At 43.8% G+C, this 262293-nt stretch overlaps 5 protein-coding genes and 3 long non-coding RNA genes across 13 annotated transcripts; 4 read left to right on the forward strand and 4 right to left on the reverse strand.

The window, feature by feature from the left end:
- Positions 1 to 9790: 9790 nt before the first annotated feature.
- PABPC1L (poly(A) binding protein cytoplasmic 1 like) lies at positions 9791 to 34956 on the forward strand. Its single transcript, XM_081868211.1, has 15 exons — positions 9791 to 10360; positions 11565 to 11758; positions 12345 to 12460; positions 13900 to 14039; positions 14737 to 14831; positions 15680 to 15817; positions 17643 to 17738; positions 20807 to 21070; positions 21937 to 22027; positions 22762 to 22890; positions 23806 to 23945; positions 25358 to 25451; positions 28780 to 28910; positions 31835 to 31923; positions 32179 to 34956. Exons 1-14 carry the CDS (start codon positions 10168 to 10170, stop codon positions 31916 to 31918), a joined length of 1905 nt encoding a protein of 634 aa, XP_081724337.1. The 5' UTR covers positions 9791 to 10167; the 3' UTR covers positions 31919 to 31923; positions 32179 to 34956.
- Positions 33377 to 47758, reverse strand: TOMM34 (translocase of outer mitochondrial membrane 34). Of its 2 annotated transcripts, none has more exons than XM_081868074.1 (7): positions 47640 to 47758; positions 41524 to 41623; positions 39202 to 39354; positions 38741 to 38904; positions 37802 to 37949; positions 36096 to 36222; positions 33377 to 35107 (listed from the first exon to the last, which is right to left on the reverse strand). In XM_081868074.1, exons 1-7 carry the CDS (start codon positions 47698 to 47700, stop codon positions 35015 to 35017), a joined length of 846 nt encoding a protein of 281 aa, XP_081724200.1. In that variant the 5' UTR covers positions 47701 to 47758; the 3' UTR covers positions 33377 to 35014. The 2 variants fall into 2 exon arrangements, with proteins under 2 accessions (XP_081724200.1, XP_081724199.1); XM_081868073.1 differs by lacking the exon at positions 47640 to 47758 and adding an exon at positions 45501 to 46636.
- On the forward strand, positions 44283 to 107485 carry STK4 (serine/threonine kinase 4). Of its 2 annotated transcripts, none has more exons than XM_081867857.1 (11): positions 44283 to 44576; positions 53627 to 53707; positions 54155 to 54283; positions 55350 to 55464; positions 56449 to 56613; positions 57249 to 57416; positions 58696 to 58833; positions 59637 to 59765; positions 61719 to 61905; positions 77473 to 77624; positions 107267 to 107485. In XM_081867857.1, exons 1-11 carry the CDS (start codon positions 44551 to 44553, stop codon positions 107423 to 107425), a joined length of 1449 nt encoding a protein of 482 aa, XP_081723983.1. In that variant the 5' UTR covers positions 44283 to 44550; the 3' UTR covers positions 107426 to 107485. The 2 variants fall into 2 exon arrangements, with proteins under 2 accessions (XP_081723983.1, XP_081723982.1); XM_081867856.1 differs by lacking the exon at positions 44283 to 44576 and adding an exon at positions 48740 to 48881.
- KCNS1 (potassium voltage-gated channel modifier subfamily S member 1) lies at positions 95241 to 166856 on the reverse strand. Of its 4 annotated transcripts, none has more exons than XR_014157933.1 (4): positions 166138 to 166856; positions 141314 to 142306; positions 130147 to 130900; positions 95241 to 96678 (listed from the first exon to the last, which is right to left on the reverse strand). XR_014157933.1 is itself a non-coding variant. In XM_081867813.1 (4 exons), exons 3-4 carry the CDS (start codon positions 142277 to 142279, stop codon positions 130466 to 130468), a joined length of 1401 nt encoding a protein of 466 aa, XP_081723939.1. In that variant the 5' UTR covers positions 142280 to 142306; positions 159873 to 159954; positions 166138 to 166238; the 3' UTR covers positions 129135 to 130465. The 4 variants fall into 4 exon arrangements, 2 of the variants coding, with proteins under 2 accessions (XP_081723939.1, XP_081723938.1); XR_014157934.1 differs by lacking the exon at positions 95241 to 96678 and adding an exon at positions 118085 to 121129; XM_081867813.1 differs by lacking the exon at positions 95241 to 96678 and adding an exon at positions 159873 to 159954 and having other exon boundaries at positions 129135 to 130900; positions 166138 to 166238.
- Positions 166857 to 176146: 9290 nt separating this feature from the next.
- On the forward strand, positions 176147 to 179765 carry LOC309345186. The gene is made up of 3 exons (XR_014158071.1): positions 176147 to 176267; positions 179488 to 179536; positions 179704 to 179765. It is a non-coding gene; the product is annotated as an uncharacterized lncRNA (long non-coding RNA).
- A 45078-nt stretch (positions 179766 to 224843) lies between these two features.
- LOC309343351 (uncharacterized protein) lies at positions 224844 to 228804 on the forward strand. The gene is made up of 4 exons (XM_081864698.1): positions 224844 to 224982; positions 225559 to 225702; positions 226806 to 226943; positions 228545 to 228804. The coding sequence occupies exons 1-4, from the start codon at positions 224883 to 224885 to the stop codon at positions 228682 to 228684; spliced, it is 522 nt and encodes a 173-aa protein (XP_081720824.1). The 5' UTR covers positions 224844 to 224882; the 3' UTR covers positions 228685 to 228804.
- A 4769-nt stretch (positions 228805 to 233573) lies between these two features.
- Positions 233574 to 238061, reverse strand: LOC309344105. Its single transcript, XR_014157619.1, has 3 exons — positions 237922 to 238061; positions 235731 to 235868; positions 233574 to 233732 (listed from the first exon to the last, which is right to left on the reverse strand). It is a non-coding gene; the product is annotated as an uncharacterized lncRNA (long non-coding RNA).
- Positions 238062 to 248926: 10865 nt separating this feature from the next.
- LOC309344094 lies at positions 248927 to 253327 on the reverse strand. The gene is made up of 3 exons (XR_014157615.1): positions 253220 to 253327; positions 252051 to 252194; positions 248927 to 250428 (listed from the first exon to the last, which is right to left on the reverse strand). It is a non-coding gene; the product is annotated as an uncharacterized lncRNA (long non-coding RNA).
- Positions 253328 to 262293: the final 8966 nt, after the last annotated feature.

Genomic DNA, 262293 nt, shown 5'->3' on the forward strand with positions numbered 1-262293 from the left:
TTTGACAGGAACAAAAGGCCAGCTAACCTGGACAAGATTGCCCCAAGGATTCAAAAATTCCCCAACTTTATTTGGCACTGCCTTGGCGAGGGATCTAACAAGTTACCCCTCAACACCGGGAGAAAAGGTGGTTCTGCAATATGTGGATGATCTTATACTAGCTGCAAAGGATTTTGATACCTGTAAAGAAGGGACAGAGGAACTGCTCCACTTGCTCTGGGAAGCTGGCTACCGAGTTTCCCAGAAAAAGGCACAGTTATGTTTAGAAAAGGTCAAATATTTGGGCTTTGACATCTCACACCAACAACGAGCATTGAGACCAGAGAGGAAAGAAGCTATTTGCCTTATCAAGGAACCTACCACAAGAAAACAACTTAGGGGATTCCTGGGAACAGCAGGGTTTTGTAGACTATGGATACCTGATTTCAGTAGTCTGGCCAAGCCCTTACATGAAAGCACTCGAGGTGCAGAAAAGGACCCATTCGTATGGGGACCTGAGCAGAAACAAGCCTTTTTAGTTATCAAACAGCGACTTATGGAGGCACCAGCCCTTGGATTGCCTAATTCGGAAAAACCCTTTCAGCTGTATGTACATGAACAGAATGGGATTGCAGCGGCAGTCCTGACCCAGAGATTAGGAAGTTGGAACCGTCCAGTAGCTTATTTGTCTAAACAATTGGACTCAGTAGCAAAAGGATGGCCTCCATGCCTAAGGGCAGTAGCGGCCACTGCGAGCCTTGTCAAAGAAGCTGATAAATTTACCTTTGGCCAGACGATGTATGTGAATGTACCTCATGCTGTTCTGACACTCATGGAATATAAGGGTAGTTATTGGCTAACGAACCCAAGGATGGCTAGATACCAAGGCCTATTGTGTGAAAATCCCAGGATTCATCTACGAGTAGTGAATATGCTCAATCCAGCGACTTTGCTGCCCCTACCAGAGGTAGATGATGAGGAATCACATGATTGTCTCCAAGTAATGGATGAAGTTTATTCCAGTAGACCTGATCTGAAAGATGAGCCATTGAAAAATCCAGATGTTGTATATTATACGGATGGTAGCAGTTACCTGCATGAAGGTGCCAGACGAGCAGGATATGCTGTGGTCACCAATGAGGAAGTTGTGGAAGCTGAAGCTTTGCCTGCTGGCACCTCAGCACAAAAGGCTGAACTTATAGGTTTAACTAGAGCTCTGCAATTGGCAGCCGGATGTAAGGCAAACATCTATACTGATTCAAAATATGCCTTCTTAACCCTGCATGCACATGGAGCTCTATGGAAAGAAAGAGGTCTAATCGGAGCCCACGGGAAGGCTTTGAAATATGGACCTGAAGTAGAAATCCTGTTAGAAGCAGTATGGGCTCCAGAACAGATTGCTGTAATGCACTGCAAAGGTCATGGACGAGGAAGGGATCCAATAACCAGAGGAAATCATGCTGCTGACAAAGCAGCCCGAGAGGCAGCCCAAAAGCCTGTGGGAGGATTTATAGCAGCCCTCATACCAGAGGTAGTTCCAGAAGATGTTAAACCTCACTATACCCCAGAAGAGAGGAAGTGGGCTGAACAGGAAAGAGCAGTTGTGAAGGACGGTTGGATGATCCTGCCGGACAATAGGATTTATGTACCTCATCATCTAGCAGGTACAATTGTAAGAAATTATCATGAATCTACTCACCTTGGCGGTACTGCAACTAGAGAGAGTCTCAGTCGGAAGTTGTATATTATTAATCTATCACAATTAGCAACTTGCATTTCACAGAAATGTGTTCTTTGTGCTAAAAACAATCCCAGGCAGGGACCGGTACAACCTCCTGGAATTCAGCATGTGGGATACGTCCCCATGGAAAGCCTAATTGTGGACTTCACAGAGCTGGTCCCTTCTAAGGGATTCAAGTATCTCCTTGTGTTTGTAGATACTCTTACCGGATGGGTTGAAGCTTTTCCCACCCGAACTGAAAAGGCACGAGAGGTAACTAAAAGACTCCTCACTGAATTGATCCCAAGGTTTGGATTACCTAGATGCATTGGAAGTGATAATGGGCCAGCGTTCATTGATCAAGTAGTACAAGATGTATGTCGAGTCCTACAAGTAAAATGGAGACTGCATACAGCATATAGGCCTCAGAGTTCAGGGAAAACTGAAAGAATGAATCGGACTCTGAAAACCCAATTGGCAAAATTAACCCAGGAAACGGGATTGGGATGGGTAGATGTGTTACCCATAACACTGTTTCGTGTTCGGTGTGCACCCACAAAAAGACTTAAGTTGTCACCTTTTGAGCTCCTGTATGGGAGACCGCCCTCCTTTGTTCAGGATATTCCAGCTGACCTTAAACAAATAGGAGACCATGTGACACAGGAACAAGTGCAATCTCTCTCCCGTGTTTTTGTTTCTCTTAACAGGTGGGCCCTCGAGCGCACGCCGTGCAGCATTGCCGAGCCGATTCATCAGTTCCAGGCTGGCGATAGCGTATGGGTGAAAGAGTGGAAACGTGATCCACTTGCACCTAAGTGGCGTGGACCTTACACCGTCTTGCTCTCTACTCCAACAGCGGTGAAGGTAGCTGAGGTGACCCCCTGGATTCATCACTCTCGTTTGAAGAAGTCTGAAGGCAGTTGGACGTGCAAAGGTGACCCCTCTAATCCTTTAAAACTAACTCTCTCCAAAAACCCCTGTATCTAGCCCTACCGGGAACGGGCTAGGTCACGGGCAACATTTGACGACCGGCCTGCTGCAGCCACAACCTGGAAGCTGGCTGACCTGCGCACGCCTGAAGCTTGAGGAGCGTCTGAACCAGCGACTGTGAACGGAAAGATTCTCTAATACAATTGATTGACTGCCCCCCCCTTGTGGAACAATTATCAGAGATATTACTCATTGGGGATCCTCGGGATATATGTTTTGGTCTTGGTGGTTCCCCATTTCTGTCACTGGGGGAATTATATTGGGGCTAATAATTATTTGCTATCACAATAAGGTAATCTTTTGTGGAAGGAATGCATATACTAGACATCAACATGATTTTATTAATCCTGATCCCTTGGGAAGGGGAAGGGTCCTTGAATCTGACCAAATTGGCTAAATATGGATTCAGCCATGACCACAATATGTGGGTAGGTTTAGCTGAAATGGTAGCTAATGTTGCAAATAGGACCAATTGCCTTGTTTGCTCTCTTGGGCCAGATGATTCAGAGGGAGGTATGCCCTTATTACCGATACCATTAGATGCTATTGGTATGGTAAGCGAAATGCCACACCAAACTGAAATACAGAATTTCCCCGGATGGAACTCAACTAAACCATTACGAGTTATACCTGTACAAGGGGAATTCTGTGTACATAAATCATCAGATGCAGCTGATTCTCCCATGATAGGCTCTTCTCATTGTCACTATACTTGGGATTATAAGAAGAATAGTCATACCTGGGCACACGGTACTACCTATCGAACTCGGAATGCCTTGCCCTGTGCACCTCCTTTTATTCACGCATGGAAAGTGGTGTGGAACATAACTGTGACAGAAGAAGGCAATCTAACATACTGCACTGTGAACTCTCTACCCCTTTTGGTATTTCGCCTTCTGTATTCCCCGTACCAAAAACCTCAGACCCGATGGTTGTGGTGGATATGTGGAGAATGGGCATACAAGAAACTCCCTTCCAAATGGAGTGGGACTTGTTTCTTGGGTTGGGTATTACCACCAATGTGGATTATGCCCACTAGTTCGGCCAGGCGAACACGAAGGAATGCTGATATTTCTCATATAGCAGGAGGAAGTACCCAAAGTTGGAGCGGTACTGATGATTGGCCGCCAGAGCGCATTATAGCCTATTATGATCCTGCCTCCTGGAATCCTGGTGAGCTCATACAAGGGGCACGGGATCCTATTTATAATCTAAACAGAATAATTCGATTGCAAGCAGTAGTGGAACTTGTAACCAATGCAACGGCCCAGAGTTTGAGACTTATTGCACAACAGTTGGATGAAAGTAGAGCCGCCATTTTGCAGCTGAAAATGGGAATGGATTATGTACTTGCCAGGCAGGGAGGCCTATGTGGAGTCTTGAACTTGACAGGGAATGCCTGTTGCTTTAACATTTCTGATAATGGTGAGGCAATCCGTGTGTTGGCCACAAAGATGGAGAATATAGCACATGTCCCAGTACAAACATGGGAAGGATGGGATATGGGATGGCTCACCAATTGGTTACCTAATGTCACAGGACTCAAAGGGATACTATTGTCTTGCTTGTTTTTCTTGACAGTAGTAGTATTGGTTTTATGTATGATGCCATGTATCATTTCATGTTTTAGAAGTACAATTAGCAAGATGGTTTCAAATGAAACTCTACCTCATATCATGGCCCTATACAGAGCTTTACCTCAGGAATATGATGAAGGTCAAGCTATCAAGGACACTTGGGATGAAGGTCCTTGAGCTTGAAAGGGGGGAATGAGGCATCTAATCATAAGCCTGCATGTTTATCAAAGCTTCTATATATTTCAATCAAGGCTTGTATTTAAAAATGAGCTTAAAAAAAGGATTTTCAAATGTTTCATGCCAGGCAAAAGACCAGCTGCCTAAAAGAACCTTGGCAAGATGTTTTTCCTCCTAAGACAAGAAGGGCCCCATTGATTTATAGTAGAAAAACAATTCTCAAAGTCATAAAAAGGGAGAATTACATATGCTGCCCCAAGGCTGAGAAAACACCATTAGGAATGGGGAAAGATAATACTAATGTGCCTCCCAGTAAAATGAGCCAGATCTTCTTTCTAAGGTTGAAAGGCCAGGAGCAAATGGAAGGAAAAACATTTAGCTAGAAAGAAAGAGAGCATTTTTGGGGAAGTCTCTTCTAAAGCTGTTTCTTAAACTAAGAGAGTTAAAAAAGGTTAAAATGTGTTAAATGTTGGAAAGGCAACTGGCTTGGCAGAAGAAGCAGCTTCTTCCTATTTTATTTTGAGGCTGGAGAGGAGGGGGAAAGGGGGAGGTGCAAACTGAAGAGGCTTCTTTTAAAAGCTGTGTTTTATTGAGTTCCTTCCTTTTTACTTTGAAAAGCTTTATTCTTTTAAGAGGCTACCTATGATAAATGTATGAAATATATTAGCTTAAATATATTGGCTTAAATGTAATTATGCAAAGGATTTAAGGAATGCTAGATTCTTATTTCATATGGTTGTAAGAGTTGTATTTATCCTGAAATTAAGTCAGCCACCAGCCCCCCCGCTGCCAGACAGAAGACGCCATCTAAGCAGTCTTGATATATAGTTGTCAGGCATTTTGTTTAGAAACATTAAATGAAGGAAATCTTTCAATGTTGATGTGAAACTCAAGATCCTTGACATCTGTTGAACATAAAATGTAAGATTAAACCATTTGTTTTAAAAGGCAATAGGGCAAGAAGGGCAAGAGGTGAGCTGGTAATTAAGATTCCATGTAAGATATATTATTACTTATTTGTCATTTATATATAGCTCTTTGTCTCCCATATAAGGGCAAGGAAGTGGGTGTATCTTTTGTGGGTGTATCTTTTGTGATTGGCTCTAGCAAACAGCCAATAGGAATTTCAACCAGGCTGATTGGACAGAGGCAGCCACAGGAGGAGCAAAGGGGGCTGGATTAAGGGAATATAAGTGCTGGCCAGAATGGCAGGAGGCCAGGCCAGAGCTTGGTAACCACGTACCACTGAGCCTCTTATTTATTTGTCTGACAAATAAATTACTATTTTAATTTCTCTATTGCTGCGTTGAATATTTCATTCCAGCTAAGCGTTAACCACAAGCAGGGTGCTACATTTTAAAGCCCTAAACGGCCTCAGTCCAGTATATCTGAAGGAGCGTCTCCACCTCCATCGTTCTACCCGGACACTGAGGTCCATCACCAAGGGCCTTCTGGCGGTTCCCTCACTGCGAGAATCCAAGTTACAGGGAACCAGGCAGAGGGCCTTCTCAGTAGTGGCGCCCTCCCTGTGGAACGCCCTCCCACCAGATGTCAAAGAGAACAACAACCACCAGACTTTTAGAAGACATCTGAAGGCAGCCCTGTTTAGGGAAGCTTTTAATGTTTGATGTATTACAGTACTTTAATATTTTTTTGGAAGACGCCCAGAGTGGCTGGGGAAGCCCAGCCAGATGGGCGGGGTATAAATAATAAATTATTATTATAATAAATTATTATTACTCTGCCCGTTTCCCTCCTGTTCTCTTTGTGTGGCGCCGAGCATTGGCAACCCATGATATGCCACTGTATCCTGCTTTTGGTCTTCCCATAGGCACCTACTTGGCCACTGTGAGATGGGCCTGATCCAGCAAGCTCCTCTTAGGTCCTTAAACCACACAGAGGGAGGAATTCAGCGTAGGGCCAAGAAGATTGCTCTGTCATTGTAAGCATTTCTCCTTGCCTGATTCAACCATCTGCTCTCTCCTCCCCCTGCATACTGTTCTGGGGTGGGGTGGGGGAGCTCTGTTGTACTAGTGATGGTCTTTGTACAAGTTTCTACTAGTGGGGCTTGTTATAGTTGAATCCCACCCCCTCCGTTTTGTTTAAATGGTACATAAATGGTCCAAATAACTAAACAAAACTAACTTGGGTCCATTAATTTCAGTGGCTCTGCTCTTGAGTAGAACTAGGTAAGCACAGATTAGTATTAAACAAAAGTCTATATAGACTAGGTTTATATTTAAAAATAAATAAATCCACAGCCAACTGCTCTCCTCACCCACGCCTCGTTTTTAGAAGGGAAGTGCATAGCTTTCATCCCAGAGTTGAATTCCAGTACCTCTTTCTTTGAAAACAAACCTGCAGAGTAGGCAAGGGGGTGGCATCTGTTTTGTAGTATTTTGAATCCATGAAGTGTCTTATAAATGAGTGGATGACAACCTTCACTGCTGGTGTTGGCATCAAAGCTCACAGGAGCACAAGACCCAGCTTCCCACCCTGAACACTTAACAAAATAGCTGGTTTTATTGCCTTGCCCTGTTCTTCTAACTCAGGAGGGACTGGCAGCATGGTGTGGGGTCTCATGAAAAGCCACAGAGGCCTGTTCTTCTCCTGTTTGTTTGGTTAGCCCAACTGATGCCATTTTGCCTCTGTAAAAAACTACCTGCTTTAGAATTTAGGAGGGTGAGCCACAAATAAGTGAAGACCAGATAACGTTGCTAGGCGATTTTCAGAAAATCCTCCCACTGCCAGGCTACTCTCCCCTTCAAGGTCTCCAGGCAGGGTGTCCTGTTTCAATGAGCACGAGCAGCTGAATAAATGAGTGATTGTGGGAATCTCCTCTGTCTATGGCATTTATGGGCTTTTCAGTGACCAAGGCAGCTTGGACCCGATTAGCGGACCCCCAACAATGGCTGGAATGGTTGGAGCAGGTGGCGGTGCTATAGGAAGCGGCTGGCCACACCTATGAGTGAAGGGGGCGGGGCAATGTATTTCTGAGAGCTGCTCCCACATTAGGGAGGACCAGCACTGAAGGTGAATGTTTGCTGGAGGCCTTGCGTAGCGTCACATGTGAGTGCTTTATGGGTTGGAGGGGAAAGCTGGCTGGTGGGAGGGGTTGGGAAATCACGAAAAGGCAGTACATTGTTACATGTATAGCCGGGTTCTATGCATGTTTACTCAGTCAAGATTTTAGGTGAACATGTTCCCAAATTAAGTGTGCAAAGAATTGCAGCTTGAAGTTGAGCCAGTTTAATGCTCCACTAGTGCTTTAATTAAGAGACATACTGAATTTGGAGTTGGCTTTCTGGATTTGTTTCCTACCTCATCTCCCCCACCTTTCAGCCGAGACACAAGTGAAGTTGTGGATTTAAGCAGACACACTAAAAGCATAGGAAATACCTGCCTTGGCAGTTTGTGAGAAGGATCTCAAGCATGAGTCAGCAGTGTGATGGGGCTGCAGAAAAGGCTAATGTGGTTATTAGGCTTCATGAGTAGAACCATAGTTTCCAAGTCACACAACGTAACCCTGCAGTTTGCTGGTTGTAACCTAGGCTGTGACTCAGGCCTAATTTCTGGTTTCCCCAGTGTGTGCCGTTCAGTGTGAGACCATTTCTGGACAGAAAAATCAACTAAGCAACCAGTTAAAAACAAGTCTAGTTACATTCCACAATTAGTTTCCAATTGCTTAGTTAGTTCTTTATACAGCAACCAGTTAAAAGGTTTCCCCTTAATTGTCCAGGAGGAAGGAAAATCTAAAGGTCAGGAACAAGACAAGGGAGGAGGGACCCTCAAGGGGGAGGTAACAAACACCCTAAACCTTTCTCTCTGCCCCTAATTTTGTTTTGTAATGCATATTTTTCTCAGCAGCACTCTCCCCAAATGCTTGACTATGGTTGCAATCTAAGTGGTTCTTCATTTGTAAACTTGTTTTATGGTATCATGATACAAGATTAAAACTGGGTTGTTGTTTTATGTTGTTGTTGGTTTTGAGAGAGAAAACAAGCTCCACACCAGTTTTCAACTTTTTAGTTATAACTTAAACTGCTTCCTTTCTTTTACACTTGTTGGTATCCCCCTGTTCACTGTATCCTTGTCATCTTTCCCCCCCTAGGAAACAAGAAAATATGCCAGTCATTTAATTCCTGGTGTAAATTTTCTCTTAACTTACCTAATGGGCTATGTGAACATCAAATTAACACACACTTCCTGCGTGGAGGAGCGAGGGGGAAGGTTGCTGCCTTTCCCTAGCCCTCAAATCCTCTCTACCAATGAGTTGGCAGTGAATTAACTGACACCCCTCCCCACCTAGAAATGTGGCTGCCCCACCTAACAAGGAAGGCTGGCTGTAGGAATATAACAGAACACATCTTTTGGGAGTCATCCTTAAATTTATGCAGTGTCGTGTCCAGATCCTCTGTTGAGTGTTACCCCACTTGGTTTCTGTAATCTGCTGGTGAGCATTGGACCCTATATGACACCATTGGGTCCCAAAGTGGGAGATATCCCCTCTATTGTGGGTGGGGATGGGTGGGTTACCTAGAGGGGACCTTCTGAGAGGCAAGGGGGCGACAGGGGAACTTTGAAAATCTGACATCACTGGATCAAGTTCATCAGTTTGGTTGAACTGGTTAATTAAAACTAAATCGTTCTAATTGGTGTGTGAAGAAATGTTCAGTGGTTACTGTTTTGAATTGTATTAATTTTTATAGGGTAGGGGGGGACTGGAGATGAGTTTATGGAACCAAGGTGGCATGAAAAGGTTTGGGAACCTCTGTATCACACCCTTCCACTCAACCTGTTGTGTTCCAGAAATTGTTGGCCTGCATCTCCCATCATCTCAGACTAGTGGCCCTGCTGGGTGGGGCTGATGGGAGTTGCAGGTCAAAACAACTTGAGGATGTTGGGACCATAAAATCATAGAGTTAGAAGGGACCCTGAGGGTCATCTAGCTCAACCCCCTGCAATGCAAAAGTCTCAGCACATGGGTTATGGATCTCTAATGCACCATAATTTCTCATGTTCTCTCTCTCTATATATACACACACACATAATATTACCTATGGTGTATTATGGTGTGGAGGTGCTGTCCAAGGGGGCAAAGAGGTTGTAATAGTGCCTGCATAGTGGAGTATGGGTTGAATTGTTGCATGAGCGGACTTCCCCCTTCCTTCTCCAGAGAGTCTCCCGAGTCCCAACCCTCCAGACCAGTGTTTCCCAACCTTGGGCCTCCAGCTGTTTTTGAACTACAATTCCCATCATCCCTGACCACTGGTCTTGCTAGCTAGGGATGATGGGAGTTGTAGTCCAAAAACAGCTGGAGGCCCAAGGTTGGGAAACACTGCTCCAGACAATATTATAGAAGCAAGGGGTGCAAGTCCCTCTGCATGAGCGGAATTCTGTTCTGCTAAGCATGAAACTTGTCGGGTGCAGCTTTGCATGTCAGTATATCTTGTATAAAATCTATGCAGACGTACTAATATACATTAGTAAATGCATGTGTTACTCCTATTTACATAGCATGGGCAGGGAGGGGAGGAACTTGGTGAAAATGACTCTGGATATAGTGGGTTTCATTTGCAGGCAACTTCAAGAGCTCAGTCAGAGGTTTACATGGAATCTACCCTATAGAGTCCTGCTGTTTTTGCATCTCTAAAGATCCCTGTTATGCTGCCTGGGAGTAACTAGGTTTTGCTTCACTTCCCAAGTTAAACTGCATGATTGACCATGAATGCTAGTGGCCCAGGATATCCGCTAGCCTCCCTCTATGTGGGCGACTTGCACCCGGATGTAACGGAAGCCATGTTGTATGAGAAATTCTCGCCTGCTGGACCAATTCTGTCCATCAGAGTTTGCCGAGATGTCTCCACACGCCGATCACTAGGTTATGCGTACATAAATTTTCAACAGCCTGCTGATGGTAAGTGAGTGAGAACTTCTTATATACTCTCAAATGTTGTATTTTGTTTGCATCAAGTATCTTTGCTTCATTCTTCAGCTGAAAAGACTCCCAGGGTAGATTACAGATCAATAAAAAGTAATACTGTGTTGCCTGGGGTCAGAGGCTATCTCAAAGGCAGGACATGAAAGGAAAAGGAACAGAGAAAGAAAAGGGAGGAAACTCTGGCGCTAGTTAATAAAGTTCTTATAATAGTGGAGAGGGAAATGGTTTGGTGCACAGGTGGGGAGCCTGCAACCCTCTGGATGTTGTTGGACTCCAACTCCCATCAGCCCTGGCCAGCATGGCCAGGGGTTGCTGGGAACTGTAGTTCACCATCATCTGGAGGTCCTCAGGTCCCCCACTGCTGGTCTGGAGAGAGAGGGGGATCCTAATGTTTCTGGTTTCAGCTGAGCCGATGTAGTGGCCCTGCTTCCCATCTCTCCCTCAGCTGCAGCCTGATAAACCCATGTTGTACGATGTGCCCATGACTACTAAGTCTTCCTTTGGAAAAAGGAAGCAAGTTTGGCCGGGCAAAAATGCAACTCAAGCTCTGCTTTCAAGCAGAGTTTGGGGCTCTGCATTATCATTTAGAGGATCTGAACATTTAGAAATTAGCTGGCAAGTAACCTTTTGTGTTCCAAATAATTTCTGGTAGCTGTAAGATAAGTGTTGAGCTAAACCAAAGTGAAAGGAAGCTTCAGCCTTGCCCTGTTCACTAGGCCACAGTGATTAAGATTAACCATTGCAAATGTCCCATAGGAGGAATAAAACATCTGTGGATTTATCTCCCATCGGCCCCAGCCAGTGGGGCTGGTGGTCAATGGGAGTTGTAGCACAACAATATCTGAAGGGTCGTATCTTCCCCAGTCCTGCATCTAATGGCCTTTACCACTTGATCCATGATGCAGCTATGGTCTTGTTTACAGATCATTGTCTTAGAAACCATGGCAAGTTATTTGTACCTACAGCTTCCAGTCATGTTTACCAGAAGCCAGAGCTTCTCTTCTTAACACCAATTTCTTAAGCCCCACTCCTGTTGAAAGACTTTGTGATCTTTCCTCTTGGTAGTAAAATGAATGTGCTCACACACAGGTGTTTGCAAGGTGAGAGACTGGACTTCTTTGCTTCCAGCTTTCGTTTTTTTGTTTCTGTGTAAACAAATGAGCTTTCCCTCCCCTGCTAGCTGAGCGGGCCTTGGATACCATGAATTTTGAAGTGATAAAAGGCCGACCCATTCGCATCATGTGGTCCCAACGGGACCCAGGACTCAGGAAATCAGGTGTTGGGAACATCTTCATCAAGAACCTGGACGATTCCATTGATAACAAAGCTTTGTATGATACATTCTCAGCCTTTGGAAATATCCTTTCTTGCAAGGTAGCTATGTCACTGTTGAAATAACATCACCTGATCTGCTTCTAGCATTCTAGTATATGTGTTGTCTATCATTCTTTTTATCCTGATCTATTCAATTTTTGACCAGTGGTTTCTAAGCACTCTGGCTTCACTTTTGTGTAATAACATTTGGTGGGTGGTAATTTAAAATTCAAAACAATATTGAGGTAGCCTCTAGGCAAAACACTTTGGGCAATTTCCCACCCCCTCTAGCATCACAATGGGGATAGTTCCTTGAATCTCAGAACTTCTCTGCTGGTCCAAAGAAACAGCACTTCAGTACTGAGGGAGACCTCATTGAATTAGACACCAACCCCATTCCGATTTTCTTCGAGTTCTTTTCTCTCTCTCTTTGAAACCAAAGTTTTTACTCATTGCTGATGGGCCCCATTGATTAGGGTTACACCAAAATGTGTCCGGGACTCAGGGTACACTGTTTAGGGGGGCTTTGTAACCATTGAGCAGATATATATGTAAACTGGGGAGAAATCAAGGGCCCATCTTTTTCATTTTCAGTTGTATGGCTTCCTTTTTTTCTCTTCCCTCATACCCTCCCATGCCTTAACAGGTTGTTTGTGATGAGAATGGATCCCGAGGTTATGGCTTTGTCCATTTTGAGACCCACGAGGCAGCAAACAGAGCAATTGACACGATGAATGGAATGCTCCTCAATGACCGTAAGGTGTAAGTGGAAGCTTGGGTTGGGAGCTAGGGTGCAGGTATGGGTGAAGTGGGTGACTGCGAGATCAAATGTTGTTGACTCTCTTAATATGTTAGATGCAGATTAGAAAAGATCCTTATTGCGAGTTTTTTAAACACTCTTTAAGAGAAGCATTAAGGGACGTGGGTGGCGCTGTGGGTTAAACCACACAGCCTAGGCCTTGACGATCAGAAGGTCGGCGGTTCAAATCCCTGTGACGGGGTGAGCTCCCATTGCTCGGTCCCTGCTCCTGCCAACCTAGCAGTTCGAGAGCACGTCAAAGTGCAAGTAGATAAATAGGTACCGCTCCGGTGGGAAGGAAAATGGTGTTTCTGTGCGCTGCCAGCGGCTTAAGTCATGCTGGCCACATGACCCGGAAGCTGTACGCTGGCTCCCTCGGCCAATAAAGTGAGATGAGCGCCACAACCCCAGTCACGACTGGACCTAATGGTCAGGGGTCCCTTTACCTTTACTTTAAGAGAAGCATTGCACACATAAATAAATAACAGAGCCCCTCTTATGCAGAAAACAATTTAGAATAAGGGTATAAGCACAAAGGAAAACCAAGGTTAGTAAAAGGTGCAACAAATTTCCTATGAAACATGTATCAAATGATAGAATAACAAATATATTTGTAAGTAAATGCAAGTATCCAATATTTTAGGGCAAGTTTAGCATGCAATACAGTCCATAAGGTCACTAATTTGTTTCCCCTGTGAGTACAGAAAATGTGCATTTCCAACAGCAATACAGTTGGTTCGAAAAGCAACGGCTCATCCAGACTTCCGCTTGTCCCATCGCTTCTGCTCCCAGGAAAACCCGCTCTTTCACATTGAATTGGAACATGTGTCAACTGGGTTTTCCTTGGATAGATGTTTGCTCCAATTCAGCACTAAAGAGCTGGTTTTCCTGGGGCAAGTTGTGGGGCAGACAGAAAACCACTCAGACCTGTATTTGGAAAGGACACGTAGGAAACCACTTGGAACCATGCTTTCTAGGCATGGGACGAGCGAAGGGAGCCCTCACTGTTTCATGTGCTCTATAAATCCTTTGTCTAGAAGATGCCTTGCCAACTCTACACTGCCTTAAGAAGAGCTGTGGTTACAGCTGAAATCCACCCTGCGAGGTTGATGCAAAATACAGGCATGAGCAACGTTATCACTGCTCCAGCATCAGGCTCTCCTAGCTTAAAGGTCTCTAGAGCTGCACCAAACAGAGATAATCCTGCCTCTCTCCTCATGACGGCGTCTCCTGAGCACTGACAAGGCAAAACTGGGCACTTGTGGCTTTATTAGAGCATGGTGATCGATAAAGCTGTCTCAGTTCTTGCCTACTTAATATAGCTTGGGAGGTTTCCCTGACCTCGTTGCATGGCACACACAATGCATTTTAAAAAGTGGCTTCACCGTTCGCCCGTTTACAGGTTTGTTGGCCATTTTAAATCTCGACGAGAGCGGGAAGCAGAATATGGCGCCAAGGCAATGGAATTCACCAATGTCTACATCAAGAACTTTGGGGATGACATGCATGATGAGCGACTACAGGAAATATTCTCAAAATTTGGTAAATGCGGCACCTTGAAGTATAGTGATTGGCAGGGAAGTTTCAGCCTGTGTGACTCAGAGATAGGGCTGCCACACTATTTTGGGTGAACAACACCCCTGTTTCCTGAGCCTGGTGTCATATACGATGCAAAGTGCACCTTTTGCAAATCTGCTCCAGAAGATCAGGGGAATGCTTTGAACGGGGTTGTGCAAGCAGGGGAGAGGAGAGGAGAGGAGAGGAGAGGGAGAGGGAGAGGGAGAGGGAGAGGGAGAGGGAGAGGGAGAGGGAGAGGGAGAGGGAGAGGGAGAGGGAGAGGGAGAGGGAGAGAATGTTCTGTTGCACAAGGAAAAATCCTTGCCCTGATGGAACGTTCGCCTTTATGTCGGATTCTACCCATACATAAGAAGAGATTGCGGGTTAGATCCATTTTTTTGTGAGTGGACGTCTCCTACATTTCCTGCATCCTCCCAAATCTGCTCCCAAGAATCCCTCAACCCCCCAGGACAGATTTTGGAGGCATGGATGAGGGGGAATCCATTCCGTCAACTGGATCTCTTCTGCTGGCAGACAGGCAAAACTGTTCTGTTGCGCTGGTGGACAGGCACCACTGGAATTCACCCAATAGCTCCAAGTGCATGGCACCAATGTAAGTCTATTGTAACTTGTGGCTCCAGCAATGTCACACTATCTTATAGTTTCTTGTTCTACTTTCCAGGAAAGACGTTGAGTGTCAAGGTGATGATGGATAATGCAGGCCATTCGAAAGGGTTTGGGTTTGTCAACTTTGAGAAGCATGAAGATGCTCAAAAGGCAAGATGGTCTTTGATCTATTTGTCTGTGCCCAAAGCTTGCTTGCTCCTGTTCCAGGGAATGTAGCTGTTGAGATGGAGCTGAAGACTTGTTGGTGGGAGAAAGACCTGACTTGGATGTGTGTGCACCTAAAGGAGTTAATGGGCTTTCTCCACCAGGGACCTCCCTGTTTTGTGTGGGAAGTCCCAGAGCTAAAGCAACCCCAACAGATGGCTGCATATAGCTTCTGCTTCTCTCTCACAAGGGAGAGTCTATCCAGTTGCTTTGATCATTGGATCCATTGCCAAAATGATTTTACCAGCAGGAACTGCCTCCTAATATCCGAGTGAGATGCAGCCGCTGGTGCAGCAGAGGAAATGAAATCTTGTCACATTCACATCATACATTTAAAGGCTTTCCCACAAATAATAATGGGAACTGTGATTTGTTAAGGGTGCTGGGAATTGTAGCTCTATGATGGATAAACTATAGTTTCCAAGATTCTTTGGGGAAGCCATACCTGTGAAAGTGGTGTAATTGTGCTTTAAATATATGGTGGGGACTGCTGAATCTGTCCTCTTTTGGGTGACAGCTCTTCCGGTATTTGATGAGTGCAAATGAATCTCTCATGTTCGCTATGAATGCATGATGGCTACAGAACCAACTAAATTGCTCTTGGTGGGGGGTAGGGGTATTTCATTGCTTCGGATAGCTCAGAAGCGAAGGCTTTGCAAAGTTAATTACAAAATTAAAACAGAGCAAAGGGCATCTTTCTGCAAGACGGATGTGTGGTCCATTGAGGGGTGGAGTTAGTCGTGGGACTTCTTCCTATGCACAACCCTCTATGTTAACACCTGGTCTCCTGGCAGGCTGTTGAAGACATGAATGGGACGGAGATCAATGGGCGAATGGTGTATGTTGGCCGAGCTCAGAAGAGGATGGAACGTCAGAGTGAACTGAAGCGCAAATTTGAGCAGATCAAGCAGGAGAGAGTAAACAGATACCAGGTAATGCTAAGTGACAACAAGGTCATCAGGTGTGGCAAGGTACACTTTTTTAAAAAAGCAACACACCTGCTGACTTTCGAAATCTCAAATGCTGCGGTTGCTCTCCAATATAAATATTTATTTATTTGTTTGCAGGCATCGTTTCTATTACTGCTAATAATAACTTTATTACCCACCGTTCACCAGCAGAAGGATTACAGCAATTTAAATTCCAGTACCCAAAACAGTGGAAACAAATTTCAGCCTGTAATTGTATGTCCCCCTTGGTCTACAATAAAATAATGTAAGGGTAAACTAGGAAAGATCCCAAACTCAGTAAACTAAAAGCAGTAAAACAATTTCCAGGATGGAGCCATTATTATTCTGTAAAGTAACTGGGCCATGTAGAGGAAATCCACATTTCTCAGTCCTGCTTCACTGAGAGCTAGTGAAGGAAAAGCAGCTTACCAGGTCAGGTCATTTGTTAGGCCATTTCATATCTATTCTTGACTGGCAATGGTTCTCTACGGTTTCAAGGGTCTCAGGCTTTTGCCGTCGCCTGCTACTCCCTGATTCCTCTAATGACAGATGCCAGGAATTGATCCTGAAGGCTCCTTCACGGGAAGCATGTGCTGTGTTGATGAGCTGTGGTCCCTTCTTGAGGCACAGGTCACCTGCAATGACAGCACATGGTAATGGTTCCTGTTTGTGGCAAGGGATGAAATTCGTTGGGTTTTATCTTGATGCCTTTTTTAAAAAAAGATTCAATGAAAATAAGGCTGGTTTGCTTATCCCTTGAGGTAAAAGCTTTGAAGGGTGCCTCCATACAATCTCTATATTGTTTGTAGGATTCAAGCACATACAGTGATACCTCGGGTTACATACGCTTCAGGTTACAGACTCCACTAACCCAGAAATAGTACCTCGGGTTAAGAACTTTGCTCCAGGATGAGAACAGAAATTGTGCTCAGGCAGCGCGGCGGCGGCAGCAGGAGGCCTCATTAGCTAAAGTGGTGCTTCAGGTTAAGAACAGTTTCAGGTTAAGAACGGACCTCCAGAACGAATTAAGTACTTAACCCAAGGTACCACTGTAATGGGAATTTAGGATTGTGCAATTAAAGCAGATTAAAGGGCTCTGTCGCCTGAGCACAGCAAATTCGGATGACGTTCATTGAGAGAAAGCGCAATAACGTTATAAAGCACTACGCAGGTGATGGGTAGTAACAATTTAGCACTATTCCCTCTTACAGGAATCTGATCTTTACATAAGCTGTAGTGTATGTTGTATTGAGGTGTTGGAAGTGTTAGAAACTGAGATATGAAAGCTAGGAGCTAAATGGCACCTTAAACCTAGGTTATGGGTGCAACAACGGAATGTCTGGGCACGCTTTTTAATAACAAGAATACAAAGCTGAAAATGAACTGCAGCTAAAATATTATGTCCATTTTTCACATGGTATAGTCCTTCCCCTGCCCACCCCCCTAATATTCTTAAGAGGGTCTCTTTTCCAGTCTTCAGAGAGTAGCTGGAAGTGGGGAGGCAGAAAAAAGTCCTCCTTTCCTCCCACTCTGCAGTTTTAATCTGAAATCTTAGGTGCAGTACAGCGCCCAGAGCTCAGAAACTGCTCGCGCTAATGAAATTCCATGTCGCAAAATGCACCCAGAACAATGGGAGTTTTGAATGCTGGGTGTTGGTTTGGATGGCATTTGGTTCCCTTCCAGCCTTATGATTGAGTGTTGGAAACATTTTTTTGTGTGCATATTTTAAAATGGAAAGCTGCGGCATAAATGTTACTTTAAAAATATTATGAACACATGGGAAAGTGTCTGTGCTCTTTGCTCCTAGGGTGTGAACTTGTATGTAAAGAATCTGGATGATGGGATTGATGATGAACGGCTGAGGAACGAATTTTCTCCTTATGGAACTATCACTAGTGCCAAGGTAAGATCTCGGTGGGTATTCAATGTTGATCTATGTTGAACGTTCCGTCCGCTCAAGCATGTCAGCTTCTCAGATGGAACAACCCCCCCCAATGTTTTAGGGCGTTCTCCCTGCCCCAAGCCAATTTCAGGGGGCACAGGGGAAAGGGAAAAGCCCCACTGCACAAGTGGAAGACCTTGTGCAAGTCTGTCACTGATGGGACTCATTAGGTGAATCCTGCCCCTTATGTTTGTAACCAAATATCTTTTGTCTGTGAAACTTTCATTCAGACCATTGGCAAGGACTCATGTGATTGATTGCTCCTTCCATATTCCTCCTTAAAAAAATCAAAACACAAAAACACTAGGCTGTTGATGTTTTTTAACATGCAGGGATTTGGGGGGTGGGGATATGGAAGGAGAAATTGCATGAGCCTTCCACCTACAGTCTGAAAACAAGGCAGTCCAGAAAGCAGTCCAGTTTTTGACTTCCGGAGGCGGCGCAAAACGGCAATGGCGGTCCTCTTTACTTTGTGAAGAGGGGCTCCGCGAAAAAGGGTCGTCCGCTGCGGCAAAGCGGAGACCCATCAAGAAAAACCACAGGCAGAGCGAGCCTGTGGCCGTGGGACTCGGCGGGCGCCAAAAGCCCCCCCAGAAACGAAGAAGGAACCTCGTAAGGGGCTCCGGAACGTGAAAGGGGGAGCGGCGCTGTGAGTTCATCGCTCTTTTCATGGAAGCAAAGCCGCGCTGCTGCTGCCGATGAGCGCTGACCTTTCTTCTTGAAAACATCGAAATTGACAGCTACATACCCGTGAGTAAGGGGTACTAAATTCTGGACTAAATTTGTGGATTTTGGCTGAAAACGGGAGGCGAGTAACAGGAAGTCCGTCTTCCGATCCTGCTAACTAGATCAAAGCAAGGGCTCTGAAGAGTGCTGTAGCGTTCAAAAAAGATCGTAAAAGCAGAACAAAGGTGCATTGACAGACTTTATTCTTAGAAGACAAAAGGGAAATCTTTGTTAAACCTGTGGATTCTATTTTCGAAACTTTCTTCCTATCTTTGAGCTATACGGAGTTAAAAGGGACAACCTAGTCGTCGGGCTGTCAGAGCGTAATAGAGAACTGTCAAACTGCTGATACTGTTGCTGAAGTTTAAACTGTTACATAGACTGAGATACTAACGCTTAAACATTGTTGCTGGGACCATTCTTGACACCTTGTGGCCTTTATCCAAGAAATAGAAAGCCTTGGGAACCTTCTTTTTGTACTCCGGAATTACAAAGACTTAATACGGGGAATATAGGAACTTCAATGGCAGAAAAGAGTTTTCTCCTTCTTTGAAACTCTGAAATACTCCCCCTAGAGGATTGTGGAGACACAGAGGCCTGGGAACTGTATTTTATTGAGACTTTGTGGTTTAATTGTTTATATTTTGGACTTGTCTCTCTCATGGAATAAAAGACAATCTGACCTTGAACTGAGGCAGGTGTGGAATGAGCGGCTCAGGGAAAATAAGAGCAGCCAAAGCTAAAGAAAAAGAAAAAGAAAAGAAATCTGTGCAACTTGTTCAAACAACTTTAACTCATCAACGTAGATCATCTGTCCCAACTGTGCTAACAGCACAGGAGGTGGAAGTTGAGCAGCCTGCTACAGAAGACATGGCAACTGGAGGATCTGAAACAGTCCTGAAACAAATTTTGGAGCAACTGGCAATTTTAAACCAAAAGGTGGACAACCAATCATCAAAAATTGACCAAGCTACATCCTCTATTAGTAAATTATCTGACCAGGTTTCCCAGCATACTCAGGCAATTGAGAACCTGCAAGGAGCTACGGCTGAAAATTATAAATTAGCTGTGGAAGCCAATCAAAAAGCAGAGCAGGCAAACAAAAAAGTTGATGAGATTAAGGGGGAAGTAAGGCCTCTGAAAAGACAGGTAGGGGAACAACAAGCCTACCTGTCACTGGTTGAATTGAAAAGTAAGGAAAATAATCTCAGGTTAAGGGCCATCCCAGAATTGGAGGTAGGTAACTTAGAGGGATTTCTGACACTTCTATTTTCCAAATTCTGGGGAATTGAGGAAGACAAAGATTTCAAAATCATGACGGCCTTTAGACTGGGAAGATCGGTAAAGAAAGATAAGGCCAGAGACTGTTTGGTTATTCTGAGATCAAGAGAGGAAAGAGATAAGATATTAGGCCTACATTTTAAAAAATCTTTGGAGATAGAAGGTAAAAAGGCTGAAATCTACAGAGATATACCCAAACATCTATTGGACCTTAGGACCACATATACAGACCTGACCAAATTGTTAAGAAGGAAGGCAGCCAAGGCAGTGAGGCGTGGCTGTGGGCATAGCTGTCAACCTTCCCTTTTTTTGTGGGAAATTCCCTTATTCCAGCGCCGTTTCCCGCTGCTATCCCGGATTGTTAGATATCCCATAGACTTTCCCCGGGACAGGTGAGGCTGCTGATCCCTTATTTTTAAATCTGAAAGTTGACAGCTATGGCTGTGGGACTGCTGACAGAGTTATTAGGAACTCTGCAAGCCCCCAGTCTGGGAGGTGTAGAGGCCACTGTGTGCGAAATCCAACTAAATAGATCCACCAGCACATTGATGTTTGGCTGTCCAGAGGTACCTCTCCACCCTTTCTTCTCCCTAAGTCTATTTCTGGGCATGGGGATCCCCAAACTCTCTACAGTAGATTTGGTACAGATGCATCTACAAGCCTATTTAGATGGGGACCATCCATGAAGTTTTGAAATTATCAATCAACAGTGCATTTAGTTATGATGGTTTGCTTGAAGGTGTGTGCCACCATGTCTCCCCTGCTGCTATGTCAGGGTACAATGAATGTTTATTGTAATAATGTCTCAGTGCCTCCCCATTTAGTGAAAACAAGGACTTTGACTTGACCTTTGTTCCTATTGAGTTTGGTGGGACTCAAGAGCAGTTCACCCCAATGAGTATATTTGTGTGTGTTAGGAAAAGTTGCCAATTATTTCGCTCATCTCGATGTCCGTGTCTCTCTGCCTGTGCTCTTCAGACTGCCATTTGCCATCCACTCAGTGTTTTAATTTTCAATTTTAGGTGATGACAGAGGGTGGACACAGCAAAGGTTTTGGGTTTGTATGTTTTTCATCCCCAGAAGAGGCCACAAAGGCTGTGACTGAAATGAACGGGAGGATTGTCAGTGCCAAGCCTTTGTATGTGGCCCTTGCTCAAAGGAAAGAGGAGAGGAAAGCTATTCTCACCAACCAATACATGCAGAGACTAGCTACCATGAGGGCCTTGCCTGGTCCAATCCTCTGCTCCTTCCCTCCGACAGGTTATTTCCTGCCCTCCCTTCCACAGGTAAGGTTTGTAAAGAGGCTGCTATTACAGCTTACTTCTATGAAACCCATTGACTAGCACCAATGGCAGACAAGATGCTATTGCACTGCAACTTAATGCACTTTGCAAATCCATTGCATTCCAATCTAACCGCCATATTGGGAGATGACAGGATGCATGTATAAAAATGTTTTCACAGATCAAACACCATAAGAACTTTTTATATCTCTGCCTACATCACCACAAAAAAATAAATAAATCTTGCAATAGAGTCCACCCATTCAGCTGTGAGTTGTTCAAGCCAAAGCGGTCCTGGCTTTCCCCATAGAATCCTGGGAGCTGCAGTTTCTTAAGGATGTGTAGAGTTGTTAAAAGAGCCTTATTCCCAGAGCTACAATTCCCAGAGTGGCTTAGCAACCAATCACTCTTCATGGGGAATTCTGCAGGTCCCAGAATCCTTAGGGGGAAATGATGTGCAAAGGAGAAACAGGGTCTGTACCTCAAGTTTCCTTTGGGTGGCCTGGAGGAAAGGTCAACCTGGAAGACCTTGTAGGTTTCAGCCCAGCAAAGTCTGAGCCTTCTTTCTTCTCAGATGTACATTCAAGAGGTGTTTTCCTTGTCATTTCCTCCCTCAGGCATTGAAGCAGAACATGAGCCTGAGGCTTCCTGTGAGTTTATTACATATAGTGCCAAACTATGGTTTAGTGTTATTGTAGCTGTTCTCCTAATCTGCCTCAAGGTGATGGTTCCTGTAAAACTACACAAAAAGAACTGCCACATATCTTTTCAAATTCCAGGCTTGGTGCTTTCAGTAGTCCAAGCTGCCCCAGGGCTGATGTGAGGACAGTAATGTATCTTCTTTCTTTGTTTTGTGGTCTTTTTTCTAGCCTCAAACCAGAAATACTTTCTACAGTCCTAGCCCTGTTGCCCAAGTCCGCCCTGTCTCCCGTTGGAATATGCAGCCCTCCAGGCCTCCCTGTGAGTTTGCTTGTGTGTTTTTTTTCAAAAAGGACGTGGTCCTCTGCAGAGCATGTGGGTGAAGGTTGCACTTGGTATGGAACTCCTACCATGCTATTGATTGGTGTTGGGACCTCAGTATTTTTGTGAAGCCAGCATGCAAATTCAGTAGAGCACAGGGTTGGGGACCTGATGATGCTGGACTCCAGCTCATGGTCAGGGATCATGAAAGTTGGAGTCCAACAATAGGTCGCAGGTCCCCATCTCTGGGTTAGAGGAATGTGCGGAGGTCTTAGTTCTCATTACTGAAAGCAGACCCACAGACGAAGCAGAACTCTCTGCTAAGACACTAGGGGTGGTGTTCAGTTAAGTTCTGGTCAGAATAGACCCATTAGAATTAATGCACCTAACTTAGCCATGTTCACTAATTTATTTATTTAGTTATATTATTTATTTTTTAAAAATATTTCAGGTTTATACATTTTACTAATTTTACAATCATTTTAACATTTCAAAACTTGACTTCCTTCCCCTTCTTTCTGCGGTTCTTTAAATTTATTTTTAATATCTTCTGCGTATCCAAATTAACTTAAATTTGCTCATTTATTCAACAAACCATTTCCATTTTTAATAAAAAGTTGGTTACCTTGATTTCTTATTCTTCCATGTTCACTAATTTATGTGGATAAAACGTCTCTGAATGCCCCTTGCTTCTTATGCCTCCAAATTCTGATGAAAGTATTCAATGTTTTTAGCATCCTATCACCCAGCCAGCCCGGTCCTGAGGACTACTGCACCTCCCAGGCGCCCGCTGTCCAACATCAGCACCATGAGACAAGCGTCCACTCAGGCTCCCAGGGTATCTCCCAATGCCCAGAGAGTGGGTAAGTTAGGAAATGCGGATGGTTCATCATCAAACGGAATGGTGCGTGCCTATGTGCTTAGATGCAGGTGGCAATTATTTTATGCATAATCCAGTTTGGGGGAACCTGTCACAGTGTAGCATTACCAGGAAATGGAACCTGTGGCAGGGTGATGGCAATAAGGGTAGGCTGAGTGGGAGCCATTCAGTTCTATGGGCTCCCATAGCAATTGAGAGATTAGGTACACAAGTTGCTCTTACCATGCCTCCTCCAGACCTTGGTCCTGAGGTCCAGCACTGAGGGCCTTCTGGCGGTTCCCTCACTACGAGAAGCCAAGTTACAGGGAACAATGCAGAGGGCCTTCTCGGTAGTGGCGCCCTCCCTGTGGAACGCCTTCCCACCAGATGTCAAAGAGATCAACAACTACCAGACTTTTAGAAGACATCTGAAGGCAGCCCTGTTTAGGGAAGCTTTTAATGTTTGATATATTACAGTATTTTAATGTTTTTTTGGAAGTCGCCCAGAGTGGCTGGGGAAACCCAGCCAGATGGGCGGGGTATAAATAATAATAAATAATAATAATAATAATAATAAAAGGATTATCAGGAGCTGGTGTGGGGTTTAGCCTTTGCTTCAATGCCATCTGTGGGTTCATCCTTTTGCTTGCTTTGTATACATGAAAGGAGTGTTTTATTACAATTGGACCACCCAATTGTGCTGACGTTGCAGTGGAGATTTTGAGAGGACTTCTCAAATTTATTTGTTGCAGGCTGTGGTTGCAGCTGAGAACTGCCATCTTCCTCTCCCCACCTTCTGCACCATTTTGGGAAGCCTGCTTTTAAAAAGGCTTCTGCAAAGGTTGCATGGCATTAACGATGGGATACGTCATCTCTTCTCTCTCTGTACCCTTCCAAATTGTTCCTGTTCTCATTTCAGCCAACATAGGAACCCAGACTATCAGCACTCGGGCGTCCTCCTCAACAGCCCTACCACGTGGCGTTTCCCAGTACAAGTACTCTTCAGCCGTGAGGAATGCCCAGCCACTGGGCACCATGGCACCTCTGCCAGTGCACCAGGTAACTCGCTTTCAGTTGTGGAACAAAGGATATTGTATAGACCATGTTTTCCTCCCTCCACTCCTTAATGTGGAAGATTTTTCTGATCATGCCATTAACATAGGCTGTGTACACACCATACATTTAAAGCTCCGCACCCCCCCCCCCCGCAAAAATCCTGGGAACTGTAGAATAAGGGTGCTGGGAATTATAGTTCTGTAAAGGGATAAACTGCAGTTCCCTGGATTCTCTGTGTGTGTGTCATGTGTTTTTTTAAGTGTGCTTTCAATGTATGTTGTGCACACAGCCTTTAGAGTTTGGGCTTGTAGCGTGTTCTAGTTTTTGGCGTTTAATTGGTCTGGATTAAAGTAAAGGTAAAGGGACCCCTGACCATTAGGTCCAGTCATGACCGACTCTGGGGTTGCGGCGCTCATCTCGCTTTATTGGCCGAGGGAGCCGGTGTACAGCTTCCAGGTCATGTGGCCAGCATGACTAAGCCACTTCTGGCGAACCAGAGCAGCGCACGGAAACGCCATTTACCTTCCCGCCAGAGCGGTACCTATTTATCTACTTGCACTTTGACGTGCTTTCAAACTGCTAGTTTGGCAGGAGCAGGGACCGAGCAACGGGAGCTCACCCCATCACGGGGATTCGAACTGCCGACCTTCTGATCAGCAAGTCCTAGGCTCTGTGGTTTAACCCACAGCGCCACCTGCATCCCTCCTAGGTCTGGATTAGTGGTTCCCAAAGTGGAACAGACCAACCAAAGATCACACAGGTCCCCGTCTTTGATTTAGAGGAATGTGTGGTGGCCTAAGTCCGTGGGTCTACTTTCAGTAAAAAGAACTAAGCAGAACTCTCTGCTAAGACACTTTGGGGGTGGGTTCAATTCAGTTCTGCTCACAGTAGACGCATTGGAATTAATGGACCTAACTTAGTCACGTGCGTTAATTTCAGTGGGTAAAATTTAGCTGAACGCCACCCTCTTCTCATTTCTCCAGCTTCTCCTGATGAAAGTGTTCCTTGGGGGGTGAGGTCCAATCACTGTAGGGTTGCAGCGCCTGCTGTGGCTATAGAGACTGATGTGGGAGAGACATGTTTTGTTGCAGCTGGGGCAGATGAAGGCATCCGCCTGTGCTGCAGCTGATGCACTGTGGTGTTTCTTCTCTCTGAGCTCCTCCCAGTGGTCATTCCTCCTCTGGTCACAGCTGTGGATACGTGACCTGTCTCCAGACACTGTTGACCAGCAGTTAGGGAAGATGGGAGTTGCAGCCCCAAGAGCAGCTGGTTCCTCTTCCCTACTTTAGGGAGCTTCAGATGGTGCAGGAAGAGGAGTTGCTGCCATCAGAATCCGCCTCCCCCTCCAGAGTGTCATTCAGGAACTCACACGAGGACCATGCTATTATTGCTGTCTTCTGTTTATTGGCCTGCAGGTTGTAGAACCGGCTGTTCGTATCCATGGACAGGAGCCCCTCACAGCATCCATGTTGGCTGCAGCCCCTCCTCAGGAGCAGAAGCAAATGCTTGGTGAGTTGTGGTGCATCGTCCTCCTCCATCGGCAGCTTGCCCTTCTCAGCTTGCTATGTCTCTAGGCAAGAGTTTTAACCTTAAACTTAAAGGTGCCGCTCTGCAGCTTGGAAACTGTTTTTGGCTTCCCCCGAATATGCAGGATCCGGCCGTAGTTATTCAGTGCTGCTGGCAATGCATTCTGCTCAGCTGGTAGAGCATGAGACTCTTAATTTCAGGGTTGTGGGTATGAGTCCCACATTAGGAAAACACTACCCAAAACTATGTTGAACAAACTGGGAGACGGTTTTCTTTTCACTGTCTTTTGTGGTTCTATTGGCTTGAGATTTCATTGTGGGCTTTGCTTAGTTTCATAGGCTTTTAGCACAGATCAACACCATATATTTAAAGCACATTAAATGCATGTTTAAAGCATATGATTTCCCTCCCCCAAAGATTCCTGGGAGTGGTAGTTTAAGGGTGCTGTGAATTGTAGCTCTGGGAACACTAGTTCTATTAGTTTGTATAGTTTGATTTGATTTTGTTTCTGTATTTCTGCCCTGAGACCTTCGCTTTAAATAAAGAAACATGCAGAACCTTCAAACGGGAAACTAGAACGAACACTGGAAAGGACGTTTGCTGATTGGTATAATTACAACCTGACATTGCAGAAAGGTCTTGGCTAGGGGAAGGGGATGCTGCAGGATAGTACAGTGGTACCTCAGGTTACATACGCTTCAGGTTACAGACTCCGCTAACCCAGGAATTGTGCTTCAGGTTAAGAACTTTGCTTCAGGATGAGAACAGAAATCGTGCTTTGGTGGTGCGGCGGCAGCAGGAGGCCCCATTAGCTAAAGTGGTGCTTCAGGTTAAGAACAGTTTCAGGTTAAGAACGGACAAATTAAGTACTTAACCCAAGGTACCACTGTATATTCAGTATCCTTTCCATTCTGCTTCTAAAAAGGAATTATCTCAGCAGTGCTAGCAGACTGTGGTATGAAAGCAACCTTGGCAGCTGGTTGCATGGTCCTAGCAATCATGATGACACTTCAGCTGGAGCCCTGCTTTAAGGGACTGGCTACCCAGCCCGAGCCCTGTCAGTCACAGCTTTTCTCCCTAGCAACTGTGGTGGGTCTGGCAGCAGGGATCTCCGGACATGATCAAGTATCATGAGTAGCAGCTCTTTTCCTGCTGACTGAGCAGCTGCTGCTCTCCTCCACATGATCTGATGAGGCAGAGCTGCGTGCCAACTGCATTTGAACCGAGAGTTTCTTAGATTACTAACAGCCGGACTGCACAGGCTCTTCCTGCGCTGCCACCTGCTTTGGGTATTTGGGTATGCTTTGGGCATACCCTTCCTTTCCTGCCCCCATAAGTGTACTTAAGGAAAGGACTTTTCCTGGAGGGATTTTCCTTTTCAAAGCACACAGAACCTCACTGTGCAAGCAGAAACTCCTGCTCTTCAATATATACTTTCCTCACAAAGAATGGTTATAGTGGTGATGGGTTGAAAGAGTTTATTTCCGTGTTCTCTCTCTCCCTCTCTCTCTCTCGTTCCTGAAAGGTAAATCTTACTTCTTGCTCAGTTACAACAAAAAAGGCCAAACTGGCCATCGTGAAGCATGGCGTGAGTAAAGAGTGCTGGAATTAGGGATGGGTCATTCTGTTTCTGGTCTCTCTCACTTTCTCCCGTGTTCACAAAATCCATCATTTCCCATTTCAATCTGCAGTTTTAAAAAACAATGCCGTGGACTGGGAATTTAACTGTACGCAGTTCCCTGTTTAGGGAAGTTTTTAATATTTAATGCTGCATTGTTTTTAACACTCGATTGGAAGCCGCCCAGAGTGGCTGGGGAAACTCAGCCAGATGGGCGGGGTATAAATAAACTACTACTACTACTACTATTATTATTAAATGCATCACTGCCAATCTTATTCGGCATTTGTTCTGTTTCGTTTAAATAATAAGCAGAGAAATCCTGGTTCTCAACAGGTCTACATTACGTGGGCAAATAATTTATCCAGCTCTGCAAAGCCATACCCCTTGCAATACAATTAGAGGTTTTTTTTGGGGGGGGGGACAACTCCCATTGGCGCCAAGCTGCTATTTCTTCACAATGACGCATTGCTGTTTCTCTAAGCGGCGGTTTGTGCAGTGACCTTACACAAGCTGAGCATTCGCTGTCGCATGAAGATGCCCTCCTCTCTGCTTTTTGTTTGCACAGCCAAATTATTGACATGTGTATAGGGCTGTGGAGTTGCCTATGCAAATGTGTAGTGCTTAAAAGAAAAATAATGTATGAAGTCTGACTTGGAATGGGCAGTCAAATCTCAGTGTCAACAATGAGTGCATCGTCCACCGCACCTGAGGGTAGCAGATTAGCTTAGGGGGTGAAGAGCAGGCTATGTGCCCCACAGAGCTCTATCTTTCACTACCTTGTTGCTACTCCATGCCCCTCCAGTGTTTGCTGCCTGAGGCCGATGCCGCACACTGCTTAATGGTAGGGCCAGGCCTGCATGCAGTCATTTAAGGAGAAAGTCTTTTACAATGCCTGCGGCAGCAGCTTAAAAACAGGGAGGATAATAAAGAGGTAGACCAGCTGTGTATCTGAATTTGCTTTCCCTTAAGACAGTCCTTCCTGGTAGACGTTTCCTTTTGGGCTGGGGGGGTACCTGCTAGATGGCAATGGATGTTAGTATCCTTATAAAGGTAAAGGGACCCCTGAACATTAGGTCCAGTCGTGGCCGACTCTGGGGTTGCGGCGCTCATCTTGCTTTATTGGCCGAGGGAGTCAGAGTACAGCTTCCGGGTCATGTGGCCAGCAGGACTAAGCCGCTTCTGGCAAACCAGAGCAGCGCACGGAAACGCTGTTTACCTTCCCGCCGGAGCGGTACCTATTTATCTACTTGCACTTTGACGTGCCTTCGAACTGCTAGGTTGGCAGGAGCAGGGACCGAGCAACGGGAGCTCACCCCATCACAGGGATTCGAACCGCCGACCTTCTGATCGGCAAGCCCTAGGCTCTGTGGTTTAACCCACAGCGCCAACTGCGTCCCAGTATCCTTATACGGTACATCCAGTTAAATTCCTGTGATCTTTTCAAGTGCTTTATTCTTTGGATATCCATGTACAATTTGTTTACCTCTTCTGCCTGCTCTCTCTTGCAACTCTGGGCCTCACCAGAACTTTTAAAAATGGTTTTTCATGTGAGAACTGAAGCATTCCTACTCCCCAGTGTTCCTCCTGGGCCACTATTACCCCTAAGCTTAAAAAATGGAATAGGGCCAGCTCCATGGGGTTTTCCCACTCTGAATGATGCATGCTTCTGTCCCTTTTGCCTGTGCACAGGTGAACGCCTCTACCCTATGATTCACTCATTACACCCCTCCATGGCTGGGAAGATCACAGGTATGCTGCTGGAGATAGATAACTCTGAGTTGCTGCTGATGCTGGAGTCACCTGAATCCCTCCACTCTAAGGTACTGGAATTTCATGCTATATAATAAAAACTGCTAACTCTGCCATTGCAAATCCCCAAATCTTGCAATTAAAATATATTGTGCTGATTTGAGTTTTGTTTATCTGCAAAGTTTATGATATGCATACCTTCAGAATATGAAGGATTTCTCTTTTACAGAGCTTGGAGTGGGGCTGTTTTTTCCCCCAGAAGTAGGTGATGGAGCAGGAGACTATTTTGGAACTGAAATGATCCCTAAGGGCCGGGAGATTTTGAAACCCTGGTGGGATAACTGATAGTAAAAAGACTCCATCTCTGACTACAAGTCTTTCCACTGTTGCTTTTTCCCGTTCTGCCATCCCCAGCTAAGTCCATTTCTCACCTGGTTTGTACATGTGTGTGTGTTCTAATTATTCCTGGTGCATTTGCGCCTTGAGCACACGTGGTGTATGTTTGTGTATGTATCCCACACGGAAGCACATTTCCTCGCTGAGATTAAAAACTATTTTTTTACATATAAAGTGGGAATTCACTGTAATGGTATGTCCTGACTAGTTAGAGAAAACAGAAAACATCATATGACACATCCTTAATGTCTCTTTTGACACAATGTGCTGTGTGTGCGTGTGCGTGTGCGTATGCAGTGGTTTCTCCTAGTTTTGGCTGGTTTGCAAAGACTGCATGTGCAGCCCTTTGAATGACCACCATGTTATGAGACATTCCATTCTCAATGCTAGAGGAGCTATTTTTAAGCAGTTGGTGTTTCAGCTGCATAGGCTTTCGATGCATGAATAATAACTTTAATAACTTCAGGAGATCCTTCCTGGATCAGGCAAATGGTCCATCTGGTCCAAAACACAGTTTTCCCATAGTGATGGCCACCCAGAAGGGCCCCAGCCACGGGCATGCTGTTCCTCAGCAGCTGATACTTATACAGCCTCTGAAATGTGGAGGCTAAAATGAATGTAGCCTTCCTAAATACAGGGGCAGATGGGACTTGTCAACCTGGGAAGGTAGTCCATCTAGGAGAAAACTCTTTATCCTTAACCTTCATTGCTATGTGGGGTATCTTCAGGAGAAGAAAAGTCTAAGGAATAAGCTACACAAATCTGGAGTGGGGTCCCTAAGCCTGTTGGATGGTGCCTTCTCTGCATTACTTTGGACCACATCAGCGAGGACGAGAGGGGGGTCTTGTTGTCTGGGCAGCCCAGGACTCCATTCGCACTACCCAGGTTTAGCGACCCTGGATAGTCACTTTTGTGCTGCTAATGCAGCAGTGTGACTTCGCCCCAAAGGCACACTCCATTGGCTCTTGAGACAGACCTGATGCCAACAACTGCTAGTAAGTCCTCCATGCATGTGTCTAATGCCCTTTTGATAAGAACATTATGCGTTACAACAAACTGAAGACTTGGAGAGTATGCTTGGATGATGTTCGCATTAAAAACAGAATGGGGGGGGGGAGTGAAGGCTGAGATGAAAAATTAAATCACTCTTTGAGAGTGTGTATAACTGGAGGGTTGGGAGGGTGTTATTAACTGCTTTCAAGAAACCATTTAATACACATTAAGGCAGTTGAGAAAGTTGTTTTTTTTTGTGTGTGTTTTTTTTAAAAAGCCTAACTGCATTGATGTATCTGCGTCAGAGAGTGGGTTTGGCAAGCTACTTGCTTGAGGGGGAGGGTGGGTTATTGGTTTGTTTTTATTATGTATATTGTTTTTCTCCCTCTTGTATTTTGTGAACTGCCCTGAGATCTACAGGTGAAGGGTGGCAAAAATGTTTAAGAATAAGAACTATTGTAGCTCACAGGTTGGCCTTAGCCTAATTGTTTGCAAGAACACTTTTCCTTCTGTGTAATTTTTCACACTCGGGAAAAGAAACTGAGCTTCTTAGATCTGTCCTCAGATGGCTACCTTAGACTGATTTTTGGGGTGTCATGAAAAGACAGCAAATTGCTAATTGCCAAATTTGTTATTTTGTATTTTTTTACTCTCGGGAGGTGCTTCTGACGCTGAAAATCCAGTGACAGGCCATGGTATTATGCGTCTGAAGTTGCTTTTCTGTTTCAGGCTGCAAAACATCTTTGGCCAGCTCTGGCTCAGAGATATCTATTTCTCTTCTCTCCCCTACCTTCCACATTGGTGTGAGGAAGAGTTCTCTGTATTTCCAAAGCCTGCATACTGCAATTTTGGGTGCCAACTAGTTCGAATGAAAGAGGGCATTTTCAGTGGCTCTGCATGAAATTTGTTACTATTCCTTGACTCAAGGAACTTCTACAGTATGATTGTTGAGAAAAATGAGCTTGCAAAATCAGCCTTGGAACCACACGAAGATGGAGCCAATGGGCAATGAAGAATCAGAAATGTAAAGAATCCAAGTCTTGCTGCATGAATCTCCCTTGATCTGTTAAGACAAAGCCCAGAAAGACCTGTTGCTACTTACTCATCCTGATGAGCTGCCAAATTAGGAAGCTTGCACATCTCCCAGGAGAGCAGCAAGCTAAGGCGGCTAGTGAGAAGTCAAATTGGCACTCCAAAATGGCAATCTTAATTGTCTGAATGTACCTACAGAGAAAAAAATGAGTGAAGTTTCCTTCAGAGGCTTGGACCTCAGTGTGTGCGATTCTTTAGATCCTAAAGCAGCCAAGTGGCTTTAACACACCATCCACATCAGTCTCTAAATTGCTTTGGATGGAGAGCCTATGGCTGTCCAAATTTTGCTGAGCTCCAGTTCTCCAGCTGACTCAGCCAGCATGGCCAGGGGCCAAGGATGATGGGAGTTGTAGTCCTGCAACATCTGGCAGGCCACAGGCATTCCACTTCTGCTTTTCGGGGAAGAGTAATGCACCTAGGATTGTTAAAGGGCCTCCATGTTGATTTGCTGAGTCGATCTCAGTACAACTGCCTGTAATAAATGACTGTCTGATCCTGGGCTTTGCTTTTGTAGATTGAGGAGGCTGTTGCTGTACTGCAAGTGCACCAAATCTCTGAAGCATCCCACAAGAGCAACTCGGCAGCATTTCTTCAGTGACCAAGGTGGGTTGGTAAGGAGTGCACAGCGACCAAGTGACAAACTTGGTTTTGGCCAAAATATGTAAGAGGGATGGAAGGAAGGAGAGCAGGCCCAAGCATTGCATTGGGGACCTGATGCAAAGACATGGTTCCATGTTGAGAACTGCTAACACAGAAGGACCTATTCATACAAGGTCATCTGCTTGGCAAGGTGAGGGACAAGGAAAGTGTTGCAGCTGCATGTGTGAAGCTGACACTTTCTGCTTCACTCCTTTTTAGGATCCGATTGGTACTGATCAAATGACTACTTCGACTTTGCCTGTTTCTGCAACCGTCATGTCTACACTGCTTGTGCAGCAGCTTCATTGTTACCATAAATTTGCTGCACGTGGTCTGGATCTCACTCAGACTCAGTGCCCAGCCGTGGTCCCAAACTACTCTAGGCACAACTAGTGGATTATCAATGGGCAAATTGAGCTCCTCTTCCCATTAGTCAGGATGGCTACATGAAACTTCTCTGTGCATTCTAATTTAGAGTTTCTCCATTTAACATATGCATTTGCACAGGTGGTTAATATATATTCTGTCCAACTATTTACTGGTATTGGGGGGGGGGGTATATGTATATAAATATTCGTGCAAAAATCTAGCCTTTTTTGAATCACTTTCTTTTGTGCACTTAAGAGTCGTTGCAGCTTCTTTTCCCACTAACATTGTATTCACACTTATATTTTCACAGGTGCTTTTCTAGTAACTGCTTGTATGGGAAGGATATGTTGTGAGAATGATGTGGAACAAATTGGTTCCCACATTGTGTTAATTTATCGAAGCTGGTCATTTTTAAGTAGCCTTAAGCTTCAACCACCACTGGGGCCTGTGACACTATTTTATTTGTTCGTGCTGCTGTTGATATGATAAAGGAAATGAAGCGTCACTTCCTTTATCATCAAGTCTTGTGTCAGTGTTCACTGTCTAACATGGCACTAACTACTCTGCTCAGTTGCATAGATCCATGGGCTGCCAAAATTACTGGGACAAACCATTGTGAGCTCGTTTGTTTTAAAGAAAACCAACTGGTTCTCATACTTGACACATGTAGGAGGGGTTTTTGAATTGCATTTTTAAATAACTCTTATAGAGATGCGAGAAATGAATTCCTGCTCTCCTTAAAAACACTTTTCTTCTGCACTGTGTCATGCGCATATCCTTTTTTCAACAGCCACATGTGCATGCTGTAGAAATTTAAATATTTATATGTACTGTTACCTTTGAGCTGGGAAAGAAACTGTGACTTGTTCAACACATGCCTTATAAACTTCATATCCTGGTAGCACATTAATATATGACTGTTCTCCTTTATAACTTGGGAGTTAGTTAAATTGTCCCAGGAGCCCAGAGAGGGGGTCACAAGCAGCCACTTGCAGTTGGCCCTACGCTGCACAGTGGACACAATTAATTTCCTTTTGACAACTACAAGTTGCGCAACCAAACATTTATTTAAAAGTTCAAAACACCAGAAGCATAGGCTGATTTTAGTTTTCTTCCCTCAATATTTCCAGATGGATGCGAGAGGCGGCTGTTACTAGACTCTGCTGAACAGTGCAACATTAAGAATAATGGTTCCCTCTAGGGTATTTGGTGCCTAGCCTGCTCTGTGCATGGCTGTGTTAAAGAGACTATATGCAAAACTCTCCCCCCTCCAACTTTAAAACGGCATGAGCTCTAAGGCAAAAGAAAATGGGGATTGTCTATCTTCTCACTAATACAAGGCTGAGGGACTGACTGCAAAGCTTGCTCTGGAGGGCAGGCTCAAAAGAGGCTACATACATTTTTTGGCTATGAAATGTTGAGCCTAGTTTTCATAAAGAGCAGAAGAGCTAGTAAACCACTGCCTGGACACTATCAGAGTTCAGGTGAAGCCTCTTGCAATAAATGCCCTTCTATTTTAAAAAAAAAATGTATAGAAGCAGGTGATGGAGAAGGCACCTGCCATTTCATTATCTGCTACAGAGCTGTGGAAGTGGTGGCGCTCAAATGTTGCACTCTCAACTCCCGTCTGCCCTGGTCAGGGATAATAGGGGGGCACAGGTCACTCTGCAGAGGGATTCTTCGTAGTAAGAAACATTCTACCAGATGGGTACCTTACCTGTAGTCTGGAGTGCTGGAAGCAACATCAATTTTATCAACCGCTATTCATAAGGAGGTCTATGAGCAGGAAGGTGGGCAAAAAGTTTTTGTACATGCAGATAGCTCTACTCTTGAGGGCATGTTCTTTCTATATGAAGCAGGAAAATTGGCTATGCCGGTCTACTTTCTAGGCTTCCTGCCCTCACCCCCAGCTGAAAGTTTAGCCTATAATTACTTTCAAACATATATCAGAGGAGGGAGTGTCATCATAAAGTAATAGGCGTGTAAAAAACATAACAGGCAATCAAGCTAAGCATAAACGAAACAGCCTAATCTAACAAAGAACGCAAGTCTGCAAAAGGTACACACAGCATAAGACCAGCACAACGTACCAGACTCTTTGGTAAAGGATAAAAGCAGCATTAGATTTCTAAAGAACATTTCGAAGACCAGAACGCTCAACTGGAGCCTAGTGCACAAAAGTTAAGGCAAAGCAGAGACTACTTTTGAAAAACATACATCCGTCAGCCACTGTGTCAGTCCAAGCCTTTAGCTTGCAATTGTGCTGCTACCTACATGGATAAGCAGCTACAACCAGAGGCTTGCAGTTCTTCGCTCTGCAAAACACACCCACCTACCAAAAAATATCAGTTAAGTGCCGCCCTGTCTGCTATAATCTCTTTCTCAGTGAGTTAAGGTAAATTTTGCTAGAATAAGGGGCTTGCAGTACAGCTACCACTCTGGAAATTCTATTAGGAAGTTGTGACTCTCAGGTCACACTGAACTTTTGGAAGCCTTTATAGGAAGAACAAATAACTCTGATAAAGCAAGGAACCAGAAAGATGCCAACAGGTCTGAAAGGTGAATTTTGCATCTGGCCCTGCATTCCGGCTGGTCCCTGTGATCATTTTTTAAAAAAACAAAACGAAACAGGAAATGTATCTTCAGAAGAGCATGGTGTTGCCTTTAGCCTCTCTTATTTTAAGAGTTATTTTAATTCTTGCAGTAGTTTCTGAGCAGCACTGTTCTTTGGTTCAATTTTCAAGAGGCTGTTGATATCCGCTTTACTAGATCTGTAGTCCTGGAAGTAAAGAAAACATGTAGATATTTGGCAGGAGACAAATAAAGGTGCTCCCGAGAAACCAGCTCGGGAAAACTTGGAGAAAGCAAAAAGTGGCACCTCTACATTTAATAAAAATCTTTGGAATTTAGTGCATTCGGGAGCACTGCCACTTCTACAGCCCCATCCTCTATCTCATGGTTTATAACGCTACCTGGTATCCTTTGCAGCATAGGGCACCAACAACTCCCTGAATTTAGTGTTGACTTTAGTAAACAAATGCTTTTGATTACTTTTTGGGATGCTCTCAATTCCCCCCACCCCCTTGATGACCCCAATATCCTGAGGAGCCTACCTTCAGCTGTTGCCCCAAAGCAGCCAGCTTCCAGATGTCAACTCCCTTACAAACCTCTGGAATGGGAAGACAGAAACTTCTAACCTGCCAGCAAACTTGGCCCACCTGGGGGTCCACTTTAGCTCACAAGGCCATTTTCATTGGTGACGTCAGCTGATGGGAAAAGTTTAATCCTGCACTGGCTGCAAACCCTGTTCTTGGCAGGGAAGAGGATCACAAAGCCAAGGCAGCAGGATTTAATCCCTGTTCATCAAGAGGCGAATTTGCAAAACATTATCTGAAGCAGCTCTATGCTGCTTCTCTAAGCAAACGGGAGAAAGGAGCCTGTCCCACCACCCATTTGCTTAAAGGAAAGTTTGCAAAGGGCTTTAAAACCAATGTGGGTTCCCAAGCAGCCAACATCCAGCTGGCTGTAAAGCACTTGGAAACCAGATGCAAGGGATTTTGAGAGGTAGGTGGAGCTACCCACCTATCATGTGATGTCACAATGACATGGTGTGATTGATGAAGATCTAGCCACTGGAGCCAGAAAGGTTCCCCAGTCCTGCTCTGGAGCAAATGGGGTGGAACTGGAGAAAAAGCTACATATCTGCTTGAAAATAAGGACTTTCCATACTGTAACTCAGTGACCCAAAATTATAGGAAGTTCCTTACCTTGAGCTCTTTATATGCTTGTGCTCGTCTGTAAAATGCTTTGACATTCTTTGGGTCCATCTTAAGTGCTTCTGAGCAATCCTGAATTGCTTCCTTGTACTGCTTCATATTCAGGTAGCAAAGAGCCCTACAGTGTATGCAAGGAAATATAACAGTCTTTGGAAACAACTGCTATGGAAATCCTGAATTTGGAATGATCTCATACACATAATAAAGGGTGCTGGGGGTAGGTGTTCAAATGCTCAATTTTTATTTTGAGACCCATTGGCTTCTCTCATAGAATGATTGCTCTTGGCAACTGACAAGTAGAATGAATGAATATTGCCAATACAATGATCAAGTCCAACATCATCAACTCAACGATGATTAAGTTGTAACAATGCACTTCTAAAAAGCTTGCTTTTCACACCCCACCCAAAAACTGTCATGACTGCAGTTTTCCTGAATGAGCTAGACTGCCAACATCATCAGCATCAACATCATCATCATCATCATCATCTTCTCCTGCTTCTAAATGCAGCTGCTTTCTGCTCATCTGTAATAAACCAATGTGACTGCAGCCATTTGCACCTTGATCAATTAGGATCATCATCTTGCATATCCACATTTTTAGCTTCTGTCAACAGGTCCCCCCCCCAAAAAAAAACCCCTTTCAAGTAGACCTTTAAAGAAGCTGGAGCTAAAAAGATGTGGAAGCTGGTATTTTCAGGAAGCTGAATGCTGCACATAGTAAAACAATATGTAGCAGTATATACAGAGCATAATTTGCATATACTATCATTACAGAATATAACTAAACCATTTGGGAGGGAAGGACTCTACCCAGGTACCCTTAACTCCTTTAATGAAAACAGAGCCCACAGGAACATATCAGCCAAAAGAACTAGGCTTCATGAGGATGACGTGTACTTGTGCATCCAGGCTGTTAGCAAACACTGGGTCCTGGAGTGTCCAATACCTTTCCATCTATCTATTGTCTCCCCCAATGGCCCCTTTGCAAACTCTCTCATGGCCCCTACAAGTATGACTCCCAGCCTACTGTTGGCTTATTGAAACCTAGCCTCCATGAGCTGCATGAATCAGGTATCGGCCTCTTTAGGAGCACAGAGAGACTGATAATTCCAGAATTAGTAGTAAGGGAGAGCTCTTCCTGTTTCTGTTCTCGGAGACTCTGACTGGCCCCATCAAAGCAGGTTATGTTGTGAACTGCCCTGAGATCTACGGGTATAGGGCAGTATGGGAGTATAGGAGGGAAGCAGGGCATGCAAGTGTATGTTACACTTGAGTAAAAATGTCACAACCCCAAAGCATCCCTATTGACCATATTTGCATACAGCCGTAAACCAAAATCCTGGCTTAATAACCTAAGATATATGAGAGTGATGAGCACCTGCAGGCAGTCCCTTTTCTGCCACTTTTTCCCCTTCCCTTTGCATGAAACGCAGCAGAAGTCAGGATTCAGCACTAAGCTATAGCTCCCTGTTTCTTGCAACCCAGAAACTATTGTTAACAGCTCCAAAACAAGCCAGAATATGAAGCCAACTTTAAATTGTGCATTTTTGGCATTTTATGTGCAAATGCAGCCATTATCTTCCACCCACATTACAGTTTTAGGATTGGCAGTCAAAATACTTTCTGATACAATGTGCTACAGCGTAATTTGAGGGTGTATACCTGGACCTGTCAGATGGTTACATTAGCTTTACCTGTTAGTGTACGTTGCACCTTCCAGCTTATGGAGTTTTAAGCTTTCTGTGTACTTCTCAACAGCTTTTTTATAGTTTCCCTTCTTTACAAGCTCATTTCCTTCCAGCTTCAACACATTTGCTCGATCCATTGTGGCAGCAGTAGGCACTGAAATTCATTTCAAGAAAAAACACAGTGTAACCCTGAAAGCGGCTATGACAGAGGGCCATACCACAAATAAAAATCCAGTCCTTGATGTTTCAGAGGGTGGAACTATAACAACTGAAAGTCAAATTATTATGTTAGGATATACTTGTTAAAAGCTCCTTTTGAAGACGGCTCATCAAGGACACAAATTTAATAGCTACTCAATGCCAACACAAACAGCTAGCCTTTTGTGTTAGGTAGTAGTTCCAGCAAATCTCAGTGGGTCCGTGAAAAAAAAGTGCTGGAGAAAAAGACTGTGCTGCAGTACCAGCTCTACGGAGCTGACAATGGGAACAGGAAACATATAATAGAAGCATATTCTTCTCTAATACATGGAAATTGAGGTATATACACAAATGAAACTGTACTTTGATCAGGTCTGGGCTGCTTGTGATGCAGCAAGCTAAATGTAGCACAGCAGCGAAGTTATGGAGAGCATCTGATAAGTTTTGAAAAGTCTGTTTTTTATTGCTGAGACAAGAGAACTAGAAAGGGTGGCTGGGTGGGTATGAAGCACATGGCAAGCCACAATGCTTGACTGATGGGCTGTGTTCAGTTTGGTGGTCTCAAGTTCTGCAGATGAAGTTGTTAAAGTGTCCCTAAGCCCCTATTCCCACCTCAGATTCCAGGTGGTTTCTCTAAACTGCCTAGAGTTATCAGAAAGATAATGCCAGTTGGAATTTGGATGAGTTAGTTGAAGCTCTGTGTGCTCTGTCCCTCATTCTCATCCCTAAAGCAAAAGAACTACTCACCTTGCTTTGTTCCTGCAGTAGTGTTTTCATTGCTTCTTGTAGAAGCTTCTTGGCTTCCAGGTGGGGGCTCCCACCGTCTCTGAGCAGAAACTGGAACAGATGGGATGGGTGGGAGCTTCTGCCGCCACTGAAGACCATCTTTTTCCAGTAAGGCTTTGGTCATTCTGGAAGAGGACAGTTATTAGTTTAGCCATTGTTTGACACAGTCACCTTCCCATAAACAGATAGCTAGCTATTATGATTTATACACCTCTAAAGCACAGAAGTTCCATTCCTAGATCTGGTTGCCTGGAATATGGACAAGGATCTATGCTTATTTTAACAAAGGTGGGCTGCATCTTAAATGATATCAAACTGTTCTGGAACAACATAGAACCTAATTTGAAAGGAGCAAGAATGATCTAAAATACACATTAGAAATTTTTTTGTACGTTCATTTTGAACACAGAGCAGGGGATTACCGATTGACTCCATCATGTGCAGCTTGTACAGTGATATCAACCTGTAACACAGTTTTGTAGTCCACGTAGGCTAAATGATATCTCTCAAGAGCTTCATAGGCTGCTGCGCGCCTCAACAGGGGCTTGATTCCAAAAGGGACCAGATCCAGGGCCCTAAAATCAGCAGAAAAGGCAGCAAAAGATTACTGGATAAATAAAAGTTAAACAGCAGAATTTACAATGTTCAAACTCAGTTGGCGGAAGAGGGTTCACATGCACAGCAAATATTTATCAAAATTTCAAGTATCTGGCAAGTTTGGGTGTCTCTTGGGCTCTGCAGATAAAATGTACAGTACTATAGAAGCAGGGATGGGAAACTCTTGGCTCACTGGCTGTTGCTGGACTTCAGCTCTAATCTGTCCCAGGAAACCTGGCCAATGGGAGTTGTAGTGAAGCAACATTTGTAGGCCACAGGTTCTCCATCATATAAAAGTTATTTGAGCAAGCCACACCATTTCACAATGAAATTTTCCATATGCAAGAATTGTTCAATCAATCCATCAACCTTTGATGGATGGTTTAGAACAATTGGGTCTGGCTATCACTTTCACTGTCTGTGTGTGTGTGTGTGTGTGTGTGCGCGCGCGTGCGCGTGCCAGTATCAACACTCAGCAGAGTTACAGTTCCTTCCTTACAAATGTCTTCAGGGTTGAAGGTACACACAGGCAATAAACACTTGGGGACGCCATAAAGATTCAGTGAAATGCAGAAGTTTACTTGACAGGCCTAAATGCATATTGGTAGCAAATATATACAGACATTTCACCACTGCCGTAGTCAAGGCATGCTTAGAGTCCAAGACTAACTCTCCGCTTCTCTCACCACAAGGCGCAAGCAAGAGACTCACAACAAGTTACACAGAACCAAAGAACAGTTCCCACAGAAAACTTCCTTGCATAGACAAAACAATCTTAGCCTTCTGCTTCTTCTCTGTTCTTCTGTGTTTCTGGAACAAATGATTCTCACACACAGAGAATTCCCAACAAGATTAATGTTATCTTGGACAGACTCCCCCCTTCTTTATCTATGTCTAGCTGTCTATAGCAGCGGCATCACACATGGGTGTTCCATTCCAGAAGTAGCTTGTACAGTAAGTGCAAAATTCTGTCCCACCAAAATTTCGTGGCTGCTGTCTGGCAAGCTTGGGGGTGGGGGAGCCCCATGCAGAGGCCTACCCCATGTCTCTGTGGTCTTGCCTCAATCTTGCACATGTGGTGGCAGCACTGAGAGGGTGCATGTAGTCTTTCTGTGTCTCCACTGCCTTCCCTCACATCTGCAGCTGCAGAGGAGCATTGAGATGGTGGTAGCAGCAACCCGGTTCCCTCGGCTGTGCTTACCAGAGGGGAAGGTGGAAGGAAGGCAGACAGAGACATGCAGGCAGAAGCTGCAGCTCCATTCCAGCCTTTTTCTTCTGCCTGAGCCTCTGTCAGTCTGCCTTCATCCTTCATCCCTCCCCCTCCACTTGCAGCCATCCCTGGAAGGGCTACTGTCGTTGCTTGAGGCAATGCCCTTGCCACCATTTCCTTTCTAGCGGTCACAGCTGTGTGTCATTGAATTTGTGCAAGTTAAATGTGCATGTGATGCTACTACACTGTTTTAAAATATTTATTGAAAAGTATCCATATGCTGCTGCTTGCTTGACAATGGTTTGCAAGGAGCAGATGAAATAAAATGAAAACACAGCAAGATAAATACCACAAGAAATGAATTATAGGCCAGTTACTGCATCCAAAGATTGCAGAATGTGATTTTTTTCCCCACAGCAGCAACTTTTTGCTGAAAGCAGTAGGGGGAGGGCATTTGTTTATTTGATTAATTTATCTTAACAATCTATTTATCCAAAAATAAATTTGAAATTCGAAACCTACAACATGGGGAACACAACTAAATTGAAATGAGTAAAACTATTTAACCAGCTTAAAATACAATGATTTGAAATGCCTGGTTACTGCTGCTGGTTTGAAAGAGTCACATTAACAGTCTTCTGTCCTCCACCTATATTTTGGGAAGTTTAGGAATGAACACTGGAAGATAATCCTACTTCCAGCCAGCAGGGACAACAGAACAAATCCCCCTCTTCTCCCCAGCAACTCTGTGGGCAAAGTGTGTTGTGCTTCAACCCTGTCTAATATTCCCTCCCTGTAGAGAGTGGGTTCTGAATAGGCTGAGTTGGCCCTTTCTGTAACCAGGGTCTGAAAGGCATCTAGCGGTAAGAGGAAGCAATGTATAGGAATATGTAAACTAAACTTCCATTCTCTTGTCCTCAGGACGGAAACTACTTACTCAGAACAATCCTTAATGCAGAGACTACAGTTTCCATCTTTCAAATAGCAGGCAGCACGATTGGACAAAAGAACACTTCTCTCTTCTGCATTTGCATCCCCTAGATATAAAAGGGAACATTAAGTCAGATTTCTAAGCATAAGTACCTCTGGTGCTAAGCAGGGTATAGTGGGATTTGGAGATGCCTCATCTTCTGCAACAGAGATGGGGAACATGTGGTCCTCCAGAACGTATTGGAATACAACTTGTGTGCATGCACACGAAAGCTCATACCTAGAACTAACTCAGTTGGTCTTTAAGGTGCTACTGGAAGGAATTTTTTTATTTTGTTTTGACCATGGCAGACCAACACGGCTACCTATCTGTAACTGGAACTTGTATCAACTTAGCCAATGGTCACAGGTGATGGAAGATGTAGTACAACATCCGGAGGACCCCCTCCTCTGCAAGATGCTTCTTGTTACCTTGTGTAAAGCTTCAAGACCAGTAACTATGGTGGAGGTGAGGGCAGAGGTCACAACTGGAAAAAAATGTTAATGAATGGGGCGGCTTCTTAGTAACATCACTAAACCATCATTAACCAGCACTCTTACCATTTTTTACTGCACTATAAAGAGAATATTGATTCCTGATTGTCTGCACTGTCCCTTATTTGAACATGATCTTTGTGCTGTACCCCTCCCTATCCTCATTTACTACATTTCTAAGCTCACCTTCAAAGAGCTCATAGTAGTATATATGGTCTCCCATTCCCTATGCATATGGTCTCACATATGGTCCAATTGCATATTTTATCCTCACAGGAGACCTATGAGGCATGTTTGGCTGACAATGTGTGACCGATGCAAATTTACCCAATGCTCTTGGTGGGTTTGAACTTGGGGATGAGCGTAACTCAATGACACACATGCTTTGGCTCCAGAAGGTCCTGGCATCTCAAGGTAGGGCTGGGAAGGCTCTTGTCTAAAACCCTGGAGCCAATCAGCACAAAGAATACTAAGCTAGATGAACCAATGGCACTGCCAAAGAAAGCAGTTGCATTGCCAAAAGAGAGGGTAGGAGGTGGCATAAGCTTAATTCACAGCTACAGGTGCAAATTTAGAAAAATAATTACTGTAATTTAAATCCAAATATAATACATCTAACTTATTGTTGAAAAACTGACAGGCAACCTGTGTGTCTTGTTCAGTCTGCTGTCTAGATGCTGATGGACAACTTCAAGGCTCCTGTTCTCCAATCATTATTTAGCAAGATTTTTACTTATTTGTTAAGCAGCATATCAAATTGGTTTACAAAAAATGGTATAAAACAGTCATTAGGTAGCCATAAAACACTTCAAAAACAGTAAATATATTATCAGTATATACACTTTTAAGAACAAGGAGACATAAATGAAAATAATGTCTAATTAAAAAAGTTTAGGTGTTATGAACAGTACAACTAAAGCACCTGCTAATATTCATAGGATTCTTTAAACTGGACTTAGATTGCATAGCCCTTTAAACAGAGGACACCATACAGAGGACTGTACTTTTTAAAAGTATTGCTATCATTATACAAGTTTATAAACCACTTCACAGTGGCTTACATAATGAGACCAGAACACAGAAACACAAGTTCTAACAATAAATCAATTCAACAAACTGTAAAACAATAACACCATCCTAAAAACTCTGAACACAATTAAACTGTTTATCAGATATAAAATTGATCTTTCATAAATGGCTGGGAAAACCCCAGGGAAAACCTATTAAACAGGAATGTCTTCAGCAGATGATGTCTAAACACCATCATGCTAGGCACCCATCTGATTTCAACTGGAAACGGACTCCTGAGAGCTGGAGCTGCAGCACTAAAAGTGGGACAGTTAGCCATTTTAACCAAGGTTAGCTTACTAGTGTCAAACTATCGCCCACAAACCTCTTTCTGGGTGTTCCTGTAGGCATTTCCAATGCAGATTTCTTTGTAATTGGGTATGGAAGTGGAATAATACAATGTATGCTGTCTATAACTAGAATAAGGATAGATGCACATGCAACTTTAAAGTTACTTTAAAATACAGGAGAGTAGGGATCCAGCTGCTGCCCATATATATCATGTAGATTTTTTGAAGTGGAAAACTGCCAAAAAATAAAAAAGCAGACATGTGCTTTGTATTCTTGATAGACATCACATGTATGTCTGTAACTATTATTGGTACCTCAGTAGCGGGAAAAAGCCTGTCAGAAACAGCTCTCAGAGGCCGTGTGATGTCCACACTAATGGAAAAAAGACTATAGAAAGTACAGCGAGTTTAAAAACAAAAACATTCCTATTCCATTGTCCGTGGCCCCCACCAATCCAGAGAGCCCCACTTCCTTTCATTTCTTCAGCAAGTGTATGGCTCTTCAGGGTGTCCCCATTTCAGGATGTTTTTGCCCTCCGTCTAGAAGTCCTTCCTTTCTCATGTTCAAGAAAGCCCTGACAGCGACTGTTAAAAACTATACATGCGGGGGGGGGGGGGGTCAGACAAGGCCAAAGCCAGAGCTCTGTTAAATCAACTTCTGTCCCTCACCTTAACTCCATTAGGAATGCAAGGGAAAGAAAGGAAACAGAAAGTAAAGTCTACAGCTCAGAGGCTGAGAAAGAGAGCCTAGAGAGAAGAAAGGAAACAGAAAGTGTATCCCACGAGCTGTCCAACTGCTGGCTCTGTTTTTATGTTAGTAACCAAACTTGCTCATTGTGACACAATTACTGCAGCAGACAGCCTGCTGACCTAATAAGTCTAAGGCTGTAGAGGAGCTTCAGAGACTACCAGTAACAAAAAGACCGGGCAATTATGAAGACTTAAACATCTTCCACTCATCTGCCCGCTGCAACCTACAACGTTGGGTGCCTTGTACTCCATGGGCTGCCAATTCCAGGAATATGTAGCGTGACAAAGAATGCTGTTCCATATTAATCCAGAGGACCATAAAGCACCGCTACTCTACCTAAAGAGCTGGTTTAAGAAAAAGAAGCCCAGAGCTCCCAAAGCCAGCTAATGGGATGGAGTTTTTATATTCTGCCATCAGGTATGGTTTGAAAACTATTCCCGGTCTCCAAACGTACATAGTGGTATCCTTACTTTTGCATCAAACGCTTCAGGGTTATCAATCTGGGACCTGGCGACACAACACAAAATGTTCCTCAGCACAGGATGGCTTTATGGGAAAAATCCAAACCACCATTACTATTAATTTCTGTATATACAAGACTTCACCTGGGTTAGAATATACAACGTTACCTATTAGTCAGGCCACCCCACCATCTAGAACTAGATACTACAATTGAGTAAAATCTCTCAGGGTTTTATCCAGCCCTAGTAAAATCCCTTTAGCTTTAGACACTAGCTTTAGAAATAAACCTAAGACTTCTCTCTCACACACAACCCTACAGAGCTATTTAGGTCCCATCTCTCCTAGTGGCTTCCTCCGGGCCTCCATTTAACCCACTGTAAAATGGGTGCAGTCCTATTTCGCAGGGATGTTTTAAGGGCAAGCCCCATAAAGGCCCTTAATGACTCTGCAAATCAGGAAGTGATTCACACGTGAGCAGGAGAAAAGCACAGGGTTGTTATCATCAGTGCAGGGGGGGGGGCATTTTTTTTTGCAAGTTAAACATTCGCCGATGGAATATGGCTTTGAATCCTAATACTCGGCATATACGATTCTGGATCTAGTCACCCCATAGAAGTAATTTGGGACAGGCGATATTTGAGACTTAAAAGACTGCACATAACTAAGGGATGGGTTGGGATGGCGAGGGGGGTTGGGTGGGAAGACACATAACTTGGCTAAAGACAAACGGGGGGGGGACACCCCTTTATCCCCTTTATGGGGCAAGGCAGGAGGGCACTATAGCCCTGTAGATCCCCAGCCCAGGATCCCCAGCCCTCTCTGACTGCCTTCCCTGGAAAGTGAGGCCTTGCCAGGGCTTTCGCCGCCCGCCGCCAGTACCTGCTGCTTCCAGTAACTCCAGCGCCCGGCCGTAGAGGGCGGCCGCCTGGCTGTATTGCCCGTTGCGGAACTGCTCGTTGCCCGCCTGCCGCAGGTCGGCGATCCGCGACGCAGGAGCCATGAAGCCGGCCGCGGGGTGCGAGGAAGCCGGCGCCGGCTCTCGTAAAGGAAAGCAGCCGGGGCAGCAGCTTCCTCCTCCTCCCTCTGCGCTCGATTAAGCACAAGGGGGCGGGTGCCGTCCGGCGGAGGCTCCTCCTTTTCCCTCCAGGGGCGCCTGGGCAGGGCGAGAAGCGCAGGCTGCTCTCGGTGCCCGAAAGTTAGGCGAGGGGGCGGGACGCAGCCCCCTTTAGCACATGTTCGCTTCCTCGGGAGGAAGCCCCGACTGAGTTCGCTGCGAATTGCTTCTAAGTTGGCGTGGGAGGAAGCTGCGTCAAACTCAGTGGGACTTACTTCAGAGTAAGTGCGCCTCGGAGGCTCCGCCTGCAAGCGCCTTCCTTCCCCCGGTACTGTAATGGCAGAGGACCGGTCTGCTTTCGTTCCCTGCCCCCCCCCCAACCTTCCAAGATGAAGATCGGTCAAATGACTTTTCAGTTTGGAAACGGCAAAGGGCTTGATCCAACAAGCCCAGTTGCGCTATGGGGCTACAATCCTGCGCACGTTCACTAGTTGGGAGCAAGTCACTAAAAGTGCTTGGGCAGGAGATTCATACGAGGCAAAGCCTTGCAGTCCCGTCCGCTTTGGGAGCTAATTCTATTTAACGCAGGGGGCCTTTTTATTTTCACACGAGATGATGGCTGCTAGTTAATAGAAGTTTATGCCGCGATCAATCTTGTTCTCTTGAGTAAAGGCAGCCCAAGTCCTTCGTATGTTTACTGAGGAATCAGTCCCAAAGTCAACGGGCATTCCTAGAAAGTGGTTTTAGGATGGCAGTCGTGCTGTACAATCTTAAAGTTAAGTCCTACTGTGTAGTGATTTGAGAGCAGGACCCGGGAGACTCCAAATCCCTCCAGCCCTTAAGTTCATTATATTACATTTCTGTACTGCCCTTCATCTGAGGATCACTGGGCAGTTTACAATATAAAAACACAAAAATGTGTAACAGTAACAAACAAAAACAAAAGCACAAACACCGGTTTAAAAGGCCATAGGTTGCTCAAATAGTCTGGGAGAAGAGGAATGTTTTTTGCCTGACATATGAGCGATGCTGTGCCTGTCCCCATTTCTCTAGTTACAGATAGGTAGCCGTGTTGGTCTGCCATAGTCAAAACAAAATAAAAAAATTCCTTCCAGTAGCACCTTAAAGACCAACTAAGTTAGTTCTAGGTATGAGCTTTCGTGTGCATGCACACTTCTTCAGATACACTGAAACAGAAGTCACCAGACCCTTCTATATAGTGAGAAGGTGGGGAGGGGTATTACTCAGAAGGGTGGTGGGAACGGGTGATTGGCAGATAGCTGTGATGAGCCTGTTGACGACTCTTAACGACTGCAATAGGTCTTACAGGAAAAAGCAAGGGGTGAGAAGGTGAAAAATGGCTTTGTCATGTATAATGAGATAAGAATCCAATGTCTTTGTTCAGACCAGGTCTCTCCATGGTTTTAAGTTTGGTAATAAGTTGCAATTCAGCAGCTTCTCTTTCCAGTCTATTTCTGAAATTCCTTTGTAATAGAACAGCTACTTTGAGATCTTGTATAGAATGTCCTGGGAGATTGAAATGTTCTCCTACTGGTTTCTCTGTCTTGTGATTCCTGATGTCAGATTTATGTCCGTTTATCCTTTGGCGTAAGGTTTGGCCTGTTTGTCCAATATAGAGAGCTGAAGGACACTGTTGGCATTTGATGGCATACACAATGTTAGACGATGAGCAATTAAATAGTCCCGAGATGGTATGTGTGATGTTGTTGGGGCCAGTAATGGTGTTGTCCGGGTGTATGTGGCAGCAAAGTTGGCATCTGGGTTTATTGGTGACTTCTGTTTCAGTGTATCTGAAGAAGTGTGCATGCACACGAAAGCTCATACCTAGAACTAACTTAGTTGGTCTTTAAGGTGCTACTGGAAGGATTTTTTAAATTTTGTTTTGCCCATTTCTCTAGTTCAACCTATGCTGTTGCAAAAATACAATGGAACCAGATACTGACCTGGTGGCTCCTTTGAGTAAATGCAAGGAGCAAGTGTAATGATCATAAGTATGACCTGCATCCAGGTGAAGATAGGATAAGTGTATTAAGACACAATCCTTTAAAAAAAAGTATACAAGCATCTACTCAGAACTGAGCAGATTGGATTGCTGTGGATTGCAGTGTGGAAAGGATAAAGCATAGAATGTCTTTAATATGAAGCACATTTAGAAATTACAGGGGAAATCATGGAGGCAAAGTCAAATGTGTATCTGGAAAATAAGTATTAATTTGTAAACTTTTGAAACTCAGAAAAAATACATTAAAAATGAGTGAGTGGAGCTCCAGAAGCCCTACCCCCAGGTAAGGGTGCAAAAGAATTGTATCCTGTCTTTACAGCATTACAGGACTATTTTAGGCAAGTGCTGAAGATGTACCCTTTAGCACCTGAGATATAGTATGACAAGCCCTATTCCCCTGCATGTAATGTTTTAACTGTTTTTAATGGCTGTATATTTAAATTGGCTTTTGACCTCCCCCACACAGTGGCACGTAAGGAAACAAATTACATCAACTTGATGATGCTGGGCTTGAAACGCTGCTAATTTTCTCTCATTTTGGGCAGCCATTTTGCAGCATCAGCTCATTTACAGAAGCCCCGCTTTGTTCAACGGGGCTTGCTTACTCCTTAGCTAGATTTAACTTCAGAAAAGCACCTCAACGTTTTATTTATTGTGGCCTATAACCCTTCCTTCAGAGGCATAAAGAAAAACGCATCGTGATTCTTTATCGGTTTCTGAGGAAACGCGGGACGGGGGGGGGGGTCGGGGAGCAGCAGCGCAGCGAGGAGCGACATAGCCACGCCCACCGTGAATTATAATTTTTTTAAACAAACCCCCTGGGGGCAACTGCCGCCAAGACCTGCGAAACCACGTGGCCTGGTGTCGCGCGACTCCTTTCTCCTTGCCCCGCCCCCTGCTGGTTTCCGGCTGGTGCTTGCCTGCGGGGAGGGCGGGGTTCTGAGAGGAGGCGGCGGCGGCGGCGGCGGCAGCAGCAGCAGCAGCAGCAGCAGCAGCAGCTGCGAGGCGGAAGTGCCTTTGGCGCTCGGGAGGCGGGGCCGAGGGACTCAGCGCGAGCGGGCAGAGCAGAAGGAAGGCGGCGGAGATGGAGCGGCCGTGAGGAGGGGGAAAGCGCGCGCGCGCCCACCCTCGCCCACCCCCGTCAGGCGGCCATGGAGACTGTGCAGCTGCGCCACCCGCGCCGGTGAGAAGCCAGAGGGGAAGAGATGCGCGGTGACGGTCAGGGTGGTGAAAGGGCTCTTGCGCTGTCCGAGGGGGTGGGAAGAGGCGACCTGGGTGCATGTAGGTTGCGGAGACGGGTCGGTGCACTTCTCTTCCTCTTAGGCCCTTTGCCTCCTCCGCTTCCTCCCGGGAAACGCGCTCCTTTTTCGTCTTAAACTGCCCTCCTCGCTTCTTCCGTCGGAGTTCGCGCGCATGACCCAGAGTTGGCTAAATGCAACGGGAGTTGTGCAAAAAAGCAATGAAATAAATAGAGCCGCCCAAAGCCTTTTTAGGGAACTGCCTGTGTCGTAGAGTTCTCTGCTTAAACTGGGATTCCAAAGTGATGTAGGTGGTTGGGACTCACTCCGCTTCCTTTTCTTAGGATGCTTTTACATTTCTTTTGCAATTGCTCGCCTGCTGTAGCAACTGGAAATGTGGCCCCTGAAGAAATGAAGAGTTCGGAAATGAATGTTTTGGTTTGAGGTCTTCAGCTGTTGACTTAAGACCAGGACTTGCCTTTAACCCCAACCTTCAAAATGCAACCAGTTTATAATCTCATTTATTTATGCTGCTATATGGGTGACTGCTCCCCTTTTCTTCTGTAATTGTGCTCTGTTTCTTTTAAAGCCCAAGCATAAAACGAAGTGGATTATATTAACTGTGTGACAAACCTTAGATCTGGGCAGGTAAACATGTGAAGATGTCATCCTGAGTCAGATGCTGATATGTCTTTTCCAAGTATTTTCTACTCTGGTAGCAGCTTTCAAAGCTCTTGTGGAGGGGGAGGGGGGTTGTTCCCAGCTGTCTGAGATGCCAGGGATTCGTCCTAGGACCTTGTGCATGCAGAGCCTGCAGTCTTCCATGAACCTAAAGGCCATCCTTGAACAGTGGAGCTTTGCATTATTTTTACTGAATTATTTCATGTTACATACAACCTACATGAAAATAAGGTGTAAGCCAACTCAAACATGCAAACATCTGACTGCACGTAGGACGTGTGTGTTCAACAGCCCCAAATAGGAAGTGCTGGCCTCTTTTTGCAAATGCTTACTGCTCATTTGATGAGTATGGCGAACAGAAGTGAACAAGGAAGTCTGGTGCATAATGAGAAGTTCTAGATGCCCAAACTCTTAAGATCCTTGATTAACCATGACCATAGAGCAGAATTGAAACAAGGATGAATATGGCTAGAGACTGATACTTCAAGAATAACCTTCTGTCATTTATTAGTCAAAAGATGGCTGAACTGTTAACATAATGCTCCCAAAGTGTTGTGAGGTTTTGGTTGCAGTACTGACTGAAAATACAGCTCACTATATTATATGTTCTATCAGCTGGCAGAAAGCTGTTACCACAGAAAGCAGAATAGCACGTTGATCTGTGGAAATAAAATTAAAGAAAGATAGATAAATATGCTCTCACTTCCTCAGGCTGTTTTGGATTAAACATAGTTCTGTGAATTTCATCACAGGGTTCATAAGCAGTACGTTCCGGAATGATGTCTTAATACAATATTTGGTTTTTAAATGTCTTTCTGGGTTGAGGAATTTGAGGAAGTTAGACCAGATCATTCAGAGAACAAATGACTCGACTCCTCACACCCCACGGGCCTAGAAAGGCATGAGTGTTGCCTGTCAGTTTTTAAAAGTAAAACTCTTGTTATTTATAACATAATGTCTGCAATTTTATCTGTTTCTCACAGTTATGATGTTGCTGGTAGAAATGGATTGTTGTTAAAGAAGTACATTTTACTTCATTTAATTGTGATGTTTCCTAGGGTGAGTCCACATGTGTATTCAATGTGATAATGTCAGTGGCCTTATCATAACTTCCCCCACTCTCCCCAGGCTCATGCTTATTCAAACAGTAATGCCTGATAACATGCGTTGTGGTTGCTTTTCGGTTGTATGTGTTGGGCTGTAATCATTTAGCATTAGGAAAAGAGTCTCTCTCCCCCCTCACCCTCCTGCACTCAAATGTTGCCTTCTTCCCTCTCCAACATAGTCCCTCCTGTTCCCATTTTTTGTTAACTGCCATTCAGTGTTATGTCTGAACCCTAAACTTTGGCTAATTTTAACTATGGTTCGTGAAAACTGTTGTGTATTGAGTCAAAGGATTTTATATCTGTATTATTATTGTCTGTATTTGCATTAGGGTAAGGTAACTGCCTTTTGGTTCCAGAGGGTACAGCTGCTATTGGTTCATTTAAGCTGCTGTATTTGGATCCTCTGTCTTACTGGTTTCCTCCAAAAGGCAGGACTGTGATTGCCTGATATTCTTCCCTCCAAAATTGTATCCTTTCTAGCTGGTTCCCTGTCCCTATAAATGTAGCTCTCCCCTCCATCAGGCCCCAGTCTTGTTGCTTGTAATAAAGAAGTGTTACTAGAGAACTGTCTCCAGCATATTATGTCAAGAGAGCTGAAATCACAAACCCCATGTCACAACAAAAACAAGCCATATTCTTGAACTGTGGATTGAAGTTTACTTGTTCCCACTAATCATTACAGTGGTACCTCGATTTACGAACAGTCCTGTTTACGAACTAATCCGGTTTGCGAACTTTACCTTGGTTTTCAAATGGTAGCCGAACTGTGGAAGGGCACTGGCGGCGGGAGGTCTCATTAGGGAAAGCTTGCCTTGGTTTAAGAACGGACTTCAGGAATGGATTAAGTTCATAAATCAAGGTACCACTGTATTACACATGGGTTTAGCCAGAAGTTTGAGAAGCAGTCCTCAGAATGTAGCTAAAAGATGACACAAGACAAAACAGCAAGCTGTGATTAATCTAAAACAAGAGGGAAAGCCTCTGAAGTTGTCCTCGTAGCTCCACCAGAAAGGAGACCATGCAGATCTGGGGAAAACAAGGCACATTCTCATAAACTATCATTTATGGTTGCATCTGGACCAGCTCTGTATGTCTCCTTTGACACAAGTATGATAATAAAGGAGATATTAACATTTTGGCTAAGAGGCTAGTTACAATTTGGGATTTTGGTTTCAGCACAGCCTGTAAGTGCACTGTCTCAGGTTAAGAAAACCCCACAGAGCAGCTTACAGAAGTATCTGGTTCATGCAGGCATGCAATTGCTTTTTTCTTTTTTGGATGGCCCATTTACATGATGAGCAAGAGAGACTGTTTCCTTTGTTTTGTGGTGTAGAGAGCACTTTTACCCCTTTCTAATTTCCACTTCCCACACGTTATGCTTCTGCTGATGGTAATATGTAGGTTTCCTTTATTCTTAACTAGAACTTTTTTTGTGGTGACCAAATTAAAGAAATCCACACTGAAAATTTATTCTTGTACCAATATAGGTTGCTAATAACATAACTGAAATAGTGAGTGTCGTTGGTACAGTTAATCAACTTGCTGCTACTGGCTTCATTTTTATATGTGCTTTTCCAAGTTCAGATGTTGCTAACGGGTTATAATGATTAAATGGAAGTGCAGCCACTTTAAGTAGGGTTCAGTTTTTTTTACAGCAAGGTTGGTTGTTCCATCAAGGTGGTGCTAATGAATGGGAGAGAGTGGCTTACTCGTGTGCAGTATTTAAAAACTTAAAAACTGTGTCTGTCTATTAAAGTTGCTAATATGGATGTTCGCTTAAATAGTTGGATTTCAAAGTTAGTATGTCACTTCCCTCTCTCTTCTTACCTATGTCTCAGTATTCCACCAGTATTATAACCAAGTAAATAACCAAACCTACTTCTAAGATTGTGCCTTAACATGAAACTGGCTTCTAAACTTGGATTAGTACTTGCCTGGAATATTAGTACACAATGTACTAATACATTTTTCATCAGTATTAACTAGAAATCATGACCTAGGCATATTTGTTGACATCTGTTTCAAACACGAGCAGGTTCTGTGGTCTTAATGCTTATCGCTGAAGCTAGTTCTGGTATTTCACCATTTCCTGGGTTGAAATCTTAGTCATGTTTCTTCATTTTAGAAAGTCGTTGTGTATTTCACATATGTGCTTTTCTATTTATGTATTCAGAACATAATACAGAAAGCCATATGTTTTGGGTTTTCAGAAACATGTGGACTTCTCAGGGCTTGCTACTACTAATTTTGCACTTTTGGTAAAAGGCCACCTCTGAAATGTGAAAAGTACAACTCACAATGTGTCTGTTGTAGGTCCCCATGTGTGTTTAGCAATTCTAATATATAGCTCCATTCTTTACTTATAAGTAACTTTTATTTTTTTTAAAAAAACTTTTTTAAAAAAGCATTGTTCTCTAAAAGGTGCAATGCAACAGAAAATATGGGCGATTATGAGAGAAAATGGATTGTGTGTGCATTACCCCTTGTTCTTCTATAGGCTCCTTAAAAAGCCACTGCAAAAACACTGAATCAGTGGTGCTATAGGGCTGGTATCACTTCCAAAGCCTTCGTGGCTCAAAGCTTTGAATGCCTCTCTTCTCCTTGCTCTTAAACTTCTTTGCATTGTTTTTTGTACCATGTAGGCCAATGTAGTGCCTTCCAGATGTTGTTGGACTCCTAGCTTGATCCTGTCCATTGGCTATGCTGGCTGGGTTGATGGCATTTGGATTTGCATTGGCTACCCTTGATATAGGGGCTTTCCCTCAGTATGGGTAGAAGAGTGCTATTTGCGCTGTTAAAGAATTATGATGACTGATAAGGCTGATTGAACACTCTCCTACATGTATGAAAGCCTCCTCTGATATTTGCATAGCATAACTGAAATTTTCTTTCCTTTGCCACAGGCAGCTAAGGAAATTAGATGAAGATAGTCTGACAAAACAACCCGAAGAAGTGTTCGATGTGCTAGAAAAACTCGGAGAAGGGTAAGTGCAGGTAACAAAAAGTGCAGGTAATGTGCTGAGACATGCAGGTGCTGGTTCTTATGTGTGCCACAAGCTTCAAAACAGCTTGTTGTTCATTGTATTGCTTATTCAAATCAAGAAGTGACAGTGTTCTATAGGTAGCTTATTCAGCGGTTAATATGTGTAATGTTTATTAATTTTAAAATTGGGATTAAAAAGCCCACATGTCTCTTGCCAGAATGCTTTAAACATTGTATATTCACCTGCATCCTGTAAACCCTGCAAGTGATTGCCAGTGGTTATGTACCCATCACAACCCTTGATTGTTGAACAACTTAGCAAGGCTGGTACCATATTAATCTTTATGCAAGTTCTTCATGCAGTGTTGAGTGCTTGAGCATATGATTCAGTGTCTTTCTTTTCTGTATCACCTCTTACAGTGTTCAAAGCCTGTATTTCTTGTTACAGGTCCTATGGCAGTGTTTTCAAAGCTATCCATAAAGAAACCGGCCAGGTTGTTGCAATTAAGCAAGTTCCTGTTGAATCTGACTTGCAGGAGATCATTAAAGAGATATCCATAATGCAACAATGTGATAGGTAAGTGCAACTGGTCCGTATTTTCACTCACCGGTGGTGAGAGCCCCTCCCATCTATCATGAGTGCCCCCAAACTTCCATCAAAAGCAGCATGCAGGAAATACATTTTACATGGTAGAGTGAGAAAAGAGGAGTGCAGTGCAACCTTAATATGGTTTAAATAAATCTATCAAAAGCTTTACTTGGAAAGTGTTTCTGTTGAAATACTTGTATTTTTAAGACATGACAGCTCAAGAGCAGATGCCTCTTGCATTAAATTTAAAACTAATGGCCCTGAAAACTATTATCATACTGATTCTTTGCTATTGAAAATTTCCACCCTCACGTCAATGCCTCTAGGGTCATTTTTAAGGATTACTGAGAATATATGGAGCGTGCTCTTGAAATGTGCCATATGACTATAAAGTAGTATGTGCTATATAAAAAAGTAATATAAATATAAATGATAAAATGTGCTGCATATTAAGTAAAATGTCGCTCCACTGTAAGAGACATATGGTTCTGAAAACCAGTTGCTGGGAATCACAAGTGGAAAGATGGCTATTTCACTCAGTTTCTGCTTGTGAGCTTCTCATACATATCTGGTTGGTTGCTGTGAGAATAGGATGCTGGACCAGTTGGGCCAGTGGCTTGATGCCATAGGGATTTCCTTACATTTCATGCTGGTACAGTAGAACATTGCAGAGTTTGCCCGTTACCCTAACTAATGGCTGTTACCATTATTATGGTAATTTCTCTCATTTAATCCTTAGCTTTGGCAATGTTGGGTACTGCTTCAAAGGATATAGCTCTTCTTGCATGGTTTTATTTCCTTTTTAGTAGAGTATTGCCCATTAAGCTATTGGGCAGCCACTGCAGACCAAATAAATCAAGCTCTTTCACTCTATCCAGTGAAATGTCACTATGCACACTTCCGGCAGATGAATGAAATAGCAGAGCTATGGAAGGGGATTTCCTTTTTCCAAGTTTGTGCTTTTAATAGGACCCCACAATATTGTACTAAGTCTGATTTTCATTTTTGTAAATGCAAAATGTGTACTTCAGTGACACATCTTAATTTTTATTAGTCCTCATGTAGTCAAATACTATGGCAGCTATTTTAAGAACACGGACCTCTGGATTGTCATGGAATATTGCGGTGCCGGATCTGTGTCTGATATTATTCGACTGCGAAATAAAACGGTAGGTGTTCCTTCAGCATCTTCATAAATGTGTGATGTTCTGCAGACAAAAGCACTGAGTGCTCATAGGGCATTTTAATGTCTAGTGTTGAACTTGGCATTTTTTCTGTTATACTTTTGGTGCCTATTCAGGATGTTCCTCTTTTAGCAAGCTTTCTAAGTAGAGGTTTTTTAATCTCAGCTGGTATCTGTTGGATTTGAATTGATTTTATATATGGTGATGGTTGGTGTGTGTGTGTGTGCGTGCGTGCGTGCACAAATGATTTAGCTGTTTTTATATACACATTTGTCTTGTGTATAGTTCTTGCTGTGTTGTAAATCGCTTCGGGATGAGGTGCATCAGGAATGCTCCCGATAAAGGAAATGAAATTAAGTAAATAGCATTGTGTTTAAATCCTTTTGGTAATTAGCTTGATGTTTTCTTTGACTGACATAAGATGTTAAAGTACATAGTGTATTCCTTCTCATTGTTGCTATTGAGATGGTAACAGCAGCCTGAGTCCATAGCCTCTCTACTGCCTCTTTCATGCCCCCAGGGTGTATACACCTTCTCAAGAAAGCATTGCATTTGCAGTTTTATTTGGCTGTGTGTATGCATGGTGGCTCTTGATTGTATTAGGAGGCAGCAGGCTATGTCAGTTCTTAGTTACCGGTACTTTAGAGCAGGAAAGAGGAACCTGTGACCTTCCAGATGTTGTCAGACTCTCAACTCCCACTTTCTCACTGTCCATTTTGTGTAGCAAACAATAATTTAGGGTGATGGAGTTTTGATGGAATCATCATAGTGTACAGGGAAACTGGGAGCCAATTTGACAAGGAAAGGGACAAGTTTTAGATACCAGTTCTCATATTGAGTCCCAATTATTCTGCATAAATAATAGTAGTAAGATGGATGGGACATTTGTATATTTAATGGACACTGGCAGTATCTCTTAGCAACAGTTAGTTGCTGGTATCGGTTAATGTAGTTAATTTCTTCCTTCAGTTGATGGAAGATGAAATCGCTACAATAATACAATCAACACTCAAAGGGCTGGAATACCTCCATTTCATGAGGAAAATACACCGTGACATCAAAGCTGGCAATATACTACTCAATACAGAAGGGCATGCTAAACTTGCAGATTTTGGGGTAGCAGGCCAACTCACAGTGAGTAAATATTGTCTATATACATTTTTCTGCTTGTGTTTCATTCAGTATTTAGTTTCCTGGAGCCAGTGCACGTTAGCTGGCAGCCCCCCCCCCCCCATACGCCTTGGGAGGAGTAGGCAGAGCTACTACTTGAATGGTCTGTCTTGAAGCTGCTGCTACTATTGTTTACACAGATGCTGTGACTTATTCAGCCCTCACAAGATGCTGGTCCTTCTTCAGTCTGCATGTTTTGCTCTGTGATCCTGAGGGACTTGCATGGGGGCCATCAGCTAATATGGTGTAGCCATGGTGAAACTTACATTCTGTAATGTAGAAATAACGTCTATTTCATGAAATATAATCAGTTTCTGTTGGCTTAACTATGTTGGGGATTAGATTTCATTTGATTGTTACTGTTCTAACACATTTTAGATACGGAGAGCATGTGCTCTGGATAACCTCGGACAGTTGTTTCCAATCTGATGCCCGCCAGATATTGTGGACTACAAACTCCCCTCAGCCTTAGCCAACACAGACTGATGGGAGTTGTTATACAAAAGGTCTGAAGGGCATCAGATTAGTAAAGGCTAAGTTTGTGGGTTTTTTTAATTGCTGCACTTCATTTTATGACTGGGTTCCCTTTCTTTTGTTAGGACACCATGGCAAAAAGAAACACTGTGATAGGAACTCCTTTTTGGATGGCACCTGAAGTGATTCAAGAAATCGGATACAATTGTCTAGCAGACATCTGGTCTTTGGGCATTACTGCCATTGAAATGGCAGAAGGAAAACCACCATATGCCGATATTCACCCGATGAGGGTAAGTGTTGGGTAACCAGACTTAACTGTGCAATCTCAACCATGTCTACCCACAAGTCCTGTTTTAATTCAATGGACATGTGAGAATCCAGATTCTTAAATACACCATTGCATGATCTTATGGGTGCCCTGTCATGTGTTGAGGGAGTGGGGCAGCAGGGTTGCACATTGCTGCTTTTGTGTTCAACAGGTCTTGTGAGGGGCCTTACATGGAGGGTGTGAACATCAGTGGGGGAGGGCCTAGCCCATGTGGCCCTGTAACCATGTCACACATTATTTTAATGTGTAGAGAAGGTTGTCTCAACACATCAATTGTTTGACCTTGCAGCACCAAACTAGCCTGTTCTCTTAACATCAGTTTCACAATGGGTGAAGGGAAACACTCCAAAGGAAAGGATAGTATAGTGATCTTGTATCAACAGATTGCCTAAGCAGATGCCAGCTTGCACAAACCCATCTTTCCTTCAAATCCCCCCCTCCCCGAAAAAGCCTCTCCTTGGAGTCTGGGAGGAACTTCTGAACATTGCAGGTTTTGTCATACAGGAGCCTGCAGTTGGGGTGAGGGGGTTGCCTGAAATTGGATGGAAGAACCTTGCAAGAGTGGAGCTCCACCAATGCAAGATCTTCTGCTTGATTTCAGCTGATCCCTCCTTCCCACTGCAGCTCTATACAACAGTGTTCAGTAAGCTTCACATAGAGACACTCACACACACTTCATGCCGTCTGAGACAGCATGGGTACATTGATCTTTTATACACTGGGATTGCTGGAGAATGGAGGCTTTTAACTGCCCCCCATTTAACTGCTAATCGGCTGAGCAGTTGAGGAAAGTGGGCAGGAGTTTCTGGGGTTTTGGGGACTGCAAGGAAAGCTGCCAAAGGCTGTATGTAGTCTGGTTGTTCCATGAGAACAACAGCATTTTGATTCTGAACCCAGCTTATGCAGAGTACAGTTTGAATACAATTGCAGTTAGCAGGCTTGAAAGATATGCTCTTATCCTCTGAATATAAAAAGCAGCACATAAGAAACAGTACAATGTATTGGTGGCTGCCACCAATTCCGCTGGTGGAATTATGGTGGAGAATTATGATGGAGGTGGGTACTTCTCAGGGTTCCAGTTAGTGGCTTGGGGTCATCATTAGCCATCCCCTGTGCAACACTGTCAAGAACTTTGGTCCACCCTTGCAAAATCTTTCTCAGTGTGGTCATTGTTTGATTTATACTTAAAAAAAAAATATAGGGTCAACAGCAGGTAGAAAAAATATATACTTTGTTTGCAGGCAATTTTCATGATTCCAACAAATCCACCTCCAACATTCCGGAAGCCGGAACTCTGGTCAGATGAATTCACAGACTTTGTAAAGCAGTGTCTTGTGAAGTGTCCAGAAAAAAGAGCCACTGCAACACAGCTGCTTCAGGTCAGTATCTGTTGGAATGTAAAGCAATAAATAAAATTATTTGTCTGTTTGAGAAATAGACAGGCAGTTTTCCTGTCTGTCCCCCATCTCCCCTCCATTGTAGCAGTTTTGTTGCTGATCATCTTGTGCTTCTAAGTTTTAGATAGTAGAGTTGGATTGTAGTGCTTAAAAAATAAAGTATGTTGCTGCCTGGTGGGGGTTATCAGTAGGCAAAGTGAACACTGATCCTGGAATGTTATGGGTATAGGATACTGTTTCTTGGGCAGGGGATTGGATTATATTTGATTCCTTATACCTCTGTGCTTGGTGATTGTGCAGCTGCTTTGTAAATATCAGGTCCTATGCATATTTACTCATAAGCAACTCAGTTCATTGAGGCTTGCTCCCAAATTAACATTCAGGAAATTCCTATTTCCATAGTCAGGGGAGGCTTTGTGGAATCTTCTATATCGTAGCTGTCTGAACAATATGTACTGTTGCTGATAAAAAATGTGTATAGATCAGAACTAACATGCATACTTTCATATTCATATTAATTACTACTTTCCACCCACTTTGCAAAATTAGGCAGATCATTTGGCATTAATAGTCCTTTTTGTGTCCTAAGCTATTGAGGTGTTTACACATAACATAGTAGAAATGCATTCGCCTTGTAGATTGCATTGTTTGGGTAGGGCCGCCATGCTTGAATAAACTTGCATTACAAAATCAACAGAATTAAAAGGATTAACATAGCTCGGGGTTAAGATCTTTTGCTGCTACATGTTGTTCAAAGTTCATCGTTCTTAATGTGTCTTCTTTAGCATCCATTTGTAAAAAATGCCAAAGGAGTTTTCATCCTACGAGACCTGATTAATGAAGCAATGGATATTAAACTGAAAATTCAGGAAGCTCAACAGCGTGAGATGTATCATGATGATGAAGAAAATTCAGTGAGTGCTAAAATTACTTAACCATTGTCCTTCCTGTAGTAGCATTGCTCTGTACCTCTCTGTTAGCTGTGTTGGCTGTTCATAATTTCTGTGCCAGTTTTTTAAAGTCTGCTTTCTGAAAAAATTACGCCCAAGTCCCTCAGCAGGTCAGTGGCCTTGGAACCAACCACAGCTGGTGAAATATAGTGAGCAAGCAAGGCGACTTGAAATCTTCTTGCTTAAATGGAAAGGAAGGGCTCTACATCAATAGCAGAGTACATGTCGTGCATGCAGAAGGGTCACAGGTTCAATACCTGTTATGTTCAAGTGTAGCAGAGTTGGGGCTCAACTTTGGCAGGTGGGCAGGGTTAGGTCTGTCATCTGATGTCAGAGAGGTCAGGTGATTGACAGGTTGGTTGCCTCTCCTGCCTGTCAGAGTTCAGCTGCACGATCAGCTGATCCAGTCACAACTTTACCAGCCCCATACCTGACATCACACATGACGGCTGGAGTGGGGCAGGTGGGTGTGGTTTGGGGGAAAGTGCCTCATGGGCCAAATGGGGAAAACCTTCTGGGTCACATTTGGCATGTGGGACATTTTCTATCCTTGAAGTATAAGGATCCTGGATGGCAGGGCTGGGAAAGCCCTTCTGCCTAAGACTGTGGAGAGCTACAGAAATGACCTTAAATTGCCCAATTGGGTCAGAGTTGGGACCAGATGTGACTAGAGAAATAAACTGCTTTTTCAAACAGATATCAGAATGCATCAGCAGAAAATCAGTGAAATTATTTTCCAAATAAGCCACCCTTTACCTGGTGGTTTAGAGATACTTTGGGATATAGCTCTATAAAAATGCATAAACTGGAAATGCATCTTCTGCAAAAGCAGAGGAGAGACCTTCTGAATTTCTCTCTTGGCTATGGAGGAGGAAGAGAGGAAAGTGAGGAACAAGCAGCTTGCTGTAGCTTATTTGGGCTTGTTCACTTCACATTAGACTATTTTTTTTATTACGGAAGTAGTTTATGCATCCCCTTTTGGCGTCCCTAAGGTGGTTCGCAACAATAAAATGCAATTTTCTTGCAATATAGAAAAAACAGCAAGACTCTAAAAACAAAGGAAGTAGAAAACAGCCAACAAGGTAGTTATATACAGCCAAAAGTGTAGTGAAGTACAGTTAGACCTCAAATTATGTGGGGGCTACATTCTGGGGATTGCGCCTAAAGCCAAAATCACTTGTAGTCAGAACACATTGGGTTCAATGCTGGGTTGGATTGCCAAAGTCTTTTTTCCTGGACATTTGGGAGCCACTGTTCTAGATGATATGTGTTGGCAAATTAAAAACATGCATCTGTTTAGAATCCCCGACTTCAAAGTTAAGAGACAGTTTTGAACAAAAATAAGTGTAATATTATGCATAATTATTATTAACACTTCAACCCTGTCCTTCCTCCAAGGAGCCTGAAACAGCATACAAGCCCACTTTGTGGAAGGATTGCATAAGTTCAGGACTTCATCAAGTAATTTCACGGTTTTGTGTGGTGCTTCCTCTGCCAAAATGCTATCCTCTATCATAATCAGTATTTTGAAGGGAAACTTAAAATATTTGTTACAGGAAAGTGGAATCTCAGCATTACGATCTGTTGCTAAATTATGTAACATTTGTTTGCACTAATAATTTTACTTCAACTTCTAAAATTTCTGCAGTTAACTTTTTTTTTGCAAAGCTTTTTAACATTCCTCTGTTGTTGCTGGTAATGTATAACTTGATTAAATAGCAGATTTCGATCTTCAAAGCTGTCTGTCCAATATTTGCTGTTCATTGAAAAGAAACTGTTACTAACTGATAACGAACTAGAATCAGATATGTAAACTAACATTACACACTCCATTCAATTCTAATTGCATTGCCTTGGAGAAATACTGATACCTTGCTTAGTCTGATTCAAATTTTTATCTCTTGCATCTCTATTCAGGAAGAAGATGAAACTGACGCTAGGACCATGGTACGGGCACAGGGACAAGAGACTGGTACAATCAGAGCTGCTTGTGGAATGAGTGATGGCATCAACACCATGATAGAATACAATGACACGTTAGAGTCACAACTGGGAACAATGGTCATAAATGCTGAAGATGAAGAAGATGAGGGTACAATGAAGAGTAAGTCCATTTTTGATTATAATAAAGTGCAGTCTTTTAAGCTTTAAAGCAATGTGATACCCTTCTCATGCCAGCAGTGACAGGGAACAAATTTTTGAATGGGTGTTTTGGAGAATTTTTCTCAGTTTGGAAACCTTTAGCTGAGTTCAGGCTCTTTCACATTTAGATTTTACTCATATTGGGGGTTGTTGTTGATGGCACACACACTCTTCCTCCAGAATTTACAAGGCAGTGGCAAAGTGTGGGGCGGTCTCTGGAACATGGCACCATCCAAGGTTTCAAGAAGTTCCTTCAGGTACAATTGGGGAAGGGAGTTGGTAAGAGGAGTGTCCAGACCCTATTGTGCTCCCGATGACATCATTGGGAGCATCATAGGGTTTCTGAGCTGATGTTAATGAGAAATGGAATGTAAATAGAATGTAGGTGAAGGACTGAGCAGAGAAACCATAAACATTCTTGTGGAATGACATAGGTCCAGGTGCTTATCACAAAGTGCTTGTCGCAAGAAACTAGTGGAAGGAGGGAGAGGGAAGGCTGAAAACCTTGAAGTCATGACATGTGCTTAAGCAGCAGAAGTCAGAAGCTTTCCCAAATATGGATGAGATCATGATTTGTGTACTGGTAGAAATAGGTGCACGGTTCAAATGTTGGCACACCATTTGCCCACTTCCATGGTGGGGCCATCCTGCTTGACTGACACTGGAGCCTGGATTCTTGACTGGCTGCCTAGGCTACCCTAGGCATGGGGAAATTTAACCCCAGTATTTCCTGGAGACTAACTTTCTTGGAAACAATTTCCTAATTCTTGGGGAAACTGCTTGGCAAACTCTTCTCAGAGTTGAAAAGCAGGGAACTTGCCCATTACATTTGCCACAGGGGGAAAAATGTTCTATTGAAACTAAGGGGACTTTGCAAAGCCATTTGTGATGTGGCGTCAGAGGGGAAAGTGACGTGTCCAAGCCCTTGGGTTGCCTAACCATGTCTTAAATCTCAGGTGATAAATATTCTTCCATGCAGGATAAAAAGCTTAAATTGTGATCCACTGTTCTGATGCATTGTGAGTGGCAGGAGGCTGGACAGGGTGGAAAAATGAACTTTGTTCAGCTATGTACTAAGAAGAAGCCTCTTCCCAGTAAATGGAAAAGGGAAGTGTTTTGCATTAATAGAATCAGTTGCATGAAACGATGCAAGAACACGAATTGCTTTGGATATAATGTCTCTGTGGCCTAGCTAATCTTGAGCCACCAAGTGCCTGGTGTTTGATGGAATTCAGAGGATGGTCCTCTTACCCCCTGTGCAGCTGGCAGGAATGATTGTTGAATCTATATGGGCCATACAGACATTTGTGATTATGATATGCCAGTTGGTTGCATGTTAGAGTAATAATGAGAATGCAGGCAGCTGCTGTTCTGACATACTGTTGGTTTTCCCAGATTGTATTCACTCATATACTTGAATTACTAGTAATTGCTACTTTGGCATGGCATCCTTATAATCAAGGATTGTTCTTTCAATCAAAAACAAGTTTGACTTGTTTGTAACATATAGCAAGCTAGCTGTGATACCTGCTTACTATGATGTGACCAGTGAAAACTGACCTCTATGAATCTAAGAAAATAGTGTTTTAAAAAACGTATTTTTCGTTTGTGTTCTTTGAATTTGGGCTGAGTCTGCTTCATTGTTAGGCTATGATATAACAGCATGGTCTACATCCAGATGTAGGTTATAGAAAATGAAAGTTCAGCTGTCTATTTTTGTCTCATTGTGGTTCTTCATTCTCCTGAAAAATGCTCCTTTCCACCACTGGAGGGAGCATAGCACGAGAATGAAACTTTCATAGAATTGTACAGTTGGAAGGGACCACGAAGTTATTCAACTGAACAGTGTTTTGCAAAAACCATTTTACTGAGTACATGCAGTATACATTGCAGTCTCTCTCTACCTTCTGTGGTAGTCAGGTCCTGGAAGTAGAAAGCAGATGTTTCCATTCAGCTGTAGTCTCTAAAACCTATGTTAAAGCACACAAATAGGTGCAGTTATGCTGGGGCTGTGGAGCAAAGCGGAACAGTTGATACCACCAACTTGTGTTTCTTAAATAGCTTTATACTAACAATATTAATAAACTAAGCATGCTGTTTTATAGCCTATACTTAAGCTTAGACCACACATGAAGTGCTAGAATGCTCTTCGCTACTTCAAGCTTCAAATGGTGGGTACTGTGTTTTTAATGTTCACAAATGCCCAGCAAAATTAAGCAAGCAAGCAACCCCCCCCCCAAAAAAAAACAGATAAGAAAGGTTCTAGCCTACCTACTTGCAGGATTTATTTTTAAGCATAAGGGTACATTTAAAATGTATTTCCCTTTCCCCTGCTTGCCATTATTCCATTCCATTACTACTTTGTGATCCGATCATTTCTTTCCCACAGTCTTATTTTATATAATGTTTGCCAAAAGCAAACATTCTCAGAAACACCCCACCCCACCCTCGCACTACATATATGAGTCTGGTGACTTCTGTTTCAGTGTACAGGCGGCGCAACGGCAGCAGGAAGAGGCCCCATTAGCTAAAGTGGTGCTTCAGGTTAAGAACAGTTTCAGGTTAAGAACGGACCTCCAGAATGAATTAAGTTCTTAACCCGAGGTACCACTGTATCTGAAGAAGTGTGCATGCACACGAAAGCTTATACCTAGAACAAGCTTAGTTGGTCTCTAAGGTGCTACAGGACTATTTTTTAATTTTTCATTTTGACTGCGTCAGACCAAAACCTACCTGAATCTGAACATTTAAAGTACATACTACAGAGCAAAGGGGGCAGTTAAGTGTTGCGGGGAGGCTCAGAGGATTCATGGGTGCCAGGGGAAGCCTCAGGGACACCCATTACATCCATGAATGCCATTTGGGTGACCCTAGACATATAGGATGTCTATCCTATCTCACTTCTAAATGCTGCAGGTAGGTTGGTGTGGGGTTTAGTATGGAGATTAAAATGCTGCCTCTTAGTCTGATTTGCTGTTTTAAGCTGCATGTGAGCCAATTGTATTGGGTTGTGAATTTTACTGCAGCAGTTTTAAGTTTGTGTTTAAATACCTGGGATTGAAAACTTTGCAAAAAGATAAATAACCTGTGAAAAAATGTTCTTGATGGAACATGTTGCTAAAGTCCATGACATTGACAACATTTAACCAAAAGAGGGTGCTCTTTCACAGCTTTTAATGGAAAACTTGAGTTGTGAAACGGTAGAGTGTTCTTCTTCCACCTGAACACTTGTTTTCTCCCTTAGCAATGTTGATAAGGAACATTAAAGACAGATATTAAAGAAACTGAGGTCCAGCGCCGAGGGTCTTCTGGTGGTTCCCTAATTGCGAGAAGCGAAGTTGCAGGGAACCAGGCAAAGGGCCTTCTCAGTAGTGGCGCCTGCCCTGTGGAACGCCCTCCCATCAGATGTCAAAGAAATAAACAACTAACTGACTTTTAGAAGACATCTGTTTAGGGAAGTTTTTAATATTTGATGAATTACTGTTTTTTAATCTTTTGTTGGAAGCCAGCCAGTGGCTGGGGAAACCCAGCCAGATGGGCAGGGTATAAATATAATATATTATTATTATTATTGTTGTTGTTGTTGTTGTTAGTACAGTACAGTACAGTACAGTACAGTGCAGTATCTTCTCATGAGGGCCACTTCACACATCTGAGAGTGCCCATAAAATATGTGTGAATTGGACTCCTCTGGAAATGGGTGTATCCTACAGCCACCCATCAGGTAACTTCTTCTGTGGGTTCCTGTTGAGCACCCACTTGTTGGCTAACCTGGATTAGCTGTCATGTAGTGTGTGGATTGGCTCTAAGAAATTCAACAGGCAGGTAATTCACCAGGCAGGTAAATGTTCACTATACAGTCACTGTACATGGGTTCACCTAGCTAGCCTATATGAAATGATGTCGCCGCTTGATATTTTGTAGTCTGCCTCCTGTCGCTTTAAAACAACACCAAGTGGAGATGTTACAAGTCATTGCCCAGCTTTACCAAACATGCAGAAACAAAAACGTTGCCATGCAGGTAGATCTTGTTCAGGGTTCTGGCTAGTGCGCCAGAGGTGCTATCTTCTAGGATAGGCAATCTGCCCTTGGGTCAGGCAGTCAGTCTTCCATGCCTCTTTAGGGTTTCTTTCTTAAGTTTTCTTGTATAGGCAACCCCTGTTTTAGGCACAATGGATATGTGCACAATCGCTCACACGCTCACAGCGCCGAACCCAGAAGTGACGTCAGCTCTGTTTTTTCAGGACCCATCAAAGCCAACCAGAAGTGGTAAGAATACCTGTGTCGCTATGTCTGCTGTAATGCAGACATTACATTCTTCCTGGATTCAGAGGCGCAGAGTGGAGCTGGCTCCATTTACACAGGCTGTTAGAACTATAATGCATACCTGTGCACACCTGAGTCTCCCTCAGTATGTGAAATGCTGGGAGAATAAAAACCTTGTGAGCTGTTACTATCCCAGCAAGGAGTAGTAGTAAGAATGGGAGACAAAGAGCCTACTCATCGACCCACACAGAGTGCAGAGGGACCTATAGGCTAGGGCAGTGTTTCCCAACCTTGGGCCTCCAGATGTTTTTGGCCTACAACTCCCATCATCCCTAGCTAGCAAGACCAGTGGTCAGGGATGATGGGAATTGTAGTTCAAAAACAGCTGGAGGCCCAAGGTTGGGAAACACTGGGCTAGGGAAATATGGAACTGAGGGAGTAACAGATGGGAGTTGTAGGGGCACCTGTGATTATGTGCAGAGAAGCAGAGATGTTACTGCTCTGGTGTGCAAAGGGAATGGTTTAACAAAGCAACTTAAAGAGGGCACCGTCCTCTCTGAGAAGCATTGCTGTGAATTCTTTAAGCTGGAAATGCTTTGGGTGGAAACCTGAACCTCTTGTATGTAAAGTGTGCTTTGCCTCTGAGTTGGTTGTAGCCCTTTCCATCACAACTGTTCCAACAAAACAGTCTGGTGAACGTTCCTTATTAAAATTGCTTTAAAACAGCTTTGGGCTCGTACTCAAGCCTCGCACAGCTTGTTACCTTTGCCGTATTAATTTTTCTTGGTATAATTGTTTCTTGGCAAGGTGACCTGTGCCATATTCAGTCTGCGGTGTCTGTATGTGCTATGCCCCACTAAATTGCTTCAAGTGCTCTGTTTTTCACCTTATCACTCCTACAGTAATGTTCCTTTCACATTCAGTTAAATTGATTTAGCTGTAAAAATTCATCAGCCTTGTGTAACAGTCTTTTGGGGAAATAGTTTTTAATAATCAGTATAACTAAATGGTATTTTAAATGCAATGGAATTGAGGTCATTAATATCATCAAAGTGGTTCGTATTTCATGACTGGCGTTAACAACTGGTAGGAAGGAATTGGCTGGATCTTAACAATATTTTTTTTTAAAAAAAATATATATTCAAGTACCATAGAGCAGAATTTTCTGCAACATTTTTTTCCCTTGGAATGCTGTGTGAAACACTGGAGTGTAAGTTTTTGCATTCTGCATTCAAAAATGATTCCTCTGTGTCCTATTGCTCCAGTTCATACTTCAGTGTACTGTGGCAAGGATTTTCCTGCAGCAACATTGCATCATTTGTTGGCATACTGTGGCATCTGCTCACGGTAGGGAATTCGGCATGTCTGATCTGTTGGGTAGTCAAGAGATTGGATTGGCCTTTTGTGTTCTGATAAAATGATGCAGAAGCGCTCTTGGAAACCTTTTTATTTCTGCCTGCATGAATAGGAGTATCCTAGAGCTACAATTCAGAAAGCGGATAGCACCCCATACCTGAAGGAGTGCCTCCTCCCAAATCAGCCTGCCCGTGTTGTAAAATCATCTGCTGAGGCTTATCTCTATGTACTTTCCCCATCAAAGTACGAACAGCCTCTATAAGGGAGAGGTAATTCTAGGCGGTTGCATCTGTTTATGAAATGCCCTCTGCAGAAGCACCAACACTGCAATCTGTTGGGTACCAAGCAAAAACATAATTTTTATCAATCAATGGATTTTAGTGTGTGGGATGGGCAGAGTTAAGATCTAGGTTATATTGGCTTTTCGGGCCTTTATCAGTAAGCCTTCTAGATTACATCAAATGTCTACTTTATCTTGTTCAGCATCCTGTTCCCTACAATGGCCAGCTGGATCCAGTTGGGGCATGAAGCCAGAAACCCCTGCCCCCCAATCATTGTTCCCCAGCATCTGATACCCATTAGCACATTACCTCTGAACACGGAGGATCCCTGTAGCCATTATGTCTATTGCTCATAGATAGCCCATTTTTTTTGTAATTGTCTTTAATCCCTTTCTAATCTGACAGCCGTCACCAAGACTTGGGGCACCTAATGACTGCAGGGAAGTAATTTTGTCTGTCTTGAATCTGCTGCTAACCAATTTCATTGGGATAACCCTAGGCTATTGTATTTGAGAGAGACTGACTGCTGCCAGTCAGTTCAGACATTGTTGACCTAGAATGGACCGGTGATCTGATTTGGTGTAGAGCAGCTTCCTGTGCTATATTTAGAAAATATTTTGGCATATTTTAGATGGATGTCTTTGTAAGCTCCCCCGAGCCTTCTAAAGAATCTTGGATACAAATCTAGCTGTCTAAATATAATACATGTGCCACGTTCACCCACTTTTTTGAAAGTCTGTCTTCAGAAGAGTAGAATGTAATTCAGAACAAATCTGTGTTAATGTTTCTGTTTCATTGTGAGGGTGTAAAATATGCTACAGATTAATTGTGCCTCATTTTTAAAAGATGAGAGCTGGCAATCCAGTCTGGTTGCATATCATATTATTATTATTAAGAATGAACCAAAGAGAGAGCATAAAGAATACTGTTACAGCATGTTGAAAGCAGCATAGGAGTAGACATTATCATTGAACTTGTTCTGAAACATTACCCAAAATACATATTTTTCCATAAACTACCCAGGCTGGTTTGTGTTTATTCTTTTGTAAGAAGTTAGCTTAATCATAGCTGTTGTTGCTGTTGTTTAGTCGTTTAGTTGTGTCCGTCTCTTCGTGACCCCATGGACAAGATCACGCCAGGCACTCCTGTCTTCCACTGCCTCCTGAAGTTTAGTCAAACTCATGCTGATAGCTTCAAGAACACTATCCAACCATCTCGTCCTCTGTCGTCCCCTTTTCCTTGTGCCCTCCATCTTTCCCAACATCAGGGTCTTTTCCAGGGAGTCTTCTCTTCTCATGAGGTGGCCAAAGTATTGGAGTCTCAGCTTCAGGATCTGTCCTTCCAGTGAGCACTCAGGGCTGATTTCCTTAAGAGTGGATAGGTTTGATCTTCTTGCAGTCCATGAGACTCTCAAGAGTCTCCTCCAGCCCCATAATTCAAAAGCATCAATTCTTTGGAGATCAGCCTTCTTTATGGTCCAGCTCTCACTTCCATACATCACTACGGGAAAACCATAGCTTTTACTATATGGACCTTTGTTGGCAAGGTGATGTCTCTGCTTTTTAAGATTCTGTCTAGGTTTGTCATTGCTTTTCTGCCAAGAAGCAGGCGTCTTTTAATTTTGTGGCTGCTGTCACCATCTGCAGTGATCATGGAGCCCAAGAAAGTAAAACCTCTCACTGCCTCCATTTCTTCCCCTTCTAATCATAGCTACTATGGCCCAAATTTTCTCAATCTATTCAGATATAGGAGGAGATATGCTCCACACACATACACCCCAGCCCTTGTTATGTGAATATACTGATACTGGATTCTTCATCTTGTCCCCTGAACCTTGTAGAAACACTTTTGCCATCCAGCATCAAGGATGTGTGTGATTATAGATCATACCCTTTTGCCTAGAAACCATATCTCTTAATAATGTTTAAGCTGGGGCTGGTTTTGTTTACTCAGTGTTGAAAGAAAGACACATCCTAAGACAAGTGAGGAACCTGTGAAGCTGCAGACTTTGTTGAACCTCAGCTCCAGCCAACATCTCCAGTAACCATGGATGACTGAAGTTGTAGTCCAGCAACATTTGAAAGGTCATAGGTTCCCCACACCTGCCTGTCATTATCCTAAGAGGAACTCCCCCACCCAGTTGGTCCAGGGGCTAAAAATAATTTCCATGCTAAATTCTGGACCTGAGGCTCTTTGCAGCATTTCCTCCTGAACTATTGACATAGAAATAAATACTTCTGCATTAGCAGTAGCCTTGAGCACCATGAACTTTGATTTCCAGATAAGATGGGTTTTGTTTGACAGACCAGTAGATCTTTCACTTCCGATTTCATAATTTCAGCTGTAGATAAATTTACTATATCTCTGAAGATAAATCTAGGTGGGTGGGTTTTTAATCTTTTGCTCCTGTAATTTCTGAAACAACTTCGTCTGCATTCAGCAGAACTTGTACACCCAGTGGCTCACAGATATATTTTGAAGTCTCTCTGTGGGACCTAACCCTTTGCTTCTTTCCATCCTTTTCCCTATCTGTACTTTCGCTCTACATTTCATTACAGAAGCTACTGATGGGAGCCTGACTTATTGAATGACCACAAATTTTATTTGGAAACAGATTGCTTTAACTATCACTGGAGTGCATCTTTAGTAGTGGTAACAGATTGCTAGTGAATGTAAAACTATGTATGTGTTGTGAACTTGATATGATCTTGGAAGCCTTATGTTGGGTGTTTTGCTGCTATTTTACCCAAAGTTTCAGTAGAAAACTTAAGCTAAAATGCTTCAGTTCGGTAAACCTTTCACTGGTCATTTTTCATTTAGAGCAATGGCTCTATTTTCCCTGTAAAATCAGAGATCTGAAACGGAGCGTAATTAAATATAGGAGCCTCAGAAGACGTCCGTTAAATGTGTAGTTGGGTTACAGTCACAGGCAAAGTATTATCGACCTGGTATTTTATATGAGGGAGAGCTGAAGGTTGTTTGATAGCAGGAGTCTTTGTTTGTCATTGCATTGGCCCTTAGTACTGTACATCACTAAAACAAGGTAAGCCATTTTAGAAAATAGCTCTATTCAGTGTTGGAGCTAAGATGATTCACTTGGAAGAATATTCTTACCTAGAAAAAAGTTGCACCATTTGAGAATAGTTAGAGTATAAAGCACTATTGATGTTAGGCATTTGACTCAAGAAGATGAGCATTAATCTGTCCAACCATTCGGCACTTCATTGCTGCTTCACTTCCATTGATGGAGAACATAAATAATTGGGTATAAATGAGACTTTGCTGCCTTGTAGGGGCATGCCTCCTTGTACTGATTATGTAATGATTTTGCTCTGTGCAAGGGATAGCTTATCTATCATCTTCTGTAAGCATTGTACTGCAAGCATCCTCCTTTATTAGCACACCCACATCTACCAGCCAGGAGCATAGGAATCTTTCTCATAGCAAAACAGACCATTGGTTTCATCTTGTTCACTGGTGTCTTCACTTGACTATTCAGACAGGGGACATTCCCAGCCCTATCTGAGGTACTGAGGATTTAACCTGGGACATTCTGCTTGCAAAGCAGGTGTTCTACCTCTGAATTTAAGGCCCTTGGGAACTAGTTGTTAACTGCTTTTCATCCTGTTCTAGTAAAGCATCCCTTTAAAGCTTTTCGTTTGTCATATGCTTACAGTCTGGCTTAATGATAACTAACCCATTATGTTTCCAAAGGTTTCTCCTCTCCCACCTACTCCCCCAGAACAGAAGACAAATGTGCCAATTTCCCCCATTAATCTATATATGTAATTGGTGGCTGCCAGTCATTTGAATATTTTATAAAGGGGTGCCATATTTCAACAAAAACATCCATATCAGATACATTGCTTAGTTTCTCAAAGAAAGCAATTGTCCATCCATTCTGTTTCCATTGTATGATGTTGATTTTTTAGGAAGGCTTTTTTGTCTGTAGCTTGTTCCAAACTGCTTCTTCAATTTCTGTTCTTAGCTCCTTTCCCCAATTTTGTTTAATAGTCAAGCATTGTCTTGCAGCTGGCTTGCATGTAAGCTGTGTACTGCTTTATAGACCATAACCAGCACTTTAAATTGTGCCCAGAAGCAAACCAGTACAGTGGTATCTCGGTTTACGAACTTAATCCACTCCGGAAGTCCGTTTTTAAACCAAAACCATTCTTAAACCGAGGCGTGCTTTCCCTAATGAGGCCTCCTGCTGCTGGTGCCCTTCCACCGTTTGGATTCTGTTCTTAGACCGAGGTAAAGTTCTCAAACCAAGACACTATTTCCGGTTTTTCGGAGTTTGTAAACCAAATCGTTCTTAAACAGGACTGATCTCCAACCGAGGTACCACTGTATTTGACTTTGCATCATTGCTCTATTTATTGGAGCTTCAATGGTTGGTTGAATTTATTTGTGGTTGAATTTGTTTGTGGGCCACCATCACAAACCTTTTCGGTAGGGTAGAAATATAGTAAATGAACAGATTAAAATGGTTGTCATTCCAGCTCATTGAATACAGAATGTATAACCTTTTTAAATGGCTTTTGCATTCTTCAGATCATTTTAAAACTTTTAAAGCTTAATTGGTTACCAGCAATAAAATCAAAAGTTTTCCAAATTTATTATTCATTAGTGCTGTGGGTTAAACAACAGAGCCTAGGGCTTACCGACCAGAAGGTCAGCGGTTCGAATCCCCACAACGGGTTGAGCTCCCATTACTTGGTCCCTGCTCCTGCCAACCTAGCAGTTCGAAAGCACGCAGTGCAAGTAGATAAATAGGTACCACTCCGGCAGGAAGGTAAACGGCGTTTCCGTGCGCTGCTCTGGCTTGCCAGAAGCGGCTTAGTCATGCTGGCCACATGACGCTGGCTCCCTCAGCCAGTAAAGCGAGATGAGCGCCACAACCCCAGAGTTGCGACTGGGCCTAATGGTCCGGGGTCCCTTTACCTTTACCTTTTAGCAGCTTCAGCAAACAGGAGGAAGAAAAGCTGAATTATTTGATATTAATAATTCACACTTGGCATACTAGGTTCCAAAATATTGAATGTAAGGGAAACCATGCAATCAGCAGCTCTTAACAGCAGTCACGCGTTAGTAATCTGGTGTAGGTGGCAGTTTCTAGAACCAAGACAGAATTTTGTTGGAGCTACATATGTTAAGATAAGTGTAGTCAGGCACTGGAATTATGCATAATTCTCAATTAGGTAGAGTATGTGGGTGTCTAGTGTTTTGATAGCTTAATGACTCTCAAGTTCCAATTTGGGTTGCCTTGAATAAGTGACTTCATGTTTTGGCCATTTAAATTAACTTATGTTAAGTGTATTAAAACTGAAAGCACAGTTCAGATGTGAAGCTTATAGAAGCAAGAATGGCTTGCAGTTCTGAGTTGAGCATCAAGGGTCTTGCATGTAGCAATATAAGACACTGTGATGCTACGTCAGACTAGCAGTTTGAAGTGCCCGATACTCATACCACGTTACAATCTTCCTCTCCCTGTTTGCTCCCACAATGCAACTTGGAAGAGTTGGGTCTAAGGGAAAGTGGCTTTCTTGAAATACAGAAAAATAGAAATAAGAACTCACTGTCATGAAGAATATAAGCTGCATCTTAAATCTTGTGCAGTGTACAGTCACTATTCCGTCTTCCCTTGAATTAATTTCCTCTCTCCACCTTCCCACTCTGCAACCCACAAGACTGAGTTGTTAACATTAAGCTTTTTAAAAATATTGGCCCTTATAATATCAAATACATCTGCAGTGTTTAGTCATTTATTTCTAGAGTAAATTCCAGCACCGCATCAGGATTTTGTTTGTTCACTTTAATAGCATTGCAGCTAATACATGGAATTGTTTCTGGGGTGTTACTTACTGTAAACTTATAACAATGTAATAATCAACCAGTGGTGGTATTGTGTTTGGACAACAAGGTATTCTGAAAAAAGGACAAATTGGTATAGATTGGGCCAGTTGCTAATGGACTTCTTCTGCCATCAATCAGCTTTTTGGCACATGTGAACAACCATTACTAGCTAAGATGTAGCCATTACATTACTAAGGTGCTGCTTATGAACAGTAGGACAACCAAAGTTTCTACTCTAACTACCTCATAAGCATCTGGCCCATGGGGCCAAAAAGTCGCCCCCCCCTTTTTATGAGAAGATCTCCAAGGGGTATAGTATAACACATGTATTTCCATTTTTTAAACACACCCACACACACCCACACACCCGTGGTTAAAGTTCTGATGTACCAAAGAATCATCCAGTGGTATGTTAGCATTTTTGCACTCTTCTGTGTTCTGACTTCCTGCATAGCTTTTCTTGATCTGATTGTGTACAATGAGGTCTGTTGAAGGGGAAAACTACAGTCAGCAGTAGAATTGCTTATCTTCAATAGCTCAGAAATTTCCACATTTATTTTTATACTTGAACTTTCTTTTAACCCAGAATGACCATTGGTTTTCTATTATTATAGTTAAAGCTTTCTCTTGATATCTTAGACTGGAATGTTTTATGAAGTGATAATTTCTTATCGTTAAGGGGATTTGCTTTTATGTTTGCTTCTGTTATGCACAGAATATCCTCCTTTTAAAGCCTAATATATGCATTCTCTGTACCAGTAATAGGCAGGGTCAGAAGCAAACGTGGCCGAAACAATGAATGTGTATTTTAGTTTTGTACAATAGGCTACTTTCTGCATCCATTCCACACTCCTTTCTGTCTTCCATCCAGAAAAGCAATAGGCATTATTCAAGCAAAGGCCATTCAAGGACTGCAAGCAGAGAGGCATTATCAGAGTTCAGGGCTGGAGTGGGGCGGCATGGGGCCTGGCTTGTAGAACCATATTTGGTCCATGGCCTAATGCATCCTTGCATGGTTGTTATGCTAAAATGAAGTGAGGATATGTTGCATCCTGCCATAAGGCATCAAAGTAGGGGCAGGAGAGAAACATGCAGTTGCCTTACATAAGGGTCATAGAATCATAGAGTTGACCCTGAGGATCATCTAGTCCAACCTCTTCAATGCCGGAATATGCAGTTGTCCCCTAGGGGGATCGAATGTGCACCACGCTCTACCAACTGAGCTATCCACCGCTGATCCATCTAACCAAGTACCATATCAACTGGCAGTGTCTCTCTTGAGTAAATGTATTTCCCATTCCAGCCACCTAAGATCCCAGAAGTTAAGTCTGCTTAATGTGCAGAATAGATGTCAGGATTTGAGCTCTTGCCACCTGCATACAAAACTAGTATTCAGCCATTGAATTTTGGTTCTTCTCCACGCAGTGGCTAGTACTGGTGGCTGTCAGTCGGTCAGGAATCCTTGCCGTAATATAATTACAGCATCTGTTTCTTCATTTATAATGAAGATGCTTGGAACAAGTTAACTCTACATAAGTCTTGACAGATCATTGTTTTTGCCTTTTTAGGCATTTTAATACGTTCAAAGATTTACCGCAGTATGTAAAGAGCTATAACTTCAAAAAGAAGTAGGTCTCTCTCTTTTTGTCTTAACAATTTTGAGAACATTGTTTGATCTTGCAGAGTGAACTCATAATGTACGTGTAGGGGGATATTGCATACAGCAATTAATCACACGGGGGAAAAATATCCATGAGTCATCTTGGTAAATATGCTTGGAGCATATATGGACCTAGGACTCATCTCGAGTCCTCTCCTCATTAATTGTTTTGCAGACACACTGATGGTCACTTAAGTGAATTCCATACATATGGAGATATCTCATGAGGAAAATGAGTGCATTGATTTGCTTCTGCACAGAGCTGAAAACTTGCCAGCATGCTTCTAGAATTCCAGGGTTCAGTCCAGTGTTTCCCCACCCTTGAGTCTCCAGCTGTTTTTAGACTACAGTCCTCTCTGGCCACTGGTCCTGCTAGTTTGGGATGATGGGAGTTGAAGTCGAACAACAGCTGGAGACTCAACTTTGGGAAACCCTGGTCCAGTCTCTTATTTGGAGACTTGGGTAGATAAGGGTACAACAGAAAACTATGGCAGTATTGAGAAGGTGCATTTTCTGAGAATATAAAACTTTGGCACCTTCAAACTACATTTAACATTCTATGTACATTCTATGTACTTGTTCATTAACACATTTGTATTTGTGATTAGCATACCTGCAGTATTCCTGAGGTAAGTGCTGCAGACGTTTTGGTTATTTTCTTATAAATGAGTTAAGTGATGGCCCAGGTAGAGAGTTTCCCAGTGGTTGTGCTAAATTCCCACTTAGGGAGAGCCACCTGGCCATCACTCTTACCTTTTGGCAGATAGTAAAAAATCTGGCTGTTTTTTCCAGCAGACGTTTGTATTGGTCATGGTCTGAGATGGAGGTTTCATGTAAGCTGTCATTCCTGTGTGTGTTACAACTGAGGGTTTTTTTATTACTTCTTTTGAGAGCCATGCTGTAGGAAAGCATTTTATACATTTTTAATGTACCCTAAACTTAAAATATATTGGGTGAATGGCAGCTCTCCCTTGTCTTTCCCTCCTCCCACTGCCGGATTGCAAATAGTCTGGCATAACATACACAACCAATGTTGCAGAAATTTTAGTTCTAGCCTACCCCTTATGAACAATGTCAGTAAAATATTAAAACATAATAAACCAGTGTGAGAGAATAGTCACTTAAATACAAAATACTGTGCTCTACAGTTCCTCGTACCTGCTTAGCAGCATAATCCTATATGTGTAAGTCCAGCTGCATTCAGAAGGGCTGGTTCCCAAACTAAGTATGCATAGGATTGCTGCTATGCTTTTTAATGGCTGAAGTTGTATGTTTGAAGAAAATCCTCAGGTTTAGACTTTTCCAGGGATGGGAGTTCAGGACAGTTACTGAGTGCTTCTGAATGTGACTTGCATTACTCAGTACATGGACAGTATCATTAACATAATTAGGTTATTGTTATAACTTATATGTTTATATGTTTATATGCAACAAATTGTTAAGCCTATGCAAGTGGGTGGGTGTATTCTTGATGCCTTGTATTTTTGTACCACTTTAGAGTCAATGTTGTGCTTGTATTTCAATCTCCTGATGGCCCATTCCTATCAGGAAGAAAGATGAACCATGTTGCATGATTGTAGTCTAGTCTCAAGAGGTACAAAGGCATGAATGACTGCACTGCTGCCATGTGAAATAAAAACCCAGTCTTCTCCTCAAGTGGAATTGGGGTGGAGGGCGGAAAAAGTTGAATGCTATTACCTGGGTTTTGAGGTACAGACATTTATGTAAGAACACTCTAAGGCAGCCTTTCACAACCAGGTGTCTTCCATATGTTTTTGACTGCATCCCCCATCAGCCCCAACCATCATAGCCACAGGTTGAGGAAGACTAGGCCTCAGTTTTGGACCTCTGGCTAAAGGAAATGTAATATTCCCTAGAATCTACCTGATCTTCCTGTTTTTAGATTTCAAGAGATGTGCTGATAATATATCCATTACTTGCTCTACTGAGAAGCTCTGAACATTTTCTTCTCTTCTGAAGCTTTTTAAAATTAGCAACTTTATCATGTGTAGGTATTGTTGTAAGCAATGTGCTAAATAGTTATCTTAGTGGAATGCTAAACATTTTCCTTTTGAGTTAATACTATTTTGTATATTAAATATATTTGTAGGAAGGGATGAAACAATGGAGTCTGTCAGACCATCTTTCCTTGATTATTTTGAGCAAAAAGAAAAAGAGAATCGGAGAAACAACTATGGAAGGAATGTACCAGAAAGATATTCCTCCGATTGGAGAGTTCCTCAGGATGGTGATTATGAATTCGTAAGTAAAATACTTTTGGCATGTTCTAGAATCATAGTCTGCTTTTCTATTTTTATTTTTATTATAGAAAAGGAGAAATAATCCTTAATCCTAGTAAATATTTGAAACAACATAAAGGTGAAAGAAAAAAATGCATAATACTTTATTATTACAAAGAAATGCTTACTTAAAACAGACAATACTGAATTGCTTAAGATGTAAACAAGTAAGAACAAATAATTTAACTTGGTATCCTGAATGTATTGTGAGCTAAGAAGTATTGCATATAGATATATAATAATAGTTCAAATTGCCTGTGAAAATGGTGGTCTGATTTCTAATCATGTTTCAATCATATGGTTTTGTTCAGTGGCGTGGGTTTAAAGCTGCACCACAGTTTAGTTAAATCCTTTTTTTTATTGTACATTTTGTCTTGGTAAGTATATGAGAGCCTAAATGCTAGTTGATTTGGGCTGTTGAGAAGTGTAATTTATCTCCTTTGTGACAATTACCCATACCTTTTTCACACCCCGCCAACCTCAAATAGCATAATGGTAAAGGGAACTCTTTTCCTTTTTTATTATGCCGTGCTTCTGGCTAAGGAGCTTGAGAAGCTACAGTAATTTTCCTTTTACTAACGGTTGTCAGCTGGGAAATGTGTTCATGGTGATGGGGATTTCTAATGTAGAAGGCACTTGGCAAAAGAAAAACGCTAAAAAACTTTATGTACATGGCCGTCTCTTAGTTACTGCATGGCTCTGCTTCCTGATCACTACTGTTACCTAACCACTTTCAATATGAGAACCCTCTTATACTCCTTGATTATGTGGAGGGAGAAGGCAGAGTTGAAAGATGGGAGATAATACATGCCCAGGCTACTCATTCCTCCTAACAGCCTGGCACCATGTGTGTATGCTGGGAGCAGTTGGTGGAGTAGACGGGAAAATGGCAGTATTAATTCTGTATGTCAGTCCTCCCCCAACCTGGTGCCCCCCATATGGTTTGAACTGGGAGACCCATTATTCCTTATCTTGCTGGTTGGGGCTGATGAAAGCCATCTTAATGAGGATACCGCCATACATGGGCAAGGATCGTGCCCTGTTGGCATCTAACCAGCAGTTACATACTTGAGATTTAGTACTGCCATTATAGGCTGTAATACTGCTGAAGGAGCAATGTAATTCCCAGCCAAAGTATGTGTGCATGCGTAGTGTGTCGTATTGGCAAAATGTTTCTTCCAGTGTTAAGACACCATCTCCAACCCTTGTCACTAACTGCTTATCACATTTCTTATTACTTTTTCTTTTTAAAAAAGTCACCTTGCCTCCAAAAGCCATTTGCCACATTGCAGAGGCATATAGGGCCCAGTCCATTGAGCTGAGAATTGCCTTCATTGACTGGGATCTCAGACTGAGATCTTCGCCATAACCTGGTGCCTGATCTCATTAACTGGAAATGCCAAGGATTGGTCCTCAGATACTACTCTCCATGTATTCTACCATTGAACTGTGGTTCCTTCTCATAGTTTTCACCAGGCACTGTTCCCTCCCCCCGCCCCCATTCCTGCACCATACACATAGCTGTCAACTTTCAGATTTGAAAATAAGGGATCAACAGCCTTGAAAATAAGGGATCAGCAGCCTTACCAGTCCCGGGGACAGTCTACGGGATATCTAACAATCCGGGATAGCAGCGGGAAACGGCGCTGGAATCAGGGGATTTCCTGCAAAAAAAGGAAGGTTGACAGCTATGGCCATACAGTGGAAACCTTTAAAGACAGAAGTCAACTCAGATTACTGTGAACAATTGTTGCAAGCACCACATTGCTTATTTAAGATGCAGCCTTGTCGTGCAGTATGGCATAGTATCTGAAAGGATAAAGCAAAATATTTGCATGGATCTCTGCAGGTGATGGCTGTTCCTGTGTGAGAGTTGTGCTTAGAATTTCCAATTACAGTAATCAAAAGCAGTTGCAGTAATTCAATAGCAGAGGCTTAAATACCAGTGCACCAGTGCAGGTAATTAGTCACTTACTGTAGCAGATTTAAATAAATTACACTGCCCTTTTTATCCTGAAGGGTTTGCTCATACGGTGTTCCCTCCCCATCTTCGAGCTTACGTATACTATAGTTTAGATTTTATTACTTGAAGCATTGTCCCTTACATTTTTAATCTTCTTAAAACATCCTTAAGCTTAATTGGGTCTCTTTTTTTAAGTTTTTTTTTGTGTGTGTGTCAGTTGGGAGATGTCTGAAAAGCGTAGGAGGTTAAAATGTCACTTAGTACATATTTACCCAAGATTGTCATGGAAATTGAGTGTTCACTGTGAATAGTTGTATTGCAGTTCTCAGAGAGCCTTCTTGTGCAGAGAGAAACATAAATGATGCATCTTTATGTTTACTGAGTTTGAGGCGGTTAGGCTTAATTGAATGGCTTTTTTAAAAAGTAGCTAAATTTGCCCCTTAACTTCCCTTCAGCATGACAAACTCTGTCTTGGCTGGGAGAAAGAAGGTAATAACGGCTGACTTCATTCCTAATTATTTGCAAACCTTAAACCATAATACAAGATGTGCTTGTTGTTCTTTTATTGCATCTTCATCTCCGTCGAAGTGGAGGCACCATTCCAGTATTGCTGGTCTAAGGCGGCTGTTTTCTCTGCCACAGATTGAGTGACCTTTCAGTATGTCATCCTTTAACTGAATTCCCTGTCTATATAAATGAGATTGCTGAGGATAAATCTATTCTAAAGTATAATATACTTGGAGGCTGAAGTGGGGAGCCCTTCCCATCACCACAGTTTCATGAATATTTTGCATTGTCAACCATGTTGGAAAGAGTCGAGGGAGTTTGCTAGGGGCTTTCCTCAAAGTGTATTTCTTCCTTGATATGTATATTTCAAGTATTCCCTATTTAGGCTGTATCTGTCCTGATCGACGTTGTGCTTCTGCCTAAATTTCAATAAATCATAGTGGCAGAAGAGGGCATTCTCTTTCAAGCATGGGAATAAACCTCATACTGGGATTGTAAATGATAGCCCATCACAGTGATTCACTCTGCCATTCAAAGGAGCTCAGATTTGGTGCATATTATGCACATTGGGTGCAATCTGGTGCAGATTTGGCTGCTGTCACTCATTTGGAGGTGTATTGACAAGGCTGCGTATATACTGTGCACCTCCAGTTCATAGCATAAGCGTAGAACGTAATGTTTTGAGAGAACACACATTACTCATTTAGCCCATATGGTTGTGCACATCAGCTGTGAAGGGTCTTAAAATTGCTCAATGCAGTCTTTGAAGCTGTTTCGGGCTCAGCTTCAGTGCGTGTACAAAGTGCACCCCTCACTCTCCCCCACCACTGAGGGCTAATCACCAAACTGTATGTGGCATATTTTACATAGTTGGCAATTGCACAAGTTTTAGGAAAAGTAAAGAGTAGGTGAGGATGGGGCTGTTGAGCTTCTAATGCCTGCTATTTGCATTGGTAGGAAATCTTCCATTGGTACCAGTTGGCCATTGGCAAATAATAGGCATGGGATGTGTGTGAGCTGGATTTTGGACCACAGTGGAAGTAAAGTGTTAAAAACCCCTATCACCAGGATCCAGTTCCTACCCCCACAGATGCTATTTAAACTTCTTTTTTAAAAATATGAGTCATGTCACATCCAGTTTGCCCTAAGTAATCCTATCCATTCTCCACACATCTGGAACTGGGGGATGGAGAATGTTTCCAAGCTAGAGAGCTATGGATTTTTGAGTCCTGTAACCTGGGGTTTTCACATTGTTTCATGCTTAGCTCCATCTGTGACCTAGTGGTGTTCAGTAGGTTTTGGAAAAATTGGGTGGCATTAATAACCTTAGGCTTGCAGCATTTTGTTTGCTCTCTAAACCTTTTGTATGCAAAACTGTGCTTTCTCTGACATTCTTTCCCACTTACAAGTTTTCCTTTTTTCGGTTAACCTCCTGTATAACTGGAACCCTTTCATCACAAACATCTGATATTTGCTTCTGCTATGCAAGCGGTGCCATGGCAAAGGTCAAATGGTAAGGACTTTCTGCACATTCTAAGATACCTTGGCTGCTTCATAACATGCTCTGAAGAATGTTAATGGTTTTGCCAGTTGTACAGAGGAAACATCTATTATCCTTTCTGGAAATGATTTATAGTGAGCAACTGCAAGAGGCCGAGTGATTTATTGCTTATTGATCAATGAAAACATGCTCTGGTTTACAATGACCGGTATGTCTGCTGTGTTACAGTCCTTTGTGCTGGTGTCATTTGTCTTCTGAACAAGTCAGTATCGTCTCTCCCTTTCCTCAAATAGTTGTATTTTTTCTCTTCCGAACTCTAATGTTGGACGGCATGTTGGTAGCTTAGAGTTGATAACGTATTCCTTCTCTGACTCTTGTCAATCCTTGTTTGGTGACTAGCTCCATCTAAAGTTCGGGCAACATAGAAACAAGACTTTTCCACAGGCACAGGGTCTTCACGGCCAAATCAGTAGCATTTATTTCATTCCACGTTTAATTTATATACTACCTTTTTATATTACTACACACAAGGTGGTTTACAAGCTGAAAAAATGAGAAAGATCAATATGATCCAAACCAAAAATGTCATAATGGTAACATAACTTTAAAAGAAACAACTTACGGTACATAAAACAAAGTAATATTCAGTAATCCATTGGAATATAATAGTACACAATAAAATTAAAAATAAGCAAATGATAAATAAACAGAAATTCACTCTTAACAACTGCAATAAATAATTTCTAAACTATAATCAATAAAAATAGCAAGTCACATGGCAGAAAAATAACACAATACAACTTGAGAAGCAAAGACATGCAACTTGTAAAATTACTATTTTTTAAAATGTCCCTGAACTCCTCTCTTCCCAGCTGCTTCTGATGTTCCTAAAATCATAGTTTGGGAAAGGCTCCTAAGGCTACAGAATGGGTGGAGGCAGGTGGAAAAAGCCATTGCCTGATGGGCAGCAGTATTCACATAGTGGCTCAGTTTATGCTTTATAAACGATGAGTTTTATATTAGCACAGAGTTTGGCCAAACTCACCATGGCGCTTCTCATGTTGTTACTCCGGAACTAAATTTCCTTCTATTTGTAGCTTGCTCTTCATTAACCATGACAGCTTGCAATTTAAAACACACAATAGATGGGGTTCTTAAAACCATTCCAGTATGAAACCTTTCAATATATGAAATAGAAGTGCATTGGCCACAGTTCTAATAATACAGCAAGCAAGACCCTATTAGTGACTGGCCTCATAACGTCACCCCACCCCAGAAGCCTGTTTGAAAAGGCATTTATTCAACTCTTGCCATAAGCTAAACAGCAGCTCACACTGGAGGGTTGACTATTGAAAGATTCACATGTAAAGAATTCTGCTAGCAGATAGATGCATAGACTAAAGTAAAGCATTCCTTTTAGTATACTAGGTGTTTTATAATTTAAAAAAAGCGCTTTTGCTGTACGATATCGAAAGGAATTTCTGTCCCAACATTTCTCACTGGCAGATTATAGGGAGAAAAAACATAGTTTAGACACCTGCTATATTTGCATTTGGCTATCTATATTTAGACACTATATAAAAGCTTCACTATCGTGTGCATTTTTATTAATAACTTTGCATAGTAGCTTCGCATTTTAAACTAGAGGTGAATAGATAGATGTGTCTGGAGTATAGTTTGTGTTAGATTATCCTGTTTATCAGTGGGACAGCTTTTAAAAATGAGTACGCTATGATGCATCCATAACTGAGGAGTTTTGTCTTTGAGATAGGATGGATTTTTTAACTAATACTAGACTTCCTTGTGAAGGTAGCTCTAAATTAAAACTTAGATGAAAATGCATTGTGGCGGCTAACAGATTGAGGTTGAATCCTGACAAGACAGAAGTACTGTTTTTGGGGGACAGGAGGCGGGCAGGTGTGGAGGATTCCCTGGTCCTGAATGGGGTAACTGTGCCCCTGAAGGACCAGGTGCGCAGCCTGGGAGTCATTTTGGACTCACAGCTGTCCATGGAGGCACAGGTCAAATCTGTATCCAGGGCAGCTGTTTACCAGCTCCATCTGGTACGTAGGCTGAGACCCTATCTGCCTGCGGACTGTCTCGCCAGAGTGGTACATGCTCTGGTTATCTCCCGCTTGGACTACTGCAATGCGCTCTACGTGGGGCTACCTTTGAAGGTGACCCGGAAACTACAACTAATACAGAATGCGGCAGCTAGACTGGTGACTGGGGGCGGCCCCCGAGACCATATAACACCGGTCTTGAAAGACCTACATTGGCTCCCAGTACGTTTCCGAGCACAATTCAAAGTGTTGGTGCTGACCTTTAAAGCCCTAAATGGCCTCGGTCCTGTATATCTGAAGGAGCGTCTCCTCCCCCATCGTTCTGCCCGGACACTGAGGTCCAGCTCCGAGGGCCTTCTGGCGGTTCCCTCACTGCGAGAGGCCAAGTTGCAGGGAACCAGGCAGAGGGCCTTCTCGGTGGTGGCGCCCGCCCTGTGGAATGCCCTCCCATCGGATGTCAAGGCGATGGACAACTACCTGACATTCAGAAGACATCTGAAGGCAGCCCTGTTCAGGGAAGTTTTTAATATGTGACATTTTAGTGTATTTTTTATCTCTGTTGGAAGCCGCCCAGAGTGGCTGGGGAAACCCAGCCAGATGGGCGGGGTACAAATAATAAATTATTATTATTATTATTATTATTATTATTATTATTATTATTCTGAAATAGGGTTGTATCCAGTGTAGTGCTATTTTAAAGTCACTTAGTAATGTACTTGTTCTGTTGGTGAACAGTTTGCTGATTCCTTTGCATGAGCAGAAGCAACAAACGAGGACTCCTGGCTTAGCATTAAATCCAAACAGGAGATCATGGTGGTTATTCACCAATGGAATGAGCCATGATTGATAAACCAAGAACAACCTTTTGCTTCAAATGGTGGTTTAGAGCAAAAGAAATCCATCGTCTTCAATTTGAACATAATTCTAAGCCAGGATTGTGGTTTGTTGCTCATATGGATGTTAAATCATTGGTTTACTGTGACATGTGAACACAGCTATTGACAGCTCTTCACTTCAGCTAGATTGTTGCAGTCCCATCTATGCAGAATCAAGGCTGTGCTAACAGGAATAAAAAGATCAAAATTCTGCACCAAGGCAGTTCTAGCTGTATGCCAAAAAAAGCAGATTTCTGCTATCCCTTTAAATTATGCAATTTGTATTATCTTTGACCTTTGCATTTTTCTGCATCTGCTGATCATAACAGGGGATAAGGAATTTTTGGCATTGAGGTACAACTTTCAGTTTTTGAGATTACACCAGAACTAAAAAAAATGTCGGGCTTGAAAACGTGGTTTATCCAAGTTGTCAATCCTGTATGCACTTCCATTAAACTCAAGCAGTTTGTATAGGATTGGAAAGTAACGAATTAAGGTTACAAACACTGCTTTGGCATCATTAGTTCTTCATAAGGTAATATTGTTCTCCACGCCAACTCAGTTCTTCTTTTGAGAGAAGATGTTATTTTGCTCGTTGCTGAATCCCAGCTGCAGACACACAGCTGCTTCAAACTGCATCTCTGATATACGTCAGGTTCCTCATATATGTATGTGCACCACAGAAACGCCGGGCTCCATTGCAACCCGCAATGGGGGCATATCACTTTTAGATTTAGAAAATGCTTTCTGCCAGTGTTTGAAATTGGAAAAAGTCAGGTAGCTTAGGGCTTGAATTGTTTTCAGTACCTACTGCCAAGGATGATTATTTCCCCCTTCCATCCCCTTCCTTAACTGGGCATAAAAATCCCAGTTCATAAGACAGGCTCATCAGTCAAAAGTTTTTCTCTTCATAAAAGTGACACTGATCAGATTTGTAAAAGTTTTATGCCTTTATTGTTGTTACTGATGGTATATTTTTGTTGTGTTCAGCAATTTTAGGATTATGAAGACTCTTTAAAACAAAGTTGCGTGCAGGATTCTAAAAGAATAAACTGAGAGACGGTTATATTAAGAACATTCTGTTCTTCCTGTGTAGACTGATAAGCTGAATTCGGTAACCCCAAGCTTACACAGCACATCCTTTAGCTCAGTGGGATCATCAGTCCAATATATTCTCCTGCAGTTTTGATGGAAATGAGAGTGAATTGGATGGAGGGGGTCAAAGAATCACTTGCTACTTGTGAGATAGAGAAATAGGCCTGGGTAGTGTGTGGGAGATATGGTTGCAAGGCCTGACAGCGGTTCAGGGCTCCGACTTGACCTTGGTGAGCCTGGCTTCCAATTAAATGTTGTTATTGAGTAGCAGGGTCATTGAAGCAAGATGGAACTTTGGGATTTTGTTCTGAGGGGATACAACAGTGAACATTCCAAGCACAAAGCACTGAACCACGGAGTTTGCTTTTTGTTTTCCTTCCCAATCAATCATTGGTTTTGCCAAACAAAAATTTAATGTACAAACTCATTTGGGGGGGGGGGATTCAAACTTAACCATATTTGAATGCCGCTTTTTCTTCTAAGGAACCTCGGTAGTGTGCATTATAGTATATTGTTCCTCACAACAGCTTGCAAGGTCGGTTGGAGTGAGAGACAACACTTGACCATTCCTGCATTGGCTCTCCATTAAAAATAAGTTGATCTCTTAAGAGGCCTAGAAGAGCATCACTTCATCTTGTGTTTTGGATCCATGATTGTGAGTTAGACCTATTTCTGGAACCACTGTCAGGATAAAAGCTCGCTGTGCATTCCCAGAATGCAGTAATATGCAATACCAGTAAGCCATAACTTTAAATGTTCGGGCAAGTAGACCTATGTACTTTACTTAGGTACCCAGGAAGCTGCCTGATACCACTTCAGCCTATCTCAGAATTCTCTACTCTTAACATGTAGAAGCTTTTCGAAGGGCTCAGGCAGGGGTCTTTCCCATCATCTTCTACCTGATTCCATGTTGACTGGAGATGCCATGGGTTGAACCTGAGACATTGTGCAGTCAAAGCATGTGCTTTGTCTCATGCAGAGCCTGTCAGCACTATGAGAAGCTGTAGCCGTCACGATGCGGGTGTAAAAGATTATGCTTCTCTGTGCTTGTAGAGCTGGTTGCATGTTGTAGGAAAATGCTCAAACTGAAATTTCATAGAAGAGAAACCATAAGTTAACAGACAAAACACTGTAACGAGGGCTGAATTTTAGAGCAAAAAGTGCCAAGACAAGGAGCAAATGAAGATATTATCATTTTGGACATACTCTGAATGTGTTCGGTCTAATCTAAGGCTTCATTAATCCTTTCTTAGTTCTTATTTGTTCAAAAGGGTCTGGCTTCTCTTTTGTTATCTGTCTTGCACACAATTGTTAATGAGTGCCAAATCTTTGAACAAATTAATGTAATCAAATTCAGTAAAGTCATCCCATGAGTCTGGTGCTTTTCTTTTCTTTCTTTTTTCCTCCTGAAGATGATTGATTCATAGGCTCTCAAAAGCTCAACATAGTTGATGAGTCAGTAAATCAGTATTACATGGTTTCTCATCAGTTGTGAGTCCTGTAGAACAGGGATGGACAAGCCATTGCCCTCGAGTTCTTTGCTCAGCTACAAATCCCATTGTCCCTGACGCCATTGGCCATGTTAACAGGATAATGGGAGTTGTAGTTCAAAAACACCTGGGGGGGGCAATAGGTTCCCCATTCCTGCTTTAGAAGAAATACAATGTTTTCAGCATTATATCATTTAAGTGGTTTGTGAATACCACTCTGTCGTCTTCTCTGTTAAAAATGTATATTTCAACATCACTTGATGATGATTACTCGCCTTTCACCCCGAGGTCAGTCACAACAATCTAAAATAAAACATTAAAAAAATAAAACAGTTTAAAACAAATTGGAATCACAAGAGTAGGTCTGGTCCTAAAAATACGTATCTCAAATGTCAGAGGGTAAAGAGCTGCATCTTCAGCTTACAATAAAAATTGTGTAATGGAAGTGCTACAGAAACCTCTCTGGCTGGTCCTGAGTTTCTGAAGGCACTGGAACTACTAAGAGGACCCTTCTGTATTTTGGACCAGCCCTATAAATTTGTATTTGTAGTTTTGCATTATTTTACATGCTGGTCTCCTTTCTCTGAGGAGCTTACCACCACCACATACTATTAATGCAAATATGCTGCATGGACTGCTTTTGGTGCTTTTTCTTTTGAAATAAATAAGCAGAGTGCTATGCTCAAATGCTGTGCTTTGAAAGAAAAATATGCCTAAAACTGTTGCTTTGTGCGTTTTATACGTGTGTGACCTTCAAGCATAGAAAGTTGATTTATTGCTTTGTCGGGCTTTTAAGTGTCCTGCTTGCTAAAATAGGGGAAAGAGTAATAATTTTTAAGGAGAAAATATATTGTCATAAAACTGCAGAGGTCTGCCATGGTGTAAGCACTTTTAAGCATCATCTCCAGCAAATAAATATCTGCCTGAAGAAAGGTGTGTGTGTTTCTGTTTCTTTGTGTTGGTTCAGAGAAATTGACCTTCACTTGTCTTATAATTCAGTTATAGGGAAGTGGGGGGGGGGAGAGAAGAGAGATGCCTTGTCCTTTGTGTATTATTGGATTAAGACATCAGAGCCTTTTGATGTCCTTTAAAGATTTAGGAGATGAAATGTTTGTAACTGACGGCTGTGTGGGGGAAGACAGTTGAGACACCTTGACATTTCCTTCCTTTCAATCAAGTCTGCATAGAATTTAAGTTGTCAGAGGTGTGTAGGAGGTGCGCGGCACATTAGCCCTTTATTTGACTGGTTTGGATGTATATGCCCTGCTTCATAAACCATGAGTTATGAAGCCAGGAGTGAATGTTGTGGCTGCATGCTTTTCCCTTCCTGTGCATGCCAGCTTTGTTGCGATGATCCTGATTTGTTTTTAAGCCAGAGTTCCCAGTTACATCCAAAAATGGGTCAGTGGTGTAATGACTAACCAGGATAAACTTAATATGAATTGCATTAAAATGTGGATAGGGTACCATGTTGGCTACCCCAGAATTAAGTGGCTTGGTTCAGACACACAATCCCATTTATTTCAGTGGTAGGCAATATGGTACCCTCCTGGTCAGGGTTTCCCAAACTTGGGTCTCCAACTGTTGTTGGGACTACACATCCCATTATCCCTAGCTACCAGGACCAGTGGTCGGGTCAGGGATAATGGGAGTTGTAGTCTAAAAACAGCCTGCTACAGATCTTGTTGGAGCCCAGCTCCCATCAGCCCTAGCCACTGTGGTCAGCTGTCAGGAATGAGGGGAGCTGGAGCCCAGAAATGTTTGAAGAGCACCATGTTAATTTTTATTAAATGTTGTTTGTACAATTCAGTGTACAAACAACACCATTTTACAATTCTCCTAACAAATTGGCCGTTATCTCAATTAGAATATGCTAAAAATGGAGCTGAAAAAAAAATCAGCATGGGACTGAGGGAAGTCGTAGACTAAAATGTCTGGAGAGCACCAGGCTGCCTATAGTTGTCAGGTAAAAACATTGTTGTTAAAATGCCTATATGACTGAAGTGAGTATTAAGGCCATGCTTGGACCAAATCCTTGGATTATTAAGCCAGGATTTGCGTGAGTTGGCTATATTCACCGGCAGTGCTGTGAGCTAATGTTTTGAATGCAGGGTAAATGTTTTAAGCTCTCTTTCTCTCAGTATAGTTTTATCTGCCAATTGCTGCTGATGTGTTTACTAATTATTTTTTTAATTAAATTTGTTTTAATAGTATTTGTTTTTAATGGCAGGGTTCAGAATCCCCCTTTTCTTGGTGCAGAATTTGATTGCCTAAATTGCAGGCTTTACCTTTTTTATGCAGAAAAGTCCTGGACACAACTGTGTTCTGATCTGAAGCTATTTCAAAATGTACTGCAATTTTTAATCATTCACTCTGGGTTGAATTTAACTCACATTTTACGTGTAAATACCTATTCATTGCTGCCAACTCTTATATGGAAAAGCATTGAAGAACTCCTAAGGGATTTAAGCGCTATTGAAGTAGAATTCTTCAGAAGTAGTCAGGGATGCTGCTGTCACTGATGGAGAACAGCAAGCCTTTCTCCCATTATATAGCTCCTACCTACGCTCTCAGTGTGGGTGTCCTATTTGCATAATCATCTAGACAGTGTTCTCTAAACCACACAGATAAATATACAAATCTCTTTAATCCAGGTACCACAATTCCTGTGGTGCTACCCTCTTTCAGAAGTCTGTCACAAGCCTAATAATGCCCACCGTGTTTCTCTGCAAAAAGCAAAGAGGATGAAAGCATAAAACTAGGATGAGGCATCAAAATATTTTTCATTTCCATTGTATTTAATTTTGCTCTCCCATTTTTCTAAGCAACATGTCTCCTTCTGAAAATGCAGTGGGTGCTAAGCAAATCCCAGATCTACTAACAGGTTGAATGCAAACACTCCCCACTTCCATTTAACCTCATTTCCGTGGCTCATTGCTGCTGCTTGATCAGCCTGTGAAGAGTTAACTTCCTTGGCCCAGAGGTTGAGGGATAGTGCTGGTAGCTTAAGTGCAGGTTAGGGAAATAGCTGTTCTTGCCAGTGGTGTGTAGTTGAGGGCATTTTCATTCAGGCTTACATTCGAGGTGAAAATGCATGTTAGCAGCAGCCTGTGTGAATTTATTATGCACACACAGGACTAGAAATGGAGGAAGGATTTGTTCTTTCCCCTCTTTTTTTCAGCTGATTGACCTAATTCGATGGTCCTGAAAATGCTTGCAGATTGGTACACAGTTCTCAATTGGATTGCACTCTTTTGCAATGTAGTTTTGGTGTGCAAAAAGTATGTACAAAAATATGTTTTATGTGGTTAAAATGCACATTGAAAAATACGTATTGGGGGATGCATATAATCTATACAATTTCAATAAGAAATTCTCATGCATTATTTTAAAAAAATCCCCATAGAACAGGAGGAACAAACCTATAACTGAGTGCCAACAAAAAAGATACAGGATGGTATTAGACTGTTTGGACATCCTTACTTAAAACATTGGTGGCCGGCCCTTTTGGCAAATAGTGCAAAGTGCAGTACATGGGCAGTCCTTCTCTGGCTCCCCAAAGGCTCTTGGTAGATTATCTTCTAACTTACTAAACTGTGGCACAGGAAGCACTGGAGGAGGCAGGAGTGTAGATCTGGCTTTATCCCATAGCCCAAGCCTCTGGCCCTTCATGCTCCTGTTCAGAGGTGTCATAGGTTGGCCACCTGATGACCCCAACAAACCTCAAAAAGCCCTTAGATAAGAGTGTAACTTCTTATTGATGGAGCAGGGCCTACTTAACGTGTTAATGGCCTACATTTTCTACTCTTATCATGGGTAGCCAAATCTTCTCCAGCTTTCAGGGAAGCTGGAAAAGAAATCATCTGAGAAACTTCAGCTCAGAATGCTGATTGGAGCCCATACTGTTAGTAAGAAGAGACACAAGGGTGGCGCTGTGGTCTAAACTACTGAGACTCTTGGGCTTGCCGATCAGAAGGTCGGCGGTTCGAATCCCTGCGACGGAGTGAGCGCCCATTGCTCTGTCCCAGCTCCTGCCAACCTAGCAGTTCGAAAGTACACCAGTGCAAGAAGGTACCGCTGTAGTGGGAAGGTAAATGGCGTTTCTGTGCATTCTGGCTTACATCACGATGTTCTATTGCGCCAGAAGTGGTTTAGTCATGCTGGCCACATGACCCAGAAAGCTGTTTGTGGACAAACACTGGGTCCCTCGACCTGAAGAGATGAGCACCGCACCCCATAGTTGCCTTCGACTGAACTTAACCATCCAGGGGTCCTTTACTTTTACCTTTATATTGTTAGTTCATACTGAATGAATGAAGCAGTGGGCTTAAGAGTAAGACTGGAAGGAATAGCAGCCAAGGTCATTGATTCCTTTAACAGTGCTTAAAACTAGATCCACAGTTGTGTTGAAAATGATCCAGTCTAATTATCGGTGAAGAAATTTGGGATGACGGAAAGGATTCTTCAAATTTTCTCTAGGGAGCATGAAACTCTCCCAACAATTGGTGTGAGTGCATGGGGGGAGGGCAACTCTATTTTTTGCCAGATAAACTATTGTCAACTTGAAGTAAGCTTTTTAAAATATTTATGGACCACTTTGTCTGATGGATGTGCAATGGGTTACATCACTTTCATTGACATCCATAGGAATCATAAACTCAATTCTGTTAAAATAGGTGGGAAGGGTTAAATAGCAGGCAAGAGACAATTCTGCCTCCCCATCCTTGCATAAATTAGACTTGCATATAGTTGTTTGTTTTGCATTCTGAATTGCTTGGCACATGGCAGTGTAACTTGCTAGACATAACCTGGAATTCCAATAGGAATCACACAGATTCAAATGAATTACTGCAGCTGCAAGGGCTAGAAACATGCAATATGGGGGTTCTCAAGCTGTTGAATTGTTTCAATTCACATACCGAATTGTGTCACATTTATACAGAATTACTGGATATGCTCACCATGGTTGATTATGTTTATAGCTTTTAAGTTAGTTTTCTAATTGAGGAATCTTTATTGGCTTCCAAAGCACACCTTAAAAATGACCAGCTTAAAAAGATAATGGTTGATTGCTCCTCTGCATGAAACATTTAAAGTGCTTATAAGTACCTAAATGAATACTGTCAACCATGGTTGCCAGAAAACCCGTATCACTTTAGTTAGTTGCTCCAAACATACACTAGTGCTTATTTACAACGCTTCTCAGGAAGTATTGAGAAAAACTCTAAAATTAAAACAAAGTAAAGAGACCAAAACAAGCATTTTTATTGTTAAAAGCTACTTCATGGTAACTACATAATAGCTGGCATTATAGTTATTTTATATACTGTTTATAAAATGTTGGTTTTGCTTACTAGAGTTGCCATATTTGAAACAGTGAAAATCCTGGACATTTTGCCAATTTCTGCCCTGACACTGCTACTGGCAGTATACCGGATATGTCTGGGAAATGCCAGGCGTGTGCCAACCCTATTTAAACCCATCCGAGACTTGCAATTGAAGCTTGGGCTCAGGAGTGTGTTGTGGGACTATGCAAGTCCTTTCCTTATGTGTGAATTCTTTCTATCCCGTTCTACTCAGTTCTATTGGCTGATTGTTTTTACATAAACCACCAGCAATCTGGATTAAAAACTGGGTTCTAAAAGAGAGTTTAGACACATTGCTGATTTCAGTTTAATGCTGGGGCCCCATCTAGTTGGCATCTGTCTGTCTGGGAGACAGTGGAGGAGTGCGCCCTTGGGGGTGAGGTCAGACTATTGGCAGGTTGCAGCACCTACTGTGGCTGTAGAGACTGATGCGGGAGAGACATTCTTTGTTGTTGCTGGGGCAGATGAAGACATCCAGTTGCTCTGCTACAGATGCACCGGGGCGTTTCTTCTCCCTGTGCTCCTTCCTAATGGTCATTTCTCTTTTGGTCACTGCTGTGGATACATGATTTGACTGTCTCCAGGCACTGTGGTTATCTGCAAGAAATTCCCACCGGGTGGGGTTGATGTTGCCAACCTTCATGTCCAGTTTGCAGACATCTTCATAACACAGAGTTGTCTGCCAGTTGGTCAGAAGCCAGCTCCCCTTTAAGGTGACATCACATCACTTCAAACAGTCATGGCTTCCCGTAAAGAATCCTGGGGACTGTGGCTTGTTACGGGTGCTGAGGTGTTAAAGGTAAAGGGACCCCTGACCATTAGGTTCAGTCATGGCCGACTCTGGGGTAGCGGCGCTCATCTTGCTTTATTGGCCGAGGGAGCTGGTGTACAGCTTCCGGGTCATGTGGCAAGCATGACTAAGCCGCTTCTGGCGAACCAGAGCAGCGCACAGAATCACCGTTACTTTCCCGCCGGAGCGGTACCTATTTATCTACTTGCACTTTGACGTGCTTTCGAACTGCTAGGTTGGCAGGAGCTGGGACTGAGCAATGGGAGCTCACCCCATTGCGGGGATTCGAACCGCCGACTTTCTGATCGACAAGTCCTAGGCTCTGTGGTTTAACCCACAGCGGCACCCGCGTCCATGCTGAGGTGTTAGGAGGCCCCTATATACCCCTATTCCCCTCACAGAGCTGCAATTCCCAGAATTCCCTGGGAAGAGGGATTGATTGTTCAACCCCTCTGGGTTTTGTAACTGTGAGGGGACTAGGGGTCTGCAAACAACTCTCAGCTTTTCTGAGCACAGCCTTAATATCTGTGCTAAATAACCTTCTCTGTTGGAGAGAGGGAGAGAAATTGATCAGTAAGAGAAAATGCATTTACAATAGCAAATTGCATACTTGTGCTGTGTGTATCTGTCCCCCTCCCCTGACACCCAGTAAGAAATATGCTGTGTGCAAGGAGGGCTCTCCCTTGTTGCCCACCAGGAAAAGCCCTTTGTAGGGAGTAGTCAGAGTCCTCCCCTCTGCCCCAGTATATACGTCACATACTTGAGATCCCTCCCTTTATTTAAGTAGCAGGAAGACATCAGAACAGTTGAGTTGCCTCTAGGGTACCATGTGCACATTCCTGGTTTGGTAGACTTTTGTTTTCTATGAGAACTGCCACCCACTTTCAACCATATTAGGTAATGCATATTATGAGTTCCGCTAAACAGATCCTAAACCTGTTCCCATCCTGTTTTGCTAATGTGTAAAAGTCCCCTGGGTCTTCTTAAGTGTGTCTCTTATTCCTTGTTAAGGGAGCTGTGGTTTAGAGCAAAATGGTTCCCCTCCACCACTTTTGAACATCCTGAACCAAAATCCAACATGCAAGCTGTTAAGAACTGTGTAGCATGCTGTAGCCCACAGTGAACCTAAATAATTAAGTTACATTAAAAGCAGAAGCTTGTTCTAAGGTTTTTATTTTTCGCTTCCTCTGAAAGATTAATAAAATCTGTGTTGTAAATTTACAGGAATTTCCTCACAGCCATTCATATAGCTTTATGCTTCTCTCCCCACAACCCATCATGAAAAATTATACACAAAAGTATATATCAAACTTCTGAGACCTGGTGTTTGCTGTTCCAGTATCTTTTAATAGCTTTGCTTATCTTGAAAAAGTGTTGACTTCTTTGTCTGCCTCTGAAAGTTAGAAAGTGAGAACATTTATATGTTGCCCCTCGGGGGGGGGGGGCTCAAGGCAGTGTAAACAATAAGATTATATAAATGATAAATATATAAAGTAACAATTAAATGATAAAGTTCAACAAAACGGATAAAACACATGACATATATCACTTGTTGTGCAAATGATCCCAGGTGAGCATTCCATAGATGGGAGCCAAAATTGAGAACGGGATGAAGAAACTGTGGTCATGCAGGTTACCTGGTCATGCAGGAAAGATGGCAGAGGACCATCATTATAGCAGGCAAAGCTGCTTCTTAGTGATCTTTCATTCTGTTACCGAACTTAGCTTAACACCAGATAAACTTTTGTTCCATGGAAAGTTATTTGAAAGCCATTGTTCTAGAATGATTGCTAAGTCCTACAGAATAAGTGTCAATATGGTGATGTAGGCCTATAGAAACAACTTGGATGCTAAGAAAATCAATTCCATCACACACACACACACACACACACACACACACACACACACACACTTTTACACTTATAGGTGATGCTGACTGTGGGAAGAGGGATTGGGATGAGAACGGGATAGCTCAGCTGGTAGAATAGGAGACAATCTCAGAGTCATGGGTTCAAGCCACGCATTGGGCGAAAGATTCCTGTGTTGTAGGAAGTTGGGCTGGATAATCCTTGTGGCCCCTTCCAGCTCTGCAGTGCTATGATTCCAAAATCTGATTGCTATGAAACGTCAAGGGCTAGAACAAGACTGGGGTTGCTATGAAGAGGGACAAGAGGAAGAAGGTGAACTGTAGTGAGGAGCCTGGGAGAGGCATGCCTGTTCTCGGCCAGCATAGCTAGTGGAAAGTGGAAGTTCATGCATCTTTTATTTGAAAGAGAACTTAAATGTATTGATTAGAGAGCTCTCTCTTAGCTAAGGTTATTGAAGCAGAGGTGTTCGTAATCTTGTAACCAGAATACCTTCCACCCCATGGGGATGCCCAAGCACTTAGCATTACTATTTATACTGCCAGAAACTGAAATATAACCACTTCCAGGGTCAAATCTGGCGTCTTATTGCTACTTGCTCTGTATTGATTGTTGTGGAGAGGAGGCTTGGACATAATCGGGTGTTGATTTTTATATAATGCTGCATACTTTCAAAACTGCTTTCTGAAGGTGTGGACCCTGAAGGCCAGTCCCTGTTGTGGAGTCCCAGGTCACTGCCTTATCCAACCAAGTAGTGTGCATTCTGATGTGGGCAAGCTTCCTTCTCACTGTAACTTAACTGTGTGCACCTTGCCTGATGCCTCAGTCACCATGCACAGTGCCAGATTTCTGGTGAAGTCATGGCTCGCCTACTTCCCATCACCTCTTGTTCAGAGGGAGCAGTAAAAGTGAGAGTACATGTATTCTGCATTTACCCTTCAAATTCAAAGCATCAGAGAAGACTGGTGCCTGGAGAACTCTGCTGTACGTTCTTCGGTAGAAGCAATGGGACAGACACACAGATCTGGAGAAAGAAGTGTTATCCTTGTCCAAAATTGCTTTGCTGTGAGCTTGCTTTGAGTCGGAAATGTTAAGCTGGGGGCATTCTTAAGGCTTCAAAGGGAAAATGAGAACAAGAGATCTCTCTGATTCTGCTTGACAAAATTGGTGATACTTTAAACACTCCTTTTTTCTTTAATGTTTTTGTGATTCTCATACTTGGACTTTTATTTTATGCCTGATTCCTTCCTTCTATATTTCCTTTGGCTGCCACTTATACTTCATTTTGTCTTAACAGCGCCACCTGCTCCAACCTCATAGCCCATCCCCTAGGGAACCTCACAAAGTACCGTTGTAAACAATGCTGCTTTAGATGCTTATGCCTGGATTCTCAACAGAGCCATTTTGATTTAAGCTTCTTTTATTTCTGGGTGACACAGCTTCAATAAATGAGTTGTCTGAGCGTTCTCAAAGTGGTGCTGGTTTTCCTCAGTATACCACTCTAAAAAAGGCAGACAAAAAAGAACTGGTTAGTTCCGCAACTCCTAGTTGTGGTACATAATGTGTAAACTGTATTATCAGATATGTCAAGAGGCTATGCTGCTAGCATTTGATGAAAGAAGAGAGTTAGGTAATTCGAAAGATTACTTCCTGATCCATATCTCTGCTGCTTCCGTGACGCAAGCAAATAATCAGTTTTCCCACTGATACACAAATCAAAGCTGACTTGAGGTTCCCTACAGAATTTAGATGGGTACATAAGCATTAAAAAGCTCTTGCCAATGATTGCGGCAAATTAAGCATAAAAAAAGAAATACAGTGTTTTATAATAAGTACAACATATTTCCTGTTAACAGTTGCATTTCCCTACCATTGCCAACTTTGATGTCAGGTAAAGTGGATTGGCTACTGCTTTTTCCTCCTACCTGCACAGATTTTGTAATCTGTCTATATCATTCTGTTAGGTGGAATTGAGTGGTTAATATGCATAACAGCACATTGTGCACCTTCACCAGACCTCATGGAGAATGTGCTCATAATCCAACTGTTAAGAGGGAATTGTGTGTGTTTCCCAGCCAATATGCATAATCCCCAGTAGGCTTTTGGGAATGTGCATATTATGACTGCAGTTTGTGCAGATTCTGTCCCACTGCTTAATCTTATGTGGCCCAGTGATCAACTGAGTGAGGCTCCATAAAAATAACTTTTGTCTGCAGTCCAACCTCCATTTCTCCACTCTAAGCTGTTCCCCTGTCAACTGAGCAGTTAAAGGGAAGCAGGGAGAGTTATGTATGTTGCCCTGAACTCCCCGCAGGGAAGGTGGGATATGTGTATTCATTTTTTGCAGCAAGCCTTTAAAAAATGTATTCCACAAGTAAGAGCCCTGTGGAATTGGCAACCTTGCAAGTCACTTTGGTGATTTTCTGCTCTCATATATTTGACTATAGAAAGTAAAACGTTTGTGTTTATGCACTCTTACTCTGTCGCACGTACATCTGTTTTGTTGCCCTTGAATCATGTAACCTACATGTAAAATATGAATAATGTCGTGAATCTGAACATCTCATTTCTTACTCAACAGACATCATGCACAAAGGTTTTGAATTAGATGAGAAGACTTCTATTAAATTTTGAAGAGAATCAAAGTACCCTCTTTCTGTTTGAGATAAAGCACTTCAGTATTAATCATTCTGGACTGGATGACGGACAATTAGTCATCCCAGATTCCAAATGATGCGAAGTGTACCATTCACTTAATAGAAGTCTGGGACTGTATGATTAAAAATAGTTCTGCATTTTCTGAGCATATGACACTGTTTTGCACTGTTCCACGCTACTGGTCCGCCTTTGCCCAAAGTTGGCAACTGACTTGCAGTGGCTCCGAAGACTTTCAGTCTGAGATGAGTCTTTTTTCTGCTTTCCCACATAGCATCATGTAGTCCTGCAAGGCCCATCCAGTGCTTGCTGCACTATGTGCTGCCTGCTTCATGGAAAAGGAGGATTCACTGCTATAATTTGCTCCATTTTAAAAGGGCATGTATGCTGTGAAGTGATGGAAGTATTACTGGTGAAAAGTAGGGAATGAATGAGTCCCTTCATCTTGAAAAAGGGGCACAGCAGCATTTCCACACTGCAACAAGCAGAAAAATGCCCATCCAGCAAAAAGCAAAACAAATGCACTGTGCTGAATAATGGGGATTGTTGTGGAGTTTCAACTCTGTGCAATCACTTCCCACATGGCAATATAATTAAAAGTAATGGTGGAAGACAAAACTGCCACAAACATTATCTTCAGAAGAGCACAGAGCAAGTGCTTCACTTTTAAATGGCACCACCAGGCAAAGTGTGGTTTGTTTACACAGTCAAGAGTCATAGAGGGTTGTCTGTGTTGAATGGTTTCTTTAAATTGTAAGTTGTAAGGTACAAGGCTAGATTAGTTGCTAGGGGATTTCAACAAATTCCAGGCGAAGATTATGATTTGTGTTATTCACCAAGTGTAAAATATGAAACAGTTAAGCTTTTGTTAAAAGATGCATCACAACGTGGACATTCTGTTTATCACCTAGATATAAAAACTGCATATTTGTTTGCAGATCTAAAAGAACAAATTTTTATGCGTGTTCCTGAAGGCATAGACGCCGCTGAAGGTTTGGTATGCAAATTAAATAAATCCCTTTATGGTCTGCACCAAAGTGGAAGGAATTGGCACCAAACTTTAGCAAAAGAATTGCTGGATATTGGTTTTTCACAAGGAAAGGCAGACAATTGTGTGTTTATAAAGGAAAGGGCAAAATCTGTAACAAAAATATGTGTGTATGTAGATGACGTGTTAATTTCTACAAACACTAAACAGGAATATGAACAGGTAGTATCACAGTTACAGAAGAAATTTGATGTGGTGGAATTAGGCATAGCTAAAAATTACTTATCCATGCAAATTGAGAAAGGCAAAAATGGATCTTTTCTGGTTCATCAAACCAGATGATCTTGTTGAAATGCTATGTTTAGAGAATGCAAATAGGAAGGAAACGCTTATGGTGTGTGGTTTCACCTTACAGGTGAAGATAAGCCATTTCCTAATAAAACTTTGTATCGTTCTGCTATAGGCAAGCTAAATTTCATTCAAAGAATCTCAAGACCAGATATAACTTATGCTTTTCACTTTCTGGCAAAATTTGTGGAAAAGCCCACTAAGCAATGTTTCTGTGCTCTTAAGAGACTGGTAATGTACCTTAAACATACCAAACATTATAGGTTGCAGTTTACAACAAGTACAGTGGTGCCCCGCAAGACGAATGCCTCGCAAGACGAAAAGCTCGCTAGACGAAAGGGTTTTCCATTTTTCGAGGTGCTTCGCAAGACGAATTTCCCTATGGGCTTGCTTCGCAAGACGAAAACGTCTTGCGAGTTCTTGTGAGTTTTTTTTCCTTTTTTCCCCTTTTTCTAAGCCGCTAAGCAGCTAATAGCCGCTAATAGCGCTAAGCCGCTAAGCCGCTAATGGCCATGCTTCGCAAGACGAAAAAACCGCTAGACGAAGAGACTCGCGGAACGAATTATTTTCGTCTTGCGAGGCACCACTGTATTGACAAAGGTTTTGAAATTTTCTGTGATGCATCTCATGCAGTGGAACAAAATAATTGCAGGGGTGTGTCTGATATGGTGTTTTGTTATAACGGTTGTCCATTTGAATGGAAGTCCCAGACACAAACCATTATTTGTCTCTCCACAACAGAGAGTGAATTATGTGCATGCGTTCAGGCCACTCGTGATATAGAATGGTATATGCAAGTATTTGCAGACCTACAGATGCAAGTAACACTACCAGTAAGAGTTTACCTTGATTCCGAGAGTGGACTCGCTATCCTATGTTCAGAAACCAATACGCAGCACACTAGAGTCTTAAGATTACGTTTACAGTTTGTAAAGAAACTAATTGTTGACGAAATGATTGTATTTCAATATGTTCCAGGTGACAATCAAATTGCAGACATTTTTACTAAAGCTCTTCCAAAGGTTACACATGAAAGACATGTACAAAATATGCTTTATGTTTCTGTTCCACAATGATGAACCGCAGGGGAAATGTTGAATGGTTTCTTTAAATGTAAAGGTTCATCATTGTTCCACCCAATGTGTATGTCTTTAAGGGGCCAGAGCAAGGGCCAGAGCAAAATAACGAGACCCAGCTTTACAGCTGTGAAACATAGCAGGTGCTGCTGAGTTGTATTGATTAAGCTGTGTCAGCAATTGGGTGTAGTATATAAGGAGCAGCACCTAGCTCTCCCATTACCCTGGGGGATGGGTTGGTGGTTGGGTCTGGTTTGTTGATGTATTTAGTGTAAATGGAGTTTTTGTTTTTGTTATTAAAACCTTGTTTAAGTTATTTTTGAGTCCCTTTTTAATGCATGGTCTCCCCAGCAAGCTCTCTGCAGCGCTACCATACTGCAAATAGCCAACAGTCTAGTCTAACCTCCTTTTGACTAAAAAGCATCCATGACAAGCAGCCATGCAACATCTGCTTAGAAAGTGAAGGGGAGCCAACCTTCCGAGAGAGTCTGTTCCTCTTTGGTTGCTACTGTCCCAGACCTGTTATCCTGAGACAACAGCCACATTGCACACCCAGCTGAAATAATTTAACCTGCTAGGTTAATCTCTCTCTGCCCATAAGGCACTTGACAGGACTGTACCAGACAGACACATAAAAATAAGAAGCTTTTCTAGCTTCTGATAGACCAATGCACATGGGGGTTGGGGTGTGCAGTCTTTATTTACATACACCAGGAATTCCAGAGTTTTTCATTCTGGACTTATTGGGTCACTCCATGGACTTATCTATGAAGTTGTAAACAAATGACTTTGCCAATGTTTAGTCTAGGATTTAGAACTTTATTTTAAACGGTATGTTTGGAAATGTCAGAGCCATTCAGCCTGGTTCTGGAGAGGCCTGCAAATGTTCTCTTTCCAGCTATAGTTGTCTTGGCCACAGGTCATTGCTCTGCTACTTTACCAAAGCCCCATAAATGCATAGGCATTGGATTACTTTGTGCATGTGTTAACCTTTTCCGAGCAGTTAAGGGCCCTGAAATGGGAAATTATTTCCTATCTTTGGCTTATATCATAGCAAGTCTCTTCCTGGAAATTGAAATCTGCCCATTCCATCTTGCGGCAACAACCATGTAGCTGTTATAAAATGGTCTCCAGAGGTCAAAAGAGGGGCGCAGTGCTATAAAGTTGTTGAGCAATGTGCCCTTGAGAGTATGAACTGTGACTAATGTGTCTGCTTTGCTGTGTTATGTATTCCCCTTCACTGTTCCAGTTTCATTTAGATTCAGTAAAGCTCAGTGTTCTACTGGCACGTTATTGTGACAGATGAAAGACTATTTTAAATGCGGAAATCAAGAAAGAAAATTGACATAGACTACCTGGGTCAAAATCTCAAGGTTTCAAAGATGTTTCTTATGTGTTTGGTGCAAATAAAAATAAAAATACATGCTATAGAACTCCCCTTCTGGGCCAAGGGGATTCAAGATGGCACTTCACCAAAAGCTGTGTTCTTCAGCCTTTGGTCCAAAGATGATGATATACTACAACCTGAATCATCCCTGACCATTAGCAAAGCTGGCTGGGGACGATGGGAGTTGTAGTCTAGCAGCATCTGTGGACCCACACTCAAGCACTGCTCTGCAGGCATGCTTGCACAATTGTGTCCTCTTGTCCCCTTCTTTTCAATCTTATGGAAGAGTGTAGTGATGTCCATAAGCATGCAAAGTTTGTATTGCCCTACCCTGTAATTCTATAGCATTCTGTACATAGGCTGCAGAATAAGCAGAAATGGATTGTTTTGAGACTGATGTGTGTAAGTGGAGGCTTGTTAATGGCCCACATTACTGCTTAAAATGCATTAGAATCCAATTTCTCAGACTCCCTGCTTGACTTGACCAACTGGGCTCTTAAACCCTTTATTTAATGGCACTGTTCTTTTTTTAAAAAAAAAAAATTGCCCCCCCCCCCCTCTAGGCTTCACTTCAGTTGTTGTATTCATTTGAGCACATATGGTAATAGCAAAGAAATTATAAAAATTAAAGTAACAATATGGTGTGGGGTTGATCAAATATTGATGATCGCAAGAGTGTTGAGGAGAGCTAGCTCAAGAGGAAATGAACCAGTTCAATTTTGAGCGCAGTACTAAGAAGTATCTGCAAACAGAATGTACATAACGCCTGAAAGATAATCTTCTAATTTAGTGACTGTTCTCTGCAGGCAAGGGCCTCCTGAAGTTACCATCTTATCAGAAGGTCAATTCTATGAAATACACAGCAACCAGACCTTTAGTGTTGTGGCTGCTACCTTTTGGAATTCCCTCCCCTTGAATATTAGACAAACACCATTTCTGTTATCTTTTTGGCACCTAACCTGAGCACCTTCTTCCTTCAACAAGCCTTTTAACTTGAGATCTTTCCTGGTCTGCATCTGTACTGGAATGGTTTTTAAGATGTTTTTATCGCTGCTTCCTTGTCGCCCTGGTGGGCTCCTTTGGGAGGAAGGGCAAGATGCAAATAAATAGCACAAATAACACAGATAGAGGGGCACACCCAGAAATGCAAAGGATTTTCATGGGTTCATTTATTTCGCGCTGTGAAATAGTGGGGATATAAGCTAGTCGCAGAATGCAGTGGAGATGAATTGTGGGATGGGGCTGCCTTTTGTATCAGGATAACCACCCTTATCAGGAAAGCTGTGCTATTTCCACGATTGCGAAGTGCTACCCTTCACACAGGTGAGAGGGGTATCTCTGTAGCACGTAAAAGCCCTAGTCCCCTCCCCTCTAGCATGCACTTTCCTGGGCTGTTAGGGGACTCGTTGGTCTATATCAGGCATGTGTCCAAAGTCCATTTTGGGGGCCTAATCCAGCCCAACCAGTCAATTTAATCCGGCCTCCGTGGCAGCAGTATACATCCTGGGATAAAATCCTAAAAAAAACTTCAACAACTTTGGGGTAAATTTCAAGCTCAACAACATTGGTCGGCCCTCATGCATGTTTACTTCATCAAATCTGGCCCTCTTTGAAAAATGTTTGGGCACCCCTGGTCTATATGCACCTCCCAAATGACTGTCCACCAGCAGCCATCTGACAGTCATGGAAACTAAGGTTGGAGCATGCAGGTATGATGGGCATAAATATGCCAAGGTTGGGAGGGAGAGAAAAACAATTACATTCGCCTATGATGATAGATCGTAATTCCTTAGATCCTAAAGGCATAAGATTCCCTCTTCTCATGCAGGCACTATAGCTAACATAAGGAAGGGTTGTGCCCTCCCAACCTATTTTTATTTTGTCTTTCCATATCTATTAAAAAGTATTAATTGGCAGACGTGCCTTAATACACACAGGGAGAGGATATTGGACCTCCTGCCCTTTAGCTTGCGGTGTATTTTTGGATACTTTTGACACACAATCACTGCCAAAAGCTTCAAGGGCGTACTCAATTGATCTAAACTTTATTCATGAATGGTGCTAACTGCAATAGCCACACTCTCGTTTCTGAGCCTGTAGACAGACTGTCTCCACTTAAGCAGCAGTGTGAGCATTTATATAAAGTATTAATTTTGAGGATTTGTATACTGAATTATTTCACTTTTTGTGTTTAATGTCAGTTGGAGTGCTGTAAGAGTCTGTCTTGTCTTCTGAAATGATATAACCAAGTATCAAATCCATATTTTATCATTCTTTAATATGGGATTTAAAATCTCGCTCCAAAGTGCAATGTAGTTTTTTACCTGGAATAATGAAATTGCATCCTTTAAAAATGTTTTTGTATATTATAAAACTGCTGACTTGGCAATAAAACATGCATAGACTTTTTTCCTCAGGCAATTGTAATATCACTAGTTGTCATGACCATTTTATTATAGACTAAACAAGAATAATTTTTCTTACACTAAATGGGTTGGTTGTTATTTTATTAAATTTCTGTGTGTGCATAAATGCTGGGTGAGGAATCCATGGCCTTCCAGATGTTGCTAAACTACAACTCCCATGAGCCCCAATGACCATTGACCCGAGATGATGGGAGTTGTGGTTCAGCAACATCTGGAGGGTGATGTGTTCAGTATCCCCTGCTGCAGAACCAACACTAGTAGAAGCCATGTGGCTGTTGGAAGAACAATCACACTTGTTGTACATGTAGAGCTGGCTTCTTTGTTGGCAGTGGGAAAGTTATTGCATAGCATGGATTATGTATTGGTGCAGAAATAACATGGGTAGTGACAAAGCTACCTGATAACTTCGCAGCTATCCAGAATTGTTTGGGGAAGGACATTGATTTTATCAGGTATTCAAGGTATATACACCATTGAGAACCTAAATAATGTGACTCTTGGTGTATGGAGTGGTACAAAAGGTATACTTGAAACAGAGAAGGGCTGGTTGTGCAATGAAAATGCGGAGAGTGAGATCTCACTCCCCCCCCCCCTTGTACTTGGAACCTTTGACACACGTCCGTGTTCAGCGCAATCAGTTAAATAGTCTCCCTTCTCCTCTCACCTGCCACTGAGAGCCAGAGTGCTGTACTGGCTAGAGTGTTGAACTTGGAACAGGAGGACATGGGATCAAATTCTACTCAACTGCAAAGCACACTAGGTCTCCACGCCCTGCCCCTTCCTCCCCTGACCTGTCACATGTTGAGTGCAAAGCTCTGCATGTTCAGCTCAACATGACTGGAATCCTCCAAACCTGTACGCTGAATGTGCAAAGGCCAGGAAGGAGGGTGGGACTGGCAGAAATGGGAGACCTGGGGGTGGAACCAGAATGTGCACCTTCTACAAAATGTGATCCCTTACACATTCAAAAAGGCTTCTTCCCATACATATACCACCAGTAAAAACTCTCAAGGCAGGATTCCTTTAAAATAGTCCCCTGGCAAAATAAACAAAAACTGGAAATCTTTGCCCTATGTCCTGAAACACTCAGGACATCCTCTTAGAGATTCAGAAGAACTCTAAGGCTTGAAGAAAATTCTGTTAAACATCTGGTAGTCATTTAATGGTTAGGGCTGACTGATCTCTTTATATACACCCTCAGCACTGAATTAATTTTTTCTGTCTTTACTGTTATACTTTATTATATTCTTTCAGCTCCTGAGGGCTGAACATTGAACAATCACCTTCTTTAAAACAGATGTTATACAATTAGCATAGAATTGTAGCAGGTCCCATACATCAACTTAAAGGGCTGTCAGCTAAAGCTGTGTTAATGTGCATGCATAATGTATCTGATGGGGGAAGTGCTTTTTTTTCTTCTTCTAATGAACAACTTCCTTACAAGATAGGCAAAAATCTGTGCCCTCTTGCTAAAGTACTTATTTCCCTTGTGCAGTAATACTCTATGCATTATTGAAAAATTTTAAAGCAGTTGCTAGTGGTGGAGGGGGGGAGAAGACCTTACGTTGCAAATAATGACGATAATGAAATTCCACAAAGTCATGCTTCATTACTGTTTACAACTTTGGGGTGTCTTCTGTATGAGAGCACCCTGTAGAACCAGGAGGATTAAGAGCTTGATCCACAATACTACTTTGCAGTGCTGATGTGATGAAACTCATCGCATCTCTGTGTTAACTAAGGCAAGCTTCAGACAAGGCTGCTAGATATTATACAGCTCAGAAACCATGCACTGGTACTGTCTTATTTCTAGTCTGAACGAATTGGAACAAGGCCAGGCACTGCTTAAAAGGAAACACCACCTCTCTCATTGGAGTCTAATAGTTTCAGCCACCAGCTTGTTTGGTGATGAAAGATTGTATTCATTCCCTGCCATCTCATCTAGCAATCCCTGGGGTTTTGATCCAAGCAGAAGATTGATAACACCGAATTGGGCAAACAAATTATGTGGATGTCCACTACTTGGTAGCAAAAGGCACAGCTGATTATTACTTGTGGTGGGAAGTGGGTTGAGCATGAGACTCAACCCACATTGGTCAAAAGATTCCTGCATTGCAAGGGGTTGGACTAGATGACCCATGTGATCTTTTCCAACTCTACAATTCTGTGAATCTCCATACATACAAAGACAGTGCTCAACATGGAGTCAAGTGAGATTTATTGTTGACGAAATGCTAATGAAAAATTGCTGCTGGTGATTCAGAGTGAGGGAGAATGGCTTTAAATCCCCACTCAAGCGTGGAGCTCACTTGGGGCCATTTGCTCTCACTTCCATGTGCCTCTCAGGATTGTGGGGATAAATGGGTGGGTGGGAACCATATGTGCTGCCTTGAGCTCTTTGGAGGAAAGTTGGGGTATAAAACTCTTAAAAATATACACCTCACGTGTCAAAACCCAAAGTAAAGAGGTGTGTTTTCAACATTTGCCGAAAACTGTATAGTAAAGCTGTCAGATGCACCTCTGTGGAGGGAGTCCCACAGTTTATGGGGCTGCCGCAAAGAATGCTGTTTCACAGGCTACACACACCAAACATCTGAGAGGGCGGAGCTATATTCAAGGAACAGACTTACAGTGGCTGAATTGAGAATGTTCACCCTCCTACAGCAAATGTGTAACTGTACATAATATTGCAAATGGTTTCCTTCCTACTTCAAATACTTTATTTATTAATTTTTAAAAAAGGTTTAAACTCCCTTTTCTCACTCCATTGAAGTCAGGTAGAAGCACAATGTTATCAGTATTTTGTGTATTTAAAGGTTTGTGAATCTGTTTTGTTACATAGAAAGCTTTGAGTTTCTGGAGTCGGAGGCTTGGGACATCCCTTAAGAGGAATCCTTCTCAAGATATGCTGTTTCTAGTTCTGGAGGGTTGGGGCAACTCTCCAGAACAGCATGGAAGTTGGTGCAGGGAACAACTGCAAGGAGAAAGGATTAATTATAATTACCTTTCACCAGAAATGGAAAGGCAACTCAGGATCTAAGCCAAAGTTTGTTTGTACCCTTTGTCAGTAAATTTAATGGGATTCAGAATTGTTACTCTTAAAGTAAAGCCCTTTTACTTTATTGCTCAGAAGAAGCAGAGTAAATTTCCCAGCACAGGCTCCAGGTTTTCTGCTGTTGCAAGCTCATTACTTTTGTGTTTTTCTTCAGCTGAGAAACTGGACTGTTGAAGAACTTCAAAGAAGACTCGGGGCGCTTGACCCCATGATGGAGCAGGAGATAGAAGAAGTTCGCCAAAGGTATCAGTCGAAACGGCAGCCAATTCTTGATGCCATTGAAGCAAAGAAGAGACGCCAGCAGAATTTCTGAGGAAAGCCTGGCAGTAGAATAGATATCCATCATCCCTAACAATAAACTGCGTTTCTATGACTACTGTGTAGGTGGATTTCTGTTTTAAATGGTCCGGTTTTCACGTGACACTAAGCCAAACCATAGCTTAGCATGAACAAATTCCCAGAGAGGAGATGGTGGATTTGTTCCTACTCTGGTCAATCTGCTGGGCTGCACCGAGCAAAGCCATGATTTGGCTTAGTGTGTCCTCTGAACCCAGTCTTGTGATTTAGCTCTCACAGACAAACCACATGCTGTAACCAAGGTTTGTCCTATGGTTTATGATTTGGAGAGAGCTAAGCCATGAGCCCAGGTTCAGAAGACACACTAAATCAAATTGCAGCTTAACTCAATGCAGTGCAACAGCAACAGGACCAGGGAGGAGCAAAATCCCTGCTTTGTGTTAAGCCGTGGCCTGGCCTAGCGTTGTGTGCAAACAATGGCAGTGTGTTAGCAAAGCAAGCCAGTGGCTGCTTCCTCCATTTACTGTAGCACCTTTTCAAACTCAGGAATGCCATTATGTGGAGTCCTCATGAACAGATTTATGCTTGTGTTTCAGTGTTAGATGTGTTCTGAATAGATCGCATGTTGGTTCAGAGAAGTCCTGTTACTTTTGGAGCCTGTCTATATATTTTGGAGGAACAGTTGGAAACAGACTAAAAGAATGTTGGTGCTCAGATGGCCAGTCGGTCTCACAGGCCTGTTTTCTGCCTTGTGGGTTTATCCCATCCTGTGGTGTAAGGCTGCCTCATTGGTTCATGAAGAAAACAAAGTAGGTAAAATGCTGTCTTTTGTTGGATGCACTTAGGTTGGACTGCAAGGATGCAAACGTATGCTTCTTTTTGTGAAACTCTTAAGTGCTTGTGAAACCAGAAACCTTGCACACTTGTCTGTTCGCCTAATTTGGCCCAATAAAAGATGCATAGCTTAACTTCCGTATCTCCTTTATGCAGCAACCACTTTGTATTAAACTGCTCCCTCTTTAAACTTCCCCCTGTTACTGTTTAATGGTACTCTGGAAATAGGTTTTTAAAAGAAAAGTGATTCACTGGCAAAAATATGCAACCTGCTCCAGCATTTGAAAAGGAATATAAACTCTTTTTGTCCATTCCAAAAGCCTCTAAAAGTCCCATGCCTTACATTCCCCCTTTTAAAGCATTGAATTTCAGGCTTATATTTATATCCTTTCCACTGTGTACTTTATGAGTGAATGCTGATAACATTTGAGTGATTTCTTGGTATTTTTAAAATATATTAATGTGAAACCAACCCTTCACTCAAGAAAACGTGAATCCTACTTTGTATTTCTTCAGAATTCCTTGCAGCAGAGGAATGTCAAAGTACTTGCAACTCAGGAAATTACGAACTCTCTTGAGATAATGAGAGATTTGAAATATTTAAGGAATTGTGAATGTTTATGGGCTTTGCTATTTTGAGCTTAATTTGTTTGAGGCTTGCAATATTAGTTTTAAATTTTAAACTAGAACGTGTTTTTCTGTTTATTTGGAAAGGTTAAGGACGTCAGTTAAGATTAAAATAACAATCTGTTGGCTCAAAAGAATAATTTCAAAATGCCCTTTTAGGAAAAGCTTGATGTGTCAAGCTTAATAAAGCAATTTCATTCATTTCTAAGCAGCAGGACTCCTGCTAAAATAAAGTGTGCGAGAGTGTGTCTGATGCTCTGTGCAATTCTCACTCATTGCTGTTGGATTTGCACAAGAGAAATTTCTGATGGAATGTGCCTGTGGTTATTGGCCTCCCCAGGTTTCACAAGTATCAGAACACAATGACCAAGCTCTGTAAAAAGGCCTGTTGTCTCAGCATGTGAATGAAAGGAGCACAACAGTCTTCCAGTCCAGCAGTAGCCCCCCTGTGCCTCATAAATTGCTCCTCAGAGGGTCCCATGACCTTCACAGGATGCATAGGAAGTGGGTAGCTAAAATGTCACATTTGTGGCTGGAAGGCGGCATGCCTGTTGCATCCTAGCCAGTCTCTACAGTTCTTGATGTTGCAGCGTGATAAACTGGAATAAAGGCAGAAATGTGCAGATATACTTCCATTCTTGCTGCTCAGGGCCTGAAAATTATTTGTGACAGCCCGTGTGTAACTTCTGTTTTACTCTGGTTGCAGCAGAGGATTAAACACTCTGGTACTAACCTTTTAGGGTGGGTGTGGAGGAGAGATCATGACCTAGTCTCCAATCTCTCCTCTTCACTTATCCCAGCTGCACTGTGGCCGTTAATGCTGTACTCTCATCCCAGTTGCACTGTAAGCCATGCATTCTTTTGCATGTGGTGAGTGTGACCTGAACCAAGTTTACGTTTCATGAGCTAGTGTGGAAGGGTGAAGTCATCCAAGCCCTTCCTGCTGCTGAAGGAAGATTGTCATCATTATAAGCAGAGCCCAAGCTCTTTCCAAAAATATAGGGAAGCATCGCTGTTAAGACCACCTGCTGAAGAGCAGTGGTTTAATTGCCAGTGTTTCTCTTTCTAACGACCTGGCCAAGGATATATTTGGCTTAACCCAGATCAGGGGTGGGGGACCTCTGGCCCTCCACATGTTGTTGTGACTCCCAACACGCAAGGACGCTGGGAGCCAATGCCCAGGGATGATGGGAGTTGTAGTCCAGTAGCAGCTGGAGGGCCACAGGTTCCCCATCACTGCCCTGGATGGAGAAGCCCTAAAAAAGCTGAGCAGAAATTAGCAAGCCAGTTGTACAAGTTCAGTGACAGAAATAGAAGTATTAAAATAAACCAAAGTAATTATGTTCCCTGTAAAGCCATGCTGATCAGCTGCTGTTCAAGTATGTACAGTTTGCAGCGCAAGCTAACCTTTTGAAATACTCGTTTTTTGTTAATGGTTCTAGCAAATAGAAATCTGCCATGAAAGGCTAGAAAGCCAGTCATTTGCAATTTAACTATGGAGCAAAGGTGTAAAGTGAGGGGATGCTACCTGCAGCAGAAATGTACTTTATTTACTGCGCAAGTAAATTTATTTTGCACCCCCTCCATCTACTGTTTCCTTGCTTTAAATGCAATTTTCGACGATGTGAATCAGGTGGGAGGACCTTTCTCAGTAACCCGTGAAGCCAAATGGCTGCTAAAGTGGGTGCCTTTTCCCTCTGGCTATGATACCTACCCCACAGTATTCCACATTCAGGTATTTAGGTGAATAACTTGCTCTCACATAAAGGAGATGGTCCTTTAGCTGGGAATCTTTGCCTTTACAATATGTGCCATGGTAGCAGGGAAATACATGTGTTTGGGATGTCTTGTCTGCAACCAGCCAGACTCTTAATGAGTCTCCTAATGAAATATAACTATTTTTGTTGTGGAATCAAGTGAATGAAAAAGCACAGCAGTCTCAGTAACGTCCCATTCCCCCCCAATCTAAAAGATATGAGAATGAATTGCTGGATTCCTGCTATTGTAGTTCAGCATCAGGAAGCCATCTTCAGTAAATTCAGCCTAATCAAAGACTCTGGCTCTCATTTTTAATTCTTCTGCAAGAATATACCACTTCATCTATGACCCAGATTGTAATTTTAGGGACTTCTTCTGAAAGAATGCTGTCCAGAGCAAACAGTGTTTAAAGCAAGGTATTCATATACTTATGAAATCTCATTCTCGTGGTTGATGGGTCCATAAACACAGCTTGAAGCATTCCGGATAAGCTGCCATCTTTTCTTCCCACCACCCTAAATCAAGTGTTTGGTTGTCAGTTCTGTGAAAGACTTAAATGTGAAGTTAGTCGCTTTAATGTTTTGTAATGAAGTTAGCACATCATACCCAATGTAACTTGAAATTTCTCTTTTGTAGAGATTTGTCTGATTTGTACATATTAGAATGGATTGGAATCCTTAGTTTGCATATGTATGAAAGCAACTTTTTATTACATGTTCCTTTTGAGTTTGATACAGTTCTTTGTTTTGAGTTTTAAACACCTTGCCTTATTTGTTTAATAGGACAAAATAAACTGTTCCAATAAAAAGAAGTTTGGTTTTTTATGATTTAAAAGATACTGATGTGACCTAAGTATATGATAACTGCTGTTTCTGTGGAACAGGATCTACTGGAAGATATTGGGATGATTTGCAGTACATTTGCAGAGTTTGTTGATTCTCAGTTGTTTAATGATAGGAGCAAGAGCAACAGAATTGATCTACTGAAATGAGGAAAGCTTGGAATGAGCAGGGGTGAATGTTTTGGTGAAAGGACTGTGAGTTCCAATTAGTTCTAGTACTGAAAACAAAATTCCTCAGTTCAAGATAGTTTAAGGCTAAAGGTGTGTTTTTTGCACTAGTTTCTAGTTGGTAGATCCCAGAGTTCTAATTTTTTAACAAAGGAGATCTTGCAAGCCTTAAGTCTAATACAGTACCACCTAGTGACTAAAATGTGACACTAGCCATACAACATGTGTGCCTACTCACACATGTAAGTCTCACTGAGTTCAGTGAGGCATACTTGCAGGTAAGTGTGTATCGAAATCTATAAAGTCGTACCTTGGATCCCAAACGCCGTAAACCCGGAAGTGAGTGTTCCGGTTTGCAAACGTTCTTTGGAACCCAAACGTCTGATGCGGCTTCTTCGGCTTCCGATTGGCTGCAGGAAGCTCCTGCAGCCAATCGGAAGCCGTGCCTTGGTTTCCGAATGTTCTGAAAGTCGAATGGACTTCCAGAATGGATTCCGTTCGACTTTTGAGGTACTGATGTGTCTTGGTCCATGTGCATTACCTTAACTTCTCATTGGAAGGCTCATTTGTGTTCCGGGAGGATGGATTCAAAGACTTCAAGAAGGCATTCCAGCTCTTTCTCATTTGACTTTATTGCAGCTGGTTTGCAAGGAACAATTCAAGGACACTGTCAGTCAGCATCTGAGCAGCCAGCCAGCAACTAAATACCTCCAAAGAAAAACGGGGAAAAGAGAGAGGCAGGCTTGCATGCTCTGGTGTGTCAGGATGTGAATTGAGAGCAAAGCATTTCTAGACCAAACATATCTCCGAAACAGCCTCCAGCTTCAACTGTGCTTTGCTGAACAAAAAGACCTGCAGGCATTTGAAGATTGCTCTGTGCAAACTATGAACTGAATTGGATTGGGTTGTAGCAATCCGCAAAATTGGCAGGCATTAGCCATATGAATAGGGAGACCATGCATACAGAGGGCAGTCTTCTATGTGAAGGGCCTTCAGAGGAAAGACATCTCCTTGAAGACATCTTCTGGTTGAAGTGTTGCCCATTTCAAGGCTGGTTCAAAGATAACTTTAAGAAGAAAAAGCAGGCTAGGCAGGATTGAGGTGTTTGGGAGTTTGGTGCAATTCCCCAAATAGGGTCCCCTTCTCCCAGAAATGGAACACATGGAATAAGGTATCACAAAATAAGTAAAGTGGTGTTTCAAAAAAAAAAGTTAAGGCATAAGCTTTTGTGGACCAACAAAAAAATTATTGAGCCTGTAGAACGGGCATGGCCAAACTTGTCCCTCCAGCTGTTTTGGGACTACAGCTCCCATCATCCCTAGCTAACAGGACCTGTGGTCACGGATGTTGGGAATTGTAGTCCCAAAACAGCTGGAAGGCCAAGTTTGGTCATGCCTGCTGTAGAGGCTCAAAAAACATTTTGCCAAACTTGATTTAAAAAACCTCTTGAGCATGTGTAGTTTCACATTTTTAAATCACTTTCACTTAAGTAATTGTTTTTGCTCACTTCATCCCTTGGGCCAGGCACCAACTCTCAGCCTGGCCTACTGCTGTTGTGGAGATATATAAGAAAGTATAAAATTTCTGCAAAGGGAGCAATTTGTGCTTGTAGGCATCAACTTTTTGTACCTTGAACCAGAGTGTTGCATTTTTGTACTATTAACGCCATGTTTTTCTGTTCCCTACTGCCCAAATTAGCACAGCTAATTGGCTTCAACCAATCTTAATCTGGCCGGATTATTGCAGATTCTAGATGCATAAATCCTGCTTGTGTTTGATGGTGCTTGCTGCCAAAGTAGTGTGTACAGAGTATTGATTCCTAAGGAGCTGTTTTAGACCAGTAACCAATGGGATGGAAGGCTAAGGAAAGCAGGGTGCTTTGTTTTCATTTCCCCAAGTCACACCTCTCACCAGTCCTGTGCCCTCCTTGAATGCTTTTGCCTGGCTGAAGGAGACATACACACTCCTCTGTCTTTTGTATTGTAGCTTATTTGCCAACAAAGGTCCATATAGTTAAAGCTATGATTTTCCCAGTTGTGATGTATGGAAGTGAGAGCTGGACCATAAAGAAGGCTGATCGCTGAAGAACTGATGTTTTTGAATTATGGTGCTGGAGGAGACTCTTGAGAGTCCCATGGACTTGCAAGAAGATCAAACCTATTCATTCTTAAGGAAATCAGCCCTGAGTGCTCACTGGAAAGTCAGATCCTGAAGCTGAGGCTCCAATACTTTGGCCACCTCATGAGAAGAGAAGACTCCCTGGAAAAGACCCTGATGTTGGGAAAGACAGGGCACAAGGAGAAGGGGGCGGCAAAGGACGAGATGTTTGGACAGTGTTCTCGAAGCTACCAACATGAGTTTGATCAAACTGCAGGAGGCAGTGGAAGACAGGAGTGCCTGGCATGCTCTGGTCCATGGGGTCACGAAGAGCCGGACACGACTAAACAACTAAACAACAACAACATTGTAGCTTACTATTCAAAGTTAAGAGTCACATCTGTTGCTGCAAACCCTTTTTGCCTCTGACCCCACCTACCACTGGCATGCATGGAAGGTTTCCCCATGAGGGAATGAGAATTGAAAAATACCCTCCTTCCCTGGGCTAGATTTGCTTTTTTGAAGCCCACAGCAATTGTGCAGATCAATGCTTAATACGTTATTGAAAATGGAGCCAGCCAACTACCATTTGGCTTGACCAGACTGCAATTCATTCTCCTATACATCTCTGGCTTCTGTACAAGTGCATGGTAGGGGGAAGGGACAGCAAAAGAAATGACCGTGGGGGACAAGAAGCCCTGTGTCTATCAACCCAGTGGTTCTTACTGGAGCAGAGGAGTCTTTTAAGGGTCTCTGAAAAGAGCTCTGCCTTTCTTGAACTCCGCTTGGTTTCACAGTGCAAAGCCTTAATGCAACACCGTGGTTCTGTATTAAAAGTGCAGGGTCCAGAATTGCAGCTTCTGTGACTGGAAGACGGCGTGCTAATGGATCTTTAGAAAGACAATAATGTAAAATGTATGAAACACCTGCCCACTCAGTGGCACCAAGGCTTTGGAGTGAAGCATATATTCTCCTTGTGGCAAGAGGGACCCAGGGCACTTAAAAGAGCGTGGAATTAAAGTTGACAAGGTTCTAAATAAAAACACAAGATTGCAGGCAGGGAATCCTTAAAGTAGGGATGCAGAATGGATGCAGATGCAGCTGGACTGTAGTTCCCATCATTCCTGATCGATGGCCATGCTACATGGGTGTGATGGGAGCAGGCTTAACAGCTTCTGGAGGAACCATCCCTGGCTTTAAAGCGTGTTTCCCTTAAGTGTTGACCTTAAGCCAGGAGTGAGTAGAGGCTGATCAAGAGTTTCTAGACAGAAAACATTTCAGAATCAGTCTAGGCTCATCCAGCTGTTCTCTCCAGGATTCAGTTTGCATCTTTCAGCACAAGGTTTCCCAAACTTGGGTCTCCAGCTGTTTTTAGGACTACAACTCCCATCATCCCTAGCTATCAGGACCAGTGATCAGGAATGATGGGAACTGTAGTCTGAAAAACAGCTGGAGACCTAAGTTTGGGAAGCCCTGTGATCTTTGGATGAAGGGCAGTCTGCAAATTTAATTATGCCATTTCTATGCTCATTTCTCTCCTACACACACACACACATACTGATTGCTTGGAGAACTTAATTGCAAAATTCCAATTTTGAAGGATGGTTGTGTTTCTATTCTTCTATTGTTCCAGAAAGTACACATTTGATAGATTTTCCTTTAAATGCAAACTGAATCAAATCTCTCCTCCACCCCTAGTCCTCCCTAGTCCTCCCTCTCTCATGGATATATGAAGATGCCTTATTGACAAAAAGTGAGAGTTTTAATGGAGAAAAGTCAGTATTGTAGGAGATGTGCCAGCTTCCACATTTAATAAGCACAGGGGGTGGGGTGGGGGGAATTTCACTTTCAAGAAATCAGTTCCTCTAACCAGAGGCATTTTCTGTTCCTTTGACAGTTTCTTGGTAGGAGGTTACTTGTATCGTGCTTTGCAGAGCCCCTGTAGGGGATAAAGGATAGACTGGCATTGATGATTGAATCTCCTCTGTCAAGTTAGAATCTCCTGGACCTATGGATTTTAATTCCCACAATGCCTAAAAGGCATCCATTTTTAATAACGGCAAAGAAACCGGTGCCAGAAGGGATATATTTCTTATTTGTGTTTATTAGTATTGAGACTTTCATGACAGATGCTGAAATTGCATTCCATTTAATATCAAGAGGAGGAATGTTCTGTAACTTAAAAGAGAGGACCTTCCTTTGAGGTGATCAGCAGAAAGTGAGCTCATTCATCTACCAAATACGAGTTTCACTGAGGGTAGACAGCTTCTGTTCTCTTCCTCATGCCTACAAAAGTCATACCAACACTGGGTTGCCAACTTTTCAAACTGCCCCTGCAGCTATGCTTATGGAGGTCGTTTGATCTGTGGCGAGTATTAGAAATCACCCCAGAATTGGCTCTACTAAACATCTTCCAAGACAACAATGCCCACTTACACCACAAAGAACTCATAAACCACCTACTCTCAGCAGCCAGAAACAACATAACCAGACACTGGAGAGACCTGTCAGGAGTAAGCATGGACCAATGGTACCAAATAGTATGGGAAACAGCCTTACTAGAAAAATTAACCAATAAACTGAAACTGACACGGGGACAAATAGAAGAAGACGCCTTCACCCCAGTATGGCTCCCCTTTATAACATGCACAACCCAATAAGACAGCAAAAATCCATCAACAGCATACAAATCAATAAGGCTAACCTGATCCAAAACACAACACCCACCCACCCCACTCACACATGAAAACAAAGACCACCACAGCCAACCACAAATGAAGAAACACACCCTATGCCAACCCCAACCTCTCCCACCACCAAAGGAACACAAGTGAACAGCAGAGAACCTGCACGAGCAACGCTGACACAAAACCCCACATATAGTAAGTAAAATAGAAACATCTCCACCCGACCCCACTCATCTTTCCCCCTCCACCTCCTTCCACCTTTTCTTCCTAATGTCTCAACAAATGAAACTGATTTGTTAAAAAAAAGTTACATAAAGAAATATATTGCACACACCTCTGTAAATCAAGAAAATCTTTAATAAAAATACATTTTTAAAAAACTAGAAGAGGGTTAAATCTTATCTTGATGCTGCTTAAAAAACCCCTTCATTTGTTAATTTCTACAGATCAAAGAACTGCTAGAGGCTGTCAGGGGGTCTGGCCCCACCAACCTGTCGAAGTGGCCTTTGTGGGCAGGGGGAGGTCAGGATCTAGGTCACTGACTGGATCTAGTTCCCCAGACCTGGTTAAAAGAAGAAGAAACCTCCTTTTACAGTATTTTTCGCTCCACAAGACGCACTTTTCCCCTCTTAAAATCTATGCGGAAATGTCTGTGTGTCTTATGGAGCGAATGTGTGGTCCCTGGGGCTGGGGGGGAACCCGGGCTTCCCCCGCCAGCCCCATAAGCTTGGGGAGCAGCGGGAAGGCTGCATGCAGCCTTTCTGCTGCTCCCTGACCTGCTCTTTGAGGCTGGCAGTGGGGGAAAGCCAGGCTTCCCCCACTGCCAGCCCCAGGGAGCAGGTCGAAAGGAGCTCCGGAGGCTTCCGGGTTGCCTTCACTGAAGCCTGGAGAGCAAGAGGGGTTGGTGCACACCGACCCCTCTTGCCCTCCAGGCTTCCAAGGTAGCCGCCTGAAGCCTCCAGAGCGCAACGGGAGCTCCCGCTGCGCTCCGGAGGCTTCGGCTTCCTTTCGCTGAAGCCTGGAGAGCAGGAACTCCCACCATGCTCCGGAGGCTTCGGGTTGCCTTCACTGAAGGCGACTGAACGCACCTTGAACGCACTGAATGCACCTTGTTTTAGAGGGGGAGAACAAGAAAAAAAATTCTCCCCCTCTCTGCGCAGCGCCCCTTCAGCGAAGTGGCAGGAGAAATGGAAAGGGCTCTGTTTCTCCTGCCGCTTCACTGAAGGGGTGTTGCACAGAGAGGGGGAGAATTTTTTCCCTTGTTCTCCCTCTCTAAAACAAGGTGTGTCCTATGGAGCGAAAAATACGGTAAATGGTAAAGCCAAGTTCAGCAAGTTCAAGGGTAACCCTTGGAAGTGTTGGCCGATGGCCATCTAGACTTGGCATTGCAGCTTTAAAATTGTACCACATTGCGAACCGACTTAATTTGCAGTTTCTAAAACAATACTTGGACTCAAATGTAGCTACCCTTTGGAATTTACACTTCTCCACTAATTCTATTAGGATTTAAAATAAAGTGAACTGGTTATTTAATTGGCTAGAATTACGCCACAGCCAGCTGTTTCAGCATTTTGTATTTAAATATAGTTCTTCTAATTTTAGCTTGAGATAGCTGGTTCCCACAGGCTGGAACTAAATGCAGTTGGATGAGTTATTTCTTTAAAAGAATGGAAGTCACAAATGACTGGGTATTTCCTTCCACTCCTTGTTCTGACAGTTCAAATCACTATTTTATTCTATTTTTAAGGGTGTCCAAGTGCAGTGGAGGACAGTACTCCCATCGACTGATGAGAGCTGTAGTTCTGCAACATGTGGAGGACCACTTTTGACCTAAGTAGACTTGGAGATGGATAATGCTTCCTTAGGGCAAGAGGCACTGTTGTCCGTATTATAATGACAGGCTCACTTTCATAAACCTTGACCTAAAAAGGAAATAAGACCAGAGTGCTTACGGCAGGGATGGGGCCCTCCAGATGTTTAATTACAGCTCTCATTATACCTGACATCTTGCTGGCTGGGTCTGAGGCCAGCAGATCCCCATAATAGACCACCATCTAAATACGGCTGCAATCCTAATCACACTTATTTGGGACTATGCCTCCCTAAACTCAACAGGACTTCTTCTGCCTAAATATGCATATGCATGCTCTGTAAGTCTGTTCTCTCTTAAATTGTGGACATCAGCCCAGGTTTTTCTCCCTTTCCTTCCCTCATCCACACTCTTTCACCCTCAACATTCGGCTTGATGGAGGGTTTTGGAGAACTCAAAACCTTGCACATAGTTTTGTGACATTTTGGGTGATCTGAACGAAAGAACTGCCCAACGGGATTTTGAAATGCTTCCAACATGCCAACCAACAGAACTTCCTAAGCTTTCCTTTCCCAGTGTAAAAGTGGAGACGAACAAGAAAATGATATCCGATGATGGGTCACTAAGATCTTTAATAAAATATACCATATGCATCCCATGCATAAATATAAAATTACTATTGTACATGCTTTTTGATGATCTTGTTGCATAACAGTTTTCCTTAGCATATTTAACTGGCATCTAATATCAAGTACATTTTGCTACCCGGCGATATTGAGGAGCAAATGGGTACTCATGTATTCAAGTATCTGTAGCATCCTTCTTCAACAATTTCTTCTCACAACAATGAGCAAAGTCTGGACCATGAATGACCCCATTTGCTTCTTAAGAATGGAAGACGATGGCTCTGATGTTCATGGCTAATGTATTCATGCCCATCATTGTGTTTCTCTTGGAGCCAGCATGAGGTGTGATCTGATGTATTGCGCTGTAGTCTCTTGGCTTGAAAGGAATGGGGCAAAACAACTGGTTTCAAGTCTTTCTTCAAAACCGAGCTACACGAAAGGTGGTTAAACACTTTACACATACAGACATTTTTTAAAGTGCCCAGTTCCCTATTTAGGTCAGTAGGGTTGGTGTTTCTACATGTAGGAATAGGCATTTGCACGTACATTAAGCAAAACATGAATTCAGAAACTTTACACACCATCTTACGAACATGTATGATGACCAGGGGCCTATGCTATTGGCTCATCTCTATGCTCTGAAATCTTTTGTGGCTGCTTTGGACAATCTGGGCCTTCAGGATCAAAGTAGACACAGTATCAAATGTGTATTTACGTTTGAACAGCATGTTCTAGAAAATGCAAAAAGCCGCTGTGAGGTTGGGACACAGGAGTTTAACACTTTCTTTGGAAAGTTCACAATGGCTCCTTCAAAGCTGCAAATTCCTTTAGAATGAAAGTTATTCTTATTCTTATTAATTCTGTTTTCTATACTGCCTTCCATCTGAGGATCACAGGGTGACTGACAATATAAAAACACAAAATTGGTGCCCATGGGAGCTTTCTTCCCAATACAAACAGCAGCTTCAGGGGAGCAATTTTAACATGCATGCTGCAAAGAAACATTTGATACTGAATCTAGTTTGGACCTAAGGCATCCTTTGAGGAGATTTCACTCACTCACTCACACCTACACACACACACACGGCCACACATGACTTGTGTATTTCCAACAGCCATCACTGATCAAATGCTACACAGGGAGCATTGTTAAGTGCTGCACCACCACTGGAAGAAACTGAAGAAAAGTTAAAAAGCATGTCTGCTTATTTACTATCCATTTCCTTTCCTCCCAGAAGCTCAGATCACAATGCTTTTCTAAGGGGACAGTTCACATGTTTAGTTGATGCACACTCAGGAGTGATTCGATTTCACTTTCTTGGTTACACACAGAGAGAAAAACAAAAAATAAACAGAGGCTGCAGTCTTAAACCTACTTACCAAATGAGCGAGCCCCACTGAATTCAATTCAGACTTACTTCTAGTAGCCCTATTGTGCTGTTAGCATGCTGTCATTTTTAGCAAAATGAAAATGGGGTGTGGGGGACAGAAACAAGCAGCAAAAAACATCAGAGGCAACAACACAATTACACAACCCTGGTTCTTTAGTCATTGCAAAAGATAGCACTCATTTCTGTTATGGAGGGGGGCACCTGACAAAAATTATTAGCAGAAACCTCCATATAAAGAATGACGAAAAGCCACACAGGAAACATCAACTTGTTTTTTACTTGCATTTAAATCTTGCCTTGCTTTCTTACTCAGAGCTGAATTAGCTTCACAAACTCTCCCTTAAGTTACACCGAGAGCTGGTGACTTACCAAAAACACCCGCCAAGTTTCATATCTGAAAGGAATTTAAGTCTGGATCCAACTTCCCCTGCCATTCTAGCTACTATAGTGCCATGTACACAGCTAAAATGGATTCAATGTGGTTGCAATACTATGCATTTGCTAGGGTACGTCCCTTTGAATTCACTGAGCTTTATTTCCACACAAATATGCATCATGGCTGGGTTGTAAATAATTTCTGTTTTGGAAAAGTATGCTGTTGAACCTAAATTCTGGTTTTAAATAAAAGGACTGGGAGGAGAGTACAGAAAGGACCTTCCTGCATATCCTCCCCAGCCTTCTCCAGAGAAGCTCACCTGTCGCTGATATTAACAAATTTTCCGCACCAGACGAAAACCTTTCTAGTTCCCCTTCTAACATCTGCAAATTTTAATGTTATTATCGTTTCTGTTTTATAACTTGCCTTTTGTGGTTTTACAATGTAATGCTTTCTCCCTCATAAACCACCTCAGAAAGATTTATTGAAGGCCGTCGTATAAATTCTGAAAATAAGCAAAATAAAATCAGGGCAGAGGACAGATTTGTCTGACTGTCAGATGAGATATAATGGCTAGTTTGCTAGCTAGCTGCAAATTGGACCAGACAAACGCCGAATTAAGTAAGATTCTTTCAGGTCTCTAATGATTGTGCTCAAACCAATGGAAGTTTGGCTCTGAATCACTCCAATTCAGTCCATTCTCCCTATGGGATTCTCCCTTTCAGGTTGAATTTTCCATCTCAGCAGTAAGAGTATCTGCAAACATTCCATAGCATCACATAAGCTCAGTTAAGGGGCAGTGTTTTGATCTCTAATGTTTTAAGAACCTGTGCCATCGTAGCAACCCAGTCACTGATAAGGGACAGCTCACTAACTCAATTGGCTTAAGCACACCTAACCTTGTTTAAGCCTTAATCATAATCATGTGCACGGAACTGAATATTTGCTATTCTGCAAATATTATCAGTTCTCTCTCTCCCACTTCTGATTACCCAGCAAACCTAGATAAAGGACGTATGTGGTCCTCTTTGTTCAATTACGCCAAAGGTGAACTGCTTGCATTTGTTTGTGAAAACGCAGCCTTGGTGCTCAAAGCTCTTATGCTGATGGAAGGAGAGGAACTAAAGCAATTTTCATCATTATAAAGAAGAATGGCAATGGCATTCTGAACTCCAGTGCTTGCCCTGATCAGTTCTAATCTTGGAAGGGGAAGGCTCCGAGATCATTAGATCAGCCCTCAGTTATCAATATTGCAGCTTAATGCAGTTTTTGGCAACTCAGGCAACACAGAACTCAGGCAACACAGAAGCTTGAATTCCTCTTGACTTTTCTCACCTCTTCCCTCTTCTTAGCACTCACAGCTCTGGGAGGCAGATACATTAGCTTGCCTGCTGATCTGGGAAGGCCACTCATTGGAAACCACTGAGATTTCCTCCCCACCTTTGTTTTGTTAAAGGGTAGACCAGCCTTTCCCAACCTGGTGCACTCCAGATGTCTTGGACTATGACTCCCATCAGCTCTCACCAGCGCAGCTGTGCAGTATGTTGTCTGTGGCTGATGGGAATTCTAGAGACAAACATCTGGAATGCATCAACTTAGGGAAGGAAGGGGTAGACAGAAAGTCATATCTTTGAATGTGTGCATTTGACTGCATCACAGCCCCGTCACAGGAATTGCCAATCACACACTATTGTCACTTGATGGAACCCTGAGCATAAGAAGAGATCTGCCGGATTAGACCAAGAGGTCCAACTAAAACAGGGTACTATTTCCCACTGTAACTAGTCAGGAGCCTCTGAGAAGCCCACAAACAGCAGATTTTCTAGTTGGTGGCAGGCAATAATCAAGCTTTAATAGAGCATCAAGTCCATTGACCTCAGTATTGTCTACACTGACTGACAGCAGCTCTTCTAGAAAGCTGTGGAAGACAGAAGTGCCTGGCATGCTCTGGTCAATGGGGTCACGAAGAGTCGAACACGACTAAACGACTAAACAACAATAACAATTTTGAGCAACAAGGGCCTAAGGGTTTAAGGCATTCATTTGTTATGGGCAGGGGTGAGAGACCTGTGGCCGCCTCAGATGTTGCAGTACTACAACTCCCATCAGCCGCAGCCAGCATGGCCAGTGGTCAGTCAGGGATGGTGGGAGTTGTAGTCCATCAACATGTGGAGGGCCAAAAATTCCTCATCACTGGTTTAGGGAAGGAAAGCTTCCTTCCCGTTTCCAGGATTGCCTACAGGTGCAAACTAATGACAAAGAGCATGCCATCTTTGCTGTCCAGAGGCAACCTGCTTTACCCCAATGCATATATAAGCATTTGCTTCGGGAGCTAAAAGGAAAAGCAAGAAGTGGTGTACCTTTTGCTTGGAGGGGACAGGCTTCCTCCTCTACAATGATCAATATTGTCACAGTCCCCTGCATTGTCTTTCCACGTCCAACCTTTTCTTTCTTTGTTCAGCCTTGCAAGTGATTTCACAACAGTTACTACCCCATAAAAAAGTGTTGCTGCCTAGTTTCATTTGTAGCACTTCAGCAGAAGTAGAGAAAAAGACAATAAACCAACCCTTTCCCATTTACCAAAGCATCTCTTGGCTGGTTGCCTGGAGACCATTTTTAATTGCTATAGGCAACGAGGCAAGTGCCTGTTTCAAAGGACTGCTTTTGTGCTGTTGGAGGAGGAGACGGATAAGCAGAATCACTTCTACTACTACAGAGCTCTGCTGCTGAATCGGGACAACAGAAACTTCCTTAGTTATCGTAAGTTGAGTTCATGGCCATTTACTTTTTGATGCTGAAAGGCAAGTGATTGTGGCAGAAGATGTTTGATTACAAAGCAATTGGCACTGGAGAGAGTTCTAGTTATATTGAGGTCAAGCAGCATAGCTTTCCAAGCCAGGGCACTGAGCACACAACTAGACATGAAGTGGGAAATCAGTGATGATGGATCTGCCATTTTTAAAGTTAACAGTGGCTCCAGGGCCTCTTAAACGTGAAGTCAAACTAGCCATTTCCCAAAGTTATTATGGGTTATTGGAGGGAAGATATACAAGTACTGTACAAAGTGGTACCCAAGTTAATAGTGAACCGAGAGTGGACAAGCTCTGTTATTAGATGCATTACGACTGTGTTAATTGGGCAATTACAAAAGGCGTCCACTAAATTGCCTGCTTCGGTATCACTGAGCAGGGACTATGCAAAGCCTTCTAACTACTATTGGTTCCTGCTTTCTCTCAAGATGCTGTACACCAGAAATGCACTGGGGGGGGGGGATACATAGCACGCTCACAGCAATTGCTTCTCTGAAGCCATTTGGAGGAGGTCTGAATTGGCCCCGATAGAGGAAGGGATTTCTAAGAAGAACATACCAAATGAGCCAGCATTACAAACGGGCACTGAAAGCCATTCCCGAGCCATTCCAGACAAAAACAGCCCAAGGCTCTGGCGAGTTGTGTTAGTATGAATGAATGAATGAATGAATGCATATGTGTTGCTTTTTATGTATAATTTTACAATTTTTTTAAATTGACACCATTATTCCCTTTGTAAACTATTGTTGTTTTATGTTTCTCTGGTCTATGACCGTAATAAACTCAATTCAATTCAAATACAGCATTTGTCACAGAGAATGAGGCTGCCAACCACAGTAGAACCAGGTTGAAGGCCTACACAGGACAACACTACAGAACCCTGATCAAACTCCTGCTTTGTTTAATAACAGGAGGACATGTCTACAGTTTAGCCATGAAAGATCTACTAATGCCATTATATATAAAGCATAACTTCAAAAAACCTCATACGCTGACATAAGTAATGACCTTCAACCTTGGGTTCCCGGATGTTGATGGACTACAACACCCATCATCCTTGACTATTGACTAAACTGGCTCAGGATGATGGGGGTTGTAGTCCAGCAACATCCAGGGACCCAAGGTTGAAGAACACTGTGCTAGTTTGGGATAGTTCGGGCGATCTTGCTGTAGTCCACAGCATCTGAAGAGCAGCATGTTGCCTACCTCTGGTGTAAGAGACAGGGTCTTTCTGGTGGTGGTGCCCATAATATGGAACAGGCACCTGAGAAAATTGGGTTTCAACAGACACCAAATGCTGTTTTAATGAAACATACCTTCCCTGGGTTCACATTTTTATGCTTTTAAGTTAAGATTTGTCCAATGCTGATTTTGGTATCAATATTTGTGTTGCGGTTTTTTTGTGATGATATTGTTGCTGCTGTTGCTATTGTATAAGTATTGTTCTTGTGAGCTGTCCTGAAGGAATTTTTAGGGAAATGCAATAAAAACACTATGTTTATCTCTCTGCCACCCCTGCCCCCTCACAATGCCTATGACAGCAGTCTCTCACATCGAATCTAATCGCCCTGTAGAAAGGACTCTATGAATTGAAAACAGAGATATTGTATGTACCTTTGTTATCCATGAAAATATTTCAATAAAAATTATATATATATATATATATATATATATATATATATATATATATATAAAAATTAAGTGTTGGCACTTTTGAGAACTAGTTTCTCCATTTCCCATTCTTTTTGCAATTTGCATAAGGTAAGGTTACCAGACAGTCCCCGGATTTACACATCAGTCCCCATACAAAATCCATTGAAGTTGAAAAGTGTCCCCGGATTCACTAAAAAAAATCTGGTAACCTTAGCATAAGAGCCATTTCACATACGTGGCAGAGAACCTACCCCGTATTTTTTGCTCTATAACACACACCCGACCATAACACGCACGTAGTTTTTAGAGGAGGAAAATCCGTAGGCATGCCACCCGTAGGCATTCCCTCCATAACACGCACAGACATTTCCCCTTACTTTTTAGGAGGAAAAAAGTGAGTGTTATGGTGCAAAAAAATACGGTAGCTTTCTCAGCAAGTCTACAGTCGACAGGAATCAGCACCCACTTCCAGCTGTATTGTATTGCATATTTCCAAATAGTTATATTTTAAGGACTAGACCTATGTAACATGTGACTAACAGTAAGAGAAATGCTCAGTAAGGGTGTGTTGGGTCGGTAGGTTTTTTCCTCTCTCCACATTTTGTGGTGATGTAACAACCAGAGGTTGTGTGGGGTAGAGAGAGATTATAAATAATGGAAGGCAACACAGCAGGCATTCTTTGTCTTACGCTTCACAAAGTGGCATCTTAAACAGCCCGAGAGACTGTGTCAGGAAAGTAAATAGGAATTTGGTTTGTAATCTTCTAGAGGGTGCTAAAATGATATTAGCAAATAACTGGGGAGCGGGGGAGAACCCAATGTAATGCACACCCCTCTGTGTCAGAAAACGAACAAATTAACTGCTTTAATTAAAATGAGATCTGGTAGCGCTAAGCTGATTTTTGTTTTGGAAGACAGGGAAAAATAGCTTTATTCAAATGAGAAGCATCTAAGAATGAATGGACTTATACATGTTTTATGAAGTGTTGCCAGCTTAATGAGTACCGTAGGTTTTATATGCATAGGTTTTATATGCACAGGAGGGGTCAAAGGTCTATGTCATGTGTGGTATGTCTCTGAATGTGCATGTTATACGCTGAATGCTTTACTTAATGTTACTTTTAAACACATTCCTCATCAGATCATTGTTCCACCTAGCTCAGTATGCTCTCACTGACTGGCAGCAGCTATGCGAGGTTTCAGAAAGGACTCTGTCCCAGTCCGAACAGGAGGTACCAGGGCAATTTTCCCACAAAAAAACCCACAGCCTGTTCCACTGAGCTAGGGGATTCTGGCATGTTCGTTAAGCATTCTTTCTTTATCAGAAAGAGCCGTAATTCTGGCATTTCGAAAAAAAAGTGTGCAAAGACTCGCTTACATATTTATAAACACATTGCATGTGTATTCCCCTTGAGAGTCATTCAGAAAAACTCAGAAGGGAGTTTTGGGTTTATTGTTATTAATAATTCAATTTATATCCCCCCCACCCATGTTCCCCAAATAGCCCCGGGGGGCATAATAGGACTGACAAGGAATAACAGTGCCCCTTCATTTTTCAGGGGGGATACATTTTGGCAGATGCAGTTTCTTCTTCTTCTGGGGCCATCAGCATATTTATTTCCTGGCTGCAACCCTTTAGGCAAGCACTGTCGCTCTTGGGCAGAACACCTGATTGGCATGCAGAAGGTCCAGGTTCTATCTCCACATAGGGCTGGGAGAAAGCCTGAAATCCTGGGGCTCTGCTTGCTAGTCAACATGAACAATACTGAGCTAGATGGAACAATGGCTCGACTCTGTTGTCAGGAAGATTCCTGTTCCCTTTGCCTACTTTAGAAAGAGACCTCAGGGATTAAGAGAGCAGCTGGCAGGCAGGCAGGAACACTGGAAGAAAGTTCCTCCAGCTGCCTAGCACACAGGGAGCCGTGCTATTTGCCATTCACAGGCTTCCCGGTTGCGTTGCATCAGCATCCCCTGGGGTGTTCGTGGAAGGCTGTGGTTTTTGCCGCCTGGAGTAGGCCCTGAGCTCTGCAGCCTACTCAACCCATAATAGTGACATTTCATTATCATCACATGCCCACGCCAGCAGAAGAATTCCCACATGCTCGGAGCAAAGCTCGCTGCTGAAGGGAAACTCTGCTAAATTAATTTGAATCCACTAGGAAAAACACTTGCGGGCACCTAATAATTCTCCATTTTTCTTTGAATGGAGACCGATGATAGCACACTGAGCAGTACAGCACAGAGAACAAGAGACCCCACAGCAAGCTTGAGATGTACAAGGTACAAAACAATTGGACCAAAATGGAACTTTTGTGGCAAAAGACTGGCTTGCAAAACTGAACTGGCTTGCTAATTTGCCCAGACATTGGTACCTGTGTAATCTATCACTGGCCCTGTAGCGTCCAGAGGAAAATCGTATTGGCTGCTGCAGTGCATTCTGGGTGCAGCAAGTGTAAAGGATCAGGTTATTGGGCCACAATCCTCACACCACCCACTGTGAATTAACCCCAACTGAAACCAACAGGAAATCTTTAGTGGTTCAAGGTTTGCAGTGCTAATCAGAACCGCCCCCCCCCTTTTTCCCTTAGGTTCCCCTGCTGGATTCCATCCTGGCAAAGGGTCCTCCTCCCTGAAGATCTTGTTTAACGTCTCTCAGACACACAACTACTAAAGACAAAAACAAAACAAAGGTCCGTGTCCACAATGGGATGCTAAAACAATTTGGGGGCTGCCATGCCAGAGTTATCATTGGCAGAGCTCTTGTAAGTGTTAAGTCTACCTTATAAGAGATGTTTCTGTTCTGATTAGCTTCAGAAACAGACCAGAATAACTGCTGCCATTGATATTTTCAAAAGCGACAGCCTAGTCATTGCTTCTTCCTTCTTGTAGCCTTTGGTGAACCCAGAGATTCATTTGTTGTTTGCAACTAGCTCAGGCCAGGCTAATTAAACCTGGCCAATACCTCCTCTAGTCCATTTTCAGATTGTTACAAATGGTAAAGTGTGCCATCTTCCCACCCTGTGCTTTCTTGCTTAACCTTCGCCTCAAAGGAGAGTTCTGCGTTCTTGGAAGCTTGCTCATTATCTTGTGACATTTTTGTTGGCCCCAATGACAGTATTATGTTACTGCTGCTGTCCAAGCCTTATAATCATGTGTCAGGTGAAGTTATATAACACCTTGTGACCAATGAGAAGAAAACCTACTGCTATCCCCTTGCTATGGGCCATATTTTCTGCAGCTATATTTGCATGGGTGCTATGGCTGTCCTGTCATGAGTGTATGGAGCCTAGCTGAAAGCTTTCTTCCACCTCCTCCTCTACAACTGATCACTGAGGCAAGGCATTCCCAATATGAGCAAAGTACTGGGAGAGAAACCACCATCAGAAATGAGGTAAACACATCTGCAAAAACAAAAACCCCTTTAAGATAACCTGTGCTTATTCCAGCCATGTCTACATAGCAGTATCAGTGACCACATTTACACCATACATTCAGAGGGCTATGATACCCCTGCGAACTGTCATGGCTTCCCCCCAGGGAATTCTGGGAGCTGTAGTTTGTTAAGCGTGCTGAGAGTTGTAAGAAGGCCCCCTATTCCTTTCACTAAGCTACAATTCTCAAGAGTTCCATGTGAAGAGGGATTGATTGGTAAAGCACTATGGGAATTGCAGCTCTCTAAGGGGAACATGAGGGACGTGGGTGGCGCTGTGGGTTAAACCACAGAGCCTAGGACTTGCCGATCAGAAGTTCGGTGGTTCGAATCCCTGCGACGGGGTGAGCTCCTGTTGCTCGGTCCCTGCTCCTGCCAACCTAGCAGTTCGAAAGCACATCAAAGTGCAAGTAGATAAATAGGTACCACTCTGACGGGAAGGTAAACGGCGTTTCCGTGCGCTGCTCTGGTTCTCCTGAAGCGGCTTAGTCGTGCTGGCCACATGACCCGGAAGCTGTACGCCGGCTCCCTCAGCCAATAAAGCGAGATGAGCGTCGCACCCCCAGAGTCGGTCACGACTGGACCTAATGGTCAGGGGTCCCTTTACCTTTTCTTTAAGGGGAACATGAGCCTCCTAATAGTTCTCAGCACCCTTAACGAACTACAGCTCCCAGAATTCCTTGGGGGAAGCCAGGGCTGCTTTAAGTGTACAGTGCAGATGAAGCCTAATTTTAAGCCATCTACTATTCCAATGGCTGACACTATTATTTTGTGACAGTTGAATTGTATCAGACATTTGCTTTAGTATCTTTTTTTTTTTTAATCTAATCTTTCAATTTCATTGGGCTTTGGGCACCAATGTTTAGAAGGCAAGGGGAGTGGGCAATTCCCTCTCCAATTTCTCAACAGTATACCATGCATAGTTGTAGAAAAAGCATCCATTTCATTCGAAAACATTAAGGGCTGGGGTGGAGAATTGGCCATGAAGCACTAAGTAGCAGCCCCACCCACCCACCCCGTGATGTACTCCAACCCTTATTCAGCACATCAAGGTATCACAATTCTCCCACACCACCCTGCCCTGTTTTCCTTCATCAGCTTCAAATCTATTTAATTCTTCTGCATCCACTGATAAGTCTCCACTGTCTCCGTTGGACAGACATTTATCAAGGGAGCCAGGAGGTTCTTTCTTCTATAAATCTCATAAGCCACAAACAACACTTTGTCACAGAAACTCAAGATAGACTTTGCAACCGTTATCTGGTCTCTTTGGCAACAGCTGAAGCAGAATCATAATCCGGTCTTCAGAGCACAGAAATTGGGGGGGGGGGACAATGTTGTGTATTGACAACTTGACGGACAGCGGAGAGCATTTGGTTGTATCTGAACTAAGGACATGGTTGTTGTTACTTGGATGGCTGCTGAATGCCTAAAATGAGAAAAAGAGCCTTTAAAAAATGGTTGCGCCATTTGCCTATTATCTGCTAGGATTCTAGTCTTGCATTTCCAATCCAGCCAGGATGTCTTGCTCCCCTGCCTGTCGGTTATACCTGAGGGTTACTAATAGCATTTTCCCCACTCACACACCCCTGCAAGGACCTTAAAAAGTGCTGATAATGGTAAAGCTACCCTCTTTTGCTGCTCTGGAGGGATGAGATATGGACTGCATCAAGAAGCATAGCAGTTTGGCCATTTGGCTCCAAGGGTCCCTTGGTGGGTAGAGGATCGAGTCAGTCACAGTGTATAGCGTCTTGGGCAAAATACTGGAAATCCAGATGCATAAGGTGAGTTGGTACCTGCATTGGCTCAGCAGGCAAGTGATTCTGCAACAGGTCACTGATAACTAATAGGCCCAAGATGGCAGAGATATTTTCTCCTGCGACCATCGCACGAGCTCCTTGCCTGGAAGCCTGATGCCAGAATTGAAGTCCCTGATTCCCTGTCCGTCTCAATGGACTGGAAGTATGTTTCTGGTAAAGTCATCGTCTCTCTGGTAGGCCTCGCTGCAAAACTCTGACTCTTGGCTCGGGTAATTCTCAGAGTCCTCCGGTTCCTTCTTATCACTGTTCCGCACAGCAGCCTCGAGGGCCTTCTGCTGGCGGTAGAAGTGGGAGAACTTGTTGAAGATGATGGTGATGGGCAACGCCACAACCAAAATCCCACCCAGAATGCAGCCGGAAGCCGCCAGCTTGCCAGCCACCGTCACTGGCACAACATCTCCGTAGCCGACGGTGGTCATGCTCACTGTCCCCCACCACCAGCAGGCGGGGATGGTATCAAAGCCAACATCTTCTTCCTTTTCAGCTGTGTAGGCCACTCCGGAGAACACGGACACCCCAACGGCCAAGTACAGGAGTAGGATTCCCACTTCTCTGTAGCTGTGCTGAAAAGGAGAATAGAAAAGATTGTGGGAATGGGCAGCAACAGCGTACAACTGAGAATAAAGAGATTCTTAGAGGGAAGGAAGGTCATGGGGACCTTCTTGGCTTTTCTGCTCCCTGAGGAGCTGGTTGGCTCCTCCCCCCCTCTTAAGACAGGGATATCCCTCTTTGTATCGTGTGGGAACTCAGATAGCAAGTGTCACGAACCAACTTAGGGTGGAACAACAAGTTGCCTCAATCAATAGTCTTCTAATTCTGCACTTCCTAAGGGAGGGGTGGGGGGACTGTGGACTCCACCCACCATTAGCCCCAGGCAGCACACCCAGTGCTCAGCGATAATGGGAGACAGCTGCAGTCCAGCATCTGCCTGGGAGGGCATTGGAGCAGAAGAATCAGTGGACGGGAAGGGTTGTCATGGAATTCTACTCAATATTGATCCAGAGTAGATTCCAACGTATAGTTAGCTGAATTAAAACCTAAACACGTTGCAGGATTCTCAAAAAATAGACCAGAGGCAATTGTATTTCATCCAGCAGAGCTTTACTGCTACTGAAGGCAAATGAGCATAATGGTCCCAAATCTAATACATTCAGGATTGGCACTGTCTGTAAGAAATCCAGTTGCAGCAGACTTAACTTAATATTACAATAACTTATAATAAAACTAAACCTTAACACTATATACAGAACACCACACCAGAAGGAAAAGAGATAGAAAGAGAAAGGAATGTGTAAAAGATTATCTGGGGAAAGAGAATGTGTAAAAGATCATCTAGGAAAACATTGTTCTCAAATAAAACCCTTGATATGTTTCAACTAAATTTTGCAAAGTAAAGATCAGATAGATAAGATATGTTATGTATTAGAAAGACAATAAGGAAAAACAACACAGTTGAAAAGAGAAAGAAAACAGAAGAAGCCGCACTGAGGTGGTGGGAAATCACTTGTGTAGAAATGTTGTAATTGTTTGGTTTTTATATGTGTACGATATATGTTAAAGAGTGAATGGAATGTGTATATGAATAACCAATTTAAAATTCAATAAAAAATCATTTAAGAAAGAAAGGAAGGAAGGAAGAAAGGAAGAAAGGAAGAAAAGGAAAGGAAAACCCAGGCTCCTTCTGGCCTATTATTATAGTCAGCATGACCTTGACAGAAGAGATAAGAGAACCAGTTTAAACCAGCTGTACTCATCTTCTCTGAAGGAATAACCCAAACACCATGAACCTTCTGCTTGTTTCTTTCACACAGAGAAGCTTCCAGAACCCTCTTGAATTAATTAGAATAGGAAAGATCTCTACACATCAGATCAATACTTTCTGTACCAAGAAATGCAAACTAAGAAGGGTTTAGTACCCCTCCCACTGTTTTGTCCCTACGCACCTGCCCTGCATTAATGTTGAGTGAAACACAGACCCTGGGAATGCGGAGCTTGGGCTATCTCCAGTACCATTAAACCAACCAACCAACATCTTTCTTGGATGATTTTCAGAGCAGTGTGCAACACAGCGACATTATATTGATGCCTATGCCACAGCCAATACCTCTGCGATCATCATCTGAGGTCCTCCTTTTTTGTGCCCCTTCCATGAGAACCGGCCTTTGCAGTTGTGACTTCCTGCTTGTACAATACTCACCCCGGAGAAGCTCGCCTGGTGCCATCATTATATATCTTTGTGTGCCAAGCCACAACTTTTTTTGGCTTTTAATGATCTATGGTCTTTTTGCATGGGTGAGATGTTTTAATCTTGCTTTTAAAAAACCCCAGAATTATCTTTAAGATTGCATTTTAAAGCTGGCTTAAACATACATATGTGGTTGTTGGCTTAAAACATTGCAAGGCGCTTTAAGCTGCTATGGCAAAAAAAGCAACCAATAACTTTAATAAATACTCGTTAAAATACTAATAATATGAGACTTAAAGAGCTTGCAATGCAGACACAGTTAGGTGTGCTCGCACTGTATCCAATTTGCAACCTCTTAATATTTCACAGCTGCAACATTTGAAATAGCTTGTTACAGGTTTGTTTTTTCTTGTACACTTGTGCAGCTCAGAATCATTATATTAAAATAATATGTTCTCATTTCTCCCACCCTCTCAATTCATAATGGGGTAGGGTGGGAGAGCCATTTGTACTGCAGAGAGACCAACTAAATTGCAAGCAGGTGACTTTTGCTGCCATTCGAACTGTTTGTAGAACGCCTCATTTTGCAGAATAATCCTACACCCATTTACCTGGGAGTAAACATGGGTGGCGCTGTGGTCTAAACCACAGAGCCTAGGGCTTGCCGATCAGAAGGTTGGTGGTTCAAATCCCCGCAATGGGGTAAGCTCCCGTTGCTCGGTCCCAGCTCCTGCACACCTAGCAGTTCGAAAGCACATCAAAGTGCAAGTAGCTAAATAGGTACCGCTCCGGCGGGAAGGTAAACATCGTTTCCATGCGCTGCTCTGGTTCGCCAGAAGTGGCTTAGGCATGCTGGCCACATGACCCAGAAGCTGTACGCCGGCTCCCTCGGCCAATAAAGTGAGCTGAGTGCCGCAACCCCAGAGTTGGCCACGATTGGACCTAATGGTTAGGGGTCCCTTTACCCTTTACCTTAAACCCTACTGAACTCAGTATGCCTTACGTCTGAGAGTCACTCCCAGGAGTGTGCTGAACCTGTTATTGACTGGTGAGATTCATGGCTCTCTTACTTTATGAAGGATTGAAGCCTTGGAAGGAGGTGCTAAAAACACATAAACACCCTTGCTCCCCAGTGTCACCAGCTTAATATCTATTTATCTAGGGTCCAGGCGCCTTCCTGGATCAATATGCTTCTTAACAGCTCTCAGAATAAGAATCAAGATGCTTTGCTGACCACCACCCCTCCTGTGACTAATGCAAATAGAGACTCAAGGGTCAGGCAGCCTTCGCTGCCCTTGGTGTTTCTCCAGCTCCCAGTGCAGCTTCTCTGAAGGGCAAAACATGGAGCCATCAAGAATCTGCCTGGTGCAGCTGGCCTGCCTCTCAGGATGTAGACGGGGCTGGACTCCAGATTGGCACCACTGCCAGCCGTATGTTGGGCAAGTCCCTGGTTTGCATTCACCCGAGACAAACACCCATCTGGTGTCTGCGATGTTTGGCAGGGAGGAGATTGATTTCCTGATGGCAAATAAATATCTGTCACTCTCCTCCCTTTCTCAGAGTGCAGAGCAGGGACTTGAAAAGGGGAGGGGGAGGCTCACGCAATGCCAGAAGACGTGTCTGCGTGTGGTGCCAACTCAGCCACAGGGAAGATCAAGGAGGTTGCTGGTGCGAGGGGCTTCAAGCAGGATTGGGTCTATGCACTTTTACAGAAGGGTAGATGGGCAAATAATAAATAATAATAATAATAATAATAATAATAATAATAATAATAATAAAAAATCCCCAGTTGCTGAAAGGCTTGTGACAGTAGAAGCCGCATTTTACCAAAGCTCCTCCTTTTTCCAAATTGGTTTTGGCAATCCTAGCAGATGACTATGTTGGCATAACAGAGAGGGGCAATATCCAGTGCTAAATCTCAGAGACGGGGTCAAAATGGAGCATTTCCAGTTTCTGAGTCAAGCTGGGACTGCCATACTTCTCTCTCTCTCTCTCTCTCTCTCTCTCTCTCTCTCACACACACACACACACAGACACACACCCCTTTCAATTATGTGTGTGAATATTTTTATAATGGTTTTTTTATACTTGTAAACTGCTTAGAAGCCACCTTGGCAATTAAGCGGTACATGAATTAATAAAGAATAACTATATCCAGCTAATGCATCCTAACAGTGCAAGGATTAACACTTGCGCAACAAAACTTACCCCACTCCTCCCACCACAATTGGTTTGGCAAACTTGAAGAGGGCATGGAAGCTCCATTGTGCAAGTGTAAATCATTGTGCTGCCAGGATGTATTTGATTGATCCCACCTAATAATAATAAAACACCAAAACATCAGTGTCAACAGTCTTTAACTTGCAGAAATGTATCAGATGAAGTTCTCCTTTTTAGAGACATGATTATAGGCATGACTGAAGCCTTGTCAGCTAGCAAACCTACCCTCTTGGATAGCAAAAGATGTTCAGGGATGGACGGGGGGGGGGGGGCTGCTCATTCAACTAAGCAGTTCCACTGGTGGAAGCCAACACAAAGGCTCCCTCTAGCATAGCAGGGCTTACCCCCTGCTCTCCCCCCCATCAGCTCTGGGGAGTTGGGGGGGGAGGCAGCTCCCTTAAACTACAGCTCCCAGAATTCTTTAGGGAGAGCCATGACTGTTTAAAGTGGCATCATAGTGCTTTAAAAATATGGTACAAATGTGGTCAAGGTTGAAGGGTGGCCACAGGGTGGGCAGCCTTAAAATGTTTCCTGTGGGCATCTCTTGTGAAGGGCAAGAGTCCTCCCCTCTCAGTCCTCAGGCAGGATCTTTGAGAACTCAAATCCGCTCGTCAAAGGCCTTTGCACCAGACTTTATATGTTGCCAATTCTCCTCCAGCACACCCCTCTTATGTCTTCAAAATGGAGCCGAAGAAATGGATTATGCTGCTCAGTATTTGCTCTACGGCACAGGGAAGGATCACAACTGACCGGCTGACTACAGCTGGAACTGCTGCTTACACTGAATGACCCATGTGTCGCTGTCAAAAGATGACGAGTCCATCCGTCAACGTCAGGGACACGTGTTTTTCGCTCAGGAGTGTCAGGTGGGGGAATGGAAGTCCCTCTTGCCATCGCCAAGCAGAAGAAGCAGCGAGGAGGACTAACCCAGAGTCATGTGACATGAGCAGAACAAGATCTGTCAGAGCCAGTTATTTATAGGCAGGGACACAATTGACAGACAGGCTGGGACAACAGCATAGTGACAGTCAGACTCAAAATGAAACTGTCAAAATAGAGAGGGGGGGGGGAGCTGATCCAAGTGCAACCCAGCTAGAAATGTGGAGCAACCAAAGATGCTGTGTGTGTGTGTGAATGAGGGGGGGGGGAGCAGAGAGCGTGAAAATGCTGGGGGAGAAAACTAAATTAGGGAATAAGAACTTCATCCTACCAGCAAGGAAGGTGGTAGCTCATAAAAAGGAAAAACTAGACAAAGATATCTGGGTGAAATTTACACTTGGAGATAATGGGTCCCAGGTTTCTGGATCAATAACACATTTTCATCTTCTTATAGCAGCCATTACCTTTACTTCTGGCCTCTCACTTTGCTGGCTGCGTGAGCAGGGGAGGCAGCGGGGAGAAGCAATAAAACAAACTACGCTTACAGCACAAAGCAGTGATGAGAAATATACTTCCAAACAGGAGCTCCACTTACACTGTGTCTCCTCCTTGTTGCACCATCACTATCCTCCTGTTCCTTGGTCCCAATGTCCCCAAATAGGCGGTTTCCTGCTTCCAGCACTCATGCTTGATTTGCATCAAGGCTCCCCGTCTTCTTTAAGAACTAGGGTCCAACTTGGTCAGGTATGTTACATTTGACCACTAAATATAAAACACCCCCAGGGTGGATGACCCGGATATACAACAATGAAGTAAACTTCAAGGTAAAACACTGAATAAAACTGGAAGCAGGTAAACCTTTCAGAAACAGCAGTGTTCATTTCATGCCTAAATGACAGCAATATAAGCATCCTCCTCCCTGGGGAGAAAACTTCATAACCAGGTTTCTGCAACCAAGAAGGGATGATCAAGGGTCTGGAAACCAAGCCTTATGAGAAACGATTGAGGGAGGTGGGTATGTTAAGCCTGGATTAGAGGTCCCTACCAGAGAAGAATGGAAAACCAAGCTGATGGACTATGCCAAGATGGCAAAGCTGACTGGAAAACTCAGAAACCAAGAGGATAAAAACTTTATAAAAGAATGGGGAAATTTATAAGTTACCTAGGAGACCACTGTAAGCAGATGGAAACAAGAGCAGGATTTTGACTCATTTGTGGTGTAAAGAAATACTATGGACAATATGGTTTGATATAAAAATTGGAGTACGCACGAATATGCAGTTGCAGATCCTTAAAATGAGACCCCATGGAGGGAATGGGGGGAAGGCTCACGATTCGGAGAATCTCGCTATACAGATATGTTTTTACTAATTTGTGTTTATTTGTCCTTTGTATTTGTAAAACCAATAAAAATGATTTTTTTAAAAAGCCTGGTTTAGAGGAGACTGTGAGGAGATTTGATAGCCATCTTCAAATATCTCAAGGGCATCACATGGAAGATGGAGCAAGCTTGTTTTCTCCTGCTCTGCGAGGTAGGTCCCAAACCAATGGATTCAAGTTACAAGAAAGGAGATTCCGACTAAACATCAGGAAGAACTTTCTGACAGTAACAGCTATTCGGCAGTGGAACAATCTGTGATGGCCTGGGACTCGGGCTCGAACTCGGAACCAAAGGAGTCTCAGTCTGCACCAGATCCTTTGCCTCAGGCATCATCTGAACCAAGTCTGGGGCCTTATCCTGAAGAGTTCCAGTCTGCACAGGTTCCCCTGCAACAAACACCAGCTAGGTCGGAGTTAGGGGCCTGAGCCTGCCCTGGCTCCAGATGCGGGGATTACCTCATTGCCTTCAGCTGGGCCATCACTTACAGCTGCTCCACTACCAGTTTGGTCAGGGGAGGCTGAGGCAGCCCCTGGGTCTAGTAACCCACCGACATCTCCTGAGCTGCAGAGACTAAGGTCTGAGAGAAGGAGAGACCTGAGTACTCGCAGGAGGAGTGCTCGCCTTCGGGTGAAACAGGGAGGTGAGTCACTGGGAGATCAGGACCGTCTGTGTGCTGGTCCAGGGGGGAGATTACCGTGGGGCGAGGTCCAGGACCTGAGTTGAGGGTTGGCAGACAGTCCTCCACGGGCGAAGCGGGGTCCACAGCGAGGAGCCGGGCAAGGACAGGAACTCTGGGGGAACAGGACTGGATGCTGGCCGAAACAGCTCTTCAACAACGTTGCTCCTGCAACCTGGGACTGGGCTGACAGGCCTTTATCTTCTCTGAGGCCAGGGGCAGCCCCAGCCCCCAGGAGACCCGCCTCTCCTGGCCTTAAGGTGAGCACTCCTCCTGGGAGAAACCAGTTCCCTTCACCTCTCTGCCCTGAGCCTCTGCAGTTCAGGAGAGGCTGAAGGGTTACTGGATCCAGGGGGAGACTCACCTGTAGGCACTGAGTCCTCAACCACCTCCGGAGCCAGAGTGGATTCACCTGGTGCCTGCTCCTGAGGACCCTGCCTGAGATCCTGTACCTGTCCTTGCCTGGTTTCCTGCCTCGTCCCTGTCGGACTGACTCCTACGGATTCTGGACCGGACCTGGACCGTGGTTCTCAGGTTACCCCCAGGCCCAGCACACAGTCTCCCTCGGGAGGTTGTGGACTCTCCTTCCTTGGAGGTTTTTAAGCAGAGGTTGGATGGCCACCTGTCATGGATGCTTTAGCTGAGAGTTCTGCATTGCACAGGGTCAGACTGGATAAGTTTGACATCAATACCAGGAAAGGTCCTGGAACAGATAATTCAACCGTTGGGTCTGCAAGCACTTAAAAAAGAATGCTGTGATTACTAAGACCCAGCCTGGGTTTCTCAAAAACAAGTTATGCCAGACAAATCTCATATTTTTTTTTGACAGTGTTATAAGCTTGGTGGATCGGGGGAACTCTGTGAACACAGTGTCTCTTGATTTCAGGAAGGCTTTTGGCAAAGTCCCCCATGGTATTCTTGCAAGGAAGCTGGTAAAATGTGGGTTGAACGAAGTAACTGTTAGGTATATATGTAGCTGGTTGACTGACTGAACCCAAGTAGTTCAGTTCCTCATCACCCTGGAAAGAAATGACAAGCGGGGTGGCCACAGGGTTCTGTCCTGGGCCCATTGTTGTTCAACGTCTTTATAAACAACTTGGATGAAGGAATTGAAGGGGTGCTCATCAAATCTGCAGATGACACTAAACTGGGAGGGGTAGCTAATGCTGCAGAAGACAGAATCAGGATTCGAAATGACCTTAGCAGCTAATGCTATTCATCAACAGAAACAGAGTGTCTGGATCAAGGGAAGTAACAGTACCACTCTATTCTGCCTTGGTCAGACCACACCTGGAATACGTTGTCCAATTTTAGGGAGGGACCACAATTTAAGAAGGACGTTGACAAGCTGGAATGTGTGTAGAGGAGGGCAACCAAGATGATCAAAGGTCTGGATCCTGGCAAACCCATCAGGACCCTTCAGCTGTGTAAAATTCTGCAGCAAATTCACTACATAATAAACAGCATGCACTTCACTACATAATATCTTAGGAGGAGGGTTGCCTTACCCCATATATATTGGCCCACTCAACCACTTCAGTCTGCGAATTGGCAGTGCCACATAATGTTCCTTCCTGATCCTTCAGTGTGGCAGCACCTAAGCTATGGAACTCCCTGCCCATTTATATTAACCGGGCACCTTCACTGTACTGCTTTTAGCACCTGCTAAAAACTTTTTGGTGTAAGCAAGCATACCCAGATACCCATTTGACATATATTTTTATATGTAATCCTATTTTACAATGCATGTTTCTAAAACAGCTGACTTCATACATTTTGTGGGGGAGGAATAAGTAAACTTGTTTTTAGCATATGATTGCATTGGTCATTTTAATGGATATTTTATGCAAACAGTTTAGAGGTTTCGATGATTAAGTGGTAGAGATAAAGCCTGCTGAATAAATACATACATATGCCTTGGCCCTATGCTTGGTGAGGTCACTTTTGGGCAGCTCCCTGCAAGGCTGAAACTGAACGATTCATCTTCTTGCAGATGGAGAGTCTTGCCTGTTCTCATTACAATATGGGAGGCCTTTTGAGAACAAGAGTAGAAACCCCCAGCAGAACCCACAGATAAACACCCGCTACACTACAGGAGATCCCATCTCTGCTCAGACAGCCAGTCATGCAGATGCAGCCAGCCAGCCTGAAAACTCCTTCTGGTGTCAGACAAATGGCAGCTCTTGCAGGTCAGCCTAAGGCTGGCTGGCAGGAGGATCACAAATTATAAAGAGCTATGCTCCACTGAGCAAGGAAAACATCCTAGGGTATCGCCTGGAAATTTCAAGGAGTTTGCAATTAGGCCAGATGGTTTAGGACAGCAGACACGGTATTTTTCCTCCTTTCCAAAATCCAAATTTTGCACCAGAGAAGTAAATGTCTGAACGTAAGGAATAGGATCGAGAAAAAATAATAATACTTGGATATGTGTTACTTAGTTCAAAGGCTTTGAAACCACCTCTGTGAAACGTCAGGAGGCTTTGCAGGACACAGAAGCCCAGCCTTGTCTATTTACACTTATTTATCTAACAGACTTACTAGCCACATTTTGAAATGCAGTATTTTGCTAAGGCAGCATATGGTGTCTGATAAAAACAATTATAAAACACATGTAGAGCATTAAAACAGTAAAAGCGACAGATCAGCAGCACACAGGAAGCACACAATCTATTCCCAACTGAAAGATGTGGGGATTTCTTATGGGGTTGAGTTCCATAAGTGTGGGGCTGCCACTGAAAAGTTTCTGAGTCCTAGCCTAGCCTTCCTGACTGACTGACATACAAGCAAGGTCTCACCAACTGCTTTTAGTGGTCTGGCAGGTTCATATAGGTACTGGAAGCCTTTTAAGCAACTGGGCCTCCAATTGTTCAAAGTCAGACGTGGGTCTAAACCACTGAGCCTCTTGGGCTTGCCAATCAGAAGGTCAGCAGTTTGAATCCACACAACAGGGTGAGCTCCCATTTCTCTGTCCCAGCTCCTGCCAACCTAGCAGTTTTAAAGCATACCAGTGCAAGTAGATAAATAGGTACCACTGTAGCTGGAAGGTAAATGGCATTTCCGTGTGCTCTGGCTTCTGTCACGGTGTTCCGTTGTGCCAGAAGTGGCTTAGTCATGCTCGCCACTTGACCCGGAAAGCTGTCTGTAGACAAACGCCAGCACCCTCAGCCTGAAGCAAGATGGGTGCTGCACCCCATAGCTGGCTTTGACTGGACTTAACCATCCAGGGGTCCTTTACCTTACCTTTACTTTTTACCTATTTAGAGTTTTAAAGGTCAGGACCAATACTTGGGATGGGATTTGACTAACCAGGCCCGTCAACAGAAGCTCTGAAAAAGGACTTCCACCTGTTCATTGCAGCATTCCCCTCGCTCCTTCTCCATGTGCCGTGCTAGGGGTGGGGTCCGAAGAATTTCAGAACAGCGCATGGGTGGTTTATCCATTACGACCGTGGAGAGAAAGATAACCCTCCCCCCCCCACTTTCCCAGTAAGAATCCCCTTGTGCCCATTAATTCTTCAAGGAAAACATAGAAGGAGATATGCAGGTGCATACTATGAATTGAAACTAATGTCCAGTTTGGGCCCCGAGAACCTTCAACATCCCAGGAAGCCAAAGCCACCCCCATGACAGGCTTACCTTCAAGGTGGCTCCTAAGGACCTCAGGCCCGTCGAATGCCTTGCCAGCTTCAGCACCCGGAATATCCTCATGAGGCGAAACACCTGCACCACCTTGCTCACGTTGCCCAGCTCCGAGTCGCTCCCCGCGGTCACTTCCACCAGAAGGCTGAAGTAGAAAGGCAGTACTGAGACTATGTCAATCAGGTTCAAGGGGTGCTTGAAGAACTTCCTCAAGTTTGGCGCCAGCAGCAAACGGGCCGTCACTTCAAAGGTGAACCAGGAGATGCAAAAGTACTCCAGGTTCTCCAGCACCGTGTCGTCCTTCAGGTTGCCTTCCTCGTCGGGCTCCTGGTACTCCGGCATGCTGTGGATGCACATGCTCGCGATGGAGGCCAACACAACGCTGATGGAGACAAAGCTGAAGAGCTTGCTTGGGATGGAGTAGCCCGGGTTCTCCATGGTGAGCCAGAGGCGCTTGCGCACATTACCGCAGCGCAGGGTGCTGTAGCGAAGCAGGTCATGGTTGAAATCCGAGATCTCGTCCGGAGACATGTCCACACTGCTGACCTCGCTTTCTTCATCCCAGTTGTGGTGGCGGCTCTCCAGCTTCCGCTCATGGTAGCGGTAGCTGCAGCAGGAGTCCAGGAAGAATTCGTTGATGCCCCAGTACTCAATCTCTTGGCAAAAGGAGAAGACGCACAGTTCGTCCATCACATGCAGCTTGCCCGTCTGGTAGAAGTGGAGCACATAAAGGAAGAAGCCAGGGTTGCGGTCAAAGTAGAATTCCCGGGCACTCACGTCATAGTCGTCGCACAGCTGCAAGATGGACTCTTCTGAGTCGCAGGAGAGCAAGCGCCCAAGGCGAGTGTCAGGGAACTTGGAGAGGGCGCTCGAGCTCAGCCTTCTTCTCAGCCCCCCAACGTTGATGTTGATGACCTCATCCTCAAAATTGGGATCCCAATAGTTTAAGGTCTTGTTGACCATGATCAGCAGAGCTGGGGCTAATTTGGCCTGTAAACAAGACAGTCAGAGAGAGAGAGAGATTTTATAGAAGACTGAGTTTCTGTTGGAGTACAGCAGCAATCTAAAGCATATTTTGTAGTAAGTTAGAATACCCCATTGCCTTGCTTGTTTTAGCAATTTGCCCTAGGTCAAGGGAGGAGAACCTGTTGCACTCTGATGGCCATTGACTTTAGGCAAGTCAGTTTGTGAAATTCATTAAAAACCTGTTTTGCCTTTGTCTCCTTGATTCTCACTCTTATTAGTTAGTTTAAACATAACTTCAGAAGCAAGGCTTGGAATACTTTATGGGCCCTACCTTTAATTATGGAAATCTGGCAGACTTGCTAAGAAGGAATATGATCATCGTTGGGTTGGAGCCCCTCCGAGAACTGTTTTTTAATACCAAAGATTATCAAGAAGATTGGCAGACGGGACATGAAGAAGAGTTAAGAGCCACGGATTTAAGATCTTCAGGTTGATGGACTGTTGGAGGTTGATGGAACTGTTGGTAGGGGCCAAGACTGGGGAGGGGAGACGGTGGAAGAAAAATGGGAATTTAAAATGTATATATTGAGATTAAAAAAAAAAAAATTAATGGAAAATGGAAAAATCGTGAAATGAAATTTTTATAACCCTAGGGGAAACTTCTTAAGAGAATAAGTTCAAATATATCAGTTTTAATGAGAAATAAGATTAAATAAAGTAAAAATGGATGGATAATTGGTGAAAGAGAGAATGAAAAATTACAGGATATCAAGATAAATTATTAGGATAAAAACAAGATGAAGGATTTGCTGAAATACCTATCTGAACTAGAATATAAAGAGGGGAGGTGTGAGGAAGTCTAGGAAATAAGTTAAAGAAAGGAAAATATGTAAAGGTTTGACTTGTTCTTTTTTCGTTTTGACTTTTTGACTGTATGTATTTTTAACTTTTTTTTCTGTTTTCGCTCTTTTACTTTTTCCTGGATGTGATTTGCTTTTATGTACTGTTTTGTTTTCTTTTTTGATTCTTTTTGTAACCTTTAAAATTTGAATAAATATTATTTAAAAAATAAATAAATAAAAATAAACATAACTTCAGACTTTACTGTCCTATTCCTTGGGTGTAGGAATGATTGATGTTCTCCACTTTGTTCACATAAAACCTGAGCCCTCTCAATGTCTTCATGGATATGCAGGTGTTGGGGGATATGGGGGTGTTGGCACATGCCCACTGTCCCTGCCCCCAGAGTGGTCATGCATGCTAGGCACCCACTCCACCCTTATCTTTCCATATCGAACTAGATGTGCTTAGAAGCCTCCTTCACACCTTCCTGGTCAATGCAAGAAGGTTGAGGGTGCAGTGGACAGAGACAGGAAAGTTGACAGCAGGGTCTCCTCACCTTATACACCTTGGGTGGAAGTCAATGGTGCACTCTTCCAATTATTCCTTCTGCCCATGCCTTGCAGCTTGCCAGACGGAATGATCCCACCCACATCCCCTGGACACTATTCTGTGGGTTCTCCTGACTTCCCCAAACCAATCTTGAGGGGGGGGCAGTGGGAGGAAAGGAGAGGGGAGGGGAGGGGAGGGGAGGGGAGGGGAGGGGAGAGGAGAGGAGAGGAGAGGAGAGGAGAGGAGAGGAGAGGAGAGGAGAGGAGAGGAGAGGGAGCCCTGTTGTGCAACCAGAAGTTCTTGAGCAGGGCTTCCATTGACACAGCTTCAGGTCCACATACATTCTTCTGAATGCATGAATAAGACAATAGTCTAGCTATTACAAACATATAAATATGTCTTGCCAGTTCATTGGCAGACACCTTGCAAACCATAAGAAGAGTATCACGTCCAACTCCAGCTTATTGTGTCCTATTTGCTTTATCTTACCCCTTATCTTTAACCAATAGTCTCTTGCTTTGGACAATTTCTCCACACACAGATATAGTTTCTGCCATCCTTTCGATATTTCCAGCATACCTTGGTAAATGTACCGCATTATTTGGCAACGTGTCATCATTTCAATACCATTCTCTTGCTACCGTATTTTTTGCTCTATAAGACTCACTTTTTCCCTCCTAAAAAGTAAGGGGAAATGTGTGTGCGTCTTATGGAGCGAATGTAGGCTGCGCAGCTATCACAGAAGCTGGAACAGCAAGAGGGATTGCTGCTTTCACTGTGCAGCGATCCCTCTTGCTGTTTTGGCTTCTGAAATTCAGAATATTTTTTTTCTTGTTTTCCTCCTCCAAAAACGAGGTGCGTCTTGTGGTCTGGTGTGTCTTATAGAGCGAAAAATACAGTAATTCATTTACGGAGAGAAATAAATTGCTCTCAGGCACCAGGTACTCACAGCAGGTATCGAACAGGAAGGAAATACCTAAGTCATGTTCCCATTCCATCATCTATTGCTTAACTTGTTCTTCTGCACACACACAAAAACACCTAAGATGAATGTGTGTTGCATTTTCAATCTGATGGTGTTTTTCCCTCTTCCAAAAATCAGTACATTCCTGCAACTGGGATCCATTTCAATATAGGTCTAAGGGAAACTAATTCACTCAGTGCATACCGTTTTTAACAAACTGCATTGAGATAACAAAATGACACAGTCGAGTGGTTGTTATCCTGCATTTTCCACTGTGGTTTTCTGTTCACTGGGGGAAAGGGCTGCAGGTCAGTGGTAGAGCATCTACTTTTCATGGAGAAGGTCCCAGGATCAGTCTCTGGTATCTCTGGGAATGCCCTAACTGAAATTCTGGAGAGCCTCTTCCAATCATTGTAGATAATGCAAACCAAGATGGACCAATGGTCTTACAGCTCCCTCCCATGTCACTCTTCTTACTGTGAAAAGTCGGGGCTGTTGTTGTTGGGGAGAGCAGACTTCTGGCCCCAGAGTGCTATTTAGTCATTGCTATTTATTGCGATGTGGGGTGCGGGTGGAGCTGTGGGTTAAACCGCAAAGCCTAGGACTTGCCAATCAGAAGGTCGGCAGTTCGAATCCCCATGGCAGGGTGAGCTCCCATTGCTCGGTCCCTGCTCCTGCCAACCTAGCAGTTTGAAAGCATGTCAAAGTGCAAGTAGATAAATAGGGACCGCTCCAGCGGGAAGGTAAATGGCATTTCCATGTGCTGCTCTGGTTCACCAGAAGCGGCTTAGTCATGCTGGCCACATGACCCGGAAGCTGTCTGTGGACAAATGCCGGCTCCCTCGGCCTATAGAGCGAGATGAGCGTGCAACCCCAGAGTCAGTCACCACTGGATCTAATGGTCAGGGGTCCCTTTACCTTTACCTTATTCATTGCCATGCACCCTCATGCACTATGATAAGTTCTAAGGTGCCCTCTTGTTGCACTAAGATCAGTGAGAGAAATGTGCAAAAGTGTGGCAGTCTGGAAGCATCTCAACTATTCAAACCAAGATGAATAATCCGTTTCTATGGTACATGCGCCATTCATCTGTATGCCCAAACCAGATGACCTCGCCCAAGAAAGGGAAGGCTGTGTAACGTGCCAACAACTATAGCTTTGAACATGTACTGAATTTCTCGTGGATGGAAACAAGTCTGTAGCTCACATCATCCAACACATTGTCTTTGTCATCAGGCAGCACTAACTCAAACAGGTTCCGATAAGCAAGTCAAAACTGAGCCTTCTCATCCGTCAAACTCCAGCTCCGTATTCAAAATAGCAGCTCCTAAACTGAGCAAAGTACAAGCAATTTTGTCTGCAAAGGAGGTGGCAAAACTCTACACAGCAGGCAAAGGATGACTCACCCGCAAAGTAAGCGGCAACCCAGAATCACCTCACCGTAAACTGCGCTGAGCCACCCCTCCAGATGGTATTTTGCACAGTCGAGGGGAGCACAGAAGAAAACATTCCTTCTGTGATGCCACCCATCTTTTGGAGAACATCTACGGAATCAAACAGCACAAGATGAGCGCTGACTGGGACAGCCATTTCTCCCCCTCCCCACCACCACTTACTCAGCTTTTATGTGAAGAAAAGAGGCCTACATAGCAAGAAGGAGAACCATTTACACCATTGCTCACCTTCATCCTAATGACAACCTGACTCATCCAGAGACCAGACAATGCAAGGAAATCAGGACCCCCAGATTCCACAATATACACATTCTAACTTGCTTCTCACAGCATGCAGAATTCTCAAAGCACGTAGCATTAGCAAGTAACAACATTGCGACAGCTGCAGGACAGAATGGTCCGTAAGTTGTTTTAAACTGTTTTTAATACTGTGTTTTAATGTGGTAGCCTGCCTTGGGACCCTAGGGCAAAAAGCAGGTAATAAATTAGAAATAACAACAACAACAACAACAACAACAGTGGTGAGCAGAGTCAAAGTAAATGTACACATATCCCGTTCAATTCCATCCATGCACAAAACCCATTCAAACACAAACACACAAACTTTCCCTGCAGCCAGTACAGAAATAGATTGAGCAGGCAAAGTCTAAATTACTAGCGCAGATCACAACAATAGCAAAATTCAATAGCAAAGTCAGTTAAACCAGTTCACAATCAGAAGCACAGGGCAGGATACATATATACACACTTATACAAATACCCATACATACATATATGAGATATGTGAAAAGGCTATTGTAAAGAGGTGCAATTTTGGCATACAACAAAGGCTACACAATTAGGGTGCCAGATACACCTCTGTGGAGATGGAATTACATATGGTTCTCCTGGGCTGTTTCTGCCTCCCCAAACTTCCGAGGGTGGTAGAATTACCTAGAGAGCCCCTTCTGTTAAAGACCCAAGAAGAAGAAGAAGAAGAAGAAGAAGAGTTTGGATTTGATACCCCGCTTTATCACTCCCCTAAGGAGTCTCAAAGCGGCTAACAATCTCCTTTCCCTTCCTCCCCCACAACAAACACTCTGTGAGGTGAGTGGGGCTGAGAGACTTCAGAGAAGTGTGACTGGCCCAAGGTCACCCAGCAGCTGCATGTGGAGGAGCGGGGACGCGAACCCGGTTCCCCAGATTACGAGACTACCACTCTTAACCACTACACCACACTGGCTCCCAAGAGGGTTTCTGGGAAGAAGATGGTCTTTCGAATATTCTTAAATTCTGGGCTGTCACCTGGAATAAAGTTACTGTATTAGAAGCTGTTCCAAACTCTTCTTTCAACTCCTTGGACAGAAGAGTACCCCCGAAAGAACTAAAGGTAAAACCAAAATACAACAGAGAAAATCAGTATCTACTGTTAATGTCCTGAATTAATGACAGAAAAGAACTTGCACTAGATTTGTTGGGGTTGTTCCCAGTTCTACAAAAAACCCACAACCCTCTGTTTCTTCCAGTTCCCTCTGCTTGCTTCAAGATTAAGCTCAGAGGATGGAAGTTCCAACTCCTACAGCAGACCTGCCCAAACTCATGAAAATGCTGCCTTTTCAACAACTGTTATGTTGTTGGAAAGGGGTCATAGTTCAGTAGCAGAATACGTACTTTCCATAGAGAAGGTTCCTGGAGCAACCCTGGGAACTTCCAGCTAAAAGGAGAAGGGAGAAGGTAATGTGAAAGACATTGGCCTGAGACCCTGTGTAGGAAACTACATTATACACAGTCAGATCACTGGTTCATCTAGCTCAGTACTGCCTACACTGATTGGCAGCAGCTCCCCAAGGTTTCAGGCACGGCACGCTTCCAGCCCTAACTGGAGATGCTGAAGATTGAACCTGAGACTCTCTACATGCCAAGCAAATTATTTTCCACTGAGCTACAGTCCTAAGGAGAGACAGCGTCACTGAGAGTAGACTGTGCTGAACTAGATGAAGAGAAAGTCTTGAGTTGGGGTAAGGTCGTTTCTTCAGTTGTGTTGCTATTATCTCAGAGAGCCTGTTTGCATGTGACCAAAAAGAAAAAAGAAAAGATTCCAACCACAGCAATTTAACTAGGGAAAGGCAGCTAGGATAGCTCCACAGTCCTTCTAGTCTGGACATGGGTGGCACTGTGGTCTAAACAACCAAGCCTTTTGGGCTTGCTGATCGGAAGGTCAGCTGTTCGAATCCCTGTGACGGAGTGAGCTCCTGTTGCTCTGTCCCAACTCCTGCCAACCTAGCAGTTTGAAAGCACACCAGTGCAATTAGATAAATAGGTACCGCTGTGGCGGGAAGGTAAACGGCGTTTTCGTGTGCTCTGGTTTCTGTCACGGTGTTCTGTTGCGCCAGAAGCGGTTTAGTCATGCTGGCCACATGAGCCGGAAAGCTGTCTGTGGACAAATGCTGACTCCCTCAGCCTGAAAGCGAGATGAGCACCACAACCCCATAGTCGCTTTTGACTGGACTTAACCATCCAGGGGTCCTTTACCTTTACCTTTCTAGTCTGGTAAAAGGCACTGATTGTTCCCTAGGCAGGATAACGCACTGCAGGCTCACTTCAAGGATGGGCTAGGAAATCCAGCTGGGACAACGCTGCAGCACTATTCTGGGCTAAGAATCTGTCTGATCTCTCATTCACTCTCACATTCAACGTGCAATAAAAAGTTGCAGTGCATCCTAGCCCTTAAATGGTCTGTCCAGAGAAACAGCCAGCTATGGATGCAAGATGAAATGAGCTCAAGCAGCTCCTGTCTCCCTCCTTCCCATTTTTCATTTTCATTTTCAATTTGCCCCAATTAACTAAGCATGCTTATTTTTCACTGGACTGTTTTTTGTTGGGGGGGGGTTGGGGGGGTGTTTTTTTTTATTATTATTATTACTGCATTAGACTTGCTTTCTGTTCTTTAAGATTGCACTCCAAGCATGCCAATACCACCCTCTCACCTCACAGAGGGTCTGTTTTGATCCTATCTCTGTCAGCACTCAGCACCTGCGCTCCTTATTACAGGGATTGATTTTTGTTTGTGCCTCTAAAAATGTAACAAATTTGTGGCAAACTGGTATCTGAACACATGTTAGTAACACACATTGGGTAGAAAACTGGCCCTGGCTGTGGCTCCTGGTGAGAGTACACTAATGAAGATTTTGTTGTTTAGTCATTTAGTCGTGTCTGGCTCTTCGTGACCCCATGGACCAGAGCACGCCAGACACTCCTGTCTTCCACTGCCTCCCAAAGTTTGGCCAAACTCATGCTGGTAGCTTTGAGAACACTGTCCAACCATCTCGTCCTCTGTCTTCCCCTTCTCCTTGTGCCCTCAATCTTTCCCAACATCAGGGTCTTTTCCAGGGAGTCTTCTCTTCTCATGAGGTGGCCAAAGTAATGGAGTCTCAGCTTCAGGATCTGTCCTTCCAGTGAGCACTCAGGGCTGATTTCCTTAAGAATGGAGAGGTTTGATCTTCTTGCAGTCCATGTGATTCTCAAGAGTCTCCTCCTCTTGCAAAAGCATCAATTCTTCAGCGATCAGCCTTCTTTATGGTCCAGCTCTCACTTCCATACATCACTACTGGGAAAACCATAGCTTTAACTATACAGATTTTTGTTGGCAAGGTGATGTCTCTGCTTTTTAAGATGCTGTCTAGATTTGTCATCACTTTTCTCTCAAGAAGCAGGCATCTCTTAATTTCGTGACTGCTGTCGCCATCTGCAGTGATTATGGAGCCCAAGAAGGTAAAATTTATCACTGCCTCTATTTCCTCCCCGTCTATTTGCCAGGAGGTGATGGACCCAGTGGCCATGATCTTAGTTTTTTTGATGTTGAGCTTCAGACCATATTTTGCACTCTCCTCTTTCACCCTCATTAAGAGGTTCTTTAATTCCTCCTCATTTTCTGCCATCAAAGTTATGTCATCTGCATATCTGAGGTTGTTGATATTTCTTCTGGCAATCTTAATTCCGGCTAGGGATTCATCCAGCCCAGCCTTTCGCATTATGTATTCTACATGTAAGTTAAATAAGCAGGGAGACAATATACAGCCTTGTTGTACTCCATTCCAGTGCAAAGGGATTAAAAAATATAAAGGAATACTGTCATTGCAGTAGGGGAGCAAGGAGGCTCACCTCCATATATATATATATATATATATATATATATATATATGCAGGTTTTGGTGTCCTCGGGTGTCTTCCCGTGTAAAAGTTGGGGTGTCTAGGCGACGTTTCGACGAGGTCTCACTCGTCATCTTCAGGCTGGTGCTTTCGGCTTCTTGTTACTGGAACAGAGCAGGATCTCAGTGTTTGAGTTCCTATAAATACTGTAGAGGGGGTGTGGTGTATAGCCTCCAATGTTCTGGGCAGAGAGGAAGTTCCCAGGCTAGTGTGCCTTTTCTTCTTTTGTTCCTTAATTACTTGAGAGATATCTTGAGTGATTTCTTGAGTGATATCCTGAGTACCACTTAGGTGGGTCATTAGGTGTGGATTAGTTGTTAAAGTCTTTGTGTCTTGACCTCTTGAACTTTGTGAAGAGTTTTCCTGAGAAGATGGCTGTACTGTACTTAGTTGTGCTCTGGCTTGGCTTCGTGTATAGGGGCGAGCTGTGGTTTTGTGGCTTGTGTCAGCCAGATCTGTGTAGGGATTGCAGGGTGGTGCAGCATCCGGAGGTGCCACCATGGATTGGCTACTGGATGGTGTCTGTAATTCATCTGTGGAGAGGGTCTGGGTTTGGGTCTGGTGTGGTTGATTGGTGTTGGCGTTCTGTGTGCCTCTGGATCTGGTGTCAGTTTTTGTGGGGAGGGCTAATTTCCAGATGTCTGGCAAGCGGGATGTGTCGTCACGCTTGTTCATGTTGTGAGGGTGTTTCTCTATCTCGATGGCTTCCATGATTATTCTCTTGTGGTGATATTCCGTGTTAAAGAGCAATTTGGAATCTGCAAAATTAATTTCGTGTCCTGTTTCTTTCATGTGTTGGAAAAGAGAGGAAGTTTTTTCTTCTTTTTTGACGGCATTCTTGTGTTCTGCGATACGTGCATTTATTCGTCTGTTTGTTTGTCCAATGTACGTGGCTGGGTAGACTTTGCAGGGTATTTCATAGATCCCTTGGTTTTCCAACTGGATTTTATCCTTGGGGTTTCTGAGGATATTGGCTATTTTTTGGTTGGTGCAAAAGGCTGTTTTGATATTGTGTTTATGGAGGATTTTGCTAATTTTATCTGTAGTGCCCTTGATATAAGGAAGGAGGGCCATGCCATTGTTTTCTTCTGTGTCTTGGTTTTTGGGGGGTGTTTCCTTTTGGATTAGCTTCGTAATCCTGTTTTGCTGGTATCCATTGGCAATTAACACGTTTGAGAGATTCTGTAACTCAGTTGTCAAGTGGTCTTTGTCAGCCAGGCGTTTGGTTCTGGAGATGAGAGTCTTGGCTACGGAGTTTATTTGTGCAGGGTGGTGGTGTGATTGTGCATGTAAGTAGCGGTTGGTGTGTGTTTTTTTCCGGTAGATAGTGTGTCCTAGGGAGCCATCAGGTTTTTTGTAGATTAGGACGTCAAGGAAGGGAAGTTGGTTGTTGGCTTCTATTTCCATAGTGAATTGTATTTTGGGGTGTAAGTTGTTGAGATGTGTGAGGAAGCTATCCAGTTTTTCTTTCCCGTGTGGCCAAATTACAAAGGTGTCGTCAACATATCTGAGCCAAAGTTTGGGTTTGTGTTCTGACTTGTCTAAAGCATTGGTTTCAAAGTGTTCCATGTACAGGTTTGCGATGACCGGTGAGAGGGGTGATCCCATAGGTGCTCCTTCTATCTGTTTGTATCTTTGTCCATTGTGGATGAAGTACGTGTTGGTTAGGCAGTGGTTGGTCAGGTCCAAGATGTATTCGGGGGGATTGTATTTGTTTTGAATAGCTGTCAAGGCTTCATTAATGGGCACTTGTGTGAAGAGAGATACAACATCGAAGCTCACAAGTAGGTCATTAGGATGTAGGTTTTGCTTCTTTATTGTTTCTATGAACTGGAAGGAGTTTGGTACGTGTGAAGAGATGGATTCTGCATAGGGCTGAAGTTGCTTGGCGAGAAATTTAGCGAGATTTTGTAGAGGTGAGCCTATGGAGCTGACTATTGGTCTGAGTGGTGTTCCTTCTTTGTGTATCTTGGGGAGGCCGTAGAGTTTGGGGCATCTGGATGATTTTTCTCTGGGGATGATTCTTAGCTGGATTTCTTCACTGATAGGAGAGGCTTTTATTTTGGATTTGGTGGTTTTTTCCAGGTAGGTGGTGGGATCTGTTTTTATAGGTTTGTAGGCAGGATCTTGGAGTAGATTTGATAGTTTTGCTTGGTAGTCCGATGTGTTCATCACCACTGTGGCATTACCTTTGTCTGCTGGGAGAATGATTATGTTGTTGTCTTTCCTCAGGTTGGTGAGTGCTTTCTGTTCTTCTTTGTGTAAATTGCTTCTGGGTGGTTTGCTGGAGCAGAGGATGTTGGTGACTTCAAGTCTGATTTTATTGGCTTCATCTGGGTTGATTTTGGTTAGGCTAGCTTCGACTCCGCATATGATGTTTTCCGTGGGGATGCGTCTCGGGGCGACTGCAAAGTTGAAACCTTTGGAGAGTACTTTGGTTTCAGTTGTGGTGAGGATCCTGTCTGATATGTTATGTACTGTTTGTTTCATGGGTTGCTGTGGAGGGTGGCTGGGCTTCTGGCGTTTCTCTAGTTTGTGGAGTTTGTTGGTGTGTGTGTCTGTCTTATGTGAGGTCTCCGTTTCAGCTCTCCAGACGGCTAGTTGTTTGCATTTGTCCCAGAGTGCAGGGTGGATTTTGTTACAGAGTTTGAGGTGAAGAGTGAGTAGATCTTTGTTGGTTTGGTCTAGTAGGTATCTTTTCTTGTGTAGTTCGTTTCTGATTAGGGATAGTTCAGTTCGTTTCAGGATCCTTTCGGTGGCTGGGGTTTTAGAATGGAATTTAAGTTGGAAGCATGTGGGAATTAAGTTGTTGTCTCGGCAGTTGCGTAGGAACAAGAGATCACATAAGATGGTGGCTCAAGAAGCCGAAAGCACCAGCCTGAAGATGACGAGTGAGACCTCGTCGAAACGTCGCCTAGACACCCCAACTTTTACACGGGAAGACACCCGAGGACACCAAAACCTGCATTCCTGTACCCGTGAAAATCTACGAAAGCAAATATATATATATATATATATATTTGCAAGGCTGCTCCGGTATGTGCTCATTTTTGCAAGCATCCACAGCCAAAGCACATGCATTTGTTTTACTCTTTATTCAATGGGCCTTACTCCCAAGAAAGCATCCACAGGACTGAAGCCCAGTTTAGATCGTGAAGTGTGTGTATATAATATAATATAATAAAATAATAATAATAATTTATTATTTATACCCCGCCCATCTGGCTGGGTTTCCCCAGCCACTCTGGGCGGCTTCCAATAAAACACTAAAATACAATAACCTATTAGACATTAAAAGCTTCCCTAAACAGGGCTGCCTTCAGATGTCTTCTAAAAGTTTGGTAGTTATTTTTCTCTTTGACATCTGGTGGGAGGGTGTTCCAAAGGGCAAGTGCCACTACCGAGAAGCTCCTCTGCTTGGTTCCCTGTAACTTGGCTTCTCACAGCTAGGGAACCGCCAGAAGGCCCTCAGTGCTGGACATCAGTATACACAAGGAAGTCTTCATTCTTCCTAACAAATGTCTGCTTGTGTGGCCAAAAACGGGAGGTTTCCACTGCTGATTTCCTCAAAAATCAATGATACCCTTTAAAAAAAATGCAGCAGTGGTAGGAGCCCAGGAAGGGTCAAAGTTCAGTGGTAGAGACCATCTACTTTTCATGCGGACGGTCACTAGGTTTGAAATGCTGGATTATCCTGAGCTAGATGGATCAGATGTCTGACTTGGTACAAAGGCGGTTTCCTATGAGGAGATCCATGAGTTTGTTTAGTATGGGAAGACTCCCTGCTCAAAAATTCCTTCAGACATCCAGTTTAATATTGATCAGCTTAGTGGCTTCAAAGCAATGCTACTGATACTTTTGCGATGCAGCGCTTCTGCCCAGCAACCCACCAACTCTGTGTGAAGGGCATCGGCTGAGATCAAGCAATATCTGTTAATTATTAAGCATCTGAAAAGGGAGCCCCTCTCCTTCAACTGGGAAGAGAGCAGTGGCATTATCATTCATTGGCAACTGAATTTTCCGAAAGGTACATTCCTGCTGTGACTTATGCAGCTTCGCTGGTACTGTTCCCCACCAAGTTAGACAACAGTGTCACCAAGGGCTTGTGAATTAGGAAAAAAAAGTGGCCAGCAAAGGGGTTAACCCACTATTAGCACCTTCCTTACTAAAGAGAAGGGACGCGAGTGGCGCTGTGGTCTAAACCACAGAGCCTAGGGCTTGCCAATCAGAAGGTTGGCAGTTTGAATCCCTGCAACGGGGTGAGCTCCCAGCTCCTGCCCACCTAGCAGTTCGAAAGGACGCCAAAGTGCAAGTAGATAAATAGGTACCTCTCTGGCGGGAAGGTAAACGGCATTTCCGTGTGCTGCTCTGGTTCGCCAGAAGTGGCTTACTGTAGTCATGCTGGCCACATGACCCGGAAGCTGTCTGCGGACAAACGCCGGCTCCCTCGGCCTATAGAGCGAGATGAGTGCACAACCCCAGAGTCGTCCGTGACTGACCTAATGGTCAGGGGTACCTTTACCTTTACTAAAGAGAAGGAGGACCTAAAGCTCCAAAGACCCCACTATGATCTTGCTAAGGAAGGGAGTTGCCCAATAAAATAGCATAGCAGTAAAGGATTAAAGCACCCTCTCTCCAAAAGACACTAAACTAAGTGGAAGTTGCCCTCCCTCCTCCATTGCTGCTTTTAAGTTTTAAAAAGACACTGAGAAATTACTACATTCCCATTCATGCGGCTTGGCCAAGTTCTGGTGAAAGAAGCCTTCGTTCATACAAAGCCTTTGTAAGGATGCTCAAAAGCATTCAAAGAGGCAGCTGGGTTACACTTTCAAAACAACATCCTCCCAAATCCAAAAAACAAAACAAAAAAAACCACTTTATGTTGGGGGCAGGTAAAAAAGGTAAAGGGACCCCTGACCATTAGGTCCAGTCCTGGCTGACTTTGGGGTTGCGGCACTCATCTCGCTTTACTGGCCGAGGGAGCTGGCCATACAGCTTCTGGGTCATGTGGCCAGCATGACTAAGCCGCTTCTGGCGAACCAGAGCAGGGCACGGAAACGCCGTTTACCTTCCCGCCAGAGCGGTACCTATTTATCTACTTGCACTTTGACATGCTTTCGAACTGCTAGGTTGGCAGGAGCAGGGACCGAGCAATGGGAGCTCAGCCCGTCGCAGGAATTCGAACCGCCAACCTTCTGATCGGCAAGTCCTAGGCTCCGTGGTTTAACCCACAGCGCCACCCGTGTCCCTTGGGGGCAAGTAGCCTTGCTTTAAAAAAAAAAAATCTAAAGGAACATTTGCTGCTGGAACTATCCTGTTAAGGGGGAGCAGAATCTGCGAGGTATTAAAACAATTAGATTAAATCATCACAGGCTGTCACACAGGCAGCACAGAAACTTGTAGATGGATGTGAGGAACATTGCAGGAACTGTCCATAAGAGGTCTTGCAGCAGCACAACAGCAACAAGGGCTCGAGAAAGAGCTGCCGTTTCCCAAAAAACACAATGTCTTAACAGTTTCAAGAGTGCCGGGAAATCATGCTCTCCATCCGGAAGATTTCTGCTTTAGAAAAAGGATGTCTGGCTCCCGAACAAATAAGCAACATCCATCACTAGGCAGAGCCCAAGTGAAGGCTTCTTTAGTTGTAGCTAAAGAGATTTCCTTCCATCGCTTCTTGAAGCTATAGAACACCACGGTGCTTATTCTGGCTGGTGAAAAGGTCCTTCGCTGTTCTCCTTGGAAGTGGCAGTCTTGAAGCCCACTGCTATACTCAGGAGCACAATGCCATGGGTGTCTACTTAAAAGTAAGTCCAATTGAGTTCAATGGGGGCTTACTCCTAGGTAAGGTGCTAGATTGAGCAATGTGTTCTGGATTAACAGATGAGCAGATGTTTTTCCATCATGGCTACCTCAGATTAGAACTCCCAGAAGAAATCCCAGCTGGTTCTGATGGGATTACACTCAAATAACCCAATTCATTCTTAGTATGGCAGACCCAAGAAAGCTACTGTTCTGGGAAGCAAATATAAACAATCCCTTTATGGTGTTAGCTTGCCACACATATACAGAGCAGAAGCCTACTATTTTGTCTTCAGATGGCAGGGGGTGTTGGTTTCTATTTCCCTCACTGAGCAGCAACTGCAGTCACAAGACATTGTTTTGCATTCCACAGTCAGAGTTACTGTTGGATTCCCACGGGAATGGGAGACTGGATGTGACGTACACTGGTTTCCTGTTTTTCAGAGTTCTCTCGGTTTCTTTGTTAGAGAGATGGTTGCTTCTCTGCTCTCACAGAGGCAAGATGCATGTTTGTATTCTCTCAGCATAGAGTGGAAATAAAGTTAAGAATGTGGCACATACTGCTTATCCTTCTGCTGTGTGGACTACTCTGCTTGGGCTCAAGATAAGATGAGCCTGTATCAGCTTCAGATGGGCCGAAGCTGGTCAAAATCTCACAGGGGGTGGGGGTGGGGGAAGGCCACACAACCTGCAGAAAAAGAAAGAAAAGAAACCACCCACTTACGTTTATCAAATAAAATATTGCCCCTTCTAATTCTTCAGAAAATAGAGAGGGGTAGAACCAGTTTTGAAAAACCAGGAACTGTAAGGAGATGATTAATAAGGAGAAAAAAATTCTGATTAGACAGATTGATGGGGCAGCTTCAGGAGACACCAAGAGCCACAAGAAATGAGGCTGTACATGGGCCAGAATTTCCCACATGTGAAATTTAGGATTGAATTATCGGCATGTAGTCCATAAACATGGCTTGATATGGACAGCAAAACCGTTAAAACAAACCAAAAACATATCCAAAACTGAGTCTTAAGCCCAAGATGTTACATGTGCCTTCTTGTCATTTTTGTCTTAGGCCCCATCTGCACTGTACATTTAAAGCAGTATCATACCAATTTAAACATTTGGGATTCCCCAAAAGAAACTGAAACTCCCACCTCATGGTTACAATTCTCAAAGTTCCTTGGGAAGAGGGATTGATTCTTCTGCCACTTTGGGAACCACAGCCCTGTGAGGAGTATACTCCCAGCACCCTTAATGAACTACATTTCCTAGGATTCTTGGGGGGGGGGGAGCCATGCCTATTTGACGTGTGGCACAAAAGGGTCTTAGATCACTTTCCATTTTGGTTTCATTAGGTGTGAACAAAGTGCTTGGAAGAAGTCCTTAATCTGATTCTGAATCTGCTCTCCATTCTGGCCAGTAAAATCCAGAAAGAATTTGGGCTAGTAACTTCAGGAAGACACTCCTATATTTGGGTTCTCCTTCAGCAGTTAATTACCTACCACATGGTCCTTGAAGAAAGAAAAGAACGGTGATGACTCAGAAAATTACTCGTCTGTGTCTAATTTCCATTTGCGGGAAAAGGTAACCAAGCATCCAGGCACCTGTAGTGTGGGTCTTTATCTTCTCCTGTATTCAGGATGGGGCAGACATCTGCCATGTAACGTGGTAGCCACTAGCTTAGATCACAGAATTGTAAAGTTGGAAGGGACCCCAAAGGCTTAAACATTTTTCATGATGCCACTTGTAATTACCTGAATGTTGTCTCAAACAGTTTTGTGGATTGTGAGTGGGGAGTTTGCAAACCATTCAAGATTGAAATTAGGAGGAACCGAGAAGATTGAGGATACGGTACATTTGCAGAGTCAATCCTTTCTTTGTTCAAACAGATCAGTTACAGTGAGAGAACTGCAGACCTTGCTTGAAGCAGAGGTCCTGGAATCACAGTTGCAATGGACAAATCACTGGCAATTACATCCTTGAACTTCACTTGTTTATATGTTTAAAAGTGGTTATCAACATATAAAGGGCAGACTTCCAAATTCTGTGCTGGTCTAGCAACACGGCTGATGTATGCGATCAGCCTCTGAGCTTAATTGCACTATTCATTTTTCTACACAGACTCCTTCTGTAGGAGCAAAGCAAGACGATCGTTTCTGCAAGAACAAACAAAGCAGCAATATTGCTATTTGATTAACTTTTGCATGGACCATGTTCTCATTGAAGCAAACATTAATAATTGGATTTCTTTCCCCTCCCCTTAGAGAATGGTAATTTCAATCTTACAGGCACAGGAATTTGCTGGTGGGACAACGAAGAACCAAACCTGTGTGCCAAAGCCATGATTGTCAAATTGACAATTTCTCCTGATTTTCAATGCATCAGACGATATTTAAATAGTATCATCATGGAACTAACTTTACAGAGAAGCATATCCAAGCATATCCATATCCAAGCATAGCTAAGCATATCCATATCCAACCCTTCCCCCAAGAGAGATGGGAGTCTTAATTTAGTCACGGAAAGGGAAAGGAAGAGAGCAGAGAAGACAGACAAGGAATGAAAGTGATTAAATGTAGCTGTATCCACTTAGCTAACCTCCACTACAACAACCTTGACTACAACAACCATCATTCCTGAATAGTGACCAACAGGCTGGGACTTAGGCTATGTTTCTGTTGTGAAGTTGTGGTTGAGCCAAAGCTTTGCAGAGGAAGTGATGCAATGTAAGAGGGAGACCTAAGCATAAAAGGGAGCAAGGGCAAAAAGTCGGAGTATTTTAAAAGGGCCAAAGTTCAAGTGGGTTGAAGGAATTTCAGCATAGGTCTCTTGGGTGACCTTTGAAGGTGGTTCTCACTGGTGATCTGTCTATTAGATGGGTGGAGAACCTGCTGGACTCCCAACAGCCCTGGCCAGTATAGCTAATGGTCAGGAATTATGGGATCCAGCAACATCTGGAAAACTGCACGTTCTCCATCCCAGGTCTAGAGCATCAAGTGTGTCATGAACCATTTTCAAATTCATGGTTGGCTGGAGTCCAGAAGCTGGAGGGCAGAATGTTTTGGCCTAGCTCTAGGGTTTTAAAACTGACTAGCCGGAGAGAGCTAAAGAAGCTCATTGAGATAAAAAAAATAGTCTTTGATTCACATGTAAAAGTAGGCACCGAGGAGACTATGTGTACTGACCTCTTTTAGGAAGCTGTTCTAGATATTGGGTACCACCACTACAAAGTTATCATCCATGTCTCCACCTGCTGTACCTTTGACACCAGGGAGTTTAACTGAGGGCCTCTTGATGCAGAATAAGGTAGAGTCAAACAGTGGCAGGCAATTGAAATTCTAGTGCCAGGCCATTTAGAGCTGTAAAGGTCAATACCAGCCCCTTGAACTGAGTCTGGAAGCAGAATGGTATCCAGCACAGCTGGTGAAAGATTGATAAAATATGATCCAGTAGAACAGCTCCAGTCAGAATCCTGCCAGCTGCATTGAGTCAGTGGAAGTTTCCAGAGTCTTCAAGGGCAGTTCCACATACAGCACACTGCAGGAAGCTAGCCTGGAGGTGACATGAACACACAGGCCAGATGTGCTTTTGCCAGTATAGCTGGCATAAAATATCAAGTTGGTAAAACACGCTACTGGCCACAACTATCAATTCTGTTTAAGGAGCAGATCCTGATCCAGGGATACTCCCCAAACTGCAAACCTGCTGCATTTTGTGTAGGAAAGGGCAGAGAGAGGAGGGTGAAATCCTGTCTGAAACATATTGACCACTAGAACCCCCCCCAACCAACAGTACCTCCGTCTTGCGTGGTTAAGCTTCAGTTTGACCTCATCCAATCCAAAGATGACACCAGTTCAGGACTTCTAATCTTGCCTCCCTAGGATCTGAAGATGCAAACAAGAGATGTTGCTCAGTGTCGACACAAGATTTACCCACGCTGGAGGAATGGCAGACGCAGTTGATGGACTATATGGAACTGGCTGAAATGACTGGCAGAATCCGAGACTTGGGAGAAGAAATAATCGAGGAGGATTGGAAAAAATTCAAAGACTATTTGAAAAAACATTACAAGTTGTATGAATGTTAAAAAATGCTCTTTTTAGAAATTCTTGCTTCAGCATTGGTAAACTAATGAAATGGAAATTAAGGTACAAGAAGTTAAAGGTGGAATAATGAAATAACTTTATTATGTTTAAGTTAAAACATATAAGATTTGGATTACAACAGCTTTGAAATTAGGAAACATGATAAAATGAAAGATACAATAAGTCTGGAAATAAGTTAACAAATTGCTGATATTTTGTATTACAGAGAATGCAGGGTTTGGAGGATGTGGGGAAGTCCAATAGATGGAAAAAAGGATTATGGAAATTTGTAATCTCTCTATTGTATTTTTCTTTCTATGTCTTTATTTCTTTTTTCTGTACTTTATAAACTTAATAAAAATATTATAAAAAAAAAGAGATGTTGCTCAGTGTCATCTGCAAGCAGATGATGTCCTATCCTGGTCCAAATCCCTGAACAGCCTCTCTCAGCAGATCCACGTATGTTAAGGGAACAGGGAACAAGATGGAATATGTAGTACCACATATCCTAAATGCAGTCTCCCACCACCACTTTCTGGGACTGACTCATCAAGAGAGGATGGAGCCACTACATCCCACCAAGGTGATTCAGAAGGGTACAATAGTTGGTGGCATCATAAGCCACAGAGAGGTGGACCTCTGTTAATGGGCTCCCACCAGCACTTTCAGGTCCCAAAGCAGGCTTGAAATTTGGTTGGAAAAGAATATAGTGGTACCTCGGGTTACATACGCTTCAGGTTACATACGCTTCAGGTTACAGACTCCGCTAACCCAGAAATAGTACCTCGGGTTAAGAACTTTGCTTCAGGATGAGAACAGAAATTGTGCTCTGGCGGCACGGCAGCAGCAGCAGGCCCTATTAGCTAAAGTGCTGCTTCAGGTTAAGAACAGTTTCAGGTTAAGAATGGACCTCCGGAACGAATTAAGTACTTAACCCAAGGTACCACTGTATTCTGATTCAAGAAACCTTGAAACTGCTTCACACACTCAAGCACTTTGCCTGACCAAGCACAATAGATCTCATACAGGGTGAAAGCTGTTCAAACTGGCAGGATACAGTTGTGGGGTTGTTGTTTTCCCCCAAATACACTCAACCCTTCCACCAGCTGTTGCCAACCTGGTGCCCTCCAGATGTTTTTCCAAAGCTTCCAGAAGACACCAGGTTACCAAAGCCTGACTTGAAGTGTTGCCATGATCTCACCTTCCGACAGTGAGACATGTACCCGTTTTATAACACAGCTGCCCAGCCTCAGCCTGGCTAACTAATGAAGGATGGGAATAAGCTGTCCACATCCTCCTGGGAAGAACCTACGGAAGAAATATGATAAATGACTTGCCATGGAAATACATTTTTGAAGTGTACTTTTGAAGCGCACACATACTTCCTCATGTTTTGCAGCAGGAGGAGGTGGCAAAGACTCAGGAGGCTCCACAGAAGCCAGAAATGCCACAGCTCAGTTAGTTATAGGAAGCTCACCTCTGCTGAAATGAATCATCAATTGTGATTTGCAGTGCATTCATTCATTACAAGAAGGGCAACCTGTTTTCTAAGCCAGGTAATTATGAGTTTCAGCAACATCTCTCTAGCCATGAGATCAAGGGAATGTGGTCAAAGGTGGACCATGACTGATGTTTTCCCTTAGTGAACCAGTAGGGAAATCCTGTGCTTGGGAAAGAATATAGTGGTACCTCGGGTTACATACGCTTTAGTGTATTTTCATCTTTGTTGGAAGCCGCCCAGAGTGGCTGGGGAAACCCAGCCAGATGGGCGGGGTACAAATAATAAATTATTATTATTATTATTATTATTATTATTATTATTATTATTATTATTGGGAGGTCACCTGCATCCTTATATTTCTGGCCAATTTCGTGGGTTTCCACTTCTTCATGTTCATAAAATATTCTTTTGATGGGGAGGGTCTGCTTAATCTTTTTTAAAATCCCTTTAACACACCACCTTTCTACATGCATGCCGAAGTTCTTCACTAGCACTGCCACCAACATTACCAGTTCCTCCTCCCTCTGAGAACATCAGACCAGAGCTCCAGGTCCCCATCATCTAAGCTACATGCTACTGCTTTGCCTTCAAAAACCTTTAAAATACTAGGAAGTGTGGCTCCCAGTCCTGCCAGACTAGACATTTCTGCTGCACATCTCTCCTTTCCCACTGATCAAAGGACACCACATATTCATAAGAAGAACCCTAAAAGCCCATCTAGTTAAGCATTTTGTTCCACAGAGACCAGGCATATGCCTCCTGGAAACCCTAAGAGGAGTGTGTTGTTGTTCTCTGGCAAATGGTATTCCACATCCCTTTGTGGCTTGCAAACAATGGTAAATTGCCAACTACACCCTCTCCTCAATCCTGAGCACTTGAATTGCTGTTTCAAGTGAGGTGCAGGAGAGGATTAATAGAACACCCTTTCTGCTTTAGTAAAAGCCTCATTTCCTAGCTCTGAGGCTGGTGCAATTCAGAGATCTTCAAATATGTTCATCAGTAGCAATCACAAGCTTAATTCTAGAGACCAACAGGCAAAGATCTAGTGTTATTCCGCTAAAGAATGAACTGGTTTTCAAAAAGTCACTGAAAGCAAAGGGAAGATACCGTATTTTTCGCTCTATAAGATGCACTTTCCTCCTCCTAAAAAGTAACGGGAAATGTGTGTGCGTCTTATGGAGTGAATGCAGGCTGCGCAGCTTTCGCTAAAGCCAGGAGAGCAAGAGGAATCGGTGTGCACCAATCCCTCTTGCTCTCCTGGCTTGAGGGATAGCTGTCCCAAGCCTCCTGAGCGCAGCAGGAGCGCTCCCGCTGTGCTCAGGGGGCTTCGCGTTGCTTTCGCTGAAGCCAGGAGAGCAAGAGGCATCAGTGCGCACCAATCCCTCTTGCTCTCCTGGCTTCGCTTCGCTGGAGAGGCGCTGGGCAGCTTTCCCCCTCTGTGCAGTGCCCCTTCAGTTAAGCGGGAGGAGAAATGGAGCTGAGCAGAGAGGGCGAGAATATTTTTTTCCTTGTTCTCCTCCTCTAAAACTAGGTGTGTCTTATGGTCGGGTGCATCTTATGGAGCGAAAAATACGGTGAGTGTGAGAGTGTATCGGTATCAAAGGCTGACTAGAATGGGGTACACATGCCAGTCACCCACCAGTTCCCCTTTAAGCCCCCCACTTTTCACTTTACATGAAAGATGCAGTGTAACTTGCCTCTGGGGGTCAGGAAGCAATCACTAGAAACAGTGACTGGCCACCAAGCCCAGCCCAAATGTTTGCACTCCTGTCTCAATAACTGGTTTGCACAGATTGCCTTGGGCCACATTGGAGATCTCACCCCAAGGGCCTCATGAAGACCCCAAGCCCAGCAGCCAACAGCCCCGAGCTAGAGCAATCAGACCACTTTATGAAGCAGATTAGAGGAGACCAGGAGGAACGAGAGACCAGGAAACACGTTTCTTGCATTTTAATGTCACTCCCAAGGACAGGTAAAGCTGCTACCAGACAGCATCTGATGAACCAGAGTTCTTTACGTCAAACACCACTCCAGACACAGCTGGCTCCCAGGTGTTTCGGGCGGACACGCAGTTACGCAGTTCTTTTGGGGGAGGGAAAAAAGAACATTAAAGGTACACACACAAAAACACACAGCTGCTGGAAGATCAGCGCAGGGATTGGGCCAAGATGGGTCTTCTTAATCCTTGCATACTATTTTCCTGCTGCAATCCCCTTTTACCACACACCACCCCTCCCTCACAGAAGGGTGCAGATGAGACAGAAGCAACAAGGTGTTCCTTCTGCACGCTTCGCCGCAACAACAAGCAACTGAGTCATGCATATAGATTAAAATGCACTCACTATACCTACAGCTTCGTCCTTCTCTACACCACAGATGAGCCATCTGAATCTTTCCCCCTTCTCACCACTTGGGCAACCGTGTGATACTTGGACGCAGGTACGAAGAAATTTGCAAGACCATGTCTATGTAATTGCCATAAACATTCTGCAACCATTATTTCAGGGAAGACTTATAGAAAAACCCTTTTTGTAGTGGGAGGCTGCCTGCGCAGGACATTCTTTCAGCACATCTATTTCAGTCCATTGGCACAAGAGAGAACCCGGGAAATAGGACCTGGAAACACATGCATGAGGTTTTTCCTGCAGGGTCTCATGTGCCAATGCTACAAACACCACAGTGCAAAAATGCAGGCCATCTTTTGCCAATCTGGTGCTTGCTGGGACTGATGGGAGCTGTCGCCGCAAACATCTGGAGGGCTCCAGGTTGCAGAAAGGTGGCCCAGGCCATGGGGAATCTATGTGGGTTGTTCAAGGGCACCAGTGACGTTGGAGATGAGGATGCACTGAAAATCAATATGTAAGATACCACAAAAGCCACACGTGCTCCAATATCACTACTTGTCCCAAACCCTCATCAGTGAAGGTCATGGCTGAGGAAGGATTTCAGCATTCACTCCCCACAGCCAAGCTCAATGTCCCATCGCTTGGATTGCTTCTCAGCAGCAGCCTCACGTAGAATGCTGTTGCAGAGAGCATCTTCTAACCAGCCACTGCCAAATCCTCCCAGACTTCCACTTTGATAGATACCAACAAGGGGATGAGAGAATTATGTGTACAAAATGTGAGGATGCTTTCTGGAGCATGTGAATGGGACCACCTGAAGCCAGGCAACAAACGGGCCTTATTAGATGCTCATCCCACTTTTCATCTAAGGGAACTCAAGGTTCTCTACATTTAACCCTCACAACAGTCCTGTGAGGTCTGTTAAGGGGCAAGGCTGGCAACTGGCCCAGGGTTGCCCAATGAGCTTCATGGACAGGCATGGAGTTGAACGCAGACCTCCCAGATTCCTGTACCAGCAATCACATCATATTTGTCGTCCACTGGGAATCTAGTTTTTCCCAGCTGGTCCTGCACCAATGCCTTCTAATAGCCAATAAAGGCCCTGAGTTGGCCACTACATTTAGGAGAGGAAGGGGCAGTGCCAAGTTGAATGCCAAGGGAGGGCACAGGAGGCTTGACCTTTGCCTGCTTGCGGATTCCCTACAGGGAATAAGCTTCTGCCAACTAGTTGCATGGAGCCTCTCACTTTGTGGCAGGCCATTCTCTCCCTCCACAACCTTAAAAGTTTGCCGAAGGCCCCTGGAGAAAAAGCAGGTGATCCTGGGATCAGATGGGAGAGAGAGATTAAGCAAATCATCTCCAGTGGTCAGTCCCAAAATGAGATCTACAGGGGTGCAGACCTACTTGGACGCAAAGCTGTCTGACTTGGAAGTTTCGTCTCCCTAATACCAGGTTTAACTGCAGTAAAAAAATCACTTTGTGTGTGCTCAGGGACACTCACTTTTGTCAGTTTCATCTCACCTTACTACCTCACTATTTGCCACTAGGAAAGCTCCAGCAAAATCAGACCCTAATGAAAGCACACACCAGCCTGCAAATCCCACCTCGGGACTCTAAATCCACCTAGATGTGAGAGATGCTTCTCCCCGCCCTAGCTAAGGAGGAACAAACACTCTGCACATGCTCAACAACACTCTTTTCATAAAGACCCTTCAACTTGCCCCAGACAGATTGAGCCCTGGCGTTAAAATTGGGTTATTGGGGTGGGGGCGTGCTTCTGAGCCTTGGCTCATATCAATCTCGAGAAGGGGGCGAAAAAGGCGCTGAGCTAAATAGACCACCTTCGCATCCCCCCTGGGCGAACGAGCTTCACTTGGGCGTGGGGCAGAGACTCAGCCTCGGGGGCACCACGCCCAGCACGAGAAAGACCCAGCCTTCAACCTCAGACCCAATTACATGCGAGTAAACATCACTGACCAATAGCACTTTCTTCCGAGCAACCATGCCCAGGATCGCGCCACTGCAAGACCGATCCTTCCACCCTCCGCTCTTAACGGCAGCTATTATTATTAATAATTAGATTTCTACACCGCCCTCCCCCCGAAGATCCCAGCTAGCGTCCCACCTACCTCTCCGCACAGGTGCCCGCAGGGAGCCGCGGGTGCGTGCCTCTCCCGGGCACAGCCGTTCAGCCGCTGCGCCCTGGCCAGGGGCTCCGGGCAGAGTTGGGCGCGCACATGCCTGGAGGGGGAGGCGCCGCCCGCGATCTGGCCCCGCGCTCCAGCTGAGCCATGTGCGGCTGGGCAGGAGGCGCCCGATCTCCTCTCCTCCCGGATCCGGAGCGGAGAGACCCAGCCCTTTAGCGCCGCCGCCGCTGCTGCTGCTGCCCCGCGCCCTCCTCTTCTCGGCGCCCGGGGCGCCTCCAGCCGCTGCGCGCTGCGCCGCGCCAGGCGATCCAAAAGGGACACCTCCCCAGCGCCGGCGGCTGTACGCCGAAAGTTGCCATTCTGCGCCTTTTTGAAGCTCAGTTCGCCACGCCGCCGACGGCCGCCAGGCGAGACAGCCCGCCTGCTAGGCACCGTCCACAAATTCGCGCTCTGTTTCTCAGAGGGAGAACGAGGCAAACAAGCGCAGGGATAAGGGATCGCGCCGAGCCTGGTCTTGGAGGCTCCTCCTCGTCCTCTCCCGACTGGAGAGGCCTGCAACCGAAAGAGGCAGGCAGGCGGACTCAGGAGGGAGAAGCCTTCTCCGTGCTCCTTGGAGCCCTGCCTCCGCCGTCTAGCGCCGGGACCATTGGGAAGGCAGTTAATTAGGAGAGATGCGTGGCTGGGGAAGCCTCTGGGCAAACCGGGATGGGATTTGTGCGCCTAAGCGTAAATCAGAGGAAGCGGAGAAGAGAGCGGTTAGGGGAATTGGGAAGGCAGCCGGCGCAGATAATTGCAAGGGAGGGGGGAGGTCGGCTACAGGAACGAGAGACGAGGACGAGGGGGTGAGGGAGGAAGCCCCCCCTTCCCTTTGTTCTCCCAGGGAAGACAAAAGGGAACTGGCAAAAGCTGGAAGAAGGGAAGGGAGACCTGGGAGACGAAATCGGGCAACAGGCCCCGCGACCCTGGCCTTGGCTTCGCGGGGGTTTGGTGCAGAAAAAGAGGCATCATAGAATTGTTCAGGCCCACGATGGTCCTATAGTCCAGCCCCCTACAGTGCAGGCCTCTTTTGCCCCTTGTGGGTCTCAAACCCATTAGGAGTGTCATGCTCTACACCTCTACCAACTGAACTACTTGTTCTTTTAAATCCTGAAATCACAGGCATTTTTGTGGCTGGGGTGGTTTCCAAAACATCCGCATCTTTGTGGAACCCAGCACTTTGTGGAATGGTTTTTTAAAATAATGCAACACAGGGTGGCCGGCTTTTCGTGCCACATTTAAGTGTGGCCAATCCTGTGAGGGCCAAATGCCACTGAACACCCTGCCCCCCCCCCCGCTCTTTCTTGCACACAGGATTGCATGCACAACAGCCCTGCACATAACACACACTCCTCACACACGCAGACTCCTCCACCACACACACAAACCGGCAGGCTGCCCTCTATCTCGTCCTAACCCAGTTCCACCAAAAGAGTAGGTGACAGTGCCGTGCCTGCTGCCCTCACCAAGCCTCTGTGCAAATGGTGAATTGGGAGTTTCAGGAACTATCTTGAAAACGTGTCTGCTTACTCATAGAATCATAGAGTTGGAAGAGACCACAAGGGCCATCGAGTCCAACCCCCTGCCAAGCAGGAAACACCATCAGAGCACTCCTGACATATGGTTGTCAAGCCTCTGCTTAAAGACCTCCAAAGAAGGAGACTCCACCACACTCCTTGGCAGCAAATTCCACTGTCAAACAGCTCTTACTGTCAGGAAGTTCTTCCTAATGTTTAGGTGGAATCTTCTTTCTTGTAGTTTGGAACCATTGCTCCGTGTCCGCTTCTCTGGAGCAGCAGAAAACAACCTTTCTCCCTCCTCGATGAGACATCCTCCAGATCCAACAGAAAAGATTACATAAACCAGTGTCATTTTAAGATTGTAAAAGGTGGTCTTCGTTATAAGCAAATGTGAAATGATGTACATTGGGAGCTGAAAAAAATCTAAGGCGGGGGCTGAATGGGTGGTAACTAAATAGGAAAGTGATTGTAAGGTCGGTCGTGGTGAATAGCTGAATGAAAATATCAACATAAGTTGCAAAGGTGGTAGTTCTGGTTGCCCAACCATAGGGCTGGAAAATGTGCGGGAAAGGGTAATGCAAATGACTAGTGAATCATTTCCTGCTCCACTACAGATGTTCAGCCTATCATCTCAGCAATGCTGAATATATGCTTGGCAAACCTGCTACTGTAAAGGGCGTGACTACATAACAGACATTTAAACTGTAATTATCACTGGCGGCAATTTTTGCATCTCACTGCCATTCAACTCCCACCTTACTATTTTCTCCTTTATATCCAGCTAGAATTTCATTTCATGCACCTGACAAAGTGGGCTTGAGATCACTAAACCTTATGCCACCATAAATTTGTTTCTCTTTAAGGTGCTGCAAGTCGTCCTATGCTGTTTTGCTGAATGCACATGGGGGGGGGGCTGGATCAGCTTTACTTTGGGAGATGGGGTGTTTGGGACTTCTTAGTTTAGGGAGGGGAGATACAGCTGAGCTGGGACATGGTATACACGGTAGAGAAAGTGGATAGAAGCTTTTCCTGCGCCTCTCGTAACAGTAGTGCTCTGGATCATCTTGTGCAATGGGTTGGCAGTAGATTCAGAAGAGACAAGCGGAAGCACTTCTTCACAGAGCGCATCATTAATTCATGTGCTTGCTGCCACAAGAAGCTACTAGCTTAGGCAGCTAGCTGTAAAAGGGCATCTGGAAGATTCATGGGGAATAAGCTTCATTGATGGCTATTAGCCAAGGCAGTTCTGCAGCCATGTTTGGAAGCAGAATGCCACCAAATACGAGTTGCTACAAGCCAACACCAGGAGAGGCCTATTGCTTCCATGACTCCTTGTTGGTGACCCAGAAGCATCTGTCAGAATACTGAGAGACAGGATGCAGGATTAGACAGACCTTTGATCTTGTTTTAAGATTTGGCTGGGGAGGGCGGGATATAAATAAAATTTATTATTATTATTATTATTATTATTATTATTAAAAGTTTACACACGCACAGCAGACACACACTCCACAGAAAACCAACCCTTCACCCTTCGAAATTTAGGAAATATTCCTTGAGAAGATTACACATTATTTTAGCACACACAACAATCCTTCAAAAGCCATCTTTGCTCTCCTAATTACTCTAAATATTTCATCTGCAGAAAGTAATACTTGGACACCTTTCCCAATACAAATCCTATTTGTTTATTCTTTTCTGACTGATCATGGACTTAGAATCATAGAATCATAGAATCATAGAATCATAGAGTTGGAAGAGACCACAAGGGCCATCGAGTCCAACCCCCTGCCAAGCAGGAAAGGCCATCAGAGTACTCCTGACATATGGTTGTCAAGCCTCTGCTTAAAGACCTCCAAAGAAGGAGACTCCACCACACTCCTTGGCAGCAAATTCCACTGTCGAACAGCTCTCACTGTCAGGAAGTTCCTCCTAATGTTTAGGTGGAATCTTATTTCTTGTAGTTTGGAACCATTGCTCCGTGTCCGCTTCTCTGGAGCAGCAGAAAACAACCTTTCTCCCTCCTCTATGTGACATCCTTTTATATATTTGAACATGGCTATCATATCACCCCTTAACCTCCTCTTCTCCAGGCTAAACATGCCCAGCTCCTTTAGCCATTCCTCATAAGGCATCGTTTCCAGGCCTTTGACCATTTTGGTTGCCCTCCTCTGGACACGTTCCAGTTTGTCAGTGTCCTTCTTGAACTGTGGTGCCCAGAACTGGACACAGTACTCCAGGTGAGGTCTGACCAGAGCAGAATATAGTGGCACTATTACTTCCCTTGATCTAGATGCTATACTCCTATTGATGCAGCCCAGAATTGCATTGGCTTTTTTAGCTGCCGCGTCACACTGTTGGCTCATGTCAAGTTTGTGGTCAACCAAGACTCCTAGATCCTTTTCACATGTACTGCTCTCAAGCCAGGTGTCACCCATCTTGTATTTGTGCCTCTCATTTTTTTTGCCCGAGTGCAATACTTTAAATTTCTCCCTGTTAAAATTCATCTTGTTTGTTTGGGCCCAGTTCTCTAATCTGTCAAGGTCGTTTTGAAGTGTGATCCTGTCCTCTGGGGTGTTAGCCACCCCTCCCAGTTTGGTGTCATCTGCAAATTTGATCAGGATGCCCTTGAGTCCATCATCCAAGTCGTTGATAAAGATGTTGAATAAGACCGGGCCCAAGACAGAACCCTGTGGCACCCCACTAGTCACTCTTCTCCAGGATGAAGAGGAACCATTGATGAGCACCCTTTGGGTTCGGTCAGTCAGCCAGTTACAAATCCACTGAGTGCTAGCATAGTCAAGTCCGCATTTTACCAGCTTCTTTACAAGAATATCATGGGGCACCTTGTCAAATGCCTTGCTGAAATCAAGGTAGACTACATCCACTACATTCCCTTCATCTACCAGGCTTGTAATTCTGTCAAAAAACGAGATCAGGTTAGTCTGACATGACTTATTTTTCAGAAATCCATGCTGACTATTGGTGATCACAGCATTCCTTTCTAGGTGCTCACAGACTGTTTGCTTAATGATCTGCTCCAGAATCTTCCCTGGTATTGATGTCAGACTGACTGGGCAGTAATTATTTGGGTCCTCTCTTTTCCCCTTTTTGAAAATAGGGACAACATTTGCCCTCCTCCAGTCTGCCGGGACTTCGCCTGTTCTCCAGGAATTCTCAAAGATGAGTGCCAGTGGTTCTGAGATCACATCTGACTTAGAGGACTTGGAGTCCCTTGAGCAGCTGGGCAGCAAAAACCAACCCCCAATTTTCTGACAACAACCTGATCCAGCAAAGCTTTTCTTGGGGCACATTGCTCAGATGCAGGGAATCATAGAATGATAGAATCATAGACTTGGAAGGGACCCCAAGGGTCATCTAGTCCAACCCCCTGCAATACAGGAATCTCAACTAAAGCATCCATGACAGATGGCCATCCAACCTCTGCTTAAAAATCTCCAAAGAACGAGAGTCCACAACCTCCCAAAGGCGTCTGTTCCACATTTTTCACAAAAAAGAGCATGTGATTTAATAATGCATTTTCCTTAACTCATATCACTTAATGCCAAACCCCCATATTATTTTATTTCCCTGCCCCAAAATGTATTTGGAAACCAGTTGAGATGGGTTTGCATGCTGGGTCCATCAAGCACAGCAAAGAGCTTTTTAGACCTCAGAAGTGGAAGGAAGAGATTCCTTTCTGCTGTGACATGAAGCAAAAAGCTGTTTATTTTTTATTTTTTAATGGTAATCAGGAATGGATGTATCAGCCGCCTGGAAGCCAAGAAGTAAATGCAAGTGAATTCACCTGAGTGGTTGTGTTATGTGGAACTAATTGTGGGCACAGATTTCAAGATTTCTCTGCCCTAGGAGACATGAGAAGAACGGGCTGCATTTTAAGTGCATTTAAGTCAGCGTCCTTTTCTAAAAGGTTTGTGTGGGATTGGTTTCATTTCCTGATCTATCTTTTCCAGGCAGTCTTGTTACAGGGGAGATTTGTCCTAATGGGAACTGCTGAATGGTGTTTAAAGGAAGCATCCCAGATTAGGTGTTACTTTAATTCACAGGAGACTCCACTTTGATGAGTTAAGTGTGTGCCCGTAGAGAGAGACAGAGAGAGAATAGAAATTGCCCTTCTGTCAAATTGGGTTTCGCTATTACATCAAGGTGAGATCAATGGAAGATATGTGTGACTGTAATGTGGTGCTGAAATCAATGCTTCCCCCTCCCATCAGTCTGGAGAATATCTGTTTTCTCAACCTTTTGGCCAAGTGAAAACATTCACTATGTTAATTACAATGTCAGGGATGAGGCACCTCAGCCCCAGGGGGCACATGTGGCCCTTGAGACATTTTTAATTGGCCCTCACACACCTTGGGCAACACCGCACAGCAGCCCTGCTTTACATTTTCCCTCAGTATTTTATTTGATCACTGATAATGTGTCTTGCTTGCCTGGATGAAGAATAGAGAGGGATTTACCAATGAAGAAACTAGCCTGCTGTAAAAATGTAAAATATAAACGAAGGAAAGGAAGAGAGTTCATATTTATTGTTCTATTAGTTTTGCCTCTGGCATGTGGCCCTCAGAAGCTTGCCTGGAAGCAAGCCCTCTGTTTGGAAAAAGTTCTCTGCCTCATACTAGACTTGTAATAAAAATATAATAATAATTTATTATTTATACCCCGCCCATCTGGCTGGGTTTCCCTAGCCACTCTGGGCGGCTTCCAACAGAATATTAAAATACAATAATCTATTAAACATTAAAAGCTTCCCTAAACAGGGCGGCCTTCAGATGTCTTCTAAAAGTCTGGTAGTTGTTTTTCTCTTTGACATCTGGTGGGAGGGCATTCCACAGGGTGGGTGCCACTACCGAGAAGGCCCTCTGCCTGATTCCCTGTAACTTGGCTTCTTGCAGCGAGGGAACTGCTGGAAGGCCCTCCTAGCTGGACATCAGTGTCCAGGCAGAACGATGGGGGTGGAGACGATGGGGGTGTAAGGCACAGTGAGAAGTTTACCTATGCAAGCCCTAGAGAAATGAAGGGATACACTGGTGTAAGTCCTTCATCCTGGTTCACTGCAGCCAAGGCCAGTGTAAATCCCAAGAAAAGGGCATTTCAGGGGTGTGGGGGGGGGGACCGGGCAAGGGGACTTATGCTGGATCCTAGCTCTGTTCATCTCAGGCACATGACCTATGAACCTGGGGAAGCTTAAACCAGTGAAGAAGCCTGGAAAAGAGACTGAGAGGAGATGTGACAGTCAAATACCTCAAGGGCTGTCACATGGAAGATGGAGCCAGTTTATTTTCTTCTGCTCTGGAAGGTAGGACTCGAACCAATGGCTTCAAGTTACAAGAAAGGAGATTCCAACTAAACATCAGGAAAAGCTTTCTGAGGGTAAGAACTGTTCGACAATGGGAGGTGGTGGACTCTCCCTTCCTTGGAGACTTTTAAGCGGAGGTTGGATGGTCATCTGTCATGGATGCTTTAGTGGAGATTCCTGCATTGCACGGGGTCAGACTAGATGCCCCTAGGGACCCCTTCCATTTATGATTCTATGAAAAGAGTGGTGTAAGTCAACACTGTTTAAGGGCTCATTTTCCTTCTGTCACCTTAGCTGGAAGTAGCTCTGCTCTTGAGCAGGGTTTGGATCTGGCATACTTGACGCTGTCTTAAACTGACATAAATTACTCTTCTTACTGGCTTCCCATAGTCAGTCCTGCTCCCTTACTTTACTATTGTTGTATTTATATTCCCCTAAAAGGGATTTTCTGCCTCAACTCAACCAGCTTCCGGTATTATGCACCATGGTTTGGGGGAAGGAAGGTAGCATTTGCTGTACGTACTACCTTAGTATGAAGGCCAGAAGACAATTAGATCTGCATCTTTTGGCCCTTAAAGATGATGACTCTAGCACTTCTGGTATTGACAATCAGCATGACCTGACACCTCCCTCTTCCACAGAGCCCTCTGGGTCCATATTTATGCTCCTTGTAGGAGCAGCCAACACACCAGAGTCCTGGAGAGAATTGAACACGAGTAAATGAGCACAGTGTGTGTGTCAGGAATGCCTGAGAAAATTCAGCAAAACCCAGTGCAGATCCCCTCTGGGCGCAACAGAGTCACGTATGCAGTGAGTTCTATGCATAGGGCAGGAGAAAGATGTGCATCATTTATGATTAGTTTTAATGTCAATTCTATAATTAGGAAAGCATTAATAATGCTGTTAATGTCAATTCTGTGTTGTGACCATAGTCCTGCACAGCTAAAGTGCACAGTATGGTTACCATATTTAGGCATGAATTTAGAGCACATCCTTTGCACCGTTAAAGCACAGGATTTCTCCCGAAGAGGTATGGGGACTAAAGTTTTTTTAGGATGCTGGGAGTTTGTTGTTCTGTGAGTGGGAAACTGCAGATCGCAGATTTCTTTGGGGGAAATCAGGTGCTTTAAATGTGCAATGGATGTGCTGTAAATGCATAGTGTGTGCAAAAGTTTATCTTCTATGTACAATTTCCACAGGACTATTTTCTGGAGTGTTTGTTTACTGTATTTAACTATTTTCTTGTGTTTTTTTTTTACCGTATTTAACTATTTTCTTCTGTGTTTGTTTACCAGATTTAACACAACTGCTCTGGAATTCGACAGCCTGGACATAATCATTACCTGCTATTGATTGCACATTAAGTGCACAGCTACCTGGGCTGGTTAATGAGCTGATAAACAGTAAACAGCTTCTTGCTAGTTTTCATTAAGTTTTAGAAAACAGTCCCAAATGCCATTAAACTTCTTTCTCGAGTATGGTGAAAAATGGCTACATGCTTAGAAATTATTATTAATTACCCTCCCTCACCCTATGGTCCCAGGGGAGGGTTACAGCCATTAAAACACAGTGTTAAAAATAGTTTAAACAACTCAAACACATAAATAAAGTTGAAACAAAATAAAAAAATAAATTCCTTCCAGTAGCACCTTAGAGACCAATTAAGTTAGTCATTGGTGCTGGATGGAATCTTTTTATTTTTTATTTTGTTTCGACTACTGCATACCAACACGGCTACCTACCTGTAACATAAATGAAGTCAGTGTTATTATTATTGTCAAGGGCTGATTTAGATCTAGGGAATATTTAACAGGGGCACCACTGTAATAAAATGCAGTTTTAGATACACTCACCCCCCCCCTTTTTACATATCAGCTTAATGTAGCAATTTAGTAAAAGAAACTAGTTTTGGCACGTGTGTGCAATCGCTGTGAAAGAAGGAGCCAAGATAGTGAATAAGGAGACTAAAGATATTGGGGATGAGAGGCAACACTTATGGGCCCAAAAATCACACAGGAAAAAACCCTAAACCAGAGGTGATGCTAGATATGTAACAGACCCAGGCCTCAAAATTGCATATCATTTGACTATGTTGATATGTACATATAGATACAAATTCGAGTCTGAGCAAATTAAGATGATGGGCTGGCTTGCAGCATGCCCAGTGAGCAATTTTTAAAAAATAATATTTACATCCCCCCCCCCAAAGGAGGGGAGATAGGTGGTCTGGTGCCCAGTACAAAAGGCTTCGACCACCCCTTAACAAAAATTATTGAGGCTACAGTAAAAAAAAAAAGGGGGGGAATATACATGCAAATGTGTTGTTACTTCAAGACTCTTTGCCTTCTTCTCCTTCGATTACCTCTGATGCCACTTTGCATACCAGAAAGGAGCATGGCTATGTGTATTGAACATGACTTCTGAACTATCTCACAATGTCGCAGAATGATAAACAAGTATGAAAGCAGGTCAGCTGAAAAAGTCTTGACATTTCTCCTTTCTCAATCTCCCTCCTCTACCCCCCTCCCTCCCCTTTGCACTGCTCAGGGGGAATTCTTTGGGCGATCCACATTCAGTGCAAATTCCCTGCATCTGGAGGAGAGATGAAAACTCCTGCAGTTTTCTCTCTGCTCCAGCTGCGGAGGCAAAAGCCAGCAGCCATTGCAAAGGAGGGAATGAGTCATCCCCATGGCGCACCTTCGCTTTTTGCCCGCTCCATTGCCCCTTCACAGGAAGCAGTGAGATGGCATTCGGTGACCTGGTAGATGGAGGCAGCCCCAGTCAATTTATTGCGCCTGCAAAACATTTTGCATTACAAAACACTCCGGTTGGAAACGTTAAACCGAAACCTATCTTTATATGTTCGTACATACAGAACAGTCCCGGGAGGAAGAGCAGCAGGAATATAAAGATAAACACAGGAACAGTCACCTTTGTCTGGAGTAGCGACGGTTATTTTAACAGCACACGGCTATCAATGAACTTGCAGCTCTGGGGAGAGAAACGAATAAATGGCTTTTATTTACAAGAGGAAGGAGACGTTGTAAAAGTGGGTTTATAACTAGGCTACTAGGTTTAATGCCTAGGTCCTGAAGTATCTCCTTCCAATAAAAGAGCAATTGCTTAAATCACTGTTTGTTGCCAAGGTCTGAATCCTACAGGAATACGTAGAAGGAAGGCCTTTCGTATCCTGGAGGCAAAGACCTTATACCCTGTTCACTGAGCTGGAAAACATGGTGAGAAGTGCCTGGCATTTCACTACCTTTGGTCAAACATCCCAGAACATGATTGGCTATGAAATGAGTCTCTTCATGTTATGTCAAGCCTCTGTCCTCCACATTATCTTGGTAACTGGCCAGCCAATTGCTCAGATCCTGCCCTTGTTAGCATCCCGACTTCTGCTGCTTTTGCTGTCCTACATATTACGTCTTTGGATTTTGATCTTGCACCTAGTCAGAGCATTTGTCCCTCTCGCTCAGTACAGCTGACACTAACTGGCAGCTGCTCTCCAGGGAGAAGGATGAGGAAGAGGATGCTCAGTGGGCAGAGCATGAGCCCATTTTGGGCAAAAGATTCCTGAATTGCTGGGGTTTGAACTAGATGATCCTGTTAGGATTTTACATAAGCCGATGCTGGCTAGTGTGATTAGTATAAATCACATGAGATGTCTGAGAAGAGTGTGGGAACGGAAGACTGTCTTATCTCTTCCGTCTGAGGGTGTGATTGGACTAAATAGTGGTACCTCGGGTTAAGTACTTAACTCATTCCGGAGGTCCGTTCTTAACCTGAAACTGTTCTTAACCTGAAGCACCATTTAGCTAATGGGGCCTCCTGCTGCTGCTGCGCCACCGGAGCACAATTTCTGTTCTCATCCTGAAGCAAAGTTCTTAACCTGAAGCACTATTTCTGGGTTAGTGGAGTCTGTAACCTGAAGCGTATGTAACCCGAGGTACCACTGTACTTTCATTTTTGCTTTCTGTTTCTGCCAGAGTTTGGAGGGCACAGACATGATTATGGATTCTCTGTATATATTGTGAGTAAAACGTAGCTTAGATCTATGGATGTTTCTGTCTTCTTGCTGTGTGATGCCAGAAGACTTGTGTGCACTTTTCATATGAGAAGTGTCGCAGAGGGGCACTCTGGAGTGAAGGGACATGCCATTCCAGAGACGTGCCTGCTGGGAGACGCTCAGAGGTACTGGGGGTCTGCCGTCCCCCCAGGAGTGTTTGCCAACAGATCCTTGTGGTCCCTTCCAGCTCTACAACGCTATGATTCGTGGATGATGAAGATTTAATGCATTTATATCCCCCCCCAATGATCTCAAGCTGATGTATATCTTTCTTCCCCTCCTCTTTTAATCTCCATAACACCCCTGTGAGGTAGGTTAAGCTGAGAGGTGGCCACTGACCCAAGGTCACCCAGTGATCTTCATGGCTGAATGGGGCATTAAACTCTCTTCTCCCAGGTCCTAGTCTCAGCTGTGAACACACATCAGCCGGTGAATTTAATTACCCTGCACAAAGAGAGATCTAGATGGAAGTGTACAGCTCAGAATAAAACTCTGAGTCAGGGCTTGATCGGTCTTTCTATCCCTCCTATTTCCCTCCTAGTAATTACAGCTACTTGTTTTACTCTCCTTTTAAGAACCTTACTTCTGTTTTTGGTCTCATGCTGTAATTATTCCAATTAGCAACTATTAGCAACTACTTGCATCAGTGGTGATATATAGAATGCTTCAAATAGTCCTGATACCCTATTTTTGGGATGAGGAACCTCAGACTGAGGAGCCAGATGTGGTCTCTCTGATCTGGCCTCAGAATTTCCCCCTCTCACTTTAGGCCACATCCATCACCAGCCCTGGTTTGTCCCCTGTTCCCCTTGAGAATTTCTGCCTAGCTGTAATATGCCAGGATATAAGATGGATGTGTGAGTGAAGGAACTAGCCTAACGAATGTGATAAAAATCGCATTTGTGCACTAATTCTAAAAAGGCCTATTATTGCCCAAGCTTTATGAATCAATAATGTATTGAAGGCGGGTCTTTTAGATTATAATTGCTATTAGTATTCCCTTTTCCATTAGTAGATTAAAAAAAAAAAAACCTCAGCTTGTGCTCATTCTTCCTTTCAGTGGCTTCCACCAGAGCTCAACAGTAAGACTAATGGATTCATGGGCACAATTATTTTTGCCGTCCCTGAAATTACATCAGGGATGGGGAACCTCCCATCAGCTCCAGCCAGAGTTGGCCAGAGAGGATGGCAGTTGTAGTTCAGTAGAAGACCACAGGTTCCCCACAAAGAACCACCTGTTGAGAGAGACAGACAGAAACAGAGAGATAGAGAGAGTCATCATATGCTTCTGCTGTCAGCTCCAGAAAATCAACATTTGATGTCTAAATTATCATGGATAATTATCATGGATAATTTTTTACTAAATTTATGCTGGGCAAGATTCCAATGCCCTTTCTCCAGTAATATGTACATCAGCAGAAACTTCCATACCAAACGATCTGCCCCAAGTTTTGCTCTAGGTGATTTATAAGCTTTTAACATGCATTGACATATTCTGGGAGCCTGGCTACTTACATAGAACCCAAAGCAGGAAGACAAAAAGGAAACTTAGATTTTAATACCATCTGCACGCACTAATTTATACATATAAGACACATATTTTGGAAATAATTACTGTAGATCAAGAATAAACACAACACACTTAGCTCAGTTGGTTAGAGTAAGGTCACCAGATTTTTTTCAATGAATCCAGGGACATTTTTCAACTTCTACATAGATGGATTTTGTCAGGGGACTGATTTGTAAATCCGGGGACTGTCCCCGGGAAACGGGGTCGTCTGGTAACCTTAGGTTAGAGAATGGTGATGATAATGCCAAGGTTGCGAGTTCGATCCCCAGACGGGACTGCTGCATTTTCCTGCATTGTAGGAGGTTGGACTAGATGATCCTCAGGGTCCCTTCCAAGTATGATTCTAGGAAACATCTTACCATAGTGGGGAAGGCTGTGATCAGGCAACCAGTGTGAATTACATGCTGTGCCTTTTGGGCAAAGTTGTTCAGCTTTTCGGGGGGAAATGTATGGCGGCCTTAATGCTGTATAAGGTGCAGTCCTTGTGCTAATGGAAGGGTTGTATTCAGTTAAGTTCTGCTGAGAGCAAACCCACTGAAATTAATGTGCATGCCCAAGTTAGTTCCATTAACTTCAGTGGGTTTACTCTGAGTAAACCTTAGCTGACTACCAGCCCATGTCCCCACTTGTGTTGCTTAATTGCCTTCTTTGAATTCTGCTGCTGCTCTCAGGGTGCATAATCTTAAGTCTACTTTAGAGGAAGTAATTAAATTTCTAGACTTCTCTGAGGAAGGAAGTACAGTACGGCCTTGTGTGTGCCTGCTTTTCCTTGCTTATTTCTTTGCTTACTACATTTGTATCCCTTTTTTTTCAACAGAGCAGAGGCAGATTTAGGGGAGCAATGCAACTACGGACTAGAATGGAAGGTGGCAGTGGCGTAGCGTGGGTTGTCAGCACCCGGGGCAAGGCAAGTAATTTGCGCCCCCTAACCCGTGGATTTGCGCCCCCTAACCCTACCCCTAACCCTAACCCTCAGATGTTGCGCCTGGTGCGGCTGGCCCCCCCTGCACCCCCCACGCTACGCCACTGGAAGGTGGGGACTACGACCAAATTTTGGCACTGCTCAGGACACCACTGAAATTTGAGAGCCCAAGGCAGCATACGTTGTTCTTCTGCCACCCCATATTATCCTCACAACCCTGTGAGGAAGGTTAGGCTGAGAGAGTATGAGTGGCTCAAGGTCACCCAATGAACCTTCAAAACATTTCTGTTCTGCTCAACCTTTTATAGATTTCTTGTGTGCGCTGGTCCTTCATTGATGCTGTCTCTAGATTGTTTTAACTGTATTAAATTGTTCTCGTTTTAAAATTTTGGGAGAGTTTTCTCCAAATAAATAAACAAATGATATTCCTCAGCCTATCAAGGCGTTCTGATGTTTTATTGCAATTTTTTTTGCAACATAAGGCTTGAAAGTATTACGATAAACAGTGATAAAAAGTAACATTTCTGCCTTTTCTGTGTGAAACATCCTTTAACTATAAGACTCTTAACCACTCTTTAAATTCTGGGCACTGTATTACAAATTTTATCAGGCCTTTTTTTTAGATCTGCCTATTAAAGGATGCTATTAAACTCTGCTCCTGTAAACTATATTAACTAATTGAATTTTTTTTTTAAAAAATATTTTTATTAGTTTTACAGAATAAAAAAGAACAAAGAATAAAATACAAAAGTTTCATAAATCATATTTCTTTTACAGAATCTTTTGGACTTCCCCACATCTTCCCGAATCTGCATTATTTATAATACCAACTTCAGCATTTTGTTATCTTATTTCATCACTTATTGTATCTTTCATTTTGTCATATTACCCATTTCAATATATTTGTAACCCAATATTCATGATACAAAGTCTTCAGCTATTTATTATCTTATTTCATTACTTATTGTATCTTTCAGTTCATTATTGTGTCTTTCAATTCATTACTTATTGTATCTTTCAATTTCATGTTACCAAAGTCAAAGTTATTGTAACCATGATCTTATATATTGTGATTAAAACATAATGCAATAAAGATTTTTCTTAATTTCACCTCTCTTTTCTTGTGCCTTAGTTTTCATTTCACCTAATTACCATTGCTGGGGCTAATATTTCCTAAAAAGTGCATTTTCTTAACATTCATACAGCTTATAGTATTTTTGTAAATAGTCCTTAAATTTTTTCCAGTCCTCTTCCATTTTTTCTTCTCCCAAGTCTCGGATTCTGCCAGTCATTTCCGCCAGTTCCATATAGTCCATCAACTGCGTCTGCCATTCCTCCAGTGTGGGTAAATCTTGTGTCTTCCAACACTTTGCGATGAGAATTCTTGCTGCTGTTGTAGCATACATAAAAAAAGTTCTATCCTTCTTTAACACATTCTGGTCTACAATGCCCAGAAGGAAGGCCTCCGGTTTCTTAGGCAAGGTATATCTAAATACCTTTTTTAACTCATTATAGATCATTTCCCAAAAGGCCTTCACTTTCGGACATGTCCACCAGAGATGAAAGAACGTCCCTTCCGCCTCTTTACACTTCCAGCATTTATTATCAGACAGGTGATATATCTTAGCAAGCTTGACTGGGGTCATGTACCACCGGTATATCATTTTCATAATATTTTCTTTCAGGGCACTACATGCCGTAAATTTCAATCCGGTGGTCCATAGCCTTTCCCAGTCCTCAAACATAATGTTATGTCCAATATCCTGTGCCCACTTTATCATGGCGGATTTGACTGTCTCATCCTGTGTATTCCATTTAAGCAGCAAGTTATACATTCTTGAAAGTAATTTGTCTTTAGGTTCTAACAATTCTGTCTCTAATTTCGATTTTTCCACCTGAAACCCAACCTTTTTATCTGTTTTGAAAATTTCCCGAATTTGAGCATAATGCAACCAGTCTCGCACCTTGCTTTTTACATTTTCAAAACTCTGCAGCTTCCAATTGTCACCATCTTTTTCAATTAATTCCCAATATTTTGGCCAGTAGGCCTCCATGTTAAGTCTCTTACGTGCCTTGGCCTCTGCCGGTGAAAGCCACCTTGGTGTTTTGCTCTCCAATAAGTCTTTATATTTTGTCCAGACCATAAAAATTGCTCTTCTAACAATATGATTTTTGAACATTTTATGAACTTTAACCTTGTCGTACCACAAATACGCATGCCACCCAAAAGCGTTATCAAACCCTTCCAGATCTAGGACATCAGTGTTCTCTAACAAAAACCAATCTTTCATCCAGCAGAAGGCTGTAGATTCGTAATATAACCTCAAGTCTGGCAGGGCAAATCCCCCCCTTTCTTTCGCATCTGTTAGTATTTTAAACTTAATTCGGGGCTTTTTGCCCTGCCAAACGAACTTAGAGATATCCTTCTGCCACTTTCCAAAACATACCACTTTGTCCACAATCTGCAGGGTCTGAAACAAGAATAACATTTTCGGCAAAACATTCATCTTTATAGCTGCTATTCGGCCTAACAAGGAAAGTTTTAATCTTGTCCAAGTTTCCAAATCCCTTTTGATTTCTGACCAGCATTTCTCATAGTTGTCCTTAAACAAATTCAAGTTTTTAGAAGTCAAGTACACCCCTAGGTATTTTACCTTTTTAACCACATTTAATCCTGTCTCTTTCAAAAACTCATCTGCTTCTGTAGACGTTAGGTTCTTTGCTAAGACCTTAGTCTTTTGCTTGTTCAACTTAAATCCCGCCACCCGACCATAATCAGAGATTAAATCCAAAACTCTTTTTGTGCTAGAAACTGGCTCCTGTAATGTTAATACCAAATCATCTGCAAATGCTTTCAGTTTATATTGTTTCACTCCAACCTCGATGCCCCGAACTGACCGGTCCCTTCTAATCATATTCAAAAGCACCTCCAGGACCGAGATAAACAATAATGGGGATAGAGGGCACCCTTGTCGTGTCCCTTTTTCAATATTAAATTCCTCCGTCACCACATTGTTTACTATCAATTTAGCTTTTTGATCTGAATATATTGCTTCTATACCATTTTCAAACCCCCGTCCCACTCCCATCCCTTCCAAATTTTTCTTCATGAACATCCAAGAAATATTGTCAAAGGCTTTCTCCGCATCAATAAAAATTAGCACCGCTCTAGTATTAATATTTGTTTGTAAGAGTTCCAAAATGTCAATAATGTTTCTCGTATTGTCAAACAAATGCCTACCCGGGAGAAAGCCTGCTTGATCTTTGTGAATCACTTCGTTCAGTACTTTTTTAAATCTATTTGCCAAAATATCTGCAAAAATTTTGTAATCCACATTTAAGAGTGAGATGGGACGGTAGTTCTTAAGTTGAGTCTTTTCAGTTTCTGTTTTAGGAATCAATGTGATGAAAGCTTTTTTCCACGTTTCTGGTGCCTTCTTACCCTCCATGATCTGGTTACATACCTCCATCAAGGGTTGTATCAAATAGTCCTTCAAAACCTTATAATATTTGGAGGTAAGTCCATCAGGGCCTGGAGATTTGCCTAATTGGAGGTTCTGTATGGCACTCTCGATTTCCTGCTGTGAAACTTTAACATTCAGGGTTGTTCTCATTTCCTGAGAAATTTTTTGTAATCCGTTAGTTTTAATGAATTGATCTATCTCAGATTCTTTCTGCGGCCCTTGTGCATACAGATCTTTGAAATATCTCTGGAAACATTTCCTAATTTCTTCAGGCTTCTGAACCATTCTTCCTTCAATCTCTAGATTTGTAACTGTATTTAGTTTTTGTCTTTTTTTCAACTGCCATGCTAGCAGTTTCCCACACTTGTTTGCTGACTCGAAAGATCTTTGTCTCATTTGTTTAATTTTCCACTCCACTTCTTGGTTTGTCAGTTTCATGTATTGGGCCTGGAAAAATTTCACTTCTCTCAGCACTTCCTTAGACTTGGGCCTGGATCTTAATTTCCTTTCACCCTCACTTATTCTCTCCAGTATCTTCTGCTTCTTTTCATTCCAGAGTCTTTTCTTTACAGTGTTTTGTTGTATTAGAAACCCTCTCATCACCGCTTTACTTGCGTCCCAGATTGTTCTTTTTTCCACCGTAGTGTTTAAGTTTATCTCAAAGTAATCTTTTAGAGTTTTTTGGGCCTTCTTCACAATTTCCTGATCTCTGAATAAAGTGTCATTCATTTTCCATCGGAAGGATCCGGTTATGTTTAGTCTCAATTCCATTTTCAAAGCATTATGGTCGGAGCAAGTTTTTGGGCAGATTTCCACTTTTCTAGTTTTAGGTGCCAGTCCTTTAGTTATCCATATTTGGTCGATTCGTGTCCATAACTGATGAGCTTCAGAAAAGAAAGTTCCCTCTTTTCCTAGGGGGTTCTTGACTCTCCATATATCAATCAAATCCATATTGTCTGTCATTTCAAAAAAAGTTTTAGGTAGTCTGCCTTCTTTTGTTATATTTGCACTCTGCGACTTATCCATATTTACAGAGACAACCCCATTCATATCTCCCAACATAATGATGTTGTTATAGTCTAGATAGTCCAGTAAAGTCTCATGCAGCTTCTTAAAAAATTCCGATTTTCCATCATTTGGTGCATAGATTCCTAATATCAAAAATTTTTCTCCATGTGTATAAATTTCAATAGCCAAAATTCTGCCTTGTTCATCTTTAAATAGAAATTTCGGTGACAGGCTCTCCTTTGCATAGATCACTACTCCTCTTTTCTTAACTCTGTCCGAAGAAATAAATTCTTGGCCTAACCTTTTATTAATTAGCACTTTCCGATGAAGCCTTGTCACATGTGTTTCTTGCAGGCAAATAATGTCCAATTGTTCTTTCTTCAATATATGAAATACTTTCCTTCTTTTTTCTGGAGAATTTCCGCCATTTATATTCCAACTAAGAAGTTGCAGGGACATCCTGAATCAATTTATAGGCCTTACAATGGGGTGTCTAGGTCCCCCGTTCCCGGCGGTGGCAGTGATGGTCCAGCTCCAGGCTGTTTGGTTTCTGGTGGTGGGGGTGGCCAAGACGCAACTGCTCCTTTCTGGAGGTCTTCCCCGTTATCGTAAAGAAACTTCTGCTGGTCCTCTGGTGTTCTGATTCTTATTTTCCTTCCTTTATAGCTGAATGATAGTCCTTGCGGGAACTCCCACCTATAAGGGATTGTGTTGTTTCTCAACAGCTTTGCCAGTTCTAAGTATGAGGCTCTAAGATCCAATAACAATTTGGGTATGTCTCTGTAAATTTCAGCCTTTTTACCTTCTATCTCTAGAGATTTTTTGAAATGTAGGCCTAGTATCTTGTCTCTTTCTTCTCTTGATCTCAAAATGACCAAACAGTCTCTGGACTTGTCTTTCTTCACCGATCTGCCCAGTCTAAATGCAGTCACAATTTTAAAGTCTTTATCCTCTTCTATTCCCCAAAATTTGGAGAATAAAAGTGTCAAAAATCCCTCCAAATTACCTTCCTCCAATTCTGGGACAGCTCTCAACCTAAGGTTATTCTCCTTGTTTCTCAATTCCACCATCGACAGGTAGGCCTGTTGTTCCCCTACCTGTCTTTGCAGAGGCTTGATTTCACCTTTAATCTCATCAACTTTTTTGCTTGCTTGCTCCGCTTTTTGATAGGCTTCCACAGCTAATTTATGGTTTTCAGCTGTAGCTCCTTGTAGATTCTCAATTGCCTGTGTATTCTGAGAGACCTTTTCAGATAATGCACCAATAGTAGTTGTTGCTTGGTCTATTTTTAGTGATTGATTGTCCACTTTTTGATTTAAAATTGCTAATTGTTCTAAAATTTGTTTCAAAACTGTGTCAGATCCTCCTGTTGCCATGTCCTCTTCAGCAGGCTGTTCAGCCTCCACCTCCTGTGCTGTCAGGACGGTTGGAACAGATGATCTGCGATGATGAGCTAAAGTTGTTTGAACAAGTTGCACAGGCTTCCTTTCTTTTTCTTTCTCTTTTTCTCTTTCTTTAGCTTTGGCTGCTCTTGTTTTCCCTGTGCCACTCATTCCACACCTGCCTCTTGTTCAAGGTCAAATTATCCTTTATTCCATGAGAAAGCAAGTCCAGAGTACAAACAATTAAACCACAGAAATTCCAAACAAAATATGTTTCCCAGGCCTCTGTAACTCCACAATCCTCTAGGGGGAGTATCTTAAAGTTTCAGGGAAGGAGAGGATTTTTCCGCCATTTAAAGTTTCTATAATCTCTTTTTTAATTTGTAATTCCAAGACAATAAGGAAGGTTCGCAGAGTCCTCTACTTTTTAAACTAAAGCCGCTAGGAGCCAGATTGGTAATTGCAACAATGTTTTAAACATTTAAAGTCTCAATATATGTAGCAGCTTAAAATCTTGTTACTATAATCCGCAGTTTGACAGCTCAGTTACGCACTGACAGCCCGACGACTTGCGTTCTTGAAACAAAGTCCCAAATACAAGTCCCATAAGCAGAAATAAAGTCTCTCTTGGTCTTTTAAATAAGAAGACTGCAAATTCTGTAAATGCACAATAGTTCCACTTTACAAAGCTCCCATTAAGCGCCTCAGCGCTCCTCTGTGCCTTTGCTTTGGTCTTGTAAGCAGTATCGGGAGACGGACTTCCTTTTACTCGTCACCCGGTTTCAAACCCGAAAAAAAGATATTTTAGGTCCAAATTGTAGTTCACTTTACTCACGGGTATGTTACTTGCCAAATTGATGTTCACAGGAAGAAAGGTCGGCGCTCATCAGCAGCAGCTGCGCGGCTTCGCCTCCCGCAGAAAGAGCAATGAACTCACAGCGCCGCTCCCCCTTTCGCGCTCCGGAGCCCCTTACGGGGTCCCTTCCACACTTCTGGGGGAGTTCCTGGCGCCCGCCGAGTCCCACGGCCACGGGCTCCCTCTGCCCATGGTTTTTCCTAACGGGTCGTCGCTATGCCGCAGCGAACGACCCTTTCCTGCGGAGCCCCTCTTCAGACAGTGAAGAGGACCGCCATCGCCGTTTCGCGCCGCCTCCGGAAGTCCTGTAACTAATTGAAATTTTTGTTGGCAATAACCTGACCGTTATTTGCAGAATATACACAACTCCAAGGGTATACATTTTCCCACAAATGCTCCCTTTCAGAAGTAAAATCCAACCATCGTTACCTTTTTATCACAGAATAAAATTATTTTTAATCCCTCAGTAAAAATCACCACTCTGCGTGACTTTACGCTGAGAGGGGGTGGGGAGTCTTTCCCTGATTTTGTATTTATTAGGTACTTCTCATATTTTTAAGTCACTGTGCATCTTGCGTAAATGATATGCCCGACATTTTCTCTTGTCAATTTTTAAATTGCTCTGACATGATTACACGAGTCCTTTAATAGTCAGAGTATTACAGATATCTTCAAAATCCTCAATCTTTGTTCATCAGAGGTGGAAGGGTGTAGAAAGCTATGGCTTTTGCATACCCAGGATAGAGCCTACAATACAAAGATAAGGGTCATATCCACTATTCCCCCCTGCCTCTGACCCCTCCCCGACATCCAGCTGCAGGGGTGCTACAGGGCTGAAGTGCAAGCCAGCTTCTATTTCTAAATATATATTTTTTCTAAATACACCTATCTATCGTGTTCATTCTTTTTCTTCAGAGACAGATAGTGGAAGGTAAAATATCTTGTTTTATGGTTCCTCTCTCTCACTAACATACGCTTCCCGTACACATGAAGGATGGGCTCTAAATATTTTAATAATGAACACATCACTGCTGAGGTGCCCCCACAGGCCTGGGGGGGCATTGTGCTGATGCTTCCCCAGCTGTTGCCATTAGCTACGGACCACCTCTGATGTCACAAAAGGACAGGGCCGGCCCTCACATGAGGCAAGGTGAGGCAGTTGCCTCAGGCGGCAGATCTGACCTCTTCTGCTGCTGGGTCTTCTTCCTTGAAAATGTTCACCACTTGATCTCTTACTGACGTGCTATAAAACTTTATCTTACTACCTTGAAGTAATTAAGGTTCTTTTGCGTATTTTAAAGCAATACTAAATACACTTCAATACAACTATTAAAATCTGTGCCAGCCGTTCCTATTAATGACTTATGCAAATATAGCAATCAATTGTCTCCTTCCATCCTTTCCATCATACAAAATATTTTTATACGATTTAACCTAGCTTTCATTGTCCAACGTTCATCAAGAAACCAATTCTCGTTTCCAGAGTCTTAATTAATTCTTCTATAGTCACTATAGATTTTTCTTGCTTTCTTCATTTCCTACTGAATAGCTTCTTATGCTGCTTAATATCCTCTTTCGGATTTTTAATTTCAGTCTCATTCTGAGTTGCTCTTCTATCAGTCATTAGAATCTTTCCGCCAAACCTTTTCCCCCACAAGTCTGTTCCAATTGCTTTGTTTCTAATGCAGAAGCTGTATTGAAAATTATTAAATCTATTACATTTAGGGCAACAATTTTAAGCTCCCAGAGAAGGTGACTGAAGGGTCACTGGAAGTTGCAGAGTGTCCTCTCCACCAGTGGAGAGGTCAAAAGGCAGAGATAGAGGATTGCAGACAGAGGTCTCAGCAGAGGAGTCCATGCTTTTGCAGAATACAAAACCCTCCCATTTCCATGTTACTGTATACTCCACATGAGGGAGAAAAATTATGCCAACCATAGAGACAGAGATGGAAGGGAGCGTGCAGAGAGGGGGAAATACCAGTTTGTTTTGCTTTGGCTTTCGTTTAATTATGTATTTCATGTTTTCATTTTGTATTTTTATGTTGTGAACTGCCCTGCGATCTTCAGACGAAGGGCCGTACAGTGGTACCTTGGTTCTCGAACGTAATCCATTCCAGAAGTCCGTCTGACTTCCAAAGCATTTGAAAACCAAGGCATGGCTTCCGATTGGCGCAAGCGCCCCAGAAACAATAGCCAACATTGTCTGAAAAACGTTCAAAAACCGGAGCACTTACTTTCAGGTTTTTGGCGCTTGGGAGCCGAAATGTTCGAGTACCAAGGCGTTCAAGAACCAAGGTTCCACTGTATATAAATTTAAATGATAATCATAATTATAGAGTTAGAGGTGGGATGATACATACAGAGGGATGGGGTGAGACAGAAAGCAAGAGAGCATTCTGCAATCCTGCAATGTTGCAAACTTCCATCTTCTTCTCCAAATCAGGCTATTTATTGGCTCCCGCTCAACCCCCACCATTGAATCTGGCTCTGTTCCACCTATTATGAGATGCAGCCCTTGACTTTATTCATGGCTCAATGGTCCTTCATGGGGGGGGGGGAGAAAACTCCTCAGCCTCACCTTGAAGGCATGCATGTAATGGGCCTCGGCAACAAGTAAACAGGAATAAAAGCATTAAAGGAAATTAGGCACTTTTGCAAATCACCTGGGAAAGTGCAAGGACTCCAAAGTGACTTTGAGACTTGGAACTGGCAGCAAGCAATTATTGTAAAAATGATTTATTTTTATTTTTTATAGCCCCACAAGTATAAGGAGACAGGAAACAAATGATGGCCCGATGGAAGGTATGAATAGTAAGGACCAGGACCCTTGGGCCTTTCCTGGCTCTTTTCTGGGCTGAAAAAACCCTTGGGCTGCAGGAAAAGCTGTCGGGAACCACCAAGGTGATGATGATGATGATGATGATAGAGAAGGGTTCTCATTTTGTCTCTCAGTCATCCATCCATTTCCAAAAAGGAAACTATTATTTTATCACTCTCCTTTTAAATACTTGATATAAATCTATATTATCAATATAAATTAATATTGATTTTATACTGTCGAAAGGAAACTGCTCATTTAACACCAGAACCTGAGGGCAAACAATGAAGCAGAATGCTAGAAGATTTATTTCTATTTTCTTTCTTTCTTTATAAAAAAACGTTTATATACTGCTGCATCATAAACATATATCAAATAGGTTCACAACAATAAAGTATTGAAAAAGTGAAAAAGAAGTTAAAAGCATGGAGAAATTAAAAACAAGATTCAGGGTGGACAAAACGAAGTACTTTTTCACACAAGGCATGGAATTTTTGTTCCCACAAGATGCAGTTATGGCCACCAATTTGGATGGCTTTAAAAGAGAATTAGATAAATTCATGAAGGGGGAAGGCTCTCAGTGGCTACTTGCCTCCATGGCTATGTTCTAGGTCCAAAGTTGGAGGCAGTATCCTTCTAAATACCAGTTGCTGGGAATCACAAGTGATGAGAGCACTGTTGTGCTTAGGTTCTTGTGGGCTTCTGGTTTTACTCTGCCACTGGCACACCATACATTCTATGACCTGTAAGGTAAAGGTAAAGGGACCCCTGACCATTAGGCCCAGTTGTGACCGACTCTGGGGTTGCGACGCTCATCTCTCTTTATTGGCCGAGGGAGCCGGCGTACAGCTTCTGGGTCATGTGGCCTGCATGAGTAAGCCACTTCTGGCGAACCAGAGCAGCACACGGAAACGCCGTTTACCTTCACGCCAGAGCGGTACCTATTTATCTACTTGCACTTTGACGTGCTTTTGAACTGCTAGGTTGGCAGGAGCAGGGACTGAGCAATGGGAGCTCACCCCGTCGCGGGGATTCGAACCGCCGACCTTCCGATCGGCAAGCCCTAGGCTCTGTGGTTTAACCCACAGCACCACCCGCGTCCCCCTATGACCTGTAGGGACCATATAAACGGACAGACTATATAAGTAGACAGGTGCAAGGTGCAGTTGTAAGTCCTCTGCTCTAATCAATTTGATGTCCACCAAGCAAGGTAAAGACCAGTAGACACCAGACTCGGGAATAGGATGGTAGGTAAAGATAATGGTCAGGACCTTGGACAAGGACCATGGTTAGCAGTTCTGCAGATGAGGCAGAGAAAGCATGTTGTCACAGCACTGTCCTGGAGCAATTGACAGAGCTTTATAATCCAGGCTTGGTAGCCAAGATTAACACCCCTGATCCAAGGAGCATGTGGTCCAATCCTTGGAGAAGTGTTTCCACAAGGTTCAGGGTAGAAGATACAGTCTTCAGTGCATATCCACAGAGGCAGCACAAGGGAGTGGATCTGTCTTCTCCCCATGGCACCTGTTGCTGGAAGACTCTATATCTGAGTACAGTGGTACCTCGGGTTACATACGCTTCAGGTCACAGACTCCGCTGACCCAGAAATAGTGCTTCAGGTTAAGAACTTTGCTTCAGGATGAGAACAGAAATCGGGCTCCGGCGGCATGGCAGCAGCAGGAGGCCCCATTAGCTAAAGTGGTGCTTCAGGTTAAGAACAGTTTCAGGTTAAGAATGGACCTCTGGAATGTATTAAGTACTTAACCTGAGGTATCACTGTATTCCTGTTCTAGGACCATGAGATCCCAGGTTGGAATATGAACAAAGCAATTGTTTTCCCATCATTAGAGCCCACCAGAGTATAGTAGTGAAAGCACAGGGCTTGGCGAAACCCAAGTTCAGATTCCTGCTCCTCCATGGAGCTTCCCAGGCTACCTTGAACCAGTCACTAGCTTTCAACCTAACCTACCTCACAGGGTTGTTAGGAAGACAAAATGGGTTGGGGAGAGAACCATATATATTGCCCTGGATTTCTTGAACATGTCTTAGGAATTAATAAATAAAAATAAAGTATAGACACCGAGGACATGCCTGCAGGGGATCTTTATGAGGGACCGTGCTGATATTTGCAAGTCACAAGTACCCCAGGTTGAGCCTACACTAATCTATTGCTTCTTTACATGTCAGTGGGCTTGAAACTGGAGCCAGTAGGCCTGTCTTCTTGCAATTTTGGTGGGGTTTCCCCTCACAATGTATTCATGTTTTGGCGACTTAGATTCCTAGTTCAGCACAGCAGAAGGAAGTCTGCTCTTACCCAGACACCAAAAAAATGGTTCTCGTTTTTCCGCCGCCCCCTCTGGGATATTACTAGAGGAAATATTAACAAGGGGTTGACTCCTCTGAGAAGCCCAAGGGTATAAAGCTATAAAGATCAGCCCAAAGGAATAACTGCTAATTAACTCTCTCTGATCTTGATATTTGGAGAGTGTAAAACGCCTCAGTGGTTTTTACATTTTTCAATAAGCTCTAGCCTCGACTTCCGAGTTTGCCTTCAATTAACTTAGTGCTTGCCTATATGTTTCGAATACTGAATCAATTATGGTCTGAGTGTTTATGCCTCCGCAAAGTAGGTCTGCAGAGGAGAAAAGAAGTCCCAAGAGGAGACCTATTTTGTTATGGCTCTGCTGCTCAGTGTCTCGCTTTCACTTTGCCAGTGGCAACTAATAATGAATGCTAATTAATGACCAGTGAAGGACAGGCAGGGATGCAACATGCACTTATTTATTTACAACATTTGCTGGGCAAAAGCACTTGAAGTGGGCATGGAGCAGGACCCTTGAAAGGTGTTGCCTGAGGAGCATCCCAAGGGCTGGGTAGAGAGGCCTGAGGGGAATGTATTTAAGCACAGGGCCTGAAGTTCTCTCCTCTCTGCTTTAACGGTAAAGGGACCCTTGAGCATTAGGTCCAGTTGTGACCGACTCTGGGGTTGCGGTGCTCATCTCGCTTTACTGGCCAAGGGAGCTGGCGTATAGCTTCCGGGTCATGTGGCCAGCATGACTAAGCCACTTCTGGTGAACAAGAGCAGTTCATGGAAACACTGTTTACCTTCCCGCCAGAGTGGTACCTATTTATCTACTTGCACTTTGACGTGCTTTTGAACTGCTAGGTGGGCAGGAGCAGGGACCATGCAATGGGAGCTCACCCCATCGTGGGGATTCAAACTGCCCACCTTCTGATTGGCAAGTCCTAGGCTCTGTGGTTTAACCCACAGCGCCACCCATGTCCCCCTCTCTGCTTTAGGGCTTTCTTAAAGGATTGACATGAATGGGCCTTGCATATTTCAGTTGGAAAAGTGTATCACCAGCATGAAGCCACTGCCAAAATGGCCCCTTTCCTTGTGCCCACCTCACAGGTGGGCACACATGTACAGCCCAGAGATGGGTACTCTGAGGCTGAACTCTGAGTACAGACTTGCTGATATGGGTGAAGGCATAGTTGAGTCCCTTACTGCTTAGGGTTTTAAAGGTCTTTATCAGCACCCAGAAACTCACAGCCAGCAATCACAGGGCAAGCAGTAGACCTAGTGCAACTGCTTCCTGGGCAGAAGCTGAAACATAACTTTTGAATGTAATCGGTGAAAGAGAAACAATTTGAATTTTTAGAGCTGGCTGGAAAGAAGCATGGACAGTGTGTGTGTGTGTGTGTGTGTGTGTGTGTGTGTGTGTGTGTACAAGGCAGAAGAATCAGCAAGGATGAGCTGTTGCTTTGGGGGCTGATGCTGCAATAGGAACTGCACTGCCTGTTCATGTGTCTGCTTCCCTTTTCCTCCCATCCCACTCGGTGAACCTGGTGAATAAGCAGTACTGCATACAGTGGTACCTCGGGTTAAGTACTTAATTCGTTCCGGAGATCTGTACTTAACCTGAAACTGTTCATAACCTGAAGCACCACTTTAGCTAATGGGGCCTCCTGCTGCTGCCGTGCCGCCGGAGCACAATTTCTGTTCTCATCCTGAAGCAAAGTTCTTAACCTGAAGCACTATTTCTGGGTTAGCGGAGTCTGTAACCTGAAGCGTATGTAACCAGAAGCCTATGTAACCCGGGGTACCACTGTAGTCTTCTTATGGACAAAAAGTCTAATTCTGTAAAGTTGACCCTAAGACTTCTTCCTTCATCGTGCCGACACCTGAAATTTTAAAACTTCACATTTCTGCTCTTTCTGATCTTGCTGATAAAATTTCCTGAAATGAGCTCAGGGAGGTGCTTGAGGAAGTGTCCTGATGCTCTCAGGTTGGGTCGGAGACCTTCAGACTGCTTTAAATGTATAATGCAGATGAGGTCTAAGCAGGGTTGCCAGACAGCCAGGGCTGACCTGAACTCTCTGTTCTCCGTCTCCAGGGCTCAGTGGTGGGAGGGAGCACAGAGGAAGAACCCCCAAGACATTACCAGGGCATACCTATAGGTCTCAAGCTTGGCTCCTGAAACCTAAGGATCAGGGATGCTCCTGACCTGGCAATCCAAGGCCTAAGAGAGAAGGGTCTAGTGTAGACGAGCAAGAAGGGGGAAAGCCTAAGAAGGGAATGGGAACTTTTGTTCCTGAGTGTAGCTCAAATTTGAACACTATATTTGCATTGATTGCGTCAGCTATGCAGTTCAAACAGCATTTATTTGTGAGGGAGAAAGCTAACCTGAAAACACCACTAATTGCATTTTGCCAGTTACAGATAGGTAGCCGTGTTGGTCTGCCATAGTCAAAACAAAATAAAAAAATTCCTTCCAGTAGCACCTTAAAGACCAACTAAGTTAGTTCTAGGTATGAGCTTTCGTGTGCATGCACACTTCTTCAGATTCATTTTGTTTTTTCATGCATTCAGCACTGTGTGCCTCAAGCCATGTCCTTTCCCCCCTGGGTGAGCTAACGAGTTGCTTTGAAAGTATATACCTTCAATTTGTGTAAGTTATCTAGCTGTTTTTGAATGTTGCATGCCTTACGCCATGTTCATTAGTGCATCCTGATAATATTTAACGGGATGAGCTTCCCATCTGTCAGACAGTAAGACAATTTTGTTTCCAGCCTGATCTTGTGCTTCGCTAGGTGCTATGTTGCTGAATTAGGAGTTCAGGAAGATGCCATTCATGCTTTAGGCATTCCAGGTGGCATTCCGTAGTTGAAGATAAGGCCATAGTTCAGGGGCAGAAGAACAAATGTCTTGAAGGTAGATGTTTCCAGGTTCAATTCCTGACATCTCAAGATAGGAAAACACTCCTATTTGAAATGCATCAGAAAAAACTTTCTTTTTTAAAAAAATAAATAATTAGCAATTCAACAACATATCAAAACATATAATATTCATTATTTTCCCCCTTTTTTCCTCGCTCCCCCATAAACCCTCCCTCCCCTCCCCCAGGGACGCCCTCAGCTCCTCTTTCAATACATATTATTCTCTGCATGTTATAAAATTATACAAATCCTTACATTATCTGTCTGCCATGTTATCAATCAGTAAATTTGTGTATGTTTATTCAAAACCTGCCAAGGAGTCCAATTCATTTTGTTGTCTTTTTAAGTAATTTGTGAAAAGTTCCCATTCTTGTTTAAAGTTACAGTTGTCCTTATCTCGCAGTTTACATGTCAATTTAGCCAGTTCTGCATAGTTCACCAGTTTTTCAGGCCCCTGTTCTTTTGTCGGGATTTCCTCATTCTTCCATCCTTGTGCTATCAAGACTCTTGCCGCTGTTGCTGCATAGATAAATAAATCCTTTATTTTCCTTGGCAGGTCTTGTCCTACGCATCAGAAAGAACTTTCTGATAGTAAGAGCAGTTAGTGGAAAAGACTCTCTTGGGAGATTGTGGACTCTCCTTCCTTTGTGTTTTTTAAGCAGAGGTTGGAACACCATCTTATCTTGGATGCTTTAGTTGAGATTCCTGCATTGCAGAGGGTTGGACTAGATGACTCTTGGGGTCCCAACTCTGATTCTGTGAAATCCTGGAGAGCTGCTGCAGTCAGTGCAGGCCAGTAGTCTTAATCCTTTTCAGTTATGCACAGACATGCATTTGAAAACCCACTTCAGAAGAAAGACACACATGCCCTCTTTCAGAACAGGTTACAGGTCACTGTTAAGGACATCCACCAGCTAATCTCCATTACAAGAGGGAATCTAAGAGGCTAAACTTGTTCAAGACATTTACTAATTATCTTTGTGGTCTCTTTTTACAATCACAGAAACACAGGGCTGAGGGTGGGGGAAACCAAGGGATCACTTGGCCCAACCCCAGTTTCATAACAATATAAACTTTGACAGCTGAAAGAAAAGGGCATGGAGGTAACGTTTGGTTGGGAGTCAGACCCTGGTAGCTGTGGGGAGGTCAGACCCACAATGCATTGCTCATATCCAAAACCTGACACCACAGCATCCTCACAGTGACTGACAGTAGAGCTGCATCAAGAGTTCTGATTGGGGCAAAATGGAAGAGTAATGAAATCGCCTCTATACAAGACTGGATCCAAAAGCTGACAGAATATGCCAAACTACACGGTCTATCAGAAAAAATAAAGAATAAATCAAAACAGGAATTTGTTTCAAAATGGGAGGTTTTCTAAGAATATTTGAAAAATAAATATAGTAGTTTAAAATCTGTTGCAGCATTCGAGGAACATCAGTAATAGTTTCAAGGTAGATATAAGAAATTAGATATATTAAGCGAGAGTTTAATTATGATAAAAGTGTGTATTGGTAATAAGTAATATGAAATCGAAATATGGAATAGATGGGAGGTTGGGTCTTTAGTGTTAAGACCAATTTATGTTTTATTGTTTGTTAAGAAAATTATGTGTCTATGGTTCCTGTGGTGTTTAATTTGGTATTTGTGGTTTTTTTTTTTTCATTTTTCTTGCTGTATCAATTTTTTTTAAAAAAAGACAGTAGATCTGCATGACCGTTCACGCCAGTGGAAGGGTAAAGCTGTGTGGCACAATGGTGGGCAGCTTGCTAACACACACACACACACACACACACACACACACACACAGAGTGACTTTCCCTCCCTTGAAGGTATAATGAACTTTCCTGGGCTCATCCCCAGAGACACAGATGCCCTTTCCTTTTTTGTGCGCCTAGAGATTTTCAGCTGTATCTTACACGGAAGTTCGCAAAACAGATCGTTTAGCCCCACTGCATTAATCTGAAGAGCTTCCTGGCTACAGGGATAGTGCAATAAGCAATAATATATCTCCGAGTTGATTCATTAGGATGACACAAGCTGCCCATTCTTTATTAATGGTAATGGCTTTGAGTCACTGGTGCTATCAAATTGAAAAGACATTTGGATGATGAAGCATGCCCCATGCAGGGCTGAATCAGTCTGGCTCCGATTGCTGCTTTTCTGTATCTGTATGCGTTCCTACAGATTTAATCCTAATGCCTCTCACCTGGGAATAAGCCCCATGGAATTCAACAGGATTTAGAATCATAGAATCATAGAATCATAGAGTTGGAAGAGACCACAAGGGCCATCGAGTCCAACCCCCTGCCAAGCAGGAAACACCATCAGAGTACTCCTGACATATGGTTGTCAAGCCTCTGCTTAAAGACCTCCAAAGAAGGAGACTCCACCACACTCCTTGGCAGCAAATTCCACTGTCGAACAGCTCTTACTGTCAGGAAGTCCTTCCTAATGTTTAGGTGGAATCTTCTTTCTTGGAGTTTGGATCCATTGCTCCGTGTCCGCTTCTCTGGAGCAGCAGAAAACAACCTTTCTCCCTCCTCTATGTGACATCCTTTTATATATTTGAACATGGCTATCATATCACCCCTTAACCTCCTCTTCTCCAGGCTAAACATGCCCAGCTCCCTTAGCCGTTCCTCATAAGGCATCGTTTCCAGGCCTTTGACCATTTTGGTTGCCCTCCTCTGGACATGTTCCAGTTTGTCAGTGTCCTTCTTGAACTGTGGTGCCCAGAACTAGACACAGTACTCCAGGTGAGGTCTGCCCAGAGCAGAATACAGTGGCACTATTACTTCCCTTGATCTAGATGCTATACTCCTATTGATGCAGCCCAGAATTGCATTGGCTTTTTTAGCTGCCGCGTCACACTGTTGGCTCATGTCAAGTTTGTGGTCAACCAAGACTCCTAGATCCTTTTCACATGTACTGCTCTCAAGCCAGGTGTCACCCATCTTGTATTTGTGCCTCTCATTTTTTTTGCCCAAGTGCAATACTTTACATTTCTCCCTGTTAAAATTCATCTTGTTTGTTTTGGCCCAGTTCTCTAATCTGTCAAGGTCATTTTGAAGTGTGATCCTGTCCTCTGGGGTGTTAGCCACCCCTCCCAGTTTGGTGTCATCTGCAAATTTGATCAGGATGCCCTTGAGTCCATCATCCAAGTCGTTGATAAAGATGTTGAATAAGACCGGGCCCAAGACAGAACCCTGTGGCACCCCACTAGTCACTCTTCTCCAGGATGAAGAGGAACCATTGATGAGCACCCTTTGGGTTCGGTCAGTCAGCCAGTTACAAATCCACTGAGTGCTAGCATAGTCAAGTCCGCATTTTTCCAGCTTCTTTACAAGAATATCATGGGGCACCTTGTCAAATGCCTTGCTGAAATCAAGGTAGGCTACATCCACTGCATTCCTTTCATCTACCAGGCTTGTAATTCTGTCAAAAAATGAGATCAGGTTAGTCTGACATGACTTATTTTTCAGAAATCCATGCTGACTATTGGTGACCACAGTATTCCTTTCTAGGTGCTCACAGACTGTTTGCTTAATGATTTGCTCCAGAATCTTCCCTGGTATTGATGTCAGACTGACTGGGCAGTAATTATTTGGGTCCTCCCTTTTCCCCTATTTTCAAAAATAGGGACAACATTTGCCCTCCTCCAGTCTGCCGGGACTTCGCCTGTTCTCCAGGAATTCTGAAAGATGACTGCCAGTGGTTCTGAGATCACATCTGCCAATTCTTTTAATACTCTTGGATGCAGTTCATCTGGCCCTGGAGACTTGAATACATCTAAACTAGCCAAGTATTCTTGTACTATCTCCTTAGTTATTCTGGGCTGTGTTTCCTCTGCTGAATCATTTGTTCCAAATTCTTCAGGTCGGGCATTGTTTTCTTTATCGGAGAAGACTGAGGCAAAGAAGGCATTGAGGAGTTCAGCCCTTTCTGTGTCCCCTGTTTGCATTTCACCATCTTCTCCTCTGAGTGACCCCACTGTTTCTTTGTTTTTCCTTTTGCTACGAACATACCCATAAAAGCCTTTTTTGTTGCTTTTAACCTCTCTAGCAAGCCTGAGTTCATTCTGTGCTTTACCTTTTCTGACTTTGTGTCTACACGTGCTGGCTATTTGTTTGAATTCCTCTTTGGTGGTTTCCCCCCTTTTCCATTTTTTGTACACATCCTTTTTTAATCTTAACTCAGTTAAAAGTTCTTTAGATAGCCACCCTGGCTTCTTTAGGCACCTTCCATGTTTCTGTCTCATTGGTATTGCCTGAAGTTGTGCTTTTACTATCTCCCTCTTAACAAACTCCCAGCCATCATGAACTCCCTTTCCTTTTAGTATTACTGTCCATGGGATCTCACCCAGCACTTCCCTAAGTTTTATGAAGTCGGCTTTCTTAAAGTCAAGAAATTAAGTCATAGTATGCTTGGCTGCTCCTTTCCGCTGTATAGTCAACTTCAGAAGAGCATGATCACTCGCGCCTAATGATCCTTCCACTTCTACCCCACTAACCAGGTCATCAACATTGGTTAGGACCAGATCTAAAATGGCTGTTCCTCTTGTTGCTTCTCCCACTTTCTGGACAATGAAGTTGTCTGCAAGGCCAGTGAGGAATCTGTTTGACCTTATGCTCTTGGCTGAGTTTGACATCCAGCAAATATCCGGGTAATTGAAGTCCCCCATTACTACTATCTCCCTTCCTTTTGCATGCTTGGCCATCTGTTCCAGGAAGGCATCATCTATGTCCTCCGTTTGGCTTGGGGATCTATAGTAAACTCCCACAATGAGGTCCCTGTTATTCTTCTCTCCCTTAATTTTGACCCAAATGCTCTCACTTTGGCTTTGAGGTTCTAAATCTTGGATCTCTTCACAGGTATACACATCCCTGACATATAACGCCACTCCTCCTCCTTTCTTGTCTGGTCTGTTTATCTGAAATAGATTGTATCCCTCCATTATTACATTCCAGTCGTGGGACTTATCCCACCAGGTTTCAGTGATGCCTATTATGTCATATTTAGTTTGCTGTACCAAGAGCTCAAGCTCATCTTGTTTATTACCCATGCTTTGCGCATTAGTGTACAGACATTGAAGTCCATTAATCATTCCCCTGTGTCTCTTATTTAAGGATTTTTTCCTCCCACCACTAGGTCTGCGTGCTGTTTGCTCCATTTGGTCTATGACATTTGGATGATCATCTTCATCAATTGATAGACTCCTACCTTCAGGAGCACTGTCTCCCTCCCCCACATTAGTCAGTTTAAAGCCCTCCTGATGAGGTTTCTGAGATTTTTGGCAAAAACATTCCTCCCAACCGTTGTGAGGTGCAGCCCATCGCTTGCCAGAAGTCCATCTTCAAGAAACTGCAGTCCGTGATCTAAGAATCCAAACCGTTCCTGTTTACACCATTTGCGAAGCCAGCTGTTCACTTCCACTATTTTTCCCTCTCTCCCTAGGCCACGTCGTTCAACTGGGAGGACAGATGAGATGACAATTTGTGCATTTAATTGCTTCAATTTCCTGCCCAGAGCCTCATAGTCTCTTTTGATCTTCTGGAGGCTATTGCTTGCAGTGTCATTGGTTCCCACATGAACCAAGAGGAAGGGGTATTTGTCAGTGGGTTTAATGATACCTTGCAGTCGTTCAGTTACATCTTGGATCTTAGCCCCGGGGAGACAGCACACTTCCCGAGACGTCAGGCCCACAGATCACTGCTTCTGTTCCCCTCAGTAGGGAATCCCCTATCACCACTACACGCCTCCTCTTAGGTTTGGTCGGGGTTCTTCCATGGTCTGCCCGTTCCAAGGTCGCCTGCACATTCCCTGAGGACTGACTTTGCTACTCGTCTTCTTATACCTGATCGACTGTAACGAGGGAGAGATCCTCAAATGGAGTCTGCTCTTCGTCTTCCATGCTAGGGGAGAGGACCTCAAAGCGATTGTGTATTTCTAAACAATCAGAGCGAACCCTGGGCCTCCTACTTCTTTGAGTCACGTTTCTCCATATATCTGGCTCCTGTGTTGGTGAACTAGCCTCCTTCTCAGGGGAGTCCCCTGTCTCCTCCTTGGTGGAGACGGTGTGCTCTGTTGCTTCCAAGAAGAGCTCCAGCTCTCTAATTCTTTGGAGCGTAGCCACATGTTCCTCCAGTTGCTGGACTTTGTCTTTTAAGAGGGCAATCAACATGCAATTGCTGCAGGTAAAGTTGCCTGCAACCTTTGGCAAGATGGCAAACATTGCGCAGGAACCGCAGGCGACTGCAGCTGTTCCCTCACTCTCCATCTTGAGAACGAGTCGTTGGGGGTGGCTACAGCGGTCCTCCATCATAAGAAACGTGCAGACAGGACAAATAACTCCCCCCCAAAAAAAACCTAGGTCTCCCCCAACAAACGTTTGAGACTAGCTCCTCTAAATCTAAAGATGGATCAAACTGCGCGCGCCGCTAGGCGTGCACTGCTGCCCTGCAAGCTCTGATAAGCTCCTCCCACAGCTAATCACCTGCCTCAACAGAAACCCTGCCCCCTCTGACCTTTGCACAGGGAGAGCAGCTAATCAGCCACAAGAAACACACACAGGAGAAAACCCTTTTTGCTCCTTCTTCGGCTGCTGTCCTACATCTGAGTAGACATGGTGAGGATTGCACCAATAGTGTCCTTTTAAGTTCCTCATAAGAATGTGAGATGTAAAATATATATATATGATGATGATGATGACTAAAAACCTCCTTCTAATTACACCTCCAATTAACCTCTCCCCTTAATAGTTAACACTCAGCAGGTCGGAGCTTTCAAACGATTAAGCACCACTCAGGCGTCCTTTTGTTCTGCACCCCCCTCCCTTTTTCATAGGGGTCTGAAGAAAAAGAGTAATTGCCATGTCAAGTCTAGAGTTGCAGATGAAGGTAGCCAAATCCAGACTTGGAAGCCGGGGGGGGGGGGGAGGTTGTATCCAGTGAAACCATCTCTTTAGTGTAAGGACTTATTCCCATGCACTGTTTGCAACACAGCATCAAAAAGTGATCATCAATACCATCTATTTTTATTACCTATTTAGAGTATCCTGGTGGAGAGCATGGCTGAGTGATTGGATAATATTCGATTTTACCCAATTTGCATAATTTATACAGGTTTTTCTGTATAACCTACAGGTATTGGGTTGGTGCTGAAATTAGATTGCCTGACTGAAGATTTCTTAAAAACAAAAACAAAAAAACCACTTGCTGATGCTCATTCACACATACCATGCTGATAATCTACGCTGGACTGCAGCTTCACCAATTGATGTTAAATTCAGTCTAATGTATCATTCCCCAGGTTCCTGTTTAAGATAACCGTCTCAGACAACGAGTATCTGGGAACAGCAGCTTGAGATGCTCTCCTCCTGACTGATGTGAACTCCAAATGTAAGTTGTTAAGGTTTATTCTCTGTGCGTGGGAGGTGGGGTGGGCATAAAGGTAAAGGGACACCTGACCATTAGGTCCAGTCGTGGCTGACGCTGGGGTTGTGGCGCTCATCTCGCTTAATTGGCTGAGGGAGCCGGCGTACAGCTTCCGGGTTATGTGGCCAGCATGACTAAGCCGCTTTTGGCGAACCAGAGCAGCACACGGAAACGCCGTTTACCTTCCTGCTGGAGTGGTACCTACTTGCACTTTGATGTGCTTTCGAACTGCTAGGTTGGCAGGAGCAGGGACCAAGCAACGGGAGCTCACCCCGTCGCAGGGATTTGAACCGCCAACCTTCTGATCGGCACGTCCTAGGCTCTGTGGTTTAACCCACATCGCCACCCGCGTCTCAATAACTTTACTCCCCATTAAAAAATGGGAGCTCAGAGTCTGTGAGTGCCAATGAAGGTCTTCATAGGCAGCAGGCTGGCACACACATACACACCCACTTTAAGTGATGACTATACATCCAAAAATATTTCTCAATTAAAAGCTTATAGTTTCTGGCTTAGGGTTGCCTGGTTTCTGTCCCCCAAATTTAGTTAGCCTAATTTGCACATTATGCAAACTACGCAGAAGGTTGAATGAGGTTTCAGCTGACTTCTCAATCCATATTACTCCCCTATGAAAGCTGTTTACAGGAAGGAAGTGTGGTAAACCTTCTGCCCCCAACCACTCGCCCCTCCCTCACCTGTCTTTGCTCTCCGGCCAGCCCAGGCTTCTTGAGCGGGGTTGGCAGGCAGGCAAGGTTTACATTTACAAAAAAAAAAAAACATAACAAACTAGAACTGGTTAGGCTGCCACCACTCCCTTTGATCCGGGGAACTCAGAGCCACAACCCAGGGAGAAGGCTGTGCCCAATTATTACTAGTTATCCCCACTCCAAGGGACGCAGGTGGCGCTGTGGGTTAAAGCCTCAGCGCCTAGGACTTGCCGATCGAAAGGTCGGCGGTTCGAATCCCTGCGGCGGGGTGCGCTCCCGCTGCTCGGTCCCAGCGCCTGCCAACCTAGCAGTTCGAAAGCACCTCCGGGTGCAAGTAGATAAATAGGGACCGCTTACCAGCGGGAAGGTAAACGGCGTTTCCGTGTGCGGCTCTGGCTCTGGCTCTGGCTCTGGCCAGAGCAGCGATGTCACGCTGGCCACGTGACCCGGAAGTGTCTCCGGACAGCGCTGGCCCCTGGCCTCTTAAGTGAGATGGGCGCACAACCCCAGAGTCTGTCAAGACTGGCCTGTACGGGCAGGGGTACCTTTACCTTTATCCCCACTCCACAAGTTGCATCCGCAAACTTGCAGACAGAAATTATACGGTAGAGCGTAACCAAGCGTAAGGCTAGGAATTAGCTTTCCCCCGGAAAGGCACACAAACCAAACAGTTTCTTCTTTAAAAATTTATTTTAAAAGAACATAAGAAAACATGCTAAAATAGCAGGCACTTCTTTGGTAAGTTACAAGCAAGAAAAACAAGAACATTGTAAAATCTAGCTGACTTACATACTCACAACTAAGAGACAGAAAGAATGGTTAAAGTCCTTCCAAAGTCTGCATTCAAAGTCTTTTCCGAATCTCCATCACAAAGGGTGAAAGGACGGCTACTAATTGGAACATCAGCAGCCGGGCGGTTTGCGGATTGCAGAGCACGCTTTCTCAGCCATTTCCAAGATCTTTTATCCCCAATTTGCACGTAGCCTTGGAACCCCGAAACCAATCATAACTCCTGATTATTTTTCAAATTCTCCAATGACCTGTCAGCGACCGAATCAATCTAACTTCTGGCAGCTGGTCTCATTAAAAAAACAGAACTTAAATCAAAGGGGTTCCTCCCTTCCTTGGCATCTATGCAGATACACATTCTCAGGCAATTAAGGCAGATAACATCACTGAGAGAATGCACATAACTTTGGACCCAGGTGTCAAAGCTTTCATTAAATCAGGGGTTTCCTTTCCCATAGTAAATCCCTCACACCCTGGGAGCCTGTTAGTCTGAGGTTAAAGGGACAGGACTTATTTCCCATAGTCCTTGTGGCTTGTTGGCTACCCACAAGGCCTCACTCCTGTTGCTTGACCAAGGAACAGAGACTAACTTTACTACAGGAAGGCTGTGCTGACAGTGGCCTCCATTGCCTGGGTGAATCACTCTGACCATGACCAGGAAGATTTGGAAGGTAGCACACCCAGAAAGCAGCCAATTCCTGCTCCAAGAAGCACGTAGGATTTCCCCTTTCCTGAGCCTGTACTCGTTGCACTCAGTAATAACTGCCCAATTCCAGATTGAACTACTGTAGGTCAGAGGCTCATAGTTACCAAATGCAAGAGAATATGTAGACTATAGGTGAAATAAGGAATGGGTAATGGATTGACATCTGCAAGGCATGTTTGGGTAACAAACATGGGGCAGGGCTCCTCCCTCTTGTGATCCAGTGCCACCCTTGTAGCAAGCTTAAATATCACCAGCCTGACCCAGTGATGAACATTCAGAACCAGATTCTGAATGTACCATGAAGGCCAGAAGCGTCTTTGCTTTTGTGGGACTGCTGGCCCTCTGGACACAGCTCTCACCTGCATCTTGCATGCCACCACTAGGTAGGTTTTGAATGAAGCTGCTTCTCCTTCTGTCTGATACCAGAGTTGTATATAAAATATGTTTGGCTGATCAAGCCATCTATGGTCTTTTGTGGGAGGAGGGTTATTGGTTGGTTAGTCTTTGTTATGTATTTATGTGAGCCAGTGTGGTGTAGTGGTTAAGAGTGGTAGTCTTGTAATCTGGTGAACCGGGTTCGCGTCTCCGCTCCTCCACATGCAGCTGCTGGGTGACCTTGGGCCAGTCACACTTCTTTGAAGTCTCTCAGCCCCACTCACCTCACAGAGTGTTTGTTGTGGGGGAGGAAGGGAAAGGAGAATGTTAGCCGCTTTGAGACTCCTTAGGGTAGTGATAAAGTGGGATATCAAATCCAAACTCTTCTTGTTTTCTCATTTTGTATTTTTATGTTGCACACTGCACTGTGATCTTTGGGTGAAGGGAGGTATATAAATTAAATTTTTAAAAAATGAAATGAAATGGTACCGTTTACCAGTTTCCCTTGCTTCAAGTTTCACTGCTCTCAGTGCGAAAGACTTGTGGTAGGAGAACATGAACAATTTTCTGGCAAAGGACCTGCTGGACCTTTTGGATCATTTACTGGCCAACAGTACTTAGCTCTGCTCAGGAATTCTAACAACCTCCCCCGCAAATACTGAGAGTTAAATGGACTTTTTTTTAGTTTCTTACGAAAAAAAAAAAAGCAGATTCATTCTAATGCTGCTGAGTAAACAATAGAATGCCATCCTGCCAAAACTGGTTAAAATCAGTGCAGTTTTGAAAGGTTCAGCCTACAATCTTGACTGCAAATGGTGCCCAATTGTAATCAAAAATTCTCCTCGATATCAGAAACTGTCATGCAAATTTTGCTTCCTCTCGTGCTTCAGATGAAACCAAATCCCGTAGTTCCAGGTCCACTTACAAGGGCTGCACTCAGAGGGAATCACAAACAGGTTAACAGTATTCTCCCTTGTGAGAAAGAATGTCAATATGCTTTTTTAAAATAAATGTTTCTATAAACTAAAACATAAAAATATATTTGCATGTCCTGCAGGTGGCTAAGTTAGAACCTTTCTCTGTGTCATTGAATTTTCAGTGTGTGGCAGCTTCTCTCTCTGTTTTTAATCAAGGAGCAGTGCGCTATATACACCTTTAGGTGCCAGGCAAAAATGTTCCTTTTTAACCCAGCCTTTGTCTGACCTGATCTACAACCTATGCCCTTTTTAAAATGCTGGCTATTTTTAGGGGTTTTTTATTGGGTTGCTGTTTGTATTTTGATTCTATGTATGTGATCCTTTATGTCAGTGATGGCCAAACTTGGTCCTCCAGATGTTTGGGGACTACAGTTCCCATCATCCCTGACCACTGGTCCTGTTAGCTAGGGATGATGGGAGTTGTAGTCCAAAAGCAGCTGGAGGGCCAAGTTTGGCCATCACTACTTTATGTGAACCGCCCTGAGATCTTCGGGTATAGGGTGGTATAGAAATTAAATTAATAATAATAATAATAATAATAATAATAATAATAAAATAATAATAATAATAATAATAATAATAATAATAATAATAATAATCCCTTATTCCCCCTTCTGGCTGTGTGAAGTGGTACACATGTACCACTTCTCAAGCAGGTCTTCTTATACTTGCACCGAACCATTTACTGAAGCATTGTGTTCTTCCCACACATTCCCATCTTCACTGAACTTCTGCTCATTCAGCTTTTGATTCCCACGGGCTGATTTTGTGATGCGACCCGCAATCACCCAAAATCCAGTAACCATTAACTCAATGGCTGGTTGTGTATAATTCACATAGGACTTTCCTGTGCACATAATGTTTTGCTATCCTTGTTTCATTTAACTTCACAGCAATGCTTTTAGGCATAGTATATTTGGGTATTTGTTAACCCTGCTATTTTCTACTTCCTGAAAAATTTGGAACTTGCCCCCCAAATCCATTCAAATGCAGTGTAAAGGGACAGGATGCTTGCAACCATGACTATGACTGCGAGGGGATTCAAAAGTGCTGCTACTTCAATTGTGGCAAGATTTGCAGAAACCCACAGGTGTATGGCTAAACCTGGTTCTACTGTGTTGGCTTTTTATGGCTGATTTCCTTCGATACGTTGTCATTTAGTGCTTTAGGTTAGCCTGAGACACAGTAATCTGCTGAAGGCAATCAAATGAACTTTATGTTTAAATAAGGATCTGTAGTTAGGATTCCCCAGACCAAAACCAATACTCTATCCATTCCCCATGAGTAGAAACCGCAGGTAGGAAAAAGCTATGTAAGGATCTGTGAGGCTCTAAAGAATATAAAGAACCAATGCGGATGCTGATTGCAGTTACATAGCTGCCAGAATTCATAATAACTGACCCACTCTGGCAGATATATAAGATGAAATAGACAATGGGCTACCTTTTTAATCATTGCTACATCCCCCAAAATGGGAAGATGGACACAAAATGACTAAGCTGCTTCTAGCAAACCAGAGCAATGCACGGAAACGCCATTTACCTTCCTGCCAGAGCGGTACCTATTTATCTACTTGCACTTTGACGTGCTTTTGAACTGCTAGGTTGGCAGGAGCAGGGACCGAGCAGGAGCTCACCCCATCACAGGGATTCGAACCGCCGACCTTCTGATCAACAAGTCCTAGGCTCTGTGGTTTAACCCACAGTGCCACCCGCGTCCCAGGGTGTGCATAGAGACCAGCAGAAAAACAGGCAGCTCATTCGTTAAGGTAACTTTAAAATGGCAACAGCAACTCCTATCCATATGGAAAGCACCTTCCAGTTTCCTGGGGAGTTATGCCAAAAGTTGTTAACCTACATCACTGCCAATAAAAGGAGCATCTGTTTCCTACCTTTGGCATGCAAGCAAACCAAACTAGTTATTGCTGGCATTTTAGGCAGGCATGATGCTGTGCTGGGAAGACAACTAAGGGCAGATGTAATAATCCAAAGGGCACAGGACTAGAGAACTTTGAGGAATTATGGCTGCCTTAGCTGAGATTCCTGCATTGCAGGGGGTTGGACTAGATGACCCTTGGATCCCTTCCAGCTCTATGATTCTATGAACTGCATCATTTTGAATTCCAATATCATCTGACCAGATCCTTGCCTCTCTGGGGGAAGGTTGCAGCTCAGTGATAGAGCAACCACTTTCCGTATAGAAGATCCCTGGTTCAAATCCCGGCATCTTCAGGTAGGACTGGGAAGGTTCCCTCCACCCTGCCTGAAACCCCGGAGAGCCAATCAGTGCAGACAATGCAGACAATTGTCTAACTTGGTATAAGACAGCTTCCAGGGTTCCTATGTTTTCTGACTAACGTGTGGATCAGAACTTAGCTTTCGGACTGATTTCACATTTTTTTCTGAGTGCTGCCTTCCTCAACAGTTTAACTGCATTGAAATGCATGTTCAAATGCCTATTTTGGGAGAAAACACATTTAGAGATTAAATGTAAAGTTTTGTGTAGGCTGACTGAGAAATGGGGTTGGGTGGACACTAGTGGACCAGAAACAGGCTCCTGGTAACACTAGTCTATGGGTAGGCAAACTAAGGCCCGGGGGCCAGATCCAGCCCAATCGCCTTCTAAATCCGGCCTGCGGACAGTCCAGGAATCAGTGTGTTTTTACAGGAGTAGAATGTGTGCTTTTATTTAAAATGCATCTCTGGGTTATTTGTGGGGCATAGGAATTCGTTCATTCCCCCCCCCCAATATAGTCCAGCCCCCCACAAGGTCTGAGAGACAGTGGACCGGCCCCCTGCTGAAAAAGTTTGCTGACCCCTGCACTAGTCAGTTAAGGGTGCTGGGAAGTTTATCTCTGTGAGGGGAAAACTACAGCTCCCAGGATTCCTTGAGGGAAGTCATGTGCTTGAAACATGTGTGGCATGTGCTGTAAAGGTATGGTTTGTTGAGGCTCAGCCTCAGCTCTTCTTTCCACCAGTGACCACTTGGTTGAACATTTCACAGTCCCAGGAACTTCCATCCTCTTCTCTTTCCTTCCCCTTTTACCCATTTTTTATTTTTCCATCAATCTGACCATGTGTACAGATGCTCATTTGCTAGTCCTTGCTAAAAGGGAGAAGAACATTTCCTTTTTGTTCCTTCCATCTGATTTGGCGCACATCCATCTGTTTCATAATGTCCTCGGCTGAAATCGAAAGTGCTGGAGGGTGCATGAGCTGTGAAATTTAGTTAGCATAGATGTGTAATGTGACATCCCTGCGCTCAGGCACATTCCCATCCCATGCGAGCAGCAGCCAATGTAGGGGCAGCAAAGACCCACTGTGCGCAGCAAACCGAGGCAGATTTCTGTATGGTATCAAAGCCATTCTTCCAAAGGGTTCTGCAACTTTGCATTAAAATAATGACACATGAAGGCAGATTTGTGGGTGCCACCAAAATAATGAGCTTCAAGAGCCAGCTTGGAATCTGCTCAGGATTTCCATTCTCAATGACTGTGCTGCTTTCTGCCTCACTGTGCCAGCTGATTGCATGGCTACCTTCGCAATGCCCCAGGAATGCATAGCAATGAGCGAGAGTGAATCACGCAGAGGCAGAGCAGAGGAGATGGGGATGAGCTCAATGGCAGGCTTTGCATGGCTCGGTGTGGGGTGGGGCAAGCCCTTGGGGAAACCCTCCACAATTGCACAGGCAATGTAGGCAGCAACACACCTGAAGAGGCTTGGAGCAAAGGAAGGCATAATGGTGTGCAGTGCTCGAATGTGAAAGATCACCTGTGGCTTGGTTAGAACGTGGTGCAAATAGCGCCAAGGTTGCAGGTTCGATCCAGCTGCATATTGGTGCACTGCAGTGTGTTGCAGTGATCCTCAGTGCCCCTTCCAACTCTACAATTCCATGGTTCTATGGGTGTTGTCAGGGACCGTGCTGAGGGCTGCACTAAGGAGGAATGGTGGGAGCCTCCCCCTCCCTCTGCTCCTAACCCGGATCCTGAATCTTTCCAGGAGCAGGAAGACAGTATAGATTTGGAACAGTGGTTTGCAGAGGGGCATAGTTCAGAAGGCAGGAGCTGGGAAATACTGGATGGGGAACATCTAGGAGAAGAAACACTGGGAGAGAGAGGGTTAACAGATTGACTGTCTCTGGAAAGCATTTATCCTCTCAGCCCAAGGTCAAGAAGAACAGATAAGGTGGCAGAACAGAAAGCACACAAAGCACAGAGAGGACAGGCTCAGGTTACAAGACATAGAAGTGATCTAGATTAATAGGGACGTAATTGGGAGCACTGCCATTTCTAGGAGATCTTTTCTTTGTTCTCTCGCTGTGATTATTAAAGTTTCTAACTGGTAAGAATATTCCCTTTACTTTGTTCTGCTTATCTACTGCCACGGGGGGGGGGGAGGGGGGAGGGAGGAAGCTGATTCCCTGAAGCCTGACAGGTGTTACTCCACCCGATTTATTTATTTATTTATTGCATTTATATGGCACCTTTTCTTCCAAGGAGCTCAAGGTGGAATTCATGGTTCTCCCCCTCCTCATTTGATCCACCACTACACTACAGTTCTTCAACATACGCATTTAGGGTAGGGTTACCAGATGTCCCTGTTTCCCAGGGACAGTCCCCGGATTTGCGAATAAGTCCCCAGACAAATACCATCCCTGGAATGTCCCCGGATTTCATCTAATGTCCCTGGGAAAAGCAGCAGCGGCAGTCTCTCAGCAGCCTGGAGCAGTTGGCTCTGGCTGGCTTCAGGAGCTGCTCAGAAGTCCCCATATGATGGTGGGGCAGGGGCTCTAAGATGCAGCTTCCGGGCTGCCTCCACCTTCCGGACACGGAGCAATGGATCCAAACTCCAAGAAAGAAGATTCCACCTAAACATTAGGAAGGACTTCCTGACAGTAAGAGCTGTTCGACAGTGGAATTTGCTGCCAAGGAGTGTGGTGGAGTCTCCTTCTTTGGAGGTCTTTAAGCAGAGGCTTGACAACCATATGTCAGGAGTGCTCTGATGGTTTTTCCTGCTTGGCAGGGGGTTGGACTCGATGGCCCTTGTGGTCTCTTCCAACTCTATGATTCTATGATTCCATGACCCCAGCAACTAGCTGTGAAGGGAGGCTTCATGCTGCCTATCGGAGCAGCCTCCCAACTCCTACTTGCATGAAAGCAGGAGCGGGGCGAGGATCTCTCAGCTGTGAAGGGAGGCTTCACGCTGCCTATCAGAGCTTGCGTGCAAGCAGGAGGGGGCAGGGATCTCTCAGTCAGGCAACGGGAAGCCTCCCTTCCCATCTGAGGGATCCCCACGCCCTCCTGCTTGCACGCAAGTAGGAATGGGATTGGGGCTGCTCCAATAGGAAGGGAGGCATTGCACTGCCCGAGCCTCGCCGCCATGACTGCTCTCAGCCCTCCTTCTCCACCCTCCATGCCTGACCCACCACACACCGCTTCCCCACCACCACTGAAAAACCAACAACTCAGGAGCTGCCCAGGCTCATGGAGAAAGGAGATACAAGCTTCGGAGTAAGGGGAAATGTGGCAGTTGAGGTCAAGGCAGCAGCCGTCCCTCTGCCACTGCCATCGCTGCAGCATCAATGTCCCGAATGTGTGGTATGTATGTATGTTTGTATGTATGTATGTATTTACAGTGTCTCTGGATTCTTTGAAAAAAATCTGATAACCTTACATTAGGGTGCAGTTCAACATGACTGGTATTTACAGTCGTACCTTGGAAGTTGAACGGAATATGTTCCAGAAGTCCGTTCGACTTCCAAAACATTCAGAAACAAAAGTGTGGCTTCTGATACGCTGCAGGAAGCATCTGGAATAAAGGGAAAGGAAGATGACTGGTGCTGGATGCGGGGAGATGGGATTTTGGACCATGGTGCTGTGCCCCAGGATCTCTCTAAGGAAATGCTCACCAGACAGGCTGACACCCAGACAAGCTTCTCCTCCAGGAACATTTTTAGTCCTTGCCAAGCTTTGTTGGTGAAGAGATGCGTCGCTCAGCTCAGAGATTTGCACTTAATCAAACCAATTAGCAATTTAATCTTGTTAAAAGCCACGATAATTGCATCATTATCAAATCAAGTGGCAATATGAAGATGTCAGTTTAATTGCTGATAATAACCCTTCTTGATAAGGAAGTGAACTATCCAGACCCTGAATGACTGCATTCACCTTCCACTCACCCATCTGATCTGTTTCTAATTGAAATTTCACACACCTCGCACAGGGAAATGAAATGATTATTATTTTATTTTTGTGAGAATGGAGAAGAAAGGTAGAAATCTATAGACCGGAGGAGAGTTACCGCTGCGCTCAAATCAAGCAGGGGCAGGGAGAGCTACATGGGCTGTGTAAAGGTAAAGGGACCCCTGACCATTAGGTCCAGTCGTGACTGACTCTGGGGTTGCGGCGCCCATCTCGCTCTATAGGTCGAGGGAGCCGGCATTTGTCCGCAGACAGCTTCCGGGTCATGTGGCCAGCATGACTAAGTCGCTTCTGGTGAACCAGAGCAGCACACGGAAACGCCATTTATCTTCCCGCCGGAGTGGTACCTATTTATCTACTTGCACTTGAAGTGCTTTTGAACTGCTAGGTTGGCAGGAGCAGGGACCGAGCAATGGGAGCTCACCCCCTCACGGGGATTCGAACCGCCGACCTTCTAATCAGCAAGTCCTAGGCTCTGTGGTTTAACCCACATCGCCACCTGCATCCCTGGGCTGTGTACACATCATAAATTTAAAGCATTTTACTTTCCCTGAAGAAGCCTGGGAACTGTGGTTTGTTAAGGGTGCCATGAACTGTAGCTCTCTGAGGGGTAAGCTGCAGTTCCCAGAATGACTGGCAAAAGTGAAGTGGGGAAGGGGCTGTAAGTTTAATGCCAGGTATCCTAAAATCTTTAATTGGATACCAGCTCTTACAAACACCTGAAGTTTGAAAGAGGAACTGGAACTAGGTGTCCATCTTAACAGCATACTGCCCTCTGGCGGCAACCTGGGAGCACAGCATCAATCAAACACCAGGCTTTGCCAACTTTGTGCCTTCCATGCTGGCTGGGACTGGTGGGATTTGTCACCCCAAGTATCTGAAAGTCCCCTGGTTGGGGAAGGCCAAGGCATGCAGCAGATCTGTACAGAGCCAAAACATTGCCCCACTTTTGCAGATCCCTTCCCAGGTCTGCAGCACTTGTAGTAATATTCTCCGGGAGAAATTCTAAGCAAAAATCAGTCTTGGAGGGTATTTATCATTCACAAAGTTGCTTTCTGTTTTGGCCATTTCTTTAAGTAGGGGAATGAAGAAAGACCCCTGTCCTTTTCATAAATCTTTGAAAAACAGGAGTTTTTGTGTCACTGTCTTTCTAAGACTATTTGAAGCCTTCATGGCAATCAAGGTGAGGATCAGCTTAGATCTGGATGAGCAATATCTAGCAAAATGGCAAAACACGACAGTGTTTGTTTGTGGGAGGCTCCATTATCTTTCAGCCTTTTTCTCCCCATTGCAACTGGCAGAAAAATGGCATGCAAAGTTCTAGGTTAGTATTAAGACTGTGACCGTGGTCCAGAAACTTGATTGGCAGCCATTGCCGTTTCCTCCGCACAGGTGAATGGTGCAGGCCTAGGTGCAGGGAAGCCTCACAATGAGAACATTACAGTAGTCCCAAATCCCTTGCTTTTCATAGAATTATCAGGGAACACTGTCTGTTCTATTTTTAACTTGGAGTCTCATAAGATAGAATTTAGATTATAAATACTATAACTGTGTCACTTAACTGGAGTAAGGTCCCCTCTTGCAGCCTGCAGGAGATGGATTTGAAGAACACCCAGAGCATCTGTACTGCCAAATGAGACCAGATTTACTCTATTTACTTGAATCTAATGCTCACCTTTTTTGGGCCAAATTAATGTTATGAGAATTAACAGTGTACATTAAGAAGAGAAGAAGAGTTTGGATTTGATATCCCGCCTTTCACTCCCCTTCAGGAGTCTCAAAGCAGCTAACATTCTCCTTTCCCTTCCTCCCCCACAACAAACACTCTGTGAGGTGAGTGGGGCTGAGAGACTTCAGAGAAGTGTGACTAGCCCAAGGTCACCCAGCAGCTGCATGTGGAGGAGCGGGGAAGCGAACCCGGTTCACCAGATTACGAGACTACCGCTCTTAACCACTGCACCACACTGGCTCTCCACATTAGATTTGATGGCATATTTACATTCGCCAGCAAATCCTTTTTTTGGTTTCAAGGTTCTGAAAATCGAGGGGTGCGTTAGATTCAATGGCTTCCCCTGAGGAAGCTTGGGAAACTTTTGATGTATTCCTTTACTTGACATTCATCTGTGTTTGTGGAGGGGGAGAGTTGGGTATTTAAGTGTTTGTTCCTACCTAGTTTGATTGTTGGCTAAAACAAACCAACATACAAACTTACCAAAAGCAATTTCTTTTGCAATCGTTTCAAAGTTCAGCTTTATTTTTAAGGGACTAAAGCTATTTGAAATCCCAAAAAGGAGACCAGGCAGAACTGGAAGCTGCATAACTTAGCAATATGCCCAATATTGAGAAATAAAAACAGAGCAGCCTAATAGCTAACTGAATATCACATTTCCTGCACAATGCAGTTCAGATGCAGAACTCTGTGGTCTAAACCACAGAGCCTAGGACTTGCCAATCAGAAGGTGATTCGAATTCCCGCGATGGGGTGAGCGACCGTTGCTTGGTGTTTCCGTGCGCTGCTGTGGTTTGCCACATGACCCGGAAGCTGTACGCTGGCTCCCTCGGCCAATAAAACGAGATGAGCACCGCAACCCCAGAGTCGGCCACGACTGGACCTAATGGTCAGGGGTCCCTTTACCTTTACCTTTAACGCCAGGCATCCTAAAATCTGTAATTGGATACCAGCTCTTACAAACTCTATGAAATTCGAAAGGGGAAGTGTGTCCATCTTAACAGTACACTGCCCTCTGCTGGCAGCCTGGAAGCACAGCATCAGTCAAACGCCAGGTTTTGTCTCAGAGGGTGAAGGAAAGGGCAGTGGCTGTGCCACATTTACGTATAAGCTAAACAAGCTATAGCTTAGGGCCTCCACTCTTGGGGCCCCCAAAAAAATTTAAAGGAAAAAACCTGGATGCCAATGGCTTTAGATACCTAATAGGTCCATAAATTACCATGTAGCATATATTCAACACAAAAAACAGTGACAATTTGTTGTTGACAAAGGACAGCTGGACATATAAAGGGCCCCATTACCTTCAATAGCTTAGGGCCTCATCAAACCTAAATCCAGCCCTGGGCAGTGGTGCTGGAGGCAAGGGGGAGGCAGGCTTGCTGAGATATTGGGCCTACGGAGATTGACTTCACCAAGATTATCCCAGCCTCAAGTCTGGTGCTATTACAGGTTGTCCACACATTGGCAAGTTAGAGTTAGAGTGAACTGACTCATTGAGGATCCCTTAAAGGATGTTTAATTGGTGTCTCATCTCTTCACGATGGAGGTTTGGGGTATAAACATTTGATCGGTGTCACTGGACCACAGCTGTCATCAGTGGCAGCCAGCAAGGTATGATGGAAGTCATAGTATGACATTTGGAAATCACCACAATAAAGAAAAGAATATGCAGGGTACCAGGTTGGGGAAGCCAGAGGCATAAAGCAGTTTCATTCAACTGAGCAGAGCCAAAACACTACCTCACTTTTGCAGTTCCCTTCCCAGGCAATAAAGATGCCGATTGTAAAGGAAAACAGAAATTGTTCCACTTTAACCAGGCCTTTGGTTGATTGTCATCCAATGCCCTTTTAAAACGTGGTTGGGGGGAGGGGTTATTCAGTTGTTTCTGTTTTTATTCTGCGTTTTTATATTGTGATTCTATCCTGTGAACCGCCCTGAGACCTGTGGGTATAGGGCGGTATGCAAATTTAATAATTATTAATAAAACAATACTAAGGATATTTATACCCTGCCCTTTCCCCAGCCACACTGGGTGGCTTCCAGCCAAATCTAAAAACATAATAAAACGTCAAACATTCAAACAGCAGAATGCCTCTCCCCACAGTAGATCATAGAATCTTGGGGTCAGGCAGTGAGGGAACCTCAGATAATGCATCCATGAGGGATGGCCAGCCAAACTCTGCTTAATAACCTCCAAGGAAGGAGAGTCCACCCCTGTCTCATGGGAGTCTGCTCTGCTGCTGATGTTGGAGTCCATGAGTGGAGTCCTCTTTCCTGCTTCTGGGCTTCATAGGCACATCTGATTGGCCACTGAGAGATAGAAGGCTGCACTCGATCATACTTGGTCTGATCCAGCATGCTGGGGACAATGCCAGGTCTGTGGACAGCCTTAACCTATCCATTCCAAGAGTGCACGTTTTCCAGTCCAGGGTCCAGAAGGTCAGTAGCTTGAGGAGGTGGCATGAGCCAGAGATGGAGGTCAAGGCATGAAACATGGCTGGTAGATAGTGCTTTGCAGCTGGAAAAGCAAGAGCCAAATACCAGGCAAAGCTGGTCCAGAGTATTTATATATACCTGGAGGAGCATCTCCACCCCCATCGTTCTGCCCGGACACTGAGGTCCATCTCTGAGGGCCTTCTGGTCGTTCCCTCACTGCGAGATGTGAGGTTATAGGGAACCAGGCAGAGGGCCTTCTCGGAAGTGGCTCCTGCCCTGTGGAACGCCCTCCCATCAGATGTCAAGGAAATAAACAACTATCTGACTTTTGGAAGACATCTGAAGACAGCCGTTTAGGGAGACTTTTAATGTTTGATGTTGTATCGTGTTTTTAATATTCTGTTGGGAGCCGCCCAGAGCGGCTGGGGAAACCTAGCCGGATGGGTGGGGTATAAATAATAAATTATTAGTATAATTATTCATGTGGCTTACCAATTGCATGAAATGATGTTCCACATCTGCTTGCTAACTTGTGTGTCTAAGAGCCTTTGGAACCTAAAAAAGGCATTGTTATGGTTCTAGGGGTTGCTTGTGCGTAAGTCGTCGCCACACCTGGCTGAGTTACCTGGGTGAACCTTTTCTGTCCGGACAGCCACCCATCTGTGGCTGCCTCAATCGCCAGCAGAATCTGCCAGTGGGCGTTTCTTGAACTTCTTCCAGCAAAGAAGCTCTTTGACGCCTAGTCTCCGCCTACTCTCCCTGCGCGGAAGTCTTCTGCGCAGGGAGGGTGTGGGCAGCGGAGGACCTGTGCTCTCCCCGCTGGTCTCCGGCAACGAGTCATGGAGCCCCCTCGCCATCTGCCCCCCCTTCTCCACTGGTGCTACGCTGATTTCCTTCCCCAGCAGATGGGCTGCCTCTCTCCTTCCTAGGACGCTCTCCGGCATTCCTCTGGAGCCCTCCCTCCTCCTCTGGCTCCGATGGCAGTTCCCTGACAGGCACGATTCCATTTCCCTCATTCACTTAGGTCCCTGACAAGGCGATCCCTAAATGCTAATCTTCAGGGCTTTGAAAAATGAGCCACGTGGCTATGGGTGGATCATTTTATGGGTAGAACATTTTTTAAAAAGAAAAAGTATAATGCTTATGTGTTGTCACCCATCTTTACTACAGAAAAGCCTAAAAACTGCCCTGAAGAAGTTTTCAAATGTCCGAAAATATTGAGGGGTGAGTGTACTCATGACACTCAGTGCAAAGGGGTGAAGAAGTGCTGCTTCTCTGACTGCGCCTTGCGCTGTGTGGATCCAGTATAAAGTACCTGAGACACAGGATGCTTCTGCAGAGGAGGAGACAACTTGTTCCCACGGCCATCCAATGGAACCTTGGCGTGATCCGGCTGAAACACAAATCTTCCAATAAAGTTGTCTAGATCAGAGCTTTGCCATTTGTAATTATTTTATCTCATCATTCTTCTTCTTCTTCTTCTTCTTCTTCTTCTTCTTCTTCTTCTTCTTCTTGGCAATTTATACTAAGCAATGATCTGAGAAACTGAGTCTGCTGGATGGAGCTGAAGAGAACCCCAGAAATGGTTAGGGCTTTTAGCCTATGTAATCCAATTTACAGGCAACATGGTTCTTGGTTGGTTAGCATCTGTTAGGCACATCCAGCTCCCAAGAGACTGTGATCTACTCCCAGTATTAAAAAACTGGCAGTGATCTACCCATTGTCATTGGAGGGAGGGGGAGTTTTATTTAGAGGGGAGAGGCAAATGTTGTTGAGCTTTTTTCCGGCGGGGGGGGGGGAGGACAGAGTTGTTGAGCTTTCTTGGGGGGGGGGGGGAGAGAATACTTGTTGAGTTTTTTTGGCAGGGGTAAAGTTGTTGAACTTTTTTCTGGGGAGGTGGGCAGAGTTGCTGTGCTTCTTTTAGGGGGGGAAGGCTATCTGTTAACTACGACACTGACAAGCGCAAAAAACAATAAGGCCAACTAACGTCAGCAGAAGGCTATAAAAGATCGCCCTTTAGACACTATGTAGGGACAGCACGAGGGGAGCGGAGGGTGGAAACATTCATTGTACAGTGGTACCTTGGGTTACATACGCTTCATAACTGCATATATAAACCACATGTCTGAAACCCCACAGAAAAAGTCCTGAAACCATTTTGTCCCTCCCAAATTGACCTCAAATATTTCTCTGCAAGGTTGAAGGAAAATGGAAAAGCCTCCCCATTGTCTTTTCTTTCACAAATCCTGTCCTAAGGGTATGTCTGTGTATGAATAGGGTGAGCCTGTGACCTGGCTCAGGAACTAAGCATTTGTCATTACAAAAGACTGGCCAGGCTCCCCATGGTATCCAATCAAGTGACCATTAACAGTTAACCTGCCAGACAGGAGATAAACAACGCACTCAGATTTCTGTTGTAGACCGCCTTTTCTGTGATGTAGATATGATGTTTGTGGGGGGTGGTCTTGGGTTACACCCCTTCTGTGATGTATGTATGATGTATGGAGGGGTGGTCTTGAGCTTCAGGGAAGGCAATTTAAAATGTCTATATAAGGGCAGGCACACTTTTGTTCTGGGTCCTCCTCCTTTCCTGCATGTGAGAGGAGCACCCTGTTGCAACAGTTTCAATAAAGATCAGGCTTACTAGCTGCTTTGCTTCTCCATATTCTCTGGTTGGCCTCTGTTATTTTCTCCTACCGATGGAGAACCTACAAAGGACTCTATAAGGGCTCTTGTGTCCCCCATAAGGGAATAAGGGCATCACAGTCTGTTATGCCTCATCGTCCCAAAAGGGAGCACAGACCCTGGTCAACATGCCTGCAACCCCTGAAACCTTGCACCTCTCAGGGAGATTGGGGTGGTGTGTTACAATATGTTGGGTAGATACCTGTGCCTGAGGCAGTTGTTTCGAAGTGGGCGTTTGATACAGCAAGAGGAAGTTCTAAGACTCACTGACAAACAACTGTACAATGTTTCAGGTAGGAGGGTTTGGACAGCTCACCAAGTTGCCACCAGAGGGAAGTATGGTGCTGAAATGTATTAACATCTTGCAAAACTTTAATTCTCCAGAGTTTTATAGTTTGGGAAACGCAACTTTAGAGGTCCCATTTTCTGAGTAGTGTAGGTGTGACTCGTTTTATTAAGAGCAGGCACAGTTCAAGGCCAGGGACTGTGCCCTTGGTTCCCACATGCCATTATTTTTAGATCGAGGAACAGTATTCTAATCACGTCTGGGTTGAGCTAGAAACTGTTGCTTTGAGTGCTTACCTTTCAGCAGATATATTGCTGCATGAAACAAAAAGAAGACAGTTCTACACCCACCCCCCAGGGAGCCTTTGACGTTCATTTCTGGGCCTGAACCCAACAATGTTTGTCAGCAGCAAAGGTCTTCTGGTTACATCTGGATTGGGCCACAAAAACTCTGTTGCTCTCAGCACCTCAATGTTGCCAGTTCTAAGGTGTGACAGGACAAAGGAAGTTCTGCACACAAAGAAGAAAATGGCAGCCAACCTCATGGGATGGTTAGCATTTGTGTCTCAACTGGCACACTTTGCAGAGGGTTCAAGGCAGAAATTATTGTTTTTTTGTGCATAGCTTTGGAAAAAGGGGTCACACAGCACATTAGCTGTCATTTCATATAGCTGGAAAATTGAGGAAACTTTGAGACTTACCACAAATTCTTAGCAATCTTACCAAACATTTCCCAAGAGAGGGATTGATGGTGACAACTGTAGGTGTGTGATGAAAAGGCCAATACATATTTAAAGAATAGATACGTACCAATATTGCCATATTCTCTGCCCAAACTGCTAAGAGTCTTCATGGCTCCCTCAGAATGTGGCTTTTAAGTTTGATGGGAAGCTAGCGTTTTCATACCTTTGGTCTGGAGAAAGGACGAGTTGTATTTGTACAGGTCCCTAGTCCTAGCTGCAACTGTGAATTTGCTTCATTTCTCGGGTTGATTTGGCAAGGAAAAAGCAACTGTCAAGCTTGGGAAAGAGGTTTCCCCACAAGGCAGAAACAGGGAAGTTGATTACTGAAAGCCAGCCTCTGCCAACAGCCAACTGCTCTCTTTCACCACCTCTTTAATGAACATGCTAATAAGTTTCAGACTGTTCTCTAAGAATTGGGAGTGATTCCAGAGCAAGAAATTTCATGCAGTACCATTCCCTCTGGGGATGCAGGTGGCGCTGTGGGTTAAACCACAGAGCCTAGGACTTGCGAATGAGAAGGTCAGCAGTTTGAATCCCCGCAACGAGGTGAGCTCCCATTGCTCGGTCCCTGCTCCTGCCAACCTAGCAGTTCGAAAGCACGTCAAAGTGCAAGTAGATAAATAGGTACCGCTCCAGCGAGAAGATAAACGGCATTTCCGTGTGCTGCTCTGGTTTACCAGAAGCAGCTTAATCATGCTGGCCACATGACCCGGAAGCTGTACGCTGGCTCCCTTGGCCAATAAAGCGAGATGAGCACCGCAACCCCAGAGTCGGTCACGACTGGACCTAATGGTCAGGGGTCCCTTTACCTTTACCATTCTCTCTGTATTAGTCTTCATCAGCATGCGTTATTTGGGGCTCATTCACATGAGCCAGCAGTAACCAGAGGGCATTGTCCTAATTCAGGTAGCACACAGGCAATGCAGCCAGGAGTTAACAGGGGCAGTACCAGAACCACAGCCAAAGTCCAAAATGAGGTGCAACACAATAGCTCTACCTGGAGTTGCTGAGATTTGAACCCGATACCTTTTTCTGAAATGCATGTGCTCTCCCACTGAGCTACATTCCTTTCCTATTTAGGGGGTGGGTCTTATTACTTGAACATACTTTTTGCGTGTCGAGGTCCCCAGGTCCACCCCAATAACTCACACATCACACAGAAATTTTTGTTTAAGATTTTTGGCATGATTTTGGCCACAACTTTATTAAAATACAAATTTGTGAGTGGTTGCGTAGGCATTGGTTGCGACTAGCTGCCCCCACCATGGGGGACAGTCTGACATTCCGCACGATGCGAAAGTCAGAATGGGGGAATACACTTGGGGGTTACACGGAGCAGGGAACCTGCCCTCACCGCAAATGCAACCAGGAGCTCATTGCTATGGCCCGAGCCCCCTTGACAGACAGAGTGGACAAGCAATAGTTAGCTCCCAATTCCTTTAACAGAATCCCTTGCAGCAGCAGCATTAGAGGGGCAGGCACAGCCAATCCATGCCCCTCAACCAACCAAACCATAAACCAATGCCTAACCGTGAACCTTACAAGTTGTGACGATTTGCTACGCAGTAGGCAAAAACCAAATGGCCCCAGCCAATCAGCCAGATGGACAAAATTCCTACCAGGCCCCCGCTCCAAAGCAGACGACCCCATGACAGGCATAGCAAGGTCAAAGCAAACAACCCTATTCTAGGGAGGGAGGGACGGGCAATCCAATGCACTGGCGAAAAGAGAAAGCCCTAGCCTCGTGCAAGGAGTTTTACTATTTCTGGCTGTCAATCAATAAATGGCAACATTAACTTCTTCCCAACAACAAGGGAAGCCCCAATCGCATCAGTGGCCAACGATCAATTAGCCCACCCCCCAACTTTGGAGTGTCCTGGCAGCCCCCACCGCAACACGTGCTCTCCATGAAGGAGAACACGCTTTGCAGTTGTATATTTCATACGCATTTCTCTGCAGTCAGTTGTATTCCTCTGCAGTTCTATATTTCATACGCATTCCTCTGCAGTCATGACGGGGTGAGCTCCTGTTGCTTGGTCCCTGCTTCTGGCAGTTCGAATCCCCACGACGGGGTGAGCTCCCGTTGCTCGGTCCCTGCTCCTGCCAACCTAGCAGTTCGAAAGGACGTCAAAGTGCAAGTAGATAAATAGGTACTGCTCTGGCGGGAAGGTAAATGGCGTTTCCGTGCATTGCTCTGGTTTGCTAGAAGCAGGTTAGTCATGCTGGCCGGCTCCTGTTAGGATATTTCTGTTCCACCTTAAAAGGGAGCAGGATGTTTGTGTCACAGCCTGCGTATTTCCTGTTCACAGGATGTTTCTGTTGTGTCTATGCTTTCGTTTCTCTCTCTGCCTAAGCAGACCGAAGCAGGCAGTCATGTTTTTCTTTGTTCTGACCAACACTGAATAAACATTCTAAATGATACTCTCCTGAGTGCAACTTTCGCTGTGCATTATCTGCTGATAGAGCGTGCATCAGTTCTGGAATGTGGAAAGCTATTTTCTGGAGCTCGTGTCGCTAATTGCTGATACTGTATCTACGGGAGGTCGATGGACGTCCGGAGTCGACGTGGAGGCAGTGATGGACTTTGTCTCCCTGGCAGTATCCCAACAGCTCCCTCGGCCAATAAAGCCAGATGAGCACTGCAACCCCAGAGTCGGCCACGACTGGACCTAATGGTCAGGGGTCCCTTTACCTTTATTCCATAATAATGATAACAACAATAATTTTTATTGTTTTATTATTTTAAGAATATTATTTAATAAATTTTATACCCCACCCATCTGACTGGGTTGCCACTCTGGGTGGCTTCCAAGATATATAAAACATAATAAACATTGAATATTTTTTTAAAAAAATTAAACCTTCCCCATACAGGGCTGCCTTCAGCTGTCTTCAAAAGGTTGTGTCTCCCTGTCTCGGGGTTGCATAACTCCATACCCTCCAGCATTTCTCCAAAAAAAACCCAGGGACTTCAGACCTCCAACATTTTTCTGATGAAAATAGGGACATCCTAAGGAAAAGCAGAACATTCCAGGATCAAATCAGAAACCAGAAACTGGAGCGGCTTCTGTAAATCCAGGACTGTCCCTGAAAAATAGGGAGACTTGGAGGGTCTGGAAGGAAACCTATTGCTCCATCCGCTCAGTATTATCTCACAATGGTTCTTGATATTTGTCTACAAATATGTTGTTCTCAGAAAAATGTTTGTTCTTTGTTGGCCCAAATTGCAAGCAGAAGGCTCTTTCAATATGCTGAGGAAGCATTGCTTTCTTCCCCCACAAATCAGGAATTTTTGCTCAGAAAATCACCAAAATTACACAAGAGACCATATAGCCAAAATGCAGCAGCATGAAGAAATACCTCTGTCCTTTTCAGAAATCAGGGGCAGCGGGCAGGAAGGAGGAGTTTTGAGTGGGTCAGGAAACTATGTTTGCTGTTCTTTTATGGAGCATTAAACGTGACATTTGCATTGTTTTACAAGGGAGATTGGAATCTGTTAAGCTGGGAACGGGGGAGAAGATCCCAGATTGTGTTACAAATTCATAGGATTCGTCTTTTCACACACAATTATCAGACCCTAGTTCAATTAATGATTCGTAACTTTGGATAATCAGATGATCAAATGTTTATACCCCAAACCTCCATCGTGAAGAGATGAGACACCAGTTAAGCATCCTTTAAGGGATCCTCAATGAGTCAGTTCACTCTAACTCTAACTTGCCAATGTGTGGACAACCTGTAATAGCACCAGACTTGAGGCTGGGATAATCTTGGTGAAGTCAATCTCCGTAGGCCCAATATCTCAGCAAGCCTACCTCCCCCTTGCCTCCAGCACCACTGCCCAGGGCTGGATTTAGGTTTGATGAGGCCCTAAGCTACTGAAGGTAATGGGGCCCTTTATATCTCCAGCTGTCCTTTGTCAAAAGCAAATTGTCACTGTTTTTTGTGCTGAATATATGCTACATGGTAATTTATGGACCTATTAGGTATCTAAAGCCATTGGCACATAACAAAATATGTATATTTTGGAAATGTACATCCAGGTTTTTTCCTTTAAATTTTTTGGGGGGCCCCAAGAGTGTGGGGCCCTAAGCTATAGCTTGTTTAGCTTATACGTAAATGTGGCACAGCCACTGCCCTTTCCTTCACCCTCTGAGTCCAATCAGTACATCTGTTAGAGGGAGAGCATTAGCCAAAGTAGGGTTTTATCTCGGTGTCACTGGACCACAGCTGTCATCAGTGGCAGCCAGCAAGGTATGATGGAAGTCATAGTATGACATTTGGAAATCACCACATTGGCCACCCAATTGTTTGGTACCGGTTGTAAGAGCCTCCTCCATGGATCCTTGATTTTAAGAGGCAGCCTTTTTAGAATCTTTCTCACTGTCTGAAAAGATTTCAAGCCTTCCTGGCAATCAAGGTGATGATCAGCTTGAATCTGGATGAGTATCGTCTAGCAAAATGGCAAAATAGGGTAGTGTTTGTTTGTGGGGGCTTCATTATCTTGCAGCTTTTTTCTTCCCCTCACAGCTTGCAGAAAATTGGCATACAAAGTTCTAGGTTACATATAACAAGACCAGGACCATGGTCCAGAAACTGATTGGAATCCATTGTGGATTCCTCTGCACAGGTGAATTTTGCAGGTCTAGGTACAGAGAAGCCTCATGTTGAGCACATTACCATTGTACAAAATCCTGTGCTTTTCGTGGAATTATTTGGGAATACTGTCTGTTCTACCTTTAACGGGGTCACGTAAGGAAAAAAAATACAAATTATATACAGTCCTACCTCGAGTTACTGTAGCTTCAGCTTGCGTTTTTGGGCTTGCGGACTGCCGAAACCCAGAAGTACCGGAACAGGTTACTTCCGGGTTTTGGCAGTCATGAATGTGCAGAAGTGCTAAATTGTGCTTTGCGGATGTACAGAAGCGCCGAATCACAACCCGCGTGTGCGCAGATGCAGGTTGCGAACGCTGCGGGTTGCGAACGTGCATCCTGCACGCATCATGTTCGCAACCTGAGTGTCCACTGTATAAGGTAATTGTCCAGTTGAGTAATGTCCCCTCTTGTAGCCTGTAGGAGACAGATCAGAAGAATACCCGGAGCTTCTCTGTACTGCCAAATGATACCACTTTTATATTCGTTCAGCTGCCACTATGGCTTCCCCTGAGGAATCTTGGGAACTTTCTGATGAGCCAAGAACTCTCTGCTGAAGACTCCTAGCCCATAAACAGTTGTTTCATCTTTACAGGACTCCCCTGGGAGGTGGAATGTCTGCTAAATTGGCAATTAAATGGGCCTTGGACACAATCTACCTGTTCCTCAACATGAAAAGCCAGAAAAACAAGAGTCTTGGCTTGTTTCTGAGAGGATGCTTTGTGGCCCCTCCATTCCAAAGCTATATGCCAAAGGATATATAAATGCCCACCTTGGCCATCTCTCATCAGCCGACTGAGGGGCAGTTGCTAACAGCACCATGAGGTCGACCAGCATTTTCATCTTCCTTGGCTTCTTCATCCTATGCCAAGTGGCGCCACCCACTTGTGCCACAACAGAGGGACGTCCTTTTTTTGGCAGTAGGTCTTGAGGGGAACTGCTCAGAAAGGTCTTGTTGTGTTCGGGCTCCCAAATGGGCTTTGTGAGGGTTTACTTCCTAACACGTAAGCAGCTGGAGATAACACAGTTCTCCTGCAGTGCTTGTCTGTTTCTTTATACAGTTTGAATTCATGCCTATTGTTTTAATATTTCTATGCAAACTGCTTTGTGACTTTCTCCAGAAAAGTGGGAGATGGATATATTTAAAGAAATTAGGAAATTAAATGTGAGGAGAAGATGGACAGTATTTGCTGATAATATATTTGGATCCTAGTAGTACATTTGGGTCTCCACAAGTAATATCTATGCAACTTTGAGATTGCAGGTGTGTGTCTTTCTTATCCTTTGGATGAAACCAGCTGACCCCAAAGAAAAACCAGGAGGTCAGAAACATGATGGGGAAAATATATAATTTTATTTTTCTTTTCACTGCCAAGGTCTTTTCTCCATTTGTTTCTGCATCTTCTCCCTTCTTTTGTTCTCTCGGAAAAATACTCCTAACTATTCCTGCACTCTCACTGGTGTCACTGAAATTCTTTCTTTTTGCATTTTTTAAGTTAAACTTGGGGATTGTCCTCACAACGATGCCATCTGCCATGGGAAACCCGTTGGGAACCGGTGCTTGAACGACACTCAGTGCCCAAGTTCACTGAAATGCTGCCCAGGCCCCTGCGGCAAAACCTGCCTCCAGCCTGTGAATGGTATGGTGTTCCAGTTCCTGCCTCTAGGGGGGATATTGTGGGCATATGTTGGGGGGTGGGGGGGTGGCAACCTATGTGCACGTCTGGGATGCTTGTGAGTTGCGCGATGTGGAGTGCAGAGTGTGTTCTAATCCTCCGCGTGCCTTTGTTTATCTGGCCTTCCTGTTGCTGCGTGTAGCTGCATGATTGGTGGGTTGCGTTGTGGATGTGCCTGGGGCATTCTGGTTGGCTGCCACACTAAGTGCACCATTCCCTGTCCATTGCATTCCTGTGCAGTTGATCACACACTGTTTTCTCATGAGCTGTGTCCAACCTTGCAGTTCGTACACACCCGATAAGGGCGCTTGGGAACTGTCCCCGGCATGTTAACAGGTGGGCATCATCCCAAGGGGATGATGTCCCTATTTCCATTTTGCCAGGCAGTAGCAGACTCAGTTGGCATTACAGTCATACCTCGGGTTACAGATGCTTCAGGTTGTGTGTTTTCAGATTGCGCACCGCGCCAAACTCATCAGTACTGAAACGGGTTACTTCTGGGTTTTGGCTCTCACGCATGCGCAGAAGCATTAAATCGCGCTTTGCACATGTGCAGAAGTGCCGAATCGCAACCCCCACGTGCGCAGATGCGGCGCTGCAGGTTGCGAACGTGCCTCCCGCATGGATCACGTTCGCAACAGCGTCCACTGTACTCCCTCCCTGGTGCCCTGAGTGCATTCCAGGACTGGGGTAGTTTATGCCCCCTTAATTTATACCAGCATAGTTTTTTGTCAGCTTCCTGTGCTTAGGATTGCTCTGAAAGTTGTTATTACAGTAGCTTCCCATCCCGATGCAACAACTGGCACTTCACAGGGTGTGGCAAGTGTTGGGAATCAATGGCTTCAGAAAACTTGTGCAGATGAGGAGGCAGGGTTATGCAAATGATGAAGGCAGCTCCCCCTCCCCCACTGGCTTTTGGGGTGCGGGAGAAACCCCTGGACAGCATCAGAGGAGGAGAGCAGGGATCATTCCTCCCTGGATAATACAGATCCTTACAACAGTGCAGGAGTCTCATTTCTGCAGCACAGCCTTGTTTTGTCTGATATCTTGAATTTTCTCTGTTGCAGTGAAACTGGATCACTGTCCACCGGATACTGAACAAGATATTAAGAATTTTAATTACTGCAATAAAGATGCTGATTGTAAAGGAAAACAGAAATGCTGCTTTGCTTATTGGGGTTCGGAATGTCTCGATACACAGAAAGGTAAGGTATTTTGTATCACTGTACAATGCTTAGGTTTGCTATGCTTTTCTATGGTTGATAGCTACTGGTCATGATATTACTGCAATAATAATAATAATAATAATAATAATAATAATAATAATAATATCCTCTTCTGCCAGGTCTTTCTTAATGTGCCTCCTCCACAAGAGGACCAGAGGGTGCCTTCATTATACACCTTTAGGCACCAGGCAAAATTGTTCCTCTTTAACTAGGCTTTGGGGTGATTGTCATCCAATGCCCTTTTAAAACGTGGTGGGGTTTTTTTGGGGGGGAGGGGTTAGTCTGTTGTTTCTATTTTTATTCTGTGCTTTTATATTGTGAACCGCCCTGAGACCTGTGGGTATAGGGCGGTATGCAAATTTAATAATTATTAATAAAACAATACTAAGGATATTTATACCCCGCCCTTTCCCCAGCCACACTGGGTGGCTTCCAGCCAAATGTAAAAACATAATAAAACGTCAAACATTCAAACATCAGAATGCCTTTCCCCACAGTAGATCATAGAATCTTGGGGTCAGGCAGTGAGGGAACCTCAGATAATGCATCCATGAGGGATGGCCAGCCAAACTCTGCTTAATAACCTCCAAGGAAGAAGAGTCCATCCCTGTCTCATGGGAGTCTGCTCTGCTGCTGATGTTGGAGTCCATGAGTGGGAAAGGAGTTTTGTGTCTCTTTCCTGCTTCTGGGCTTCATAGGCACATCTGATTGGCCACTGAGAGATAGAAGGCTGCACTCGATCATACTTGGTCTGATCCAGCATGCTGGGGACAATGCCAGGTCTGTGGACAGCCTTAACCTATCCATTCCAAGAGTGCACGTTTTCCAGTCCAGGGTCCAGAAGGTCAGTAGCTTGAGGAGGTGGCATGAGCCAGAGATGGAGGTCAAGGCATGAAACATGGCTGGCAGATAGTGCTTTGCAGCTGGAAAAGCAAGAGCCAAATACCAGGCAAAGCTGGTCCAGAGTATTTATATATACCTGGAGGAGCATCTCCACCCCCATCGTTCTGCCCGGACACTGAGGTCCATCTCTGAGGGCCTTCTGGTCGTTCCCTCACTGCGAGATGTGAGGTTATAGGGAACTAGGCAATGGGCCTTCTCGGTAGTGGCTCCTGCCCTGTGGAACGCCCTCCCATCAGATGTCAAGGAAATAAACAACTATCTGACTTTTGGAAGACATCTGAAGGCAGCCGTTTAGGGAAGTTTTTAATGTCTGATCTTTTATCGTGTTTTTAATATTCTGTTGGGAGCCGCCCAGAGCGGCTGGGGAAACCTAGCCAGATGGGCGGGGTATAAATAATAAATTATTAGTATAATTATTCATGTGGCTTGCCAATTGCATGAAATGATGTTCCACATCTGCTTGCTAACTTGTGTGTCTAAGAGCCTTTGGAACCTAAAAATGGCACGATTCCATTTCCCTCATTCACTTAGGTCCCTGACAAGGTGATCCCTAAATGCTAATCTTCAGGGCTTTGAAAAATGAGCCACGTGGCTATGGGTGGATCATTTTATGGGTAGAACATTTTTTAAAAAGAAAAAGTATAATGCTTATGTGTTGTCACCCATCTTTACTACAGAAAAGCCTAAAAACTGCCCTGAAAAAGTTTTCAAATGTCCGAAAATATTGAGGGAGGAGTGTACTCATGACACTCAGTGCAAAGGGGTGAAGAAGTGCTGCTTCTATGACTGTGCCTTGCGCTGTGTGGATCCAGTATAAAGTACCTGAGACACAGGATGCTTCTGCAGAGGAGGAGACAACTTGTTCCCACGGCCATCCAATGGAACCTCGGCGTGATCCGGCTGAAACACAAATCTTCCAATAAAGTTGTCTAGATCAGAGCTTTGCCATTTGTAATTATTTTATCTCATCATTCTTCTTCTTTTTAGCAATTTATACTAAGCAATGATCAGAGAAACTGAGTCTGCTGGATGGAGCTGAAGAGAACTCCAGAAATGATTAGGGCTTTTAGCCTACTGAAATATCGAGAGTGGATTTCATGCTCTTTATTCAGCTCATAGTGGTGAGGAGGAATGGAAGTTGTCCCAGAATGTCTGCTTTATATTCATTATTTACACAATGGGCCCCACGTGATTGGCTAATTCCAGTTGTTTCGAAGTGGGCGTCTGAAAGGCTAAGTCAAATAGATACAGCAAGAGGAAGTTCTAAGACTCACTGACAAACAACTGTACAATGTTTCAAGTAGGAGGGTTTGGACAGCTCACCAAGTTGCCAGCAGAGGGAAGTATGGTGCTAAAATGTATTAACATCTTGCAAAACTTTAATTCTCCAGAGTTTTATAGTTTGGGAAACGCCACTTTAGAGGTCCCATTTTCTGAGTAGTGTAGGTGTGACTCATTTTATTAAGTGCAGGCACAGTTCAAGGCCAGGGACTGTGCCCTTGGTTCCCACATGCCATTATTTTTAGATCGAGGAACAGTATTCTAATCACGTCTGGGTTGAGCTAGAAACTGTTGCTTTGAGCACTTACCTGTCAGCAGAGATATTGCTGCATGAAACAAAAAGAAGGCAGTTCTACACCCACCCCCCAGGGAGCATTTGACGTTCATTTCTGGGCCTGAACCCAACAATGTTTGTCAGCAGCAAAGGTCTTCTGGTTACATCTGGATTGGGCCACAAAAACTCTGTTGCTCTCAGCACCTCAATGTTGCTAGTTCTAAGGTGTGACAGGACAAAGGAAGTTCTGCACACAAAGAAGAAAATGGCAGCCAACCTCATGGGATGGTTAGCATTTGTGTCTCAACTGGCACACTTTGCAGAGGGTTCTAGGCAGAAATTTATGGTTTTTTGTGCATAGCTTTGGAAAAAGGGGACACACAGCACATTAGCTGCCATTTCATATAGCTGGAAAATTGAGGAAATTTTGTTGGGGGTCTACAAGACTTACCGCAAATTCTTAGCAATCTTACCAAACATTTCCCAAGAGAGGGAATGATGGTGACAGCTGAAGGTGTGTGATGAAATGGCCAATACACATTTAAAGAATAGATACTTACCAATACTGCCATATTCTCTGCCCAAACTGCTAAGAGTCTTCATGGCACCCTCAGAATGTGGCTTTTAAGTTTGATGGGAAGCTAGCGTTTTCATACCTTTGGTCTGGAGAAAGGACTCGTTGTATTTGTATAGGTCCCTAGTCCTAGCTGCAACTGTGAATTTGCTTCATTTCTCGGGTTGATTTGGCAAGGAAAACACAACTGTCAAGCTTGGGAAAGAGGTTTCCCCACAAGGCAGAAACAGGGAAGTTGATTACTGAAAGCCAGCCTCTGCCAACAGCCAATTACTCTCTTTCACCACCTCTTTAATGAACATGCTAATAAGTTTCAGACTGTTCTCTAAGAACTGGGAGCGATTCCAGAGCAAGAAATTTCATGCAGTACCATTCCCTATGGGGATGTGGGTGGCACTGCAAGTAGATAAATAGGTAACACTCTGGCAGGAAGGTAATCCCATTTCCGTGCGCTGCTCTGGTTCGCCAGAAGTGGCTTAGTCATGCTGACCACATGATCTGGAAGCTGTACGCCGGCTCCCTCGGCCAATGAAGCGAGAAGAGCACCGCAACCCCAGAGTCGGTCACGACTGGACCTAATGGTCAGGGGTCCCTTTACCTTTACCATTCCCTCTGTATTAGTCTTCATCAGCATGCGTTATTTGGGGCTCATTCACATGAGCCAGCAGTAACCAGAGGGCATTGTCCTAATTCAGGTAGCACACAGGCAATGCAGCCAGGAGTTAACAGGGGCAGTGCCAGAACCACAGCCAAAGTCCAAAATGAGGTGCAACACAATAGCTCTACCTGGAGTTGCTGAGATTTGAACCCGATACCTTTTTCTGAAATGCATGTGCTCTCCCACTGAGCTACATTCCTTTCCTATTTAGGGGGTGGGTCTTATTACTTGAACATACTTTTTGCAGTCGTATATTTCATGCGCATTCCTCTGCAGTCAGAGTCAGATCACACTCTGCACAGAAGTAGCTCCCAGACTGATGCCTCTGCAATGAGAAAGGTGGTCAATGTCTTCATGACATTGTCCCTGAAGATGACTAAGGCTGAAGCCTGGGTTTAAACTTTCCCAAATATGTTGTCAGCTCTCCAAAGTGGGAGGTATGTTGTTTTCTCCTTGAAGACCATGCTGGCTTCTTCCAGTGCAGAAACGTCATTTCCCCCCTAGGCTTATATATTTGTCTGTTGAACCCCTTAACCTATGGCTGCTATAAAACAGCAGAAGATGTGGTCATTTCTGTCTTAATCAGCATTGCAAAAGATCTCTCTGGACACTCTCCTGCAACACTGGAAAGCCTTACAAAACTTCCCAGTGACAAAAAGAGCAGCAAACATGGAGAGCTTATCTGGCTTATTCCATGGAGCAATTCAATCATCATGGAGTGTTAAAAAAACCCTGACACTGACAATGAGATATCTGGGAGAAGCGTGGAAGTTGCAGTGGTCCAACACCTGAGAGTTCACAGGAAATGTGCTGATATCAGCTTTTCCTTTCATTCCAAACCTCAAGAGGAAACATCAACTCTGCTTCCAGGTGTCTGTGATCCAAAAACAATCTGTAGATGGGCAGGCAGTTGCCGATTCCCCAGCCCCAAATGTTGTATTTGTGGGATGGATTGCATTTGGACTTCAGTGTGTCTTGAATAGTCCTGTCTCACTGCACCCCTGATCATGATTTCCCCCCACCTGCTACTGACATTTGGGGGGTGGGAATAAATTAAGGGTGGGATTCGCATCATGAGTCCTGTCAGGGAAAGCCCAGTGAAAGGAGTTCTGCTTGCACAACAGGGCTTTCCCCCTTCCTTGACCTAGCCATCCCCACACAAAGGGTTTTGGGGACAGTTGAGAAGAGCCCACAGAAAAGCGTCCAAGCGGAGCTCAAATGCTTCAATAGATAGAACGATTGGAAGAGCATGGTGCTGAAATCCACCCATAACACAGGAGCCAATTCCTAGGGCCCATAGGGGCTTCGGCCCCCACAATACATGAGTGATGGGCTATTTTGTAGGCAATCACTTTTTCATGCAATAAATGCCCAGTTACTCACATTCTCAGAGACGTGGATGGTGCTGTGGTCTAAACCACTGAGTCTCTTGGCTTGCTGACTGGAAGGTTAGGAGTTCGAATGCCCACAACAGAGTGAACTCCTGTTGCTCTGTCCCAGCTCCTGCCAACCTAGCAGTTTGAAAGTATGCCAGTGCGAGTAGATAAATAGGCACCACTGCAGCAGGAAGGTAAAGAACTGTTTCTGTGTTCTCTGGTTTCCGTCATGGTGTTCTGTTGCACCAGAAGCAGTTTAGTCATGCTGGCCACATGACCCAGAAAGCTGTCTGTGGACAAATGATGGCTCCCTCGGCCTGAAAGTGAGATGAGCGCCGGCCACCCCATAGTCGCCTTTGACTGGATTTAACCATCCTAGGGTCCTTTCCCTTTACCCTTTTTATTTTTAATATTTTTTACGTTACTCACATTTTGCAGATAACTAAGTTTCCCCCCTCAAAATACTTTTGTGGGCTTGGGAAGGGTGCTGTGTGAGGAAACCAGCAGGTTTTCCCAAATGCTAGGAAGCAGCAGGAAAGTGTCAGTAGTATTGATTTCTGATAACAACTCCATATAGCAGCTACCACTTTCTGCACAAAGCTAAGTCTCCAGCAAGTTCTCACTTAGCTATGGCAGGAACTGCACCCTAGGCAGGGAGTTTCAATTACTGATCAGGCATGTCTGGACAGACCACAAACACTACAGCTACAATATTTTTGGAATGGCAATTAGAATTACCACCCATTCCATAGCTTCTCTGAGCTCAAAGAGACAATTGAATAATGGATGGATGATTCAGCGTTTGCTCCGTGCAAACAGCTTTCACCCCAAGATGACAGGACAATGACAGCTGCTGGCAATTTATATCTGGAAGGATATACAGTAGGCCAAGAATTACAATGTAAATATATCAAACATTGGGATATTGGGGGGCAGATATTGGGAACGGAGAAGAAATTTGGTTCAGTTTATTTATGAACCTTCCTCAGTCAAACTTCCTGAAGCTGTTGTTTTGAGATTTATTTATTTTGTATTCAGGCACCAACCCATGTGCTGTGCTTTAAATGTGAAGGCGTTTAAGTGCTTTCTGCTTGTGGCAAATAATACAATTTTCCAATACCCAGAAAATGCTCTTCTGAAGGAAATATTATCAATTTATCCTTCCTAGCAAAGCGGAATTAAGTCACTGTTGTCACATTAACTCCACAGAGCAAGAGATACCAAACAGTTAAATGATTTTAAAAATATTTTTATATTTTATATATATATATTTTTGCAAAAGAATGATATTTGTTGCAGAACATCCTTCATTAGGAAATTATTCATATATTCCATCAGACTGTGTTCCATCAGAAAAACTTAGAAAAACTTTTGTGTTTTCTTTGTTCCAGTCAGGAGTTGCTGACAAAAGTTCCCTTGTCAGAAGAATTTTCATATCAAATGAATAAAAGGATTCCTTAGTTGTGATTTCTACATTGCAGCGAGTTGGATAAGAAAACCCTCTGATTTTAAATGAGATACTAGGGAAGGATGAGAAGAGAGACACAGGCAATACCTTTATTTTCTCATGGGTCTACACAACTTTTTCCACAATTTAAATAACAGCACTTTTTCTTTTCTGGACAATCGTAATCACTGCTGCAAAGATCTCCTTCTGGGACGGAGCAGAAATATGGAAGGATGGGGCAGCTGCCAGCTTTTTCTGTAATAGAGAAAACCCACCACATGACTGTTCGTTTTGTGTTTCCAGAGCCAGACAAATGCTTCAGATAACTAGCTCACCTATGCATGTCCAAAGCCCCACATTTCATCAAGAGCGCATCAAGATCCAGCGTGGCCTTATGGTTAGAGTGTCAGACTAGGACTTGGGAGACCAGGGTTCAAATCCCCAACTGGCTATGGGGCTCACTAGGTGGCCTTGGGCCAGTCACTGCCTCTCAGCCTAACCTACTTCTTAGGGTTGTTGAAGGGATTTTTTTTAAAAGGGTGTTATAACAACAACAACAACAACAACAACAATTTATTATTTATACCCTGCCCATCTGGCTGGGTTTCCCCAGCCACTCTGGGCAGCTTCCAACAGAATATTAAAATATAATAATCTATTAAACATTAAAAGTGTCCCTAAATATAGAGAGGGGCAGCCCCTCAAGCCAAGTTTGTGAATGATACCTTAGGCCTCAATCTCCAAGAGGAGTCCCCATTTAACAGAGTTCCAGGGTACAAAGAATTTGGCGTTTCACAGATCTTTGCCTGAAACTAATTGCATGGGTCAGAGACTCCTTGCTCGATTATTCATCACCTATGCTGTTAGGTAACAATTTGTGTTACTAAATGGCAAATCTTTTTTCCTCGTGGCCACTGTTTGGTAACATCACATTACATGTGAATCTTGAGAAAGGTAACATCAATGACCTTGAGATTCACATGTAACCTGATGTCACTACAGTCATACTTTGGGTTACAGATGCTTCAGGTTGTGTTTTTCTGAGTTAAAGGTAAAGGGTTAAAGGACCCCTGACCATTACGTCCAGTCGCAGATGACTCTGGGGTTGCGTGTTCATCTCACTCTATAGGCCGAGGGAGCTGGTGTTTGTCCGCAGACAGCTTCTGGGTCATGTGGCCAGCATGACTAAGCCGCTTCTGGCGCAACGGAACACCGAAACCAGAGCAGCACACAGAAATGCTGCTTACCTTCCCGCCAGAGCAGTACCTATTTATCTACTTGCACTTTGACATGCTTTCAAACTGCTAGGTTGGCAAGAGCAGGAACTGAGCAACAGGAGCTCACCCCGTCACCAGGATTCAAACCGCCGACCTTCTAATCGGCAAGTCCTAGGCTCTGTGATTTAACCCACAGCGCTATCCACTGCCAAAACCCAGAAGTACCGGAATGGGTTGCTTCCGGGTTTCGGCAGTCACGCATGCACAGAAGCATCAAACTGCCCTTTGCACATGCGCAGAAGAGACGAGTCGCAACCCGCGTGTGTGTAGATGCACCACTGCGGGTTGCGAACGCTGCAGGTTGTGAATGTGCATCCCACATGGATCACGCTCGCAACCCGAGTGTCCACTGTAATTGCTGAAAGTAGAAGCTCTTCTCAAATGAGGACGGGTGTTGTGTGCTTAAGAGAGAGAGAACCTGGGAATTTGGGTGGCACCCAAATTGAATTCCAAAGAACCAGCTGTTGATAGAGAGAGGCAGCCTTTGCTCTTCCCTTGAGAGTAGCACTTTGTTTCTATGTTCCAGTTATGGAAGATAATACTTTGTATCAAAGTTATGCTTTGTACAAAGTGACATTTTGTGTCCATCTTCCAATTTTTGGGGATGTAGCAATGATTAAAAAGGTAGCCCATTGTCTATTTCATCTTATATATCTGCCAGAGTGGGTCAGTTATTATGAATTCTGGCAGCTATGTAACTGCAATCAGCAATGGTTCTTTATATACTTTAGAGCCTCACAGATCCTTACATAGCTTTTTCCTACCTGCAGTTTCTACTCATGGGGAATGGATAGAGTATTGGTTTTGGTCTGGGGAATCCTAACTACAGATCCTTATTTAAACATAAAGTTCATTTGATTGCCTTCAGCAGATTACTGTGTCTCAGGCTAACCTAAAGCACTAAATGACAACGTATCGTAGGAAATCAGCCACAAAAAGCCAACACTGAAGAACCAGGTTTAGCCATGCACCATACCTTGTGGGTTTCTGCAAATCTTGCCACAATTGAAGTAGCAGCACTTTTGAATCCCCTCGCAGTCATAGTCATGGTTGCAGGCATCCTGTCCTTTTACACTGCATTTGAATGGATTTGGGGGGCAAGTTCCAATTTTTTCTGGAAGTAGAAAATAGCAGGGTTAACAAATATCCAAATATACTATGCCTAAAAGCATTGCTGTGAAGTTAAATGAAACAAGGATAGCAAAACATTATATGCACAGGAAAGTCCTATGTGAATTATACACAACCAGCCATTGAGTTAATGGTTACTGGACTTTGGGTGATTGCGGGTCGCATCACAAAACCAGCCCATGGAAATCGAAAGCTGAATGAGCAGAAGTTCAGTGAAGATGGGAATGTATGGGAAGAACACAATGCTTCAGTAAATGGTCCCCAAACATCTGGAGGACCAAGTTTGGCCATCACTGACATAAAGGATCACATACATAGAATCAAAATACAAACAGCAACCCAATAAAAAACCCCTAAAAATAGCCAGCATTTTGAAAAGGGCATAGGTTGTAGATCAGGTCAGACAAAGGCTGGGTTAAAAAGGAACATTTTTGCCTGGCACCTAAAGGTGTATATAATGCACTGCTCCTTGATTAAAAACAGAGAGAGAAGCTGCCACACACTGAAAATTCAATGACACAGAGAAAGGTTCTAACTTAGCCACCTGCGGGACATGCAAATATATTTTTATGTTTTAGTTTATAGAAACATTTATTTTAAAAAAGCATATTGACATTCTTTCTCACAAGGGAGAATACTGTTAACCTGTTTGTGATTCCCTCTGAGTGCAGCCCTTGTAAGTGGACCTGGAACTACGGGATTTGGTTTCATCTGAAGCACGAGAGGAAGCAAATTTTGCATGACAGTTTCTGATATCGAGGAGAATTTTTGATTACAATTGGGCACCATTTGCAGTCAAGATTGTAGGCTGAACCTTTCAAAACTGCACTGATTTTAACCAGTTTTGGCAGGATGGCATTCTATTGTTTACTCAGCAGCATTAGAATGAATCTGCATTTTTTTTTTTTTTTTGGCGTAAGAAACTAAAAAAAAGTCCATTTACCAGTAACTCTCAGTATTTGCGGGGGAGGTTGTTAGAATTCCTGAGCAGAGCTAAGTACTGTTGGCCAGTAAATGATCCAAAAGGTCCAGCAGGTCCTTTGCCAGAAAATTGTTCATGTTCTCCTACCACAAGTCTTTCGCACTGAGAGCAGTGAAACTTGAAGCAAGGGAAACTGGTAAACAGTACCATTTCATTTCATTTTTAAAAAATTTAATTCATATACCTCCCTTCACCCAAAGATCACAGTGCAGTGTGCAACATAAAAATACAAAATGAGAAAACAAGAAGAGTTTGGATTTGATATCCCGCTTTATCACTACCCTAAGGAGTCTCAAAGCGGCTAACATTCTCCTTTCCCTACATCACAAGACTAGAATAGTATGCATTTCTCAGATTTCTCCTGTTGGCATTGACCCACAGGTCAGCTTGTGGTATTGGGGAAATCTACTTCCTTCCTTGTAAATACTGTGAAGTCAATTGTTAAATGACCTCTGTAGCTCTCTGCTAGGATTTTACTATTTAAGCAAATGCCTTTCTCTCCTTCCTTCTCCTTTATTCCCTTGGTCCCCCATTTGACGTATTTTATGCCAACCCTTCCCCAATGCCTTCCTTATGCTTTGGACTACATTTCCCATTAGGCTTGACCACTGGGCATGTTAGTTGAGAGTTGTGGTCCAAAATCCCTGGAGGGCACCACATGAAGAAGAAGAAGAAGAAGAGTTTGGATTTGATATCCCGCTTTATCAATACCTGAAGGAGTCTCAAAGTAGCTAACATTCTCCTTTCCCTTCCTCCCCCACAACAAACACTCTGTGAGGTGAGTGGGGCTGAGAGACTTCAAAGAAGTGTGACTAGCCCAAGGTCACCCAGCAGCTTCATGTGGAGGAGTGGGGACGCGAACCCAGTTCCCCAGATTATGAGTCTACCGCTCTTAACCACTACACCACACTGGCTCACATAAATACATAACAAAGACTAACCAACCAATAACCCTCCTCCCATAAAAGACCATAGATGGCTTGATCAGCCAAACATATTTTATATACAACTCTGGTATCAGACAGAAGGAGAAGCAGCTTCATTCAAAACCTACCTAGTGGTGGCATGCAAGATGCAGGCGAGAGCTGTGTCCAGAGGGCCAGCAGTCCCACAAAAGCAAAGACGCTTCTGGCCTTCATGGTACATTCAGAATCTGGTTCTGAATGTTCATCACTGGGTCAGGCTGGTGATATTTAAGCTTGCTAAAAGGGTGGCACTGGATCACAAGAGGGAGGAGCCCTGCCCCATGTTTGTTACCCAAACATGCCTTGCAGATGTCAATCCATTACCCAATCCTTATTTCACCTATAGTCTATATATTCTCTTACATTTGGTAACTATGAGCCTCTGACCTACAGTAGTTCAATCTGGAATTGGGCAGTTATTACTGAGTGCAATGAGTACAGGCTCAGGAAAGGGGAAATCCTACGTGCTTCTTGGAGCAGGAATTGGCTGCTTTCTGGGTGTGCTACCTTCCAAATCTTCCTGGTCATGGTCAGAGTGATTCACTCAGGCAATGGAGGCCAATGTCAGCACAGCCTTCCTTCCTGTAAACAGCTTTCATAGGGGGGTAATATGGATTGAGAAGTCAGCTGAAACCTCATTCAACCTTCTGCGTGGTTTGCATAATGTGCAAATTAGGCTACCTAAATTTGGGGGACAGAAACCAGGCAACCCTAAGCCAGAAACTATAAATATTTAATTGAGAAATATTTTTGGATGTATAGTCATCACTTAAAGTGGGTGTGTATGTGTGTGCCAGCCTGCTGCCTATGAAGACCTTCATTGCCACTCACAGACTCTGAGCTCCCATTTTTTAATGGGGAGTAAAGTTATGAACCAAAATGTGCTGGCACCCTTCTAAGCTTTCTGTGAAGTGACCTAGCCTAGATGTTTCCTCCTGCCCGTATTTTTAGCCAGTGAGTGAATGCAGAGCTATGACAAGTGGATGTCCTAAAGAGCATCTGTTCTCCCTTCCCCTATAGTTCACTCCCCTGCTTCTGCCACTTTTTATAGTAGTACCTGCAATCTGTGTAGTTGCTGCTCCTTTTCCCCTAGCAACCAGGATGGATCTTTCATGTGATGGATTGGCCTGAGATCAGGTACCCTCAAGAAGTTATTTTCTGCAATGAATGCTACACAACAAGTGGGTACAGGACAGTAGCTTAGTCTTTGGTTTTGAGATTGGGACCGGGAAATCAGGATTCTTGTGTCTTTAACAACTGTACCTCCACAATCAGAATTAGCAGGACATAGTTGACTTTCCATGGTAACCATGAGATAGTCTGGGGGTTGGGGAGCAGCAAGGACTGTGTTCTCTTTAATTTTATGTTATGTCATGCCTCACATGGTGGTCATTTTGTGACTGGCGCCTGCCCCACTGCCTCAAAATTTGATATGGTCTACTCTTGAGTGACATAACCTTGGTATTCTCTTGCAAAGAAGAGCTACTTCCCAACACCTGCTGCTATCAAAACTCAAAAAACTGTTTCTCAGAGCACTTGCAGAAAGGTGGTGACACCTCCCTTCTTTGGATATTCATCCAGGAACATAAGAAGCTGCCTTATAATTAGTCTTCTCATTACTCCACCTGACCTAGTATTACTGACCTCACTGACAACGACTTTCCAGAGTATCAGGAAGAAGACTTTTACCACCGAGACCATATAACATCGGTCCTGAAAGATCTTCATTGGCTCCCAGTATGTTTCTGAGCACAATTCAAAGTGTTGCTGCTGACCTTTAAAGCCCTAAATGGCCTCGGTCCTGTATACCTGAAGGAGTGTCTCCACCCCCATCATCCAGCCTGGACACTGAGGTACAGCGCCGAGGGCCTTCTGGTGGTTCCCTCACTGTGAGAAGCAAAGCTACAGGGAACCAGGCAGAGGGCCTTCTCGGTAGTGGCACCTGCCCTGTGGAACGCCCTCCCAGCAGATGTTAAAGAAATAAACAACTACTTGACATTTAGAAGACATCTGAAGGCAGCCCTGTTCAGGGAAGTTTTTAATGTCTGACGCTGTATTGTTTTTAACATTCTGTTGGAAGCTGCCCAGAGTGGCTGGGGAAACCCAGCCAGATGGGTGGGGTATAAATAAATTATTATTATTATTATTATTATTATTATTATTATTATTATTATATACCAGCCTGCATCCAGACAGGAGCACCTGGTGTTCTCAGGCACCTGCCATGGTCCAAACTTTGGCATTCCCACTTGCCTGATCCCTAGCTGTGGGCTAATTTGGTGTCTGCAGCTAGGTCTGGGAAGCTGCCCACCATTTCAAATTTCCCACAATGCCTCGGGATGTCTGATGTAACATCCCTTCAGGTGGCTTTTTAGAACCAGCCAGTCTCGCCAGGTAAACAAGGAATTTAATAAGGTTTTATTGTGCCCTCCCCCCTCGACTGAGGTTGAATGGACTTTATTTAAAATTATCTTTGGATTGGACCAGGAGTGTGAGGGAGCAATGCAGAGCAAGAAGAATGAATGGCTGCTGAATAGATCTGGCAAGAGGCCAAATTTGAAGAGAGAGAGAAAAGATTTTGTTTTTAACTGTGTGCTGACCAAGAACTCAAGAGTGGAATTTTAATGGCAGAGAATGGACACGTACTCAGTGAGCTCTTTATGGCCACAGCCTGTACGCTAGTTGGTGAACAGCAGAAGGTATGGAATGTGACCTTGTACCAGCCAGATAAACACTACAAAGAACTGAACAATGGAAGATAGTAATTAATTCTCCCAGCACACCAGGTCTGAAACAATAATGTATATGGATTTTATATTTATAAAATGTAACAGAGGCGCTGTTTGTAAGGACGGGGGCGCGGAAATGTCATCTGCAAGAATGGACTAACAACAAGTGAAGGATCAACAGGACATTAAATAAGAGATGATGTGGCTACAGGAGGAAATGATTGACATATGTTTGCAACAGGAGTGGGAGACCTGCTTTTTATCAAAATTGAATTAAATGAAAGTAATTTGGTTTGATTTGGGGGGAAAGGAAAGGAAAGAATGCTGCACCTGCCCTTTGAAGGTTCTCGCCTCACTCAGATCCCATGATACCAAAAGTAGTTGTTGTGGTACCTTCCATCTGTTGCTGGACTCCAGCTCTCAATGGCCCCAGCTAATGGTATAGCTAATGGACATGGATGATGGGAGCTGTGGTTCAGCAACATCTAGAACAGGTTCAGCAACCTTTTTCAGCTGTGGGCCGGTCCACCCTTCCTCAGACCATGCAGTGGGCCGGACTATATTTTGAAAAAAATAATGAACGAATTCCTATGCCCCACAAATAACCCAGAGATGCTTTTTAAATAAAAGGACACATTCTACTCATGTAAAAACACATTGATTCCCGATGCGTCCACGGGCCGGATTGAGAAGGTAATTGGGCCGCATCCGGCCCACAGGCCTTAGATTGCCTACCCCTGATCTAGAAGGTACCACAGTTGCTTCCCCTACGTTACTCAATGAAATGTTTTGCCATTTCAAAACTGCTGGATTTCAGCAAAGACAATCCAAAACCAAAATGGTAAAGCATTTCAAAGGCATCACTAGTAAATGGCAAAAAATTAGAAGCTGCAGTAGCTTTCACTCAGCCTTATCTAGGGTATTTGACTTGTGTTGCTTATCCAAATCAGCCTCCCCCAACCTGGTTCCCCTCAAATATTTGAGACTCTGGTGAAGCTTTAGTCCCATCATTGGTAATGAGTTGGCAAGTGCTGTTCTATATGGGACACCAGCAGCAGTTTATCTGAAGAGTTAGCTTGACAGGGGATGTGAAGCTGAAGACATGAATGGAGAATTTATTCTTTTCCTTTCCAAATTACAACCATCACATACTTAAGAGACCACGTCTTCAAACACTGAGCACTTCTTCCTGATTTACTACTTCCAAAGAGAAAATCGATGAATCATTCAGCTGGATTTTCCTTTTATACTTGACTGCTGACTTTTAACCTCAGGAATGACTATGGGTGAAACAGCTTAATTCACGCTGGTGCTGGGTTCTGAGAAAGAGAAAGAAAGATCTACTGAATTAAATACACCCATCACAAACTATAGCTATAGCATGAATGTTATTCACATTCTGAATGGTTCAATGTTGATTAACAATTCTGATGCCACATCTGAAGGCTATAGAAGAATAATTGCTGGCCTTGGCAGCCCTACTGCACATGATAACTCTAATTCTTGTGACATGTTATAGCTCTGATGGAAGACTCAGGACCTAATGGACACTGAAATACACTGGCAATAATTCAATAGGTTCTAGATATAGAACTTGGTTGTGGTTATTCATGATTGGATTTACAGTAATATACAACTGCAATATAGCTTATTATGTACCATGAATAATAATGAATTGCCTGTAAGAAGAAGGTGACCCTATCATGTCTGGTATTATTTACAGTAAGCATTTACTTTGCATATCTAGCATATCTAATGTGTTTACTTGCTTTCGTTTGCCTCTTCTGCTTAGCCAACAGTCCCTACAAGGATTGTCCTGGTTCTTTTTTTGATATGGGATTGCTTTTACCAGCACTGAAATGTCAAAATAAGATCAGCTTCCAAATCTAGGTATAGCTGCATATGCATAAAGTAAGGAGACCTAACAATATGCTAAAGTACTAAAACGCTTGGATTGTCAATGTCAATTGCCTGGGCACAGCTGCTGGTATTGTTCTCATTCCAGGTCATTTTATATTACTCTGCTGATCATGGTAGGGCAGTGGTAAGGAACCACTTCATTAACAAAGGTCTGGATTAGAACGTGGCAAACCCTCCACCGGCCATGCTCCAATGCTAAAAGGGACTGCTTTGGGCAAGCATCGTCCACCTGTCCATCACCTGATGTCATTTGTCAGGAGTGCAACGCAACAATTGGAAATGCCCTCTAAGTTGTGTCCTCCAAGTACAATGCTATGCTTCTTCTTGGAAGGTTAGCCAATCTTCAGAATTTTGGGGGGCATCCCAGAACACAAGCAGCAATGTTTCCTGTTTCTGAAATCACTTTCCTTGGAGGAATAGTCCCTATCACTTCCCAGCTGTTAAGTGGAACAAACATGACCCGCCTCCTATTAGTGTTGTTTACAGTACCCAAAATTGCCGGGTAGCAGTCTCTGCCACCTATCCCCTCACAACACTTCTTATTTTTAGGGCAGTCATAGTCAACATCACATTTATTAGGGAGGTCCAGCATGAAGCAATTATGACTGGACAGCTTCCAGGCTTCTCTCCTACAGAGAAATAAAGTGTAGTATGAAAGATAATCTCAGAAAAGCAATGTTTCCATCTCTGATTGCAGCTCACCACGTTCTTTATTCTCTTCTAGCCTGAAAACGTCCCTAAAGAATATTCCCAGATATTGCAGCATTGTGTGAAATGTAGTCAAATTATTGAGTACCAATCATACAGTGTGGAATAGGCAGGGGAACCTGAATCCAATGCTGAGATCTTCTTGAGGAGTCCTCTGGGATGACACCTGCTGACTAACCCCTGGAGCTGTCAGAAGAGAAGGTTGGGCAATCCCCTAGTCCTCCAGAGCACCAGCAACCAAAAAATTGGGCCCAAGTTTATAGAGTTGGAAGGGACCACGAGGGTCATCTAGCTCACCCCCTGTAATGCAGGGATCTTTCGCCCAACAAAAAATCCATTACCCTGAGAGTGAGGATCTCATGTTCTACCAACTCAGCTGTATTAAAGCAATGGCAGTTGGGTGCTTCTACTCTGGACCTTGGATTGTTTCCTGACCTTGTTTCTAGATCATGCTTTGTATTTAGCTTGATTCTTGAGAGCATAGTGCACCTAGAACTTTGCACTATTGGGTAGGTGCTTTAGTAAAAAGCTTTGCCCTCTGTGAACTGAGTTTAACTGGGCCACCCTGGCCATTCCCTTTCTCTCAACCTGACCTACCCCACACAGTTGTCATGAGCATCAAATGGGAAAACAATGTGCACAATCTTCACCGCCTTGGAGGAAATATAATAAATAAAATAAATGAATAAAACATAATACAACAACTTGCTATTTACTGTACCGAAAAGTGGTTGGAAGCAGTCTCTCCCGCAAGGCCCTTCACAGCACTTCCAATTGCTAGGGCAGTCACTGTCAAAAATGCATTTGTTAGGAGGATTCAGCATGAAGCATCTTATGAGAAACAGTGGGCAGAGACCAGGTTTTCCTGAAACAGAGACAGTAACATAATGAGTGGTTCTGAGTCAAATTCAAGTTATTAGTGAGAATTTTAAAAGCCCTGCAAGAACTAAGAGAAAGCACAACTGAGCTGGCCAATGTGGAAAGGCAAGTAGAGTTGGGGTTACACACCATCTCTAGAGCACCCTTCCTTCAGGTGTGTGATAGGTGCCAACACTTGACTCTTTTTGCCACTGACTGAGCCCTTTCAAATTCTTTAATTCTATTCACTTAGTGGAAGACAGGAGTGCCTGGCGTGCTCTGGTCCATGGGGTCAAGAAGAGTCGGACACGACTAAACGACTAAACAACAACAACAACAAATTGTTGCTTGTTCCACTGATGCAGAGATTGTCCTCTTAAATACGTTTTAGTGATCTCACTGCATCCTTAAAAGTTTTATTATTGCATTTTTATGTTTTGTGGTTTTTATGGATATAACACCCTGGCAATCGTTTTTATGAACAGCAGGCTAACAATGTTTCACATAAAAACAAACGCATAAAGAAAATATTGTGTGGCAAACAGTTCAGAAATGGGAGCAGGTCCAGAACAGGGTTGCAAAATGATTAGCTGGGACTGGGTATTTTGTCCATATGCATTTGCTTGTCACATACTCTCCACTTTTGGGCCCAATTTTAAAGCTCCCTCTGTCTTGGAACCAGGTTACCTGCAAGAGTGCCTTCCTTATGTCTATCCCAACCTTAATCATCATTTCAGATGGGGCACCCTGACCAAATGAAAGGAGGCAGATAACCACTAGGAAATGGGCCTTTTCAATAGTAGCACCCCAGTTATGGAAAAGCCTTCAGAAAGGGGTTCATCTGGCACAGTCTTTATGGTTCATAGTCAGGGAAGATGGAGCTCATTGGGTGACCCAATGCAAAAATCCTGAGGATCCATGTGGATCCGTGCTTTGTAACCACGTTTTTGCGCCATTGCGGCCTCACGTGTGATTTTTTTGGTGCAGGCTGTAGCCACGGACATGCTATGTGATCTGATGGTGAATTTGGGGTGACTCAGTGCAAAACTCCTGAGGATCCATGGACTTTTATCTCCCCCCTCCCGGGCAGCCTCCGCTAGCCTCCCTTATCTCTCTTCCGATCCCACCTATCAACTGTTTCCTTTCAACACTCCCTTCCCTCTTGTTTGCCTTAGAGTCCTTTCCTTAGCTGGAGCAGTTTTTTGCTCCTCCTTTTCTTCTAATTTCTTTCCTTATTGCTTTCGTCTTCCTGTTTCTCCCCTTTGCAAGTTTGCTGTCTTTACCTCCCCCCTCCCAGGCAGCCTCCTTTATCTCTAGCATCCTTTATCTCTCTCCCCATCGGCAAACGATCAGCGGCTTTGTTTCAACACCCACTTCCCTCTTTCAAAAAAAAAAAAAGCATGATCTGCTTTTTGCCCCTGGGCAATTTGGCTCCAGGGACCATGCATTCGCTCCATTAGACGCACAGACATTTCCCCTTACTTTTTAGGAAGAAAAAAGTGTGTGTTGTGGAGCGAAAAATACAGTATATGGAGGGCCACAGGTCCCCCACCTATGACAATACCCATCCTTAGTGGAAGCAAAAGAATCTTTCTCACCTGTATCTCTGTATCTCTGGATACCATTTGCTCCAGAAGGTGCCTTTGGAACTTACCTATGAAGAATATTGTACCCGATACGGACATCCCTGACCAAAGGACTAGGAGACCCACAAGCAAGAAAGCACTCTGTGTCTTCATGGTGCTGGCAGGAACCAAATATGGATGCCTAGGACCAAGATAGGCAGATATTTATACTGGCAGAGCTGGGCTAAGAGATGATAGTATCTTTTCACATCCTCATGCTTAGCATAATTTCTCTTTACTGAGAATATTTTACCAGCATTTTCAGCCCACTATAAAAAACTGATGTTAATTTACAGTACATGCTTAACCTTCTCTCTTCTGTTATGCTTGTGAAATCAGTTGATGCTGGGATATGGCCATTTATCCCACAGATTACTCTGTCCCACTGCCAGCCACTAAGGAAAGGGTGTAAGCCTTTGGTACCCCAGATGATGTTGGAGTTCATCCCCAGCTGGCATGGGGATGGTGGGTGTTGTGGTCCGGCCACATTTGAAGGACCACAGATTCCCCATTCTTGGTTTACACAGGGCTGTTCCAGATGTTCTTATGATTATAGAATCATGATTACACAATCCCATTTTCAATACTGTTTGAGACTGCTATGATGTCAGATCAGACATACTGGGTGATACCCAATTATTGGTTTTCAACAGAGCATCATAAATGTAACACAAAAACAACAAAAACACACACAGAGTACACATTATTGGGTTGTCAGTTACAAAAAGTAACTGTAACTGCCCAATCCTCTTTTAAAACCATCTATGTAGATGACCATCACTGCCTCCTCATTATAGTCTAGCATTGCCAGGAATGAACACAGATGAAGCTACACACAACAAAGTTTAAAATATACAATATATGAATCAACCAATCAACATTAACATGAATGGATCACTGAACATCAACAACACACCCTTAGATGGATAGCCTCAATCACACTCATCCTTTGCACCCTGCTATTCAATCTGTTGAAGACCACTGATCTAGAACACTATAATGAATGATAATCTCTTGTCTGTTGTTTTGTTAATGATGCTCAGGGACAACGGCTCTTTAATTCTTTCATATATGTTAGCCCTCACCATGTGGTGCCTTCCAGGGAGTTTGAACCACAACTCTCAACTAACATGCCCAGTGGTCAAGGCTGATGGGAAATGTAGTCCAAAGCATATAGAAGGCATTGGGGAAGGGTTGGCCTAAAAGATGTCAAATGGGGGACCAAGGAAATGAAGGAGAAGGAAAGAGAGAAAGGCATTTGCATAAATAGTAAAATCCTAGCTACAGAGGTCATTTAACAATTGACTTCACGGTATTTACAAGGAAGGAAGGAGATTTCCCCAATACCACAAGCTGACCTGTGGGTCAATGCCGACAGGAGAAATCTGAGAAATGCATACTATTCTAGTCTTGTGATGTATGTACAGTGGTACCTCGGGTTAAGTACTTAATTCATTCCGGAGATCCATTCTTAACCTGAAACTGTTCTTAACCTGAAGCACCACTTTAGCTAATGGGGCCTCCTGCTGCCGCCGCGCCGCAGGAGCATGTACATTTCTGTTCTCATCCTGAAGCAAAGTTCTTAACCCGGGGTACTATTTCTGGGTTAGCGGAGTCTGTAACCTGAAGCGTATGTAACCCGAGGTACTGCTGTACTTCGTTTGCCTATAGATGCCTGCACACATCTCTCTGCAAACAAATGTTTGGTTCTGTCAAACCCTTCTGTTGGTCAACCTTCCCAAGGTGAGCAGTTTTAGTGAGGTGCCTGGGAAAGAGTAGTACCCACTCTACCAGACTGCTGGCAGCACCTCTGTAGGATAAGTTCTAACAGCTCACACTTGGGGAGAATTTTTATTCTGTCTGCATTTTAATTTTGTGATGCAAGAGTACAGTCAAAAATGCATACAAAATGGGGGATGTTTTCACAAAATGCGCATGGTGACAAGAGCATACAAAACTGCATTATATTGAGGGAAATTGCTTGCAAAAATATGTATATTAGGCAAAACTGAATACCAAAAAATGTGTAAGTTTGGTGAAATATAAACGAAACTGCTTAAATGCCTTTATCTTCCACAATCTCAAGGTAGTGTACATGGTTCTCCCTCCTCCCCATTTCATCCTCACAACAACCCTGTGAGGTAGGTTAGACCAAGAGATGGTGACTGGCCCAAGGTCACCTCATGAGCTTCATGGCTGAGTGGGGATTACGAACCCTGGTGCCCCAGGCCCTAGGCTCAGCACTCTAAGTCTAACCATTACACCAAACTGAATTTAATATTGGGAAAATGAGAAAGTGAGGGAAACTGAAAACTTCAAGCTGTTTTACAAATGTTTTTGGACTCAGAAAAGGTAAAAGGTAAAGGACCCCTAAACAGTTAAGTCCAGTCAAAGGTGACTTATGGGGTTGCGGTGCTCATCTCACTTTTCAGGCTGAGGAAACCGGCGTTTGTTCGCAGACAGCTTTCCGGGGCATGTGGCCAGCATGACTAAACCGCTTTTGGTGCAACGGAACACCGTGACAGAAATTAGAGTGCATGGAAACGCCATTTACCTTTCCGCCACAGCGGTACCTATTTATCTACTTGCACTGGCATGCTTTCAAACTGCTAGGTTGGCAGGAGCTGGGACAGAGCCACGGGAGCTCACTCCATCATGGGGATTTGAACTGCTAACCTTCTGATCGGCAAGCCCAAGAGGCTCAGTGGCTTAGACCACAGCGCCACCCACATCCTGTGTTTTTGGACTACAGCTTGCTTAATCAGGAATTTCAGAATCACATGTTAATCAAGCTTCCATAATCTCTAACTACTCCCTTGTTGCATGTAAAATTTATGCACTTCTGACCTCAGACATTGTTTGTGTAGTTTCATCTGTGTTCTTTCCTGCCAATGCTAGACTATAATGAAATGTTGGCAACTGTCATATTAGGCAGGCAGGCAGGCAGGCAGGCAGGCAGGCAGACATATATGGTTTTGAAATGTTGGTCTGAGTGGAAACTTTGAACACAAAGACTTCTGCACTGTTGTCATGCACCTGCAGAGCTGCATTTTCTTGTTAATCACATATCTCAATCAAGAGCATTCGTTTGGCCAATAGCAGAGCATCCAGTTTGACTTGGCTGGTTGCCACAAAACAAATATTACTGAATAGCTAAGATTAGCAGATATCAAGTTCCAGGTTCAGAAGTACGGTAATTGCTTCTGACTTTGGCAAACAAATCTTGTTAGAGCAACAACGAGGCTTGAGGCATCTTAAAGACAAATAGATTTATTAAGATTTATTGCAGCACAAACTTTCATAGACTACAGCCTACTTCATTGGATGCATGAAGTGAATTCTTAGTTGGCAGGTATTTAAGGGAGAAAGGTATAAAGCAAAAACTGAATGGTAATGAGATGCAATTAGAGTAGTAATTAGAATGTATATGTATGTTAAATAGGCACACCCTTTACAGCTGCAGTTTGGTGATAATTGACTCATCATTTTTGAGATGACTCTATCAACACACACAGTGGGGCAGGGAACCATTCGTAAGAAAGCCATTGATGGCACAGATATCCTGACATTGATTGGTAACTTTGATTTTTTTAAAATACGCTGGTCTATAACCATGATAAAGCACTTGATTAAAATCCTTTTTCTTCATTTGACCCGCAAGTGATGGCAATGAACTTCTTAACAAATTGCAACTCAGTTGTTTCACATTGTATTTATTCATTCAAAGTCCCTTTGTTGTGAAATATGTACGTTGAGGTCAGTTACAGAGAGTCTTGGGAGGCCGAAATGTTCTGCTACTGGTTTGTGGGTCAGGTTTGTATCCATATCTTTTTCAGGCGTAGAGACTGACCTGTCAATTCTATGTTGAATACAGAAGGATATTTTGGGCAGGTGATGGTAGAAATCAAAGTGAAAAATGGGCAGGGGAATGCACCCCTGTGGGAGACAGTATTAGGTCCTGTTCTATTGTTGCTAGAGTAGACATGGAGACTGAGTGGGCATCTGGCACTGCCATTAGGTATGGTCCCTGTGCCCCTTACTCTATCATGTGGGTTGTTGCTGCTCATGAGTAACTGTTTTAGGTGGAGGCCAGTGGAGGCTGTTTGTAAGTAGGCACAAGTCTGCCATCCAACACCACAAAACAGAGATATAAAGGTACAGAGATATTTCTTCCTGGGGCTATGGCTGAATATGTTGCTGCTAAGGGCATATCATATTAGGCAGCAGAAGTGCATGCTAATCACGTCCGCACATAATTTCAGTGAAGACTTGTGCAATCCAAAATGAAGGAGACTTTTGAGAGCAACTCCAATAAGAGGCAAAAAAGGGGGAAGCTGTTATTATGAAAGGCCAAAGTGAAAAGCGGAAAGCAGCTTCAGCTCAGTTCTGTCATGGATATTAGTTTGTCTACAGCAAATCAAAAGAATGATATCTTAAGAGTGAGCTTTGTAATGAATGGGCCTTTCTTTGGGATCTGAAGACATAAATGGAGAGATTATCATTTCCCTCTCCAAATCAAGGGCTTCAAATACTTTAGAGACCCAAAGATGCAAATCAATGAATCATTCAGCTAGATCTTCCTCCTGCAAATCAGGTAAGTAGCTGGCTGGTGACTACCAATCAGAATAATGTCCATGGATGGAACAGGTGTTTTTCTTGCAGTGTAGTAGTTGTAGTACTTGTAGTTGTAGTTGTAGTTGTAGTAGTTGTTGCTGCTGCTGGTGCTGGGTGTCCATCAGTGAAACAAGAATTTATGCTACAGGAAAGAGGAGAGGAAGATCTATTTGATTAAATCCTACCATCACAGATAGTTGCAGTGTGATAATGACTCACATTCTGCATGGATTAGTGCAGGTTACACAATCCTCATGCCCTGTCTGAACTATAGGAAGGAGGAGTTGTTGACCTTGGCTTCTCTAGTACGCATAATATCTTCTCTTGCTGTAACATGACATATCTCTGACGAAAGTCTCTGAATCTAATAAGCACCAAGAGCCTAAACTCAATACTTCAGTAATTTATATTTAGATTTATAATTAGGTTATGATTATCCACGATTGGATCTGCAACAATATAGAGCTGCAGTGTAATATGCATGAGTCATGAGTAATAATTGGACTAGATCACCCTCAGGGTCCCTTGCAACTCTACAATTCTGTGATTCTGTAATGAATTGCCCTGTAAGAACAAGAGAAAAGAGACCAGGACAATATCAGGATGCTCCCTCCATCTATTCCACCTGGGATGACATTCTCCCATACCAAAACCAACAGTTATACTACAGTTAGAAGAGAGTTAAGATGCCACCATCATGCCTGATGTCACTTCCAGTGGGATCCCTCCACCAAATGGGAACACAGATTTTGCATATCATGGGTTGTTTCCAATGTTGGCCACACTCAGAGTTGACCTATTGGAATTAATGGACATAACTAACACAGGCCTGTTATTCCCAATGGATAAATTCTGAGTGCCCTTCCACTCTCAATCTCCAACAACTGTTGGATTTGGGTAGCAAAAATGTCACTGGGCACAAATAGAGTGGTTTTGGAGAAAAGTCACTCTGATCCATAGAGATGCCCTGCAGTTGGTGAATGAGGGTAGGGAGCCCTTCTTCATTGCTGAGAGATCTCAGTCTTCACTTAAAAGGAAAAGAATCCCACCTTTCTCCACCATTGCTGTATCATCCCATCAGGGGTGGTGCTTCCAGTCTCGCCACTTGAGGAAAGGGGAAAGTGCCACCTTGCCACGCCACTGCTGCTGCCGCCACCACTACCTGTCTGCTCCTGCCACCACCACCTGCTTTGACATGTGCCCTGCTGCATCTGCCAATGGTGCAGAAGCATCACCACCATTTGTGCCAATTTCCAACAAGATCATGCCATTTTGGGGTGAGACCACTCCACCACTGTTGAAGGGGATGGGGCAGGCGGCGTAGCTGCAGGGAAAGTAAAAGCTGGGGGGCTTTTACTGCCTGAGGCAGCAGCCTCAGCTTGCCTAATGGGTGAGCCGGATCTGCATCCCATAATACAGACGTAGCCAATGTGGTGTCCTTTGAACATTGTGAACTACATCCTCCATCATCCCTAACCATTGGCCATGCTAGCTAGGGCTGATGGGTTTTGTAGTTGGATAAATCTGGAATGCACCATGTTGGCTAGCCCTGCCATAACAGAAAGCAAACCTCTTCTTCTCCAGCCATCCATGCTTGGAACATTTTCACCATCCTTCCTGAGATGCAAGCAATACCACTTTCAATTTCCTGATTTGTTCTCCTCAAAGGAATCATAACCCATATTACCACCCACAAGGGAAATGCTAACATCGTTGGTGAAAACTTGAATCAACACAGTACAATTATCTTGTTGCATACAGTACCAAATACTGGGTCAGTGCAGTCTTTTCCACATATCCCTTGGCAACACTTCATGGACCCTTTACAGTCAAAGTCATTATTGCAATTGTTGGGGGGATTCATCATCCGACATCTTACAGTAACCACTGGGCACTGTCCTGGTTTCTCTGCAACAGAAAGAGCAAACGTGGAATGAAAGAAAAGGGCAGAATTGTTAAGCTTCTTGGACTTGCCAGATAATTACTCTTACTGCTGGATCAGGCCAATGACCCATCTAGTCCAGCATCCTGTTCTCAACCAGATGCTTGTGGGGCACCCCCAGACATGACCCAAGGGCTCTCAACCCTCCTGTAGTTCCCAGCAACTGGTATTCAGAAGAGTTATTGCCTCCAGCCATGGAGGCAGAACATAGCCATTGTGACTAGTAGCCATTCATAGACTTATCCTTTCAGAAAAAAAATTCCATAGGTTAAGTCTGATTCCAGATTGAAAGAATAGGGGAGAATTCCTCAGCAGTTTTTATGGAAACTGGTTCCCCTGCTCTGAGAGAAGCAGGAGGAGTTTACTAGACAAGACGAGCTACAGAGGGCTATCCTGAAACATTGCCAGTATTAAAAGCATGCTCCTCAGCATAGCTAGAATTGCTATTTGTCAAGTGTTTGCCTGCTCAGCCGTTATTCTGCCCTTGACTTCAGTATCAGATATGCTATTGAACACGCAAAGCAATTGAAACGGAGATGGCAAGTGGTTTGTTTGTTTTTTTAATCTTTCTACTCTGGCACCAGTTAGACTCACCCCACTCCAACTCCAGGACCTGCCAAAGTCTCAGGCTGCCCCCTCTCCATAACCATCACTCCCCACCCTCTCACCTGCCAGAACCAGACCAGGCTCTACCATGGACCAGCCCATAGTTGAATGGATGTTTGGCTTAGTGGGTCACCAACGGTGCAAGCATCCCTTAAGATCAATGTTGCTAGCATGATGTCCTCCAAACTTTGTTAGATTCCAACTGTCTTGATCTCTGTTCATTGGCTATGCTGGGAGTTGGAGCCCACCAACATTCAGAGGGTACCATGTTGGCTAACCCTGCGCTGATCTGATTTCAAAGGATGAAATGGCAGCAGGGGGGGAATGCCCATTTTTATCAGAAGCAAAAATAGCCCTTATAGCATATGGTTGTCTTGAAACTTACCTTTTGGTCTTCCTGTACCAGATGCAGGTGGCATCTGTGAAGAAAGGACTAGGATGCTGAGAAGGAGGAAGGCACCTAAAGTCTTCATGATGTTAGCCAGATATCAATGCCCAAGACTAAGCTAAGTCAGTATTTATATTGGTAGGGGTGGGTCAGGAGATGATGCCATCTTTTCACGCCCTCATTCTTAGCTGGTGCATCTTGCTAATTCTGTTGGGTTGTATATAGTTTCCATCTATGTCACATCTTGCAACAGTAGACATTGGAATTAACAGATTATAATCTGCAATGAACTTCCCCAGCTTGGTGCTGTCCAGATGTTTTGGGTGACAACTCCCATCAGCCCCAGCCAACACAATGAATGGAGCTGGTGGGAATTGTCGTCTGAAACATCTGGACAGCACCAAGTTAAGAAAGGTTGGTCTACAATGTGTCAAAAGTTGCCAGTAATTAACCTTTTCTGCCATTCCATGTAACTTGGTTCTTTTGAAAGGTGTAATCAAGCAGTTGAACTGGAACTCTGTGCATGCCCCAAGACTATGCAGTAAAGTAAATACAGTAAGATTTCATTGTACTTGTACCCAAGACTATGTATGTAATCTCACTGATTTCAATTAGCAAAGAATCCAGTGACTGTGCTTGAGATCAGAGGAAGCTCAAGTCAAGTATCGTTTTGTTAAGCAGTTTCATCCAAAATTCTTCACCAGGGTGGCTGCTATTTGCAAGGAATTCCCTGCAGTGACCTAGAAATGGACTTCCCCTTGGATCACAACAGTTAGTGCATGTCTAATTTATCCCACCAGAATTGGTGACACAGCTAATGCAGCCAGCACCTGTAATGTGGCCCTTAATTATCCCTTGCAAGTCATGGATTTTCCCCCAGCAAGTATATTCCACCCTGATTAAACACATTTGTTTCCATTCCCTGTGTAGCACAAGCTTAATCCTTGCAGTGTACACACTGATACCTATTAAATAAAGCACGCTCTGATTGGTTAAGAGACACCCTTTGAGACTGTGCTGCATGGGGAAAATTAAGTCCTATAAGTAATGACAGATTACCTGTCCTTTGTCATGGAATGTCCACCCTACCAAGCCCTGTTCTTCACAAGATAATCCTCTGCATCAGAGCCCAGCCTTCTATATAATCGAGAACACCTTAATACTCAGTTTGTTTGTTCTCGTGGGACTGGCACTTGAGAGGCTACTACACATTGCTCTTTCCTCCATTTTGCTCTGACTCTGGATTGCTGTAGGAACAAGGCCTTTTCTTTTGTCAGCTAGACCTCCTTGGCCTCTTCTCCCCATCCCATTGCTTCTAAATCATGTTTGTGGTTGTTTTCCTTGTGGGAAAGGATCCTCGTGGGAAAGCACAAGCCACTGCCTCACCACAAATAAGCTTTTCCCATTAAGGGTTATTATTGGAATTAGACATGACTGCTCAGGCCTGAGTGCTCACTGGAAGGACAGATCCTGAAGCTGAGACTCCAATACTTTGGCCACCTCATGAGAAGAGAAGACTCCCTGGAAAAGACCCTGATGTTGGGAAAGATTGAGGGCACAAGGAGAAGGGGACGACAGAGGACGAGATGGTTGGACAGTGTTCTCGAAGCTACCAGCATGAGTTTGACCAAACTGTGGGAGGCAGTGGAAGACAGAAGTGCCTGGCGTGCTCTGGCCCATGGGGTCACGAAGAGTCAGACATGACTAAACGACTAAACAACAACAAAGGTCAGGCCTGAGCCTTGTCAGGACGTGGACCAATTGGAGGTTCTTGAGGAGTGCAGCTAACTGACTCTCTGTTCTGAAAGGACTCCATCCCTCATCCAAATCCACAGCCAAGGGTCTTTGGAGATCCCCAAGTCCACCCACCAGCAGGCCAAGGTGAAATCGCAAGGAAGCAGCGTTGTCCCTGCTCATCCATCCACGGGACAGGTAACCATTGTGTGTCACCTCTCACATTTCTCTACCATTCGTGTTCCACAAGTCTCACCCACCTACAGTTTATGCACAACCCAAACTCCACATTTTGCATGTGAAAACGTCCTGGTCTGTTTATTTACTTAGTCCTCTTGGACAACCCTCTGCAGGCTGCATGCCAAAGGTAGATGGTCCAAAGCAGAAAAGCAAGTGAGGCAAGGGATGTGATTCTGACATTTGTAAGAAGCTGCAGTAGCTACATTCCAGGCGACATTCCAGTAAAATAAGGTCAGAGGTTTCTGCAGGGATGTTGCTGCTCTTTACCAAGAGGGGGAAGGGAAAGACAGCGAGGAGCTTGGCGTGGCATAGAATCAGGAACATCAGGTTGGCTCCATCACTATGCTCAGACAGTGCTGTTCTCCCTGCTGCCTTGCTTGTTCTCTGTCTGTCTTTTATTACCTAGCAGCAATGTGCAGTGTCAGGACTTGAAAGAGCCCTGCTACCCACGGCTACCGGTAAGTGGACTGTTTGACCCAACCAAACAAATGTATTTCCCACACTCAGAACAACCTATCGGCAAGAATTGCTGCTTGCAATTTCACAGCCTTGGGGACTGAACTATCAATTGCTACCTTGCAGAGCTGTTGTGAAGATAGGGGGGGGGGGCGCGACGACAACCATCTCCTGAGCTCTAGTGTGTGGGGGGGGGGGAGAGAAGCAAGACACAAATATGTAAGAAGCAGGAAATGTTTGGTTTCCCCAACTCTAAGCAAAACACACACACAAACGCACACACGTTTTGCCAACCTTGAATATCCTTGTGTTAAAATGCAGTCTATAGGAATTTTAACTTTCTGCTGCTGTGAAATGTTTCGATGGTTTTATTTCCTGATTCATTTTGCATTTTGCTTTTATGGTTGCTGTATATTGATAAATATCAGCCCAGTGATGGCAAGCATGCCAGGAACAGCTGTGCAGGGAAAATAGAAAATCAGAAAGAGGGAGTGCAATGCGACATTTTTTTCTCAGTAGGAAGGAAGCACCGTTTCTTTCAAGAGAGCTACTTTCGTGTAAAACATACCTGATCCAGCCAATTGTGTTTTATCCTGCAAAGGCAGCACACTTGGCGAGTGGATTAAATAATGTGGACTTGGAGTAAAGTGTTCAAACAAATGCATCTGTGTAAAGTACCCAGGCAGGTTAACCTCCTGCTCCTCCAACCCCAGCAGCAACAACAAGGTTCTCCTATTTTTTCTGCTGCTCTGGGAGGCCCAAGTCCAGAGTAGGGCTGCTCAGCTGGCCAATGGTAATGAGCCCCCATAAGTGAATATAATGTCAATTGCTCTGCTCTGCTCTACTCTCCCCTTATTCCTCTTTAATTCCCACATCATTCACTTTGCATCTCATTGCAAGCTGTTTTTGTTGGAGGAGAGTGAATCTCTTCAGCAGGGAAGATACTGGAAATGCCTCATTTAATTATCTTTTGATTGCTTAGCAATTGTAATTAAGTGATTAACTGTCTTTACAGTGTTGTTGCCTGCTGCAGCCTTAGAATGTTGCCTCCACAGTTTGCTTTCTAACTTACTTTGAAAAGAAAGAAAGAAAGAAAGAAAGAAAGAAAGAAAGAAAGAAAGAAAGAAAGATAGTGTGTGTCCACACCATTACCACCACTAATTCTGGAGAAGAAAGCAACATTTACCTTTGCATTGGGGCACTGAGACATCACCACCACCCTTCAGATCTCTTATTCCTGTTTGTCTTCCAAGAAAACCCTACATGTTCCTAATTCCTCCTGTTGTTCTGTGTAACATTAATGCCCCAGACTCAGAAATTGGTCTCAGTCTGCTCCAGTCACTCCCTAGAAGAAAATACTAAATGCCTTACAGGCTTCTCCAGCTGTACTTTGACCTAGAAGTCACCATATGCTCTGGATAGTCTTTTCACTGCTTACATGTTGTGCAACTATAACTAATCCAGAATGCGACAGCTAGACTGGTGACTGGGAGTGACCACCAAGACCATATCACACCGGTCCTGAGAGACCTGCATTGGCTCCCAGTACATTTTCGAGCACAATTCAAAGTGTTGGTGTTGACCTTAAAAGCCCTAAACGGCCTCAGCCCAGTATACCTGAAGGAGCGGCTCCACTCCCATTGTTCTGCCCAGACAGTGAGCTCTAGTGCTGAGGGCCTTCTGGCGGTTCCCTCATTGCAAGAAGCAAAGTTACAGGAAACCAGGCAGAGGGCCTTCTTGGTAGTGGCGCCCGTCCTGTGGAATGCCCTCCCATCAGATGTCAAGGAAATAAACATCTATCTGGCTTTTAGAAGACTTCTGAAGGCAACCCTGTTTGGGGAAGTTTTTAATGTTTATCGTGTTTTTAATAGTCTGTTGGGAGCCGCCCAGAGTGGCTGAGGAAACCCAACCAGATGGGCAGGGTATAAGTAAAAAATTATTATTATTATTATTATTATTATTATTATTATTATTTATTATCCAAACATTCTCAGTGATCAGGCTGGGATAGAAGAGCTCAGTCAGTTGTTTACTTATTATTCCATCTATATTATTATTATTATTATTATTATTATTATTATTATTATTATTATTATCATCATCATCATCATCATCATCATCATCATCATCATCCAAACAATCTCAGTGATCAGGATGGGATAGAAGACCTCAGTCAATTGTTTACTTATTATTCCATCTATATCCTACCTAAGCTTCTAAGAAGCTTATTGGGAGAGGATTCGAAACCTGGTTTCCCAACTCCTAGTCGGACACTTTAACTTCTAAACCCGTGTTGCCTCTCCTTTAGACTATAAACCTACAGAGATGAGCAGCAGCAGCACATGCAATTCAAGAAAAAGAAAAGAGAGAATCATCACAAGTGACCAAGCTTTCTTTCTTTTTTAATGTTTATTAGCAGGGAAATAGAAAAATAATGAAAAAGAAGCCCGGTTCCCACTCAAATATTTTGCTTCTCTCCCAATCTTCATAAGCATGATGAGCCGCCAACACCTGTGGTCTTCAGCCATCTTAGGATGAAGGGGAAACATCCTGGAAAGAAATCAAAACATTGGGAACATTACTTTCTAGCTGTTGTTAGAACACAAGAAATCTGGTTTGCAGAGAACCCTTCTTGGCCACTAATGTGAATTTTGTTGCAGAGTACGTTTCTCTCTCACTAAATGGAAGACAGACATGGCTATAATATGTCAACTGGCTCCTTACGTAGAATCACCAGTCATTACTTGTTACTGCAGAAGCAAGGACGAAGGTGGAAAGAGAAACTCAACGCACGGTCCAGGAAGGCCACTTTGATTTCTGGGCTGAGATACATTAACTGTTCAGTGGCTTTTCCCTCTCATTGCAGTGGTGCTAATTAAAGACTGTTGTCAGAGGAGGAGGTGTTAGCTGGGGAGAGTCCTACGGGTCAGACAGAGAGACCTGGGACTTCCCATTCCTGGTAAACATATTTGCAGCAGCCCCCCCCCCCTCTCTGTGTGTGTATGTGTGTGTTTAACATACATATTTATTTATAATAGAAAGGGCAAAAGGCTGATTGTTCAGACTCAGGATGTTTTGTTTTTAAATAGGTGAGCTGGTTCTGCCTTGAGTTTGCACAAGGGCAAGTTTGTTGTGGGGTGCACATGAAGTGCAGAGCAAAGATATTGCACTATGTCGACATGAATGGGTTTGGAATGACAGAAACTGTTACATAAGGTAAACATGAATCAATCAATCAACACTAACCTGATTCAAATAACAAGTATTCCTGAACAATAGGCTTAGTCACACACCTCGCCTTTGCAGGTGGCTATTTAATCTGCAAAGCGCACAATGAAAGGTAATCATTGTTTGTAGTAATGGTTAAATCCAGAATATCTGGCAATGAATTCCAAATCAGTGGCACCATGCTCTGTATCTGTCCTCTCCCTTGAATCCCTATGTACTGTACATAGAAACTGAAGTGATTCCTCTAAGACTGCTTACACAGTACATTTAAAGCATGTACCTTACTTAAAAGAATCCTGGGACATGTTGTTTACACTTACACACACAGACACAGAGTCACAACTCCAGCAACCGTAAACTACAGTTCAGAAGCCATGTACTATATGCAGGAGATTGCAGTCAAACATAACTATCCATGAGTGCTAGTTAGTGCGTGAAGGGGTTAAGATCAGAGAATTCTCTTCCTAGAATTCTCAGCTGGATCACACACCCTCTTCTCCATGTGGGAAGAAGTAAAGCTGCTTCTCTTCTTGTTCCCTCTCTCTCCACTCCATGCAACTGATCATGGATGCCATATCTAAGCTTTGCGCCAAGCTTAGAACATGTGTTTGAAGCTATCTTCCTGCATTTTCTACCCAATAGTATTCTGCCTGTGTTCTCATTGCTCTTGCGTGGATAAATGCATTAATCTGACCTTTAGAGTATTTTGTAAGCGGTGTGTTTATTGCAAGAGGGGTGGAAAGAGGAACACTGTTTACAAGCAGACTAAATGGGATAGAAAGGTCATAGAATATAGAATATAGAACAGCCTATATTCCTAACACTATACTGCTGCCTGACCTTTGGGTGTTTAAACTCTACTGTAGGGGGCTCTCTCCTGCTGGTGAGCATGCAAAGACCAGTGTTTTGAATCCAGGCATCCAGTGAATTCTTTTATTAATTACCCCACACACACACACACACACAGACATTGGCCACAGGAATTCCTATTTTCCTCCCATACTTTGAGTTAGACATAATTTATTAAACCACCCATCCCCAAAGGTGTGTAGATTAATTTCCAATGTGAGTGGCCTGAAAAGGCTGTTTTGGACCTGGGGTGTGTGTGTGTGTGTGCGCATGTGTGTGTGCCTCTCTTCTCTTCTGCAAAGCTATATGGGAGACAGCAACTGCCCCTATCCAGCTGAACAGATGAATGTGATGCTCAGCCTGCCTCAACAGTTTGAAAAGGAAGCAGAGAGAGCAAGAGAGAATATAGGGACTGAATCTACTGTATTCGCTATAAACAAATTATTATTATTTTATATCCCACCCATCTGGCTGGGTTTTCCCAGAAACAAAGGACATAGAGGCATGGGACTGTGCTGATGAATATTCGAAGGGGAGAAAAAGGTAAACTGGGCATCAGAATTACACCCACAGACTCAGGAATCCACAGTCCCACTTACATTCCACATTCCGAAATTTTGGATCCACACAGCGCATGGCGCAACAGGAATAGCAACACTTTTCCCGTCCTAGGCAAGAATAGTCATCTATGCACTGATCAGGTTGAGGGCCAGTGCATCTGCAACGATCTATCGGGCAGATTCCAGGTTTGCCTGCAACAGGAAAAGGTCAGAGCACAGCCCCATGCAAGGTAGTCACACAAGCAGGTAATTGGAAGTCTTCTGAATCAGCACAGTAGGTTTTGTATCTTGGTGCATTATTTAAACATTTGTGCCCCAGCTCATTGTTCGAGGCAACTTACAAAACTATAAGCAAACTACAAGATGCATTGTTGAACTACCAAAGACTGCTTTCAAATACAACCAGTGGACTAATCTTATCCAATTTAAGGCGCTTTGTAAGCACACCCAACAAGAAGAAATGGGGCTTCCTTTAAACTTCAAAAATATTGTTGCGGGCCCCACCAATCTTTGAGTGGTACACGATTCAGTGGGGCTTGCTCCCAAGTCAATGGGTATAGGATTGCTGCCTACCTCCTAACATCACCTGGCTTTCCTGTTTCCTTCTCCAGCTGATTATGTCGGATTCAGAACTCCTTCCATTAACTGACCACATGGAAAGAAGTGCTTTAACTACTTCCTGTGGGTTTTCCTGGGTTTTCCCTATCTAATTCCCTTTCCAAGCAGCAGCAGGTTTTATGCCTCACCTTTTGGAGTCTTCTGACAAGCTGTGAAAGGTAGCCAAAGGGCTAGAAGTCCCACAAGGGCAAAAGTCACCAGTGTCTTCATGGCTCTTCCAGCAATCAAGCACTACTGCTCAGAACTGAGCAAGGCTGCTATTTAAGGAGTTGCAAGGCTACAGTTGAGTTGGGAAATTAGATTTGCTAATCTTCCTCTAGCGTCACCTGCCTTGCAGGAAAAGTGAAAAAGAAAAGCAACAACAGAAAACTCTAAGCAATTTCTTTGCATCGTCATCACATACTGTTAACAACTCCTAATATTCCAGTACAATCTGGACAACAAAGAGCAAGCCAATCTGGAATTTGCTGGCACTCTTAATGCTGACAGTTGTTAAGCAAAGACAAAATGGTTGGGGCGACACAGAGAGAGAACTTGCTGGATGTTGTAGCCACAAAGTCTGCATTTGATTGCTGTGACAGAAATGGATGATGCCCCAAGAGGATACCACCATGTTTGTGAAGTTAATGGCCAATAGGATTTAGTCATTGCTGATTGAAGCATCAGAAGGTGCCTTATACTGAGACAGATGACTGATTCACATAGCTCAATATGTCTGCACCAGCCTTTCTCAACCTTGGGTCCCCAGATGTTGTTGGACCACAACTCCCATCATCCCTAAGCTAGCAGTGACCAGGGATGATGAGAGTTGTAGTCCAACAACAACATGTGTGGACCCACGATTGGGAGAGGTATTCCCAATATTCTGGGGCTGGCTGGTTGGAACCCTGAACAGGAGCATTCCAGTTACAAGGTAAGAATACATTGCAACCCTTGGTTTCGGGAATCCTCTTGACATGTTTGAATAAAAACCAATGAACCTATGCCTATCTCACAAGAACTATACCCGGGATAAAATTCTTTCAAGGTCTGGACCCAGCCAGGACACTAAAATATAATCAAAGAAGCCAAAAGGGTTTCTCATGTGTATCTTTGCACAAACCAACTTCAGATCTTGCCGTGTTGAAAAGTAGACAGCGCTGCTATAGTAGGAGGAAGTGAAAAAAGTCAGACACAAACCAGGGCCTTCTAATACAGGAGCTTCTTCAATAAAGTTGGACGCATGGCTCCCTATAGAGCCTTGTCATGCTCTAATGAGGTATATTAGGATATAGGTAAACAAGGGTTCATTTTAGTCACTTTTTCTTGAAAAGTATCTTGAAATCAATTTCTCACTAATATTTTTGAGGACTATTTTGGAAAATTGCTTAGCAGGACCACCCTATA

This window comes from Podarcis erhardii, assembly GCF_964252035.2.
Source record: "Podarcis erhardii genome assembly, chromosome: 6".
Classification (NCBI taxonomy): domain Eukaryota; kingdom Metazoa; phylum Chordata; class Lepidosauria; order Squamata; family Lacertidae; genus Podarcis; species Podarcis erhardii.

Bases quoted from the DNA above. Each gene is read 5' to 3' on its own strand.
- PABPC1L (XM_081868211.1), top strand. From the start codon at position 10,168: ATGAATGCTAGTGGCCCAGGATATCCGCTAGCCTCCCTCTATGTGGGC. The intron at 10,361-11,564 runs GTAAGTGAGTGA...CTCCCCTGCTAG, and splicing joins TTTTCAACAGCCTGCTGATG to CTGAGCGGGCCTTGGATACC. The intron at 17,739-20,806 runs GTAAGATCTCGG...TTTCAATTTTAG, and splicing joins GAACTATCACTAGTGCCAAG to GTGATGACAGAGGGTGGACA.
- KCNS1 (XM_081867812.1), bottom strand. From the start codon at position 142,279: ATGGTCAACAAGACCTTAAACTATTGGGATCCCAATTTTGAGGATGAG. The intron at 130,901-141,313 runs GTAAGCCTGTCA...TCTCCTTTTCAG, and splicing joins CCTTAGGAGCCACCTTGAAG to CACAGCTACAGAGAAGTGGG.
- TOMM34 (XM_081868073.1), bottom strand. From the start codon at position 45,621: ATGGCTCCTGCGTCGCGGATCGCCGACCTGCGGCAGGCGGGCAACGAG. The intron at 39,355-41,523 runs GTAAGTAGTTTC...TGCTGATTTTAG, and splicing joins TGCATTAAGGATTGTTCTGA to GGCCCTGGATCTGGTCCCTT. The intron at 37,950-38,740 runs GTGAGTAGTTCT...AATGAATTTCAG, and splicing joins TACTGCAGGAACAAAGCAAG to TGCCTACTGCTGCCACAATG.
- STK4 (XM_081867856.1), top strand. From the start codon at position 48,850: ATGGAGACTGTGCAGCTGCGCCACCCGCGCCG. The intron at 48,882-53,626 runs GTGAGAAGCCAG...CCTTTGCCACAG, and splicing joins CAGCTGCGCCACCCGCGCCG to GCAGCTAAGGAAATTAGATG. The intron at 55,465-56,448 runs GTAGGTGTTCCT...TTCTTCCTTCAG, and splicing joins TTCGACTGCGAAATAAAACG to TTGATGGAAGATGAAATCGC.
- LOC309343351 (XM_081864698.1), top strand. From the start codon at position 224,883: ATGAGGTCGACCAGCATTTTCATCTTCCTTGGCTTCTTCATCCTATGC. The intron at 224,983-225,558 runs GTAGGTCTTGAG...GCATTTTTTAAG, and splicing joins GGGACGTCCTTTTTTTGGCA to TTAAACTTGGGGATTGTCCT. The intron at 226,944-228,544 runs GTAAGGTATTTT...TCTTTACTACAG, and splicing joins ATGTCTCGATACACAGAAAG to AAAAGCCTAAAAACTGCCCT.